Below are 288,358 nucleotides of genomic sequence, written 5' to 3'. Positions count from 1 at the left end.
CTAGAGTTATCCATCCCTTTGTCACCTCATGTCCAGATTTCTGCAATGTATACAATTTGGGCTGCACTTGGAGACCATTTGGAAACTTCAGCTAGTGCATAATGTCATTGCCGATGTGCGTAGAGGGAACACAGCACATCTGTGCTCTAGGATCTGCACTGGTTTCCAATCCACCTCAAACCCTAGACATAATACATTCCTCTCCACTCTGAGTCAGCTATCTGTAAAACCTTAGCATAATGCCTCCCTATGCTTTCTGGTTCACCTGCAGCCATGTCTTCTCTTCTCTACCTTTGGCATGGGCTCATATGTGAGGAGCTGGTTAAAAACTAACTCTGAGTCTGCTGTGAGCATGCAGTCCTAGATAATTCGTCCTTTATTTGTTTGTATTTTTAAAACTATGTTGTAATTAAATAGCAAGTCATGTTTCCTTTTTTATTCTATTGTATTTGTATTTCTGATTGTTTGCCACATAAATTAGGTGCTGAGCAGGTGAAAATGGCACTCTGCAAACCAGCTGGAGTACAAAGCTGGGTGGAATGCTGCACTGGTGCAAAGGCTATTTGTGAATATTAATTCAGATTCAGAAGTGACTTTTGATTCAACCATATTCATGACACTCTCATGCAGGGCCAGATTAATCTTTTGTGGGCCCTGGCACTTGGATCATGGCCCCACCCTTGCTTCGCCCCAAGGTCCTGCCCCTGCTTGGCCTCTTTCTCTCCCCCCTCCCCGCCCCCCAGGCCTCGCCTGCCGCTTGCATGGGTGGGAGGGGAAGGAGAGGAGCAAGCAGGGAGCGAGAGAGGAAGGGGGCGGAGAGGACCGAGTGACGGGCATTGCAGGGCCTCGGGGAGAAGAGGCTGAGTGGGACAGGGCTTTGGGGTGGAGCAGAGGGTGGGGCCATGGTCCAGGCACCAGGGCCCCTTCTGAGTGTGGGCCCAGCACCATAGTGCCTTTGTAAACCTGGTACTGCTCTCATGCTCTCTAGCCTTGATCAGGTAGGTGCTTGATACTCACTAGCATGAAAATGCACAAAAAGTGATTCTAGCTCAAATGCTTGAATATTCACCATAAGCCAATTTTGAATTGCAGAATTAACCAATAACTGTGGATTATGAATTCAGAATGGCCGTTTTTACACTGGAAAATGCACTACAAAATACAGTATGTTGTTGGTTAGTTTTAGTTATGTATATTATCCAGATCTGGAAACAAGAACAATACCATGTCACTTATGGTAACTAACCATCAAAGCCCACACTTTAAATCTTCATACTTGGTGAACAATCTGCAGACCAGTGGATCTGAGAATTTGTTCACAGAAGATCTAGGAACAGAAAAAGAGGCAAATTTTGTTTGAATTACTTGTTCTGTTATTTGCCCAGCTCTACCTCTGGATAGGATGGCTGTGTTGGGAAGCTTGTATTAAGAAGGTGGAAGTGGGATCTAAATGAATGATTTACTTGTAACTTCATATATTCCTTCTCCAAGGCTTGTACATCCGGGTGAATGCAGAAATCCATTTCACAGTCTTCCCTTGGGAACTAGAAAAGGAGGACTTGTGGCACCTTAGAGACTAACCAATTTATTTGAGCATAAGCTTTCGTGAGCTACAGCTCACTTCATCGGATGTAGCTCACGAAAGCTCATGCTCAAATAAATTGGTTAGTCTCTAAGGTGCCATAAGTCCTCCTGTTCTTTTTGCGAATACAGACTAACACGGCTGCTACTCTGAACCCTTGGGAACTGTATCAAGAGTCCATTCCAGATGGGCATGAATCCAGTCCCAGTTCTTCTTGTTCCCAATGCACTTACCTATGGCATATCCTTTACTTATTTGACAGTTAATACTCATACAGAATCTCAGCTATTTCTTTCCACCTGTCACAGACACAGGTAAATCCCAGCCTACAAGAGCTGGAGAGCCAGACACTTAAGCTACAGGAACATTAGCCACCTGGGTACTTCAGTGTTTACAAAATAATCAGCAATTTCTAATATAAGCTCCAAAAATCTATAACACTTCAGAACTAGAGCTGGTGCTGGCCAGGTTAGAAAAAGGTATTGATGGAGAGGGACAAAGAGACACTCTATCAAGTTAGGCCTCTGGGTCTGCTCTTTACTGAGCATGTGACTATTAAGAGCTAAATTGTGCCATTTAGACACAGCCCAGAGAAGAGGGGTGTTTGTACTTCAGAGAACAGTCTCTCCCCTCAATCCCTTGTGTACAGAGAGACTGTGCAGGCTACATCAGTCTACAGCCTGCTCTCTGTAGAATGCCATGGCCCTGCCTTATGCCTGCTCCTTCCTGCCCCCTGGCATGCACAGAGGGAGCAGACTCTCTACTCTCACTAGTCAGGGACTGCAGTTGTGACTGGCTGTTGTTGGAGGGGCAGGGGAGACTCTTTGCACCCTTCTCCTCCCGTGCACCCCTGCAAAGAGCCAACCATCATTGGCAGGGGTGCAGGGGGGCCACCCTCTCCAATGCAAAATCCAGAGGGAGGGGATCCTGTATGGGGGGAAACTCCCCAAATGGTACCATCTAGAGGAGTGTGGCTGTGGGCCAGAGCACAGATTGCATTCAGGAGAACAGGCAGCAGTTTAGCCCCTAAACCCTGCCAGTTCCTGCGAGATCAAAAATTGCTCACAAAAATATTAGTGGAAAAACAAACCAAAAAGGGTGTGGATATGGGTGAATTGGAATGTAGTTCAGTGTTCACAAAATGCTACTGGACGTTACGGTCTGAAGGCCATAGTTACCTGTGCCACCCCATTAACCTTCAGTGGAGTGGCACAGGTATAAGCCAGGGCATCATTTAAAGTCGATGGGTTTTCACAAATATCACGGACGGCATAATTCAATGACTATAGGGTAGTACTGGTGTCCCTGCAAGTCTTCTTTGGCCTACAGAATCCAGGTTAAAGCCTTACAACAAGAACTATGTTTAAATAGTTTATTTAAACTATTGTGAAACTCAGTTGTGTTACTCTTGCCTTTGTGGAAAGAAAATGCATTAACAAACTATGGTTCAGCCTAGGTTTCTATCAGATTCAAAACATGGATTTTCTGTCCAAACAGGCACAGATGAAATATACTTGTAACATGATTTGGCCCCAATTGTGCTGAAATGTGGGTCTTTTTGTAGTGTAGATAAGGCCCCAGACTGTGGGGCTGGCAGCTGAAAAAACAATTTTTTTCTGAGCAAATTTGACATGCAAGTGTGGGAGCTGCAATAGACTGGTTAATGCCCCACCATGCCATTTTGCAGAGCAAAACTCTTCTTCAGGGCTATGATGATGAAGTATAGCAATTCTATAACTGGCCACACCTATTGTGATGTAAAGTATAGACTCCAAGTAGAAAGGGTTGGATTAGGTGGCTCCCTTGGTTCTGTCCATCCAAAAACATTCCGTTTCTGACTAGTGTGTTTCGGCTTGATTTTTTCTCTGTGCACATTAGCTCCTTTCTCCCTTTTTGTACTTCCCATTCTTCTTTGTCTCATGTGAGCACTGTCTCTCTGGATCCTTCTAACTTGGAAAAAGTGACATGAAGCATAATAATAAAGCTTCCAGGGATTCTGTCATTTAAAGGACTGGTGGAGAGATGGTTTTTCCCACCTTCCTCTCATGCTGACCTAAGGGCCTCTTTTTTCCTTTCACTTCCCTCTGTTCGATTTGCACCAACACAACTGTCAGGCAGGAATCCCATTTGAAAGAGTCATTAAGCTGCCACTGACATCTGATTACTTGGAGCCAATTTGGCAAAGTGAGAATGAGAAACCTCCTGTTCTGTCTCCCATCTCTTCTTTTCCTCCAGCCCTCTCTCTCCTGGGATCCCAACTTTAAAACATGGTTTGTGTTTTGAGAGGTCCTAGAACGAACGTCCTTCTGGGTGTGCTTTATTGACTTTAACAAATGGTTGGCCGGTGAGAATTTCTGTTTAATAGTCTGTGCACATGAGCTGGTATGAAGAATTATAATGTTGGCTTGTGATAGCCAATGTTTTACAGATATATTTAGAGCTTTGTGCTGTCTTGAACTGTGCTTACTAGCCTGAAATGTCATTTCACAAAATTGTTCTGTTTTGAATTTTTCTTGTAAATCTCTGATTTAATACCATGCCAGGATCCTGATACTTCACATGGGAAGCTCCCTACACTATCTGGAGAAAATCCATGTATACTTTAGTCATGCAGAGTTTTTCCTGGGGCTTCTATGATTGTTTAGCTAAATACCTACCTCAGTTCCTCAGACAGTCCCCAATCCTGGTTCCCCAGGCAGTCCCTCAGAATCTAGTCCACAGGCTGATCTGCCCACATAGGTATGTCCCTAGGACAGGGGTCATGCTGGAGGCGTGGTCAAGGAAGTAGGTGTGGCCAGACACTGTTCTCTCTCTAGTCTAGCTTCAGTCATAATCGCTGGGCTGTGCTAACGTACATAGCAAAGCGGGCAGGTGCAGAGCATGGGGAGGCACAAAGATGGCATAAAGCTACCTTTGTTTCACTCTTCTATTCCTACTCTGAGAGTAGCTCAGGTGGAATGGAGAACCAGGTCGTCTGAGTAGCTTTTCCTTTCTCACATGAGAAACTTGTATCTGCCATTGACTCTAAGGGTGGTCAAGAGCCATCTGGGATAGGATAAAAAACTCTAAGAGACCGGATAAGATGGACAAAACATAAATGTTGACAATGTTATTTATATACATCTCAGGTCTTTTCATATCTGCTTCTTCTAGTCTTTTCTTTTGTCTCCTCAAGTGTCACACCCGATTTATATTTCTCAGCAAGCTGAGTGTGTAAAGCTTTTCTGAGCTGCAGATGGAGACGCTCAACTCTTTGATTGCTTCAGAAATATTTTTTCATGTTTTAGAGCTCCAAGTGAGAGAGAGAGCTGTAGGAGGGAATAAAACTCCTTAGCACCAAAGGGCTCTTCTTTGACTGAACCTCTGTAACAGGCTTTTGAAACAGCAGGAGGGCGAATCAGAGTAACAAAATGTTGACAGCCGCTCTCCAAATCCAAGGTTTACAGTTTGATAGGGCTTTCATCGGGAGTTCTTGAATGTCTTAGGACTTATCTTCAGATGGAGTGGTTCCTGATTAATTGTTCTTGATTAGCACTGTGTGGACACTCTTATTCTGGAATGAGTGTCTACACATGATGTTAGTCAGGAGCAGTTAATCTGGAACCATTCCATGTGCATCAGTCAGGCCTCAAAATCATGAATTTTTTAATAATATATTTCAGGCTCTTTTTTATTTTAGATTTCTGAGGCTTTGGGGCCCACTCAAGTAGTGTTTCCAATTTTATCTCTGCAGCCAGGAGAGCGAGAAACTTTTTTTCTTAAATGATTCTCAGTTAATCACTTGATTCCAGGACCTGAGTGTTTAAGAAAAAAACATCACATATAGCAAGACTTGTGATAAAATTCTGAGAGTTGGCAGCACTGGTATGTGTCAATATTTAATAGAAAAAGCACATTGGAATATGTAGTACTGTTCCCAAGTTAGCAGATGCAGTAAAGTTTTTCATGTTATGCACTGCAAAAGGCTTCCTGAGTCCAGTTCTTAAGAGGTCCCAGAATGGGCCAAAAGAGATGACGGTCTCTGAGGAGTGTTGGAGCTTCTAAGGTGAGTCTGATTAATTGATTGCAAGGAGGTACCATAAAAATACTTAAACACCCTGGCTGAACACTTATTAAGATTTTGTTACAAATGGCTGAGAGGAACAAGAGAGGCAATGTTTCTTTGAGACTAAGTTTGGCAGGTACTTTGTCAGGAAAGATTATTTATGGCGAGTGGTGCTGGAGTAGTGGAGCTCTGCAAACTTTCTCCTTTGGGGGACTTTGCAGGACAGTGGGATAGGTTACCCTATCGGCCTTGGGATAGCAGAGGGTTGTGAGTTCCAGATGAGGGTGCATTGGCAACGCGGTGAGTGGGAGCTCAGGACTGACGTAGCAGATGACGTGACAGGACAAGAATAGGTTGCGTTGGTGGAAGTGTAGAGAGAGTCTTGTCCAGTGCTTTCTGAATGCTCCGCTTGAGAATGAGGGTCTGATTCTCCACTGTCTTGCACCTTGTGCTGTCCTTTACATTTCTGCAAAGTGGGTTTAAAACATTGCCATGTTTGACTGGTAGCATGTTACACTTTGGACCGTCATGAGTGGTTACACAAGTGCTGGGCAGTTGGAAAACAATCCCAGTGTTATAGGTTCTGCACTTTCATGAGCTGTAGATTTCCCCAGTTTATACAAGTGAATGTGGGCTGGGGGGGGGGGGGGGGAGGGGGAAGGAATGCTAAAGAAGCTTCTCTAGTGATTACCCAGTGAGAGAGAGTGACATTCTTTTAATCTTTGGCAATTTTTCTTCAGTTTCTGCCAGAGGTTCCTGTCTATTCTGAAATCTTTTCATTTCATCTCATTTAAATATTTAAGCCAATGTCAAGACTTAATGAGGACTGAGATGATTAATAGGGTTTAATAAATAGGAAGGGATTCACCAGGCTGAAGACTTCTCCAGAATTAGTGCTGCAGCCTTCAGAAGAGTCATCTTTTTCAGGCACCCAGACGGTCTGCTGGGGGGCAGAGGGCAATCCATCCAACAGCAACTGAAGATGGAGCTCAGAAATAGTGGACCTGATCCTTGGCCCAAATACAGTTACTTTGCAAGGCAGTGGTAATGCTGGCCTAACCAGCCTGTGGGGATTTTGCCCTGAGGTGCTGCAGAGCTGTGGGAATATCTCTTATCCATCTGCAGCCTCCCTGTGTAGGTGGTATGTCCAGGAAAATAGGACCATGGCCAGGGTATCTATATACCCCAGAAATCGCCATCTGCTGGAATGACACACAAATTAGCATAGCACAGCAGATGGCTCAGTGATTAGGGCGCTTGCCTGGGACACAGGAAAGTGAGTTCCCTGCTCCGCTAAAGACTCCCTGCGTGGCCTTGCAAAAGTCACTTAGTCTTGCTGTGCCTCAGGTCCCAACTGTATAGTGGGGATAATAGCACTGTCCTACCTCACAGGGGGGTTGTGAGGATAAATACATTAGATAGTGAGACTTTGGATACTATGGGAATGGGGGGGCAGATAAGTACCTAAGACATTTAGATAGACTATATGCTACTTATATTGCAAGGGGAGAGGGATGCTATCTAAGCCCTGGTCTACACAAGGAGTTGAGGTCGAATTTAGCAGCGTTAAATTGATTTAACCCTGCACCCGTCCACACGATGAAGCCCTTTTTTTCGACTTAAAGGGCTCTTAAAATCGATTTCCTTACTCCACCCCCGACAACGGGATTAGCGCTGAAATCGGCCTTGCCGGGTCGAATTTGGGGTACTGTGGATGCAATTAGACGGTATTGGCCTCCGGGAGCTATCCCAGAGTGCTCCATTATGACTGCTCTGGACAGCACTCTCAACTCAGATGACTGACCAGGTAGACAGGAAAAGGCCCGCAAACTTTTGAATTTCAATTTCCTGTTTGGCCAGTGTGGCAAGCTGCAGGTGACCATGCAGAGCTCATCAGCAGAGGTGACCATGATGGAGTCCCAGAATCGCAAAAGAGCTCCAGCATGGACCGAACGGGAGGTACGGGATCTGATCGCTGTATGGGGAGAGGAATCCGTGCTATCAGAACTACGTTCCAGTTTTCGAAATGCCAAACCATTTGTCAAAATCTCCCAGGGCCTGAAGGACAGAGGCCATAACAGGGACCCGAAACAGTGCCGCATGAAACTTAAGGAGCTGAGGCAAGCCTACCAGAAAACCAGAGAGGCAAACGGCTGCTCCGGATCACAGATGAAAACATGCCATTTCTATGATGAGCTGTATGCCATTTTAGGGGGTTCAGCCACCACTACCCCAGCGGGGTTGTTTGACTCCTTCAATGGAGATGGAGGCAACACGGAAGCAGGTTTTGGGGACGAGAAAGATGATGATGATGAGGTTGTAGATAGCTCACAGCAAGCAAGCGGAGAAACCGATTTTCCCGACAGCCAGGAACTGTTTCTCACCCTGGACCTGGAGCCAATACCCCCAATCCCACCCAAGGCTGCCTCCTGGACCCGGCAGGTGGAGAAGGGACCTCCGGTGAGTGTACCTTTTAAAATACTATACATGGTTTAAAAGCAAGCATGTGAAAGGATTAATTTGCCCTGGCATTTGCGGCTCTCCTGGATGTACTCCCAAAGCCTTTGCAAAAGGTTTCTGGGGAGGGCAGCCTTATTGCATCCTCCATGGTATGACACTTTATCACTCCAGGCCAGTAACACGTACTCGGGAATCATTGTACAACAAAGCATTGCAGTGTATGTTTGCTGGCTTTCAAACAACATCCGTTGTTTATCTCTCTGTGTTATCCTCAGGAGAGTGAGATATCATTCATGGTCACCTGGTTGAAATAGGGTGCTTTTCTTCAGGGGACACTCAGAGGTGCCCGTTCCTGCTGGGCTGTTTGCCTGTGGCTGAACAGAAATGTTCCCCGCTGTTAGCCACGGGGAGGGGGGAGGGGCTAGCCACGCCCTGGGAGGAGGCAAAATGCGACCTTGGAACAGAAGCACATGTGCTGTGTATGTAATGTTAACAGAAAGGTTTACCGTGAAAGAGTGTACCCATTGTTCTATAAAATGTGTCTTTTTAAATACCACTGTCCCTTTTTTTTTCTCCACCAGCTGCATGTGTTTCAATGATCACAGGATCTTCTCCTTCCCAGAGGCTAGCGAAGATTAGAAGGCAAAAAAAATGCACTCGCGAGGAAATGTTCTCTGAACTCATGCTGTCCTGCCACACTGACAGAGCACAGATGAATGCATGGAGGCAGACAATGTCAGAGTGCAGGAAAGCACAAAGTGACTGGGAGGAGAGGTGGCGGGCTGAAGAGAGTAAGTGGTGGGCTGAAGAGAGGGCTGAAGCTGAAAGGTAGTGGCAGCGTGATGAGAGGAGGCAGGATTCAATGCTGAGGCTGCTGGAGGATCAAACTCATATGCTCCAGCATATGGTTGAGCTGCAGAAAAGGCAGCAGGAGCACAGACTGCCGCTACAGCCCCTGTGTAACTAACTGCCCTCCTCCCCAAGTTCCATAGCCTCCTCACCCAGATGCCCAAGAACGCGGTGGGGGAGCCTCCGGCCACTCAGCCACTCCACCCCGGAGGATTGCCCAAGCAACAGAAGGCTGGCATTCAATAAGTTTTAAAGTTTTAAACTTTTAAAGTGCTGTGTGGCCCTGTCCTTCCCTCCTCCACCACCCCTCCTGGTGCATCTCTCCTCTGCCACCCCTCCTGGGCTATCCCCCTATTTGTGTGATGAATTAATAAAGAATGCATGAATGTGAAGCAACAATGACTTTATTGCTTCTGCAAGCGGTGATCGAAGGGAGGAGGGGAGGGTGGTTAGCTTACAGGGAAGTAGAGTGAACCAAGGGACGGGGGGTTTCATCAAGGAGAAACAAACAGAACTTTCACACCGTAGCCTGACCAGTCATGAAACTGGTTTTCAAAGCTTCTCTGATGCGTACCGCGCCCTCCTGTGCTCTTCTAACCGCCCTGGTGTCTGGCTGTGCATAACCAGCAGCCAGGCGATTTGCCTCAACTTCCCACCCCACCATAAATGTCTCCCCCTTACTCTCACAGATATTGTGGAGCGCACAGCAAGCAGCAATAACAGTGGGAATATTGGTTTCGCTGAGGTCTAAGCGAGTCAGTAAACTGCGCCAGCACACCTTTAAACATCCAAATGCACATTCTACCACCATTCTGCACTTGCTCAGCCTGTAGTTGAACAGTTCCTGACTACTGTCCAGGCTCCCTGTGTACAGCTTCATGAGCCAGGGCATTAAGGGGTAGGCAGGGTCCCCAAGGATAACTATAGGCATTTCAACATCCCCAATGGTTATTTTCTGGTCTGGGAATAAAGTCCCTTCCTACAGCTTTTGAAACAGACCAGAGTTCCTGAAGATGCGAGAGTCATGTACCTTTCCCGGCCATCCCACGTTGATGTTGGTGAAACGTCCCTTGTGATCCACCAGTGTTTGCAGCACTATTGAAAAGTACCCCTTGCGGTTTATGTACTCGCCGGCTTGGTGCTCCGGTGCCAAGATAGGGATATGGGTTCCGTCTATGGCCCCACCACAGTTAGGGAATCCCACTGCAGCAAAGCCATCCACTATGACCTGCACATTTCCCAGGGTCACTACCCTTGATATGAGCAAATCTTTGATTGCGTTGACTACTTGCATCACAGCAGCCCCCACAGTAGATTTGCCCACTCCAAATTGATTCCCGGCTGACCGGTAGCTGTCTGGCATTGCAAGCTTCCACAGGGCTATCGCCACTCGCTTCTCAACTGTGAGGGCTGCTCTCATCTTGGTATTCTTGCACCTTAGGGCAGGGGAAAGCAAGTCACAAAGTTCCATGAAAGTGCCCCTATGCATGCGAAAGTTTCGCAACCACTGGGAATCGTCCCAGACCTGCAACACTATGTGATCCCACCAGTCTGTGCTTGTTTCCCAGGCCCAGAATCGGCGTTCCCCCGCATGAGCCTGCCCCATTAGCACCGTGATGCCCACATTGCCAGGGCCCGTGCTTTGAGAGAAGTCTGTGTCCATGTCCTCATCACTCTCGTCACCGTGCTGACATCGCCTAATTGCCTGGTATCGCTTTGCCAGGTTCTGGTGCTGCATATACTGCTGGATAATGCGTGTGGTGTTTAATGTGCTCCTAATTGCCAAAGTGATCCGAGCGGGCTCCATGCTTGCCGTGGTATGGCATCTGCACAGAAAAAAGGTGCGGAACGATTGTCTGCCATTGCCCTGATAGAGGGAGGGGCGACTGATGACATGGCTTACAGGGTTGGCTTACAGAGAATTAAAATCAACAAAGGGGGTGGCTTTGCGAGAAACTGAATGGCCCCCTCAAGGATAGAGCTCAAAACCGCAAGGATAGAACTCAAAACTGGGTTTAGCAGGCCGTTGATTTCACAGAGGGAGGGAGAGAGGGAGGAGAAAATGAATACAAAACAAATCTGGTCTATTTCTTGTTTTGAGCCACTTCATCTATCTTTATACATCTTGCTGGCAGCAGACTGTGCAGTACGACCACTAGCCAGCTTCATCTCCTGGGTGCTCGGCAGAAGACGGTGCAGTACGACTACTGGCCATCGTCTTCTGCTTGCTGCAGATTAAAAGACAGTGCACTGCCGGTAGGACTCAATCGCCATGAGACGAAACAAGGGAAATGACCTGGCTGAGTCACTCCCATGTTTGCCCAGGCGCCCGGTTAAAAGAGCACCCAGGACTACGTCGACGACAGCTACCAGTCATACTGCACTGTCTGCTGCCAAAAGGCAACAAACTGCTGCTGTGTAGCAATGCAGTACCACGTCTGCCAGCACCCAGCAGGCATACGGTGACGGTTAGCTGAGCGGGCTCCATGCTTGCCGTGGTATGGCGTCTGCACAGGTAACTCAAGAAAAAAGGCGCAAAACGATTGTCTGCTCTTGCTTTGAGGGAGGGAGGGAACGGGGGCCTGACGATATGTACCCAGAACCACCCGTGACAATGTTTTAGCCCCATCAGGCACTGGGATTTCTACCCAGAATTCAAATGGGTGGCGGAGACTGCGGGAACTGTGCGATAGCCACCCACAGTGCAACGCTCCAGAAGTCGATGGTTGCCTCGGTACTGTGGACACACTCCGCCGACTACATGCAGTTAGAGCATTTGTGTGGGGACACACACAATCGACTGTATAAAAACACTTTCTATAAAACTGACTTCTATAAATTCGACCTAATTTCGTAGTGTAGACATACCCTAAAAGGCTGTTAAAAGGGTACTAAAGGAAGGAAATATTGGCAGGAGGTAGCCTCTAGCTCTGTTATTCAAGCCCACAGCTGAGAGTCAGCAAACCTTGGCTACACTGCCTGGCTCTGCCTCAGATTTCTTTTGTGACCTATGGCAAGACACTTAGCCTCCCTCTGCCTCATAATACACCCCCACCCCACCAACCATACATACACCCAAGCACAGTAGTACAGTGCGGTGTAACTCATTAAACCTAAAGCACTCGAGGAACCTCAGCTACAAGGAACTATTGCAAGGCTGCCCAGAGGATTCAGGAGTTTGGGGTCTTCGGCGGCGGGGGTCCTTCCACTCCGGGTCTTTGGGGCACTTCACCGAATTGCTGCCGAAGACCCAGAGCAGAACAAGGGGCAGCATGTCCTTCACTCCGGGTTGTGTTCAGCAGCACTGAAGGACCTGCTGCCAAAAACTCTTGTGGGGGCCCCTGAAAACTCTCGTGGGGGCCCCTGAGGGAGCCAGGACCTGGGGCAAATTGCCCCACTTGCCCCCCCTCTGGGCGGCCCTGAACTATTGAAGGTCAAAATATTATCAGATATTGTCCTGCTGCCTTCTCTAAGTCTGGCTGGAGATGCACATGCTCAATGGGGTGGAGGAATATATTTTGAAATTCATCTAGGGTGCCAATGGCTAATATGACAGGTTTCAGAGTAGCAACCACGTTGGTCTGTATTCACAAAAAGAAAAGGAGTACTTGTGGCACCTTAGAGACTAACCAATTTATTTGAGCCTAAGCTTTCGTGGGCTACAGCTCACTTCATAGGCATGCATCCGATAAAGTGAGCTGTAGCTCACGCAAGCTTATGCTCAAATAATTTTGTTAGTCTCTAAGGTGCTACAAGTCCTCCTTTTCTAATGGCTAATATGTTTGTGGAGCATTACCCAGGGTAGCAGCAGTGTGAAACTAGAACACAAGAGGGAAAAATAATCAAGCAAAGGGGAAAAAGCATACCAATGTCCTCTTCCAACATAAAAGCCCTCCTCCCTCTTCAGGAAATAAAAGCCAGAATGAAATGAAGGTAAATGCCAGAGGTTTAAGTACCACACTGCAGAGTGTGTTTTAAAGGTTACCTTTCAGGGGGCTGAAGACAGAGCAAGCGACAGAAAGGGAAAGAGAGTTGGAGCACTTCCCATGGTGAAGATCACTCCAGCTCTTAATGGATTTTTAGATTCCCTCTCTGCTTTTCGTGACATTATTAAAATTGTTTATTTTTAATATTTTTTTTCTTCTTGGATTTGTTTTGAGAGGGACCAACTCTGTTGCCATACCAACCATGCAGCTGCAAGAAGCAAAATCACATCAACAATTTGGAACGAAATTGAAGTTTAAAAAAAACCACCAACTCCTCATATGCACACAGGAACAAAAGTCACAGTGTTTAATAGAGGGAGTGGGAAGGTGACATTTTCTGTGCTCACCTGCCTAGGGTGAGGAAACAGGGAGGCAGCCAGTTCTGTGAGAGTCAAAAAGCTTGTTCATTCTGTGTTATACATAGAGTGTTTGTAAATCTAACAGATAGAGGAGAACTCACAAAAATGATGCTACATTTTTACCTCAAATTCATAGCAATTTATGTTGCATTCCATTCATCTTCTGTACATTGTCTGCTTACTTGTTAGGTCTTTGGGGCAAGGGTCTTGTCATCTTAGACCAGGACTACACTATACATACTAAACATACAGCAGTATAACTATATCACTCAGGGATGTGAAAAATCCACTCCTGAGCAATGGAATTCTACCAACCTAACCCCCAGTGTAGACAGCTCTATGTCGGCAGAAGGGTTTCTCCCATTGACATGACTACTGTCTTTCATGGAGGTGAATTAACTACACTGAAGGGAGAAGCTCTTCCATCAGCATAGTAGCGCCTTCACTGAAGCGCTGCAGCAGCGCCGTTGCAGCGGTTTAGGTGTAGACCTGCCCTTAGTGACCCAGATTTTCAGCTGGCGTTGAGGAGTGCACTGGGTAGCCGAGTCGGTGAGGGTGAGTGCTGTGGTGGCCATAAGCCATGTCTGTGGTCTCCCAGTCCTGGAACCACACTCTGCTGCCCTGCTAATGAGGCAAAAGTTAGAGCAGCCTTTACCAGATTCAAGTTCTCTGACTGCCAATGGCCACAAAAGGTTGTTATGGTCACTAGAGACTGTTTGGGGCACAGAGACCATGCCACTTTCCCCTAGTCATACCTCCTGCACCAGCAGCAGGGTGAGGGGGAAGGCCACTACACCAAGGCACGCTGGCTTTATGGTAGCTTTGCCCCGACAGAGCAGCACAGAACTGCCCCAATATTCTGGAGGATTTGGTTCCTTGTCTGGATAGCGCTTGGCACATTTTCCACACTATAAAAATATTATGGATGAACCATGTGGAGTCTGAGATGTGGTCAGTATCATCCACTCTGAACTTTTGAGTTCACAGAACTAAACTGTTTGCAAATCTTTCCCTGTAATTTAAACCCATGGTTCTGTTTTCAAGTTGATTCAGTTTTAAAAACAAATTTCTTATTTTAGCCTGTGGTCTGTATTAGGGCTCTGCTCAGGTTCTTCACCAGAATGCAAACCCCATCCTGCCTGAGGGGGGAGCTCTAGATGAACTTTAGAACCCATTGTGGTTGAATGAGCTGACCATGAGTTTGCCCGTCCCGAAAGTACCACATTTGTGAATGGTAGTTAAAAACCGATCCAAAACATGACTGAGCAGCAAGTGAAGATGGGCCTTTATCATTCTACTTAGGTGCTTCTCTGGCCCCCATCAGGGAGCTATCCCAGCTCCTCACATGTATTAAAGACTTTATCCTCGCAATATCCTATGAGGTAGGGCAGTATTATTTTCTCTGTTACAGAGGGGGCACAGGGAAACTACGGGCTTTTCTACACAATTGGGTAACGTGCTCTACAGGGAGGGGTGCTTTCTAAAGCACACGAACATGTTGTGCATTAATTGGTTCATTTAGACTCTACTGGTGTGCTTTAACATTGTGCTGTTTGAAACAGTACTATATTAGAGCACACTAGGGAGCCTTTAGCGTGCACCAGCAGGATCTACACAGAGCAATGAATGCACAACATGTTACTTGCCTAGGGTCACACAGGAAGTCTAGCAGAGTGAGGAATTGATCCAGTGCCTTTAAGTCCATTCCTTAACCACAAGATCATCCTTTCTCCCTGCCTCAATAAGGACTAAACTCTAAACAACAGGATTTGAATCACTGTCTAACTTGTTCAAAGCAGATCTATATCACACAGTGCTTAAAGCACTGATTGCTGGTGGTGCCCAGTCTACACTAATATTCTCATTATTGCTACTGTGGGTGGAGCTGGATCAGTGGTAGCAAAGATGGGAAATTTTAGAGAAAGAAGCCTGGCACAGGCAGCCTATGAAATCCTGACCTTCAGAAGGTCAGCTTCGTGTATTTACTTCACAAAACCAGCATCTCTCTCCATCCATCCATATTCTTTTCTACCATACCAGTTGTAAACAAACCATCGCTTCATGTCGTCTCACTACTTTAGATTAATCCTGCCCACGGACTGACATGAGGTATCACTTGCCTTTCCCCAGCCTGCGATCCCAAAGTTGGAAGTAGCTGGAAATCTGTTTTAGAAAGTCAGACTCGGAGGATAAAGGAAAGAAGAAAGAGAAAAACCTTCTGAACAAGGAGAATCTCCTTCCCCACAGGTCCTGCCTGTCACTCAGGGGGGATCTGAATGGACTGTTGTGGGTGTCAGATGGCCTTGTGGAAACAAATTATCACCTTGGCTTGTGAGGTTAATGTGATTTCATGTGTTGCGTCTTTTAACAGTGTGCTCAGTGCACAGAAGTTGCCAGGCAGTGATGCAGAGTTGATGCTGGGGGACAGCAAACCAAGATGATAGAGGGAAGCCCTCGCAGAGAGCTTAATTTTACTCCCTCAGACAGCCTGGCTTCTGTGAAGAGGGATTTGCCTTAATAACACACAAAAAAGAAGGAAGTAAGAAAGCTGTAGGCGCGGGCTCACCTTTCCAATGGAGAATACTGTAATCAGACTGGTAGGGTTTCTGTGAGAGGCCAGAGGGAGACAGCTTCCTAGTTGGGAGCCCCAGAAGAGAAGCCATTGGACTTATTCAATGCCACTCCAATTTGCTTTTAAATGCTATTGGATTTGAGTGACTCTTGGACTATCAGGCTGGCACTAAGGGGTGAAAAACCAGCAAACGCCACCTCTCGGCACCAAGTATTTAACAGGGCAAAAGGAAAAGCAGGCTGGACCTTGTAGTTTCATTTCATCCGCACAGAGAAATGTGCATATACGTACCCTACACATTTCATTTATGCCTTTACAAACAGTCTTTATGGCATTGGTAAAGTACCTAGTACCTATGGTACCTAAGAACCTAGAAATGAATGTATTCAGTCACATGTTCACAAATATACGCATATGTATTTGCCTTCACACACCCACACACTAGAGTGCATATATAACATACATAAACATACAGACTTCCATGAGATACCTTTCATATCCAGTAAATACTGTACCCTGACCTTGTATATACATACATACATAGCTGCCCTGCATCTGTTGGCTTAGGTCTTACCATGCCATTGTAAGGCATTAGATTGCATTCATGAGAACAACAACAAAAGCCAAAAAGAAAGAAAGAAAGAAAGAAAGAAACTACGAGCACTTATCTGGAAACAAAGAGAAATACACTCAAAGCATGATAAAATACGAGCAGCTATATGTGTGCATTTTGTGTGGATATATCCTGTAAACAATGCAGTATATTGTTACACACCATTCTATCTTTTGAAGTCATATCTTACAACCATTACAAGACATGATGTCTCACTGAGCTCCATTATTTAAATGTAATTCCAGTGTAAATCCAGATAAGTCCCCAGATTTATTACTTTATCTGAGACAAAAGAATTTTAGCTAAATTGTTCAATAAAATTTAAACACTTTTCATTTGATGTCTGTATTTTTGTTGGTAGACACATATTATGTCTAATAAAATAAACCCAAACTGTACTCCAAGGCTATATGTTTTTAGCTGCAGGGGTTCCAGTAACTGCAGCTCTGCTCATTTCTTTTGCTTTTATTTCAACAGAAACCCACAGTAAAAATACAGTGGAAAATACTTGTAGGAAAGTAGTTGCACCGGCATTTTATTATCACAAATATTTGGGGCCAAATTTAAAGAAATGACATAAAAGTTATAAGGTAATAAACTGGCATAAGTGGGTCAAATTCTCCTGTCAGTAACAGCAGTGAAAATCTGGAATAATTCCACTGATTGAGATCAGAATCTTGCCTTATGAAGGAGAGACAAGGGGATGAGGGAAAGAGAAAAAAAAAGAAGCAAACATCAGTGAAATAGAGTAAGAGGGAAGAAATTAATGCTGCCTTAAACATCACTCGCCTTAGAATCTATAAAAAGAAAAGGAGTACTTGTGGCACCTTAGAGACTAACAAATTTATTTGAGCATAAGCTTTCGTGAGCTACAGCTGAACTCACGAAAGCTTATGCTCAAATAAATTGGTTAGTCTCTAAGGTGCCACAAGTACTCCTTTTCTTTTTGCTGATACAGACTAACACGACTGCTACTCTGAAACCTTAGAATCTATGAATCACTTCTTGTCATTCATATACCAGAGGCCATGAAAGCTGATTCAAGCATTGGAACTGATGTAGAAAGTTTATATCAATTTTTCAGGGAAATTCTTGGACTCTCCTCCACTTGCAGGGGTATAGTCACACACCTACCGTTACTTGCAGCAAATTTACTGACTTTCTTTTGCAACTTTCTTCCTCTCTCCCCCCTTACCTGTAACTTCTATTTTATTCTGAAATGCCTGCAATTAGAGAAGGGCCCCAAGCAGACTCCTCATGAGCTTTCCCAAGTTTGAATCTAGGTGCAGATCAGAGTTTCACAGCTCAGTCTAAAGAAAAGGAGTACTTGTGGCACCTTAGAGACTAACAAACAACCCCAATCCATTGAGAAAGTTTGGATCTTGGTGTGGATCTAACTTCATCATTTGGGTCTATTGGTAGCTGTAATGCTTATGCCTGCTTATGGGTTCCTGCCCCACGTACAGAAGGAACAATTCTGTCTTTGAGATGGTAGTCTGCAGCTTCCCATGCAGTGCCACTCACCGCAGCATGAAGTTCAGTAAAATGCAGCTGCTAGAAGGGCGAAGTGGCAGCTGAGGCAGCCACTGCATGAATGTTCAGCTTGTCAATCCTCATGACACCAGGACCATCCAAAGGTACCACTATGCCAACATTCAGCAAAAGAATACATTAGGGCCATCAATAGCAGTTCCCAGCAAATACTTCAGGCTTAGTGATTGGCACTCAAAGCTCCTCCTTTTCTTCCTCAGTAATGAGCCTCTGCGGCTGGGCCCAAACACACTGTTCCTGTTTGCTTCCCAGTCATTCGCAAGTAGTCTAATTGGTAATGGAGCTTTGCCAGCTGTTGGAGCATACAGAGGGCACTGCACAAAGAGGGCAGTTGCTTGAAAAGATTGCGAAGTACTAAATCAAGCCACTTCCAAGCCAGCTCTTTCACCACATTCTCAAACTAAAATACGACAATGAACAGGGTGGCATGTACACCTATCACTTCCATCTGCTAACTGGAATCTGCAGTGTGCAACTGTTTGCCATAGGACCTATATTGTTAACAGCTAAGGGTGATTCTCATGGTAAGAGCCTGTTCTTTCAGACCAGGAGGATCTGCGTCAGTGGAAAGTTCCAGGTGACCATATAGTGACCAATGTGGAGTCCCTAGAGGGTCGTAGTTCTGTTATAACATGTATGTATCACAGAGGGGAAATTCCATACACAGCTGCTTTTGGCCTACCTATATGTGTGTTTGTTTAGCTGGTCTCTTCTTTCAGTTTCAGCTGTTGTTCCTGGCAACAGAATGAATGAAAGAAGAATTGCAAAAATTGGGAACAAAGTTATAAGAAAGGCAAAAACCTTAAATTCTCTATGTAGCCTTCCTCAAATATACTCTGTGCCAGCATATATATTTAGTTCTCTTTTTCTGTCTCCTGTCAGTCTGGAGATGGTACCCAAGAGACCACTGCACAGCACTCTATGCACAGGAAGGGAAGCGTGATGCTCTTGGTGATTGCCTAATTTGGTAGTCATTTGATTAAAGCGGGCTTTTATTGGCTTTGTTGATAACTCCTGGTGCAATGGGAAAAACACGAGAGTGAGGAAGAGATGGGAATTTAATTGGATAATTCTCGCTGAAGCGTCCCCTGTTTAACCAGCCAGAACCCCACCTGCATCTTTGCATTACTTTGCATGTTAACAGGGTCTGTATCCTTCAGAGCGGCTGGTGTGGAGTGAGGGGTTATTAGAACTGGTGACACATCTTCTATTTATCCTCCAGGGTAATTAAAGCATTATCTGAACCCGAGACTAGGGCAGTTTGAATCACCACAGCTGCACACATCTGTAAGTGCATATGTTTGCTCCTCTCCATTCAGTCAGCACTCATTGAGACCCAGATACACTTTATTGTATTATGCCTTTCTTAGTGTCACATATAGAGAGAGCTGGCTCAAACGGTTGTTTTGACCTGCTGGGGGTATCCTCCTTTCCATAGCTGCAATCTATGAGCCACAAAAATACTAATGTTCCTCATTCCAGTCCCCAGTCCAGGCTCTCCTCCATCTCATAATTGGCAGGTGTCTTCATGTCTCAGTCTAAAGTCCTGTCTACACTATAGTTGGACTCCCAGAAATGTAGCACTGGAAGGCACCTCAAGAGGTTATCTAGTCCACCCACATCCTGTGCTGAGGCAGGACCAAGTATACCTAGACCATCCCTAGCAGGAGTTTGTCTTACCTGTTCTTAAAAGCCTCCAATGATTGGGATTCTACAACCTCTCTAAGTCACTTATTCCAGGATTTAACTATCCTTGTAGTTAGAAAGTTTTTCCTCTTATCCAACTTAAATCTCCCTTACTGCAGTCATGCTGCCTCAACTTTAAACACACATCTTACTAGCAAGATTTGAGCACAGTTACCCTTAGCAGTGATACTCACAACTGTACCATGCCCATGTTTTAAAAGAATGCTATAGATTGCCCGAGTGGATCGTCTGTGGCATAATTTGGTAGCATGATTTGCAGAAACAAAATCCTGCCTACATTGATCAGGTAACCTGTGCTAGGACCTGACTAGCAACGAGCCATGATTAGAAGCATTGGTAGTAGCACGCTTTCACTTTCAGCTTGGGTAGGACATTAGTGTCTCCAAGGTGGGGCATCTTCCACTTCTCTGCCCCTGCTCCAGCATGGGAGAGGGAAAGCGTGTGAATGAGGGGATTCAACGACCCTTACCTGTCCCTGCATGGGAGTGAAAAAGCAGGCGGCACTACTTTATTCTGCATTGTGCCCTGCACTGACCTTTCCAAGAATGGGAAGGGTGATATTTTATTTTCTCAATGTAAAACAAAACAAAAAACACCACCCCTCTCTGAAGGAAAAAGGAACCGAGATGCTCAGGATTTCTAAAACTAGGAAGAGGAACAATGGAGTAGAAAATGCTGAAACACTTGGAAACTGAGTGAGTGCAACTAGGACACCTGGACACCTTAAAATGTCTGATTTTGTTTATTTTTCTAATTAAGTCAGCCAAAATAAATGTGATGCATGGCATTCCCTTCTCTGTGGGCTCGGAAGCAGCATAAACCTTCAGCTGGATGGGTGAAAATTTCCAGGTGGCAGCAATGGGCAGATGCTAAGAAAAGTCACCATCAGCATCTGGAGTTTTTCCTATTGTAGTCAATGTGTCCTTTATTTTTGGTGACATATCTCATGATTCAAATGGGCCAGCCCCAAGCTGGTTTCCAGTTAGAGGCAGACTGGAAGCACAGAGGTTCTCACTCCAGACTCTAGCAAAATCCATATTAGATTTACATTGTCTCAAATGGTGGGTTTTGTTCTGAGTGGATTTTATTTACCTCAGGGAAGCAGCATTTGGCTTTCAGGGAGGTTTCCAGCAGGCTGCCTTTTGCTCTGACCACTAGACAACATGGCCTCCATGATGTCAATCCAAGGGAAGCTAAATGCTTTATATTGATAATGGAAAAACCAATCTGAGGGAAAGGTGGAAGGACAACTCAAACTCTCCAATCTCTGGCACCCATAAAGACCTGCTAACCTACATTTTGGGGCTCCAAACACACCTAAAGCCCTACGACCAGCCCTGACCATAATCACCATCAGTACAAATGTGAACAGTCACTCTTCTAGGATAGTAACAATTTTAGTGGCCAGATGATTAACCTGGTGGCCCTATTCTGTATGATATGCTACATAAAGCACCTTTGTCAGTGGATTACAAAGCTATCTAATAAGACACATAAGGAGAATCATTCTGTCAAAAGGGTTTTGGTGAGAGTTTGATCTGCCAAGTCTTTCCAAGGGTGCACTTTAACCTGAGAGACAACTTCATCCCCAGGGAACTCCTCTGAAATTCATGGAATTACACAGGAGATGGCATTGGCCCACTATGTGGATTTCTGCTTTTGTTAGAAATTAAAATGACTCTCCCAGGAAATTACCCCCAATTTGTAGGTCTCAGTGAAAGGTGTGTGTTACTTTTACCACACACCTTTTGCTTCAGAGCTAAAATGACCAACTACTCCCCCACTCAAAAAACAAATTTCACTGTTCCTAATGTAAGCAAAAGAGTGCCTGTCTATATGCCCTGAGAGGAATAATCAAGCTACTTCATGCCCACTCCGCCAATGTAAATAAATCAGATCTCACCAATGTGCCCTGCAATGGGGAAAGGGAGGATTATACCCTGACAAAGCTATACATGCCAGTCTCAGACATATGCCCTGATACTGGTAAATAACAGAAGATCAGTTTTTAAAATCTAAACACTTCTGAAGTGCATTTGACTTTCCCTCCCTCGCTCTCTCTCTTTCAAGTCTGGCTAATTCTCACCACTTTCTCAGTATCCCTTTGAGAAGTTCTGTTTAAATTCAGAGCCAGTGTGACCTGCTGAATAATCCATTCCACTTTCATTTCCTCATCTTATATCTCCACACATCCTGCCTCCTTCCTTTCGACCCCATGCAGGTGTCCCAGCCATTCCCAGCCTCAAATATTTTCAACTCTGAAGTCATGTCCTGTTGCACCGCAATACCATCAGGTTCTGACTCCAGGCAGGAGGCCAGGAGTTAATTTGTTATCTCCTGTATACAGCACAAATTGGCAGTTAGGTTTTCTGATGTCAGTTATGCCATGGAGGTGACAGGTTAGTCCAGCAGATGCATCCTAGAAATTGCTTTTTATTCACCAAATTTGGATCTGGAAATAGATTTCAGATTCCCCAAAGTCAGTGATCCACACATGGGTTTGGATTCTGCCAATCTCCAAAGTTCAAGGAGTTTCAAATTGGAATTTAGGACTGAGCCGAACTCTAAGATGCTATTAAGTCAGTGCAAGTAGGAAATTGGCAATGAAGACCCCAATAATAGCAATTTCCCCATCCCTACCAATGCCATCCCCAGTCCCTCATGCACACTTCTCCTTGCTGAGCACTCCTTGTTAAATATATTCCATTCTGATTTTCAAGGAGGGGGAAAGACAGACATGGTTCTGCACGAACATGCAAATATGCAGCATCTCACTCACTCATTTGAACAAACAGCAATTCAGGAAGAAGTTAAAAATGAGACCTGACACTCTGTCTCCTGGAAAGCGCCAAGCCACCAATTCTACAGCAGTAGACACTTTCAATAGACTCACAACATGTGTCCTTGATGTCCTGCTTCAGCAACCCTAGACGCAGCACATCAAGGGACATGAGAGAACTTCCCTTGCAGTTTCAGGTATGATAGATATTTGGAGTGGGTGGATGAGATTCTGTGGCCTGCGTTGTGCAGGAGGTCAGACTAGATGATCATAATGGTCCCTCCTGACCTTAGTATCTATGAATCAACCACACAGATATTTGTCCACACCACCAGCACACTCACCTTCCAGGCCTTTCACAACTCTACACTTCCCTACTTAACCATTATTGTCTCTTATCACTGCCTCCCTCTCCCCCTCCACTCATACCAGGCTAAAATGCCTCTCTTCACCCACAAAATAGCTTCACGCTGCCCGTTACACACACTGCACACTCTCTGAACTGATCCAGATGGCCTCTACCCTCTCCTCCATCAAATCAGTCCTTCAGCCTTGCTGTGATGCCTACATTTTGTAAGTCAATTCATGGTGGTTAGGTTAGGGAGGCCTTCTATTATTTACTTATAACTGCATGAGTGTATTACTACCATCCTCCATCCTCCCTGCCCTTCCCTCCTATTGTTCATTGTGTCTTGTTTCAAATTAGATAGAAAGCTTTTCAGGGCAGAGACCATGTCTTCCTGTATATTTGTATCACACAATAGGGCCCCAGTCTTGATTGGGACCTTTGGCACTATTGTAGCACAAATGAATAATAAAAAGCAATAATAATAGCTAAAGTGCAACCTTGACTCCATAAAACCCAGTCACCAAGGGCCTGAGCCAAAGCTCATTGAAGTCAACTGAAAACAAGACTTCCTTTGACCTAAGTAGGCTTTGAATCATGCCCCTAATGAGGTTAAAAAATACGCTAAGCTACACAGCCAGGCTGAAGTTCCCAGTTCTGCTGTCATACTTCCTCATCCTGCAAAGGCTGGGAGTGCATTGGAGACAGTATGTTCAGCCCCTGGAGGGAAGAAGTGCGTCATGTCACCTCAGTCAAGAGGGATCATTATGGCCAATCATACTATCTGAGCGCTTACTCTTTCCCCTCCCTCTCTTTATGGGATTGTATCTCTGGCAGATACCCCTCGCCTCATCTGTACACTCAGCTGGTTTTGGTCTCTGCTGTTGGCAGGTATATTGCAGCAGGAAGCTTGACATTACCTTGGAGAACACCCTGTGACATTGAACAAAGGATGTTTCCCAGCACTGGGCAGTGACACACATTGTTAACAGAACTGGTCTGAATCAAGGAAAACAAGTGAAATGACAATCAATGATCAGTCGTTTCTCCTCCTCGCTCATAACTCTGTCAACCCTGTCAGCAGGATTGTCAAAATATGTTTGTCACAGAACAATTCCTAGCTTTTTTTTTTTCTGTTACAGACTCTGGCTGAACTCATCCATTTGGAACAAAACACAATATTCATTTCCTCTCTGGGTGGTTTATCTTATTATTGGCTCACCTGCTCCTGAAGTTGAAAAGCTGAGAGTGTAGCTGGTTCTTCAAAGTAAAATTCTATTTTGTTTCCCAGCCTCGCATATTTGGTGGCTGCAGGTTATAAACAGGAATTTAAAGACCCTCCTGGCAAATGGTGAGAAACATTCTGTTTAGAGTAGGAATGAATGAGCTGGAACCATCCTTCTCCCAAACCCAACTCCAAGCTAGAATCTTTCCTAATTCTCAGACCTGCTCATCTGAGGAAACCCTTTACCCCACAAGGCCTGTTGCCCAACCTGTACAACCTCATATAGACATCTCTGGGTAGGATTTTCAGAAGCACATATCATTGGCCTAACTGGGCTCTGATTGAAGTTAATGATGAAAATCCCATTGACTTCATTGGGAACAAAAGAGTTAAGCCACGCCATAGCTGTAACTCTCCAACATGCATATAGGCTCTCTTGCCTTTGAGAAGCCTGTCGGCAGCTTTTATGCTTGGTCTTAGATACTACTGTATTCAGCTCTCATGTCTGCTCTTTGAGATGTCTTTTTTCTTGGGGAAAAAGTGTATGAATGCAATGTCATGAGGCTTAGCGTAAAGGCTGTCAGACTTGCCAGACGTCACTGTAGGATCTCCAAAGATAGCAAGGAACGCTGGGGCCTACTGGACAGTCTTTCAGGGTGTCAGGGTGACATTTGGGTGTTGTCAGAGGAGAGTAGCTTCAAGAGACTTGTATAAGCATCTGAAATTTTGCTCATCAGAATTGAACCTCTGAATCTTTGGGGGTTCAGTAATTCAGGGACAGTTTACGACTTACATACTTTCTGTATTTCCAGTCCCGTTTTTAATGTTTTGCACTTTCAGAGCACCTACAAGAATTCCAAAGCACTTTACAAACATCAATTAATAAAACTCACAACTCTTTTCTGAGATGGGGATGGTATCCTCATTTTACAGATGCAGAAACTAAGGCCCAGAGCAGCTAGTCCAGTGATCTGTAAGGCCATGGAGCATGGCTGTGGCAGGAATAGAATCCAGATTTCCTGAATTTGTGCTTTGCAGACAAGACCAGGCTTCTGCTTCCAGTACAACAGTCCCTACATTGTTTTTTAAACATAGATGCATTTGGATTAATAACAGGAGCTTTATTTCCTAAGAGTTCCTCTGCTTTCATTGCATGGTGATCCCACCCCAAGATTTTCTAGGGAAGTACCCTGAAAAGACTAAATAAGGTACCCAAGACAGGAGCTAACCTGATGGTTCTGAGTCCGTTAGCTTCAAGAAGTACCTCCCAGACCCCTTGTCTTTTCTCTGCACTGGGCATGTTAGGTCCATTGATCTCATTACCATGATATATCGATTTCCCATTTAACTCGAAGCCCCAGGATTCCCACTGAAAAGCTATTATGGTGTCTTTCAACTGCAGACAGATTGAGTGGTGATATGCTAGTACCGGCTGCCAGCACTGCATAGTATGAAAAGATTCTGGACTGGCACTGTAGAATTCAGCGCTTATTGCCCCAGATGCAACTGGCTCAGCCCTTTAGAGAGTTTTGCTCTCTTTCACTCTCTCATACTCCAGCCAAATCCGTCCATGACGAGTGGGAAAACTGCCCATCCTTGCAAGGGCTAGAAATGCATAGAGAATATCCATTGTTCCTTCTGCTGCAGATGCTGCGAACAGATCTGACCTTGCTTGTCAGCCAGAGCTACCTTGAGTGGCAGAGAAGTCATCATGCAGGTCAAGGACAGATGAATGAGGCATGTGTTAAAACAAGAAAACCAATCACAGCTGCAAATGAAAGGAAGAGAAAGTGTGAAGAAGGATTCAAAGGTGTCAGACTAGTCCCACTGATTCTGACTACAATAAGTTCTTATTCGCGTCTTTCAGTCTCCATATCTCGTTTCTTGATCAGGAGGTGCTGCACCATAATGACTTAGAACCAAGCATATTGAGAGGCTGATCTATTATGCATTCTGCATTTCCATTCTCATGTAGCCTGTTGCCACCTGTCCTGTTAAATTAATGTAGGGTCTGTAAAAGCACCCTGGCAAGACATGCTCTCCCAGGAGAACTGAATTCTATTGTGTGATATGCCCTGAATATGGCATTCTGTTAAACAACAGCCACCTCTGGGCTGTAATGCGACTTTGGCTGCTCAGCTGCCTGTGCTGGTTTGAGTGCGGTGTTTCCTCCTATACACCATGGTTTGGTGAAGGGCTTCATGTTGTAGCAGGTATCATTCATTCTTCTAGAAAGACTGAGGTTTCTGAAATTCTATGTACACCTACACTGCTTAACTTACAGCACATACCATTGCAAACTGTGTGCAAATGTAAGGCGATACAAGCTATTCTGATGCATTCCCTTTAAGGCTGGTTTATAAAAGGAGCAGGAGGGAGACCGCGGGCACAGCAGCTATTAGGACTAATATGTTCTGTCATGTGATACGCCTCTGGATTAATTAAAAGTAGAAAACAAAACAAAGGGGGCAAGATGTCTCTGAGAGTTGTCCATGCAGCTTTTTACCTCAAGTTCACAAGTCTCGAAGGAGATGGAAGGGTGGTTTAGTGAATAGGGCACTGACTTGGGGCTCAGAAGACCTAGGTTTAATTCTCATCTTAGACACAGCATTCCTGTGTGACCGTTGGGCAAGTCACTTAGTCTATCTTGTGCCTCAGTTTCCATCTGTACAATGGGATAATACTTCCCTACTTCACAGAGGTGTTGTGAGAATAAAATCCATTAATGTGAGATGCCCAGATACTGTGGTGATGAGGGCCATAGAAGTACCTAGTTATAGAAAGAATGCAGAGAAGTTCTGTGGTGAGTAAAAAGTCATTGATGTTTTGGTAGCCTATGTGAAATGATGTTGTAGCCCTGTGGGTCCCATGATATTAGAGAGACAAGATGGATGTGGTCATATCTTTTATTGGACCAACTTCTGTTGGTGAGAGAGACAAGCTATCCAGCTTACTCCGGCCTGAAGAAAAGCTCTGCCTAAGCTCAAAAGTGTCTCTCTTTTAACAGAAGTTGGTCCAATAAAAGATATTACCTCACCAAGCTTGTCCCTCTGTCTGAAATGAGTCAGTCAAGTTCCCCAGGGGGCCAAGTCACCAAATCACCATTTTGGCATCCTTGTTGTAAACAATGCAGAAAGGCCTTGGACTGAATGGGCATGGACAATGAACTATCCAGAAAAGTTCTCCATGTTTCTGTCCCATTCTGCAGATAAATAAAAAGTTTTAGTCTCCAAGACTCTGGCCTTTACAAAGCCTCACATTTCCTTTTCCCAAATTCTCTCTCTGTGTCAGGCAGTTCCCTCCGTCTCCCAAGTTGTTTTGCTAATGCTTTCCTCCTAGGAGTTGGAGGTGTATGTGAAGAACGCTGCATGGATTTCTCTTGCGGCTGGGTTGTGGAAAGTACAGAAAATGGAGTGTGATTGCACTGCTTAGGTGATTGCTTCGTACCTTGGGAGAAGGGGTTTGACAGTTTGTATGCAGCACTATCTGGGTGTACCTGGAAGGTGTATCTGATTAATAGAATTGTTTTATTTGCCTCCGGCTGAACCACGCAAAGCTCAGGAGAGTTTTTTTTCTGAGCCGCTCCATTAACTCACAAACAGGCAGCAATGCTAGCTGCTGACACCAGGGTTAATTAAATCTATCTCTCCATCAATTCTTATTCAACTATTATCGACGGTCGTTAGATCAGTGACAAAGTGACAAGAAAACAGTAATAGACTCATTTTAACCTTTGCAGTGCTGGAAAAGCTTCATGAGAAATAGGGCTGGCACTTCTCTTGCATTCCTTTTTGTGTTTCTCTCAAATGCTTTTTGGCCCATACTTTTTGGTCAGCATCACTTTAAACTGAAAAAGCTCAGGCAAAAAACTGTTTTCATACCTCTAGGAACATAGGCATCTCTTGCACTTCCTATCCCTGCCCCATCTCCATTAAGGAGAAGGAAGGAGAGTAATTCCTTCCAGGAATAAATTATATCTCTTTTATCTTGTGACACTTGATACTGTGAAAGAAATTAGGACAACTAGCTTACACAAAAAATTTAGAGAAAAAAAGTTTGGAAGTCATCAAGTCATAAACTACAGGCTTTAACATTACATTAGATGCAGTAAGAGCCATCCATATCTTGCCTGCCCAGGAAAATAAGTTATTGGAGGAAATAACTTTTGTTGTACCCGTACTTTGTACCCATATATCCCCATAAAATATACTTATCACAGAATTCTGTCTTGCAGCCCTGTGGAGACTCTGCAAACTGGCATGTATATCATACTTCACTGATTACAAACTAACCAATGCACAAAAACAAATTCAGGCTTTTCAGCTCTTTCTCTTTCTCTCTCGTGGTCTGCAAATCTAGAGATCAAGGCACTGAACCCAAATCCAAAAGCTGGGACTCTGATTTCTGAGCTGGGTGGCAAGCTCATGGTCCTTCCCCATCCCCACAATGGTATATGGCTTGTACATGTGATGTGAAATCAATTCTAAGATTGAGCTGTAATTATTTATGTATGACTTATGAATTCTGATTGTTATGAAGTTGTTACTGTGAAAACTACTGTATCCTGAATGGTTTCAAAGTAGCAGCCGTGTTAGTCTATATCTGAAAAAAGAAAAGGAGTACTTCTGGCACCATAGAGACTAACAAATTTATGTGAGCATAAGCTTTCATGAGCTACAGCTCACTTCATCGGATGCATGAATGCCCCTCTCTCTATATGTATCCTCCATTGCTGACAAGCTTTTAAGCATGGTTTCAGAGTAACAGCCGTGTTAGTCTGTATTCGCAAAAAGAAAAGGAGTACTTGTGGCACCTTAGAGACTAACCAATTTATTTGAGCATGAGCTTTCGTGAGCTACAGCTCACTTCATCGGATGCATACTGTGGAAAATACAGAAGATGTTTTTGTACACACAAACCATGAAAAAATGGGTGTTTATCACTACAAAAGGTTTTCTCTCCCCCCACCCCTACTCTCCTGCTGGTAATAGCTTATCTAAAGTGATCACTCTCCTTACAATGTGTATGATAATCAAGGTGGGCCATTTCCAGCGCAAATCCAGGTTTTCTCCCCACCTGGATTTGTGCTGGAAATGGCCCACCTTGATGATCATATACTTTGTAAGGAGAGTGATCACTTTAGATAGGCTATTACCAACAGAAAAGTGGGTTTGGGGGGAGAGAAAACCTTTTGTAGTGATAAACACCCATTTTTTCATGGTCTGTGTGTACAAAAACATCTTCTGTATTTTCCACGGTATGCATCCGATGAAGTGAGCTGTCGCTCACGAAAGCTCATGCTCAAATAAATTGGTTAGTCTCTAAGGTGCCACAAGTCCTCCTTTGCTTTTAAGCCTGTATCTCCAAAACCAGAGACAATGGTGGGTCATTAGACGTCAACTACTGCATATTCCGAGTGATGCGTCTTGAGATAATGGCTTTTCTTGAAGTGAGCCAGAGGTGTTAAAGCAGGAGCCTATGAAAAGACTCAGAGTCACAGAGAAAGTTTTGGGCAGCCGGAGGAAGGAGGGAAATGGAATGGCCAAGTCCAGCAGAGGTGGGCCAGGGGAAGAACACAAGACTGGCACTGCAACAGAATGACATTGGATGCCCCCAAAGGACTTGAACCCCCGCCCAAAGGACTCGAACCCCCGCCCAAAGACTGTTCAGGAGCGGTGAAGGAGACCAAGATAGGGAACTGCATATAGGGGTTATTATTTTATTTATAGATCAGTGTATTTGTCATGCCACATAAGAAAGAAAAATGCTGTGTTTGAGTCCTGTGGAAAGTCTGCATGTGTTATGTCCTGGGGCCGGTTTTGTTCAATATCTTCATAAATGATCTGGAGGATGGTGTGGATTGCACTCTCAGCAAATTTGCGGATGATACTAAACTGGGAGGAGTGGTAGATACGCTGGAGGGGAGGGATAGGATACAGAAGGACCTAGGCAAATTGGAGGATTGGGCCAAAAGAAATCTGATGAGGTTCAATAAGGATAAGTGCAGGGTCCTGCACTTAGGATGGAAGAACCCAATGCACAGCTACAGACTAGGGACCGAATGGCTAGGCAGCAGTTCTGCGGAAAAGGACCTAGGGATGACAGTGGACGAGAAGCTGGATATGAGTCAGCAGTGTGCCCTTGTTGCCAAGAAGGCCAATGGCATTTTGGGATGTATAAGTAGGGGCATAGCGAGCAGATCGAGGGACGTGATCGTTCCCCTCTATTCGACATTGGTGAGGCCTCATCTGGAGTACTGTGTCCAGTTTTGGGCCCCACACTTCAAGAAGGATGTGGATAAATTGGAGAGAGTCCAGCGAAGGGCAACAAAAATGATTAGGGGACTGGAACACATGAGTTATGAGGAGAGGCTGAGGGAGCTGGGATTGTTTAGCCTGCAGAAGAGAAGAATGAGGGGGGATTTGATAGCTGCTTTCAACTACCTGAAAGGGGGTTCCAAAGAGGATGGCTCTAGACTGTTCTCAATGGTAGCAGATGACAGAACGAGGAGTAATGGTCTCAAGTTGCAGTGAGGAAGGTTTAGATTGGATATTAGGAAAAAGTTTTTCACTAAGAGGGTGGTGAAACACTGGAATGCGTTACCTAGGGAGGTGGTAGAATCTCCTTCCTTAGAGGTTTTTACGGTCAGGCTTCACAAAGCCCTGGCTGGGATGATTTAACTGGGAATTGGTCCTGCTTTGAGCAGGGGGTTGGACTAGATGACCTTCTGGGGTCCCTTCCAACCCTGATATTCTATGATTCTATGATTCTATGTGCTACACTTCAGCACATGGGCCCTTTGAAGAGGTAAACCTTTAGGTGGAGTTCTAGGGGAGGATGTGTTTATGCTAGAGGGAGGGTCCAAGGGCTAAGCACTGTTCCGGGGACTGGGCAGTGGACCACATGGTTGCAACTCTCAAAAGGGGGTGATAGCTCGAAGATCTGTACCCCAATCGTGTGCTCAGAGGCTGTAAGATAGGGACAGTGCCTGGGTTCTGTTCAGGCTCCAGGGCCTTAAAACATATGTGATCCAGTGGCTGGATCTGCTCACAGCAGTCGGGTGAATAGCCGAAAGGGGGCATTCAAGTGGACCTGTGACATAAGCCTACCAAGCCTATACCTAGCGTCTATTTTTCCATTCCTGGGGGATCCCATGCAGATAGTCCGACTCCTCTCTCTGGGAGCCATGTAAGTGGGGCATCTAATCATCTGTTATCTTGCTCAGTTCTGATGCCTGTTAGCATCTCCTTTTCAAGGTCTTCTGGGACTTGTGGAAAAGCCTCATAATATACCAAGAATTAAGAAAGTTCCCCTCCTTGTAAAACCAGTGACATGATTAGGTCCTGCACATTAATTTTCTGACCGGACAAAGTTCAAATTCTCAGAACCTTAAAGAAGGCGCCTTAGGACTGTTAGTATCTGTTATTCGTTCAACTGGTTAAAATACATCTGCCCATTGGCAGATTAACCAAGCGAATGGATACTTGAGAGAGAGCAAAGACTCATTTCAGTTATAGAGATGTTTGTGATGAGATAATGCGCTAGGCCAGAATAGGGGCATCTACCCATTTAGACCTAGATTTTCAAAAGTGAGCCTAAGTTTTGTGTTCTTAGGTGTCTCAAGCAGGGCACTTCAAAACCAAAGACTTGATACAGCTCCTGCTGGGTCCAATGGAACTAGGGTGGCTCTACATGTCTGGAAATCAACCCCACAGTGTCCCAAGCTGGGCATATGGAATCTGAGGAACCCAAAACCAACAGTCATTTTTGAAAATGTGAGCCTTAGGGGCTACCCAAGATTCTGATGTCTTGTGCACTAATATGGGTGACTCCACTGTTAAAGGTGGAGAAAGGTGAACTGCAGGAGTTGCTCTCTGACGGTGATGCGCTAAGAGGCTGCTCGGAGTCAGTGAAACATTGGGCAGGTGACTGGAAAGTGACAGGCAGTCGGGTGACGCACTGAGGGAGCTGACACATTCTTTGGCAAATGCTCTGGCACGGTGACACGTTCAGAGAGGTGCTGTGGGTGTCCTGGCTAGATGCTTGGAGGCGATGGTATAGCGAGGCTCTTGTCAGCAGCACCACATTAATGGGGAGATGCTCTAGGGCAGCAATAGCTTGGGACAGGCACTCTGGGGAGGCAAGACATTGTTTGGGTGCGGGTCACATATTGCATGGTAGAGTTTCTGGGACACATGGAGGAAGAAACACTGGCAGAATCACTATTGTGATGGAGGTGTATAAACCCCACACTGGGACAGAAGAGGTTAAGGAGCAGTTCTGGGCCCAGGTGGCTCTGCGCTGCTGCATATGTAGAACCTGCTTCAGATGGAGGAGCTTAAAAGAGAGCCAGACAGCTCAGAAGGGGGCAGACAGGATAGGAGACAGACCTGAGTAAGACCTTATCCTGAGTAAGGGCCCAGTTAGAGCACTGGAAGAAGTAGAGAAGTCTGTAAGCAGCAGCCACCTCAGTTCCTAGAGGAGGGACCAGACTTTCCCTAGCCTGACAAAATACTTCACTCCATTGTCTTCTAGATCATTTGTGAGGCTTTCTGACCATGCCCTTGAGTGAGTGGGTATACGGGTAGGAAGTGGCCCAGGAAGGCAGCCCTGAAGCACTCCTGGGCATTTTGCTGCCTCTCACAGGGCCTGGGTCAGAGCCTGGTGGAGAAGGAGAACCAAGGCTCCCCTCCTGCCTCCTTCCCATTAAGGGGGCACAAGCCTCTCCTCCTCTTCCCCCAGGAGCTGAGGTCTGGACGTGGGCTGAAGACTCTCTCTTTCGTGGGGAATGTTGCACTTACAAAGATTTTTTGTTGTTGGAAAATCACTGGAAAGGGGCAGATTCAACTGGTGACCTGGCTGGAGTCACTCTTTACTGGAAAGGTGACAGCTATGGTCAACTACAAATATCACTCAGTCTGTGAAGTACATAATCACAATAAGTGACCTAGATACTTTTTGTTCCCTGGAGCAGTTCTCTACTGGATCAATATTTTTCCTTCTGCACCAAGGAGAACCTATGTCCTGAAGGCTCCTTTCAGTACCATTTGGGTTTTCACAGGCAGGCTTGAGGGGAAAGCAGCTTTATTCTTTCCCCTCTCTGATTAACAGTTTAAATGAAAACTGAAGGCTGCCAAAGGGCTGCAATCTATTTCCACATTTCTATCTCAATGGCTTACAGGGTGCTGTCCGGCTCCCTTCAAGGTCAGTCACAGCCCTGCAGTGAAATTTCAGCCTATCCAGAAAGTGTTGCTTGTGTCCCACAATTGTTCCTTTGCAGAGCAGAGAGACAGGGCGCTGCAGCCCTGACAGCTCATCTCTCCCAACCTGCCCATCACCTGAATGCCACCTCCACTCTGCCCTGGTGTGAAATTCACACCCGACACATAGTAAACACACTGGTGTCCGCATTTGTCCACTTGTCCATTGGAAAAACGGTGCTTCAGAGGGGATTCTGCTTCAAACTGCCTGAGCTTGGAAAAGAGAACGGTCATGTGGTTAGATGGCTCAATGAGTCAGTGCCCTGGCCTGCCACATCGAAGACTTCATTCAGGTCATGTCTTATGTCACAACTGTGATCTCAATCCAGTCTCCAGAGGACATCACAAAGCCAGTGATGTGTCAGGACTGATCGTTTCTAGAACCAGAACAGCTGGGAGTGCTCTAGCTCACTAATGAGGTACTCTCACAGAAGTGCTTTATCTGAAACCCAGCCGGTCAATAGCACCAAGGGATCCATGTCTGAAGTGGTTCATAGGTGATTTAACTGCACTACTCCTATTGACATTGAAGGGGGTCATGCTCTGACATTGGGACCCAGCACAATGCCAACCTCCCCAAACCTGACCCTTGTAATCAGGTCCCATCAGGTTTGGGTGGGGTTACAAGGCTTTACTGTATTGTTGCATTAGCAGCCCAAGACCAACCCACCTCTGGAGAGCTGACTTTTCAAGTTTTCAGGTGGCAGACTCCATCCTCACTGGGCATGGAACTCTTTCAGCCTGTGCATAGGGAGGGCTTTTCACACACCTTAGGTAACATTTTCCACATTGATTTTCCAGTCATTTGCTGGCTCCCTCTTCTGGAGTTGTCACACATTGCTCCGTGCAGAGATTGGGGTAGTAGTGAATACCTGTGTCATTTCCCACATTCTGACAGATTGTCCATTTCTACATCCTTTCATCCGGGAACAGAGAAAATACCCAACCCTAGCCCTCAAAACACGTGCACATCTGTATTTCAGAGAGTTATACCATCCTCCCTTCCCCATTATCATCAATAAACAGGCACATTATAAAATGTCTTTTGGTCTTGATCCCAGTAAAAATAGCAGTGAGGGGAAAGTTGCTTTTGGCTTAAGGTGATTGTCTTAGGCTAACATTAGAACTGAGAGCAAGACCAAAAGCCCTCATAAGCCTAGTCTTGCATGCCTTTCTTTATTCAGCAAAGAGCCCGGGTTCTGCCTTGCAGGGGACTCTCAACGTTGCATAAAGGGAAGCTTGAAGGGGGAAAAAAGATGGAGAGGAACAAGCCTGGAAAACTAGTGTTTGGAATGATGAGAGACAGTTTTGTTAAGGAGCAGTAATTAGGAGGTACAGAAACATAAGGGGTTAACATGTTTGCCTCTCACCTCTCCAGATGCAGCGTTCAATCCTGTAAGGTTACTGACAAAATTGAGTTCAGTTTCTCAGCCTATTTGCTAGTGGATGTTGGCTCCCAGGGTAAAACACCACTGACGGGGCACCATTATTAGAGTCTGCTCAGGAGAAACTCAGGACTGGAATATCAGGAATATATCAGATCAGGGCTGTGATGTACTGGCTAGGTTTGGTGGAGGCCCAGGCTTGGAGGAGTCGAAGGGAATGGAGCTATAACTTTACAATTGTGGCACCGTTGCATTGGTAGGACTGGACAGGAGCCAGGACTGGAACAGCATGGAGGACTGCAGCTCAGTCAATTTTAAAAGCAATTATTTCCTGAGGGGGAAGCGTGTCAGTAATCACGAATATACCCTATATTTTTCTATTTGACTTTGCCATCCATTCAGTCCAAGGCTCCTGAGCCCCAACTGTGTCAGTGTCCAGCAGACAAAGGCTAGGTGAACGCATTGTGCTTCATGCAGCATCCACTAAGGAATTAGTTTCTACACACAGGATGAGTTTTTTAAGGGTAAAAGTGCGATGCCTTGATAGTGGCTAGAGAGGCAGATGTGGTAACAGCTTCTTCTTTATGAGCGTTATACCTCTCCGGTGCTTCCAGCTTCTGCTGGCCCAGCAGCAAGGTTTTAAAAGCAGATCTGCTTGTGAGGATCAGTTTTGCTGATTAGCAACAGTTTAAAATAAAACCAGGCCAACACTTTGACTGCTTTTAGCCAGCTCTTGTTGCTCAAAAAAGAAAATAATTTCTGTATTCATTTATAGAAGGAAATAATTACCTCATTTATGACATGAAGTTGATTTTTTTGTCCTGAACAAGAGGGAACTCTGCACCAACAGAGGGAATTTTAGAGAAAGGGGAAACAAGATTTGCATTTACGTGCTTCAATTAAATATGAAAAGAAGCCTATGGTGTTGTGGGTCTCTTCCCCTCCCCCCCCCAATATAAAATCAGATTGTGTGAAGGCTAAGATCTGATGTGGTTATTAAATGTCATGGATTCTTCTGTGTTGAAGGGGGAAAATGTCTCCCAAACCTTATTAGTGATAAGGCTTGTTGAGACTTTACAGTTTGGAGACATCTGGGGTTAGAGAGTTCTTCTTTCCCAATTGTCCTTGTAAATAGGTAGATGAATTTAAATTGTGTGCTCAGGAAATCTGTTCTTCCTTCAGTGGCCCCGTGCAAGATAAAATCAGGCAATTTACATGGGTTAAACTGATGGATGTTAACAGCAGGTGTAGGTATAAATGATCCAGAAACCCTTTGTGTACATTTCAGCGATTGGGTCATATCTGAAATCCATTCCCAAATGGGCTGAAAGAGCCAACCTGGCATTTCTGTGTGGATGCCCATAGGTGACAGGTGCCACCAAATGGACCATCCACCAGTATCCTGGGCATGTACAGGCTTGTTAACTCAGTTAGAATGAGGAGGAGGAGAATGGCATATGGATTTCTTTCTCTTGAACTTCTTCATGTGCATTAGCCTCTGGGAACAGCCTGGGCTACTACGGTCTTCCTGGCAGAACCCATTGATCCTAATTATAGGTTATAAAATTGACTCCTGAAAGACTAGAGAGGAGCTGTGGCAGAAGACAAGGATGGACACAGTATAGGGGTGCTCTGGCCAGACACCTTTTCCATCCACACTCCCTAATCTGGGTGCCATGGAAGGATTGGCATATAGAACGACTGTGCTGGGTCTCTGCCACCCAGAGAATCCTCAGAAAGCCAGTTAAGCGGGCTTTATAGCTCATAGCAGGGCCAAGTTTCAGGCCTTCAGTTTCTTCCTTGTGTTTGCTAGCACTGCAGTGTGAATAACCCTTATTACTCTCCTTCCTTAGAAGTTTTTAAGGTCAGGCTTGACAAAGCCCTGGCTGGGATGATTTAGTTGGGGATTGGTCCTGCTTTGAGCAGGGGGTTGGACTAGATGACCTCCTGAGGTCCCTTCCAACCCTGATATTCTATGATTCTATGATACAGTGAGGCCTTGGCTACGCTTGCGAGGTACAGCGCAATAAAGCCGCCCAGAGCGCTGCACCTCACTCCCCGTCCATGCTGGCAAGGCACGTACAGCACTGGGTCTCCGCGGCGACCGTGCTGCTGGTACTCCACCTCCCCCAGAGGAATACTGTTTGTTGCGCCACCCCTGGTGCGCTGCGGCACCACTGTGGCCTCCCAATGCGCTCTGATTGGCCTCCAGAAGTATTCGTAAGTATCCCACAATGCCTGTTCTAGCCACTCTGGTCATCAGTTCAAACTCTACTGCCCTGGCCTCAGGTGACCAACCATTAGTCCTGCCCTTTAAATTCTCTGGGAATTTGGAAAATCCCCTTCCTGTTTGCTCAGCCAGGCGTGGAGTACTCTCAGCAAATCTTTCCAGGTGAACATGCCTCCAGGCGCCAGGCGAGCCCCAGTATGGAGCAACGGAGAATTTCTGGACCTCATCAGTGTTTGGGGGAAGGAAGCTGTCCAGTCCCAGCTGTGCTCCAGCCGTAGGAATTACGATACCTTCAGGCAGATATCAAGGGGCATGAGGGAAAGGGGCCATGACCGGGACGCACTGCAGTGCAGGGTTAAAGTGAAGGAGCTGCAGAGGCAAACGGCCGCTCGGGTGCTCCCGCCACGACCTGCCGATTCTACAAAGAGCTGGACACGATACTTGGGGGCGACCCCTCCTCCACTCCGAGCACCGCCACGGATACTTCAGAGCGGGAGAAGGAGGAGGAGGAAAGTGGGAGTGAGGGTGCTGAGGCGGGGGGAGACACCTGGAATCCCTAGATGCATGCAGCCAGGAGCTCTTCTCAAGTCAGGAGGAAGGTACCAGTCGCAGCAGCCAGTACTTGGTGGAGGACAAACAGAAAAGCAGGTTCCTGGTAAGTGGCTTTTTTTTCGGGAAGGAATTTTTTTGGTGTGGGCTCTTTGGGCAAGGAGGGTTAGGACTGCATGCATGCCTAGATGCGGAATAGCGCATTGATGTGGTCTATCACATCGCGGTAATCCGTCTCGGTAATCTCTTCGAAAGTCTCATCCAGAACGTGGGCAATGCGCTTGCACAGGTTTATTGGGAGAGCCACCGTGGTCCTTGCCCCAGTTAGGCTAACATGTCCATGCCACTCTGCTGCGAGGGGCGGGGGGACCATTGCTGCACACAGGCAAGCTGCATATGGGCCAGGGCAGAAGCCGCATTGCAGTAGAAGACCCTCTCTTGCTTCCCAGGTCACTCTCAGCAGCGAGATATCTCCAGGATGGACTCCTGTGGAAAATGTGGGGCAGTGTTCAGTGTAGGTGCCCCCTGCAGCTATTGGCTCTCCCCAAGGCACAGAACCCCAGAGGACAGTGTGGCCATGAAACAATCAGTCCCCCTTGACCTTGTGCCTACTCACCATTTTGGGGCTCCTGTGGGTTATGTGAGCTCTCTTTGGGATGGGAAAATTATGCTATTGTGTAGACTGAGTGTGTCCTCCATAAGTTCAGGGGAATCATTACTCTGTCTGGTGTGAACAATGCTGCCTCTGTTAAGTGTTGCATTTTGCCTTTACAGATGCAACCTTGAGATCTCAGCAGTCCATGTTATCACTGGCCGAGAGACTGGAAAGACTCAGAAAGAGGCCACGAAAAAGCAAAGAAGACATGCTGCAAGAAGTGATGCAGCAATCTCTTAAAGAGAATCAAAAAGTGGAGGGAAAGGGAAAGCGAAAGCAGGATCCACCAGGAAAACGCAGTGCACCGGCGGCAAAGCACGGAGCTCCGGCAGCAAAGCACTAATCGGCTGATAAGCATCATGGAGCGCCAAGCGGACTCTATCCAGGCGCTGGTAGCCATGCAGGCGGAGCACTACCGCCCCCCGTCCCCCCCACAGCCATTGTCCCAAAACTCTTTCCCTTGTGCCCCCATGTCACCTCCAACCCACTTTCCCCAACATCCAGGTTCTTATCGCCAGCAGCTGCCTCCAACACCTGTAGCTTCACCACCCAGCCCTGAAAACTATGACCCTTACCCACTGCACTCAACCCCCACCCTGAATTATAGCCATGCTGAAGTGCAGCACTCATTGCACAGCACTCCAGACAGGAAGGCTGAGTATGAGAACAGGACATACGCAAATCTATGATTGAACCGTTCCCCACCCCACCCCACCCCCTTGCCCTTTCTGTTTCCCAAGCAGTTGTGTTTCTTTTCAATAAATGAATTTTCTTTTCAATAAATGGATTTTTTGGCTTTGAAAACATTCTTTATTATTGCATAAAGTAAAAGATACCTGAGCCCAGGAAAGAAACAGGCACTGCAAGTCAGCTTAGCAAACACAGATTCCTACTAACATTGGAACCACTGACTTCACTCCCGTGCAGGGCACCAGACATTACTGATGGTTTTCAGCCTCAAATTGCTCCCTCAAGGCATCCCTAATCCTTGCAGCCCCTCGCTGGGCCCCTCTAATAGCCCTGCTCTCTGGCTGTGCAAATTCAGCCTCCAGGTGTTGAACCTTGGAGGTCCATGCCTGAGTGAAGATTTCACCCTTCCCTTCACAAATGTTATGGAGGGTACAGCATGCAGATTTCACCACAGGGATGCTGTGTTCAGCCAAGTCCAGCTTCCCATACAGAGATTGCCAGTGGCCCTTTAAACGGCCAAAAGCAGACTCCACAGTCATTCAGCACTGGCTCAGCCTGTTGTTGAACCGTTCCTTGCTGCTGTCAAGGCTCCTTGTGTAGGGTTTCATGAGCCACGGCATTAACGGGTAAGTGGGGTCTCCAAGGATCACAATGGGCATTTCGACTTCCCCTACTGTGATCTTCCGCTCTGGGAAAAAAGTCCCAGCCTGCAGCTTCCTGAACCAGGCAGTGTTCTGAAAGATGCGTGCGTCATGCACCTTTCCGGGCCAGTCTGCGTTAATGTCAGTGAAACGCCCACGGTGATCCACAAGCGCCTGGCGAACCATATAGAAATTCCCCTTCCGATTAACGTACTTGGAGGCTAGGTGGGGTGGCGACAGAATAGGAATATGCGTCCCATCTATCGCCCCTCCACAGTTAGCGAAACCCATTTGTGCAAAGCCATCCACAATGTCCTGCACATTACCCCGAGTCACGGTTCTTCTGAGCAGAATGCGGTTAATGGCCCTGCAAACTTGCATCAACACGAGTCCAATGGTTGACTTTCCCACCCAAACTGGTTCGCGACCGATCGGTAGCTGTCTGGAGTTGCCAGCTTCCAGATTGCAATAGCCATCCACTTCTCCACCGTCAGGGCAACTCTCAATCTCATGTCCTTGCGCCCCAGGGTGGGGGCGAGCTCCTCACGCAGTCCCATGAAAGTGACTTTTCTCATCCGAAAGTTCTGCAGCCACTGCTCATCATCCCAGCCTTTCATGACGATGTGATCCCACCACGCAGTGCTTGTTTCCTGAGCCTAAAAGCGGCGTTCCACAGTGCTGAGCATGTCCGTGAATGCCACAAGCAATCTCGTGTCGTACGCATTACGCGACTCGATATCATTGTCAGACTCCTCACTGTCACTTTGGATCTTAAGGAATAGCTCAACTGCCATACGTGACATGCTGGCGAGATTCGTCAGCATACTCCTCAACAGTTTGGGCTCCATTTCCCGCAGACTGAAACGGAATACAGAAACCATTGAAAGATGGTGCCAAATGTGGACGGAAACACAGGGATTGCTGAGATGCGAAGCAATGCATCACGGGGTGTTGGGACAGGACCCAGAATGCCCCACACCCCACGCCCCCTTCCCATAACCCACGACACCAGAATGGGAAGAGGTGCTCTGTGGGATACCTGCCCATAATGCACCACTCCCAATGCCGCTGCATGTGCTGCAAATGTGGCCACAACAGTGTGCTGGCAGCTCCCAATGTGGACAGACTGCAGCGCTTTCCCTACTCAGCTGTACAAAGGCAGGTTTAACTCACAGCACTATACATCTGCAAGTGTAGCCAAGGCCTGAGTGTGCAGGCAAGACTTGAACTGGCACAATTTTGATCTAGCAGGTAGTAGCTAGATAAACTAAAGGAGGGCTCCTTCTGCATAGCTCATCTGCTAGAAGCTCTGCTCCAGCTGAGCAAGTTGCAGCTATGCATTGAGCTGTTCTCATTTGAAAACAGCCTGTACTCATATACAAGGGGAGGGAGATTCTAGTTCACTTTAGTCTGCTCTGGGCACATTGCCCTTAGGAAGTGGTCTGGACTGACCTCCATCCCAGCAGCTCCTGCCTGATCTGCTTGTACAGTCTCCAAGGGAAAATGGAATTGGTACTGGTTCCATCACATGCGAAATCCGAGCCTGCGTCAGGAATCCGTGGTGTCCTTCTGGAGCAGTGGTGCAATCGGGTTAGGGAGTGTGGGGAAGGTTATATTTGAACAGGATAATTGATATTAAATTACATGGGAAAGAAGAAATTGTAGATGGGTAAGTTGGTAAATATATCTATTTTTCATCGTCTGCACCAAAATGATTGAAGTCAGTGACAAAGATGATACATGACAGAAAATTGATAAAACATTGATGACAGAGGATTAATATTTCAGGAGGGGTCATATGCATTGTGTGGCACCCTTGGTAAATCTTTAGCCAACGTTGGATAACCTTGAGAGATGCATTTTTCAGTTCTTATTTATTTTGTGGCAAGGCAGGAGTGAGTGTTTAGGAAATACTAACCAGGGGGCATTTAGGCACTCTTGTTATCCCACTGGGGAAGTCTCACTGATGAAGAAGAGATCTGAAATTATCCATTAGGATCAGAGTAGCAGTTTGCAGAAAGAGCTACTGATTAGTTAGCATTGCAACAAAAATCTTTAGTGCAGCTGGCCTATTCCACAGGCAGGTGCAGGAAGCTGGGGTCAGGGCCTGTCTCCGTCTCCCTTCCTCCATATCCATTTGAGGTGCCATGAACTCCTTGGAGCACACCACAGGAGTGGTATCTGTGCTCATGCAAGTGCAGGGATTGCAGCTGTGACAGGCCCTTGAACTATTCGCCTGAAAGATTGCTCCTTGCCTGCTCCTCCTCTGTTAGCCATGGTCAGGGTGTGTCATAATTTGGCCCTAATGTGGAAATGGGCCAGAACCCCCCCAGAACTTTGTGAGATTGCCGTGACAGACCAAGCCCATCAGTATGTTAGAGTGACTGTGAGGGACAGACTGTATGGTGACAAGTTACTGTCCAGTAACTAATCTTTTGTGTTTGTTTAAAATTATTGAAAAGATCCCAGAAGGATGTTTTGGGCAATTGCTACTCTGCTCTGTGGCTTCTCTAATGTGGAGTTGTGCAGGGTTCTCCCATGTCTTACCTCCTTTCCATTCATCCCTTGTCTTGTGGGCCTGACACTAACGATGTACTTACTGGTGTCCAGGTTGTTTTTGGTGTTGATTTTGACCTGTAAAGCTCTAAATAGCCTGGGACCTGCCTATCTAAGTAATCGCCTGTCTCCAAGTCCCATAACTAATGCAGCTGTGGTCAGTAGGAGCACTCAAACCACAGCCCCCTGCTATAAAAGAGTGTGAGCTAGGAGCAAAGCATTCTCCATGAGGGAGCTTCAGCTGTAGAATCCACCCTCTTCCCCCTTGGTGACTTCCAGGGTATTCTACAAAGTCCATCTCTGTAGCCTAGGTTTCGAGGAGGGGGTAATCTGAGGATAGCTGGTATTTGGGGTCTGTTCAGGGTATTGTTTGGTGGGGGGTTCTAGTTGGTTATTTTTCTGTTTACTAGTAGAAAATGTAACATTAAAAGGGGGAGGGGGGATATAAACTGAGATGTGCAAAATGGCCTAGTGGTTTGGATGCCCATTTCCCATTTGTTTTAATGGAAATTGGGCAATTCAAATCCCTTTGGCAGGTTTGAAAATCTCAGAGGCAGTGCTAATAGGTCTTCTGTTGGACTTATCTCAAAATACATGTATAAATGTACCCCCTCGGGGAAATAAATGGTACTAGCAGCTAGAAACCTGTAATAGGGCTAAGGTGGGATTATTGTCAAAATCCTTCTGCTCCCACTGAACCCAATGGTAAAATGCCCATGGACATCAATGGGAACAGAGTTAGGCCCATGCTGAGTGCTTTTAAACCTCCCACTTCTAATATGTGGAATTAATACTGAATTAAAATTCTTTTAAACTCAGCTTGGAGACTGGAAGAGGATGTTAGATCACAGAAGGATGGGCCAACCAAAGAAAAGGAAAGGAAGGCATGAGGCTGCAAGAAGGAGGCCTGGGTTTTCAGTTTGCCTTAGTTAGAATTGAGGGGAGTGTTACTGAAGGATTTAGGAAAGGACTTGCCAGCAACCCTCAAAACAGACAGAGAGTATGAGTGAAGAAATTAAGAGTAATACAGGAAGTTTGGGGCAATGGATACAACTCTGGCGTCCTAGACCCTGCTGGGTGGGAAATTCTTGCTGGTTTGTAGCTATTTTGAGGTAAAGAATTAATTTAGGATAACAGGGAAAACAATAAATCTGTCCCAGAAACTGAAGCAGTTGAAATGTTATTGCTAGGGGTGAAAGTAAATAATCATAGAATCATAGAATATCAGGGTTGGATAATAATCACGGACCTGATCCTTATGCCACTGAATTCAGAATTTCCATTGATGTCAATCAGAGCAGAAGCCGGTCCTATGTTTGCACTATTTATTCAGGGTGCATTTGGGCTGAATTTGTTAATTTTAGAAATAGTCACCCTAATGTACAATGCACCAGCGTTTGCATGGAACCCAAGTTAAGCTCTAACATACCGTACAATGTGCCCATGCAGGCATTAGACCTAATTCTCTTCAGTGACATTTAGAAGGAGCCTAAGGGGCCCTCTGTATTTGCTGCTCCATAGGTCTGCTTGTTTATTTGGAAATTTGCAGTGCCTGAACTTTTTTTGTTTTAATAAAACCTTTAAGAAAGTTTTTCCCTCAGATGAGGTGTGTTTTTTTGGAATGTAGGAGATTCTCTAGTGTGTTTGGATGTTCCATGAACACACATTATTATAATTATTAATTATTTGTACAGTGGTAGTGCCTAGGAGACCCAGTCCTGGAGAAGGACCCTATTGTGCGAGGCACTTTATGCCATACATATGGAATTGTGAATTAAAGGGCCATAGTTTCATCAAAGGAGGATAATGACATCTTTCCTCTCATGATTTATGATGACCCCAGAACCCCAAGATGGCATTATAGGCCATTAACTTAAATTTCATTTTTCCCCAACAAATATAATTACTCAGTTTATAGCAATAAAAGAACAGGATGAGCTCTGTAGAAAGAGAAGAAGACACAAGGAAAAATAATGCCCTGTAAACAAAAGACACACACAAGAAATCATCTCTTGATTCCAGCAATCTCGCCAATTATCACCCTGTCAGCAGCTTTCCCTTTTTTGAGAAGACAGTTCAGAAGGTGGTCAGGCAGCAGTTTAGGAGATGTCTGGAATCTTCACATTTCCTCAATCCCTTTCAGTCTAGCTCTTGGCCAGAGTATAGTTCCCGAGAATGTGCTAGACTCACTGGCTGTTGATCTAATGATGGACAAAAGTCGGGTGTCCATCCATCCTGATTCTTTTAAATCTATTAGCAGCCTCTGCTCTCATTCACCGTGAGGTTTTATTGAATTTTCTGGGATCACTATCTGTAGAAAAGAGCACAGCTCCTGAGCGGTTAGGTTCTTTCCTAAGGAAAGCCCCATCGTTTGATAGTTTTTTCTCTTTTTTTAATAAAACTAGGTAACACATTAGCAAATGTATGCTGTCTCTTTGTCTGTGTATCTATACTGTGCCCACCACTGTGATTTCTGAGACCCTATAGGGAACTATACTTCACTGGTCATCTAGATTATCTAATAGTTCTTTTCATGTCTCATTTATACTCTTCTGTATATGGTTCTCCCCAGAGATAATATGCAGATTTCTATGGCAGCAGCCTTTGGAATTTCCCATCGCACTGCTAGACTCCCAGATAATGCAATAGGAATTCCAGTGTAAGAAGAGCCGCAGGCAATTCCAAAAAACACTTCTATGGATGCTTCCTCCCCACAAGTAAAAATTGGGAACAAAAGAGTGGGGAATTTGCACATTTCCACAATAACTCACTGATGTCTCTTTTTAGAAAAGTAGAATTTTGCATGCATCATTCACATGTCAGAGGCTGTTTTGCACAGAATCAGTTTCATAGAAAGGGGCAATATACCAGGAAATATTTTTGAAACGTGGGTACAACAGCTCTTTAAAATTATTTTTAATGATTGCATTGGATTCAGAAATGAATCACAGTGGTTGAGAAGATCCTACATTGGTTTCAAAAGACATCACATATCTGTGCGCTGAAGCAGGCTTCTTAATTTGTAGCAATGATGTTCTCCAGTAGAGTACAGATGTTTTATTTTTCACCTGGCTGTCAAATGTTTAGCAAAAGACAAGTGATCCATTATGGGGCCATATTAACTCTCCTGAGCTTCTTGTTCAGGTTACATGTGAGTGTGAGCATATAGACCCTGATTCAGCAAAGTACATAAGTGCCTGCTTAACTTCAAGCTTGTGTTTCAATCCAAAATAGGACTTGAGTGTATGCTTAAAGTTAAGCACATACTAAAGTAACTTTTTAATAGAGATTAATTTAAGCACATGCTTAAGTGGTTTGCTGATCCAGGGACATAATCACACTGCCTATATGTATCATTTTAGACTTGCTCTGGGCTGTGATAAGGCAAAATCTTTTGTGATAGTAAAGTGGTACCATTGCTGGGAAAAGAGGAAATTTAGTACCTCTGGTGTCCTGTGCTGAAGGAGAGCTAGGCATATCAGCTGTGACATGTGTGATTTGCAGAAGGGTATTGCTTTAGGAAGTTACAGTGTCATTTCAGGAAAAGACAGCAGAGACACACTTAGGGAAACACGGTGAAACTAGACAACTTTCCAGTCCACTCCCCAGCGCATTTGTAGTGTCCATTTCAAGGTTAGTGAAACAATAAAAAATACTGAGCAAAGAAAGTTAATCTGTGGTCCAAAGCACTTACATTAATATGTTTAAAATAATCACTGCAGACCTGTTGTCTCTCCCCCATCTCTTGTAACAGTGTCACTGAAATGCAATGACTAAAGCAGCCTGCCCCTTTATAGTTTCAACATTAATTCAATATCTTATTTCCAGCCAACACCTTATTAATTCTAGATCTTCTAATTTATGTCAGGCCAGGTACTCCAAATGTCCCAGTTATGCAAAGATCAAGGAGCACTTACTGCAAACAGCATGCAAATACTGCTGGGTGAGCATCAGCCCCTTCCCAGGAAACCCTTCACATCGCTGGCTGGAAGAGATTGTCATAGTCGCCTACTGGTTTGTAGAGTTGCATGACACAGTTCCAGGATCAAATATACTCCTGAGATTAAGGATTTCCAGCCTGCAGCAAAGCGTGGGGAAGCAAATGATCCTTTTTGCTGTTATTGCTTCTTGCTACGTTACTGACAACAAAATCCACTGTGTTATGATGAGCTAATGAGTGGCCTCCTTGGGAGTTCTGTAGCTACAGCCCTCAGAGACTTTTCCATGTTTTGTGTCTGACTAATATCGTTTGTGGAGCAAAATAGCATTTTACAAGCATTGAAAAATTGATGTCTCACATTTTGGACTTTTCTCAAATGTTACCACATATTTCCAGGTGATGGTATTAAGAGGCGTGGACACAGGAATTCCATTCTACCAATTCCTAGACCTAGACCCTCTCCTTCCCCTCCTCTATACACCTCCCAGAACTTACCTTCTCCCACCTAAACTGTTTTATCAGATATCATCTGCCCTCGTTATAAGGTTCCTCATTAGACGGGTTGTTCAGTCTCTGATGTAGAGGTATTACTATACACCCTGGTTTACAACATAAATCTCATAAATGCATACACCCTATAGTGGCATACGCCCCACTGTGCAATAACTCTATAACTGCCGTCACACTACACTGACATACGACAACTAACTGTTATGAGATGGCTTTAGAACACCAAACGCAACTGAAACCCTCTGGTCGACTGTCAGTGATGTCACACCTATATCAAATAAGCTTCTCTACTTGTCTCTTTCTGAAATGATCAAGTGCCCTTGCTCATTGATTGAGCGATAGCAAGTACCTTCAAACTGTTCAAACAAGAAGCAAGAACTCTTGGTCATTTCTGAAACAGGCGGGCAGGAGTGTCCTTGTAAATTGGTTACGCACAGAAACACAGATGCTGCTGTGAGAGAATGGCATAGGTGCTCTCTTTTTCTCTGTGTGCCTCTTTTCAGTGCTGTGTCTGTGGTTGTGTTACACTGTCCAACTGGTATCTGAAGAATCTACAGTGCAAGGTAGTGTCTCTTTTTGGGGAAGGTGCTGAGACTGTTGGTATGTGCTGCCCTGTGATTGGTTGAAGGGGCTTCAGTATTGTGTAATGGCCGGTAAATGTACAGTTTTGATTGCCTTGCTTAACTTTACACATAGATTCCATTTCAGAGCAACAATAAGATACTCCAGGAACATGCACTGCAGAGTGATTATGATATTTCACAGAGGGTTTAAACCTATTTGGCTTTGTGTCTTGGAACACCCCACATGAGGCATGCTATAATTGCCCAGAAATTGACTCCTGTAATGTTTGCCTGTAATGGGCTGCCTATGATGCTTTATTAGAGCCACTCCTTAATAAAAACACCTGCTTGTGGGAGATTAAAGCTGCCAGTGTGAGAACATCTTCCCCCCCAAGGATTTCAATGAGCTTTGCAAGCATCCAGGAATTCAGACTCACAGCACCCAGTGGTGAAGTATTATCATTATTTGACAGCTGGCAAAATGGAGGCAGAGGGAGGTTAAGTGACTTGCCCCAGATCACTTGGCAAGTCAGTGGCAGAGCTGGGATTAGCATTCCGGTATTCTTGATTCCCCCACCAGACCAAGCTGTCAATCTGCCTTTTGATGCCTGGAGTGCAGGAGTGAGCTGTAAGCCCTACTCCAGAGGCACCCACGAAGGCTGCATACGTTCACAATAACACAATTGTCAGTTTGAACTTGTAGCACATTATTGCCCATTAATTATTGATAGTTATTGTACCCTCTGGACAATAAATGATTGAGGTTACACACTGAATGGAGAATGAGAAGCCTGTGTTCTGTTTACAGCACAGCACACAGCACAGCGGGGCTGGGTTGTTTTTTCCTCCTTGCCTTTCCTTCTCAGTAAGAGAGTCCCAGCTGAAGTTAGATAAATGCCAAGTCTCTGACCACAGTGAATGACAGAGTCACTGGGCCAGACAGTTCCTCATATGTAGGAGTCTCCCGAGGAATCCCGGTTTGGGGGGATCCCTGAATCTTGTGGCCTATAGCTGATAAATGGCCTCCTGTAATACAGAGCGCATGTAGGTTTGAGCAAGTGGTTGAGAGATGGAGGTGCAGTGTCAGATACCACACCCCAGCTCAGCAGCTCATCTTCCCAGTAGTTGCTGCACGCTTGGCTCACAGCAACTAAAGTCCGTAGAGGAAAGTCTAGAATGCTATGTTTGGGGAAGGTTAGAAATGTAATAGATTTGAGACGCTCCTATTAATAACTGCTTCTTCCCTTTGTCTGTGCTGAACGACATGACCTGGTAACACTCATCTTTGGGTGGATGTGCATGTACCAGAGGATGTCGCAGTCACATGATATTTTGCACTTAAATAGCATCTTTCTTCTGAGGATCGCAAAGCACTTGACGTTCCTTAGGAGAACTGTTGCCCAGACAGAAATATGTACATTTTTAGTGAAAGGGTTAACAATGGCTGAGTTTGTTTGTTTGTGGTAACTTCGTGTTCACTGCAGGTTCATTTAATTGGTTTTTGACTTTATTGACTGGGTAACAAGAAACACTTCCTGCCTGGGTTGTGTTTTAAACCCTCACCCCTTCCACCCAGCCCTCATTGCTTAGGGAACGATGGCTGTTTGGAGACTGCACAAGTGTTGGGGATGATGTTGCAGAGAGAGAGAGAGAGAGAGGTTTTCATGTCAGTGTCACATTGCTATGTGCAGCAAGGATCCTCATCATGCCAGGTTCTGATGAAAGCATGGGCTAATACTGTCATCTGAGACCCCCAAATTTCATGTGACTTTCCTAATGTCATGCAGTGAACCTGTTCCAAAGATGGCAGTAGAACCCTGGTGTCCTGACTCGTTTGTCTCTTCCATGAGAAGCTGTTCTCACTTCCTGGGAAGGATCTCACCCTTTACATAGTCTTATATGTAGTCAGACTTGTACAGAATTCTTTAATACTTTGTGCTGTATATTAATGACAAAAACTGACCAATTCTGCTAACGTGAAGGTGTATTTTAAATATTCTTGTATGTGTGTATACATAAATATTCTTTTAGTTTCATCAAGGAGAAGGATTTGGTTGGGGAGCTCGTTGTGCTTGGTCAGGTTGGGATTGACAAAGAAGTGATGTTCTCCACACTGACCTTAAACTAACCACGGGGATTTAGCCTCTGCAGCATTTCTTGGAGGCTTTCTGTTAGACCTCTTGCCTCTTTGGGCTAGTCTGCACTACAAAGGCTTTGCCGCTGTAGCTGTACCAGCAAAGCCCCCTACTGGAGACACAGTATATGCCAGCAAAATGAGCTCTTTTGCCAGTACAGTTAACTCCCCCTTCCCAAACAACAAGCTATTGTCAACACAAGGACTTTTTTGCAGATATAAGCCTGCATCTAGACTGGGTTTTTTGCCAGCATAGTTACATTGCTTAGGGGGTTGATTTTTTCCACACTCCAACATGGCTATGCCAGCAAAACTTATCATCAACCTCACTCATCGACTGCAAAGTGGTGTTTGTGATATGGGATTGATAAAGCTGGTTCCATTCCTTCTCAGTCTATATCCTACCGATAAATGACTTTTCTGCTTTCTGGTCTACTGCAATCATGCAATCATTGCAGCACAAAATGCCCCTGATTTCTGTATTCTCTCCATATAGCCATGAAGGATAGAGAGCTATGGTGAGCATCCATTCTGTCTCCTCACCCAACGCTTTGTCTGGAGCTTGTTTCTACATTTATGCCCTATCTTTCCACAGCAGCTTGCTGAGACGCTTGGCTGAGGTAGAGATCTGGCACACCACGGAGATGATAATTAATCATCTCTGACGTCCATTTACAGATTGGCCTCGCCAGTTTTAGGAATAGCCAGGCTTAGGCGCACCATCACTTTCTTTTCTGAATCTAACTCCATTCACAGTATTCAGGAGCTGTAGGACAGTTACAGGAGGTGGAGAATGAGGCATGGGATGCCATTGGTATAAATTTACTCTCTCTGACGCTCTCCTGCCTTTCTCCATATGAAGTTATTAACAGCTGTGCAAAATGAGTGTAAAATGATTCCATTCTGATTTGGTAGCATTGTCACTCAGTGTCACCCAGGTGCTGTTAACAGTTCAAGGTGCAAGCCAGTGGAGAGCCAAGCCCACATTACACACTTTGCCCTCTCTGCAGCTGAAGTACTGCCTCTGGCAGCATGCATACAACTTTACTGAGCCTGCAGTTTCATCCTGGACCTGTCTGTGCTTAGAGAATCTCCATCCCCTTTCCTTGGAGGATTTGGAGAGCAGTTTATTCACATGAAAGAGGTGGTCTCTTCTTCTAAACAAGGGACTAGGAATAGAATCATAGGATCATTATAGTGAGAAATGAAAAACACCTATTCAATCACAGAGTCTATTTCCCTGCCATAGTGAAATACAGTTCATTTATATGGGGATGTGTCAGATATTAAGCTGAGCTTTACACATGAGTAAACCACTTGACCATAACCATCTGTGAGCAAAATAGGACTCATCTCATACACTAAGCAAAGTCTAGTAACAAAACATGTTTTTTCCATAGATTGCTAAGAGATATACTGATGTCACATGGAATAATACTCAAGAACTATATAGTTAAGCCATGGGAAACAGTGGTAACTACATGATAAATGGTTACACTACCCAGTTACACCTGTATTAATGCAGCCCTGTAAATAACTGTAAATAACTCATCACTGTAAGATCTTCTCTACCTTCGCCTTTCTTTTCTTCTGTCTTTATCCATATTTGCAATTTCCCACTCTCCTCCTACAAGCCTGACCTGTATCAACTGGATGCATGAGTTATAAGGTTCTTTGACTTGTTCCATTATTCCCTTTATCTCCATTCTCCTCACTACTTCTTCATTGTTTATAAGTAAGGGGATAGAAACTCTACAACCACTGCTAACGGTGGATGGTTCAAGTGCTCCCTCTGGAGCCCATCAAGGCCTTGATCAGTTAGGAAGGATCACTGATCAGTGTCAGAAAACCTGATCCTCGTCTCCTCTTATTGCTGGACCTATAGATCTTCTCACATCGGCACCCACACCCTTACACACCAGTGTGTACCCAGGCACGCATGCATATATACTAATCCCTTGGGCTTCTCTTAGGTAACAAGTGAAATTCATTTAGTGCGCTCAGCTTCATCCTCTCTGGGTGTTTGATGTTTGTCATCCCATCAACCCAAAGCTGGCACAGCTACCCTAAGTGTCTGCTCAAGCCCTGTCGCCACCCGAGGAGTTATTTACGAAGAAGTGTTATGATGATAACTCAGTAATGTTTCCAGTCACCATGGTTTCAGCTGTGTAGTTCTCATGCTTTATCCTGGGGAATCTCTAAACTACCCGCACCACTGGGTATCTCTTAACTCCCCAACCTGACAGAGATGTAAAGGGGTGAGATGAGGGACTGGGGAAGAGTAGAGAATTCTTAAGCAACGAGAATCTGCGTAACCTATTCAATTGATAATAGGAATCACTTGTAGCACTCAGATGTCACAAGAATAACATGGCTGTGTTACCTGAGCCAGTCAGGATTGTATTGCATTGGCAGAACTGTGTAGAGGCCAGAACTGCAAAAGGATTAAAGTGCATCTGTGGAGCTGCGGTGTGGGGCCAGTATTGAAGCAGCAGGAATATTGCAGATCAGGTTTTGAGATGCATTGGCAGCATTACATGGGGGAAGCTTGCAAAGGTATGTGTTCCATCCTATGGACTGGATTACCTCTCCCTCTGGAAATACCCACAGAAGGGTCCCAGGGAAAGAAAATGTCTGTGAGGATCTCCTGGCAAGGTTTCACTCAAGTCATTCTGTGGGAGGAGATGGGATTTGCTCCACTACAGTGCAATGAGATGTGGTTCTTCGCCCAAGCCCAGAGGTCTGCTTGGGGTGCAGGACCATCCTTGTGAAGGCCCTCTCACTCTACGTTGGCTGTAGGACTCCCAGCACCCCCTGCTTCTGTGGTTCCAGTGGCTATCAGGGCTTCCTCGGGATTCAGATGCCCTAAGCTCCTTGTTAAAAGGGGATTGCTCAGTGTGGAGGTCTCTGCAAAAAGGACAGTACAGCCTGGCATGGCAGAAATGGGGTGAGTGCCATGGGGCTGGCTGACTGACCCTCCCCCTTCCACACAGGGCAGGGGAAGCCTTCATGTGGCAGGCCCTTTCCATGCGCAGATCTAGGGCACAGGAGCTGTGCCTCTCTTTGGCTCTAACCAGCAGTACCAGACTGACATTCATTAGCACCAAAATTCAAATTAAACAACACAAACCATTCTTCCCCTACAGGCTGCTAACTCATTGCTCCCCTGGGCAGTGATGCATTACATCACATGCAATTGCTCTTAACTATCTGTTCCCTGACACATGCCTCTCAAAGTGCATGTGTCCCCCTACCTAGGGACAAGCTGCATTGTGGGAGTGATTGCAGCAAATGAATGGGGCTGGGGAGGGAGGAAATGATATAGCGAGAGAGTGAAAACAAGTGCTGGGGTCTTCCTCCTCCTCCACCGCTGCTAGCTGTTGAAGTGGATTTACATCATAATCTCAAACTAAAGCCAAGTAGACTCTGGAATCAGTAGAAAGTGAAGCGCTTTCCCTAATCGAATCACACGCTGGTGTCACTTGTGAAGCTCTGCAAAGCAGAAAGAACTCTAGAGCCACTGAACCGCAAACACCGTCCCCTCCCCTTTATCAGATTGTTCCTTTATTTTCCATGCCTCTCTCGCTCTCCTTTTTGGCCATGAGCAAGATTTTTTTGTGCGGGAGGGTATAGGAATGCCATGTTAGAGACCTTCCTCATGCTCCATGTCCTTCCCTCTTCTGTGCTTTCACTCCTTGCCCGCCCCGATCACCACTCGCTCACCGGTAGCTGAGGGAAAGGGAGAGGCTGAAAATCCACACTGGCTGGATTGCAGTTCCTTACTATTGCTCCTTCTGGGACAGGGCACCTCCTTTACCTTCTGTTTTTAGGCACATCCTGTGAAGCAATGGGCCTGACTTTGATCACGCACCAGTGTAAAGCGTAAGAGAAATTGGGCCCCAGGGGTGCTGGGGAGTGAACAGGGTTGCAGCTTTCAGGAAATATAAATGGTGTTTTTGCTAATCCATCATGCTTTGCTGCCCCTAGTTTAATACATGATGGTGCCTCGCTCCATCGGCAACTTCGGCCCAATCCTGTGCAGTGCTGAGTGTCTCTCAGGATCAGGTTCTGATCAAGGAGATGGACTCACTGTCCTAAAGGGCCTTTTCCAGCTCAGTCTTCTATATTTCCTCTCATCTTCTCCTGTCACTCACCCAGTCATTTCCAGGCATCTCCAACCATTGCACAGAATGAGCTTGCTCCTGCCACATGTCCACAAGTGAAGATGGTTTGTTAACAGTCAGTTTGGAGGTAAGAAGCAGATAGAATGAGATCTAGGAGTGGTACATCACCTGCACCAGCCATGGACACCGATCATGGGTCCCCAAACAGGACCCAGAATGGGGTTTCTATACTGCATGGCTGAAGGCCTGATTCTCTAATGCCCTCTGGCCCCTTTGCTTTATTTGGGGAAGGCAGAGCAATCATAACCCCAATTTAAATGGTCCCAAAAGGATTCCTTCAACACTGTGGAATCCTGAAGTGATGAAGAACTGCTGAAGTAGTTCCTATGGCACTCTTCTTCCAAGGCCCCAGTTCAGAGGATGTTTCCAGGTAAAGCTGGGAGGGTATGGATGGGGCATCCCTATCCTGAGCCCTGGGGACTATGGTTAGGTGGGTGCAGCACATCCCTGGAGTCAGCTATAAGCCACTTTTGTCCCCCTGGCCTCTTTCCCATGGACTTGTTCTGAGAGCCTCTCAATTAGTGCGGGGAATCTGGGCCAAAGTCTCCTTGCTGATTTAGATGGGTCAGCTGACTGCATCTTGTAATGAGAGTGCTCTGCCTGCCACCACGGCTGGCGTGAGGTTCAGCTGTCATGTAAGGCTGCCATGTAGAGAAGCCTCCATGAGGGAATTGGGGAGGTAGATGAATCAGCCATGTTCTGGAGACAGCAACACCCAGGTACTTGGGATGAGAGAGTAGTTAAGTCTCCAGACTCCATCACTGCTCAGCCTCTCTGCTGAGGCTGCTAATAAGGATACCAATTGCATGGGTTTATGTGACACAGACACCTGTCTACCAGGACTGGACGATACACCTGCTAACTCATGTCACACAGGCCTTAGCGCTGTTCTTAGGAAAATGGGTCTCACTGATTTCCTCCTTCCTCTCGTCTTCAGGCCATTTCTTCATTCTCATCTTCTCTGTTCAAGGAAGGGCAGGGTAATAAACTTAAGAAAACCAGTCATCCCAGCAAGTGTCCATCCCACACGCAAGCTCTGTGGCTTCTCAACAACAATAAACAGCATCATTTCATCAGGTCTGGCAATGGCTGACATGGCTAAAGAGGGGATGTGAGGATAGAAAATTGGCTGAAACTGGCTGTCCTGCCTTTCCATCAGCTCCCTTTTCAGTCTGGTTTGAAAGCAGAAGACCACCATGTGCCTCCAGCTCCTGTCCCATCAATCAGCCAGGGGTATAATTCCATTCCTATAGCCAGTTCCCTGACAGCAGCACAGCTATGGGAAAGAAGAGGAGGAGGAGATGTTGCTACCACCAGGTGCCTGCCAACTGCAACACAGAGGGGAAAAAGAAAAGGAGTACTTGTGGCACCTTCAAGACTAACCAATTTATTTGAGGGGGAAAAATCACTAATACTTGAACCTCATTGTATTTATTTTTGCATTTATTTTGTGTTTGGATTTGTCAGTACCATCCTTCTTATAACTCATCTCTACAAAAGACAAAAGCCACTTCAGCACTTATCAAACCCGGGAGACTGAAATCCCCTATCTCCTGAGCAGAGATAGCAAAGGCAGTGACAGGGTAAGCCTCCTCACATGGGTCAATCAATGAGCCTTCAACCTATCCTGGAGGGGCCACTTTTAGGTGTGAAAGGTACAAAGTTCCCAGGCCCATTCAGTCCTTGGCTTTTCTGGTAAAACTGCAGATAAGGGTGCAAATGATTTTGCAATGTGGACAACTAGGAATTAAGAACTGGAATGAGACCACAAAAACATTTTGCACTGACCACCAAACAACCACCAGCTAGTAACACTGCCTGGTCACTACAGATCTGGGTTGAACCCATTCCCATTTTCGTGAATCACCATTCCCCCTTGCTAAAATAATACATTACCAAAAAGGGGGGAAATTACTTGTTGTCAGACTTGGCCCTGGAAAGTTCAATGAATGCTTCACACTGCCCCCCAACCCTACCATTCATCATGCAGAGTTTTAACACATTTCCTCATTAACCTTCCAAGCATAGCTGTGAAACACACACACCGGAGAGCCATTTCCAGGCAGAGCTGTGAGAGACGCAAACACCTTTTCAACTACCTTAACATTTCAAACCACTGGCTTGAGTTTACTCCACCACAGCCGACACAAGTACAGTTGCTCCTTTCACACTGCACCTATTGGGGGAGTGGATGATTTGGGGACATGGTAGCAGGACAATGGAGCTTTTCATGTTCTAGTTGACTGGTGTGAGCCTGACTCTGGTTGGTGGTGAGCTAAAGTCATTGCCATTTAATGTATGCAGTGTCCTTGTAGCTGTGTTGGTCCCAGGATATTAGGCAGATCAATTGCTTAGGTGAAATGAATTGTGGGATTCAGTCCACAAATGGATACCTCTCCATATCACAACTGTCACAAATCGCAACCAGCACCCTAGCTGGCAGCCCCAGCAGAGACCAAAGAAAGAATGGCATGAAAACCTGTGCTATCTTCTCACCTGAGAAGGTGGCTCCCCCAAGTGAGGCATCAGTCACATTGGCAGGGCAATGGATTGACCTAGTGTTGCTCATGGTGTATTTGTTCTGTAATGAATAGAGGACTTTGGAATCCAGGGCTTTCCTCTTGTCGGCTTTTCCCCAGCACTACAATTCATCCTCAGAAAAAAGGGAGAAAAACAAGCCTGTTATTTTTGTAAGGGAAGCCACAACCTGGGGAATGAATTGCTGTGGAATTATTTCCATTATCCAGGCAATCTCCAGCATAGCTTGTGTACAGGAGTTCTTGGTTTGTCCTTTTTCCATATACTGTGTCCAGCATTATCGATATCTCTGCCTCACAGTCCCTTTTTCTCTGAGTTAATTTCTCATATTTCTTTTAACTTTTAACTTAATTTCTTTATATTCCTTCACCTTACAAATGCCTAATTAGGTTGGAGTGACTGTCAGACTTCAGAGTGTAGTTACAGATAATATATGCAAATTGTCTTGAAGTCCTGACAGTTTTCAGAGTAGCAGCCGTGTTAGTCTGTATCCACAAAAAGAAAAGGAGGACTTGTGACACCTTAGAGACTAACAAATTTATTTGAACATAGGCTGTAGCTCATGAAAGCTTATGCTCAAATAAATTTGTTAGTCTCTAAGGTGCCACAAGTCCTCCTGTTCTTTTTGAAGTCCTGAGAAGCCCTGAAATAGAATGGACAAAGGCCTCCAGCTAACCCAATACACACCTGTTAAAGGGTCTTTTCAGCTGACCAAGGCTGAAAAGAACAAGCATACTGTTATCTGGCTGTAAGCCAGCTGCATCTTGAATTGATAAATTGGGTTAAGGCAAGGAGACTGTCATAAAGAAGCAATGGTTTAAAAGAGAAATGGAAAAGTATCTTTTTTTTTAATTCTCTCTCCATTATAATTTTATCTGTACCCTAAACATACTTACCAGACCTTTCCTGGTGTCTCAGGGCACTTGTTGCTGCTCAGACTTAATTTCCAGGAGGGAAGGTTAGATGTGGTAATGTAGCAGTCTAGTAGCTGATAAGTATTTCCAAGTGATTGCTGATCCTACTCTCCTGGCAGGCAGGATGTGATGTGTGTGTATGCCCCTCTGCACTTAAGTACATATGGCAAATCACTCTTGCAGTTAGGATGGGAGAAGATAAACTAATTTCTTCTTTAGGGATGCAGTGGTGTGATCACCTAACTGGGGTTGGGAAAGAACCTTCATGGTAAAAATGACCCTCATGGAAGACTGAATAAAGCTTTGCTTCTCCTACAGGTTATGCCTCGGAGTTTTCTTTTTCTTATATAATTTATATTATTATTTTGATTTTTAAAATAATACTGTAAGTGCACATAGCTCTTTACAATAGCTAACATATGTGGAATAAGGAACAAAATGGCTGACTCCAATAACTTACAGTCTAAAGGCACAGTGAAATATAATGGAGCACCACAAAGTGTCATGTGGTCTTTATAATGTGCGTACATCACAGGAGAGATGGGATTTCGGATATTTTTGGAAGGAGGAAAGATAAGATGCATTAAATAGGACTGTTCCTAGTGTATTTGTTTGTATGAAAGAAGGAACAAACTCAGAAGTGGGGAAAGGAAGCAGTCAGAAGAGAAGGTTGGCTGGATCATAGGGAGAGAGGAGGAGTACAAGGGAAGATGAGGTTGGAGTTGTAGGCGGGGATTAAGTTAGGGAGCCCTATGTGGAATCAGATATGGAGTGAGTGAAGAGAGTCAAGAAGACAGGTTCAAATATCAGTGGAAGAAAATAATCTTGGCAGTGGTGTTTTGGATAGAATGGTGGGGAGACAAAGAGAGATCAGGGAGGAGGCAGAGAAGGAGGTTACATCAGCTGATACTAGTCCATAAGAGGAAGACCCAGTATAAGATGTGGAGTGAATAGCAGGTCTCAGGTGGCAGTGAGCGAAGCCCCATGGTGGCCGAGACAATATTTTAAAGGAGGTTATATGTTTTCCTCATTGGAGGGGTGTGCTCAGTAAAGAAATCTGACTGATGAATGCTGGTAAAATCCAGTTGGCAAACGCCAGTACCTGGAAGACCCCTGTGATACTTTTTGGGGCACCTAGGGCTGTGAGACACCTTGTTTGTTGCCACCTGGCTCTAGTGTGACGGGGTCTTGCCTGTGCCAGCTGAGTGTTAGCTCCCTAGCATAACCAGCCTTTCAGCCATTCAACCACTCTCTTCTGGGCTCCAGCCAGCCCAGCCTTTGCCCTGCAGGTTGGCAATAGATATACCCCAACCCCTGAATCCCTTCAAAATGTCCTCCTGTAGTATCCAGCCCCTGATAACTGGACAGCCACAGAAATCCCATATCCTTCATTCCCAAAGGAACAGCATACCCCAGTTTTCCCTTAGCCCACTGCTTCTGTATCACACAAAGCACTTAAGTTCAATTATAGTAAAACAAAAGGAGATTGATTTAAGAAAGACTAGAGGTTCAATGAGAAACACGAGTGGTGGAAACAAATGGCTATATATGAAACAAAATAATAAAATGTGAACTAGGGCCTACACTTATTAATAGCTACCTTTTCTACTGAATAAAGTAGATTCTCACCCCAAAGTTCAGTCTTTTGCACCACTTGCTAGTCCCAAGGACCTAGGACCCAGTCTTTCATGAAGCACCCCCGCTCATCAAGGTACCTCCTCAGTGAATGCTGAATCAATGCATATGGTCTTTTTCCATACTGAATAGTCTTTTGTCTTTATTCACAGACAGGGCCAACCCCTGTCTGCTATAATGCTCCTTTTCACTTCCAAGGGGTGTTGATTATTGTAGTTTGTCTTTGATGGTTTTCCGTTGATTTTTCTGGGTTGGTGCAAAGGTAGACAATTGAGCAATACATTATGTAATTGGCTAGCCAGAGAAGGGTGACAACTCCCTCCTGCTTGAATGGGCTAGCATGGAGATTTAGGATTCCCTGGTGACTCAATCTCATTCCAAGACCATAGGGATGTAATTTTCAATATAGTTATACTTGCCTTAAATATCACCTGTACTCACATCTCACAATGATTATGATGAGTATCAACAAGTTACAAGCTTTCAGTAGAGACCTTGCGTGCTACCCTTTGTGGATAAATACCATGAAAGCACCGTATTAGGTGTAGTGAGTTTGTCAGGTCAGAGGCAGGAATTGCTTATAAAGAGCAGTGAAACCTTTGCCAGTTGACACCAATGGGCTCTGTGTCACAACACCTTCCGTCATTCAGTCCCTAGTGGGGGGTGAGCATTAAATCCACGCTCAGCTTTCCTGTTATACTGAAATGTTTCATGACAGTCCACCTGACTGAGCCTCATTGCCTCAGATACAAGTGGTGGCGGTGAAGTGGAGGATTTGTGTTCTCTCACTGTTTGAGCTGATAGTCCCCAGCACAGATGCAGTAAGGGCAGAATAAGGCTCCTCAGTTTAGATAATATTTGTGTTATCAGTGGGTTATGGACTAACCAGCAGGATATAATTCTGGCTTCTGACCTGCTGCCACGAGGCCTGAGGCCAACTCTGCTTCCAGCCAAGGAGAGAAATGCAGCACACCATTTCTGAAAAAGTAAAGGCCATAAGAAATTGTTGGTCAGGGAATTGCTTTGCTCATTAAGCCTCTTCCTTTAAGCAGTGCTTTATCTCCTCCTGTGCTACAATGCTATTTCTGCTACCTGAAACTGGCTCTCATTGCATTTAATACCATCCTCTTGGCCAAGTCCTAGTCCCATGGAAGGCAATGGGAGTGTTGGCAGTGATTTCAAAGGGACCAGGATTTGGACCTTTATGCAAAATGCTTGCAGAAATATATGTTATGTGTAACCAATAATTTCCTCCTTTTCCATCTCCCCTGGAATGGGCTTTGAACTAGGTGGGCTTCATTTCTTTTTACACAAAATGCTCACTGTTTGAACACTCTCTGAGTGAGGACAGTGAGGATTTGGGCCTCAGTCACCATAGCAGCTCAGCTGTGCAGTGCTTCGGCTAGGAATGGAAGTCAAAGTCCTCTTCTGCACTGAGAAGCACAGTCCTGGAAAGCTACCCACATGGGGTTGGTGAGGGTGGGGCTGAAAGTTGCAGTGGGGAGAGTTACTTCAAGTGGGAGTGGCCACCTCTCACGGTGTGCTATGCAGAAACAATCAATCACGTGGATTTTCCTTGTTTCTGCTGATAGTTGACTCCTGCACAAACTACCGCTAGTGGCAAGAGTCTTGTGTGATGTGTTGTGTGAGCCAGGCTAGTCCCCAGATTGATAGAGCTAGCCCCTAGACAGGGGCCAGGAACCACAACCAGTATGGCCTCTAGCAGCATAGTACTGGCAAGAGTTCAGGAATGCACTGTAGGAAGAGAGGCCCTGAGTACAATTGTGCAGGAACCCCACATCCTATTTCTGTGGATAGACATACTGCCCACGGGGTTGAGTGTACTCTTCATCCACCGTTGCCCTTGACAGAACCGGCAGAATATGCTCATGCCTAAAGTTGCTAAACTAGTTCCTCCTGTCCTGCTGCTCTTGGGAGACAAAGCCCTATGCAATCCAGTGCATATTCTGACTGGATATCACAGAGGACACTTTGAAGGGACTCAGGGGTTGGGGTACGTACATAGTTCCACTACCTAGCCCCACCTCAGCCTGAGCAGCCGTCACAGTGAAAGTCCTTCTAAGCCCCTATATAGTCCTGGTCTGGAGCAAGCTCAATCACTCTGTGAGGATGCTGCATGCACAGTTTGGTCAGCACTAGGAGCAGTGAGAGGCTCTAGCACAGAGGTGGGCAAACTATGGCTCATGGGCCACATCTGGCCAGCAGGACCGTCCTGCCCGGCTCCTGAGCTCCTGGTCCCCGGTCCCTCCTCCGCTGTCCCTCCTGCCCCGCAGCCCCCGCCCACCTCCCAGGCTTTCCAATAAGCCTGTCCTGCTGCTCTGAATGGCCTGGTAAGGGGACGGGGGGGTTGGATAAGGGACAGGAGGTCCCGGGGGGCAGTCAGGGGACAGGGAACGGGGGGTTGGATGGGGGTGGGGTCCTGGGGACTTGGGGGGGACAGGGAGCAGGAGGGGTTGGTCAGGGGATGGGGTCCTGGGGGGGCAGTTAGTGATGGAGGTCCCGGGAGGTCAGGGGACAAGGAGTGTTTGAACCCAGTTATACTTTTACACTGTTTGCGGTGGCACGGCCTTCCCAACCCGGCCCTCCATACCGTTTCGCAATCCCAGTGCGGCCTTCGGGCCAAAACGTTTGCCCACCCCTGCTCTAGCATGCTCATTGAGGACAGAATCTCTGGAGATGTCAGTTGTCAAGCTCTAGTAAGTCTCTACTGAGCATGTGCAAACTGTGTTGGTTTTTTCTTTTCAAAATCTTATAAATTTAGCTAAATTTGTGTGGATTATCATGGGGAGAGCAAAAGGCACATCCCTCACACAAAAGTCACCCCCTCCCAAATTTTAGGTTGCTCCTCCAAAGCATGAGAGTATTTCAGAGAAAAGGGGACAAGAATTTTTTTTACATAGGCAAACAACTTATTTGTTCCTAGTCCTTCGCTTAGAAATGGATGAATCATTTTCAGCTGGAAAAAAAAATTAGCAGACACCCAGAATAAAAAAAATTAAGTCCAAACAGTTAAAGTTTGGTTAAGTTATAAACAACTGAAAACAAGGTCTTAGAATGGGTAGTGTCAGGCAACCTTAATAATAGGAGGTGCTTCCAGTCCCACTGGTAATACTAGACCTGGGAATTTACATGGTGACACTTACACGTTGTGTGTGTGTGCTTGTTTATCCGTTTTTGCTTATTTGAATGTTTTGCAGCTTGGATGTTCAAACTTGGATTCTTGACGTAAAATTAATAGACCATTGTTTCTAATCCACTAGTACTGCATCATTCATGATAAAACGGTATATAAAGAGAGAACACATAGGAACGGCCATATTGAGTCAGACCAATGGTCCACCTTGTTCATTATTCTGTCTTCTGACGGTGGCTGGTGTCAGATGCTTCAGAGGGAATGAACAGAACAGGGCAATTATCAAATGCTCCATCCCCTGTCATCCAGTCCCAGCTTCTGGCAGCCAGAAGCTTTAGCACCCCCAGAGCATGGGGTTGCATCCCTGACCATCTTGGCTAATAGCTATTGGTAGACCTATCCTCCATTAGCTTATCTTATTCTTGTTTGAACCCAGTTATACTTTTAGCATTCACAACATGACCTGGCAATGAGTTCCACAGGTTGACTGTGTATTGTTTGAAAAAGTATTTCCTTATGTTTGTTTTAAACCTGCTGCCTATTAATTCAGTGACCCCTGGTTCATGTGTTATGTGAATGGATAAACATTTCTTTATTCAATGACACCGTACCATTCATGATTTTACAGACCTCTATCATATCCCCCCTTAGTCATCGCTTTCTAAATTGAACAGTCCTTTCTAATCTCTCCTCATATGGAAGCTGTTCCATACCCCTAATAATTTTCTCACCCTTTGCTGTATCTTTTCCAATTCTAATATATCTTTTTTCAGATGGGATGACCAGAACTGTGTGCAGTATTCAAAGTTTGGACATACCATGGGTTTATATAGTGGCATTATTATATTGTCTGTCAAGAAGCTAAAAACACAGTCCCTTTCAGCCCAAGTGCATGGAAAGTTACTGGCAAAAGATGAAGTCTTAAATCACATGTCCTTATCACATGTCCTTACATGCCTTGCTGAATCATGGGGCAGCCATTGCCTCACTGGTCTCTGAAATGTCTCCAGGAGGGGCTCACTGAGTGAGCTGATATCAAGCAGGCTGGCTAGTTTAGATGCATATCTGTCCTGGGGCATCACCCAAGAAAATAACGTTTGACATACAAGCAAGTAGCCAATATTCATTACTTCTGATACAATGATGATACATGGATTCAAACGGCATAATCCATACTTAACAGATTATAACTTTTCCATTGATACCTCACATGACATACTTTGTACAAGACTTATTGCAATGTTGTGGTGACTCTATTAGTGTACCTAGTTATCTTCCTTTTTATACAGCATCACAGTTAGTTTTTGTGTCTTTTGCTAGTTGCTCTTCACATTCTTTTTTGGCCTGCCTAATTACACTTTTACCCCCGACTTGTCAGAGTTAATGCTCCTTTCTAGTTTTCTCTGTAGGATACGACTTCCAGTATTTAAAGGATGACTTTTTGCCTCTAAGTGCCTCTTTTATTCTGCTGTTTAGCCATGGTCGTATTTTTTGGTCCTCTTACTTTTTTTTTTTTTAAATTGGGATATACATATAGATTGAGTCTCTATTATCATGTTTCATTTCCATGCAGCTTGCAAGCATTTCATTCTCATGATTGTTCCTTTTAATTTCTGTTTAACTAGCTTCCTCATTTTTGTGTAGATCTCCTTTTTGAAGTTAAATGCTACTGTGTTGCAATTCTTTGAGGTATTTATCTCCCCTACAAGAATGTTAAATTTAATTACATCCTGGATGCTATTACTGAGTGGTTCAGCTATATTCACCTCTTGGAGCAGATCCTATGTTCCACTTAGGACTAAATCAAGAATTGTCTCTCCCCCTGTGGGTTCCAGGACTAGCTGCTCCAAGAATCAGTTATTAATGGTGTCTAGAAATTTTATCTCAGCATCCCATCTGGAGGTGACATGTATCCAGTCAATCTGGGGATAGTTGAAATGCCCCATTATAATTGAGTTTTCTGTTTGTGTAGCCTCTCTAATCTCCCTGAGCATTTCCCAATCACTGTCACCATCCTGGTCAGGTGGATGGTAGTATATTTCTGCTGGTCTACTCTTGTTATTCAAGCATGGAATTTCTACCAATAGAGATTCTATGGTACAGTTTGACTCATTTCACATTTTTACTATATTTAACTCTATGCTTTCTTTCACATATATAGTGCTACTCCCCCACCAGCACAACCTACTCTGTCATTCCTATATATTTTGTACCCATGTCCCATTCATTAGCAACGTTCAACCAAGTTTTTGCGATGCCTGTTACATCAATATCCTCATTTAATACCAGGCACTTCAGTTCACCCATCTTAGTGTTTAGACTTCTAGCATTTGTATACAAGTATTCACAAAATTTATTAATATTTAGTTGTCTGCCTTTATGAGATGTAATTGAATTCTTTTTTGTTTTACTGTTTCTCTTCAAAAACAGCGAGGAGTCCTGTGGCACCTTAGAGACTAACACATTTATTTGGGCATAAGCTTTCGAGGGCTAGAACCCACTTCATCAGATGCATGGAGTGGAAAATACAGTAGGCAGGTATAAATACACAGCACATGAAAAGATGGGAGTTGCCGTACCAAGTGGGGAGTCAGTGCTAATGAGGCCAATTCAATTTGGGTGGATGTGGCTCATTTCCAATAGTTGACAAGAAGGGGTGAACATCAACAGAGGGAAAATTACTTTTTGTAGTGCTAAAGAGGCCAATTCAGTCATGGTAGATGTGGCCCATTCTCAACAGCTGACAAGAAGGTGTGCGTATCAACCGAGGGGAAATTATTTTTTGCAGTGACCCAGCCACTCCCAGTCTTTATTCAGGCCTAATTTGATGGGGTCAAGTTTGCAAATTAATGCTGGTTCTGCAGTTTCCTGTTGAAGTCTGTTTTTGAAGTGTTTTTGTTGAAGAATTGCCACTTTTAAGTCTGTTATTGAGTGTCCAGGGAGATTAAAGTGTTCTCCTACTGGTTTTTGAATGTTACAGTTCTTGATGTCTGATTTGTGTCCATTTATTCATTTGTGTAGAGACTGTCCGGTTTGTCCAATGTACATGGCAGAGGGGCATTGCTGGCACATGATGCCATATATCACATTGGTAGATGTGCAAGTGAATGAGACCCTTATGGTGTGGCTGATATGGTTAGGTCCTATGATGGTGTCCCTCAAATAAATATGTGGATATGTTTCTCCTCAGTTCCTACCCATACTTTATCAACTTCTATCCTCTCTTTTTTACTAGGATATAAAGAATCCCCTTTCATAAATCCTCCCCTAAGGGATGTCTCTGTCCAAACCATGTGCTCCTTCACATCTGTTGGTTTCCCTACAGTTCTTAGTTTAAAAACTACTCTGTGATCTTTTTAATTTTACATGCCAGCAATCTGGCTCTGTTTTGGTTTAGGTGGAGCCTGTGCTTCCTATACAGGATCCTCCTTTCCCGAAAGGTGCTTCAGTTCCTAATAAACCTAAATCCCTCCTCCAAACAGCATTGTCTCATCCACATATTGAGATCGTGCAGTTCTGCCAGTCTAACTGTCCCTGCATGTGGAAGTGGAAGCATTTCAGAGACATGGAGGGCTTGGACTTTAATGTCTTATCTAGCAGCCTATATTTGGCCTCTGGTAGGACCTCTCTCCTACCTTTCCTTAAGTTATTGGTACCTCCATGTACCACCACCTCTGGCTTCTCCCCAGCACTGCACATAAGTCTATCTAGATGTCTTGAAAGGGCCACAACTTTCAGACCCAGAAAACAATTCACCATGTGGTTCTGCCTGTCATCACAAATTATATGCCTAATAATCTATATAATCACAAACTATATTCCTAATAATTGGGTTCCCCTCCCACAGAGAGGTATCCTTAGTGTGAGAGGATACCATGACATCATCTGGGAGGAACCATGGGATCATTTCCTCCACTGCAGCTTGATGTTGTCCTTCCCCAAGACTTTCATACTCCTCAATAGCAAAGTGGCTGGCAGGTGGGGGGTTGGACCACTTTACTGTGTCCCAGAAAGTCTCATCCACATACCTGTCCATCTCCCTTAGCTCCACCAGTTCAGCTACTCTGGTCTGAAAAATCCATAGTTGGTCTCTGATGGCCATGAGTTGCTTGCACCCAATGCACATGTATACCATCTCCCCACAAGGTAGGCAATCATACGCTGCAGTCAGTTCAATAAACTAGATAGCCCCAGTTCCTTCCCACTGCTAGACTTCTGCCCGCATTATTTTTACTTTTGAAGGGTTTTTTTTTTGGGGGGGGGTATTTGCCTAAGTTTAAAGAATCTTTATTAGATGTATCTGGCTCTCAAGCTCCCTCACAGAACTCCTCTGTTGCTGCTCCCCGCTTGCTCTCTGTGGTAGCTGAGGAGCTGGCTTTTTAAACCCCTGTTCTCCCTGAGATAATCCTGCCCCCTTGTCAAGGGATCCTAAAGGGATTAGGGAGCAGAGTTTGGCTAGGCTCAGCACACAGACCGCACTACAAAGTTCAGTCAAGCAGGCTGAGGGCAAGCACACAACAACAAACAGGCAACAAACTTACTCCAAGAGTCACACATTGTCTTAATGTGTTAAAATAGTATTCTCTATGTGTTTTGCCCCTTGGTAAGCACTTTTGTAGGCACAATAAATAAATCTTCAACAGGAAAAGCATCTCCCATCCCCAGGGTGCTCTCTGGCCCAGCTGAAGTAACTGTGAAAACACCTTGTGGGTGGAAGGATAATCTTTGAGTTTTACCTGTCTCAAACTGACAGGTGGGAAGGTGCTGCGTTAACAATTCACCATTGTTAAAGTCAAATGAGTGCATTCAGACTGACGTTTGGTGGGACTTCTTCATGCATCTCCTGAGAAACTGACGGCTGACATTTTCGGAAGTGCCTATGGGAAAGTTGCTTGGGCTGTTTTGATCTTCTTTGGTAGAATGATGCCCAAGGGCCACAACACAAAAAGACACCTACTGTCTCTTCCCAGAGTTTGGGAGAAACCCTACACATTGTAACAAGAGATCTCGGGGCTGTATGCAGGCCTCACAGCAGTGACTTCCCCTCTAGCTGGAGTATACACTGCAGTGGTTAAAGTTGCAGAGCTCCCCCTGGTGCTGATTTTTTACTATTGCAGAACAGCAAATAGGAAGGGAGTTTTTAATCAAGCTGGTCTTACTGCTTTTGAGGTTCTTACCTAAACAAACAACTGCCATGCCTTTTAGCTGAGACCAGCCCAAACTGAAATGGTGCGGCTCAGAGAAACAACAGAACTGCTGGCACCAGACGCCCCATTGATCATTCAGGTCCATCATTGTTTTCTGTGATTCATTAATAACTGTGGCAGGAAAAAACCCAGTGGAAACTGAGAGCTGTTTCCTCTTCGTTTGACTTTGCAACAGGGCAAAGCTTTAAAATTACAAGCCAAAACTTGTCATTAGCGTTAGCGGCCGCTAACTGATGGGTCCAATAAGGTCTGCAGTAATATCCCATTAAGCTTCTCACTCCGCATCCAGTTATGAAGGGGATCCACCCGGCTTGTCTGCGTGCTGGGAGGGGGGCAACAGCTGCCTCTTCTTACTCGGCATTTAAAAGCCCAATACACTTCACAGTCCCCGTGACGATGCTGTAAGGATACCGCCAGAAATGTACGGAACCAAGTTAGTTGCTTTAACAATTTGGAGGGGAGGAGAAGGTCAAAATAACTGGGGGGGAAGGGACGTGGCTCTGCAATAAATACGCCCAGATTATTATTAATTATTATTATTTATTTCGAAATCAGGACAGACATGCGGGGGCTGCGTTAAACCACGGCGAGGGTTTCTCCTTTGGGAAGGCGGCACGCCCACAACATGCCGCTGAGCGCTCCGCTTCTCCCGAGCAAGTTTGACCGGTCAGAGCTTTCTTTCTTCCCCCTTAGTTTCCGGCTGGCAAGCCCAGCCTGCGCGGGTCCGCGGAGCCCCTTCAAAAGTAAATAAGGGGAAAGAGCCAGGTGCAGCGCTCGTCGCGTCCTCAGTCCCAATAACCAGCCAGACGCAAGGGCGAAACCTGACCCTGGGATCCCCCAGCACCGCTGGTGTAATTGCTGCCCGCTGTACGAGTGCCCCTCCGTTGTAACTCTTCGGAAAGTTTTGGGAGGAAACGTGCTCCCAGCAAGCGTGGGATTGCATGGAGGGCAGGGGCAGGGGAGTCTGGTATTAGGGTTTCTTTCTCTCTCCCCCTCCCCCCATGATTGCTTGCACTCCTGGGCTGTATATTTACGCTCCCCGTTTCAGCTAAACTCCCCCGGAACCAACCCGCAGCTAAAGAGATTCGCCCCCAAGCAACCCGCAGGCTCACGGGCCCCGTCTGGCGCAGGCACGAGCTCTAGCGAGCCCCTTGGTCTGGGGAGGTGGAGGTGACTCAAACTGTACAAGTTGCAAGCAACTGTCGAGCTTCCTCGGTCCTAACCCGCCCTGCATGGCGCCAGCGCAATCACTTCATTCGGCCCTAGCGCGACATCAAGGGCGGGCATCGGATCGCTGATAACTCCGGCACCTGCCCCGCCCTGTAGAAGGCCAAAGGGAAACGTGGCTATCTAATCTGGCTGAGCGGGAGGCGGGCCGGGCCGGGGTGTCTGGGGAATGTACAACGAGTGGGCCTGATTCTCCTGCCACTTACTCCAATGCCGGAAATTGAAGACTCAGGCCCGCTCCTGCCCTTTTGCTGTCCCCCCGTGTGGGGATCGATCAGAGAGATGGGGGTAGGTATAAGGGAGGAGACGAAAGGGAACCTGCTCACGAGTCTCCTTGTGGTTCCATGATGATCCAGTTCAGGAAAGTTAGGAAAGGGAAATAGATGCCAAGGGGAGACAAACGAAAGAAGCCTCCCCTCCACCGCCCCCTATTAATCAAACAAAAGAGGCTTTGCTTGGACAGAGACCCAGATCCCTTTGCCCGTAAGCAATAAACGGTAGGAGAAGCGCCATCCCTTCTACACTCTCTCTGCCTAGGGAACTGGAAGAATTAAACGTAACCGATAACTCGGCAGCTTCTAAAGAAGGTTCAGAACAGCACGGCGTGGCTGCTTATGCCGACCAATTCTGCTACCTCCCCCCCAAATCCCCTTCACAAAAGGCAATAATTCTACTCTGGGCACGAATAAGATCACATAAAGCGGTCAGCAGAGCGCAAGCAGCCCATCAACTCACCCTAATTGTCCTTTTCTTATCCTTTTCAGGTTTTTTGGGGGAGGGAGGGGGTTAGAATTTCTCTACTATGGATTTCTCCCCCGTAACACTGATCATCTATTTTACTTTCATCTGTTGCAGACCAAATAAAATACAATAAAAGTCAGGCAAGCTAAGAGTGCACCCTAATGCTTTGAAAATCCAGTGACTTTTTTTTTTTTTCAGTTTTAAATCTAAAACACGGTGCAGCTTGTTTCGGGGCTCATCAGACCTACAAGAAAAGGGAGGGAGACCATGAAGGCCAATCCCTTTTAGGATCTCCTCCCTTCTGCTCCTAAATTTCATTTCAAGGGAAATTTGTTCGGGACATAGGAAGGGCACCTGAAATTGACAGACCACGTTAGCTCCCTCGCCTTCCCCTAACGTTTCGTCCCTGGTTTCTCCTGCTTTGAGCTAGAAGTCTCCTCCTCCAGACACAGAATTTATGTCACCTACAGGTGCTGATCTCACCCTCTTTCTCCCCTCACCCACTACAACCTCTTTCTCCCCCATACTCCACAGAGACAGTGTTTGTGAAAGCAGAGGGAGGCAAAGGCCAGTGGGAACGCAGGATTGTTTTGGAAACAGCTGGACTGCTTTTGTAAGTAGGGGGAAAAAAATCAAATGAGAAATGAAGTATTGACCAGAGAAAAGGAAGGGGGGCAGGAAGCACTGGAGAACCTCACAGAATGCGCCAGGGACACATTCAGAGAGGATAAAGAAAGAAAAGTGTGCTTATGTTGCGGGGTTTTTCAGGTGAGGCCGGCTCCTCCCGGAACATCCGAGGAAAGGGCAGCTCTGGAGGAGTATTAGGTATGTTTGTACCTACCCCCTCCGAGCCCAGTAAACACCACCAAATCCAAGCACAAGGGAGGTGATGTGCCCAGCTAGACCCACCGTGTATCGCGGGGAGGGGCGCTAGACCTCAGGCTGCTGGAAGCTCACTGCGTGTAATAATGTATAAAGCCGAGAGCGAGCGGAGGGGGAAAGATGGGGGCCATTGAGGAAAGGGGGAGGCCGAAAAGAAACTGACGGGCGAAGAGGTTCCAAGCGGACTGGAGGGAAGTGCCGAGCGGCTCTGGCTCCGGCTCCAGCTTTCACGGCGGATCCGGCCAGCCGGGTTTTCCGCTGCGCGTTGCTGCCGGAGCGGAGTGGGCCGTTCCGAACTCCCTGCCGCCCCCCCCCCCCCCCCCCCCGCGCCCTGCCCACGCCGGCCCTGCGGCTGTCGGCTCCCCCTCGTGGCCCCCCGCCGCCCCCCTTGCGCCCGGGCTCCGGCGTGCGGGACACCTTGGCAGTGTGGCAGGAGCCGGGCTGGGGGCAGGCTGCAAGTGCCGCGCTGGGCGCAGCGCCCGGGCAGGGAGGCGGCGGCAGGAGGAGCCTGCAGTGATGCGCACCCAGCGGCCGCTCCTCTGACACGCTCTCCTTGGCACCCAACTTGGGAGGGGAGCTGCCCAGCCTGGCACCGGCGGGATCCAGCGGCAGGGGCGGGACCCTTCCCCGGGCTCGGCTCCCTCAGCTTGCCGAGACCCGCGTCCCCCAAGCGCGTCGGGAGGAGGCGATCCGGGGCCGGGGAGCTGGGGGGGCTCGGGGGGTGGGGTGCGAAGCCGGCAGCCGAGGAGAAGGAGCCTGGGAGCCAGCCCCGAGGGGACGGACACAGACGCTCAGCCGGGGAGCGATGCCTTCAGCTCGCGGCCGGGCCGCCTCCGCGCCCGGGGTGCTGCTCCTGGCTCTGGTGGTGCACGGCAACTTCGGGCGCTGCGTAGCAGGTAAGGAACCGAATCAACGCGATGTTGGTATGGACGAGCCGCGGCGCCTCTGCGCCCGGCCACCGCCGGCCTGCTGTCTCCGCGGGGGTCGGGCTGGGTGCCCGGAGGGGAGGCAGCCCCCCGGAGCCCCTCCTAAGTTTGCCCTCGCTCTCGGCTCCTGGTTGTCGGGAGCGCACGGTTGGTCCCTTCTGCCTGGGGCTGAGTCCGAGCTGTCCCGCGGCGGCAGGAACGCGAGCGGGGCTTTAATAACCGGCTAGCCGGCAGGAAAACTGCTGCCTTGCTGGCCCCGTGGCGGCTGCCGAGGCTGAGCCGTCTTTAAGTCACTGAAAAACCAGAGAAACGTTCCCATTATATTTGGAGAGGAAACTGGAGCAAATTATTCCACATCTGCACCGGGCTGGTTTCCCACTGCTCCCTAACTAGTGATTGAGGGGGAGCTGGAAGAAACCCAGGTATTTCAGTCCGTTCAGAGCGGGGGGAAGACGGTTACTCACTAACTCTTCCCGTACTTTTTGGTTGCCTCGTTGATTAATTTTGCACGAGTGAAAATACTTCACACAAGGGATCGGGGGTAGCCCAGGCAGGATTCGGGCTGTAGCATTTGAGAGGTGGGTTTTCCCCTTGGATTGTTGTTTTTATGAAGTTGGAAACTGTTGGTAGAAGAGGAAGGCAAATTGGACACAAATGTTAAAGGCTGGCGGAGAGAAAGAATGACAGCATTAAATACCTCTAAAAGGGGGGTTAAAAAATGTCTGTTCAGCCCCTCAGTTACTTGTAAGACCGTGAGTGGAGACGTGGGAATAGGGGCCCGCCGGTGCATTTCCAACCCCTCAAACTGTGGGCCTCCTTCTTCCACCTTTGCCTAGGTTGACAATAGTCTCATTGAAACCCTGGAGGCGATTCACTGTGAGCACAGGTAGTAAAACGGGTCTCATGCAAGGGAAATAGGAGCATGCTCACTTTTGCAGAAATACAGAGCTGTAGCTCAGGAAAGCTTATGCTCAGATAAATTGGTTAGTCTCTAAGGTGCCACAAGTACTCCTTTTCTTTTTGAGAATACAGACTAACACGGCTGTTACTCTAAAACCAGTGCAACTTTAGTAGCTGACTCCACCACCCCTTACTTTTGCTGAGTAGCATCTTTCTTCAGGTTTATGTCTAACCATGGAGTAAGATGCTACTCAGAGGCCCTTGTTCATATAATATCTTTCAGATGAACCACACAACCTCAGATGCTTTCCTCTAAGGTAAATAGTCAATTACAGTGGGAAGAATTAAGAGGTCTAGGCAAGGGAGAAAATAAATATCTTCAGATGAACCTAGAAAGGAGTTGGACAATGAATGAGCAGTGTTAGTTTGGCCTTTTTAGGTGCAGTATTTACTGCTGAAGGCCTCAAATTCCAGGGGAAAGAGGGGACTAGAGTATGGACCTTGCAGACTGTCAGATTACACTTTTGCAGTAAGAAATAGTATAGGAGTTTTGACCTTCTGGTTTCAGGAGGGTGAGTCAAAGTCCTCCTCCTGTGGATCGTTGACATTTTTGTCTGTCTGATTGCTGATGGCTGTGTATGTTCTGTTCTGTGTGTATATTAAGGAGACCTTTCTGTGGTGGAAGGGAAGGAGACAGTAAACTATCTAATTAGGTAGGTATGCCACATGGTTTTGTGCTTCTTACACTTTTCTACAGAACATGATACAAAAGGATTAACAGACTCTTAAGTTACTGGTCCAAAGGAAAAGGGGTTCTCTCTCAGGCCCATGCATGATCTCCTGTGAGAGCGCTGGTCCATCTTTAAGCTGTTCTGTGCATCTGAGACCTGCTTTTCCGCAGAGCTTTAGAACAACAGATGGAATTGTTTGTATGTTAGACAATTTTGAAATGTAAGGCTAAATCAAAGGACAGATATGCAAAGACTATATTGGTGACAATTTATGTCTGGTTAAATATTTATAATTGGCAATGGTTGCTACACTGTGCAGCAGCTAATGGTTTGCTAGTCTCACAGGCTAAGTGCCTTTCTTTTCTAGTGCAGTGTTTGATACAAGTCTAAAAAGTTGCAACACTTATAATTTGATCTTGGCTAATTATAATTTGTCCAGAGTCTGGTATTTAAAGATGTATTTTGAAGTTGCAGTTAATGATAGGGGGAAGGTTCAGTACTGAATGGAGAACATTGTTTAAAGGGATTCAGGAATGTGAAATAGGAGCACTGGCTTAATAACGTTCAGAGTATGTTTATGAATGTGCAATGCTACAAATTAAAGAGAAGTAAAGCAATGGAGCAGATATTCCAAATCAAAGGCCCAATTCTGCATTCTTTATGAACCCAAAACACCCACTGAAATCAATGGGAAACTTGGGTGTGCAAGGAGCATGGGATTGGGCCCCTGCACAATATGGAGACACTGAATGTAGAGAGTGGGCCTGTTTTGAATTAATATTAATAACAAAGGTGCATTCCTTTGAAAATGATGATTTGGAGGCCAGGGATGAGGGAGAGGAAGGGAGACAAGGAAGCCCAGCAAGCTACCCCTGCTATTATCTCCAACTGTGATCATTTGATTCTTACTGATGTTTTGTTTTGTTGGCAGGGAAAATTACATCCCTGCTTACAATTTCATTCTATTCAATAATCCAGAGAGCTAGAGATGCAGTTCGAGTTATGGACATAGGGGTTTCTTACTGTGGGAATAAAAAAAGGCCAAGGGTAGTAATCATTGCAACCACTGAACTCTAGAATTACCTTTTAATTATGGACTCTGATTTCTTATTGATTCAAACATGGAATTGAATCATGTTCTTCTCACACTTGATCTTCATTTTGTAAATCAGGCTGCCATGGTCAGACTAAGTGACCTAAGCCTTTCCCAACAGCTCCCAAAATTTACTAGAGGCAAACAAATCTGGTGATCATGAGTCATTTAAAGTCAGCCCTTTAAGTTGTTTGTGAGCCCCCCCCTCCCTACCTAAATAACTAGGGAGTATGTATCCTGATTCCTATGATAAAATTCTGCTGCATGCTGCCCAGAATGACTTTACTTTTAATGTCTGGCCTCTCTTTATCTCTTGATTCTGCACCATTTATCCTTTGTCACCCGCCAGCAATAGGAAAATAAAGGTGTGAGTGTTTTCCCTTTAAGTGCAGATATAAAAAGATCTCTTCAGCTGTAGATCTCAAAAGTGAGGATCTATAAAGTTTGATGGCTGTGGAGTTTGGAAGAGACCATAACTATAAATGTCAGACCTTTGGCGTGGCCTGACAGCCTGTGACAAGCAGACAGCTTGTAATCTTTGTTGAAACTTTAAAGCCTAACTAACTAGCTGGTCATTTTCCTCCCATATTGTGAAGAAAGAGGATGGCTGCGGAAGATGGTAGGTGTGTGTCACCAGAATTGGATGTTGTGCAGATTTGTCCTCGTCTTGTTAAAAGTATTTTTTGACAATGTGATCTTTCAGGAAAATGAACCAAGCCTTCATTTTTAAAGGGTAATTAAAGATGAGTAGGAATTTTGAGAGTGTTTCTCAACTAGAAGATTTAACCCCCTCCCCCCCAGCATACTTCACTGAGGAAGATTTATCTTTTACAAAGGAACTGTTTAAAATGGGGGGTGGGGGGGAATGAGGGTGAGGGGAGACTAGTCTTAATGCACTGGACCTTTGCTTCTAGAGACTGACATTAGATTTCTGTCCTGGGTCAGCGTAAGTGAAAATGAGTTGATTGTTTACAAGCTGACCTATAATAGGGAATGTTTGTCCATTTAGGGGATACAAAGGCAAGGAAAAAACCATACAAATATTCTGGCACACTGTGTGCTTCAGGGAAACTCAATCTATCGGAATATACTAGGGGAGGTGCAAGTCAGGATTTCAGTGCGTTGGCAAAGTTGAACAGAGGCCAGGGGAACTGGATTAGCAAGGGTGCTGCAGGTCAGGATTTAGGCGCACTGGCGGAGTTGCAGGGCTCAGGATGAGGATTAGAATGGGGTGCTGCAGGTCAGGATTGAAGCATGGTGGCAGAACTGTGTGGGTGCCCAAGACTGGAATAGCAGGCTGAGTGCAGGTTTAGAAAGAAGTGCAGTGGATTAGATCTATATGTGTGGGAAAGTCGTACAGCTCCTGTCCTGCTCTGTCTGTCTGATGCTATCTGTCCTCCCATTTTGTGAGCACGAAACTCAGAATTAAAGTATAATTAAAGGAAGAAAAGGAATTAAAAACAGGGTGGGGGAAAGCTGAATGTGAGGCCTGACAGGAGAGATTCATTCTCTTCTTTTTAATGGCAGAGAACTTTAATATTTTTTATTGCGCTGTATTTTCTGTTAAAGAGGGGGAAGTGATGTTTAGGGTTTTATTTATCTTTCGAGAGCTTCCAGTATAGAAACAGTAGGAGTATTTGTTCCTTTGAGTTTTCTTTGGTGCCCCAGAAAATGTACTACCACCCCTATCATAAGGTTTGCTTGATGGGAATTCATTGCTATTCTCTGACATGGAGCTGGTTTTGTTGTGCATTTGGTTTTTATTAGAATTGGCATGTACAACTTGGAACAAGGATCACAAGCTCTCTAGGGTACATTTCCCTCTCCCTCTTTCTTCCCCCACACCTCAGTGCCAACTCTATGTGGGTGTGTAGTGGCTGTGAAAAAATGGAGTGTGATGATGTGACACTGACTACCATGCAGTACCAGAAACAGCGTGAACCTCTGATTGTTTATTGCAAGGTAACCTCATCGCTTCTGTTTGACTAAGATATGGGCCAACACGCAGATGGCTTTAAAAAAATAGATACACTGGTGTTTATCCTGCTTGACAGAGATGGAATCTCTGGGAGCCTAGGATTAAAATAGCCGTAGTAGGAGGTGTCGCAGCTCGGGATTGAGACGTATGAGCAGACCTGCATGATGAAAGTTTCATAGCACTGCTTGCACTAGGCTAGGTTTTCTCCAGTGCTGTCAGTTTTGTGCTTTCATCACTTTTTGAAAGGATCTTACCCTGGGTCTCTCGCCCATTAATATACAGAAAAGGTAACCGGAAAGAGAAGGAAACTTCTTGTCCCCAGCCAGGATTGTCGGCCCTTGCCTAGTTGATATGGGTACACTAAGGTGCAGGCTTCTTCAGGCACTGTAGCCCCAAATACACAGCCAGGGGCACCTCTGGATTCTGTGAGCTAGAGAGCCTTAATTGAGGATCTGTGGTTTTCAGTTTGGCCCTTTCATAGTGGGCCCCAGGCAAACTATTGGGATGACAGCGCAGTAACAAAATAAGCTCGCACCATTATCCCAAACTAATTGGAAAGTGGATGCCTATGCTGTTTATGTGAATCCTAGTGGAATTCCTTCCAAGTGAGGTCATTGCAACTGTATGGCAAAGGGAGAGACATTAGATTGACCAGTCAGTGAAGCCAGAAATTGCATCGGAAAGAGACCTGCTTGGCTGAAATCAGAGGTGTTGGAAGTGCTCCTGTGTTATGTTTTTTTTTCCTGATTCTTGGAATGGGTCACTTTCCTAAAATAAAAAGCAGGTCCCTTCTTGCTGTCTCATTATACTAAATCTTTCTATTAAGAACAGAGACTCTGTGAAAATGACACTGTGCGGTTCTGTGTTTGGGACTCCAGGTGCCATTTTCTCTGCTTGCAAATCTAAAGACCTTTCTAACCAGCAACCCTGCAAACGCAGCCTGAAAAGTCAAGTTGTGTCCTGTATGACTGGTGGTAACATAGGAGACAGATTCTACAGTTAGACCCTGAAGGGCAGTGCAGCTGACGCTGTATAAACCAGACTGGAATCCAGGTCCCTTTCCCTTTGCTGCACTAGCTGTGTGATGCTAACAGGAATAAAAGTTTGTCAGGAAAGAGAGCTCATATGACTCGACGACTCCAGGGAACAGATCTTTATTGAGTAAGAGGGTCTCTTTGCTTAGTTTCTTTTCTGATTGTAATGACACTTTAAAGTCACTAGTTCCATGACTTCCCCCTTTGTGGTGTATTTTGACATGAGCTGGTCAGGCATAACACAGCATGCAGTGTGATCCCTGTAGGTAAGTGTGAGCTCCACAATCCTGAGCGACTCCTTTCTTTCGTTCTTTCTTAAAAAGACACATGGGCCTGGCTGAGTGGCTTGATGCTGTCACCAAAAGGGCGCCCACATGGCTAATATTTGGGTTCCTGGCTTTGCTGGCAGTGTGTCTGGAGAGCAGGCAGGAAGTGGCGAGCACTGAGGTGATGATGGAAGGGGCTGTAACTGAGTCTGCGAGGAGTTCATTACAGCAGATGTTAGTGCCGTAAAGCCACAGGTTCCTGCTGTTTCTGAGTCGCTTATGTCCTTTCAGCTTCAGCAATACTAATGTTAGCTGAACTGAGCATTTGCTGAAGTGGAGGCATAAATTACAAATCTATTCTCATTTCTCACCCCAGCCCCCCAGGTCTTGTCTTTCCTCTTCTCTTCATCTGTCTCGCTCTTTTGTTTGCCTTTTTCCTTCCCTTCTATATGACAGCAGCAGAGTCAGTGGAAACTTGCACATTTCTCCCCTGCGTATTAGCATCTCTTTAGCAATGTGGGTTTAATTCAGTGCTGTTCACCAAACACTACTCTGTTACTGTCTACATGCTCCCTCCTTCCCTCCCCAAGTCTGCGGGCACTCATTCACATGCATCCTGCACACAATAGCACACTCCTGACCACCAGCCCACACGCAAGGACCTTGACCCCCTCTCCCTCCCTTGCCTTCTCCCAGTCTTATATAAATGATTTACCCAGGAAGCTGTGATGTTGATAATGATGCATGGCCTGGAAATAATTCTCACCTTGTGCGATTTAGCTGCAATACTCTCACTGTAACTCTTTATCTCTTCCATGACAGAAATACTTGTTTCTCCGTTGATGAAGAGAGGGGTGTACATATGCGCATGTGTGTGCATTAAAGAATAAGCCGTTGAGTTTGACCCTGGTAAAGCTTTCCCCGGTGGATGGGGAGGGTTGAAGTAAAGAGGAGTCCAAGTGTAGTAGCTGGAGTTGGGAGTGGACATTCCATCAGAGGATAACAACACCTCAGAGTCCCTTGGGTGTTCCTCCAGGTGCTCAGGTTTTAGGATTGCTGCAGAGAAAGCTGGAGAGCGACTGCTCTGGACCTGCTTGGTGACCTTGATCTCAGTTTGTTTTCCCAATTTGAGGCTGAGCTGTTGCCTCGATCTGATTGTTAATGAAAACCTGCTTTATGTGTCCCAAAAAATGTTGTTTTCCCTTGAGGGCCCTTCTAGGCTCCATTGTGATTGAACTGACTCCCATTTGCTGGCAGCTGGGAAGAGAGGCAGATGTACACAGGCACACATAGTACCTGTTAGAGAGGAAACAGCAGGGGTAACTTCCTTCTTTCCCAACTGGATGTTAAATGTATTCCTATTTAAACAAAGGTGAAAAAGGGAGACTGCGGAAGTGAATGATGGCAGCTGGGATTACTGATCCTCAAGAAGTCTGGGCTGTGGTGGAACTGTTCCCCTGCCTTCCCCAGTCTCTGTTATATTTTCACCCACAGCACACTTTAAACCCTTCATGTGGTTATTCCTGGGGATGCCTGTCTTTTTTTTTTTTTTTGGGGGGGTGGGGGTGGATCTGCAAGGGGTTTAGGCTCCAAACCTGGAATCTGCTGTGAACAAGGGGATGGATTCTAGGGATGCCATTTATGTCTAAAATTTAGGATTTGTATCAAAGGGTTTCATAACCCCTAATGTAAATGAGAAAACTTTCAGGTACGCTTACATTGGTTTGGCTTTGTTCTGTTTTTTAAGCCTTGTTCCTTTCAATCTGGAGTAAGGTGGAGTTTTGTCACTTTGCTGCAGTGTTGGGAAGCCAGACGCAATAGCTCTGTTGGGCTAATGCTTGAGAACTAGAAAGGGGCTCAGTGCAAATAAGTGAAGCTGGCTGAGTGCATTGTGGTCGCCTATGCTGAGTGACGTGCAGAAAGTAAACAGCACGCATTGCACTTCTAAAATCCCTTCTGTTCTAATAATCAAAGGTAATGCTTAGGGGTATAAGGAAAGAACATGTCTATTTCTTTAAATATGACAACTGCCTTTGAGTGAAATTAAAACCTTACTTTCCAATTGTAGCTAGGTTTAGAAATGTTCTTTTTGTTTGTGTGAGAAAAGGGAAGGAACTTGGGGAAAGTACAACTAGAAATTAGTTGAGCAGGTTGAAAAATGGGGAAAAATTTTGTGTGGAATTCATCCTTTTTTGATCAGAATCTCAAACTTCATCCCAATTTTGAAATTCAGAAAATGTTGCCCAAGGTCTAAGCTTTCCAGAAACTAGAATGACTCTTCTTTGTGTAAAATTCATCCCATATTTTAATCAAACCTTCTTTGCAAAATCAAAATTTGGAAAATTTCATCTACTCTAGAAATTGATCTACATGAAATTTAAGTACTTTTTTTTTTTTAAAACAAATAAACTGCAGTAAGTCTTTGCCCCATGGCATAGCCCAACTATCTTTCCAGCTAAGAAGGATTGGCTGGGACTTCTTCACATGATGCTGTTTACTTGACCAGAGGAGATGGTGCTATTGACTGAACTATGGGACTCCCTTCCACATCACAGAGAGGCTGCTGATGCTGGGTGAAATGCTGGCTTTGATGAAGTCAGTGGGAGTTTTTCCTCTGACTTCAGTGGGTCCAGGATTTTATTTGCTGTTTCCACAGCATTTCTAGTCCTTTGAGCTTGAGGAATGAGAACCTAGGACACGTATAGGGTTTCTTCCTGAATGAAGGCGGCTCTTTTGCATTTCCTTTGCATGGGTTGGGTACGCCCCTGATGTGTGTAAGCCTGTGACTGAAGTGGATTGTGATTTTATTGTTCGCCAGTGGGGCATATTTCTCAGTAGAACTCTAGATCCCTCTTCCCACCAAGCATCATTCCTGCATGAGCACTCCAGAAAGAAGGAAAGCCAAAGTGTGCTGTCTTCTCCCTGAACTAGAGCTCTTCTCTATGAGGACCTTATCCAAAGTCCATAAAAGTCAATGAGAGTCTTTCCATGGATTCAGTGGGCTTTGGATCAGGCCCTAATAGCACTGCTGCTATAAAGATAGATGGATTGGTATATGCACCACATGATCTGCACGCCCTTGCACCAAAATTTTATTTGCAGTCCACCTAACACTACACAGCAAAGAACAACTGTTGCCTATTTTTGCAGTGTAGACATAAAATGATCCCTAACATGGCAGGTGCAGTTGTACCTAGCAAAGAGTCAGTACATGCCTGGCTGAAGAATGAAAGCCTTGCCTGTTGCCATAAGAAATGATTTATCGTGAAGATGAAGGTATTTGCTATCTGCCTTAAAGCCCTAGCTCCTGCTGTTATTGCATGAGAATCTCATCTGCTTATTGGGTTTGGTTTGGTTGGTTTTTTTATTTTTATTTTATTTTATTTTTTTAAGTAAGTTTCTAACCCTCATAGCTGTGGAGAAAACCCAGAAAACATGACCTCCAAAGGTTCGGAAAATGGAAAGCAAATAAGAAGAACCTAAAATATATTATTTTTCAACTCTCATGACTTTGAGGCAACCTGACTCATGGCTTTAGAATGCCTGTGGTTGGCAGTACTGCGCCCACTCTACATAGCTGCAGGGGAAAGCAGCCTTCTCTTGCTCTGAAACCAGTTCCCCCTCTAAAGTGCCAGACTGGGTGCAAGCACCACAGCTATTGTGTTCTGTGTGTCACACAGTGGCAGTTGCCAGAAGCCACTTCTTTGTGTATCTGCTAAGTTGGGGCCCTCTTGATGGAGTCTTCTATACTGCCGCTGGTCATGGCAGGCTACAGTTAACTTGGCTCATGGGGAAGCTTGGCTGGCCGTGACATAGGCCATGGCAGGCTGCACGTGGACATTCTCTCTCCCCGGCCATATGCTGTACACCTCTGTGTCAGTATGAATGGGGGAGGTGGGGAAATCGGGCATGAACTCTTAGACACTGAGGACTTGCCTGCTCCGGTGAGTCTGCTGATTTAGAAAAGGAAAGACCCAGCACGAAACCCAAAGTTCAAACGAGAATTCAACTGGGAAAGACTATGCAAAGCGCTTCAGGGTTCATTTTGGTCGATTTCACCGTCCTGGGATTTTAAAAATCGTAAATTTCATGATTTCAGCTATTTAAATCTGAAGTTTCAGGGTGTTGTGATTGTAGGGGTTCTGACCCAAAAAGGAGTCGTGTGTGTGTGTGTGGGGGGGTAGTCACAAGGTTATTGTGGGGGGGTTGCGGTGCTGCTACTCTTCCTTCTGCGCCACTGCTCCGGTGGTACTGCCTTCAGAGCTGGGCAGCTGGAGAGCGGCGGCTGCTGGCGGGGAGCCCAGCTCTGAAGGCAGAGCTGCCATCAGGAGCAGCGCAGCAATAAGGATGGCATGGTATGATATTGCCACCCTTACTTCTGTGCTGCTGCCTGCAGAGCCGGGCCCTCAGTCAGCAGCTGCCGCTCTCCGGCCGCCCTGCTCTGAAGGCAGCACAGAAGTAAGAGTGGCAACACTGCAACCCCCCATAAAATAACCTTGAATCCACCCTGAATCTCCCCTTTGGGTCAGGACCCCCCATTTGACAAACACTGGTCTCCCCTGTGAAATCTATATAGTATAGGGTAAAAGCACACAAAAGACCAGATTTCATGGCGGGAGACCAGATTTCACAGTCTGATGCATTTTTCATGGCCGTGAATTTGGTAGGGCCCAACTTAAAAAGGAGAAGGAATATGAACTCAGTATTTAATGCAGGATCTGCTCCAAGATGTCCCACATGGCTCACACCCTTCAGTAGGTCACTTAATCTGTGTGTGCTTCCTTCCCCATTCCAGCCTATCATGCACTGCTCACAGACCTAATACTAGGTGCTCCCTGTAACGTGCTCGTGCAATGGATTCCATTCTGTCCTTCAGGACCTACATCCCCTCCCACGAGGTCACTCAAACATCCCATTCCCCCCCCACTTCCTTTGTTTGTTCCAGAAAGTCCTTCAGGCTCTGCACCCCTTTCATTAGGTCTCGTTTGCGCCCCATTGTTGTTTATGAGAAAACAGATAAGGCTGTAAATATACAGGACACTTTACAAACATGTATAAAGATATGTTCCCTACTCTGGAGGGCTTAGAATATAAATAAGATAAGGAGGACAGCTCTTTAGGGGATGGAATTGCCAGTGGTAAGAAGGGAGGGGAGATTGAATGAGGAGCGAGCTGTGTTTTAAGGGGGTGTTTGGCAGGTAAGGACATAGGGAGTTTAGAGGGCAACATCTAAGAAGGAAAGCAGCCAAGAAGAGTAAGAGGAGGAGACAAATGGAGGAGTATGGCTAGAGGATTGGGAAGAGGTGTAGGTGAAGGGAGAAGGGATGGGGCAGAGCTATAGGTGAGGACATAGAAGGTGAAGGTGAAGATGAGGAGTTTGCTTTCCTGTCTGTTACAGCATCAGATTCAACAGAGAATTTCAAACTGGAAGAAAAAGGTGACTTTAACAGTGGGGTTTTAGACAGACTCTGAGGAGACAGCTACAGTGATCAAGGCAAGAGATGAGCAGCATGTTGGAGGAAAGGGCAGATTTTGTTTGCTATGTATTTTGTTTTCCCTCCCATCGTGCCCTGTAGGACCCACACCCTCTCATTAGGTCACTTAAATGGCCTGTGTGCTCTATTCCTCATACCAGCCCGCCCTGCAGGACTCCCACCCTCTTCGCTACTAGTAGGTCACTGTAGCTCCCTTTGCAAGGCTTCCATGTTTATTCCACAGCTCCCTTGCTGAGGACTCTTCAGTAGGCCCATAATCATCTTTTTAGACCCTGGAAAATAACAGGAGAGGAGATAATAAATTGCTGACCTTGCTCAGTGCCATCATTTGAATATTAATATGGTTTTGTGGGAGAAAAGAGAGGGAATATCTGTTCTCAAAGGCCCTGTGAGAAATCCTTGAAACTGCCTGACGTGTGTGTGAGATTCATGTCCCATCCCTCTGTGTGTGTGTGTGTGTGTGTGTGTGAGAGAGAGAGAGAATGTCTGTGGCTACACCTGAAGGCCTGGATTATACTTTGTTCTTATATGGCACTTTCCACCTGAGGCTCTCCAAACACTTTATCAACCTCATAAACACCCCCCTGCAGTAAATATGATCATTCCCATTTCACAGCTGGGGAAACAGAGGTCAAATAGCTTCTTTAGAGTCATGTAGGAAACCTGGGAAGGAGCCAGAAATAGAACCCAAGTCTCCGGAGTGCTAGTTCTGTGCCTTAACCACAAGGCCATGTTTCTTCCTGGAGCTTCGTTTCTGCAGATGAAATATTTCCAGTGAGCTGGTGGGGAAGTATTTACTGTCGTTGAAACGTGGGGCTTAGTTCACATAGCCATGAGACTGCAAAGGCAAACATTTTGGATCCACTTCTTCCTTCCCTTCCGGCCTCTTTCCCCCTCAGCTTAGTTATTACTGCATGTTAGAAGTACAGAAAGAAAAGTGCAAAATCTGATGAGGCGGTGGGACGTGGAAAGTGAAGAACAGAGTGAATGGAAGCCCATCTAAAGAACGTGTATCCGGTTATACAGTAGGTAGACTTGGAAGGGCTCCAATGCATCTGAATCTGTAAGCATTGAAAGACTGTTTGACTGAGCATCTACACTCTCCCCCTCTTTGGACAAGTAGGGTTCCTTTTGTTAGTGAATAACAATGCCACAGATTGTAAAGCTTCTTTCTCAGTCGCTCTCCCTCCAAGTCTGGTCTGATGCAGCCCATGAGTTATTCACAAAAAAGAGAGACATATAATTAATGAACCCTAACCACCCAGACGTGTTTCCATTTTCTTTTCAATGAAGTAGAATGAGAGTTGGGGAGGGGTGCTGTTTTATAGTCATGGCATCTTCAGCTAAAATGTAATATAAAGGAAATTACCCCAGTTCCCTGCAGCCAGCGGGCCCCACTCTCCAGTGCAAGAACTCACAGGGAGATTCCCCTGCCTGTGTTTTTGTTTCCCATTTATTTTCTAAAACAGAGACTTGTTTGCAGTGGAGTGAGCCGTCCTCCAGCTGGAGGTGGGGGGTGTAACTGCAGTCCACAGAAGGGATGGATTGCCTTCCTAATCGTTACAAAATCTTAATCGATCCAGAAACAAAAACCAGATTCCAGCATTGCCGACGCTCCCAGGGGGTCTCACTAGTGTGATTTCTTTAAGGGTCCTTTGAGTGACCTTTCTTTTCCCTAATTCCCCTTCGTCACACACATGCACTGAGCTCCAAAGCGAAGGGATTGTTTTCCTTTGAAAGAGCGTGGAAAATCTCATTTTGAGAAGTTTAATGCTTATTACATCCATCTGCCTCTGGGGTGAGCTCCCTTTCTCTCACTGGGAGGCCACCAAAAGAGAAGAGCCAGAGACCCTTTAGCATAATGCACAGACAGATGCAGTGTGCTGAGACGGGGAGGCCTTTCTCTTTTTTAGGAAGCAATAACGTGGGCAAAACCTGTTAGCAGTTAATGGACATTCATGTTGGTAGCTAGAGAGTTAGCATGCAGATATCAAAAGGAGAGAGCTCTGTCTTCTGCACAGGTATGTGTGCATTTGGAAATGTACAGAATTACTCCATTTACTAAACACATGTACATGATTTAGCCAAAGAAACGCACACAAACACCACCCAATGGTTTCCGGGTCGACTTGGCTACTTTATATTGGTTATATTAATGGGCCAAACTGTGCAGCTGTTACATAGGCAAAACTTCCATGGAGTTTTCTGGGAGATCTTCCAAAGTGAGGCCTGCAGGATTTGGCCCATTGACTAGAATTTCCTTGTGTGTGTTGTAGGCACTGGATTGCTCTTAAAGCTGTATCTTTTCCCATTAAAGGTATGTGACTTTGTTTAAGGTGCAGCTGCTGCCATGGTTTCAGATCCCTGCTAGAGGAAGGAACCCATCAGCAGCTGCCTGTGCTCCCCTACACAACTGACTTTGTATGACACGTAGCATTTTGTTGTCCACTGGCCTGTACATCCCAAGCGGCTAGCCTCGGAGTTTTCAGCTCTTCCAGGGGCACTGCGCTTACCTGGACGTTTCAGCTAGAGTGCCGTCCTGGATAACTTGGTTGTGGTCCCACCTGATTCCATTACCAATGGGCAGTAGCAGAAACTGACCTCCCTAACTGTCCTTCCCCAAATCCTGCTTCAAAAGCTGCACTGCACTTCCATCTCCTGGTTTCCCAGCCCATCTAACAGTTCCTCAGACGACATTAATCTCACAAACAGGTGATAGTTTGGGCTGGCAGGAGGTGGCCAGTGAGGGTGCCATGAGTCCATGAAGGCAAGAGAACCTGGATATAAATGGGGAGGCTGCTAGATAGGGCTGTCCATGAAAACTTTCACAGAGCCCCATAAAACCCAGAGCTGGGCTTTGCTTCTCATCCTATTGGCTGACAACCAAGGCACTAAAATAGCCTTGCCACATAGGAACAGATTCATTTGGTTTGGTATATTTTCCTCTGGCAATACGTTAGACTGGATACTACTTAGTACAGCTTAAAAACCCCATATAAAGTGTTGGGCAAATAGTGTAGTCAATGGGGAGTGGGATGGGTAAATTCATTTGTAACTCAAGATGCTGTCAGCTGATGCCTGAAACCATGAGAGTTGGTCAGCCTTACAACTTTTTAACCTAGCTAATATATATGACTGTATGTGCTATATCCCACTCAGTCAAATGTTAGCATTGGCATTGGGTGGGAACATTATGAAGGCAGCACATTCAGTCCTTGGGGGCAGAATCCTTGCTTTACTGAACAGCTGCTTTGACTGAGACAGAGATGCATTTGTGGAGTCCTACCTAATCCTTTGGTGAAATGATGGTGACTTCAATAAGGAGGAGAGTTAAAGCAAGCAGAAGGTTGGGAAGGGGACTTTCGGACACTACGTGGAATTTGGAAGATACTGGGGAAAGGGAGAGGAAGGAAACATCTCTTTCACATCCAACTTGACCACCTTGAATTCTCTCTTCTTCTTCCTGACACATGCTTTTCTCTCAGTACCAGCTTCTCTTGGTCCAGCTGGATTCATGTCTCCTATCTTCTGGAGGCCCTCCATTAGGCACTCGGGAGGTGTGGGAGCCAAGAGGGTAGAAATCTGCTCCTGCTTTTTCTGCCACTGGGTTAATTTCTATTGTGATACCAATCCTTTTCATTTAACTTATTGTCCTGGCCCAGCAGCAAATGAGCCAAATTCCCAGACTTGTTAAAGGGATGTCATTTTTCTCATGGTTTGATTGTGTAATACATTGTACTAGTTTTTAAGTACAGGTAATCAAAAACAAACATTGAGATGGTCCCAAGAGACTTCTATTGTCTCCACAGGAGACACTCAACCTCTGGTATTGTTCTGTCCCAGGCTATACCCCATGGAGACTTACCCATTGTATGGGACGACTGCTAGCAAAACAGTGAACTCTGCTGTATTTGGAAGTGCTGTGTTTTGCTGTATCATTGATTTGCTATATTTTTATTGGCTTAGAGAACAGACTGTCCTTCAGCCAACTAGAGAGTGGTTTATCCATAAAATTGCAGAGCAAAGTCCTATGTTTATCCACAGAGTGGGTACAGCAGAGGCAAATGTTAGGGCAAACTTCCTCACTCTGACCTGAAGGGACAACCTCTAGTGGCAAGGAGGTAGGCCGTCCTCTGCAGAGACTGGCAATTAAACTGCTAATTATTGCCAATTATGGTGGTGGTTCCTGTAATGTGGACATTCTGTCCACTGGGACCTGGCCTGAGGCCACCAGCTCATTTCACATAGGCCACTACCCAGCCCAGATACAAGCCACTTTCCGTCATTTCCTCCACCCTCCGTTTACCCTAAATAAACAGTAAGAACTGTGAATACAACACAAAACATAGTTTCTAATTTGGCTGATTTATTTTTAACTCCCTTCAGACAGTGCTGCAGCGTTTTGCATTTTGGGTCATATTTTGAAGGGTTTTTTTCCCTGCAAATATGAGGGCTAGTGACTTCTCTTTAAACGAACGTTTAGACTCTCCCAGTACAATTATGCAGCAATTATGTGGCTGCCTAATCATTCTGCGTAGGCCCTGTCTTCAGTATTTCCTCTCATGAGTTTGGTCCCCTCACCCCATTCTCAGCAGGGCTCGCCTAGAGGACTTCTCTTTTTAACCTTAAAATTAAGCCAGGGAGCAGTGTCCGATAATGTTGGCCTGAATAATACAAAATCTAAATCCACTGCAAACAAGCTGCCTTGTTACTGCTGTGCGGTGTCCTCTAACCAGAGTCCTCTGAGTCTGGGATGCTTGCATCAGGAATCTGCACATTTTATCTTGCTTCAGGGGCTCTCTTGGGAAAACATCTTGAAACCAGATAGTACAAAGTAACAACAACTTGAAATGGCCACTAAATAGATAGCAAGCTGGGGCAGTGAGAGGTTAGTTAGGAAGAGACTAAGGACTCTCTTTAAGCCTCTCACTCTGCTGCATATTGTCACTTCTTCCCTGCCTTCAGCCGGAGAGAGAGGACTTTAAGGTCTCTAACTATATGAGAGAACATGAGGTAGGGGACCCCTTTAGTTCTGTGCCTAATGTTTGCTTTTCAGGGCTGCTGAAATCCCATTAAAACCTAGGAGATGACTGGACAGTGTGTGTGTTTGTAGCTGTTTTCTGTTAGAACTTTGTCCTTTTATCGGAGGTCTGGTGAGGTAGATTCTGGGCTGAAGGCCTGTGCCTGCCATTATTTTATGGAGCTCTTTCCTGGGATTTTACACGTTCTGGGGGAAGGAGTCTATTCTTGGTCCCTGCTTCACTGGAATTGAAATAGCTTTTCAATAGTTTTGAATTGAAATAGCTTCTCAGCTCCAGTACTGCCAGAATTACTGTTCATGGTGGTAGCAGGGGGAGGGGAAGATGAGTGAGATGGGGAGGAATTTAAGCAAAGCTAGAGTTAACTGTCATTTCTCTTGCTTTTTGTTTTGTTTTTTATTTTTATTTTCCAAAAAATCCCTGACAGCTCCTCCTCCTGCCTCCCCATTCTGAACCAAAGGTCTGAATAGTCCGACTCCAAGCATTATGTCAAGAACAGTTAATGTAAGTGATGGGCTTAGTGCCATTAGAACAAACCCACCATCTGCTGTTCCCTGCAGAAGTTGCATAATCTTACAGTAGATTGAGTGTTCTGATAGTTTCGGGGGACAGGAGTGGGGGGTGTTCTGCTGGCAGATTCTTCCCAATATGCCTCTGGGTGATCACACTGTTACACGGTTTACAGCCCCCACTGAACTCCTTCCCTTTGGCCTTTTGGCTTTTACTGCAGTTTAAGTTCAGAGATAAGCATTAACTGATCACATAGTAAATGTTTTGCTATTCCGTATGTTCATGTGTTCCAACTTTTGCTTCAGTGTTTATGAAAACAAGGAACCGTTTGCACTATCTAGAACCACTTGAGCTTCCCACTCTCCCTCAGTGCACCTCAGTGCTGGCCTGTAATACCCATGGCATTCCAGTCCTAGAGCCTTGCAATTTCAGTGTTGGTTTTCGTCGGCGCGCAGGCTGTGCTGAATTGTGTAGTGTATCCTGATGGAACAAATGGGCAGTAGGCATTATCGGATTCCTCTGACCTTTTAACACAAGTCAGGTCTGAACCCTGGGCTCTAGAAAGAAATTCCTAGTTCACTATCTATCTTAGGTTTTTATATAGTGTCTGTCAGTGTGTGGCATATAAGTGACTGCCCAGTAAGCCTCTCCTCAAATTCCACCATTTTGGATGTTTCCTTTTGTTGCTGAGAAATCCTGTGTGAATGGTTTCCATCTTCTTAAAAGTCCATCTCTGAAGTGTCTCTGAGTAAAATGAAAATGGCAGTCAGTAAGAGTTTGGAAATGGCTGATGCTGAATTTGGGTCTTGACACTGGTCTGCACCACAGACTTATGTCGGTATAGCTAGGTTGTCAGAAAATCCACACCCCTGAGCGATGCAGTTACGACGAGTGAACTCCCAGCATAGACAGCACTAGGTCGACAGGAGTGTCTTCTCCCATCCACATAGCTACCGCTTCTCGGGGAGGTGGAGTACCTACACCGATGGGAAAAGCTTTCCCGTCGGCATTGGTAGCACCTTCGCTAAGCGCTACAGTGGCACAGCTGCAAGGGTAGACAAGCCCATCGTAAGACCTCATGGAGCCAGTGGTCACCTCTAAGAGGTTGAGGGTGAAAATCCATGTGTTTAAAGGCTAGGCTGAGACTGCCACCAGCTGGTGGCATTAGGCCACGCACAGTGTAACTTTGATAAGCACCAGCTTTGTTTGTCTGTCTTAACTGATGCCTTTAATTGCAGCTTAGCAAGTGATGGTCACAGGCTGACCTGACCCTCAAGACCTTTTCCCCTCTTCTTTTGTGTGTGTGTGTGAATCTGTGTGTGTTCTTATTACACTATCATAGCAAACCTGGGTAGTTATCCTGGATACCTGCATGGTCAGAACCTTTATGATTCAGATTATGGTCAGATTCCTCCCTTCATGCACCAGATTTTAATAAGAACAGAATGATTTGTTTCAGACTGTGGGATTTTACTGAATGGATGTCACAATATTTAGCTCCCCCGTTGCCCCTTTGGGACAATTCAATCAACTGTCTCTGATTAGGAGAGGGAATATCTAATGTAGTGTTAGAGCCTAGTAAGAATACTGGCATTGGACATTTTTGCTCCTCTGGTGGACACTGCAGAGCAGACATAGAAATAGTACTTAACTCAGAGCTGGGTTAGACCAGGTGGCAAATGCCTAGTGAAGCAGGCTGGGAGAAGTATTTTGAGGTGATTTATCCAAGGACAAGGCTGATCTCAGACTTGGTCCTCCATCAAAAAATTATGATTGTCACAATTTTTTTTTGAATCCTGGATTTAGCCATGTGCATGCTTCTTCAATTGCAACTGTGCAAGCTAGAGGGGAGATTGAGCAAAAGTGCAGGCCTAGTAAGCAAATCATCCGTTTCTTTTGCTGTTCACTGGGTTTGCACGAAAAGCAAGGCAGGTGGCCCAGTTTTCATTTTCAGCCTAGATAAAATCTTCCCGGCAGCAACTCATGATTTTTAAGTGGTGTCCTGCACCTTCTCTGGCAGACATGAAGAGTGGACTCACCCCCCTTCCATAGCCAAAAGGAATACTCTGAGGCTCACTTGGCTGAATTTTCCTCAGACTGTTTGCTAACTTAAAGGGGAATAGGGTTGCCAGGCGTACAGTTTTCAACCGGAACGTCCAGTCGAAAAGGAACCCTGGTGGCTCAGGCTGCTAAAACTCCAGTTGGCTGCAGCGGCTGGCTCAGCGCAGCTCCTGGAAGCGGCTAGCATATCCCTCCGGCTCCTAGGCGCAGGGGTGGCCAGCAGGGGCTCCACCGCTGCCCCTGCCGCACCACTCTGAGCACTGGCTCCGCAGCTCCCATTGGCTGGGAACTGCGGACGATGGGAGCTGCGGGGCGGCACCTGCGGATGGGGGTAGCGCGCGGAGCCCCTTGGCCGCCCCTGCGCCGAGCAATCAGAGGGACATGCCGGCCACTTTCAGGAGTCACCTGAGGTAAGCACTGCCCAGAACCTGCACCCCAAACTCCCTCCCACGTGCCAACCCCCTGCCCCAGCCTTAGACGAAGGTTTCTAACCATCAGAGGAGTGAAGTTCTGGAATAGCCTTCCAAGGGAAGCATTGGGGGCAAAAGACCTATCTGGCTTTAAGATTAAACTCAATACATTTATGGAGGAGATGGTATGATGGGATAATATGATTTTGGCAATTAATTGATCTTTAAATATTCATGGTAAATAGGCCCAATGGCCTGTGATGGGATGTTAGATGGGGTGGGATCTGAGTTACTATCAAGAATTCTTTCCTGGGTTTCTGGCTGGTGAATCTTGCCCACATGCTCAGGGTTCAGCTGATCACCATATTTGGAGTCGGGAAGGAATTTTCCTCCAAGGCAGATTGGAAGAGGCCCTGGGGGTTTTTCTCTTTCCTCTGTAGCATTGGGCATGGGTCACTTGCTGGAGGATTCTCTGCACCTTGAAGTCTTTAAACCACGATTTGAGGACTTCAGTAGCTCAGACATAGGTGAGAGGTTTATCATGGGAGTGGGTGGGTGAGATTCTGTGGCCTGCGTTGTGCAGGAGGTTGGACTAGATCACGATGGTCCCTTCTGACCTTAATATCTATGAATCTATAAACCCCCTCCTGCACCCAAACTTCCTCCCGGAGCCCACGCCCCCTCCCGCACCTCAACCCCCTTGCCCCAGCCCTGAGTCCCCTCGCACACTCCAAACTCCTGCTTGAGCCTGGAGTCCTCTCCCACACTCCAAGCCCCTCAGCCCCACTCCCGAGCCTGGAGTCCCCTCCTGAACCCCAAACCCCTCATTCCTGGCCCTCCCCAGAGCCTGTATCCCCAGCCAGAGCCCTCACCCTCATCCCAAACCAACACCCTGCCCAGAGCCCCTTCCCACACTCCAAATCCCTCAGCCCCACACCATAGCGCCTTCCTGCACCCCAAGCTTCTTATCCTTGGCCCCACCCCGGAGCCTGCACCCCCAGCTGAAGCCCTCACCCCCGCCCACACCCCAACATCCTGCCCCAGTCCAGAACCCCCTCCCACACTCCTGACCCTTTGGCCCTAGCCTGGAGCCCCATCCTGCAAGCCCCTCATCCCTGGCCCTACCCCAAAGCCTGTACCTGGAGTCCTCATCCCCACCCCAACACCCTGCCCAGAGCCCCTTCCCACACTCCAAATCCCTCAACCCCACCCCTGAGCCCCCTCTCACACCCCAACCCCCTTGCCCCAGCCCGGTGAAAACGAGTGAGGGTGGGGGAGAGAGTGACAGAGGGAGTGGGGATAGAGTGAGCAGGGTGGGACTCAGAAAAGGGGCGGGGCAAGGGTGTTCAATTTTCTGCAATCAGAAAGTTGGCAACCCTAAAGGGGAGTGATTTAGAGCCCAGTCTAAAGCCCACTGAAGTCAGTGGACAGGCTGCCCTTCACTTCAGTTGGTATTGGATCAGGCACTTATTTTCAGTGGCCTTTGATTCACTTGGAAAAACAAAGCATGTTGGAGTTCTACTTACAGAGGAGATTTTCTATTCAGCACTCACTTATTGCCTCTCTCTTTCTGTCTCCATACACACATGACTTATTGGATGGGTTTTCATTAGTATTTATGTACTAGCTGTAAGGGAATGCAGCAGCTCCAGCCTGACTGTTAATGACCCTTTCATGCAATAGCTAAGACCACTTAGCTGACTCAGTTGAAGAGTTTTACTGCCAGCTTGTCCATCTCATTCTGCCTATGTCTGTCTTATTCCTTTTGAGGAAATGTCTGTGATTTTTCACTGAGAGCAAGTGTGTGTGTGTGTGTATTTAAAGAGAGAATGCAAAATATGCACATACAAGGCTTAAGTTGTATAGTTAAAACAAAAAATGCAGGAAATGGAAATAGTTATGGTTCCTACAGTTTAGCTACACTGTATGTTTTGTGTGCATTGAATTATGCCTTTAGCCCCAATGAAATATGGGTTGCAGAATTGGGCCCTAATTATGCAACTTAATTTGTTGAGTAGCATTTTCCCATGCAAAGGTCCCACTGAATGTAAATGGCACTACTTGTGTGAATAAGAGGTACTGAGAGTGAGTGAGGGTTGCAAAATTGGACCCTTAAGGAAAACAGGAATAAAAACAACTCTGCATTATCCTGATTCTTTACAATGTTAACTGTGTAGCTTTAATATCACAGGCACATAATTGCTTGTATTTAACTTCCTAGGCTTAAGAAAAAAAAAGGGGAGTAAAGGGAGGTGATGGGGAACCATGCATAAACTATCCTAATGTGGACTTCCTGGAGCCACAGGTACATTCCTTCTATGGACTCTACTAATATGTCTTTGAAATATACACTCCTTTAACCTCACCATTTGTACACCTGCTTTGTGTGGTTATTTTGGGGGTATTGTTTTTAAAACACTTTGGGTTGTATGTCTTTTGTTTTTCAAAATTTCCTGTGAATGTTTTTCAGTTTTTCCAATTGAAAACCAAAACTGCAAACTTTAAGATCTTTTTAAAAAGACTAAAACTTCAACCACAATGAACACTTTCTGCACACCCAAAAAAAAAAATTGTTTTGGTCAAAAAGCCATTTTTCCTCAAAACAGTATTCTGACAACAAAGTTTCAAGCTGCTCTACGTTTAATGAGTGTGTGCTGAATGCAGCTATGAAAGCAGCATTTACAAGTCTTTGTGGATTCACACAAAAATAGACTGCAGCAAAGGTCTGTGTGGATCCCTTGCTAATCAGGGACTGGAGGGGCCAAGAGATGCTAGGAAGCAGCCATGGAAACCGAGGATGAAATCCTGGCACTGTTGAAGTCAATGGCAATATTCCGAAAGGCCAGAATTTCACTCCAGGTCTCCAGCTGTTCATCTCATATTTCCCTGGAGAATGTCTGGGGGCTGTAGGCATTCTGAGGCACAATGCTCATGGGTCAGGGAAGTTTGAACTGAATGTGTGTTCCAGTGTGTGGATGTATGTTCATATATATCATATCTTCTTGTTATATCGCTGGTAATATTAACACTTTTTATACCATGAAAGATGGTCCTTATTACACTCTAAATTCTGTTAATGGAGTTTACATTAGCTCACAGCATTACTGAGGGGCACAGTTTTTTGGGGGTTCCCTTGTCATCCACTTAGAGGTAGCCAGCAGTAGGCCGTTTCACAGAAATGCAAGGACAGCTGTTTTCTGGCTTTACAAAAATATGTGTATAATATGTTGGCTGCTGTCCTGCTTTTAGTACACTCCGTTGAGTGATGTGATAATTGACTGAAGCTCAGTAAGAGAGAGAGACACGGTTGCCCTGCAGGTTGCAAAGTGATCCAAGCGTTATTGTCCCTGGGTGATTACTTTTTAAACTCCATTGGCCAGACTTTTTGCTATATATTAAGATCTCCATTGTCTGTGTGTTGTTGCACTCTTTTAAATCTTCTTAGCATATGCGCAGCATGCCTCAGAGGCACCTGACTAGGATTCATCACTCCATTTGGTCCGCTAGTTGGATCATTCGTTTCCCTGGCCTGGGCTGGATACTGAAGAGGAGTGCGATGTGAATGCTGATCCATGCCCCCTCACTCCTTTAAATGATGAAGAGCAAAGTAATCTAGTTTCTCCTGTTCCCTTTGTGCCTGCCTACTTCGACTGCTTGCTTCTCTCCATGCTGAGTTACCTGGCTGCTACCCCTTCTCCAAGGCCTCCTGCCAGATTTTTTAAAAGTTATATTTGTCTTTTCTTTCCTGATCCATTGCTTATCTGCCCTTTTCAAGTGGGTTTTCATTGAACTGCTAAGTCACTTATCCGGAGACTGGAATGTGTCACAGGATTCTTTGCATGGCTGCAGAATCTCCTTTAAAGAGTCCTGGTGACTGGTGCCTCAGCTGAATGGGGAACTGAAAACCCATTTCTAAGTGGGAGCCCACGTCCAAAGAGGAAGCTGAGGACCAAGCTGGAAAATGCTTTTTTCTTAAAGGAAAGAGAGTTTTTCATATAAATTAAACTGGAGGACCCTTATTGGGATGATGCACTGTGTGGTGGTGTCCCTCAGCCCCAGCATGTGTTCAGGCCCTACATTGGGTGGAGCTCTAAGACCTGTGCTAACAGTGTGTGGGCACTGTCCCTTTAAGCGCTGGTCCTTCCTGAGCTGGCAGAGCTCAAAGAGAGCAGTCAGTCAAAAGCAGTTCCAGTTGGAATTGTTTGGGGACTGAACTCTAGTAGTGGGGCTGGAAGTAGTTTATGAACAAGGACGCTGCCGCTCCTTTCTTGAGTATTTTGCTGTTCCTTTATTTTATTTTATTTATTTATTTTCTTGTTCTGATCCCGTTAAAATCCTTGCAGTTCATTTAAGGGGGAGGGTGGGTGGGTTGGTTTTTGAGAGACATAAGAAAAATAGATGGCAAAGACAGAGTCCTTTTTGGAAGCAGCAAGCTGCTCTGAGATGCAGCATTGAAGAAGAAGAAAAAGTAAAATAATGGTAAAAGTGGCTACATATGGAGGGAAATACTTTTATGAAAAAGCAAGTTTGTTTTTCCCCACAAGCTGTCATAGGATTTTTATGCCAATAACATAGGAGGAGATAGTCCCGTAAAAACATCCATTATCCTAACTCTGGTTGAAAAAGAGGTATTTACAGCACTGAAAGATGTAGAAGTTTCCCTAAGTGAGTGTTGTGAATGTTGAGAACTTGTTGAGACTAAAGTGCTTAAACCCCCTGCCCACCCCAACAGTAAGTTCTCCAAGCAAACTTCCTAACTGCGAGAGAGATCTTTCATTAAAAAACAACAACAAAGGGATAGGGAAAATATCTGATTTTCCTGGCTAGTCCTAAAAGGCTGTTCACACCTGTCATCTTGGTAACCATCTAATTCTACTAGAAGCCCTCAGGAATGGTTCTGTATCTGGGATCAGAGTCCAGAACTAAGAGAGAGGCTGTTGAGTATTGTTCACAGAGATAAACTGATCCTAGAAGCCGTGATAGATATTGCCTTGGTGGTTAAGTACCTCAGAGAAATGTATTGCAGTTCAAGCGAGCCCTTACACATCACACAAAGCAGTGTCTCTCAGCCTTTCCAGACTACTGTACCCTTTTAGGAGTCTGATTTGTCTTGCATACTCCCAAGTTTCACCTCACTTAAAAGCTACTTGCTTACAAAATCAGACATAAAAATACAGAAGTGTCACAGCACCACACTGTAACCGAAAAATCACTTTCTCATTTTTACCACATAATTCTAAAATAAATCAAGTGGAATATAAATATTGTACTTACATTTCAGTGTATAGAATAGAGCAATATAAACAAGTCATTGTCTGTATAAAATTTTAGTTTGTACTGACTTCGCTAGTGCGTTTTTTGTGGCCTGTTGTATCACTAGGCAAATGTCTAAATAAGTTAATGTACCCCTGGGAAGACCTATGTGTACCCCTGTTTGAGAACCACTGACATAAAGGAAGGAAACCCATGGGCAAGGAAGGTGACCAGAGTTACTACCCCCAGGAAGACATCAGCAAGCTGGAGGGATCTATTTTTCTGTTGTTTGGGTATCATCCAGCACAATGATTTTTCAGTAAGCTAAAGTGCAAGTTCTATGATAAGAGGACATCCAACTTATATAGGGACAGGAATGAAACCAATCCCTGTGTATTTTTGCCTATGTGACTATATCACACCAGCTATGGGAATCTGAAGGCAAAAACTGCACCTATGCATAATGAGATGAGTTGTGATTTATACCACCTCTTGAGAATTGTTTGTGGTACAGGATCAATGAGATGCTAATGTTCCATACTGAGTCAATGTAAATATAAATAATGTGAATAGGAGGATGGATATTGATACAGCTGCTGGAATAGCTGTAATTTCTAAAGAAATGCACAAGCCAAAATTTGCTAATATTAAACTAAGAACTGAAGTTATATTGAAAAACTATAGTCAAGGTGAGATGAACATGTAGAATGCCTTCCAGGTCACTGAAAACACAAGACTTGTTTTTTGTTTGATACCATTAAATGTTAGACAGGCAAATGGTCCTTCACTAGTGAGCAGAAATTGACTTCACAAGGTGAATCTGAATTGGAGCCCAATACACATCTTTTAGATCTAGTAAAGGAATTAGGAGAAAAATGTGAATCTCTCTCTCTTTTTTTTTTTTCTTAATGTGGACATGGGGTTAGGAAAAGACATAACAAAGAAACTGCACATTACATTGCCATTCCAAAACTATGGAAGGCTCATCCTGTGCCTTATGGTTTGTGAGAACATGTAAAAAGGCAATTAGAATGGGAGAACCATGGAAAAATGTCACCTATAATTCAGTGAATAGGTTATACTGATTGTGTGTTTCTACTACTGATGAAAGTGCAAGTAGGTGTGGGTACTAGAAAGGCATTCTAAATCCCTGGATCGGGGCAGATCAGTATCCAGTTCCAAAACCACATAATTTATTTGTTTCAGAGTAGCAGCCGTGTTAGTCTGTATTCGCAAAAAGAAAAGGAGTACTTGTGGCACCTTTGGGACTAACCAATTGATTTGAGCATAAGCTTTTGTGAGCTACAGCTCATTTCATTGGATGCATTCAGTGGAAAATACAGTGGGGAGATTTATATACACAGAGAACATGAAACAATGGGTGGTTTAGATGGTAAACTCTTGAGGGCAGGATTGTCTACTATTCTGTTTGTACAGTGTCTATTGCAGTGGGTCCTTGATCTTGGTTGGTCCCTAGGTGCTACCATACAAAACAATTAATGATGATAAACTGGCAGAAGAGATCAAGTTCATAAAACTTGACCTATCTCAAGCATATTGACAGGTGGCAGTGGAGCCAGAGTCTTAAAAAATCATATAGTGAACACACACAAAAGGTTTAGTCAGCTATGAAAGTCTCTCAGGCAGCGTAGGTAAGGTCTAGCCATATTTCAAAGAATTGTGGAACAAGTTCCTCAATCTTTGAACCATGTTGTTTATTGATATGACATTAAGAACACTTGAGAAACCTTGAAGAGATTCTAAAAAGGCCACAAAAATATGCATTTAGAAGTAAGGAAATAAAGTGTGCTTTCTTCCAGAAGCAAGTTGATTATTTAGGGCATAGCATACATGCTATAGAGGGGCTATATCCCTTAAAAGAAAAACAAAAAAACAGAAGCTTCTGAGAATGTGACTGCAGTTCATAAAGTGTCAGAGTTGAGGTCATTTTTGGCTATGTTACACTATTATGGGGAGTTTATACTGAAATGGTCTGCATTAGTAAACTCAAAGTCTTAATTTTTATAGAAAAATGCAAAATGGGTTTGAACCAACAAGTAAAATAAGACTTTTGAGGAAGCAACAGCAAAACGGAGTACTTGTGATGTTTTTGGGAATCTTTAGTCCAGAGCTTCCCTGCCTGTTAGCATGCACTACTTTTCCAGTAGAACAGGAACTATAATGTCTAACGCATGCAAAAATGGAACAAGAAACCCATAGCATTTGCTAAAAGAACATTAACAAAAGCTGGAAAGAATTCACTCAAATGGAGAGTGGCACTAGATGTTATTTCTGAAGTAATTACATTTAATGAACATTTATGTAGAAAGAATTTTACCCTGTTAATTGATCATAAGCTTTTGGAAAAGATAGTAAGCCCAAAGCAAGTATTCTGTCTTTGGTAGTAGCCAGGATTCAGAGGAGGGTTTTAATTTCAGTGGCATATCAGTACAGTGTGGAGTATAAGTGTTCAGTGCAACTTGAAAACAATGATTCATTAACCCAGTTGTCTCTAAAAGTAGAGACCTAGCTAGAAACAGAATAATTGTATAGCAGCATCTCTTTCTTAGAGGATCTTCCCATTACTGCAAACGAGTAAATAATAGAAACTAAGGAATTTCCTGTTTAGAGAGTTCAATATACTCTTTGTGGCTGGTGAAATCGTACAATGAATGAGAAATTTTATCTTCAGAGAACAATTGTTTACAGTGCAGTACAAGAGTGGTGATACCCGAAAGCTTTAACAACAAGATGCTGTTTGAATTGTATGATTATTCCTAAGGCATACTGGAAAGAAAAAGGTTAGCTAGAAGTTATTTTTGGTGGTGAAACTTAAATCAAGATATTGAAGGAGAAATTAAGCAATGTGAACTCTCTAGTCATCACTGAAATGTGTCACAAACCATTCCATGTAATCTACGTAAGTGGGCCACTAAGCCTTGGCTAAGAATACTTGCTGATTTTCGTAGAGAAGAATAACCAAATGTATTTAGTGGTAGTTACAACAAGGTGGCCAGAAGTGGTACATATGTCAACCTCTGTTGGGGATTAGAGGAAACTTTTCTTGGGAGCAGGTTATTTCATAACTGTTTACTGCTGAGTTTCTTGCATCTGCTTCTGGCCACCACTGGAAACAGAACAAGGGCGAGATGGACCACTACTCTGATCCAGTATAGCAATTTTCATATCGCACGCACTTCGGCTACCAAGACTATGGAAGCATTATCAACTATGTCTGCTGCACATGATTTGCCTGAAGAAATAGTTTGGAATAACAGTTCAGATTGTTTCAGAGGAATTTCAGATTTTCCTCAAGAAGAATGTAGTAAAACACACTAGATCACCTACTTCTTATTCAGCATCGTATGGGTTAACAGAATGCTTTGTGTAGACGCTTGCGTCATTAGAGAAAACAAGGGTAGAACCCTCCAAAGCTATACTGCAGCCCGTGTTTTATTGTATAGGTCAGCACTACAGACCACTACACAGAAAACTCCAGCAGAGTTATTTTTTAAACATCAGTTACGAGCCAGATTCAATTTGCTTGGACCAGACATAGCAAAAAAAAAAAAAAAAACTAGATGAAAAACAGCAGAGAGCAAGGAACCCACAACATAAGCCTCAGAGATTTTTATCTAGAACAAAGGGTATTGATTTTTAATTACAAAGGAGGAGAAAAGTGTGGGGGGAAGAGGTAAGAAAGGTGTTGTAAGAAAGGTATTGAGATCAGTGACATGCGTGGTTGAGGTAAATGGAGCCATAATGAAGAAGTGTATTGTTACTGAAGTCTCAGAAATAGAAGAGGAATTTAAATGGATGCTTACCATGTAATTACTATGAAAGAAAATTGTTCTCCTTTTCATTGGCCTGATGATGGTATCAATGTCAATATAAATGCAGAAAATGAATCTCAAGATGCAAATGTTACTGTTGAAAATGAATCTGAATGGGAGAAGCAAGTGACAACTGCTCTTCCTGACATGCCTGTCCAACCAAAACAGAATTGTAAGCCTCCCAAAGGTCTAAACATATAATTTAAAAATGACAAGGGAGGAGAGTGGTATGTGAAGCGCTAAGAACTGTGGTTACTGCACCTTTAAGACCTGGAACGTTCTGGATGCAGAGTTCAAAACAAGAGTCTCGTCATTTGGAAGCAATTGCAGCGAGAGTTGGTTGGAAACCAAACCCAAGAATGCAGCAAGGAGGGATGTAGCTTGCAAGCAAGGGCCCTCTCACTGGGCTAACTGACTGAATCAGAGCAAGAAAATAAACCAAAGGCCTCGTAGTTTAATTAATGAAAAAGCTTGCTGTCCGTTTTTTGGGAGACTTAACAGCCCAGTGGAACAGCAGCGAGAAAAGCCAGGATCAGACTGTCACTGCAATAAAGGTGTGAGCAAGCCAGACATCTTTTAAGCCTTGTCCACAAGGGAAAATTTTTCCGTTTATACAGATACTGTACACAAGCATTATCCTCACCGTGTGTAGACACTTTTCCTGTATAAGAGTGGGTTTTTGTGGCTTAACTTAAACTCCTTCTCAAACGACATTAACCTGGAAAAGACATTTTTACACCAAAATAAGTGTATCTGCATGGGGTGGGTGGTGTGTGCATGTGTGTTCATATTATATCTGCTTAAATTCACACATTAAGTTATGCCAGAAAATCTTCCCTGTGTAGACAAGGCCTTAGAAGATCCATGCTGTGGTGGGGATGAGGTAGCCTGACTGGCTGGCTTGGCCAAAGGGGAAGAGAGGCCAGTGAGGTCAGTCAGCTGCCTAATGAGGTCCAGAAGTGGGGAGAGGGCCAGACAGCCAGAGCTGAAGAAATGAGTGAAATGGGAGCACAAGCCTGCCATCTTCCTCTCCTCCACTCTCTGAACAACAGGAAAGCAACCTATTTACTTTTTTTTTTTTTTTTTTTAAATGACTGTTTGAACTTTGCATTGGTGGAAGATGGGAGGTTGACAGCCTTGGAGCCTTGAATCTTCTATCTTACCACTAAAAATAGGTGCTGCATGGACAGTAACAATGAAAGCTGCCCCCCCGTTAAGCCCGACTACTAGCCTGGAGGGGTCTCTAGTCTCCAGCCCCCCTCAGTTGACATTTCTCAGATTTGTTTTTTTAAATTCAATCAGTAGAAGTTACAAATGCATCTTATATACAGGTTGAACATTTTGGCTCAGCTGAAGCGTGCTGTCAGTGTAGTATCTGATAGGTCCTCTGCCACAGAGTCTATATCCAGCCCTTGCATGGGGTTAGTTTAGTAGGGTTTTCTCTCTACAACTATCTGAACATACTATACTCTTGTTCCTCAGATAGGGAGCCTCACAACTGTAAATATACATTTGAGATGACACTGTGCTTAAAGGTTTATGGTGTTTTACGCTGTTTTAAACGTTCGTAAATTGATTGCATAGTTGTGGCGTTCTTTTGGGCAGAGGGGAGCAAGGATATGTGTGTGTGCTTGCATGCTGTTATTACAGTAAACGCCTCTAATCGTGTATCAGCATTAGCCTGTGACAATTAAACACCCACAGCGTAACGATGGGAGATTTGCCTTCATCCGGGGGCATCACTGTGCCTGATAGTGAAGATCATTGAAAAGGGCAGTGCGGGGAGGGAGGCATTGTGGTTTTACATACATGTGCATTAAATTCCAGCTGGGAAAGTAGAGACCAGGAGTAAGTACGTTGGGCCAGGTGGAAAGGGTTTTGCTGGCAGCTGGTGGAGCCTGAATGGGTCATGGAGAATTCTTTGTGCGTTGTGTGAGCAAAGCGGAAGCTCGTGGTGTTGGGAAACCAGTGTTACGGATGGACATTTTGTAGATGTTTCTTCCATTGTTTAGTTTTGGAGCTGGCAAAGCTGAAATATCTTGGCCTAGAAAGGGTGCAGGGAGTTTCTTGGGTAGGAGCACTGGGTGTTGACCTGTAGTAAGGGCCCTGACGGTTTGTGGATAGGAAGCAGTGATTTTTAACAGCTTGATTTCTCTCTCCCCCCCCCCCCCACCCACATCAAGTCTAGGTCTATAAAACCTCAAATTTCAATGGCTTTGTGCTGCTGTCGACCTGGGAACTCTGTCCCCTTACGGGTTTGCATGCAGGACTCTAATAGCAGTACCTCAAAGGAAACCATATCACTACAAAAGAGAGAGTACAGCAAGAGAAGAGGGAGAATTCCTCTGTGCTAACGTGTTCCAGCTCTCCCGATCCCAGCTACGCCATGCCTCCTTAGGCTTCCCATTCTCTCCATCGTAGCATTGTCCCTGACACACTTTGAGCCTCTGGCTCAGATAAGGAGGGTTCTGAAGTTCCTCCAAGCTGTGGCTTTTCATGTGGCAGTACATTGTGGTGATGGAACAGTAGGGCTGGCATGCCTCCCTCCTCCTCTTGAGCTGTACTTCCAGTTATTTGATTTCCTTGTACTGATGTAGAGAGGGAGAAAATTCTGACTGCACAGCCATTTGCTTCATTGCTATATTTCTGCTGCTTAGAGGGAGTCGGAAAATAGCCCTTCTTAATTCTGGGATATCATTAGCAGTTTCTAACTTGTACACACTCTAGCCCTGGCTGCAGTACTCCTACAATCTCCCAAGGCAAGCATGGAATTACACATAATATGCCCATCTGTGCTGTGGTTGCAGTTAGACAGAAGGATCTTGGTGTGATCCCATCAGCTCTCTCAAGCTGGGCATGGTAGCAGCGGTTGAGTACCTAGGAGCTGCAGGAACTGGAGGTGATGAATCAGCAGGTGGGATTCTTGCATGTTAATGGTGAACCACTGTCCCGGTTTGGTGCTAGGGAGCACTCAGTACTGCTGGAGGTGTCCTCCTTTCAAAGATGTAAAACTGAAGTTCTGATCGATAGTGGCCATTTTAAAGATCCCAAGTCACTTTTCACAGGCAAGGGGTGGCTAGCTCTGATAGCTAGAATTTTGACCGGCTATGTCACCTGCTTCCCACCACCACCACTGCAGTTTCATCTGGAGAAGTTATACTTCCATTCTTGCCTAAAATTGTTGAAGTGCGTTGCACTGTTAAACTGCTGCCACGCTTCACCCCGGTGGTGGCTGAAGTGACTTCTGTGTACACTGCCCATAGCACCCAACTTTTGGGGATTCTTTGAGATGAAGGCACCATAGAAAATGTAAACTATTAGTAGTATTAAGGTAGCACCTAAAGGCCCCAACCCAGGTAGGGACCCCTTTATGTTAGGCACCACATAAACAAAACACAAATTATGAGAGCCACAAAGAGCTTACAGCTTAAGGGGCTGGTCAGAGCCCACTGCTGTTAAATGGAGTCTTACCATAGACTTGAGTGGGCTTTGGATTGGGTCCTAAGTGGGCAAGGCAGACCAAGTTTGGGAGAAGATGATAAAAATACTTCCTAAGATATCTAGCTGTGTGTTTAATAAAAGGCCTGAACACAGTCACTGCCTGTGACAATAAGAAACAGTTCCCCAGGAGAATTAAGAGTATCTCATGGGAGTCATGGCATAGGTTGGACTGCCACATGACCGCGTGCCCTGTTGCTGTAGGAGGTGTAGGGGATATCTGTTGTGATTTACTGCGTATTCTTAAGAGAAGGTACAAAACAGCATTGGATGCCAAAGCAGCAACAGTGAAACAAAACAAACTTCATTTCCATAATTAAAGTGCTTATAGCTCCCATTTCAAGATGGGTGAAACAATAATAAATACAGAGCAAAGAAAGTCAATCTGTATCCAAAGTACTTTAATAAATAAAGGTACAAAAATAAAACCACTGTATCCCTGTTATCTCCCCCAAGCTCTTGGTTTTTATTCGCTTTTAGATGCCCCTTAACACAAAGAATGGGAAGAAATGGAAACTAATTTGTGTTTGGGTGAGATACTCCAAGATACCTGATGGTTGAAAACTGCCGAGCCAGCCCCAACTTCTGCCACCACTGGGGCCTCTAGTGAGAACCAGCCCCTTCCCTTCTTGCAGGTGACTGGTGGGGTAAGAGGGCTGGACAGAGCAGAGTTTCTTTAATCAGCCCCAGTAATGACCGGGAGGGATTTTCTTAAGGACAGTTTATAAAAGGCATTTTCCCCTCCCTCCCCAGTGTGAGGGAGAAGGTTAAAAGTAGTTTACTTGCTGGGTTTTTTTTGTTTTTGTTTTTTTAAATAAAGTGATCAAATCTTGGTGACATTGGGGTGACCTTTCAAGCGGGCTGAGCTGCAAAAGCAGAGAAGCAGAAGCTGTCTTTGCCCCTCTTTGTAATGCCGGTCTGCTCTTAACTTACTTTCTTTGAAGGTGAACTCTTCTTGAAGTATAAAATTAAAGGAAGCCCATGGCAGTTTGTTTTGAGAACTTCGATTGGCGTTTGCTTTCGCATCATGCTGGAGGGAACTGCACTGCTACTGTCAGCACATAAATAAAATAAGAGCTTTGTTTTAAATTAGACTCTTTCTTCTCTTGGTTAATTAGACGAGCTCCTACCTGCAGATGCATTACCTAGGCACCAACTGTACTGTGCATATTTGAGGCATATGGTTGATGCCTATCACTTCCAAACTTCATCAGCCCCCTATTATTTTTTTAAATGCCCCCTTTTAATTGGATGCAAATTCCTTGAGGCCTGCTAGCATAAACAGAGCCCTTTGTAGATAGATGCACATGAAACCATCCAGCATTTCTACGCAATTTCTTGCAAAGATTAAGCACCCGGTTGTTACCACAGATTGGGACACAGTGGCAGATACTGTTGTTAATGGGAGCAGCGTATCTAAACGGCCATACACAGTGCTGGAAATGAATTCATCACTGGCATGAATTTACTGTCTGTGCTGGACTGATGCGTTCTGGCAAGCAAGGGTAATTGGTCTAGGTTTCTAATGACAAGAGTAATCGCTTAGAGTTTTCAGGTTTGTTTAAATGTGGCTGTGAGTATTTGCACCAGGACTGGACAGAATGGAGGTTAAGTCGAGGCCAGGCTCCAAGAAATTGTTTGTATCTTCACTCCCCCCAGAGTCTTTAACCACATCGTCAATCAGATATTTGGGAGTTCCTCATGCTGGTTTCAAGTCTCTGTGTCTTGTGTGTGCGTCCAAAGCACTCTGTCTCCTGCTTCACACTCATTGGACTTGCACTGGCTTGTAAAAATCTCCATGGACTTGTTCAGCTCTACGTCTGACCTCATATCCACCTACTCCTCTGCCAGCTCATTCCACTTCTGAGTCTATTTTCTGACTTCTGCCACTACTGGGGGTCTGTCCCATGTCCTGGGAACTCTCACCCAACCCGCTCTGTTGCTTTCTCTCTTTAAATCACTATTGGGCCCTGTCAGACATTTTGTAGCAGTCTATATTAGTGATGCTGTTTCAAAATAATATTCATTCTGTTTATTTAGTGTGTTACAGGCTGAGCTCAGCTGAGGCTCAGAGGTGGCTGAGAGGCAGCCAGCCCCCATCAGGAACACCTTCGGACTCTCTCCACTTTTAGGGTGTGTGGGGAGAAAGAGGGATAAAATGGTGTCACACAGGATTTCAGGAGGAGAGTTACTGTCCTAGAGAGAACCCGTGTGTGCACACACAGGCATTTGTGTAGTCAGGGATGGACTCTTTCACTATTCAAGACCTGTGGCTGAACTATGCTCATTAAAGGAACAAAGGGGTGCAGGAGCAAAATTGACTTTATTCACTGTTGCACTGTATGGACTGCGTTGTACGGGCAAGCTTTATGTCCGTCCAGTCCCTAGCATACATTAGATCAGCTTTGAGGCAGCTCGAGCTTGTACCAGATGTCAATAGCTCCAAGGGCTCTTCTGTCAGCCAGGACCAGTTGGAGCACAGTGGCACTTTGCCCAGGCCCCGTCTCCCCAGGTCTGGATCCTTACATTTTCCCTACCCAAGGGGTAAACTTGGTGATCAGATATTATGGCCCTTTTGAGCCACTGGAGCAATATAGATTGTCCAGCTTGGGATCCAAGTGCAGCACAAGCCCCTCAGCACTGCCAAATGCATCCAATATATGCTAATGGCTGTCCTTCTACTAAACACTTGCTATGGGGCCAGTACACCCTCCGTCCAGTGGTGAAGGAGTTAACCTCTATTCAGTGGTGGCTGCTGCCATGATGACTTCAATAACCCTAACCACTTTGAACTCTTTTTATTCCCTGGGTGTTAAAACAATCCTTTATAAAGCAAGCAAGGAACAGGGCATGCTGCTAGGTCTAAGTGCCACACCCTCATGCTTCCTCAGTACACATTTTCTGTGGGAGGAGCTAAAGAATACTCTGTTCTGAAGTCTGAGTTGGAAATCTGTGCTCCCTACACTGTTACCCCATGCTATCTTGCTAAATGCTACCAACAAAAAAAGGAGCCAGATGTTGCCCCTGCTTTTCCAGAAGAATTAAACTTTTCCTTCATGCTGGTACACTAGGCACCTGAGCTGGTATCCCCACGTTTCCTTCCTCTTGTGTCCTGGCCAACTCTAGCGACTGAGGGCTTGACTACATAGGAAAATAATTATACCAGTATAATTATACTGCTATAGTTGTTATACTGGTAAAACTCCTTCTGTGGACACTCTTATTCCAGAATCAGAGTGCCTTCTTCTAGTTTATGCAGCTTTAGAAGCAGTAAATAGCTAAATTAGAAGCCAGGTGGGAGGAGAGGTGTTATAATTACACAGCTATAGTTATGTGAGTAAACTTTCCCATGTATAAAAGCCCTGAGCCTCTTGCCTGCTTCTCCTACTGAAAGGCTGCTCTCTTCCTCTCCCCTCCTTTCTATGTGTGTGGTTTTATTTCCCCTCTCTGAAAATGTTGTACTAGTTTCCCTGATCCAACATTCCTCTTTACAAGGAGATAAGGATCCTGTCTGGCGCCTGGGTTTCAAATCGGCTCCCTGATTATCTGCAGACACCCTGGTATGAGAGCCCCAGGCAACCGATAGAGAGAAGGGAAGGCATTCTTCAGACCATAGCAGCAGTCTCGTCCCCCAGCCTGTCTGCTCTGTTCACTCCAGCTAAACAAAAACCCCACTGGGCTATTGCTTAATGCCACCATTGTACTGAGGAAATTGTTAGCCCTGGAAGGGTATTTTTGCTGACTGGCTTTGTTAGAGGCAATGGGAGGAAAACCAAAAAATAAAATGAATCCAGGAGGAAGAGCTTGACTGGAGCTATTTCCTGCTAGTGAAAGGACAGGGATGGCCATGAGATACCAGGTGGCCAAATGTGACTTTGGGAGTGAAAAGGCTGAAAGCCATCCCCATCGAGCCAAATAAATAACGAGATGAAATCAAAGTGAAGGAAAACTATGCTGTCCAGCTCCCCCTGCTGAGCAACTCCTTCCGCAGATGGAAGTGAGGAAACCAAAGCCTTAATGAAGGGCAGCTGTTAGAATTCGCTGCATTTGGCAAAGGGGTTTATCCCTACCTGCCAGGTTGAGAGCAGGCAAACCCAGAGCTGGAGGGTGAGTGTATTCCTCCTGGCATGCACTTGGGAAAGAAAGAGGGAGGAATGGGATGGCCCATACATAGCAGTGGGAGGCAGAGAAGAGAGAGTCTGTCTGTGGTCATTGCATTAGTTAATCATCACAACTTGGATCTAGAAAGAACAGAGCAGATGCAGTGAAACCTACAGTCTGACGGTTGGCATCTTGCAAAATTATGTTTCCTTGAAGCCAAACCAAGGGAGATGCAAGCCTTTTGGAGCCTTAGTGTTTCTCTCATCCCTCTCCAGGAAGAAAACAGCAAACTGTCTAGTGGTGTAGTTTCTTAGAGTTTTTTTGTTTTGTTTTGCCTGCTTCCTGTCCTCTTTATCCTGATCATAAATTTCTGTCACCTACCTTGAAGGACAGTTTAAAGTGCCCTGTTTTTATTCTGGGCCTGGTGACACTGAAGTGCAGTGGTACAAGGTTGCATCTTAGGGTCAGCATGGAATGCCATTGCATGCAAACAGTATGAAGCCACAAGACCCTCACACATTGGTCTGAGTTATGGGTATACTGTAATGCAGCTCCCTGGCATTGCCACACGGCTGTTTAGTCTTATGGACTGTCAGCGTTCTGTATGTTTCCTGCTCCAGACCTTAGAGTCTGGGTTTCATCAGCTCTAGGACAAATTACTGTATCAGGTGGATGAGCCCTTAGATGACATGGTATTTCTACTACTCTGTTTAAAACTCAGGTGTCCTCTCTGTCTGCTCTGGTAGGGAATTCAGAGCAAGCTTCTTCTTTGCTGCTGCTCATTTGCATGCTGATAACCTGAACACTTTTTCAGCTCACAGTTATTTCACAATTATGGTAAGATCTGAGCTTTGGGAACAAACCAAAGAGTTATTTTCTTCCACTCTAATAAAATTTGTAAATAGTTAGTATAACATTCCAGTGTTTATATTTATTATTTCCCCTCTCAGTGGTATTCTCTACATCCTTCTCTGAACTCCCAGAAATTCCCCTCACCTCCAAGTCTCTCACCCTTTTTTATATACTTTCTCTGCAAGCGGGGTGCTACTCCATCTGGAGACTGAACTCTGTTTCTGACATCAGCCTCATGAGGTTGCTGGAGTGTGGTGAGGTACTCCCCCATTCAGGGAGTGAACAGTGCTCCCCATTCCTGCTGTGGGAGGAGGAAAAAATTCAGCTTGGATCCCCCACTTTGTGTATGTGTGTCTGTATCTTGTCTACAACTCTCATTATTTCATCATGAGTCTTGCAATATGTGATGTTTTTCCTTAAAGCCCTAGCTCCAGAAGTCAGGTGATCTCTGCTTTCATTTAAGAAAAGCAAGTTTCAAGCCCTCACTGTTGTGAAGAAAAGCTTGAAAATGTGACCCTTAGTGGCTCAAATGCCAAAAGGCAAATAAAGGAAACCAACAATGTATTATTTGCCCCAAAAAAACCCTCATTACTAGGGCTCTACTAAATTCACAGTCCAATTTGGTCAATTTCACCGTCATAGGCTTTAAAAAATCATAAATTTCATGATTTCAGCTATTTAAATCTGAAATTTCATGTTGTTATAATTGTAGGGATCCTGACCCAAAAAGGAGTCGTGTGTGTGTGTGGTGGTGGTGGTGATGTTGCAAGGTTATTAATGGGGGTGGGGGGTTGCGGTACAGCTACCCTTACTTCTGTGCTGCTTCTGGAGGGCCGCTGCCTTCAGAGCTGGGCACCCGGCCAACGGCCGCTGCTCTCTGGCCACCCAGCTCTGAAGGTAACACAGAAGCAAGGGTGACAATACGTGACCCTCCTGCAATTCCCTTTTGGGTCAAGACCCCCAATTTGAGAAACGTTGGTCTCCCCCCGTGAAACCTGTATTCAGAATAAAAGCACACAAAAGACCAGATTTCACGGGGGGAGACCAGATTTTATGGTCCGCGACACATTTCTCATGGCAGTGAATTTGGTTGGGTCCTATTCATTTCAGTTAAGCCAGTCTTATTTTTGAGTGCTTGGGTTTGGCAGTAGTGTGTATGTCCACAGATAAGGACGGAAGCTCTTTATAGAAATACTGGCTCTCTGAGGAGGTAATAGGTATCAGACAGACAGACTATCTCTCTCCAGCTCCTGGACCTATCTGTCTATGGCATAAACTAAGGTTCTCTCATCCTAGTTAATCTGATCCCATGGGAGTTGGTAGCTTCCATGAAACAAGTTCTGTGCCCTCCTCTGCCACAGAGCAATGCTGAGTCTTCCATGGGCATTCCTTTAATACTGGTTAATATTGTATATTTTATGTCAATAAATATTTATCTCCACAACACTTAATAAGAAAAAATCTGAAGACGTCTCTTACCCTGCTGCACTGCTTTGTTCAACAACATCTTCGGGTACTTCACAAAATACCAATGTGTTCTAGATGTATTTTTTACATAAATCACTGAAGTTACACTATTGTTATGGCAAAGCAGTGCTTCCCACACACATTGCTTGCCACGTTCATGTGGTACTGGGAACACAGTGCCTCCGGGAAGATAAGGGGGAGCATCCCACTGTGACAATACCTATTCCCTGGGGGAAGACCGTCTGAGGGTAGTACTGTATCCCTGTAGTGGTGTACGGGTCATGTTGAGGTAAACACCCTCTCTCCCACATGCCTAGGCTTCCATTGCTAAAGGCCAAATTTCCAGATACTCAGCTCCCATTGTAACCTGTTGAGAGCAGAACACTTAAGAAAATCTGATCAAGTAATTTGGTACCTAATTGGGAGTTGAGCTCTTTTGAAAATGTGAGAGGACTGGAGTGAGGGTCAGAGCACTTTCTCCAAGGTCTCCTGTCTGGCCATGTAAAGAGGCGGGTGGCTATTGTGAGAACCCACATGCAATTTTGTTGCTCGCTTGAGACCAAAAATAACTCTATTGATTTTGTTTGTCGTTTTTAAAAGAGGTTATCTTCCTTTGCAGCACCAAACCCAGTATCATAGCCTTCATGTTAACTCTTATCCCAGACTAGCCTCAGTCCATCAGTAACCCTCCTCCCAACCCACTTTTTTCAGCTAATCAACCATAAAATAACGACTCTGAGTTGCAATGAAAGGGAGAGCTCCTCCACTATGCATTGGGGAGGGTCTGGAATGCACACATGCTCTCGTTTCCGGTGTGGTTTCTTTGAAACTTCCCAGCATTAATGTTTGATGCATTTCCTTGGGGCAAACATTAAAAAGAAATGGCCACCCAAAAAAAAAAAAAGTTTTGGAAAAAGAAATAGCTGAAATAAAATCATTTTTAATGGCTTCCCGGAGCTGCTTGGAAGAGGGTGGGATGGCAGTAGGTCAGGAACAGAAGGCCTGATAGCCCTGTGATTGTCTGTCTCCTCGCATCTTTCCCTGTCAGGTCGTAAATATAAAACCACTGTTTGGAAAACAAAATGGTCATTAAGCTGTCAGCGGGCTCCTTCTTAGAAGGCTGTAAATGCTTCTTTTAGCAGTGCCTCTCACTTCTGTCTCAGCTGAGGGCTTAGGTACCCTCTGTCTCCTGAAGAACCTGTAGGATGGCGAGGTGCTTGGTTAAGCCTGTAGTAAGTGAGGGAGGAGGACTCAAATCCCATTCACATGGTTCCTGAGTTCACACCTCCCAGCCCCCAATTCTCTGTGGAGACAGAGGACTGTTATCTCCCCCTTTTTGCCCCCATCTCCAGGTATGAATTCTAAGGAGTGCTTATGTCATTTCCCCCAGCTTATTTCCCCTGACCACAAGGATGACTGTCCCTTCTTTGTGCTTGGCCTCTGGGGCTTGCGCCTTCACTCTGTACACAACATCTTCAGGCACTGAGACACCACCCTCCAAATGCAGACACCACCATGAAGTGAAGACTTGCCATCCTCGCAGGGTGAGACTTGAAATGGAAGTGAAACTCTCTCATCTGCCTACAAGCTGGGTTTCAGTGGCTGGATGGGTCTCTCCTCAGCGCTGCATCCTTATTGCCCTGAGGAATTGCTGCTGAGCAATGCAAGGCACTCCCTATGCTCGTGCCAAGCCAGAACCAGGCAGGGCGCTGAGCTCTACTGAGTTGTCTCATTTTCGGAGAAACGTTCTCTCAGGACGGCACAGTACTCACTCCTGTTTGTTTATGCTAAAGAAACACACATCGTGGGCCCTCCGCGTAAGGGCTGCACGTGTACCTTATGCATCCATAGAGCATGCATCTTTAAAGTGTCTTCCGTCCACAGCTGCTCTTTTCAGGGCTGCTTCAGAATTTTCTGTGGCTGCCGTCTCCTCGGCCTGCACATAATAAAGTTTTTTATGCCTGTGTTAGGTTAAGGATAATAACATCTGAAATTAGATTAGCTTTTCCTAATTATAGTGAGTTGGGAAGAGTGTGTGTGTGTTGGGGGGAGATAGGGAGTAGAGGTAGGAAAGGGGGAGGTGAGGAAGATGGAATGTTAATAGGAACGTGATTTCTGAACCTGTTTGCGTTTCGGCCTTGCAGGTAATTATGACAGGCAGCCTTCATTTGCTTTCCTGTGTGTGTAGGAGGGAGGGGGGCAAAGCAAGGGCACAGAATCCTGCCACTGTACCACCTCATTAAGTTAATTACAGATAACTTAACTCTGCTGCTTATTACTTGCTGAGGTGGGAATTAGGGACCATTCAAATAAATAAATGACATGATAAAACCAAAGAGAAGGAAGAGCTTGTGACAAAGGGCACTGTGAGAGAGAGTGTGTGTGGCTAATAACAAAGTCCCACCTACTAATGTGTGGGAAAGCCAAGATATGGTATGGCCTCAGGAGCTCGCAGAGCCCCCACCCCACTGGTGAAAGTTGCTAGCATCAAGGAAGTTGTGAAGCAAAAGACCAGGGCTGTCGGGTGGAATCCATATCTTAAGGGAGAGTCATAGGCATGGGAACTAGGGGTGCGGGGGGGGGGGAAGGAGGGTTGCAGCACCCTCAGGTTTTACGCGAGAATCTGCTCCTCGCCCCACATGTGGGGTCCTGGCTGCCGGCCCCATGTCTGGCCCCTCACGCGTTCTCCCGGGCCTGTGTCCAGGGCTCCGCTGCAGACCCCGTGCCCATCTCATCCTCAGCCCCCTTACCTCTGTGTGGGTCCCCCCTCCTGGAGACACGGCTCTGCTCCTGGCCTCAGCTCGGGGTGGGAGGGCATGGACGGGGTGAAGGGGCTGGCTTCCTGCACCACCACTATTAAAACTGTTCCAGCGCCACTGGGGAGAGATGACTGCATAGGCATAGTTTGACTTCTGTATTTGGGGGGGCAGCTCCAGCCAGGCCAACCGGGCCATGCATGTCTAGTTGGCAGCCGGTGTCAAGTGGAGTGCCCCAGGGGTTGGTCCTGGGGCCAGTTTTGTTCAATATCTTCATAAATGATCTGGAGGATGGTGTGGATTGCACTTTCAGCAAATTTGTGGACGATACTAAACTGGGAGGAGTGGTAGATACGCTGGAGGGCAGGGATAGGATACAGAGGGACCTAGACAAATTGGAGGATTGGGCCAAAAGAAATCTGATGTGGTTCAATAAGGATAAGTGCAGGGTCCTGCACTTAGGACGGAAGAACCCAATGCACAGCTACAGACTAGTGACCGAATGGCTAGGCAGCAGTTCTGCGGAAAAGGACCTAGGGGTGACAGTGGACGAGAAGCTGGATATGAGTCAGCAGAGTGCCCTTGTTGCCAAGAAGGCCAATGGCATTTTGGGATGTATAAGCAGGGGCATAGCGAGCAGATCGAGGGACGTGATCGTCCCCCTCTATTCGACATTGGTGAGGCCTCATCTGGAGTACTGTGTCCAGTTTTGGGCCCCACACTACAAGAAGGATGTGGATAAATTGGAGAGAGTCCAGCGAAGGGCAACAAAAATGATTAGGGGTCTGGAACCACATGAGTTATGAGGAGAGGCTGAGGGAACTGGGATTGTTTAGTCTGTGGAAGAGAAGAATGAGGGGGGATTTGATAGCTGCTGAGAGGTAGTTTCAGAGAGGATGGTTCTAGACTATTCTCAGTGGTGGAAGAGGACAGAACAAGGAGTAATGGTCTCAAGTTGCAGTGGGGGAGGTTTAGGTTGGATATTAGGAAAAACTTTTTCACTAAGAGGGTGGTGAAACACTGGAATGCGTTACCTAGGGAGGTGGTGGAATCTCCTTCCTTAGAAGTTTTTAAGGTCAGGCTTGACAAAGCCCTGGCTGGGATGATTTAATTGGGGATGGGTCCTGCTTTTGAGCAGGCGGTTGGACTAGATGACCTCCTGAGGTCCCTTCCAACCCTGATATTCTATGATTCTATGGAGGTGGGGGGGGAGGGGGAGGAAGAGGAGACAAATTCATTGCCTTCCTGAGGCTTTCAGTTTGGGGCCATAAAGCCCCCATACCTCACCCATGGGTGACTAACTTTAGTCTTGCAGGTGAATCTGAGCTAACAGGTGAAAAGCATCAGAAATTAACAGGAGTGATATGATGGATGGACTCAGATTATGGACCAGATTCTGCCCCTCTTACCCATAGTGAGTGACACCTTGCTCTACGTGTACCTCCACTGAGACCACTAATGGAGTAAGAAGCTACCCAGCGTTAGTAAGAGTGGCAGAATCTGGCCCTAGGTTTGGACCAAACTTCAAGATTGAATTGTGCTCATGAGTTTTTTTGATCCCAAATGGTGGAACTCTCCTTGAGATCAGTTGGTCTCACAAGTTGTTTCCATTCTGAATGGAGAAAATCTCATGAAGTCAGCTGTTCTTGCAAGAGTTCCACCAGCTTCTGCCAAACTGAACCAAAGCGGGCAGGGCCGGGGTCAGATGACCCCCAGGCACAGGTATTCCATTGACCCCGCCAGAGCTGCAGCTTGTGCGTGTGCGGGTTAGTCTGTGCAACAGCACTACTTGTGCTGGAAGCCTCCTGCTGCCTCACAGTGTTAGGGTGTGTCTACGCTGCCATTGAACATCTCTGGCTGGCCTGTGTCCGCTAACTTGGGCTCGCAGGGCTCGGGCTATGGAGCTGGGCTCAAGGACTTGCCCCCTCATTTCTTTTTCCTCTTCCTTTCCCTCTCTCCCCCTCTCTCTCTTGGCTGGCTATGTCTAAACAATAAACCTGCAGCATGGAAAATGAAGGAGGGACAGTGCAGAGGACTCGATTATGCAAGCGGCAGTTTCTTGGTAGCTCTTGTTCAAGTGTGCTGCCTCAGCAAACTCCCCCTCCCACAAAGGGACAGTCATTTTCTTTTCTTAATTCTGTCTCTCCGGAGGTTCTGCGAATACAGCACTGACACCTGTCCTCCCTCCTCTCTCAGCTAGGCATCTCAAGCTTGTATGGTTGCATCCCTTAACTCAGTCAAAACAAATCAGTAGGCTTTACTTTCTCTGCCTTTGCTTATGAGGCTGCTTCCAGCCACTATTCCCACCAGACTCTCAACCCTAACTCTGGTCTCAAGCTCGCGGTTTTCACGCTCAACTGAGTCCTAGCTAGTTAACACGTTCATCTGTTGCTATCTCAACGTGCTGCTTTAGGCAGAAAAGTTTGTTTTTATTAATAGACAGACATGGATCTGCTGCAGATTATTATCCTTGAACCTTGAAGGATGTGCCATGATGATGGAGGAGAGAGGAGCAGTTGAGATGAGGGCCAGGCAGCCGAAAAGCATATGCTGGGGCAAAGAGGAACAGAACAAACAGAGGGGGGGGGAGAGAGTAAATGGCATATAAGCATATAAACACGGTCATTTCTTCATTCTTTTTCCCAAAAACACTTACTGATCTCTAAAAATACGTAAATACTTTCCTCATGTTACTTTCCGATGTAAGCAGTTGCTCTTGGCTCAGGGATGAAATGCAATTGTGACTGAGAGGGGAGACAGTCCACATGGTTGGGAGTAGGAGCAAAGGTGTCTGGCAGCCAATCTGTCCATTAAGATGGGTACGTTAGACTTCAAATAAGAACTCCATGCATGCAATGTTTTTTTGTCACTTTTGCCCCTGATTTTCTTCCATGGTTGCAAACTCCTCAGTGATTGGTTACATGCCACATACTGAAAAACAAAATTCCTCTCACATCAGTGACTGTACTTATTAGCAACTACAAAGCCATGTTTAAAATAGGAGAAGGAAAGGAGTGAGGAATTAGAGATGGAAAAAACCAATTAGATCATCTAGGCCCTGCTCTAGGATTATTTCTATTACTTTGTCCAGTTTTTGTTTTAAATGTCCCATGAGCTTCCACCACTTCCCTTGGAGACTATATTTCATTGTGTATTGAAAGAGACGTGAGCCCTGATAAATTTAAAAGCTTTGTACAATAGAGTCAAAAGAAACAGCATGTGTCACTACTATTGCATTGTTTTTTGTAGTCATCTTTGCTTTTCACTTTTTTCAAACCTATTTAGGTGGAATTTTCAAAGGAGGCTGAGGAAGTTAGACATCCTGTTCCCATTGAAATTCAGTGGGAACTGGGCACCCAACTCCCATAGGCTCCTTTGAAACCCCCAGCCTTAATCTTTATCATCAACATGACTCCATTACATCAGACACTCTCTCTTAAGCTGTGACTGACACTTCATTAATAGCTTCCATGTTGTCATGTAAGACTCTGAGTCCATGAGGTAGTGAGGAAAAGGAAAACTGCCTTGTCTGGCATTGCAAATTGTACTAAAGGACAGGCACGAACAGCAGATAAAAGATGCTGTTACTTGCCTGAAGTCATGCTCTCTGCTGAGTCCACTGAACCCCAAACTGCATGAGGCTTCCCATAGATAGGGTGGTGATTTTATTTAACTAGGAGCTTAATTGTGGGAAGGCCTCTATCTTTAATTCACTGAACTGGGCTTTTAATTGAAGTGCAATATTGATGGCTAAGTTATCAGGAAGGCTGGTGGCCACTATTGTTGGGTCCTGGCTGGTCACCCAGGGGCTCATATTAGAAGTGAAAATGAAACCAGCCTTTGCAAAGGTGGCAAGTTTCTGGGTGAGGTCGTACAGAATTATCTCCAGGCTGTGGAACCCAAAGACAGCAGCCAGTCTGCGTTCCCACTATTGGGCTACAGGCCTGGAGCACATGCTGCCAAACTATATTCTGACTTCCAGCTGTCATTAAACAAGCCTCTGAATTAAGCTGAGCAGTGTGGGAAAGGTGCCTCCCATCATGCTGTCTGTTCTTCTGTGACCTTGCAGTTTTTCAAAGAAGATAGAAAGTGTGTGTGTGTGTGTGGGAGGGTTCCTGTTCCCTCTTTCTGCACCCCCAGGTGGTGCTCTAGCATGGCACTCCTGGGTAGTCCTTAAGAGACTCCCGAGGACAGCTCTGCTGACTAAAGAGTGGCTGTGTGAAGAAATCCCACCATAAGCTGTTTCTTGATAGTCAGTTTATTTCGCCATCTGGTCCCGGTGACAAATATTGTTGGGGGCTCTGTGAATTCATCCCCGTTTGAAGTGACTCTGGATCCTGGCCTTCTACATGTTGTACTTGCCTCAGTATGGATTTTGGAGAGGGGTGGGGGCTGGGATTTTGCATCGGTCAGGGGATGCATGAGTGGCATACGTGTTAAGAATCCTTCGTCACTCTTCACTGTTTACTGCTGAAATAGAGCCGTTCCAAACAGTCTGCCAGAATCCAACACCTTCTGCTCTTTTTCTTAATTGAAATAGTCTATTTGCCCTCCTGCTGTATGTGTTCAAGTGTCTTCAAGAGACAGTCTGCCTGCTTGTCTAGCCAAATATAGCTGTGGTGTCAAGCACGTGTAACTTCTTCAGTGCTGTTTTACCTCCTGGTGCCACGGCTGAATTTGGCTTGTCAGATTTCTCTGAAAAAGAAAATGTGAGTTAACAGCATGAAAGAGTTATTGGGTCGGGGGGGGAGGAGAAGATAGCACATAATCCAGTGGAATGGACATTATACTGGATATCATAAGGCCTGGATCTACTAACGTTGCATGGTTCAAAAAGATTCAGAAAGGGATTGGATGCTGATCCAGTACAGCAATAGCTATGTCCTTGTGTTTCCTGCTCTGCCCTTGACCTTCTGTGTGACCTTGGGCAAATCACTTCACCTCCCTGGGCCACACTTTTCCTTCCCACCCTTGGTCTGTCTTGTCTGTTTAGACTGAAATGTTTTGGGGGAAGAGGCCTGTGACAGTGCCTTGCACAATGGAGCTCTAATCTGGGAAGGGACCTCTAGGTGTTACTTTTAATATTACTAGCAGAGAGGGAGTTGTACCTCTGTACATCTAAAGGCTGTTTTGAGGAACTTTTTTTGGTGGGGAGGGTTCCCAGCCACAGCCCAACCACCGTTAAATCCTGGGTTCAAAATCTGGTGGAAAGCAAACTTTCTATGTTTAAAATAATAATAATAATAAATAATAAAATTAAATAACTTCCATTGCCCCTGGGTGTGTTCCCTCCCTTCCTAATCTCTGCTCCTCCTTCTATAACTGTGTCCCTATATTCTCTCCTGTCTCTGTCCCCCTCCCTGCCTCCCCTCCCACCCCCAAGACTAATCCATAATTCTTACCTTTAAGTGTTTCCGTTCTGTTTCCTCCCAAAACATCTCTCCTCTCTCCCTGTTTTTACCTTCAGGGTTTTTTCTCTCCTCCCTACTTCTCCTCTCAGCTCTAATCTCTTCCCTTCCCTTCACTTTCTCTCTCTCCTGGTCCTCTTGAGGCAGAGCCTGGGTCCTACTTGCCCTCCAAACTAGAGTGTTTCAGGGGGTGGATGGAAGAGAGCCACTCTAGTACAGGCAAGCTGTCGGCCCTGCTTGTAGTGACTCAAGCGAAGACAATGTCATTTCCTTCTTTGTAGCACCTGCTGTACCTGTGGGATGCCAAAGTGCTTTACAGAGCAACGAGTTAGATCCGGGGAGTTAGGACAGTGACTGCGGGCCAATGCTGCGGCCATTAGGCACTTGACAATAGTTTTTGTGTACAGCCTTGAACTCTAGAAGCTGGTTCATTAAGAGAAGGAATGTTGAGTGGGACACTGTGGTTATCGCTCTGCACCTCACAGCAACCATCTGAGAGTTCAGCTGAAGGGACCTCGGTTTAATCTATCATCCAGAGGATGACGTGCAACTCAGTCACCTGAGCTGTAGTGCTCTGAGGGGCCTCAGTCCCGAATGGTATAGGATTGACCTCACTTGTAGCTCCCGAGAGTTTGCATGTGATAGTGATGCGCTGAGCATTGTACACAGAAACTCAAACTAGCCACTGCCGGCATACATATTTATGGCATTAACAAATGAACAACAGAACACCAGATGTTCTGCAACCCAGGAGCGTGTCTATCAGTGTGACACCTGTTTGGTCCAGCAAAGCTTTGGCTGTAAGATCAGGGAGCTGTCTTTAATCCTCACCGTTAGAAAATGCAAACCACTAATCCTGACACTTTTCACAGAATGAGTGGGAACCTCCTCTTCCTGCTTAGAAAGCACAGATGCTAACAGCAAACATGAGAACCATGTCTTGCTCTAAACACCTTCTAAAGCAGTTTCACTCCCTGATGAGCTGCAAAAAAATCCTACCCTTATGTTAGCTGCCGACTTGCTTCTGATCTCACCTTGTACCTAAATGAAGCAGAGTTCACTGAAAGTTCTACCTCTTTCTCCTACACCTTTGGCCAAACTGCTGCTGTTTTATACAGCAGCTCCACACATGGCAGGCTTAGTTTTCCTCTCGGTTACACCTCTGTAGATCAGGCATAGCTTTTCTGAAGTCAGTGGAGATACACTAGTGTAAAATGAGTGTCAATTGAGATTTTCCTGTGGGATAAGTATCCTTAACAGAGAAAAAGGGGTAGAACATCGACTGTGGCTGAAATATGTTCAGCACAGTTGGGTTGGGGGGCAAGAAGTGATCTTGGGGTTCTTAGCATAATCTGAAGCAGCCTTGGGGCTGCTCTACATTTCACATAGCTGCTGGCAGTTCCCTGGGGGCCTGCTCAGTATCAGGGGTTTGCTGGGGTGTGAAAGTACCTGTCCACATACCCCTTCTCCCAAGATCACCCTTTTTTCCTGGGGCTGGGAGGTGGGAAGATGCAGAATTGCTACACTGGCTCTCTAGCACTGTGGCTTCTCTCTCACTCAAAGGGACTCTACATGGAGCCAATTAAGCCTGCTTTCTGACTGCTTTGCTCCAGTGGAGTGGACTCGGGAATCAGGCCCATAATCGCTGCAGCATCCAGAGATTTCTGATCATGTGTCTAAAGTTATGTTAAATGGGCAGTGAGATTAAAAAAGAAAATACCCACAGCCCCCATACCTTCTGGGCAGGATCCTTTCAATCCTCCATAGAAGAAAGCAGGGGCAGTGAAAGGTGATTTGTGGCACTCCCAAATGTCAGCTTTGCTGGGGATGACACGTGCTTGGAGCAGGAGAGAGATCCAGGAAGCTCAGAGCCTCAGAGGTGCAGTACTTCTGGGGGAGACTGATTTTTCCCTCACCATCCTCTGCTTGCTTTTGAGCTCTGAACCTTATGTGCCTCATCTCAGGAGTAGCTGGGAGAGTGGAAAAAGCTGAATGTGCAGGTTCTGCTGTGTTGCTCATCAAGGATTAGCCCATAGGGGTGAGGTTTGCTAAACCAGAGTGGACTGTTTCCCCCCTGTTCTGTCTCCAGAGGCTGTAGCAGAGCTTTCCTGGTTATCAGGAACACATCACATGCTCCCTCCATCTCAGTACCATGCTATAGCAGGGCTGTCACAGCAGCTGCCAGTGCAGTGTGTCATTAGTCCCCTTGCTGTCTCTGCTGGGCCATAGCAAAGCTGTTTCAATTGTTTGAAATACACTGTGCACCTTCCGTTATTCCATGGGGTCAGTCTGGCTGCCAGAGATATACCACAAACCCTTCATCTCACTCTCCTGTGGGCTATAATCGTGATAAGTTATTTTAGACTCAGATCTATTGTCACTGACTAGCTTGGCAATACAGATGCCACTGCTACACAGCTCTCTCTGTCCTGGTATGTGTATGTAAATGTTTATGCCAGGTGTGTGTGTATTTATAGTACACTGGACTTGCCCTTTTAACTAGGCAAAGAGAGGGATTTAAGGGTGGGTGCAGGGACTGCGGAGAGGTGAGACCTAATCTAATCCTGGGATGTTTAGGAATTGCTGCATTATGTATCTGATGAGATGGATTGAACCAGACCCTGTCAACAGCGAGAGCCCCATACATGTAGTGGTGGGAGTTTAGGGAAGAAGGGACATGAGGTAACAGACCTATTTAGTCTTTGATTATTTTTGAGAAATGGCACCAGGTACCCCTAGAATCCACACCACTGTAGGCTTGCAACGTAACAACGGCCAGATGTTTCCCAGATGTTTTTCACTTCCTGTCTGGCTCCTCCGCATTTAGCGTTTTTTGTGTATGTATTTTGGACAACAAACAAAATCCAAAAAGGCTTTTATAGTCCTGTTCCCATGCAAGGGACAAGTTCAGGATATAATTTGAAATCTATTCACTATTGTCTTGGGGCATTTCACCTCTCCGCCACCCCTGAACACCCTACACACTTCTTTTGTTAAAGGTTTTTTCCCATATGACATCTTTTCTCAGTCAGCCACTGGGCATTTTCTGTTATCTCTTCCAGCCATCAGGTGGGAATGTCTTGAGGTGGTTGGGAATGAAGCACGTTTCCTATATAGGTTGAACACTTAGATAACCTGATTCTAGCTGTCATGTAGGAACTGTGGGCTATTAAACATACATGTATAATACATCTGGATAGGATTCGCCTTCCCTGTGAGTAAGGAAAGCTCTATCAAAATGCGTTAGGAGTATATTTTGGTGTTCTTGATAAACAGCGTATTTTCTGCATGTGCAATTATGAATGAGTATATACAGTATTGAGCACAACCCCTTTTACCTGAAATGTTTCAGTGACATCAAAGACAGGTAGGTAAATAGGGTAATTAATTGTGCTTGCAACCCTTACCATATGCCATACATTTAGAGAGAGCACTGAGAGACAGAGAAATAATAGCACTTTAGACCATGTTAAATAGGATCTGTGGCCCAAGTATTTTGATTTATTCATTTATGTGAATAAATAGGCAGCTTAATGAGATACCAAATAGCTAAGGAAGAGAGAAATGGAAAGATTAAAGGGGGCACCATCAACGTAAAAAAAATCATATTTCTGTCTGAAAATATTGTATCTACAATCATTACAAGTAGTCCCTAAGGTTACGATAAATATTGGATAATTGCTTTCAGTTATAGTAATCTTAGGGACTACTTGTAATAATTTTTAGTCAGTTTAACTGCTCCTCTGTATATCCAGCTAATTAATCATTTTTTTCCATGCTGAAAACATCCTTATAAAGATCAGCAAAAAAGGGGAAAAGCCTTTTAACAATTAAAAAAACCAAAACATTTCAGGACATGTTGCTTAAAAGATGCTCTGGCTGAAACTGGGGAAAACAAAATTAAGTTGACAGTATCCCTTTAATAAATGATTGTCAGCTGGTTTTTGTGCCCAAGTTAGCCTTTTCTACTTTATGGAGTTAGTCTCTCTCTCTCTCTCTCTCTCTCTTCTGTCCCCTCCCTCTCCCTCCCTTAATTGCCTGTTAAATAATTTAAATATTTAGGACTAAAGGGCTTCAATTATCCATTAATTTACATTAGTAATTTATATATCAGGCTGAATGGACACACTGTTAGTATAATGGGCCCCAGTGGACTGACAGAATCCACACTGCAGTGCATTTTCCTGGAATATGATCTGTTTCTTTACACCTCCAGGCCTTTATTTTAAACACACGTGGGCATATGTATTTGACTGCATGCACACGCCCGCATGCACACACACACACAACTGTGTGCGTCTGCATACAGAGAGGTATGTATGTACGCACATGGACGTGTGAACACCCGCTCTTTGTTTGCTCCCCCGCCTCTCCCCCCCATACAGAAGTTTGCATTTGCACACACACACAGGTGCAGGTAGCTCACTTGCACCTATTCACTTTAAACATGCACACATATCCAGTTGTTTTAGAATACAGAATCTCCTTCCCAACGTCTCTTGAGCAATTCCAGCCCGTCTTTTCCTGAGAGCTGGTGCTTTCCTGACCTGTGTAATTTGTGCTGATTTGCCTCAGTGTCCTGTTAATCAGCATCTCACAGGCCTGAGATCACTCTCTTGGCAGTAGGATAGCAAAGAAGAGACTATTTATTGTCTATTTAATATTAAAGGGGACCTAAATCATAGCGAGGGAGGGTATTTTTCATCCTTCAGTGGCCCACTGTGCTTCTGACAGGGCTCTGAGGATTCCACACACTCCCTCTTTCCCTCCCCTCCTTTCAGTACTTCTTACAGTTCCAACCTGGGAGTACACACATCATGAATACCCTCCTTTTGACTAAGGAGGGTTACACTGGCCAGCACATAAGCCCATTTATGCCATTCCTTTTTTAACCCCGGGGGGTTGCAGTCATGCAGTGTAAGGGATTTGGTCCTCCACCCGCATGAAGGCTGAGCATGCTGTCACCAGGACACTTCCTGCCTCTGAAATTTTTGGCCAAAACTTCAAGAAGAGACTGCTCATTTGAGTGCCTGGCTTAAGATACTTCAGTTCTCAGAGGTGCTGAGCATGCCCATCTCCAGCTGAAGTTAGTGAGAGCTGTGGGTTCTTAACCTCTCTGGGAATCAGGCTCAAGACATGTCAAGTTAGTCCCCCAAAACCTGAGATGCCCAGAATCACTAGGCACGTCTGAAAATGTAGGCCTTAGGATTTACAGCCGTTTTCAGATGCTGTCTTCACTGTTGCCTTCAAGGGCACCCATGCGTTCTGTTCAGTTCTTCCCTGAATTCTCACTAAGCAACACCTTTCCTGCCATTCGCTCAGCTCTCCCCGCTGTTCTTGGTGACACCTGCCTGTCCCCACCCAATTGACTGTACGGTTGTAACTTGGTTGCAGTTTGTCTGCCCTGACACACCTTTCTCTGAGTTCTTACAATTCACAGCTGTAGGGCCACACCAGCATTGTCTGGTGCACCTGTGATACTGAATGGAGGAGGGCAGTTGCCAGAGACTCCCTGCCCATCTCCACAGCAAAGAACAGTCCAGTTTTGAATGCAGAAGCTTGGTCTTAGCATTGGTTCCGATAGCAAAGCCCGGCTTTAAAGCCAATCAAATTAGCTGTTGAAGATCTGAATCTGCATTGTTATATGGAGTTCCTCATTACAGCTGTGGAGAGGGGTGGGGGGGATAATATAGTGATAAAGAATCCTTCTAATCTTGTATCTTAATTGTTCAGTTTTCCTTCCCCTCTAGGGTACTAGGAATGAAATCTCCTACATGATTTGCATAGCTTATTCAATCTATCACATGCTCTGTCAGAGATTTATCCCCCATCCCCAATGACTCTTTATCTTATAGGTTATGTCCTCACTGCACAGTTAACTCAGGTGATCAGCAGCTGGGTCTGAGTGCCCGGGTTAGCCTTGCCAATGTGCAACAGCCACATTGCAAAGTCACACTCAAGTTTTTGTGACCTCAATGGTGCTATACTCCCCCGTGTGTGTCCCTAGGACTTTGGGGGCATATCCCATGAGTCTTTGTGCTGCACTGTTGTTATCTGTATTGTGGTAGCACCTAGGAGCCCTAGAGCAGGACCCCGTTGTGCTAGACATAGAACCAAAAGATGGTCCTTGCCCCAAAGAGCTTATAAGTCTCGGTAAGTATAGTAGCTACTTGACTCCTTCCCAGTGAATTGTGCAAAAACTTGTCTGCTCTTCTGGGCACATGGGAGAGGGGAACTGTGGGAAGGCATTGGAGGACTCTTAGTGTTCCAGTCGTTCTCACTACAGAGTGGTGGCTTACTAGCCCAAAAGCCTCACTTAACCTATAGCCTCGGGCAGCAGTGAAGACAGCATCTGATAAGAGCTTTAAAGCCTAAGGTCAACATTGTCAGAAGTGGCTAGCAATTCTGCATGACTTAGCTAGCCTGAGTTTAAAACACCACTGCACTCGGGTCAGACGGTTTTGTGTGTGTGAAGAGGAGGCTGGGGGCAACACCTGAGTAAGAGCCAGAATTAACTCGGCAATGAAGACTCAGGGCTCCTTGGTAGCCAAAGTCTTGATTGTGATCTGGTGAAAAGAACAACACTGGTACTGTAGCAGGGTAGCTGGGGCTAAGCAGAAATCATCTCAGCTGACTCTCCCCAACGCAGGACTCAGATCTTCTTTGTTGGATAAACACCAATGGCCTTTCCTAGTGAGCTTCAGGAAAAACAATGTGATAAAAAGCAAAGGCCTTGTGAGTATTATCTAATGTTGGCAGAGAGCTTGGACTCTGTCTCCACTTTTATGGCAGGCTTTGTAGCTCTGGAACAGTGGCAGCCATTCAGTGTCTGAGACTTGTGGACAGAGAGATTACTCTGACAAGCCCCTCTCATAGACAAAAGCCGAGCGCCGTGACATCTCCATTGGCTCGGGCAAGTGCCTGAGGCCTTTGGCTCTCCGAGGCTCCAGTCTTCCAGTTTACCAACAAGGAACTACTTACACGTTCGCTTATGCATTTACTTTTCATACACATAAATGTCATCTTTCTTTATGCTTTGTTCCTGTTTCATCTTCCGCCCTTTGATATTAAGGAGAAGGAACTTCACGAGCACACTGCAACAGTGGAGTGAAGAAACAAACTCTGCCTCTGTTATGGCAGCACTTTTGATGACGCTGATCGGATTGGCACTTGAGGCCTTTGATAGGATCTTTGTGTGCTTGTGTGCCTGGTCTGTAACGCATGTGTAACCTGCAGCTTTGACTATTCCATCATACAGTTGACCGTGTGTTCAACCTTCTTCGTAGCAATTGTTCTCCACTATAAAACTCCGCTCTAGCCATTAAGGAGTTATACTTTCAATGAAACCCAGTATTTCGGATTAGGACAGGAGCTATGAATACTGTTACATGGGTATGTCTATGCCTCAAAAAAGAAAAAAAAAAGATGGTTAGCTTAATTCAGGTTAAAACGGCAGTAAAGACACAGCAACTCTGCTCTGAACTTGGGTTAGCAGCTCAAGTTTAAAAGGCAGCCTGGGATTGAACTCACTCTTCTAACCCAGGTTAAAAGCAGAGTTTCAGTGTCTTCACAGCTATTTTAGTCTAAGTTAGCTAAGGTGGGTTAGCTAACCTGAGTTAAGAACATCCCTTTCTGTGCAGTGTAGACATAGCTGCGTTAGTTAGCACTAGCTTAGGAAATGGGGCCTGCATAGACTTGTGAGAGTACTAGAACAGAAAGCATAGTACTCTCACACAATAGATTCCTTCACTGCCTTTTATATGAGGGATCTAGAACCTGCTTTACAGACTCCTATGAGTTCTAGACAGCACAGTGGCTGGATATACAAATAAGACAGCCATCATGAGTTCAGTGACAGCTCACACACAGCCGTAGAAATCTGTTTCAAATGGAGAGAGAACCCAGGTGTTGTCAACAGCATTTTTTATTCCCTCTGTTGTAGAAAGGTGCTATTGGGTTGTTCGCTTGTCCCAGAGACAGGCAGAAGGAGCTTGTTTGCTCTCCTGTCCAGATACTAACACCCCTTTGCTGCAGCACCCCCTTTTCCTCAGAACTTCACTCCACCATCGGCATGGGTTAGCCTGGGAAAAGGCACTGCCGAGACTTCCAGCCCAGAAGCTAGCCTGCTGCCCCATTGAACCACACTAAAACTAACAATGTCCATGCAGCCAGCTCTAACACCTGCCAATGCTAAATATCTCTCATGTACCAGGTAGGAAGAAACCAACTAATAAGAAAATATTTACGTTAAACATTAATCACTGTTCTATCTGGTGCTGTGTGGATAGGGAAAAACAGAAGAATTAAAGTGATATGAAGCACAGAAAGCCCAAAGCTTTCTGAACAATGGAACCTCAATAGTCTGAACCTCCATTAGACTGTCTGTTCTCTGAAGGTCACACTTGACCCCCAAGATTTGATATCATTCTATGGAAAACTTTGTTCACTGAAGTCCTTAAGCATTTAAACCTGCAGTTTGTGAACTCCTTAGGCTTTTCCCTGAGGAATATGTAAATTCAGCTGCCTTTCTTCTGCAGGGTTTTTCTAAACTCAGTAGGCACTTGGCTCCACTAAACCCATTTAGACCAATCTTTAATTATCTAGATAAACTTCATGTCCCCAGTTCCAGTCAGATAATTGAGGTTACTCTGTGTCTGTTGGAGGATCTCTGAGGATATGTGTATGCTGCAGTAAAACACTCACAGCTGGCCCAGGTCAGCTGGCCCGGGCTCGGGCTATGGTTGGGGCTATAAAATTGCAGTGAAGACATTTGGTGTCCCAGAGCCAATGGGGTCCCAGAGCCCGGGCTCCAGCCTGAGTCTGAACATCTTGCAATGTTATAGCCAAGCAGCCTGAGCCCCATCAGCTGAGTCAGCTGACCTAGACTAGCCACGGGTGTTTTATTGCAGTGTAGACCTCCCCTGAGCAATCATCTCACTAGTTTCTGGCTATCCTGTCCCAATTAGTGGGAGCACACAGCTTTGACACAGATTTCATTAGCAGTGTTGTGTGCAAATTCTGTAAGGTGGTGGTATAACATAGACAAATAAGTACGGGGATCTGTGTGTTGACCAAAGTTTTTCTGAACTAAACCAGATTTCAACTCTGGTCCCCAGAAATGAAAGGCCAGTGTATTTACTCCCTCTGCTGCAGCAGGCAATTAGTTAACTTTCCAGGATCAGTTTAGCATTGCTGGGTTTCTTACCTTCTCAGATGGCTTCTCCACTGCAGAATCTCTGAGATGAAATTCAGAGATGTCAGGCCCCCTTCCTGTCACAGACTAACACTAGATTACATGAACTGCCAGTCACCCATTATTTCATTGTCACAGAGATGCTTGTTTCTGATGAGGCAGATTCAGGTTGGCAAATCGCCTTGCATTTAAATCGTAATGGCTGATGTCCACTGGAAAATGACAGCCATTACTCTAGTCTGCTGTCATAGAAATCCAGCTCAGCATGTCCCAAGCACAATATCCAGACTCCGCTATGAGAGGACAGGTTTTCTCCTTGAGGTGGAACACAGGTTCCATTCCAGATGGGCACAGAAATCCAGATCTCGTAGTGGCTAGTGAAATCCAGTTCAGGGTCTTGCCATTCCCAGACAAACTGCATCAGACAAGGAGGGCTTCATGGTCTATCAGTAACTATATTTTTGCTTTTCAAATGGGGACCCCTAAGTGAAATTGTGGACTGAATTTTGATGACTTCCTGGAATGGATTTTGGATCTGCTTCTGGAACTAGGGAGGATGAGGAATGGGGGAAGTACCTTTGTTGGCCAGATGAGCAAGACTGCGATCAGCAGGTGGACATGACAGACAATGATGGAGCAAAATCCCTTAAATTAGCAGACCTAGTGTCAAGGGAGATGGGCTAATGTGGAAGAATCAATCCTTAGGTAGGAGTGAACAGTACCTATAGTTCTGTTCTGGTTTCCTGGACATCCAGCTGAACTTGGACATATGCAAACCGAACCTCAACAAATCTCAGAAGGCGGTCGTTAGCACTCTTGTTGGTTTGTTGTAATTATTTCCATCTGTACAGTCTTGCTGCCACTAACCCAGTCATTATGGTAGTGTCTTTTCTCCTGGTCCAAAAGGCACCAGACCAAAGGTCTTAGACTACATCTGCTGATTACTAATTAGTGGCTTATTCATGCCTTTGGGCCTCATACCATCTCTCAGGCTATCCACAAAAGTGGACACGATAATCTATTTTATTAGGGTATAAACTCCAGGAGCCTTGACTGAGGACAGCCATACACCATAACCACAAAAAATCACAATGCTGCCTGGGACATAAAACAATGTTAGTAGCTGATTCCTGAATCTTCCCATGCCAGGGGACTTGCGCTCTGAAAGGTAAAATGATTGGGTGTGTTCAGGGCATGGGAAGCTAGTGTTGGGCATTGCTGGAAGTTCACCAGTTCCAACTCTTTTATCCAAGATACCCAACAGGACAAATCACCAGAAGAGGCAGGAGAGTAACTAGGGGAGGATTACACTGCAATTAGAGTTGCATAGCTAAGGGTGCTACAGTCACCTGAGCTAGCTTTGAATAACAATAGTAGTGAAAGCATGGGGGCAGCAGGGCAGTACAACCCTACTGGGGACACTGTTGTGTAATCACACTGCTGCTCCGTAACCCATGCTGCTGCAGCTTCACTGTTGTTGTTCAAGCTAGCTAGATCAGAGCAAGCTCAGGTATGTCTACAGGTGCTGCAGCCAAACCTCTGACTGCAGTGTAGATATATCCTAGAACAGGGGCAGTCAATTATTTTTTGTCAAGGTCCAAATTTCTTGGTCAAAATAATAATAAAGATAATAAGTAAATAAAAAGATTTCAGGGTTCATTCAAAAGCGTCCAGCAGTCCAGATTTGGCCTGCAGTCCGCCTATTGACTACCCCTGCCCTAGAAGTTGGTGGAAAGTCAACAATACCAATAAGGTTGTTCAGCTGTGGTTATATGCGCGTGTGTGTGTGTCTTTCTTTCTGTACATTCAGTGGAGAGTTTTGCCAAGTACCTGTCATGATGCATTATGGGAAAACGAAGCATCTCCTTCTACTCCCCGTCATGCCAATGCACCTCCTCCCATCCTGATTTGTAAATTACTATTAAGTGCTGACGGGAAGGACATAGAATGAACTGTCAGGGGTAAGAGCAGTAATCATGGCTTATGTGTCAACATGAGTTTGTCATTAGATTTCTTCTTCCTCCTCATTCTGGGATGCTTACCAGTTTTCATTTTGACTCTCTTAAGCAAGCTGAACAGACAGATGAGGAGAGGAAATACCAAAGAGGACGGATGAGGGACATAATTTGCTAAATGGGCAGATGCAGGGATTAAAGTGGTGGAGAGTCATTCCCTGGAAAACTTCAAATGGCAAAACTATTTTACCCAAACATGGAATATTAAGTGCCCTGTGTTCTGTACTTCCTTTCCCAGCAGGTCTGACTAGAAGCAAAGAAACATGTGCTGTCCTTGCTAATTAGTTTTCTCCCTGACTGCTTCACTGATGTCATAGTCTAGTATCTGTGACCTCACAGTTGTTACTATGGTGACACACTGGAATTGATGGGTGGCGGGGAATAGAAACCAGAGTCATACTGGTCCTTGCTGAGCATCGGGACTGCAAGTGCTAGGCTGGGCCTGGCTGGAGGTGGATTTCTTGCCTTTTTTCAGCCTTGACTGTAAATTAGTTAGCATTCCCACCGTGCTTTGAAGTTCTAAAGCAACATAAACATGCTAATTATTACTTAAAATCCCAGTTAAATAAAAATGAACCAATCCAGTGACACAGTCACTGAAGCCCCTTGCCCCTCTCTGTTCCTTCGTATTTACGCAGCACATCCTTCCTCTGCAGGATCCCTCTCTGGGGCAGAACCTATGAGCAGCCTCTGCTCCCTCACAGCACTGCATGAAGGACACTCTCTGGCAGGCCTCAGTGCCCGTCCAGATCAGAGGTCATTTCATGACCCCAGTTACCTGCAGCATGGGCTTATTTAAGGCTGTTCACTATTGCCTCCTGCTTCTTCTCCTGTCCTGACAGCCCTTGCAGTTTAGAATTGTGCGTCCTCTGTCCTTTCTCTTTCCTGAAATACTTTGGGTGCATTCTAATGTACTTGGAAGTTAGGGGTTGAGGGCACAAGGAGAGGCTGGAATATGTAGATTAGGCACTACACAAGCTGCTGCCACATAGATGTCATGGAAACTGCATCTCTCAGCACTGGCTTGTAGCACACTCTGCTCTTCCAGTCGTGTGGGGGTGATGACGGGGGCAGCAGAGGTATGCTAATGCCTCTCTCTTTTGAATAAAGCTGTTCCCTGTCATTCCAGCCTAGGGTTTTAGCAAATCTCAGCTGGTTCACAATGGTCGTGACCTGCAGCGCCTCCATCCTTCTCCTGCCTGTGCTTTAGCTTTGGTTTTTGAAAGTAGACATAGCACCCTCGGAAAATCCCCTGGATCAGACCTCAAGGCTTTGGCAGCGCAGGAAGGTCCCTTTTGGGAGATGCTGATACTGATGCAACGTGCAGTAACTGTGGGAGAAAGCAGTCTGGAAACTTTATTTCTTTCCTTTGCATGGGGATACCTGTGCCAGTAATGTAAGCTTTTTGATGACGTTGTCAGGAGCTGGAACCTGATGTAACTGGCACCTTGCTTTCTTTTTGTTTTGGTTACAGTAGGTTCAGTCTCTGTTGCTTATAAGACATGCATGTTTTCCCCTAGCCTCTTTATCTTTAGTCTGTTGCCAAATGCTTGGCTCTGTTTCAGCTGGCAGCAGTTCTAGCAAAATAACAATATTACTAATCCCAGGCTACCCGGAAGGTGCAAGGGTTATTGTGTCACCTTTGGACTCAGACTCTGGGGCTGGTGAACATTCAACTGTGGTGTTGAGATGGTGCGTTCAGAAGCAGTGTGTTTAGCGGGATAGGTGTGCATGATGAGGGCTCCTGACAAGTCTTACACTCAAAAGTATTATCAGTCTAAAATGAGCTTGTGACTGGTGGGTGGGAGGCCGAGAAGCAGGGCCTATGGATGACAGCTTCACAGCCTGGGGGTTGCTGTAATTAACACTGAGGACTGTACCAGCGTCCAAATGGCCCCAAGAGTGGGGGAGCATGAGAGGGATCTTAAAACGACCTTTGCATCCTCCTGCCCAGCTGTGCTGAACGCCCCTCAGCTGCCGTCGCAGACCTGGCGCAAAGCTTAGATGTGGATCCATACTTTAGTGGAGATCAAGGGTGATTAGATCCAGAGTTCTCATTTGAGATGATCTCTGTCCGTGACAAACTGAACGGTGCTAAGTGAATGCTGTATATTTCTAATAATAAAGTGATTAAAGTTTCTGGATTCTTTGTATCAGACTTTTATTTCACTTTCTCCTCTTTTCGCGTAGCAGGTAAGATTCCTCATTAACACACAGAGAAGAGAAGGAAGGGCTCCAGCGTTCCTAGAGCTATTCAAAGGGAGTGATAGAATGGTCCTTAGTCAATTTATGCATGCATGTGTACATGTCACAAGTTCCTGGAGATCGATGTGAATTTGCATGCTGCTGCATAGTATCATAGGGACCAGCAATAATTGTACAGGTAATTTGCCTCAATGGGCTCTCCCCTAACATTATTGGGATTCCCTGCCCCGGTTGTCTGGTGGCATAGTGCTGCTCAGATAAGTCATAGTCTTTCATGTCTTTAGCGCCCTGAATGCCACCAAACGTCATGAAAATGAAAGATGTTCTCAGGGAAATGGAGGGTGCTGGGTAGCTTTGGTGCACAAATGGGAGCTGTTGTATGACAAGATTTACTCTTTGTATTGAGATGGGTAAGAGACAGAGAATGTATTTCTGGCTCTCGCTCATTCTCAGGAGTGCCATCCTCCGTAATGATTGCCTGCAAAGTGGCTTGGGCCCAGCAGGCATTATGTACTAAAAGCTTCATTACCTACAGTCGCTGCAGTTTCATGTACCGTGTGTTCCATCAGATAAAGGCCTTTATTCCTGAGTGGCACATGGAGGGGGAGGGGCATTGGGTGTGAGCAGTACCAAGCTTGAGTGACTTTTTAAAGATGAGGTGCAGGTAGCTTGCTGCTCTTGCCCATCTGGTCTTCAAAGGCCTGCGTGGGTCTTGTGGTGCTAACAATGTCAATACTAACTCATGGCAAAGACCTGCAATTAGAACAGGGGCTCACATGCTTTGACTGTGTTTTGAGCGGAGGCCAAAATCCAAGCATTTTCGGTCGTAGTTTGAATGCTGGGGTATAGCACATGCAATTGCAATCATTGCCTAAGGAGTCCAAGTCCCTGTGGCTACATCAGGTACCCACATGGTCTGGATCTTCATCAGCAAATCAGCCACCTGTTTTCTTTCTTCTCCATATCGATTCTGTTTTCTGGGACTTGAATTTAGCACTCATGGACAGGGAGGGACTGGTGGCTTTAGTTAGAGACAGGCAGGTGCTGTGCAAACTTCTGATGCCCATCTCTGCCAAAGCACCGCAGTCCTCATTTATAGCCCTCCTGCTGTCCTGGGCTTGGGCCTAGGCTGTGCAGAGAGTGTCAGTCGCACTGAATTACGTTCTCCTCCCATACCTCTGAGCAGCCATTGGCCCAATCTCAGAATTACAGGGCGTGGAGATGCTGCTCACTTGGTGTTGGGCTCTGAGGGTGCCCCTAGGGCTCTTAACATATCTCACTGGCATGTTTCTTTTGATTCAATGTCTCTCTTTCCAGGGGGGATGCTAACTGCCTTGTTAGCACTCAGTTAAATTTCCCCCAGGAATCTTGGAGTGCTGCGGCCACATTCCACCCCAGGGAGGTGCTCTTTGCCATTTCACCTTTTGGCAAAATCAACAACAGCATTTTGCAAAAGTGTCAGTGCATTTTGAAAAATGATGGAATGTATGTTTGAGACAACTGAGTGGAGGGAGGAGAAGCAGGTTTCTGCAGTGACGTTGTGAGAGCCGAGGGAATACTGAGAAAGAGACTATAGGAGGGAATTGTTTTTTCTGTGAAAGCCCCCCAAAAGTAACACAATAGTGAAAAATAGGAAAGAAACGGCATTAAGTCTGGCTGCTGGGTCTGTGTTTTGAATATTTTTTTTTAAAACAGTGTTTCTTTGGTAGCAGGTTTTGATCTGTGCTCCAGAACTGGGAACGGAGGACTAATCATTTGGAAAATCATCAGTTAAAACTTACCAGCTCCCTGTTTCCAAAACAATAAAGGCCAGGCATGCATGCAGGGAGAGAGTCTCTTTATAGCTCTGATTAGGAAGTAATCCAGTGGCACAAGAAGTGCCTGGAGCCAGTTCCTGTTTGTAAATGTTAATAATACATGGTGAAAGCATAGATGCCACATATCGCCCAGCTGCTCTTAGTGCGACTGCGGGGCTGGGAGGGAGGGAAGGGAGCCAGCTGTGCCTGACTGCAAGACACAAACCTGAACAATTCAAGGAAACTCCCAAAGGAAACCAACAGGCTGCAGCCACAGAGTACGAGAAGCCAACTGTGAATGGAGAGGCTTCCCACCAATGGTGAGAATAAACAGCTCACTTTAAGACTGGCTTGCAATCAGTGGGAATGGAAGTGGAGGGAAAGAACTTTGTTTTCAATATAGATTTCCTTTCTTTCAATATTCTTTTTGTTTTTTCTCAGCGCCCTCCCCCCCATTCCCTGTCTGGCCAAGAAACAATAACATCAGTAACCTCAAGGAATGAGCTTTCAGCAGCAGGTGCAGTTAGGGGGTCTGCTGTAATGAAGTATCTGCACTCAGAGGAGAAGTCACCGAGCCCATCAGCAGAGAGAGCAATGGGAAGTGTAACTAAAGGACACATCACTCTTGTGCTTTATATCACCAGATCGAGTTCTAGAGCAACAGAGATGTTGAGTCATTTAGAACAGACACACGAGCATGTAAGGAATGGTGGGGTGGCCGAAAGTCTGACTTTGGGATGGTTTCGTTACTTGTAGCTGAAAATGCCACAAGTGCACTCTGCAGTTCCTCCCAAAGCAGTACTGGTAGCCCCTGTTTTCCACCTGTATAGCACCTCGTATGCCATGCAGCCCTCAGATGTGACAGAAGAGCTATTTTACAAAGGTGTTCAAGAGTTTTTAGGCTGGAATTTTCAAAGGCACAGAAGGGTATTAGACACCCAAATTGCTTAAAACTCCTTGAGAACAAAAGTCTTAAACTACGCTGTGTATCTTGTATATCCAGTAAAGCCAGGTGAGGTTCCCATGTACCAAATGTACAGGGCTTAAAGGGGAAGGAAAGAATCAAACTAATAATTAAATACTTCTGAAAATGCACTAAAATTGCTTTTTTTGTACCCAATCAAGGTGGATATAATATTGACTGGAGGGGAGGTTTACATTTGGAAAACTGTTTGCCGCACAGGTGGAATAAGTGCCTGACAGTGGGACAAAGTGCCCAGAGCTGCATGGTGACTATGTATCCATACGTTACTTAGATTGTAAACGGTTTGGGGCAAGAACCATGTTTGTGCTGTGTGTTTGTACAGCACCCAGCGCAATGGAGTCCTGGTCTATGACTGGGGCTCCTATGGGCTATTGCAATATAAGTAATAATAATACTTGCATATACAAAATATCCAAAAGCCAAGGATGTCATTGTGCAGCTGTGTTTTCAACCCAAAAATCAATAGTGTTCCATATAGTCTAGAACAGGGGTTTTCAAACTGTGGGTTGCGACTCAGTACTGGATCGCGGAATGTAAAGCGCTGAGTCGCAGCAGCTCTGGGCAGCACTGCCGACCGGGCCATTAAAAGTCCCATCAGTGGTACTGCCCGGCTAAGGCAGGCTACTCCCTATCTCGTCCGACACTGCACTGCACCCTGGAAGTGCCCAGCAGCAGATCTGGCTCCTAGGCAGGCGGGCCCACCGGGCTCAGTATGCTACCCCCACCCCAAGCACTGGCTTTGCACTCCCATTGGCTGGGAGTTTTGGGATTGGGCCCTTAGGGTGGAATAAGTTTGTTTCTCAAATACAAGAGAATTTACCTTTCAATACACTGCAACATTAGAGTTGTCATACGCTGCAAATAGCTGTTCAAAAATATTTGTAGATATGTCTATATATTTGTTTCTTTTTAAAAGTTTTTTTTTTTTAATGAAAAACTGAAGTAGGAGGAAAAACAAACTGAAAAGTCTTTTGGTTTTCAGAAACCAACATTTTGAAGTATTTGGGGGTTTTATGAGTTTAACAGTTTTCTCTTTCTTCTCCCCTTTCCTCCCCTCCCCTGCCCCATTTTTTGCTCTTTTTTTTTTTTTGCCTTTCCATTTTGCCGTTGGAAAAAGGGGAGAAAGAGACAGGGGACAAAACAGACAACAGAAAGCGGACAATGGAAATCTAAATATTTTCAGCTTTCATTTTTAGTTTCTTAACAAAAAATAAACAAAAATTGCAGTTAAAAAAAAAATTTCAAATTTCCTGCAAAAAACAATTGGCATTTTTCCAACCTGCTCTAGCTATGATGTTTCTCTTTGAGAGATTAAGGGACTTGTTCCCTTATCTCTGCTGATGTCTTATCTGCTAGTAGATTAATTTTGGGCACCAGATCTAGTTTTGTTTATAGGACAAGATTAAAACTAGTTGTTTGCCAATCTCTAGCTGTAATGTTTTCCATAGCGGGCAAAGTAATGACCCTGGTTTGCGCATGTGTGTTTTATTTCCACATTTTAGGAGTGGCTGTATAAATCTCAAGCAATGGTGGAGTGGAGTGAAGTGTATCACGCTGCCTATTGCCACAGGTCCTGTTTATACCATACCAGAGAGATGGGCTGCAGAGCAGCACCAAGGATAAGGCTTTTGCTATCAGTACAGTTGTTCATGTTATCAATATAGTTGCTAGTAGACATGTAGAATTGCTGTGATTTACTGATAGCTTTTATTCTCCGCTGGTGCTATTGAGTTGTATATTTATGCTATAATGGACAGGCTGCACTGAGCTACAAGAAGATAATTCTATCAAGGAGTTCTGGTGACAGCAAAAATCACAAGAGGTAGAAAAAGGAGACTGAGAAGGTCTGAGTGTATTGGGAGGGAGAGTTTCATCACCAGCGCATTCCAAATTAAATCATAGACTCTCTAAATCATAGACTATCGGGGTTGGCAGGGACCTCAGAAGGTCATCTAGTCCAACCCCCTGCTCAAAGCAGGACCAATCCCCAATTTTTGCCCCAGATCCCTAAATGGCCTCCCCAAGGATTGAACTCACAACCCTGGGTTTAGCAGGCCAATGCTCAAACCACTGAGCTATCCCTCCCCCCAATGGTTGCTGTTACATTTCTGGAATACTCTCCATGGATAAGAAACTATCGGAGCTGGGAGCAGGCATCAGAAGCCATGCAGGGATTTTATGGACCAGGTCGCTTATAACATATTCTAGAATCATAGGACTGGAAGGGACCTTGAGAGGTCATCTAGTCCAGTCCCCTGCCTCGTGGCAAGGACTAAGTATTGTCTAGACCAGGGGTGGCCAACCTGTGGCTCCGGAGCCACATGCGGCTCTTCAGAAGTTAATATTCAGCTCCTTGTATGGGCACTGACTCCAGGGCTGGAGCTACAGGTGCCAACTTTCCAGTGTGCCGGGGAGTGCTCACTGCTCAACCCCTGGCTCTGCCACAGGCCCTGCCCCCACTCCACCCCTTCCCAGTCCCTCCCCTGCTTGCCATGCTTTTGCTCCTGCCCCCTCCCCCCAACCTCCTGCATGCCACAAAATAGCTGATCAGGAGGTGCGGGGAGGGAGGGAGAGGCACTGATCAGTGGGGCTGCTGGTGAGCGGGGGGGCAGGGAGCTGATGGGAGGTTGCTGACATATTACTCTGGCTCTTTGGCAATGTACATTAGTAAATTCTGGCTCCTTCTCAGGCTCAGGTTGGCCACCCCTGATCTAGACCATTCCTGACAGGTGTTAGTCTAAGCTGCTCTTAAAAATCTCCAGTGATGGAGATTCCACAACCTCCCTAGGCAATTTATTTCAGTGACTAACCACCCTGACAGTAAGGAAGTTTTTCCTAATCTCCAACCTAAACCTCCCTTGCTGCTATTTAAGTCCATTGCTTCTTGTCCTATCCTCAGAGCTTAAGAAAAACAATTTTTCTCCTTCCTTCTTGTAACAACCTTTTACGTACTTAAAAAACGTATCATGTCCCCACTCAGTCTTCCCTTTTCCAGACTAAAGAAACCCAATTTTTTCAGTCTTCCCTCATAGGTCATGTTTTCTAGACCTTTATTCATGTTTTCTTGCTCTTCTCTAGACTCTCCAATTTGTCCACATCCTTCCTGAAATATGGACTCAGAACTGGACACAATACTCCAGTTCAGGCCTAATCAGAGCAGAGTAGAGTGGAAGAATTGCTTCTCTTGTCTTGCTTACAATGCTCCTGCTAATACATCCCAGAATGATGTTCACTTTTTTTGCAACAGTGTTACACTGTTGACTCAGAACTGATCCCTGCAGGACCCCACTCATTATGCCCTTCCAGCATGACTGTGAACCACTGATAACTACTCTCTAGGAATGGTTTTCCAACCAGTTTTGCTCCCACCTTATAGTAGCTCCATCTAGGTTGCATTTCCCTAGTTTGTTTATGAGAAGGTCATGATAGACAGTATCAAAAGCTCTACAAAAGTCAAGATATGCCTCGTCTATCACTTCCCCCCTATCCACAAGGCTTGTTACCTTGTCAAAGAAAGCTATCAGGTTGGTTTGACATGATTTGTTCTTGACAAATCCATGCTGACTGTTATTTATCACCTTATTGCCTTCTAGATGTTTGCAAATTGATTGCTTAATTATTTGCTCCATTATCTTTCCGGATATAGAAGTTAAGATGACTGGTCTGTATTCCCCGGATTGTCCTTATTTCCCTTTTTATAGATGGGCACTATATTACCCTTTTCCAGTCTTCTGGAATCTCTCCTGACTTCCATGACTTTTCAAAGATAATCACTAATGGCTCAAATACCTTCTCAGTCAGCTCCTTGAGTATTCTTGGATGCATTTCATTGGGCCCTGGTGACTTGAAGACCTTTAATTTGTCCAAATAAATTTTAGCTTGTTCTTTCCCTATTTTAGCCTCTTCTGATCCTACCTCATTTTCACTGGTATTCACTATGTTAGACATCCAATCACCACCAACCTTCTTGGTAAAAACCGAAACAAAGTCATTAAGCACCTCTGCCATTTCCACATTTTCTTTCTTATTTCCCCCCCCCCACCTCCCCGTCATTGAGTAACTGGCCTACCTTGTCCTTGGTCTTCCTCTTGCTTCTAAAGTATTTGTAGAATGTTTTCTTGTTACCCTTTATGTCTCTAGCTAATTTGAACTTGTTTTGTGCCTTGACCTTTCTAATTTTGTCCATACATATTTGTGTTTATATTCATCCTTTGTAATTTGACCTAATTTCCACTATTTGTAGGACTCTTATTTGATTTTTAGATCATTGAAGATCTCCTGGTTAAGCCAGGGTGGTCTCTTGCCATACTTCATATCTTTCCTACACAGTGGGATAGTTTCCTCTTGTGCCCTTAATAATGTCTCTTTGAAAAACTGCCAACTGTCTTCAATTGTTTTTCCCCCCAGAATTGCTTCCCATGGGATCTTACCTACCAACTCCCTGAGTTTGCTAAAGTCTGCCTTCTTGAAATCCATTGTCTTTATTTTGCTGTTCTCCCTCCTACCATTCCTTCGAATCATAACCTCTGTCATTTCATGATCACTTTCACCCAAGCTGACTTCCACTTTCAAATTATCAACCAGTTCTTCCCTATTTGTCAAAATCAAATCTAGAACAGCCTCTTCCCTGGTAGCTGTCTCTACCTTCTGAAATAAAAAATGGTCTCCAATACATTCCAATGACTTATTGCAGGTGTGAACAAACTACGGCCCACGAGCCGCGTCTAGCCCATCAGGCCTTTTAATCCAGCCCTCAAGCTCCTGCTAGGGAGCAGGGTCGGGGCTTGCCTCACTCCAGCCAGGGAGCAGGGTCAGGGGTTTGCCGCACAGGTCCCGGAAGCAATGACATGTCCCCCCTTCAGCTCCTACATGTAGAGGCAGCCAGAGGGCTCTCCACATGCTGCCCCTGCCCCAAGTGCCACCCCCCACAGCTCCCATTGGTCGGAAACTGCGGCCAATGGGAGCTGCAGGGGCGGCGCCTGCGGATGGGGTAGCACGCAGAGCCGCCTGGCTGCACCTCTGCATAGGAGGGACATGCCGCTGCTTCCGTGAGCTGCTTGAGGTAAGCGCCACCCAGAGCCTGCACCCCTGAGCCACCCCCCTGCGCCCCAATCCCTTAGTCCCACCCCAGAGCACCCTCCTGCACCCCAAACCCCTCATCCACACCCCAGAGCCCACACCCCCAGCCGTAGCCCTTGCGCGCACACATACTGCACTTGCTCCACCCTCCTCCCCAGCCTGGGGCCTCCTCCTACACCCTGAACTCCTCATTTCTGGCCCCACCCCAGAGCCGGGATGCCCAGCTGGAGCCCTCACCCCCTCCTGCACCCAAACCCCCAATTTCATGAGCATTCATGGCCCACCATATAATTTTTATACTCAGATGTGGCCATCAGGCCAAAAAGTTTGCCCACCCCTGATTTATTGGATAATCTGTGCCCTGCTATGTTTTTTCCCCAACACATGTCTGGGTAATTGAAGTCCCCCATCACCACCAAGTCCTGTGCTTTGGATGATTTTGTTAGCTGTTTAAAAAAAGCCTCATCCACCTTCTTCCTGGTTAGGTGGTTGGCAGTAGACCCCTACCATGACATCACCCTGGTTTTTGACCCCTTTTATCCTTATCGAGAGACTTTCAACAAGTCTGTCTCCTATTTCCATCTCAATCTCAGTCTAAGTGTACACATTTTTAATATAGAAGGCAACACCTCCTCCTTTTTTTCCCTGCCGGTCCTTCCTGAGCAAGCTGTACCTTTCTATACCAATATTCCAGTCATGCGTATTATCCCACCAGGTCTCTGTGATGCCAGCTGTGTCATAGTTGTTTTGCTGTTCTCCCTCCTACCATTCTAATTTACTAATATTTTGAATTCTTCCTGCTTTATTCCCCATACTTCTTGCATTAGTATACAGACATCTAAGATACTGATTTGATTTCCAACCCCCAGTTCTGTCTTGTCACTCCTTTATCCCTGCTATAACAGCCCATGCTCCCTGCAAATTCCGAACCTTCTCCCAGGTCTCCATGTTCTTGACTTACCTGTGGGCTTTTGTCTCCTGCTCCCTTCGAATCAAGTTTGAAGCCCTCCTCACTATGTTAGCCAGTCTGTATCCAAATATGCTCTTCCCCTTCTTCGATAGGTGGACCCCATCTCTGCTTAGCCGTCCTTCCTCCTGGAACATCATCCCATGGTCAAGAAAGCCGAAGCCCTCCTGGCGTCACCATCCTCGCAACCTGGCATTCACCTCCAGGATGCATTTGTCTCTGCCTGGGCCCCTACCATTGACCGGAAGGATGGAAGAGAACACCATCTGCGCTCCGACCTCCTTCACACACACTCCCAGAGCCCTGTAGTCACTTCTGATCTGCTGAGGGTCATACCTCACAGTATCATTAGTGCCCACATGGATGAGTAGCATGGGGTAGTAGTCACAGGGTCAGATGATCCTCGACAATCCCTCCGTAATGTCTTGGATACGGGCCCCTGGCAGGCAGCATACCTCCTGAGATGCCATGTCAGGGCGACAGATGGGTGCCTCTGTCCCCCTCAGAAGAGAGTCATCAACCACGTTTCCTCCTGGGAGTGGTGGCTGCAATCCTGCCAGCCTTGGGGGTACATGGCTTCTCCTCCTCTGGGGGTGATTCCTCATTGTTCGTTGCCAGGGCAGCATATCTGTTTTCCATCTCCATAGTGGGTGGGTTGGGAGTAGCGATGGAGCACTGCCTGCTGCCAGAAGTAACCAGCTGCCAGTGTCCTCCCTGTGACAGAGCTGTATCCTCCTCCTCCGGTGGTCTGACCGCAATCCTCTGTAGTTGGATAGCTTCCTCAGCCTTGGATGTCTCCATGTGAATACTCTCAAGGAATTCCTCGTGGGCACAGATGCTCCTCAGCCTAGCCACCTGGTTCCAGAGAGATTCCACCAGTAGGTACCTTTAACACCCCCTAGCCTGGCTTTCTGAGAGTGGGAAATGCAGGTCACAGTCTCTGCAAATCCACGCTAGGATCTAGGTAGAGGCATACATAGTTAGATTGTCTGTCTGGATACAGGCGCAAGTGGAGGGGACAGGAGCAGGGTTGGCACAGGCGATGCAGCCCTTCCTAACCATAGTGATTATATTACAACTCCCTCTTACAAACTCCCCTTGTTTGCTAGCTCCCCTTGGTCGCTTAGCATCTGGCTTTTAAGGCCTTCTCTCCTAGGTCAGCCCTACCCCCTCATTAATCACACAGGGGTAGGGTGATCACAAGACTGATTGAGGATGATCAAAGATGATCCTGGGAAAAAAAGCTCAAACAGTCCCCAGACACACAATCCCAACTGACCCAATAACTGAAATAACCTGAAAGAAACACACAAACAGCCAAACAAACTCACTCACCCCAAAGTTAGTACCTTGTTCATTCAGCAGGGGGATCTCCTTCTCCCCCTTTCAAACTGCCCCATTTGCAGTCCCTTGGTCGCTTAGCCTCTGGCTTTTAAGGCCTTCTCTCCTAGGTCAGCCCTACCCCCTCATTAATCACACAGGGGGAGGGTGATCACAAGGCTCACTGAGGATGATCAAGGATGATCCTGGAAACAAAGCGGTGTGTGAGCAGAGAATGGGGAGGGAGGTAAGTAAGATGTTGATCAGATGGCAAAAAGCAATGATTACCTTTCTTTAGTGAAGGTTATAAAATGACTGTTCCCACCCTTGGGCTAGATAAAATGCACACATTTAAAGTTATCCATGCTGTATATGGTATGAAGCACACAGTTGTTCTGCCTCCTGTCTCTCTCAAAATCATTTCAGAGGGGAATTGATTTCTGAAGACTCAAATGTAGATTGTCTCTGGGCCTCACTTTCTAAATATGAATGATCTTCCTCCTCCTCTTCAGCATAACATTGTCCCTGGGGACCTAACAGACAAGCTCTTCAAGAGTTTTATAAAAAATGGTGATCTGAATGGGGCTGACTCGTGATTGGAAGCTGAGGTAGAGCAAGTAGGGGATGATAGAACTGCAAGACTTGTGTGGTAATGAGAGCAATTACTCAGTGTCTGTGTATTGTACTGTACAGCAGCAGCATCCTCTCTGGCTATTGGTACATGCCAAATGTCATGCAAATGAGCAGAGTCAGGAAGAGAGGTAGAGATTGAGCCCCATTACTGAAAAAGGGATCTGTTTAGGCAGAGCCTTGCACCTGCGCCAAATCACACTTGTAGTCAGTAGGGCTCTGCACAGGGAGTGGGGGAAGAGTTTGCTTGATTAGATCACTTTGTAGGATAGGGACATGGTAGATCTTCAGGCTTGGTCATAGCCACTGAATATCAGTGTGTGTTAACAGTACAATCTATATGTTTGTGTGCTACAAATGAAGAGAGAGGATCTCCATGATGGCATCTCTTCTAAGGGGAAACGTAAAACTTCTCTAGCACAGCACTAGTCAGCTACACAAGTGGGGCAGAAAGGGCATTTAAAAGGGAGCAGGCTAATGGTAAAGGTAGCAGTTGAACCAGGCTTATTACTAAGGGGTGGTCAGATACTATGGCAATGATAGCCATCTACGTTTCTAGACAGACAGGAAGAACCTGGTTGAGTTTCTAGAAAGTTCTAGCAGTTGCACAACATTCAAAATGGCTCCAGGTTGTTTTTGGTTCTCCAGAGCTTTTAGAATAGTTCTAGAGATCTCAAAAGTAACGCCCCCCCCTTCCTAAATGGAATTCTAGAGCCCAAAGAGCTTTGAATATGAGTTCCAGGTTGCCCCTCATTTCTGTGTGTAATCGGCTTTATTTGATATTGGATAGGGTACAGCCCACCTTTTGCTCTCTTTGTGTCACAGTAATGCAATCTGATCCTTCGCCATTTGGATCTTGAGCCACTTTCAGTGGAGTGCAGAACCCTGACAAGTCTTGAAGCTGTGGGCAAGGCAGGGTGCTGCATTGAGGTTCCTGGAGAAGTGTTGCTAACTTTGGTCTCCCTAGTTTTTCAGCTGAGATCTACAATTCAGATCTACAAGCCTCAGCTTGTAGCGAGATCTACAATTCAGTATCCATCCCCTTTACACATGAAACATTTTTGTTTCAGGTGGTTTAAAAGCAATGGTTACAGCTTTTTAAGACACCTTCCGTGCCTTAAACAAAACATGACTGCTGCCTGATTTCCATGTTGAGACAATGCATTGCAAAATAATTGCTTTAAATTATAAACTCAACTGAATGTTTGGGAATTTCAGTTTTTTAATATATGTATAATTTCCATTAATGTGAGACCACTTTATGTGTATAAAATGGTTCCTTTATTTCCCACATAGTACTTTTAAAAGGTGTTGCTCTTTTAAAAAGAAACCCATTCCTTTTGTCTGAATCATTTACTTCAATGAGATTTCATATTGTGCTTAATTTACTGTATGTTGGACGATAATTAATAATAATGCTTTGGACTTTCTGACATTAACTGGAGCAGTCACTTCCCTTTCTTCTCCTCCTTTTTGTTTTAAAACTGTCATTCATTTCACAACAGAAGTGCAATACCAGTGATGCATGTGAAGAAAACAGAATATAACTGCATTAGTTACTGCTGGATTTTTTTATATGGCGTAAAGCCCATATAATTATTATATACATTAAAATAATGTTGGGGAGCAATAAACAGAACAAAATATACACAAGTAAAATGACAATGGAATTAAAACAGCACAAAGAGAAGTTTCTTTGTCCATCATAAGAACCAGCGCTAGATTAAATTTTGAGATAGTTTTCAAACGTAACTGCCTCCCTAAAGGAAGTGTGTAAAATAGTACAAAAGAATCTAGCACAATAGCAAAGTATAATATGGATTTGCTACATATTATTTTTAGTCTGCCTTCACTTGGTATTTATGGAGATTCACAAGGCTCATAGATATGCCCCGTTAAAACCAGAAATAAGGAATGATTTGCTCCAATCTGCCTGTGATGTGTTATAAATCTGTGTAATGAAAAATGAGCAGGTTCATGCCATGACAAATCTCATCTGTTTACACTTCTCTGTCAGTTTTCCCCTTTGATTATCATAATCATAAAGATAAAACCAAAGAATAGTACTCATAGCTCTATAAATACTAAGACCTAATACATAATAAACAGGCAGTCTTCTCCTAACTCGGAATAGGGTATGCTCTGGCAATATCTTGTTTTTGTCCTCAGTGCGGGGGTTGGTTTTCCTGATCTCTATCCTTTTGGGGGACAACTTGTATTTGTGGCTATTTAGAGTTGTTCCCTTTTTCACGGTTGAGGTTTTGACTTGTGCTTTTGGAGCTTTTGGATTATATGTAGAAGATGGAACTGAAAGGTTGTCACTGAGAATCTTTCTCCCCCTCCTCCATGTGGAGAGCACATGATTAATCATTTTAGTCATACGCTTGGTATTGTCCTTCATTGTAGTTTGGCAGCCCCAGAACAAGAAGCTGAAGACCCAGTGTTGGTAAAGGGTTACCCAAAGAAGCGATTTTTTTCTTAGGTAATGTGACTTCTCACTTAGGCCATGCCAATAGGCCATAAAGCCAATCACAGAGATTTCGAAGCAGAAGTAAATTCCAGGTGGTTCTGTTCAGCCTTAGGAGGAGTTAGTGTTAGATACATCAGAACCCTCAAAATGTCTGACTCCTGAGATACTGTTCAAATTCTTGTCACAATCCTGCCTAAGGACCTGTCCATGGATGCCGTTGGGGAGCTAAAGCTCATGTCCCCTCAGAACCCAGAGTGTCATGTTAGAACGGGGCCCCAGAATATGTCGAGGCGTTTGGATGCCATTTTTTTGCAATGAGAGTAAGGGAATTTCTTGGACAAACCTATTAGCAAGTCCCATATCTGTTGTTATGTGTGCCAGAGGAATCTCTGAGCAGCTGAAAACGCCCTAGAGCAGTGTTTCCCAAACTTGGGATGCCGCTTGTGCAGGGAAAGCCCCTGGCAGGCCCGGCCTGTTTGTTTACCTGCCGCTTCCACAGTTTCAGCCGATCGCGGCTCCCACTGGCTGCAGTTTGCTGTGTCTGGCCAATGGGGGCTGCGGGAAGTGGCGTGGGCCGAGGGACATACTGGCCGCTGCTTCCTGCAGCCCCCATTGGCCGGGCACAGCGAATCGTGGCCAGTGGGAGCCGCGATCGGCCGAACCTGCGGACTCGGCTGGTAAACAAACCGGTCAGGCCTGCCAGGGGCTTTCCCTGCACAAGTGGCATCCCAAGTTTGGGAAACACTGCCCTAGAGCATCCCCTTTGGGCTAATCCTTGAGAGGAGCTGGGCACCTGCAACTCCAGTTGATTTCCAGGAGAATTGCAGGAGCTCAGCACCTCGCAGGGTTTGGTCCTGTGTGTGTGTGTGTGTGCACACGCACTAAACTTAGTTTTGGAGGAGATTCCTCTGAACTGTCCAGCCAAGGCCCCTTGCTATACCTGACCCATGTGATCAGTGCATGGCATATATAGTGCACATGGTGAATGGTGAGCTCCCTTCTCATGGTAGCCAACTTGTGATTCCTGCTGCAGCTGAAAGTTTATGGACCTCACCAAAGGTTAATGAGCCAAAGCATACCATGTTGTAAGTCTGCCAGTGATGTATATTGAACACAGCTCCAGCATGACGGATGGTGCCAGCTCGAACCTTTAAAATATAAAATAAAATGAATCTGGGCTGCCCCAGTCCTATAGTGCTCCCCAAAGAGATGGGGTGTTGTTTAAAGAGGACGGTGTGACCAGACTGGAGCCCGAACGGAAATTGCCAGGTAGGTGGGGGTGGCACATCCCCATTGGTGTCAGGATGAGTTGTTAGATCCCTTGCTAGAGAGGCTAATGACTTGAGGTGGGAGGGGGAAGGTGAGAGGAAAGGGCATGATGATACCAATCAATATACACCATTCATTAACACAGAGGCTTTCAGGCAGTTTGTCCCCATTCTTCCTGCAACGCAAGGTCAGTTTCAGCAGACGCTGTTCACCTATTTTATTTTAGTTTTAGAGTGAATGCAGAACTCATAAAAGTGAGAGAATAGCAACATTGGCTAGTGCTGACATACTTCTTGCCGGATTCCCATGCACACAACTCTCCCCTCCCCCTCGCCCCCACGCCCCAACCCACAACATCTTCAGTTCGTCCAGTCCTGGGACCCACTCCTACCTTTGCTTGTACACTTTACCATTGCCAGTCATGCTGGGCTGTTCTTGGGCCAGGTTTCTTCCACACAGAATGGTGTTGATGCCGAATTTTGCAATGGTTTATGATATTCGTATAACAGTGGCACCTTCGCCGCAGCTGAAAGCAGGCTCTCATTGTGCTGTATAAACATAGCAAGAGGTAGTCCCTTCCCAAAGTGTTTACACTCTATAGATGACAGGAGAAAGGTGGGGAAGAGGAAGAGTGAACCCTCTTTCACAGATGGAACAAGGCCCAAAGTCACACAGGAAGTCCATACCAGAGCCATTAATTGAACCCAGATCTCCTGAGTCCCTTTCCAGTAGCCTTAACCACAAAACCCTCCTTATTCATTAAGAACTGATGTATGTTAACTGTTCTGGAAGACCATCAAAACAGTTTTATTTGTGTCCTGAGGCAGGATTTGCATCCAAAGGTGAATGACCATTCCTGTAACTCTCCTTCCAGAAGCAGTAACAAAGCTCTGATTCAGCCAGTCAGAGAAGCAAGGGGCTTTGCATGGAACCTCCACTTAACCTAGTACCTGATGCAGTGGTTTTTGTTTTGTGCTTTATCTTGACAGCGTTAGATTTTAAGTTGTTCAGGGCAGAGGCTGTCTTCTTAATTTTTTTTTTTTTGAAGCGTCATGGACATGAACATCATGGACATTTACAGTGCTATAGAAATACTTACTAACACACAGTACATCTGCTCTCCTGTGGGTTGTAATATTTTGGTCGAAGTTCGCTTGTGGGTTTAGTGTGAACTTGATGGGTGTCGTCGGTGGCCTGAAAGACATAGGAGGTCAGACAAGATGATCCTGTGGTCTTTTCTGGTCTTAAACTCTATGACTATTTCCTGTAGTAAGATACTTTTCCCTGCCCCATCAAATGCCTCTGTTACCCTTCCTTCCATCCTCTACCGCCAGATGTGCAGCACCTTGGGAGAAAGTACAGGAGGAAGCAGAATTCCTCCCAAAGTGTAAAGCATTGTACTTACTTTGCCCAGAGGTACATGGCAGAGGTTCAGCCAGCAATGTGGTGAGGAGTCCAGGAGGAAGGGGGTGGAGAGCATAAAGGGGGAAATGCAGGCCTAAGGCAAAGAAGCAGGATGTTGGGGTCACAGCAGTGTTACTGGTTCTTCTCATTAACCGGGCGAAAGTGACATATGCTGGAGGCAGTTACTTAGGAAGAAATCCTGTGCTCTGCCAATCAAGCTGTCACACTGAATGTGGAAGATGGAGAAGAGGAGACAGAGAGGCAAGAAGGAGTGGGTGAATCACTGTAGGGGCTATTTTTGCAAAAGGGCATCAGGCAGCTGAAGCTGGGTCGGGGAAGGACATGGATTGGTAAAGTGTGACAGCGGGGGAGACAGGGATTGCAGCAAACTGTCAGCTAGACCTCTCCTTAGCTCAGCGTTGAACTCTTAAAGTGAAAGGGACCAGTGGGGGAAAGAACTCAACCCAATAAAACAAGAGGCTATTCAGCCAGCACTCCTGAGCGCCAGCACCTCCCTATTTGGTTGCCAGATTTTTTTTTCTCTTTCTTTGTATAGACATCCCTCTCCTTTTCTCTCGGTGTCCAATCCCCATTTAATAAAGGTGCACAGCAAGGGAGTTCATCTGCAGACTTTTAATTTTGCTTGGAGAAGAATCTGCTTATTTTAAAACTGTATAATTACTGCTGGCTTAAAGCACCCCCTCATTACCGGAGTCTGGAAGGAATGCTCTGTAATTACAGCATTCATCTACTGCAGGGAGAGAAGGAGGGAGGGGGAGCGGAAGGGATCTGCTAACAGGTCTCAGAAGCTGGAGACAATTCATGTGTGGAAAGTGTGTGAGAGCGTACTCTGTTCTCAGCCAATCAGTCAAAGGGAGAGGCTCAGTCAGCCCAAGCCTAATACTAGGGACGTGTTCATATAGATTTATAGATATCAAGGTCAGAAGGGACCATTATGATTATCTAGTCCGACCTCCTGCACAACGCAGGCCACAGAATCTCACCCACCCACTCCTGCGAAAAACCTCTCACCTATGTCTGAGCTACTGAAGTCCTCAAATCGTGGTTTAAAGACTTTGAGGAGCAGAGAATCCTCCAGCACGTGACCCGTGACCCATGCTACAGAGGAAGGTGAAAAACCTCCAGGGCCTCTTCCAATCTGCCCTGGAGGAAAATTCCTTCCCGACTCCAAATATGGCGATCAGCTAAACCCTAAGCTATGGGCAAGATTCACCAGCCAGATACCCAGGAAAGAATTTTCTGTAGTAACTCAGATCCCACCCCATCTAACATCCCATCACAGGCCATTGGGCCTATTTACCATGAATATTTAAAGATCAATTAATTACCAAAATCATGTTATCCCATCATACCATCTCCTCCATAAACTTATCAAGTTTAATCTTAAAGCCAGAGAGGTCTTTTGCCCCCACTGCTTCCCTTGGAAGGCTATTCCAAAACTTCAGTCCTCGGATGGTTAGAAACCTTTGTCTAATTACAAGTCTAAACTTCCCAATGAAGTTTATATCCACCCATGAAGTGTCCACATTGGTACTGAGCTTAAATAATTCCTCTCCCTCTCCGGTATTTATCCCTCTGATATATTTATAGAGAGCAATCATATCTCCCCTCAACCTTCTTTTAGTTAGGCTAAACAATCCAAGCTCCTTGAGTCTCCTTTCATAAGACAGGTTTTCCATTCCTCGGCTCATCCTAGTAGCCCTTCTCTGTACCTGTTCCAGTTTGAATTTATCCTTCTTAAACATGGGAGACCAGAACTGCACACAATATTCCAGGTGAGGTCTCATCAGCGCCTTCTATAACAATACTAACACCTCCTTATCTCTACTGGAAATACCTCTCCTGATGCATCCCAAGACCCCATTAGCTTTTTTCACGGCCACATCACATTGGCGGCTCATAGTCATCCTATGATCAACCAATACTCCAAGGTCCTTCTCCTCCTCCATTACTTCTAATTGTTCACAGGTTCAGGCTAGCTGGAGTCCCTTGTTGCCCATGAATCTGGTGTGAAATCCTGGCCCCACTGAAGTCCAATGGAAGTTTTGTCATTGACTCCGTGGGGACAGGATTTCACCCTTGAAAGTGTAGAAAACCCTTGGAAACAAGTAGTACCACAACAGTTGATACTTAGCACTTGTATAATGCTTTCACCTGATGATCTCAAAGCATCTTACCAAGGAGAGCAAGCATTATAATAACCGTGTTACTGGAGCACGGAGGAGTGGAGCGTCTTGCATTCATGGAAAGTGAGTCAGTGTCAGAGCTGGGAATAGAAACCAGGTCTTTTGGCAGTAAGGGGCTGGTGACACAACTCCCCACCTGGCAGGTGGAGGAACCTACAATGTTGTGAAATTGAAGGAATTGGGAGGGGAGGTGTTTCTTAAGAGAGATCCTCAGGTTGGAGTTTCCTCATAGTGCGGCGGTGGCTGTGTCAAGACACCATGAGGAAATGGAGAGATGTGACTGCAATCATCCTCAAGAGGAGGCCCACGTTAAGTGAGGTTCTTTGGGAACCAGCTGACGAACCCTCTGGGTGGCTGGTATCACCTGTTTAATGCGGGCGTTTAAATGGGCTCTAGCCCAAGGAAGAGAAAGGAGGATCACCAAAATGTTTAGGTAAAACAAGTTGCGAGGTGATACACCTTGGGAAACAGAATCTCCCAGGTGCCCCCTAGTCATGAGGGAGACTGTGTGCCTCCTTGCTTAAAGAAAAGAAAAGACTAGGTCGGATGCAGAGGGATTTCACCCTAGCAAGTGATTCCAAGTTTGACAGGAAGGGACACAAAAGGGACTATGAAACTCCAGGAAAAGTGCAATTGGTGGAGGAAAATGAGCCTGTTACTCAGACAGAAATCCTTCTGGGAAAAGGTTAAGTGTTTTTCCTAAAATTAGTTACTAAATAAAAGATTATGTAGAATAGAAAATGTTGTCCATTGTTTTGCATGAGCTAACCTTCGGGAGGAGGGAAAAGTGATATTTTTGGAAAGTGCACTTAGTGTAACAGTGGGTGTGAGACCACAATGCCAAGTGTGTTATACAGAACTACTCATGCTTATGGTTAGCATCACCTTCTGCAATACTAACTGCTTTTTGTCATATTTAGTATGCACACAATCAAAGGAGTAGCAGTGCAAACTGCATTATATTTTGGGGCAGGCTGGAGGGGCATTGGTAATGCTGAGGGGGTCCAAGTGCTATTGTAACAGAGTGTGCCGTAGGCCAGCACTGCCAGAGCTGGCTTGGAGGCCTAAGACTTGACTAGCCAGGACTGTGGCTGGCAAAGAGGGAGATGTGCTGTAGGGAGAGGTGAAAATGAAACGAATAATAATTGTAGCAGTCTTGCATTTGTATCGCACCATTCGTCTGTGGCTCTCGAGGCTTTACACACAGTTCGTCCTTGCAGATATGCTTTGGTCTCTGCAGGCTAAGAGCTGCCAGGGTAAGGAGTGCTGCAGGACAGGGTTGAGGTACGGTGGCAGCGCTGTGTGCAGTAAACCTTCTGCATTAGGACTGTCTCTGCCTAGTGTCACTAATCTTTTATTTCTTAAGCACTGAATTTTACCCCCTGCTCCCCCCCCCCCCCCACTGCCCCAAATCAATCTAGACAGATAAAGGGATTTAAATCTGTTTGGCTTCCTGGTACAATTGGTGTGTCACATGGCCTTGGGGGTTCCTAGCTGTCTGCCTAGTTGCGTTTGAAATACCTATCACTTTGGGGGATTGGAGGGATACACAAGAGGGTCATGCCCTGCTTCAAGGCATAAGACCTCACTCCAGTGATGTTCCTTGGGTCTCTGGCAGTCTGAGAGCAAAGGTACAGTAGATATAGGGCCGGGGCCGGCAAACTACGGCCCGGCTCGCGAGCTGTTTTAAGCCGGCCCACTAGCTCCCACTGGGGAGCTGGGTCAGGGGCTGCACCATGCGGCTCCCGGAAGCCTCAGCATGGCCCTGCTCTGAGGGTCGGGGGCCACTCCATGCATAGGAGCCGGAGAAGGGACATGCCACTGCTTCCAGGAGCCACTTGAGGTAAGCGCCGCTTGGAGCCTGCACCCCTGAGCCTCTCCCCGCGACCTGCCCCAGCCCTGCTCCCCCTCCAGCTCCCCAAACCCCTTGATCCCAGCATGGAGTACCCTCCTGCATCCCAAACCTCTCATCCCCAGCCCCACGCCAGTGCCCACGCCCCCAGTCAGAACGTGCACCCCTTCACACCCCTGCCCCAGCCCTGATCCTCCTGCTCTCCAAACCCCTCGATCCCAGCACGGAGCACCCTCCTACACCCCAAATTCCTCAGCCCCACCCCAGAGCCTACACCCCCAGCCAGAGCCCTCACACCCTCCAGTGCCCCAACCTCAATTTTGTGAGCATTCATGGCCCATCATACAATTTCTATTCCCCGATGTGGCCCTCAGGCCAAAAAGTTTGCCCACCCCTGATAGTGGGTTCCTTCTTCCTTGTGTTTTAGGACCAGGCTGTGATCTGCCCTTGCACGAGTGCCCAGGAGGAAAGGGGGCTGCAGACGAAAGCTTCCTGGCTTCCATGGCTAAGCAAGATCTGACCACACTAGCAACCCCTGAGCAGATACTGCCCAGTCATTGCTCCCAGAGCCAGGTGTGGATGACACAGATTACCCAAGATCTTGCTGGTGCTCCCCCTAGGCAGGGTAGCTCTGCACCACGCCCTGCACAGGGCTCTGTGCGAATCCCTTAGAAAATTCAGGTATGGCTGTGAGCTGAACTAGAGAAATGAATCCCCCTCTCCCTTTGCCAAATCAGTGGGTCATTGGCTCCTAGCTCAGTGGCTTGAGACACACTGTACTCCCTTGGTGCCCGTTCATAAAACAGCAGAAACTGTGGCTCCATATAGACTGATCCTTTTTGTAGAAAGAAATGCAGTATAGCCATATCCAGACAGCCAAAAATCATGAGTCAGTCCTCAGAAATCCATGGGAATTTTAAACATAATAAATGTAGGGGTTCTCTTTATTTGCCTGCTGATTTTTGAGTCTTTAGGGTGCTTTCAGCTAGAAGGGCTAGAAACTTGAGGTGTGTTTTTTGAGAGGGCAGGGTGTTAAGTGACAGTGGGGATTCCCATGTGATAACATGACCTCGGAAGTTGGTGCATCAGGGAAAACACCAAATACATTAAAGACTAATAGATTTATTTGGGCATAAGCTTTTGTGGGTAAAAAAAACACTTCTTGCATCTGTGTATGATAATCAAGGTGGGCCATTTCCAGGACAAATCCAGGTTTTCTCCCCCCAACAAACCAACTCTCCTGCTGGTAATAGCTTATCTAGAGTGGGTTTGTGTGTGTGGGGGGGTGGGGGTGGGGGGAGAAAACCTGGATTTGTGCTGGAAGTGGCCCACCTTGATTATCATACACATTGAAAGGAGAGTGATCACTTTAGATAAGCTATTGCCAGCAGGAGAGTGGGGTGGGGGGAGGTATTTTTGCATGCTTTGTGTGTATAAGTATGCATCCGATGTATGCATCCAATGAAGTGAGCTGTAGCTCACGAAAGCTTATGCTCAAATAAATTGTTTAGTCTCTAAGGTGCCACAAGTATTCCTTTTCTTTTTGCGAATACAGACTAACACGGCTGTTACTCTGAAACCTGTCAATATGTAGAGCAGCACATTGTATGACTGACCTTTTCAATTTTAGGAACAGATTATGATTTCAGTTATAGGTGTATAGGCCTAGTAACTGTACTGCAATCGGGAGCACTACTCTGCATTTGCACCAGTGTAACTGAGATCAGAATCTGGCCTTTAATGTATAGTGTACCATTTCTTTGTTGCAACTGAAATAAGTAAATCATCTTATTATCTCCCTAATACACCCAGATCATAATGTCTCTGATTTCCTTCCTCTCAGTACTTATTTCCTCCTCTGCTTCTCTACTGAACCCCATTACAAAGCCTACATGCCCTTGAGAGAGAGAGAACTGTCCTGGGGAATGCGTTCCTGGTCCAGTCTCCACTGAACTGCCTCTCTGTGACCTAGCTGTCACTATGGCGGTCTCGTGAGCATTGGGAATTTAATTGGCACTTACATAGCGTGTACCAGCATGAGATGTCGGATGCCAAGGGGATAGGAGCCTTGTATAAATACATAGATGGGTAGACATGCACCATGCTTCCAGGTTTCTTACTCATAATTTCAGTCTGTAGCTGATATGTAAGGTATAAATATTTCCCAACTGTCCTTCCTTCTCTAACTTCTCATCCCTGGGGATCTGCTTCTCCTCCTCAGATTCTCTCCCTCACAGCTCTTTCCTTCAGATGCAGTCTCACATCCTCCACTTATAATCACATTCCTTTTTTTCCCCTGTCACACAGACACATTTGTTTACCCTGTTGCACTGTCAGTCCTCCATGCCCTCCCACTCCTCACTTAGAAGGAGAGGTTAATGTACTCAGCACTGAGTTAATGAGGACTAGGGATTACATCAGCAAACTGCAAACAATGGTGAGAAGGTAACAGCATCTCTCCCGGGAGGGTGGTGACAAGGCCCCATTATATCCTCTGTCTCTCTATTTCATCGACTGTTTCCAACTTGCATCAGCCTTTTGCAGCTTTTTGTCGTCAGTGGGTAGGGGAAAGCACATTGCTCGCAAACAGCCATGTAGCCATGTCCTGGAAGTTTGACGCAGTCACAGACCCTTAACTTTGCCAAGCAGGATTTCTTAGTATGCAGGCATGGCCTTACCCATAAGCAACCCTAGCAATCGATTGAGGCTCCCCTGTCGGGTGGCACCATGGTCCTGCCCAGCTCAGCTCACAGACTACTCTGGCCACTAGACCAGAGTGAGGCAACTCCCCACACACTCTCCCTGAACCTCAGGGTAGTGGGACCGCAGAGGGAGACAATTTCCAGGCCATTATTTCCCCTGGCATCTTAGAGCTCTGGTCTTGCTTGGATCCCTGCAAATTGCAAAGCCAGCCTTGAAGAAGAGTCTGCACTTGCTGTACAAAGGGGTAACAGGCTAGACAAGCGATCTCTAAGCTGGGGCTGTGATGCACAGACTTTATAAGGTGGGGAGATCCCCACAGAATTCTGCTATGGACAAATAGGAGATTCTTGCCTTATAGAGATTTTAAGGAATCAATTGAGCATTGAAGTAGCATTGGAAATGGGCACTGAAGAAGGAATTAGTTTAGCTGATTCAGGTGCTGACACTGCAGGTATCCAAAATAACGACATGCCTTCTACAGACATACACAGACAGAGAAACCGGAAGGAAAGAGACTTATGCTGCTGCCGACTGCCTGCTTGTTTAGTTAAGGCAGCATGGTATAATGTGGAGATTGTCAGAGCAGCATCTTGCATATATGTCTCTGATTATTACATATAAATATATACACCACCAATGTGGAGATGATAGCCAGGTGATAAATTGGAGAGCCATGTAATAAATAGATTTTATCATGCACTCTTTGAGCACCTCTCCTGCCTTCTGCCCATTAATCCATCTTCCCCCAGAACTTCTCTGACATCCCAAAATCTGACCCGCTCCCTGTCCTTCGCCCCACCCCACCAAATGTGCCACTTTCTCCTTAGAATGACCATCAAGGCCAAGGACCATCAGGATTCATTCCTGCACCATGATTTATTTATGGACCAATACCTTACTGTCCTGCACAGCTAGAAAAAGGTACTTCATACCATTGGAAAGGGGAGAGTCCCAATATCCAGATGGGATCCAGAATTCACTCCCAAGTCCTGGGAGGTCTAGAGGCATCAGTTATTCAAGTCATGGCATACATGGAAAAGCTATTTTTAGTCTACCTTTTGGAAACATTTTACAGGCATTAGTTTTAATTTTAATTCCTCTCTGAGATGCACAGTTGGACTCCTGGTAACCAAGGCAGTTGGATTCATGGGCAGAGGGATACAAAAATAGTCCAAGTAATGTGTAATAACTCTAACTCATTGGTAAGAGGTTTTACTAGAGCACATGTGACATACATTGTTCATGGTAGTGCAATATGGTATGAAAGTTTTAATTACACATACTTGGGAGACCTGTAGAACTCATATGTAACTTTGCCACATACGAGAAATGTGACCATCCCAAACTCATGCTGGTAAGACCTTTTTACCATGCCACACCATCATGAATTTTCTCTCTCTCTCTCTGTATGTATAAAATCAGCCTTACAAAATTGTCATGAGAATTTACCAGCCTAGGGACAAAATCCACCTATTTCCCCATACAATGTGGAATTGATTGGGGGGGGGAAGGGGAAGGTTCTGGTGAGTGGATGAGTAGAACTTTACCAGGCTGATATTGTAGGTATGTATGGCTAAGGACTTACAGCACAGAATTTTTCTGTTTGTCCCACTGGATCAATGCAATACAAGATGTTAACGAGCTCAATTTCCCATACTGATTACTTTAATGCTGACCTGCAATTCCATTCTCTTGCATCCTCTTTCCCTCCCCTTTCTCCTTCTCTGTGTCTGCAAGTGGTAGTTCCTGGACATCTGCCTCATTTGCCAGCAGAGACTTGTGATTCCTCAGAAAAAAAAGTAATCAGTGCTGGAATATATACTGCTCTGTCTGTTTGTGGGTTATAAAATGCTACCCCTGTTAGGGGCAAGATTTCCCTTGCCACTTATAATCAGCTCAAGAAGGAGAGGAGAGCTGAGGGCAACCAGATCTAAAAGAACGGAAACTAATGGAATAATTACAAATATAATAGTTCCATAAAACCAAACTCAGTAATTGATGATCCTGTAACAGTGAAAGCTGACACAGAGAGAAGTATGGCTTGAAATATTTGAGCGCCATGCCAGTTTCAAATCTCCTGTTTACATGTACCTGTTGTTACATTCCGGGATGCAATCCAGACCAGTGATGGGCTGTGTCACCGCTTGCCCTGCAACCTTCAGTGCCTCACAGTGTTGGTAGTGCCCTGGTCCATGGAGTGAAAGGACTCTTTCCTGTCCACACATGTACCTTCACCCCACAAAATCCTGAAGACTGGGCAAGAGTGTAGTTCAAATCCCAGCAATTGCACTTGGCCACAGAAGAAATTAACATGTTCCGACCTTGAAGCTGAGATGGAGCGGGAGAGAAGTTCTTAGGCCTGTGCTATGCAGGAGGTCAGACTAGATGATCACAATGATCCTTTCTGGCCTTGGAATCTATGACTCTATCAGATCTCATGGAGCAGACTCAGGGGACTTGCTGTCCGTACTTTATGCCACTAACTGTGCATGCTTTGTTGTCTGCTAGAACCCCATGCCTTGGGGATGCTGTGAGTCACAAGGTCCAAGAGAGTTTCCTTCCGTTGTCCTCTCATATTGGTGACAGAGGCATGATATGGGGGTGTTCTATGTGTTTACTTCATTTTCAAAGCTTTGCAGGTAAACTAGATCAGTTGCATCATGTGATATAATACAGACATAGCAAAGGGAGGGCAAGGATGTCCTGGAGCCCAGCACTGGAGAGGGAGAACAGCTGAGGCACTCCCAAAAGCTGCTACCCTTTCCCTATTCCCTCCTCTTTACCTCTCCATCTAAAACCTGGAAATTTCAGTAGTGGGGATTCTGAAACAACCAGTCCCCCAGCGACTAGACTGCTGTGGCATCACAGGGCAGGGAGCATTCTGAGTGGCATCATCTAATAAGAACACTGCAATTCTATAAGGCCTTTCATCTGAGGATTTCAAAGCACGTTCTTACTAATTACGCCTCACAACATCCCTGTGAGCTAGGTAAGAGATAAGGGGGGAAGCTTCATTAATTAGTTATTGTTTGTAAAGCACTGTAAAGATGAAAACATGAGTGCTGAGTAGAGATGGGCCAGAACCAGAGCTTCAGATGTAAACCTCATCCCGCTACGGGGAAGTTCACATCTGGATCTGATCTTAACAGCTAACTCCTAAGGCTCCGATCCTCAAAGACACTTGGGTGTCTATCTCAATATGAGTTTGGCGCCTAACTACTTTTTAGGATCTGGGCCCTAGCTCTTAAATGGACCAAATCAAAACCTAAGAGCCCAACAACAATCCAGGCTTTAGGGAACTCTGAAGTCAAAATTTGTGTTGCAGGGCCTTCTTACAGTATTAAACTGGAGTATTGTTTTTTCACTCTTTACTGAAATTCAGCTGTCCTTCAGGTGGGACATGGCATTTGCTCATAATAGTGCCTGGTAATACTATAATAATACAACACTGGGCACGAAGGAAGGAGACTGTCTCCATTAAAATTTCAGGTAAAATTTAGATTGCCAGCGGTGTGTGGGTGATTTATTAGAGTTAGAATTTGGCCAGTACACCAAGAATTAGATCTCTGCTCTTGTAAAGAGTACCATGAGATTTCAAAATAGGCACAAGGGATCCAGACCTCATATACAGAAGACGGTATGTATAAAATAAAGTGGATCATTGATTGAGTACTGAATCCCAAAGAACAGTGCCTCAGCACCTCTTCCCATAGCAGCTAGATGGCCCTTGGGTGGGGGGGGGGGGTGGAGGTGGAGGGGACGGGACCAAATGTGTCAGGAGTGCTGACCTGGCCAGAGTTTGCTTAGTCTGTGAGAGCTGATAGGTTCGTGGCAGATGGCAGTGTGACAGCAGGCTGAGAGTCACCTGAATGGAAGAGTAGAATGGGGCTTTCCAGAAAGGGCCACAGAGTTTAATACAATATCGGTTGCTCGGGCGAAATGATTTGAACAAAGATTGTGCACTGATGCACTGGATCTGAAATGTGTCAGAGCATCAGCCTTCAAACACCTACAATCAGGGACAATCTAAAGCTTCCTTGGAGGTTGCGGTATAGATTTGTCAATCAGAGCATCCGATGGCTGCACACGTGTCATGTAACAATGCCTGGTGTGATGCAGAGCTTGCTGTCAGTGACTGTTTTGTTTCCATGCTGTGTATGTCCCTCATGCATTCCCTCTGCTAGCACTCCTCTGTATCCACTATCCACCTAAGTTCCCTTTAAGCTGCGTGGTCATGCAGACACTCAGGGAACCCGCCCGGGGACTTGCCACGGCCAGGGGAGGGACACCCCTCTCCCAACCTAGCCCGGCCACCAACCTGCTGGGGCGCCCCACCCCTGGCCCCAACTCTGCTGTGGCCTGGACCTGCCATGGCTGGGATGCCAGAACCCAGCAGTGGCCAGGGCACCCCAGACCCGGCCTGAACCCTGCCCCAGCCTGGATCTGCTGGCGCCGGGGGAGGGGCACCTATCCTGCAGTCCCAGCCCTGGAGCTGCCCCGGCAGGGAGAGGCACCTCTCCCCCTCCCCCCCAGCCCAGGTGCTGCTGTGGGGAGTCCTCTCACCCACCTGTAGCCCCGGAGCACCCTCCTGCATCCCAAACCCCTCATCCACAGCCTGCACCCCTAGCCAGAGCCCTCACACCACTGCAACCCAACCCTCTGCCCTAGCCCTGAACCCCTCATCCCCAGCCACAGCCCTGAGCCCTTCATCCCCAGCTCTCACCCCAGAACATGTACTCCCAACCAGAGCCTTCACACCCCTGCATCCCAACCCTCTGTCCCAGCCCTGAGCCCCATTCCACCACATGAATTTTGTTATGTGCACCAATATGGAAGTGATGTGTGATCAGCTTCATATTGGTGCACATAACAAAATTCATTCTGCACATGGGAAAAAATAGAGGGAACACTGCTGTCCAACATCTTTTTTTAAAAGGTAACAGGCTTGATTCATCCTAAGTTGCATTGGAAGGTGCAAATTGTTTCTTTCATTCAGGGGTTGTGCTGGAGCACCACTTCAGATTACAGTCATTGGGCCACAAGAGGCTGCACGGAAGGTATGCTTGCTCAGCATATACCCAGCTGCCCTAATAACCCCCGGGCCTGGCACCACCCACTGTCATGGCTGTGACAGCTAAATCAGGGACCTCTTGCAGAGGGGAGTTTGTGGGCCTCTTGCAGACCTTGATGTAATCCAGCAGTGAACTGAGGTCAAATAATTTATTTTAATCACTCGCCTCAACTATTAAACTGTACCTGGGGGTCATGGGAGGAAGAAGGGACATTGTCTCTTGTTCCTCTGATCCAGAGACCGGTCTCTGTCCTGCAAGGTTAATTCTGGCCTGGTATAACTGATGGGTTTTGCTGTTTCCTCTCCCCCAACAGTTCATTCATCTCATGCACAGAATGGGGACAGCATCACCAGTTGATACGTTAGCTAGGAGGAGGAATCTCTCTCTTCTGTCCTCTGGTAACAGTGGTCTAGCTTGGATGGGGAGAGGGAATGTGAGATGTGTTGTTTTTGCAGTGCAATTTGCTTGAGCTGAAATGGCAACAGTACTAATCCTTAAATGTGTGTTTGTTTCCCTGGAGGCAAGAGGGAGGATAGTGGAGAGAAAAAAATTAGGGCTAGAGAGCCAGAGAGTCAGAGTCCTGCTCTGGACTTTCCACAGGTGCCTGGAGGTGCCTTTAGGGTGACCAGATGTCCTGATTTTATTGGGACAGTCCCAATTTTTGGGTCTTTTTCTTATATTGGGTCCTATTACCCGCCCCCCCGCAACCTCCACCCCAATTTTTCACACTTGCTGTCTGGTCACCCTAGGTGCCTTCTAAAATAAAACCAATAGCTGAAACAGCACTAGAAGTCTGGCCTTAAAGAGATAGTGGCCCTGCCAACTGGTATGGAAGGTTTTGAGAGCAAGGTGCCTCTGGTCTCTGTGGTCACACTCAAGTGACATAAGCTATAGTAATACTGTAAATTTCTATGACAAATCTGTGTGAGAATCTCAAAGTGCTTTACAGCAATGAGTGAATTTAGCCGCTGCCTCACTGGGTACTGTGAGGAATATTGTTATGGTACATGTGGGGAAACTGAGGCACAGCAGTTACATGTCCAAGGCCACATAGGAGATTTAGCGGAGCTGGCCATAGATTTCCTGACTCTTGGCCATGTACTTGATCCTTAGAGGATGTTCCTTTTCTCCCTGTATGTCTGCATGTGGTGCAGTTGGGGAGGGGAAGAGAGGAAGCTGGGGATGGGCACTGGGTTTCTCAGCCAGTAATGCTCCCATAATCTCCCAAATGTTTTGATGGATAACAATTGCAGGAGAGAAGATTTTAACACTTTCCTGCTGATGTTTGCATGTGAGGAGGATGCAGTAAACTGTGGGACAACAAGCAGACAGGTGTGGGGAAGTTGTTTTCTGAATCTCTCTTGTTTTGTTTGTTTAAACTGCTTTCCCTTCAGACCCTCCGCCAAAATGCCACCCCGCACGAAAGACTCATTGTGGTATCTCTCCTTGTTGGAGGTTGTCAATCTTTTACAAGTTGAGAGAGCTGGCTGCAAACATCTCCACATAAGTCACTGAGGAACAGATGTTGCGGGTAATCCGGATCAAGTCTGTCAGATTAAAATGTGTGACATGCATCCCATCAAATATGCTGTGTGACAACAGTTCACCTACTGTCAGCGAGAGAGAGAGAGAGAGAGAGAGAGGAATCGTCTTCCTGGCTAAAGGAGAAGTCTGTGCTCCTCCCTCTCTCAATCTCTCAGATTCAGTTTACTCATTCTCTGGGCTGTGGTTTTCTGTCTCATACAGTCAGCACACAGCCACTTTTGTCTCAAAATTCCACTCCCGGATCATCCTTTTGCATGCAATAATTTCTGTCAACAAGACAGCAGCAAAATGCGTGAGAAAGAGGTAGTGTCCCTTGCCTGGGATTGCCTCCGATTGATCCATGTATAGCAGGTGGGGGCCCCTCCACACCCCTTCCGCCTGCAGTTCCCCACCCTTCCTCCCAGCGCTCTACTGGGGAGTGGGGTCAGAGTGCGGGGGCTTCCCCCGCTCCCGGGCAGAGCAGGCCAAGCCCCCGCCTTGACCCCACTCCCTGGCAGGAGCGCTGGGCAGGCAGAGTGGGGCAAGCCCCCAAGTCCCGACCTGCTCCCCAGCAGGAGCACCAGGTAGGTGAAGCGGGTCAGGCACCGGGGTGCCCATTTTTTCAGGGCCCCCCCAATTGGCATGGACCCCTTTGGCCCAGTGACTAATCTGCCACTGTCCAGAATGGTTCTGAGTTGGCCTGTTTGTGGCTGCCATGTGCTAACCATGACTGCTGTGCAGCTCTCTGACGTTGCAGGGATGGACAGGGTGAGGTGGCTTGTGAACAAGCCATCTTGCATCTGGTATGTTCGTAATGGCTGTCCCCGTCCATCTATGACATAGTGCTCTTCCATAGGTAAGTCCCATGTTGAACGACTATATTAGCTCTGTGTTGGCTGGTATGCATTTGCGTTTACCCTGATCTGTTTCCTCGTTAGCCTCCAGGTGGAAAGGGGCCTGGCTGTAGTTATAGATATGTATTCCAAAATATGTCTGTACATATACGGCCTGTCTGTCATAGATTGAGCAGCATTAGCAGAGTTGTGTGGAGGACCAGGGCTGGTGTAGCACTGGGGGCCAGTGGTCAGCATTAACGTTCCTGGACAGAGCAGTACAGAGAAGCCTGCTAACACAATGCCGGGCTCAGTCAGAAATCAGTTTCTCACTTTGGTTACCACCAAATAGGGAAGTTTAATGAACTGTATAAACCGGTGCAGTGAAACGTTTCTCAGGCTGTGTCTACACGACGCACCTTTCAGCAAAACAGCTGAGCCTCTACAGCCATGCTGCTAAAAGGGGCACGCAGCATAGCTGCTGTTTGTCAGCGGGAGAGAGCTCTCCCGCTGACAAAATAACTTCCACCCCCGGTGAGCAGCAATAGCTTTGTCCGCAGGAAAGCTCTCCCCACCCACATTTTTCGTCAGTAAAACTGTTCACACCAGCGCTTTTCATCGGTAAAACTTTTGTCGTTTGGAGGGGGAGGGGTTTTTTTCACACCCCGAACGACAAAAGTTTTACCGATGAAAGTCCAGTGTAGACAAAGCCTCAATCACCACTTGCTGCTTATCAAGCCATCAGCTGGAGCTCCTTGCACAGGCTACTGCAGTCTTGCAGTAAATGTTCCCTTCTGCTCTGGAGGTTGCGTGGCTCTGAATTGAATCACAGAGTCGACATAATGCTCATTGGGTGGGGCAGAAGTACAGGAGAAATTGTTGGGGTATGTGGGGTTTTGTGGCTCTCACCCTCTTCCATGCTGCCCATCTAGAGCTCTTGAGGGTTGCTTGCTCGAGTGAGGTCAGCGAGGTAAAAGGGACTTTGTTTACAGAAGCCAGCCAGCCTTTTGTTGCCACTCAGAAAAAGCCCGCAAATTGCCAAATGTAGCAGAAAGTGCTGAGCGGTGTCTATTGATACGTGTCACGTTCTGAAGCCTTTTCTTCTTCCCTCACTCCCTGCCATCCCCTTCTTTTCTTTCCTTTATTTTGGTTTTTCTCCTCCCCTCTCCTCAAAAATGTCCCATGACAGGACAAAACCCAGCCCCTCTCCTTTTCTCAGTGCCCCTTGCTGAGGGAATTGTCCTGTGGGGTTGAATAGGCTGACGCAGGCGAAGGGGGAAGGAGGCCTTGACCTGCTGGTACTAGCAAAGCAAAAACACAGTGTAGGGCAAAACAATCAAAACTCCGCCAATACAGAGGACCTTTGTAATCTTTAGTCCCAGCTCAACAGCGTGTGTGTGTGTGTGTTCTGTTTTCCTTTCAGAAAAGGGGATGAAGAGACTCTTCCTTTTTTTTTTAAACCCACTACCCCTTCACAAAATAAATAAACCTGAAATGGGGGGGGAGGTTAAATTATTGCACTGTTTGCAAACTTGGAGAAAGGAAATCATTTGGAGTTGTGGGGGGTGTTTGGAAAGCAGAGCATCATTAAGTTCTATATGTTGTTAAGTCCTGGTCAGGGAGACTATAATTGTTTTTCTCTTGAAGGAGGACATGAGGGGAGAACACTCTCTCCCTTTGATTTAGTTAACACTTTGTTGTCTTGTCAGCTACGATGATTAGCTGTGGTGCCTTATTTCAGGACAGACACAGGAAGAAACTCCTTTGCAGCATAAGGTGTTGAATGCAGCTGATTCCTTATACTGATTTTTGCTGGTAAAAGATTTGTTGTAATTAAAGTCAGGATTTAGTTGGAAATCTTTGTCCAAACAAGGAAGAGAAGGGCATTTTCTTTTTTCTAGCTGCACTTTCTGTAACTACTTCAAGTCAAATGTCCTGCTTGGAAACATCATGTACTTGTAGCTTGAAAAAACCAGCCTTCAAAGTACTCCTGCCCCCGCTCCTGCCCCGCCAAATAGAAATGTAGGTGCTGTAGCACCAAATGTATGTGCTTTGAAATGCACCCTTTTTCCTACATGCTGGATTACTTTGGTTTATGATGACTGACGTTTAAATAGTACCTTTCGTCAAGATCCCAAAGCACTTTGTACACATGAAGAACTTTGTACACATGGTTCTTCACACTCAGTGCTAAATTCAGCCTGACAAAACATTATTTGGCAGGGAGGGTCAGAGGGATCATTTAAAATCCTGTGGCTCTTTCCTTTTTGAAAGCACTGCAAACGTAACCCTTTCACATTATGCCTATGTCCCAATGGTAGCTTGCAACAAAGGGCTTGGACCTGATCCTGTGCTGCCTTGTGTGATGGCCACTGACACACTGGGGTTGAACCATGGGCCTCCAGACCTGAAAGGAGGAGTCTCCACAGTTTGAGCTGAAGAGCCAGGCTCTGCATCTTGCACTGTAACTGACTCTCATCCTCTGTGGATTGGGTACAGAGGAGAATGCGTAACACACACTGACCAGGGGGTAACACTTGCACCCTCTGTAATAATCACTTAGAGGTGTGCACCTATTTTGAACACATGTAACTGCCTACATAGATGGAAGACTATAGTATAGAGTATCTCAGTTGTTTCTTAGAGCTGGGATATTTTAAAAGGAATTGAGGGAGTTAGGCACCTGGTTCCCATTGAAAGTCACTGACATCAGAAGAATGACATCCTCTTTAAAGATCTCAGCCTGAGACAGAGAAATGGACCCCCCACTATAAATGTGTGCAGGAAGTAGTGTGATCACAGTCAGTGCACTACACTCCCAAATATTATTGGTTTTGTTTGTTCAAGTTTTGTTGCCTGTGTGTACGGTATAGTAAATCCACTGCATGTATATGTAGGAGAATCTTTCCCATTCTTACATACGTGTGTGTATCTCTCCCATGTGTGTGTATGTTTCTGCCATAAGAGAATGTCTCTCTCGCCTTCTATTCTAAGAGCCATAATCTGTTTTCAGTTCCGTAACAGTGGAAATTAGTGAGGTATACACAAGTTGTAACTGAGAGTAGAATTTGGGGTATCTATGTTTTTTAAGTATCTAAATGATTTGGTAGCAAAACTCTCATTGAAAATCAATGGGACTTGTGTTTCTATGTCACTTAGGCACATTTGAAAGTCCCTCCCTTTGTCAGGTTTATTATAATTACTTTTTACCTGCTAATAGCATTAAAAAACTTTTGAGAAAGCAAGAGAGAGGGGTGCTTGTATGTTTCACCCTGAAAACAACGTAAGTGCCTGGGTTCAGAAAATATCACATTTCTTGTGGGTAACCAAGCCAACCCTGTGCTGCCATGTTTTCCATCTCTCTTTACTTCCACAAACTTTTAGGACCTGAATGGATTGTAAAATGACCTGGGATTGTAGTGGAGTTTTCGCAGGGTTAAGGGACACTGTTAAACTACAGTTCTTTCCCTCTATAGTGCAAGACCAACATTCATTTTGACCATGGTTGGAGCTACTGTGCTGTAATCAGGTCCCCCCATAGATTTGAAACCGTATAGACAGGATCTTTAAAACTCCCAGTACCTCTGTGGGGACCATAGTTTGATAAGGGGCAGGAGACACCCTGTGTTAACTTTCAGTCCGCTCTGTTCCAAAGGCCTGGGTTTCAGTGTAGCTAAAAGGTATGTGTGAATTTGCTGGCCTCTGTGTGGCAGATGTTTATTTAAAAGACCAGCATGTAGTTTGATGTGACTGGCAGCGTGGCCTTGGGAGGCCGGAAGGTTGGAATAGCAGGGATATTACAGGTCCAGACGGAGGTGTGTTGGCATCACTGGGAAGGAGGAGGAGTGCACAGTGCTGGCTTTTCTGCTTGTATCTTGCCAGTGCAATTAGTGCCTCAATACTAGGAGCAATATGAAGCTGATTAAATGGCAAAAGGTTTAAATCTTAACCAAAATTGCATCCAGTTTTGTTTTTGACAAGGCAGAGCAACACATTTGCCTGATGTGCCCGAGGAGAAATTACGGCTCACATTACGGCTCGCAGGGGGATCGTTAAGAAGGAAGCTGTCCCCTCTGTGTTGTCTGCCATGCTTTGAGAATGACTTTTAAGCTGTGTCTTTGAATTAGTTCAGTAAACTCACCTGGTGAGTGGGGCATGGTGCTGACTGGCCTGGCTCTCTAATAGCCACATTTATTGCCTTGTATCTCTGGACTTTGGGGACTAGATCTATCCCTGGTGTAATACCTTTGACTTCAGGTCCAAATTCATCCCTGGTGTAATTACACTGTGTTCAGAGCAAATATTTCTTCTCTAGAGATGGAAAAGGGGGAATCAGGAACCCACAGCAGTTCAGATATGGAGAGAGGGGGTCTTTCCCAGGCATCACCCCATGTCATTCTTCACCAGCTTCTTCAGCCATCATTCAGGAGAATGTCCCCTCTCCCCCACCCAACCTTTCTGCCTCCAAGCAGAGGGATTTAGAGTAACAGCCGTGTTAGTCTGTATTCGCAAAAAGAAAAGGAGTACTTGTGACACCTTAGAGACTAACCAATTTATTTGAGCATGAGCTTTCGTGAGCTACAGCTCACTTCATCGGATGCATGCCGTGGAGAGGCTCTCTCCTCAACTCTGCTTCCATATTCTGCTAAGTAGCCTTTCTTGGGACCCCTGGCTGCCCAGCAGCAAACTGAGCTTTGCTCAGGATTCCAGCAGGGGAAGTAAAGGCAAAGAGAACAATGGACACTCTTGTTCTCCAGCTGCACTTTCCCCCCACTCCCGGTAATCATGGCTTCCAAGGCAGGTTGTGGAATCCCCACCATTGGAGGTTTTTAAAAACAAATTGTATAAACACCAGTCACGGATGGTCTCTGTTTTCTATGCCCTGCTTCAGCACAGGGGTCTGGACTTGGTGGCCTCTTGATGGTCCCTTCCAGCCCTAGATTTCTATAATTCTGTGGCTTCTCTGCCTGCATCTGTGGCTGGGTCCTTGTTCCCCTTCCAAGCAGTCTGTTCCCTCTGTAGTCTTCCCTGCCCTTTTACCCTCCCTTTTCTCACTAACACCTCCTTTTTATTTGACCTTTCTTGAAAGGCTAGGGAAGTGACTACTTCGTGCTATGCCAGGTGGAAGTGACAGATCAGGTGAAGGAGCGATAGAAAACTTTTCCTAGGGGAATTTGCCTGTACCAGGAAGAGGGTGCTTCTCCATTGCAAATAACCCTGCTTTTCCCATATCAGTCAGCTTCTATTTAACAGGTGTGTTTTTTTTTTAAATTAATGCTCTTAGTGTTTCCCTTTTTATATTAAGAAGAACCAGGATCATCAATTTATTCATCCACAATGAAGCTGGTGTAAAAGGAAAGGGGTTGTTCTGTGTGTGTGCTCTCCCCCCGCAATGGATTTTTTTCCCCATGGAGAGAATGTAAGAGATTTCCCATGCTGTGGGTGGCCAGGGCTGGCTGGAATTAGAAAGTGTCAGGAGGGGGTATGAAAGGCTGTTTTGATTGCTTATGATAAATGCGCCCAGCATGGTACTCTTCCTTTTTCCCAACAAAATACCTCACCCTCTCACCACATTCGCCGCTGCCATCCCAAGCTCCCATTCTCCCCCTCACCATAGCTGGCTGAAACACCAACTTTTGCAACCTGCCGAAGAAGCAAATGTGCTCTGTCCAGCTATGGGGTCCTTTCTTTACTTATTGCTTCCTTCTCTTTCATCCACTCTGTTTGGGCCACATCCACAGACACAGCAGAGTTGTGCTTGGCACAGCTGGGCAGGCAAGGATGGGAAAGGTAGCCTAAAGCACTTCTCCAATAGCTGGGGCTCACCGGAACCAGTTTGACCTCTGGTGTAAATCAGGGCTGCTAAATTCCACCAGCTGCAATGGCTTCCAAGGGGCTGTAACACAGGCTGTGCATCACTGGGCATCAGCCATGCCATGGTGCTGGTGGAAGGAGGTGGCCTTAGGGCAGCTTTATGGCCTGTGTGCGCTGCTAGAGTGGGGCAAAGGGGCAGGAGCCAGGGAGCACTGTGGGGACTGGTTTCAACAGACCAGTCCTATGCGAATATGCCACCCAGATCCTGTGCTGCTCATTAAGGCTTCGTTTCTGAGCCCAGTCCCCATGGCTCTCCCTGGCCTACATAGGATTCTTCCAGCCATCCCCACTACAGGGGCAAATTCTGAGGTTTGAAACCTGCCCATCTGAGCCAGTGGCAGATGTATCCATTTTGATATTCACCTTTTTAAAGGTTTTTAGATCTTTCAGTTCAAATGTAAAACCAAACAGGATTTGAAAGCCATTAAAGCCTAGACTGATTCTCGGTGTGGCCATGGGGAATATCCACATGAGAAGTGGCAATGAAAGGGGTTCAAGTAGGGAAAAATGAGGAGTCAGTGCTCCAGAAGGGGCCCTGAGGACCACAGCCACCCCATCCTGAGCAAAGAGCCACTAAACTTTTAACAGGGACCATACAGTTGGTAGTAACAGCCCAGCTGTTACCTATGGGAAAGTAAGGCCGAAAGAATCCACTCCCAGCTGAGACTTGTTTCACATCTTTTGGTGCTGCAGTGAAATGACTGGAAGCTTCACGTCCGTGCCCAGGCAGGGACAGCCTCTTAGATTTGTGGCAGTGAAAGAGGGAAGGTGGAGGTTAATAACACATGCTCTCCCTTCCTCTGAATTGTGGGCTGACTGGGGGCTGGAGCACTCTGCTGCTTGATGGTAATAAAGATTGCTAGCAGTTATTTCTTTCTTCTCTTCCCCGGCCCCCTCCCTCGCTACTTCAAGTTGTGGAGAAATAAGAGGCACATTACAGGGCCAGGATGCCTGGCTTGAGCTGCTACTTTGTGTATTCTGTCTCTTCACTACTGGCTGCAAGCAACAGCTGAAATGGAGAGAGAGAAAGGGAGCTGTCTACCTGGGAGCTGAACTGATGGTTTATTTTCTCTTTCTACTCCATTTTCAGAGGAAAGAGAGGAGCAGTCTCTTAGGGCAAAGTTCAGTCCTGGTGGAAGTAGGTACAGACACCGTCAGTGGAGCTGTGCTTTGCTGACGCCATGGCTGCTGGTGTCCCTCACGCTTGGGTGGTCTCTCTGGTGAAGAGTTAGTTTGCTGGGTTTAGTGCTGTGCAGGTATTTATGTAAATGAACCAAATGTATGGGAGAACAGGCTGGGAGGGGTGAGGAAATGTAGCTGAAGGGTGAGCACTGCCAGACTCTGGGTGCTGGTGATACTTTGGTGGGGAAACGGCTCTTTGCCTCTTCACATGAGTGACGTACACATGCTTTGTATAAGGAGTGGAGAACTGGCTGCTTTCCCATTGTCCCGTCCTCAGCAGATACTGGGGTTGGATCTGGATGGGGGCTGGACATGCAGGAAACTTTTGCCCCTTTTCCCATGCCGCCTGGTGACAATAGCTGCTTGGAACTCACTGGTATTTCCATGGGGCAGGTTATTCCATATAAGACTAGTGCGGATAAGAAAGAGGGTTGTGAGATAATATGCTGCTGTCCACATCCCCAACATCAGGAGCCTCTCCTTTTCCCCCCACAGAAACAAAGGAAGGCCGGCCACCTCAGTAATATCGCTACGGGCTGGTTCACAGAAATGAAAGGGGATTTAGGGAATCATGTGATCAAGTGATTAGAACAAAAGACAAGGATAGAGATGGTCCTGTGTTCTAATCCCAGTTGAACTGCCAGCTCTCTACGTGACCCCACTGGGCACGTCACTCAGATTCCCTCCCTGTGCTGTATAACTGGGGTGAGGGGCCTTCCGGAAAATGCTGCCTCTAGGTGGAGCTTCCTGAAGGACATATTTCTTACATCCCAATATTGTGGACTTGTGCCTTAGGCACTATTGGAATTCTGTAAGTACATTAGAAAGGAGAATATATGTTTTGGACTGTAAGTAGGACTGTGGTTTTGTCACAGGAGGTCCTGGGAGACACAGACTCTGACTCTCTGGTTTTGAGGGCTCTTCTTGCTGCTGAGCCCCGTGCCGGGGGCTGATGGGCTATCTGTGCTCTGCTCGTGGGCAGGGATAGTACAGATCATTTTGCAGATAATCAAGGATGAGTCAAATCTGTGATTTTTTTTTTTTATCCACTTTTGCCGTGACTCATCTGTAACTTCCCCCCCTCCTCCAAAATCCTCTCTGATGACCCAAAGCCCCAATTATAATCAACAGAGAAGCAAAGTGTCTACTGTGATAGGGAAAATGTCTGGATTTTGTTTTGGTTAATGCTGAGCCCTCTCATGCACACGAGAAGGATTTGCATGTTATTCTGTAGTATGGAAGAGGGCCTGCCGTTGTACCTAGCCTGGGTTCTGGGACAAAGCAATCACATGGCAGTGCCACAACAGAGCATAGAGATGTTTGCATTTGGGGTATTGCCTTGGCATATGGTGATGTAATGTAGCAGCATCCTGTTATGACACAATGTCTCCGTGTGAAGATGAAAGGTCTCCAAGCTGTGATGTGTCTCAGCCCCATGGCACTTGAAGTCAATTCATGCCTCTCTGGTCACCGTATGAGCTGGGTTTATATGACATGGGGCGGGCTGGTGAGCATCAGAATACTCCCATTAATTTTGGGTGGGACGTGATGCTATATGTAAGGTCACGAGGAAAGAATGTTATAAACTAGAAGGCAAAGGTCCATTTCCTTCTGCAAGTCAGTGCCCTGCTTGGAGGAAGTTTGTGCTTGTACAGCTTGTAAATCGCAGTGTTTTTAGCCCATGGCATAGGGTTTTAAATCTGACTTAAAAAAAAAAGTGAAATAAAAAACTAACTGGCACATATGCAGCGGAGAGAAACTTAATCGGTAGCTTCAGGCCTGCATTATAACTCTGGCCAGGGATAATATATCTTTAAGTACTTGTAATCCTTTGAAATTCCCTTCAGCCATGCCTGGGAGAGGACTGGAGATTACCGGGAGGGCTAGGGTGGGGGAGAAGTCTGCCAGATGCACTTTAAGAGACTAATGGGTTTCTAATGTTTACATTCGGTATATACAAACCTACTTTATAAATGATCTTGGCATTAGAGTTGTAAAACAAAGTCATAAAAATGGCCTGTAGCTCAGGCAAAGAGCATAAATGGCTCTTTCCGCAGGCAGATGAGGGGGAAGCAGAGCACGTCCCAATCAATATTTATGTGTGTCTCTGCGTTCCTGCAGTACAGGAAGGAGGTGGAGCATATGCATGCTATACGTTGCGAGCCATTATGGTGGGGCACTGGGATTACTGTTTTTTCCTGGGTGAATGCTGGGTCTCAGGAAAATGAGGGACAGGAAATGCTGTTGATAGAATCAGTCAGGCGCTGTGCAAGCTTCTCCCACAACGCTGACCTTCAATCTCCTTTTCCTGCCCCCAGCTGTTCCAGGGTTGGTCCAGCTCCACCAGTGCGCCTCGTTCCTGACCTGTAACATACCCAGTCACTCCAGTTTCTTGCTTCTGCTGGGCAGTGGCTGTTAGTGGGGGTGAACTGAGATACCAGCAGCTGTACTGTAGAGACTTGATTGAGGACACCAAATTCATTACACCTATGATCAAGACTTCTTGTTAGGTCTTTGAGTGAATAGTCAATGCATCCATCCTGGGATCAACCACTTCTTTGAGCATAGATGAGTTAGCAGAGGAGACTGGGAGTCTGGAAATCTGGGTTTTCTATTCCTCCCTGTCCACAAGCCAGCTGCTCTGGCACCATGACAAAGTCACTCTCCCACTGGGTGCCTCAATTTCCCCATCTGTATGGGGGGGTGGGGTAGATAACAGCAATTGCTGATAATTATCATTGCAGAGATAGACACTTCGTTAATTTTTTAGTAAGACAGTTTTGAATCCTGGTAGGAAAGTGCTGTCGGAATGCAAAATATTATTTTGGGAGGTTTTCACACTTCATTGGCTGATGCTGGAAAAAGATGCTCTTACTTCTCAGCCTCTTTTGCCAGAAAATCTAGATTTGTGGAATCAAAGAGGTTACATTATTTTGCAAAAAAGCCTGGTGATTGAACAGTGGGTAAAACAGGTGAGATTCCCTTTGATCCAGGAGCTCGTGGTGTGTATGAAAGGTGTCCGTTTAAGGAGAGGTGATGTAGTGCTACGGCTGTATTGCCACCCCAGAGGTACAGGAGGAAGAAATAACTAGAGGCAATGGAGGCTGAGCACTTAGGCCTGGGAGAGCCTCATGTGAACTCATTAGTGACAGTGGCACCTAAATAAGGATGTGGTGGCACGGTGATACATAATGGCATTTTTGCAGCATGCATTGGCTTTTTACGCATGTGCATGTGGTTAAGAACATATTAATTTATGGGACATACTGGAAGCACCCAGGAGTCGGTGGGAATTCAGTCATGAATAACCTGGCACTTCCCATCTGTTTGTATCAGCTGCTCTTACCTGCTGCTTTGCAAAGGTCTCTGCAGTGCTGCACCTGACCATCCCTCTGAATCAGCCATGCTCAGCCAAATGCAGGGTAGAAGCCTCTCCAGCACAGACTAATCCATCCACCCACCCTGTTGCTTGTAGCCGTATTACTTTTTTCCTTGTTTCTCATCAGGCCAGGTTAGAGATGCAGAATATGGTCAGGCTAGTGCCTAGATGGGGAGATCTCCAAGAAACATGCAGGTTCTGCAATAGGTAGTGTTGGCGATTCAGCGAGAAAGTAATGCTCTTCCCCCGGGACGGTACTGACTCAATACCACAGCATGGCACTAGGTGTGCTGCGGTTTTCAGATGTGAGGTAAACTAGAGGTCTTGACCTCCACTTGAGCTGTTAACGATTCCACCCCACAAAGTCTCATGCTTAGATTGTGAGGAAGTACAGTGCCCTATGGATTTTATACTCAAAGCCAGGCTCACAGACCTGCTCTTCTCTGTAAACCAGTAAGAGTGTGTTACCAGCGGCACCTGGTCTGGAGAGCACTGAATATGGTGACTAGGGAGGGTGATTATAGTCAAGTAAATGGTTTGTAACATGGTCATTTATTTCATACCTTAAACATGTATCTTAGGTACAGTGTATGTTCCATTTCACCTGGTTTCTGTTGATCTAACGCACTTCAAAAATTCGAGTGACGCTTTTTGCGATATGAACAGTTTTTAGCCTTGGTGTCTTGGTTAAAATTTCAACTCTAATATAGGGTCTGCAGTTGTGTTGTGTTGCTGTGTAATAGTTGTTTTGTTTCACCCCAGAGGTAGCAGCATTTCAGTGATGTGAGGTATAAGATGATGTCTGTCTGATGAAAGGTGAAGACTTCTCCTGTACTGCTCCTTTCTGTCCATCTGTATCAGCTGGTCTCTACTCACTGCAGGGCAGAAGCCATTTTGGTCTTGCTCCTGTCCATCATGCTCCATAGTTGGCCAGAACCTTGCTATGTCTATCAATTGTGTTTGGTGTTGTTCGCAAAAGACAATGGTCTAATGCACTCCATTGACAATGTCACCTGCAACATTATCATGGTCAGCAGTTTTTACTGTGATTCTTCCCGTACCTATTTCCCCCAGTTCTGATAGGCTCTCTCCACTCCCTTGCTCCTTATCTTTGTAACTGGTGGGGTGCTTATGTCACCCCTCAGTGCTGGTTGTCCTCTCAGAGATCCTGCTGAGCTTTGTACTAATGTCTTCTTTTTAAAGGCCAAAACAGAAAGCTGTGAAAATGCATGTTCTTTAGTCATCACTCCCTGGTGTTTATCTGTGGGATCTTCACTAAAGGACACTTATTCATTAAATCCTTCAATCCTCAAGTATTTGAATGTTCATTGCACTGTGTTCAGTTCTTCACAAAAACATAATGCTCTCCTGCCTGTTTCTTCCCCTCCTACTCTGTGATGGCTTAGAGCGCCAGTCAGCAGCCTGGTGTTTGAGTTGGGCCACAGCTCGCAATAGCTCTCCAGGAGGGCATTGTACAGCCTAATTATTCTGTGTCCCAGTGCAATTGGTAGGGTGCTGAGAAAATTACAGACCTGCAAATGAAATTACGGAGGGAATGGCTAGTGGCAGCCGCAGAGAGGGGAAGAGCGCGAAATAGAGACAGAGAAGCTAGCCTGGAGTTTAATTCATTGTTTCCAAAAGAGCAGTTAATGGATTATGACAAATGTCTTACTGTTCTCCCTTAGTGTTGTGTTAAAATGGAAATGGAAGGTCAATTTTCCTAAATGGATTTTAAATGACTGACCTCCTGTGTTTTTTCACTCACTGCTTTTCACTCAGGAGGCAACTTGGTCATTTTGCTTTCTTGGTCTGCTTGGCTTTTGTTTTCTTTTTACTTCCTATAACACTTTCAGTGTTCTGTGGTCCTATTTTATACCATAGCTTTTTGCTACGGGTGACTGAGGAGTGGGCTCACTTCAGCATTGCCAGCTCTCAAGATTTTATCACCAATCTGGCAACATTTACTGTGAAAGTCCTAGTGCCTGGAGCTGAGAATCTCAAATTCCACTCCCCAGTTAAAAAAGGATAAGCTTATAGCCCTCAGGGTTGCAGAGAAAAGCCTGAAAACTTGACCTGAGAGTTACCTAAAGGCTCTGAAACCCAAAAGTCAAATAAAAGAACCTTCGCATTTTAAAATTTCATGATTTTTGCAGGGCCGGATTTCGTGATTTGTGAATGCTAGGGGTTTAGTGACTCTTAGTTTAAATGTTAGGGCTCATGAAGGTGATGGAGTAGACAGCATTGGTTAGAGCTGGACATAGGGCACGCAGACAACTCTGCTCAAGCATCTCAATCCCAATCTGCTACGTCTTGTGCTGTTTCCTGGGTACATACAGCTCTGCTGTGGTAACTCAGTACTCCCCTACATCACCTCTGTTCTGGGTCACCCCTTGGCCTTGCCTGAACACGAGCTACCAATTGTTCCTTTGTGTCAACTTTTGGTATGTGTATAAATATTCACTGGGATCAAACCTGAGAAACTCACTGCACTTGTAACCAGAATGGCATACTGAACTCAGGTTTCTAGAGAGGAGACTAGTGTATTAGATCCTTGCTCCGCTGTCAAGTGATCTAGGATCTTGCTTTTTTATAGCTTTTGATTCTTAAAGCAAATGGCCTGGCTGGAATAGAAGTAGTCATGTTTATGTGCCAGGGAGATTGTGAGTGTGTGGTGTCCAAGTCCATTACCAATTCAGTGGTTTTAGTCATGGAAAAAAAGTCACTGGTACTTTAGATTATATTTGCAGCTGCTGCAAAACCTCTATTGTTGATCACTCATGAAATATTGTGATCTCTGTGTTGGGGTGTATAATCTTCTGAGAGGGATGAGCAGGGCATGGGCAGGGGTAGTGGAATGTGAGTATAATGTGAAAGAAGCGGGAGAGTTGGCTGGTATGGGGACCACTGGAATCCAAAAAAGAGCTGTGCCTAAAATCTGAAAAGACAGGTCTGTGTGATTTATGTTGTGGTCATGGTCAGCTTTCCCAATGCAAGCCCTGCTGGGGTTTTGTTTGGATCATACCAATACATTCCTTTAGGCTGTGGGATCGGAGGCCCTGGGGCAGTGCCAGACCCTCTGCTCATTCTCACAGAAGGGAACCTGTGAAAAGAGCTGACATGGAGCAGGAGACTGGGAGAAAGATGCTGTGAACAGCCTACTTTCCGTTTCTACGGCTTGATTTTCTTTAACCCCTCTGGTTCTGATCCATGCTTTGTAGGTACATCCTCCAAGCATCACCCTTCAGAGCAACCTCAAGTGCCTCATGTGTCCTGATAATGCATTCACATTGCTGTTTGGGGAAGTGATGAGGCAGCTCTGACATGAAGTGCGTGCCCCAAGTCCTGGATTTATTGTGTGTTTTCCCTATTGCAAGTGCCTCCACCCAGCAAGAACCGCAGGATTAGTGTGATTTTTGGAGTGCTAGGGTGCCAGTGACACACTATGGATGCCCTGGGTCTGGTTAGCAGCAGCACAGCTGTGGGTCAGAGGCACTTGGTGGAGTCATTCATAGGTTGCTCATGGCTCCAGTGAAGGGTGAAAGAGCAGGCTTCTGTTGGAGCACAGAACATGGCAGAAGTACTTTATAATCTAGTGACGAATGTTCTCTGGATTCTTAATATTTGTTTTTCTTCTCTGAGGGCCTCCAATCTCTTTCATAACCCGAGAAATATTCCTCATCCCCTTCCCTTAAGGTCCCACATTGTAGCAGCCTTGCTCCTGGGGGATGAGGTGAATATATACAACTGCTCCAGAGCCCATAAATGTCACTCTGTGTATTAGCCAGAGGACCTCACTGTAGAGTGATTAAAAGGGCTCCCTTCCCATATAGGCACTCGCCCTCTGTAAGGCTCACAATCTTGAACTGGTCCAGGAGCGAGGCACCCAAGCTTGGGTCTCCTTTGTTGTCTCACAGCTAGTAGGCTGTTGGATTCTGGTTCCACCATTTGTATGTGACACTGAACATTACTGAGAGCTGCCCCTATTGTCAGCAGTGAAAATGAGTACTTCCCCACTCACATCATTGTAGGTGAAGGTGTCTGAGAGAGAAGAAAGGGAAAGGCTGCCACAGAGCAGAGAAGCATGAGGGATAAACAGGGGAAGGACAAAATCTGGAAGAAAATAATCATTTTCAGGCTTCTAAGAGGGTATGGCAAACTGGGTGGAGTGGAAGTAAAGGCAGTGAAGTAAAAGCGGTAAAGAGTAAAAGCAGTAAATGTGGCACCTTATAGATTAACAGACGTATTGGAGCATAAGCTTTCGTGGGTGAATACCCACTTCGTCAGATGCATGTGAAGTAGCTGGCAGTGATTTTTTTTTTTACGTAAGAACGGCCACACTGATCAGACTAATGGTCCGTCTAGCCCAGTATCCTGTGTTCCGACAGTGGTTGGTGCCAGATACTTCAGAGGGAATGAATAGAACAGGGGAATTATCGAGTGGTCCATCCCCTGTTTTCGCTTCTGGCAGTCAGAGGCTTAGAGACACCCAGATCATGGGGTTGCATCCCTGACCATCTTGGCTAATAGCCACTATGAACTTATCTAATTCTTTTTTAAACCCACTTATACTTTTGGCTTCACAGCATCCTCTGACAATGAATTCCACAGGTTGACTATGCATTATGTGAAAAAGTACTTCCTTATGTTTGTTTTATATCTGTTGCCTATTAATTTCCTTGGGTGACCCTGGGTTCTTTTGTTATGTGAAGGGGCAAATAACACTTCCTTATTCACTTGTTCCAAGCCATTCATGATTTTATAGGCCTCTACCATATCCCCTCTTAGTCATCTCTTTTCAAAGCCAAACTATCCCAGTCTTTTTAATCTCTTCTCATATGGAAGCTGATCCAAACCCCTAATCATTTTTGTTGCCCTTCTCTGTACTTTTTCCAGTTCTAATAAACCTTTTTTGAGACGGGGCGACGAGAACTGCATGTGGTATTTAAGATGTGGGCACACCATAGATTTATATAGTGGCATTATGATATTTTCTGTCTTATTATCTATCCCCTTCCTAATGGTTCCTATCCTTCTGTTATTATGATATTTTCTGTCTTATTATCTATCCCCTTCCTAATGGTTCCCATCCTTCTGTCAGTGGTTTTTGTTTGTTTGTTCGTTTGTTTTTACTGCTGCTGCACAATGAGCAGATGTTTTCAGAGAACTATCCACAATGACTCCAAGATCTTCCATGAGTGGAAACAGCTAATTTAGACCTCATCATTTTGTGTGTATAGTTGAGATTATGTTTTCCAATGTGCGTTACTTTGCATTTATCAACGTTGAATTTTATCTGCCATTTTCTTGCCCAATCACCCAGTTTTGAGAGATCCTTTTGTAACCTTTCCAGTCTGCTTTGGGCTTAACTACCTTAAGTAATTTTGTATCATCTGCAAACTGTGCCACCTTGCTGTTTTCCCCTTTTTCCAGATCATTTATGAATACATCAAACAGCACTGGTCCTACTACAGATCCTTGGGGGATCCCACTATTTGCCTCTCTCAGTGTGAAAACTGATGATATATTCCTACGCTTTGTTTCCTATCTTTTAACTTGTTACAGAGCTGTGAGAGGACCTTCCCTCTGATCCCATAGCTGCTTACTTTGCTTAAGAGCCTTTGGTGTGGGACCTTGTCAAAGGCTTTCTGAAAGTCCAAGTACACTATATCCACTGGATTACCCTTATCCACATGCTTCTTGACACCCTTAAAGAATTCTCATAGATTGTTGAGCCACGATTTCCCTTTACAAAAGGCATATTGACTCTTCCCCAACATATTGTGTGTATATATGTGTCTGATAATTCTTCAATAAAAAACTAATTGGTTTAAACTCTGGTTACACTTATGGAAGCATTTGTGGAGCATGCTCAGTAGGAGTAACTGGTTTCCTGACTCTCTCCCTTTCCTTGCAGGAATTGAGTATGGCGATGTGCTTCCAGATTCCTTCCCGTCAGCCCCTGCAGAGACCCTCCCCCATTTCCTACTGGAGCCACAAGATGCATACATTGTAAAGAACAAACCTGTGGAGCTGATCTGCAGAGCCAACCCAGCCACACAGATTTACTTCAAGTGCAATGGCGAGTGGGTGAATCAGAATGACCATCTCACTAAGGAGAGCCTGGATGAGGTGACTGGTAAGAAACCACTGCAGACCTGACTCTCATTTTACCCCATTCCTCCCCCCCCAATTCTCTTTGCTGGCTTTCTCTCTCCTCTGCTACTTCATCTGTCTAATCCCTCTCTCTTTTTAAGGCTCTGTAGTGTGCAACAGAGTGGTATTTAAAGCATATTACTGTGCAGGCATGCCTGAAATGGAGGAATAACTGGACCCCTTTCTGCTCTGGATGAGGAACAGTATTACCGCCTCCTTTCAGCATCGCCTGACAGGATGGACCCCCTTTAAAAGTGTTTTGTAAGCCCCTTCTCTGGTTCCACAGTCAGATTTTGTAAGTTCAAGGAAGACCTTCCCACGACTTAAGAATGAATTTCCTCTCTCTTCTTGTTGCCTACCCCATCCATATATTGGTAAACTGATATAATGCCTCCCCAGTACACCCTATGAGCATTTTACTTTGTCTAATTTTCCTTCAGGCTGTTGATGATTTTTGTTGGTCTTTAGTGAAGTCTGAGACTGAAGTGTCCATGTGTGAATGCAATACTAGAGGAGCATTCGCACCAGAGCCAAAGAGAACAGGAGTGTGATCACCCTTCTCTGTGCTGTGAAGTGTCTGCATGTGCCACACAAAATCAGATTGATCTTTTCTGCTGCCAGATCCTTCTGCAAGTTCATGGCTAATTTGTTGTATACTATTGCCCAGAAGTCTGTCTCAGAATTTACCACTTTCTAGTTTTCCTCCTCCCATTGTATATCTGTAATTTGAGATTATTTCCCCCCAGATATATTAGCTTGTATTTTTCCAATTCATATGATTATTTCCTGTCCATGTGTCCAAACGGTCTAGGTCACTTTGTTTGATTTCTCTGTCTTCACTGCTATTCACAGCTCCTCTCAATTTTGTATTATTTGTGACTTTCAGTAGACGAGCTGCCCCTCCAACTTCAGTAGATGAAGATATTAAATAAGACTTTACCTATCAAACTCCCTTGCTGTACCCCACTGAGAAGCAATTTATCAACATGTTAAAACAGTTGCTTCTTGGAACAGCTATTTCTAGAGAACACAAAAGGAGACCGTGTTCCTAACTTAGTCATAAGTAACCCACAGGAGTTTCAGTCAAGAAGTAGCTATAGTTGAGCCACTTAATAATAGTGACCACAATGTAATTAAGTTCAGTACCCTTGTGGGAGGAATCATACCAGCATGGCTCTTTTAGATGAAAATTGTTCCTCTCCAAGCTACAAAACAGTGTTGATAAAGGAGAACTCTTAGATATAATTTAGTTGGACTTTCAGAAAGCACTTCACAGGAGGTGGTTGAGAAAATTAAGTAGTCAGGCTAAGGTGTAAAATACTGACATGGATTAGAAAGTGGCTGAGACAGAAAACCAAGAGCAGGAATAAATGGTCAGTTTTTAGCACGGCAAAAGGTTAATAGGATCCATGCACGGACCTATTCTGTTTGATCAGAGCAGGATGGAAGATTTTTGGTTGGGATTTTTCAAGGAGCCTCAGAGAGGTCTGCAATGCCCATTCAGTTTCAATGGGATTTGGGTGCTTAACTCCCTTAGTCTCTTTTGAAAATTTCAGCCTTTGGCAAAATGCTTTTCTGATACAAAAGTGGTGCAAAATTCTCAGCAAAAATGTTTCACAAATGGTTCGTCTTTCTTTATCCAGCTCTATTTAAAGTCTGTCCTTGGTACTTGTATCACCCCATTTCTGTGGTATCTGAGAGCCATACAATCTTTCATATGTTTATCCTCACAATATCCTCTAAAGTAGGGAAGTGCTATTAACCCCATTTGATAGATGGGGAAGTGAGGTACTAAGGGACTTGTCTAAAGTCTGAGAAAGTCTGTGGCAGAGCAGGGAGACTCCTGGTCTCCCAAGTCCTGGTCTAATGCTCTAGCCACCAGACATTCCTTCCTCTCTAATTGAATATATTCACTAATGGTCTGGAACAGGCTGAACAAGTAGGTGGCAAACTTTGCAGATGACACAACTTTATTTGCGATAGTCAATCTAGAGAGCTCTGAGGAACTTCAGAAGGACCTAACAAAGCTGAGTGAATGGATGGCATAATGTCCGATGAAATTCACTGTTGACAGAGACAGGGTAATGCACATTGGAAGCAACAACGTGAATTACTCACACACTTTGCTGAGCTCTAAATTAAGAAGAATCATACAGGGAAAAGAGCTAGGAGTCAGCTCATTGAAAAGCTTTGTTCCATGTACAGTGGCAACCAAAAAAGCAAACAGGATGCTTAGAGAATAGGACAGAAAAGAATATTGAGACTTTTATAATGCCATTATATAAATCCTTGGTATCACCCTCACCTGGAATACTCTATTCAGTTTTGCCAACCCTGTATCAAAAAGGGTAAAGCAGAAGTACAAAGGGGTTCAGAGGCTGTCAATGAAAATGACTACAGGCAGGGAAAAAAATTGGATGAGGAGAGATTGGAAAGATCAAGATTTTTGTTTAGAGAGAAAATGAACGAGAAAGGGAGATTATACAAAATGATGGCTCGTCTAAAGAAGGTAGGTCAGGCACTGGCATTTATCTTTCTCATAATCCAGGAATGAGGGGACATTTAATGAAATTGAAAAGCATTTAAAACTGATAAAAAGAAAATACACAACACATAATCAATCCACAGGACTCATTGGTAAAGGGCACCAGAGGCCAAGAGCGTAGTCAGATTCAAAAAACAATTAGATATTTAATGGATAGTGAGAATGTTGACAGGTAGAATTTAAAATATATATAAGCGATATCATCTCTCTCATGCTCAGAGCATAAATCAACCAGTAGCTGCCTGGGCTAGGAAAAATGTATTTTATGGACATATTATTCTATAATTGTCCATTACAGGATTTCTTGCACTTTTCTCTGAAACCCTCATGGTTCTGGTCACTGTCAGAGACAGGATAATGGACTGGTTGAATCATTGGTCTGATGTAATTAAATGGTTTGCTAAAATGTAAATATTTTACATCTACCCCTCTCTATCACTAATTTTGTAACTGTGTCCTAAACAAAAAAGACCAATCAAGTTTATCTTATAAGTTATGGTTCTGTATAAGCCCATGGATGTGGTGAATTGTTCATCACTTGAAGTCTTTAAATCAAGACGGACTATCTTTGAAAGATATGCTCTATCTCAAACAGAGGTTATGGGGTTGATGCAGAAGTTATAGGTTGGGGTTCTTTGGCCTGTGTTGTGCAGAGGGTCAGACTAGATGACCATAATGGTCCCTTCTGGCCTTAAAATCTATTAATAATGTCTATTGTTCATGATCCCGTTAGCCCCTAGATAATGATTTTCCCACAATGTTTTTACCAGTACTTTACTAACAGCACAGCAATTACCATGCTCACTCTTTGCTTTTTAAAATATCAGCATTATAGTTTCTCATCTCCAGGTAATCAGTACCTCCCAAGGTTTCCATCAGTTTTCAAAATCAAATGTCAGTGGTACATGACATCTGGGTCAGCTGATTTGTGCATGTTCACATTTATAAGTATTCATTCACCTGCCTGTGATGAAGAGCTTCCTAATTGTCTCAATGTTTTCCCGTTCCGTCATCCTCATAGCATCACCATCGAGTTTTAACTGGGAGTTCACTCCGTTCTGTGAGTTCTTGCTTGGTTGCCTTTCCAAAACTCTGTAAAGGGAAAACTGTTTATTTAAACCTGAGATATTTGAGCAGTACCGCATGAAACCACTTTTCCTGTTCTTTGCATTTTTCTTTTCCAGAGGATTTGCAGTCTACTATTTCCTATTTACACTCTTCCTTCAGGATTCCCAAGTCACTTTTCATTCTAGTGAATTTGAATACTCCTTCCAGTCACACCTTATTCGCTGTGTCCGAGATTTTAAAAGGTATTGAGGCATTGCTGCAGTCAGTGCTGTAATGCCTAACTGATTTAGGAGCCTAAATCTCATTTTCAAAAGTGATTTTAGGCACTTAGGAGCCAAAATTCCATTGATAGGCAATGGGATTAGGATACCTAAGGGTGTAAATCACTTCTAAAAATGGGATTTAAGACCCTAAATCAGTTAGGCATTACAACGCTGCATGCAAGAATATGCAAATACCTTTAAAAATCTGGGCCTAGATTTCCTAATAAATTCACTCAAGATTCCTTAATTACCTTGCATGCTGAGTTTACAAGTTGCAGGTCAGATCCATAAAAATGAGGATAGTTGTGCAAATTTTGGGATGGGTGGCTGCTCTGAAGGGAGGTACATCACAAGTCAGACATCTCGTTCAACCCCTCTCCTTCTGGATTCATGTAGGGCAGCTATCTCCCCCAGCTGGGGATTACCAGGAGAAGGGTGTGTGGGGATGAAGTAGAGTTGTTATTCTATCTACAGGTGATGAGTGATTGTAGGAAGGAAAAATGTTTGTTCCTGAGCAGTTAGTTTTTGTTCTTGTTTGCGGGGTTCAGTTTTCTATGTAGAATGAATGTATAACTATAATTAAAATGTCCATTAAAGAAATGTGTACTGCACTGTTGAACTTCTGCAAAAGTCCATATGAAATAGGTAAATTTATTTAATTACTAGCTAAATTACCAGTATGAATATCAAATGAATTCAGGATGGCAGGAGGCTTTACAGTCCCAGGAGGCTAGTTGCTGCGCACTGCTGTAATCCCAGCTGTGTGATCACAAGTCAGATGTGATTCAAAGGTGGTGGAGCCAAGGTGCAATGCAAAGGAGTTTAGTGAAGCTAGGGAGATGGGCACCTTATGTGAGTCAGGGTGCGATAATAAAATAAGCCTTCTAATAAAGGTAGCAGTGCATGGGGCTATATGCAACATTATAGAGCAGCGAATGCTGTAGTAACTATGTGTTTTATATCTGTAACTAGCTGGCAGTGCTTTCTAGGGTTTATAATTCCATCATGGATCTTTGCTCAGAGTTGGAACTCTACATACTACAGAAAATAGAGAAGCTGGTAGTCTCCAGTGATTCTTCTGTGCTTTGCAGTTCAAAAAGGGCTTCGTTTTCTCAAGTGGAAATGTGCAGAGTCTTTAGTTTAGAACGTGGGTGGTTACCTTGGAGAGAAAAATGCAGCTAAAAGGCCCACCGAGAGTGATTTCATTGTAGTAAGGTGGTGACTTGTTGTGGCTTCTTGTACCTGCTGGAAGTAATGACACGTGGTGGCTGCATTTAATGGGTACTCCCCACATGTTGCTGAAGTGTAGTGGCCACCTTTACTGAGGAAATGAGCAGCTTTCCACAGTTACTGCCAGACGGCACCTTTGACTGCTCCTGGTCTCTCTGAGTGCACTCCCTCTAAATGTCAGGTCTGTAGCAGTCACCTGTCCCTGGGAATGGAATCAACGTGGGGAGCTGGACTAGAGCTCTCGAGGTCCTGTCGACCCCTGTATTTCTCAAAAGGAAAAGGAGTACTTGTGGCACCTTAGAGACTAACCAGTTTATTTGAGCATAAGCTTTCATGAGCTACAGCTCACTTCATCGGATGCATACTGTGGAAAGTACAGAAGATCCTAATTGGTTAGTCTCTAAGGTGCCACAAGTACTCCTTTTCTTTTTGCGAATACAGACTAACACGGCTGTTACTCTGAACCCTGTATTTCTGTCATTCTCCCACTCTGACTGGGCCCTGGATTGCATTCCCTGTGCATCAACCGTGAGTTGCGTCAGCAAGTCTGACATGCATCCAGACCCTGCAGCTCTGTTCCCTCCGGGACAATGACAGTGGTAACCGGTGACCAAACAACCTCCTTAAATCCATATATTTATTTAGAACAAAAGCGTTTTGGAGAAAACCTATCTTAAAAATGATATAGTGGACTATACATATGTCCTAAGCTTACCAGGTGTATAACCATCTTCCACAGGGGGACCTTGGTTGGACTCACTCCATGCAGACTTCTCCCTAGAGCCTCTCAGTTTCAGCCCTATGCCCTGTCAGAGCTCACTGACAACTCCCTAGATAGCCCCTGATAACTTACCCTCCTGCCCCCACTTGGCAGGAATCAAGTCACTTTAACTCTTTATAGCCCTTTGATCTGGTAATTCTGTGCTATGGCAAAACAAGGTTTGCAGCTGGTTGAGACAGGATCTTGAAGTTAACACTTTTCCCCATTGTCTTGCAAGTATGTGCTTAGGCATTCTTATCTGGGAAGCCATTACATGGCCTTCATGCATTGGACCCTATTGAATTTGAGCATTATGGATATATAGTAAACAGTCCACTGCCCCCAATGTAAATTAGATTGATCTGTTACATAGGAAATTCAAACAATGGCCAGTATACAATAACTTCCCCCTGCTGACTGGTTACCTATAGTGTTCATAAAATTGTTATATCTCAATGTTCATAACATGGGAAATAGTGGCCATTTTGAGTAAGGGAGTGCTGTTGATATAATGGAAAACATAGGGAAACATTGCTAATAACTTTGTTTAATTAGAACCTAATTTCTTCAAAGGCATATTTGAAGGCGTTTGGCAATGAGTTTTCACTATATGAAAAGTCTGAAGGATAAAAATCTTTCATGTATGAGCAAAAGGGGTCTGGAAAATGTTCTCACTTTTTGGGGAAAAATTTCTTAAAGGCCCCACTTGTAATTAATTTTAACTCCTAAAAGCAGTAACAGATTTAGTTGACCGTCCTCAGAAAATTCAGTCTTCACTCACAGATTGTGCTGTAAACTTGGAGAGGAAACATTTTGTTCTTCACTGAGGTTGAATTGCAACTGTAGGTGAAAAACTGAATCCAACTTTCATATAGAGGCAATACTGCACCTCTGTAATAAAACTATAGGCAGCTGGCTTACCTGACCAGCAGCCATACTGAGAAAAGAAGCTAGAATAAAGATGGCCTACTATGCTAACAGTATTCATATCAGGTCAACTATGCATTGATAGAACAACTGCAAAGGGGAGAGGGGTCACAAAATTGCCCATTTCAACTTAACATAGTAAAGTTTGATTCTCTTAACACAATATCCTTAGCTACAGATCAGAAATATGAGCTTTGAATAATAACTTTTATGGTGAATTTTGTTAAAGTAAACATACTTTATAATGTTTTGTAGCGTATCTTAGTATATTTTATGTGGAAAAAATGAAAATAAGCCAAATCAGAGAATAATAATTCAGACATAAAAACAGCTAACATCTGTACTAGCAGACATGCTAGAAAGTAGCTCTCCATTTAAGTGGCCATGGAGAGCAAGACATATGAGTGTTAACTTTACACTGCTAAGATGCATAATGTTCTAACATGGCAGTTTAAAGCTATAACCCATCTTTATGTGGTTAAACAATTCAGGCAAGATTTTCACAAATGACTAGTGATTTGGGGCTATCTGACTTCTTGGGTGCCCAACTGAGATACTTTAAAGGGCTGATTTTTCAGAAAGCGCTGAGCACCTCCCTCTGAAAATCAGATCCCTTTAAAATGTGTAAAGACTCTTGACATCCAAAACATGAATCATTGCTGGAAATCTTGGGTGTTTTTTGTTTTTTTTCTTCCCTAAACTTTCTTTTTTTCCATGGGAAATCTTTTTTGTTTGTTTCAGGTATCTCATTATTTTCTATAGAAAGGTGAGTAAAAATAAAGTCATTTCTAGTTACATTGATGGAAATAAATTAACCAAAATTTGAATTAACAAAATATACAGCTGCACATGGTTTTGAAGTCTGTGCCTTTAAAATGCAAGGCTAGCACATGATCTATTAAGTTACACAGAATTTGATAGATCGCTAAGCAACCCTTCAGGTTTCCATCGTGTTCTGTCAATGCAATAGTAATGTATTAAAAAACAGGGAAAGAGTTATAAAAAGAAGGGCACTGTACATTTTGAACAAAGCGTGTTCTTCAGTTCATACTAAAGCCATGTCTACACTACTACTTACGTTGCCAAAACTTATGGCGCTCAGATATATGGAAAAAAACAGCAATCCCTGAGTGATGCAGGAGACACTCTCCTGCCGATATAGTTACCGTCGCTCATTTAGGTGGTTTTATTTTGTTGACAGGAGAGCGCTCTCACATTGGCACAGAGTGGCTACACGAGTGAGCTGTACTGGTACAGTTGTGCCGCTGTAAGCTTGCTAATGTAGACATGGCCTTAGCGAGGGATACATGTCTGGAATATGTCGTGAAAATAGGAACTCATTCCCTGTTTTGTTTCTTCAACAATAAATATGAGGACGAGAATGTTCTATATTTTTCTCCATGGGTGGGGCACCTACTAAAATAACACTTTTCCTTTATTTTTTTAATGTGATGTAGATGTGACTAGGTTTGTACAAAAACACAGAAAGGCTAAGGTATCCGTGCCCGGTATTGTTGGGGCAATAAAACAGATTCCTTAGTGTATACAGATAGTAACTGGGGCTTTATTTTAAACAAGACAGAGTCCTGATAGCGGCTCCTCATATAAGTTATCACACCCTGGGATGGCTAAACACAGTCCAGCTGGCTAAGGCATGTTCAGGAGACCAGAAATAGTCTCAGAAGTTGACCCACTTGACCACTTGCCGTGACCCTGTTCAATTCAGCTAGATTGTGTTTCTCAGTTTAAGAGACAGAGTCCTCACCTTCCTCTTTCATCTCCTCTCAGTGGCCACTTCTCTTTCGCAGACTGTGAGGGGCTGGCATACTGTTCTTGCCACCTCACTTCACTGCCAAATGTGAGCAGTCACGTGATTTATTTCCAAACCATTTTGTGCCTTCAGGGCCTCTGCTGGGTGCAGTGGCACCATGTGCATCATCGGAGCTTTAATATGTCCAAGGGTCCTTGTCAGCTGCAGATAGGCACTTTAAAGGGTTGTTGTCAGGCTGATTTTGACACAACATTTAGACTATGTAGAAACAAGATTTAATGGGGCCTAAAGTGAGATCAATAGAAATGTGTATAGATTTTAAAAAAAAAAAAATTCCAGTGGAAAAAGATTTTTTGTTTGGATTTAAACATTCCCCTGCCTTGTTTTGGAACCCAAACTTTTCAGCATTGTGGTAGTGAATAAAACCCTGGAAGGATACCTGACATGAACCTGGCTAGAAACAAAAGTGAAATTGACTACTTTACTTTCATTGCCCCGCCTGGGCGAAATGTAAAAAGTAAACAATCAAGAGAGTGGTAAAAAGCAAATGTGATGTTTTTAAATCCTTCAGTTTTAATAGGGTTTTAACTCAGGATATTCAGCTTATTTGTTGTTGAGATGAGATTTTTTTTAAACCCTCTTAAATGGCAATGCAGCAGTACCACCTGCATATCCAGAAACATGGTGTCATCTTTAAAACACTGTGTGTGGGTGGAGGGGATCCCGGCATGGATCAGAATTTGGATCAAGCCCTTGAAAAGAAGGTGGATGGGACAAGAGAAGAAGTGGTTGCAAAGGAAGAGAGGAGATGACTACCTCATGAAGAAGGGTTGTTTCTCTCATCAAATGCATCCCTCTGTCAAGTTCCTTTTTTGAGCTGCAGGGCCATCATTTTCCTCCCCGTCAGTCAGTGCATGTGTGTGTGAGTACACACATGCGCGCACACAGTATACTTCCATATGCAGCTTATTTCATAAAGGTTCAGCAGTCTAGCCTCCTTAACCCCCTGTTTTGTTGTCTCTCCTTCCAGGGATCCTGATGCGGGAGGTCCAGATCGAGGTCTCCCGGCTGCAGGTGGAGGAGCTCTTTGGGTTAGAAGATTACTGGTGTCAGTGTGTGGCGTGGAGTTCTGCGGGGACCACGAAAAGCCGAAGGGCCTACGTCCGCATAGCGTGTAGGTGTAATACACGCATACCATTCATCACAGCCCCTGTCCCTATCTCTGTCACTTGCTCCTTCTTGCCAGCCTGTCCCCACACCCTGCGTGGGAAATCCTTTCCGTCTGCCCTCATGGGGAATTTTGTGGAGAGGGGTTCTTAACAGGTTTATGCATTTGACAATCTGTGTAGGGTTTTATAATTACTTAAGTTGGCAGAAGCTCCTACTCCCATTCCAGGCATCAGAGCAGGGACAGAATCTCTCCTCCCTTATTCTATAACCGGATGGTTTCCTCCCAGTATAGTTCCATGACTCCTCCTTTCCCACTGCCTGCCAAGCTTACCCAGGATAACCACTGAGGTAGATGCTAACCCCACTCCCATTTAATGAGCCAGTGGGGTTCACGCAGTGTGGCAGAGCCACATTCCTCCATTACACCACCCTAGCCATGCCTGCTGGATTTAGTGGATAGGATCAGTGCTGTCTAGTGGTTACAAGTTAGGGCCGGGAACTCCTGAGAACTGTTCTCAGCTCTAGCATTGACTCACGGTGTGACCTTGGGTAGGTCATATACCCTCTCTGTACCTGAGTGTTCACACCTGTAAATGGGGATAAACTTACCTGTCTCACTAGGGTGTTGTGGTAATTAGCTAGTTAATGTTTGTACCGTGCTTTCAACATGCTCAGCACTTACATGGTGCTTCATTATTTTTAAAAAAAAGAAAAGGAGTACTTGTGGCACCTTAGAGACTAACAAGTAAGGTGCCACAAGTACTTCTTTTCTTTTTGTGAATACAGACTAACACGGCTGCTACTCTGAAACTTGTCATTATTTTTAGCAGCCTGACAAGTTAGCACCTCAGCCACAGAGGTGATTTGCCTGATTCAGCAACTTTAAATCCTACATCCTGGATTGACCTCCTGTGTTGTTTCCTTTAGCAAGTGAATAGCTCATGCATTCTTAGGGTGGGAGAAGTCAACAACTGGGCTATTCTGCCACCCAAAGGATGTAAGAGGTGATTCTCTTGACAAGGAGAGAGCTGGGGAAACAGTGCATTGCAGTTCTGCCAACAGGGAAGTTGTTCTGTGATTAAAGATGCTTCCCTATAGAAGCATCATGCTGAATATGGAAAGTCCATATGGAAACCTACTTTAAGAATACGTTACAGTTGCACTCTGTACAGCTTGCACGAGGGAGCCCCCTTCCCTGTAGGCACTAGCTACACAGCTGAGCAAGGCAATATGCACCTTCCCTTTCTACAGAGCTACGAGGTGCATCTTAGACCATATCTACACTATATGAGAGCTATAACATCCTAGCTATAGCGCCGTAGATCTGCCAGCATAGCCCCATAATGTAGACACAGCCTACACCAATGGAGGGGGTTTTCCGTCGTTATAGGCACACCACCTCCTTGCGCGCTGGTAGCTAGGTTGGTGGAAGAATTCTTCCACTGACCTAGCCACATCTATGCTCCGGGTTAGGTCGGCATAGCTGAACCGCTCGGGGGTGTGGATATCTCACCCGCTGAGTGCCATAGATATGTCGACCTAAGTTTTAAGTTTAGACCAATCTTAGTGGGCCTCCCTCTTGCACACCTTACAAAGGGCGCAGTAGCCCCTTTGTACCTTTCCACGAGGCAGCTGCGTTAGCTATGTGTGCACCTGCAGTGCTGCCTTCCCTCCAGAAGACTCGGCGGGACTGAGAGCAGGGTTATTTAGGGTGGAAACTGTTCTGTTGTTTTATCTGTAGCAGTTGCTTTTCCCCTGCTACAGCAGCTGAAATGTTCTCAGCCTTCAAGGCTGTTTTGATACGAAGTGATGCTTCCTGCTCTCAGTTGACAGTAAGGCCACAGCTAGGAATAAAGCTGTCTGTTTTCTTAGGAACACACAGCACTTTTTCTTTAATTTGCCTGCTTTGAGACTACATAAAAAGCCTTCTCTTTTCTCCTTTCCAAAATGGTTCCCAGCTCAGTGACATTTGCTACTGGATCTCTGAGTTTCACGAAGTCGCCCTGTGGCTTGTCACACACCCCATAAAAGCAGTGGGGGAGGGGGGAGAGAGAGAGAAGAATAGCACAAAAAAAAATTGGTGCCCAATCGCACTTCGCTCAAGTTGGAGCAATGCTTATTGGAAGCAATTCCTATGGATTGCAGCGCCATCTAGTGACGAAGGGAAGGACTAGTATCAGTTGCTCCTTTTTCCCTGCGAAGTGTGGCCCACGAATGTACAGTAGGCCTTCACGCGGTGGTGTATTGGACTGCTTGTCCTCTTTCTTTTAACAACCCATGTGATCATGAGTAAAGACATATTTGTTCCATGTACATAAGGCCCAGTTCTGCCATCCTTATTCAGAATGAGTGGTTCCTTACTATGCAGCTGGTGCCAATGACTTCAGTGGGATTATTCCTGAAGTAAGGTACTGCTTAATGTAATGACGGCAGAATTTGGCCCATGGATAGCATGCTACTTATAGTACGTAGTATGAGCACAGTAATATATGGCCACTTTCATATTAGATCCTATATGACCTACTATGTCATTTGCATATTCTGTAATTCCAAATGTTAACACACAATATTTATGTATAATTCACTTAGAATAAGATAAATGCAATTTACGTGTGATGAAGGCACAGTGCCAGATTTTCAAAAGTGCCCAGCTCCTGGGAGTTACTGGGCAATGGGCCTTTTGAAAATCTGACCACTTCATGTAGGGGCCTAACTGGAAGCAGAGCCCTTCTGAAAATGTTGTCTCATTTAGAATCGTAGAATATTAGGGTTGGAAGGGACCTCAGGAGGTCATTTAGTCCAACCCCCTGCTCAAAGCAGGACCAATCCCCAGTTTTTGCCCCAGATCCCTAAATGGCCCCCTCTAGGATTGAGCTCATAACCCTGGGTTTAGCAGGCCAATGCTCAAACCACTGAGCTATTCCTCCCCCAGGTGCCTCAGATGGAGCTTTTGGGGGCTGAACTCTTTTGAGAATCTGGCCCATGGATTTCCTTGAAATGCATAGTGCTACTTAATAGACAGCATGAATTCCAGCTCATAATGGTACATCCCCACCCTGACCTAAGCTGCTCCAGCATGCTCTGCCCCTCTTTTCACTAGTGCGGCAAAACAGCAAGCCCATACTTCAGTGGTCCCCTTTCAGAAACACAAGACTTCTTAATTTTGGATGGATTTTGATGAAAGAATATGAAGTTTCTAGGCAGGAACATGAAACTCTGGCAACAGCAGACTAGCACGTCCTCCCTTCTGCCTGCTCTGAACAGTTCATTTAAGGGAAGGCGAGTGAATCCCATTTCAGGAATGGGAGAGCACTCAAAATCATGTTTTATCCATGGGCAAGTGGATGTCAGCCCTTGTTCTGAGACATCTTTTGGCAGACTTGACCTTTTTCTGCTGGAATATGATTCCATCCAGAAGACAAGTAAGCACCTGGGAACAATAGTTCTTACATTGGCAAGGATAAACTGGGGTACAAAGAGCCAGCTAGGTGGGTGGGGCAGGAAAGACGGGTGGAGGTGGTAGACAGGAAATCTCTGGGGATTCTAATTGGGCTGGTCAGCAGGCCATGTTACACTAAACTCCTGACAGATTTTATCTTGCTGCAGGCTCCTCTGTCCATATATGGTACCCCCAAGGTTTTTTGGGTTGCTCCATTCGTGTCACTGGCTGATAACACTTGGGGTTCATTTTTCTTTCCCAGACCTGAGGAAGAACTTTGACCAGGAGCCTCTAGGGAAAGAGGTTCCACTGGAACATGAGGTGTTACTGCAGTGCCGCCCCCCAGAGGGGGTGCCAACGGCAGAGGTAAGCCATGCTATCTCTCTCACACCTCCCAACAGCAGAACTGGCCTGAGGGGCCGCACCAGGTAGAAGGTGCCAGCATGCTGGGGACGTATTTTACTCCCACAAGAAAAACTCTGCTCATACTTTTTAGCACAGCTATTTTCCCCCTGCGTCTTTGCCCAAATAAATCAGACTTTCTATTGACACTGACCCTGGCAGATGACCCTCAGCATCATAAAGCCCTCTTCATAGTGAGGGATTACTACAGGGAAGACTGCACCATCTCCAGTCCCCTGGGGGCCTTCAGTCGAGCAGCAGCATCCCCAAAATGGACAAAACTGGCAGGGGATGGGACATAGTCAGATCAGCAGAGGGATGTGCTGATTTACCACAGCCTGTGGCAGTCTGGCTCTTAGGCATCCCTCCACAGATGACTAGAGCTGCTCTCCCTTGGCAGAAAACCCTAGGGAACGCTGCTTGCCCTCGGTTGGCTGTATCTCCCCAGGGATGTGATGGGCTAGACTAGCCCAATAAAGCCGACTTCCCCGCCCCATCGGGAGCGACACCATTTCAGTGCCCAGCTGCCAGCTCCCCTCACTATACAGGCTGATGCATGAAAACACTCCTGCAGTCCAGTGGGAAGGAAGGAATTTGAAGCACATTTCCTCTCCCACCTGCAGTCTCTGTTTATGGCTGTCCTGGTGGGTGTTAGTCTGGAGAGACTCCACCCTCTTAGATTTGCGAGAGTTGCTGGTTTGTTTCTGAGGGCACCTGTAACTGTTGGAAATTATTTTCCACCTGCCGGAGGCGGATGCTAGAATAGCTTTTACAAGGCTTCTGGCATAGCTTGTATTTTGCCAGTTTTAGCAGACATGCAGCTTTCTGTTATGGATTTTACTGCCCTGCGCCATTTCCTGCTGTGGTTTTTGTTTTTCTTTAATCAGAGGCCATGGGAATTTACTGGTAACCAGCCCTTCTCACCTGCCCTCCCTGCCTCCCTCAGCTGGACGCAGCTGTGGCTTCAATGAGGCCTGATCATGAAGGTGAATAATTGCTAGCCAGCCTTCTACATTCACCGTCGTGATCCATTAATAAAACAGCACAAGCTATTTCCAAGCCACCTTGGGGGATGCGGCCTCCCCCAAACTCCGGTCAGCCCCCAGCGCTCGCATCTTATCCATTGTCCCTTGCAACACTTTTACCATTCCAGCTGGGATTGCTAACACCTCAGCAATGTGCCAGTTAAGTTCCAGCGAGGAGCAAGGGAGAGAACATATGAGATAGATTGGGCACATCTTTGCAGATGGATTGGGGCCATGATGGATGGCCTCTTGCAGGCCGTCAGCTTCCATTATTCAGCAAAACTGTTTATTTTGGGCAGTGGAACTGTTATTCTGACATCTAATAACACACTTAACCTCAACACCTGTTCAGCCCACGCCTCCCTGCTGTACATGCTCATCTGCCATTAACCCCTTGTAGGAGTGATCTGGAAGAAAAGAAAGCACAGAATGATTTGTTTAAATGCTATGGGTAAAAATGAGTGAGTGAGGCCTGGAAAGAGCGAAGTTCATGGACTCTCCTAGCAAGGCAGGGCCTTTCCCCAAGGCCAGTCGCCTTTCCTCCTTGCTCCAGTAACTCAGTGCAGTACCATTAGCATCACTGTGAGTGTGCTCTGTGTGTGATAAGCTTCTGACTTGTCATCTCCCATAGAAAAAGCAATTAGATGGACAAACCAGGTTAGTGCCAGCCAAGCTTGTAGGGGAGGTGAGAACAGTTGGGGAGGGGTGGGCTTCTGTCCCCGTTCTTGAGTGGTAAACAAAACTCACATGCCTCATGTTGTCAGCATCTCTCCAAGCAACGCAAGCCTCATTCTTGTATGGAATTTGTTGACTGTTGCAACTTTTTTGATAATGTGTAAATAAGCTACACCTAAAAGCCGCAGGAAAGTTTATTTTAAATCTTTAATTTTTTTCTTTTCTCTTTCACACCTGCGTGTACTTTGACAAGCCCCTGCATACCGACTGACACAGAAATACGTACACACATTAGAGAGGCAGTGTTCTCCAGTGGGCAGAGCACTGGACTGGGACTCGGGGGAGATGGGTTCTATTCCTGGTTCCTGGCTCCATCACTGTGCCAGTGACCTGATGTATGGCTATGGGCATGTCACTTTACCACTCTGTGCCTACCTTTTCCCTCCAGCGGTGTTTTGTCAACTTAAATTGGCAGGACATCCGAGTACAGGAGATGTGCCAACTCATGCTTGGAGTGTGACCACCATGGATGCACAGTCCCAGCAATGGACACACCAAGGAGCTGCATGATGACATCATGCCTCATAGGGCTATATCTTGCTCACTCCTAGTTCTGATTCACAGATTCCAAGGCCAGAAGGGACCATTGTGATCATCTGGTGTGACTTACTGTGTAGCACAGGCCATAGAGCTTCCTCAAAATAACTCCTAGAGCAGATCTTTCAGGCAAACATCCAATCTTGATGATGTAAAGATGGTCAGCGATGGAGAATCCACCGTGACCCTTGGTAAATGGGTCCAGTGATTAATTACCCTCACTGTTAACAATGTAGATCTTATTTCCAGTCTGAATTTGTCTAGCTTCAACTTCAGAGCCCATTTTCCCCTCTTCTTTGAGTCCTATTCCTGCTCATCTCCTTCTGTGTGTCAATCAAATTGCCTTCTACTCTGTAGTTTTTCTTACCACCCCAGTGCAAGGTTCTTCCAGTATAATTAAAGCAACTGGGCCCTGATTTGGTTTACACCCTGCTTACACCATTTGTAAGCCAGCATTGTGGTGGGGACCATATGGCGTTCGGATTTCTTTCCTAGCCCTGGCCCGCACTCCCATTAGCCACATCCCATGTTAATTGTCTCTTCATCCTTGCACCCACTGACCAGCATTCCTTGTGTGCTAGGGGAGCACAGTAGCTCAGGAAAGAGCCAGCATGTGTCACACCTCTTTGGCCACCTGTTAGTATAGCTTCCCCTTCTCTCATCCTGTGCAATGAGCGGGATGGTTAAGGCCACCTTCTCACTCACTCACTCTCAGCTATTTATCGTTTCTTTTCCTGGGAGTGCAATGATGGATTTTGAGTGGTGCTCTCAGAGATTTAGCCAGGTGATTTCTGGTAGTGACAATGTACGCTGGATTTTTAACTCTGTAATCTTGCTTTCTCGTTATGATACCTAATTGCCTCTGGTTCTTTTTCTCTTTTTTCCTCCTTTCTCTGTTTTCTTTTACTAACTTTCCCAACCCTGTCATCTCTTTCATTCTTCTGTCTTTCCTTTCTTCCCTTTCTTTCTCCCCTTTTTTTCTGCCTTTCTAGGTGGAGTGGCTGAGGAACGAGGATGTTATTGACGCCACCCGAGACACCAACTTCCTGATAACCATAGATCATAACCTCATAATCAAGCAGGCCAGGCTTTCGGACACCGCCAACTATACCTGCGTGGCCAAGAACATTGTGGCTAAGCGCCGGAGCACCACAGCCACTGTCATCGTCTATGGTACTGACCCTTTGTTCTTAGGAACACAGGGGTTAGCCAAAGTGTGTGTCCACGAGCCCAGGGGAACCTAATGTGGTTGTCTGTGGCTTTATCTGTAGAAATATCAGCTAACGCACATGCCTGGCCTGAGGCATAGAACTCATGCCCTACCACACCAGAAACGGACCTCTTGAGCTGAAAGAGACTCTCCATCGGCTTATACCAGTACTAAAGTTTATTCTTAGGCTTTTGAAAGCAAACCTGAAACTAGGGGGCAAAAAACCTTGCCTGGTTGCTAGTTTTGATACAAACCTGGCTGCTTTACTGAAATATATACATGGTGCCTCAAGTGAAGCTGGGCTGCATCGTTTGAGCAAACCTAAACAAGTTTTACAGGGAAACCAGATGAAATGCTGGAGTTGGCTGAGTTTTCCTTTGAGTTTCACGTATGAGAAACAAAAAGCAAAATTCGGAGGCTGCAAACCACAGTGAACCAACATGAAAGGATAAAAGTCCAAGCAAAACCCACAAATCTGTCTCTGTTCGATTTCTGGAGCAAAATAGTGGCCGTTTTCTGCTCTGTCCCACTAAAAAGCTCTCCATGTCAAAAATATTTGTGAAGTTAAAACTCCTAGGCCAGCAGAGCTGGGATAAATCAGTGCAGCTCCAGTGAGGTGAGGAACCAGGAACATTTCAAAAACGTTCAGGGTTTTTCAACCAGCTGGAGTTGGGAGGTGCTCACTTAGAAGGCGCATGTTTATTTGTTGGAGAGCGTTGTGAATGGGGGTGGTGTCAGATTAAAGGAGCCTGGTGATTGGCTGGTGTGGATCAGTCTAGGGAGCTGGAAAAGAGTAGGTACAACCCTGACCTTGTTTAGTGACCCCTCCTGGCGGGTCCATGAAACTGTAGTGTTCACTCCACCAGCAGCTTTCCCTGTTGGCTGTAGTGACTGCCAGGGAGGGAGAGGACGAAAGTGGCTGGACTGGTGCCGGGACACGAATATGATGATATTCCTGGGCTCTGAATTTTTAAGCAGCATGTTTTTTCCTGTTTCCTTCTCTGTACACAGTGAATGGTGGCTGGTCCACCTGGTCAGAATGGTCTCAATGCAACAACCGCTGTGGCCGTGGCTGGCAGAAGCGCACCCGGACCTGCACCAACCCAGCACCTCTCAATGGCGGCTCCTTCTGTGAGGGGCAACCCTTCCAGAAAATGGCCTGTACCACGATGTGCCCAGGTAAAGGCAATTCATGCAAGAGCCTGAGGCCAGCTGTAATCATGGGTGTGTGCTCCCCTCTTTGGATTGTCCAGTTCAGCACTATCTCTAGCGCTGCCCAGGGGCTTGTGGAGATGGTGTGTGTTGTGGAGGGGGATCTGCAGGAGGTCAGGGGGCATGTGTCTCAGAGTAGCCTCCTTCCAACTCGTATGAAGTGACTTTTCCCTGTTGAAAACTCTCGTTGTGGGCTATGAAAACTGAATGTCCTAGACCTGAGAGCAGCCATCCACCTTACATTCCCCAAGCCACTGCAGGACTGGGCTTGACATACAATGGACCTCCATAAGGACTCCCTCGAGTACCTAGGCTGGTGAAGCTGTCTCTTTTTCCAGATCACCCTTCTCCCAAATGATCTGCCAAAACCCTTCTTTGCCTGCCCTGTCATCTAGAGAACAAGCCACCAGTGAGACCTTCCAGTTCTCAGCTGTTTGGGCTTCTAAAGCCAGTTCACATCTGCATTTCTGTAATGGCTTAACCTCCCAATTCAGAGGTTGTGCAGCAGCTGCCTCATCCTAAGGTTTCTTTTGATTGTTATCTGTTAGATTAGAGAAGCCAAATGACTGCTGTGTATACAGTACTGATTCAAATCTCTCTGCTCCTTCCTCCAAGCCTTCAATGAATTTTTTTCTCTGTGTGTGCGTGTGTGTGTGTCTGTGTTTTTCCTGGAATGCAGTAGATGGAGCCTGGACAGAGTGGAGCAAGTGGTCAGCGTGCAGTACGGAGTGCACCCACTGGAGGAGCCGGGAATGCACTTCCCCAACCCCAAAAAACGGAGGCAAGGACTGTAGCGGAGTGTTGCTGGATTCCAAAAACTGCACTGATGGGCTGTGCATGCAAAGTGAGTGAGCCAGTGTGGGGGACAGCGTGGGAGGGAGGGAGAGGGAGGAAAAGGACAACCAGGGGGAAAAAACCATGGCTAAAAGGGTTTATTAGAAGGGAAGGCATTGCAAGCTGAAGGGTTTATTCTGCCTTTGTCTAGGCAGCAGGCACTATACATGGTCTCCCATTCCAGGTGGGCACAGAACTCCAGCTCAAGATCATTTCTTCCCAGGGGTTGCCCCCACAGCTCATTCCAGTTAGCCCCAGAAACCCAAACCCACTTTAGAGTTCCTCTTACTGCAAGTGACATTATAGACCAGGGTTGCTGTCTGCCTCTCTGACAATATTGCCAACTTCATAAACTTTTTACATTGGACAACCGCTGGGAAATTCCAGGCTGGATATCCAAGCCGATCTGGAATGGATTCTGATTGCAGTGATGTACAGCACACAGCTAACTTGGAGGGGCAGTGACAGCAAGATGGCCAAAGCCCTTTAACTATAGGAAATGAAGGTTATTCATGCTCATTTAGGTGGATGTGAGATATGTTCTTAAGCACCATTACTGGACTCCACACCTGTTGGCGATGCTAGCATAGAATTCTGACACAGCCCCTTCTAGGCCAGTTGGAGCCTTGCTAGACTACTTGCAAACCTGAAGGTTAGACGTTGTTAGGGTGGGCAATTGATTACAGCTCTGAAAGGTTGATGGAAGTTGACTGCATGGGTCACTGGATGAAGCACCAGCCTCTTATCTGTGGCACCTGGCTTCAAATCTAGTTGACACCCTAAACCTCATGGTAGCATTATCATTCAGAACAGTTGGCAGTCTGCTCCCTGCTATGGAAGGACCTAGGAATGAGTTGTTAAAAGAAAGCAAAATGTTTGTTATCCCTGGCACAGGTGACCTTGCCAGGGCAGAGTGGAGGTCACTGGCTGCATCAAAGAGGGTGAATGTGCACAGCGGGTTCCTGGCCCATGCATGATCAACTTCCATCACATCACTACCAAGTCCATTAACCTTAAAAAAGCATGCATGCTCCGTGTATGTTGCCAGAGAAAAGGAAACTGTGGTAGGAGGGATGAAGGAAGGGGAACAGAGGGCCAACCACTTCTTTTAAATATGCCTCTTCAGGGATAGTTATAGTCCTAAATTTCCCTAGTGATTCCTCTGTATATTTTTCCACTATGTACGCCCACACACCACCTCTTGAGGTACAAGTGTTAAAACACAGGCCTCTCCTGAGCAGACTGAGTGCTGCCTGTCACCCCCAGTCCTGGGAAGGGTTGAATATGCAGCTTGACTTCCCACGGGAGGAAAGTTCCATTTAGTGCCACAGAAAAAGGGACCATTCGGCAGCTGTGAGAGGTTATTTCACCTCTGATCACTGTAATTCACTGATGTGACAGGTCGTGGCAGAGCTCCTGGGTGTTCCCATCCTGAACCTGCCTCTTGCTCTAGCAGAAATTGTCACCCACTCCAAACACTGATCCAGTCCCACAAAGTACGGAGTGCTGAGCACCTGCATCTCTCTTCGGACTTCATTAAGGTTGCAGGTGCTCAGTACCGGATCAGGCTCTGTGCAATGTTTGTGTCATAATGGTGAACGAGACCCAGCAAACTCATTTCATTTATCACCTAAATCCCCAGTGAGAAAAGTTTAATTGTTTTATTTTTTTCTTTAAATCAATTGTTATTAAAAAAATCTGTCTGCGGGTCTGGCGTGAAGCCAAAAAACCTGAAGTCTTTAAAACACCTCTGCTTTAAACCTTCTCCTCTCGAATTCAGATGGAGTGGAGAAGGGCTTGGATGTTTCCCATTCCCCATTTGGGATCTAAAAAGATCTAGAAAATATTCTGAAATACCAAGCCTAGTCTAGGTCTGAGTGGAAATGAGTGTGATACATTTCATGGGACAATCCAGGTGGAATTGCTTGACCTTAATTTGGAATTCCCTGGACTCACCTCATTCCTTGGTGTCACTCCTGACCAGCAGCCATGGAATGGTCCCAGTTACAAACATGGGGCTGTGCTACAAGAAAAACCCTCTTTAGAGAGTATTAAAGTGCCCTCCTTTCTCTGCTTAACAGCCAGGAATAGTGTCAGTGCTTGTCCTATAGCAATATCTGCCCGGGTGCCTTGCAGCTCGTTTGCTTAGCGTAACCCTGAATGCCCCCTGTGCTGTAATCTGCTTAAAAGAATGAGTTAGGAGTGCACCATAACCCCTACCTCGCTGTATAACTGCCTTCATGTCATGTTAAATAAACTCACCATGTCGATCCATGTTGGCAGCGAGTGGGGGGGGGGGTGTTGAACCACAGAAGTGGTTTCAAAGGAACATCTTGCAAGCCAGTGCCTTCTGGGCCTGGTAGAAGCTCATGGTTGGGAAAATTAAGGCATCGTGACAGCAGAGGTCGGGTCCGGCTCACAGGCAGAGTCAAGCTACGTGTGGTGCCAGCCTGGTGCTGGCTGTTAACGCTTCGCAGGCAGAAAGCGCCTCACAGAGAAAAAGGAAATAGTGGTGTGTTGAGACCGGCTTCCTGCAGCAGCGAACCTGCAGGGTGTGGAAAGGAGTGGGGAGGGTCGTTTTATATCAACGGCTACAAATAACTGTTCCCATGCTCGGGACTTCCATGCTTTAGACCAAAAACAAAGGAGTGGCCTTACAGAGGGACTTCCATCCTGGATCAGACTTGGACAGTCCAGACATGAAGGAAAAGTATCTGGTGGGTTCCCATATGAATCTGTCTGATTATTTGCCAACCTTGGCTCTGAACAAGAGCCCTTCTTCCTGACACAGGCCAGCTTGACAGTGGCCATCACCGTCCACAGTCGCTGAAACTGTTGTGCTGTCCCATCTTGTGTCTCAAGGCTTCAGTCCAAGCTGGAGTTAAATGGGAGGATGGGCCAGGAGGAAGAAGGCTGTTATTACATAAGGCTAATAGCTTTGATAATCAGCAAACCAGACACAGGATAATGTTGACAAAGCCTAATGTAACCAGACAATGCTTTTATGTTTCAACCACTGATTTCCGGGGGGGGAGGGGCACAAGCCTAGTGTGGGAGAGGAGAGAAGTGAAGCAGGAGGGGAGTGTGGGGGGGAGAGGTTTCAAGAACCCAAATCCTCCCCATTGTGAATGTCCTGCAAGTTGCTCCCCCCTCCCACATGCTCCTTTGGTGGTCCCTAATGCAGATTCCATGAGACAAGCTCACATGTACAGGCTCAGACAGTAGCCTGGCAACCAAGCTTCTCTCTTCTGCACACACAGTACTCAGCGAACCCCTGAAAGTTCACATGGTGGCTCCTCTGCGCTGCTAGGAACGTGTAGCCATCTGATGAGTGAGAGAAAGGGGTATGCTGGGAGTAAAAAAAAAAAAAAAAACCCCAAGGGAACAAGCAGAAGAATTAGAGTAGAAACCAAACAAAGAGGGAGAAAGTGGGATGAGAGAGAGAGAACAGAGATGGGAGAGACAAGGAGGAATGGGGAGAGGAGAGGTGGCATCACTATACTAGGGGCATGGTAAGTGGGGAGATGGGCAGAGAATGGGGGCACTCATCTCTCAGCCCATCACAAGGGAGTGCCAACTAAAAGAACAACAGTGGGTGGGAACCACTGGTTTTAACAGAATGAATGGTTCTCCCTGCTGCACTGGACTCATTCAAATAGCACTGAAATTCAGTGGGGCTTTCTCAAGGCTGGGCTGAGCCTAGGGGGATCCTTCCCACTCTCCACCACACCTAAAAGAGGCAGAGGCTGGCCCTGAGAACTGGGCACCGCTTTGTCACTGGGGCCGGAAGTGCCTGGGGCTTTGTCTGTTGAACCCCTTGAGAGGTGAGTGAATTTCATTGTCAGACCAGGAAGCTGGGCAGAAGAGAAGCCGATTCTGCTCCCCTAAAACCTCAGGTGAGCAGTGGGTGGAGGCGCTTGGAAAGCTGTCTTCCCCACTCATCCCTTTGAAGTAAACGATTTAGTGGGAAGGGGTCACTGTGCTCTCAGTTTCCGGCAGCCTATTGGAAATGTGGATCAAAATTTGCCATTCTGGTTGTGCAGCTTAGGTCCCTTTGGATGGGCAGCAAGGCCAGCCAGGATGGGAGAGTGGTCACAAGCCTGCTTCCCTAAAACTACCACAAGGGCAAGGCTTCTGCATGGCTTCAAGGAGCTCCTTGTTCTCTCTAAACCATTTGCTGTTTTTTATGTCTCATGAAATCCTTCCCCTTGGTGTGCTGGGGCGGATGACTATGTTTCTTTCCTTCCATTAGCATCATCACCATCATCATTTTCACCTTTTGTTTTTAACTTTGTTTTTCCTAACAGATAAAAGAGTTCTAAGCGAACCCAAAAGTCACTGTAAGTCCTCATTTCATGGCCACTTTATTTCATTGTGATACATTATTTTGTTTGGTCATTGGCACCACTGGTGTCAGGCTGGAACTAGAAAGCTCCATCTCCAAGGCTTCTCTATGGAGTTGCTCCAGTGAGCGAGGGAGGAGAGAGCTGAAATACACCGCAAAGGGTTAGCAGATGTTAAAGGGACAGTTACTCCATCCAGCTTGAGAGACCTAAATTTAACTTTTATTCTGCACATCAGTTTCTCTATTTAAATGGGCTAAACTTTATTCTCAGTTACAACAGAATATATCCAAAATCACCGAAGTCCATGAAGTTATTCCAAAATGAATGAGAACAGAATTTGTATGTATACATATAAAAAAAAGTTGGAATTTTTGGTTTGTTTTTTTGCTTCTAAGAACAAGTGCTTAGATTCCCCCACCCTGAATTAAGACCGGTGCCACCAGTTTGTTCGTTTCCTAGCCCTGTTGTTAATGCACCCAGAGCAACTTAGGAAATAATATAAAGTGCATCCGATGAAGTGAGCTGTAGCTCACAAAAGCTTATGCTCAAATAAATTGGTTAGTCTCTAAGGTGCCACAAGTCCTCCTTTTTCTTTTTAAGAATTTTGGAGTACACTATAGCTCTGAAATACTTGTGTTCTGTGAACATTTTTCAGCTGGGAGACAGATACAAATCATTTCAACTGTAGCTAGTCCTGGGTGGTGTCCTATCTCCCTTGGCAATCTCTGTGAAATCATTCCCCTTCTACAAAAGTTGGAATTGCAAACACTTTGGATCTTTCAGGTTTTTTGTGACTGTAAGTTCCCAGCTATTCCCCTATCATCAAAGTGGAATGTTTCTGCAATCCCCCTGCAGAAGGAATTCCCCTGAGGGCAACTCCTGCTCCCATGCTCCCCCCCACAAATATACCCCAGAAATAAAAACTGGCCTTGGTTCTGATCCATATACGTGGCACAGGCCCTGTACAGGTTAGAAACTATGAAGCTAAATTAAACATAATCTTAGAGCACCTGGAAATCAGGAAAGGAAAGGGGGAAAAAAAGAGGGGGTAAGGTAGAGAGCATGAGTGTTCAGGCCAAGCTGTTTGATGTATCTGGAATAATTTTCCTGGAGGCAATGTTAAAATAAGACACATGTGTATGTCTCAGAAACAGCAGCATCTAATTCTCTAATATGGCCTGACTCCACGCACTTGACACCAGTCAATGGTGGGTGGAGATTCTATCTTTGACACTAAAATATGCTGGAGGCAAGACACTGATGCTGCGGGATCCTTGAGGAGTTGGAATTCCTTCCCTTGGCAGAGGGGTGTAATCTGAGCTCATGTGAAATCAAGGGAGCAATTACCCTGGATAAAATAGGGTTTAATTTGCTATTGAAGAATGAAAGGAAGGGAGTGAGGGATTTTAACAGCAGTCAGTGACAGAGGCAGAGATTCATGGGCCTGGTTCAAGCTTCCTCAGTCCTAACATTTGACATTCCCAGGCTAACATGACACACATTGTCTTAGGTGTCCTTGTAGGCAGCACCAGCTGACCAAATCACCAGAGCAGCCATTCCAGAGCAGTTGGTACTTTCCTTCTCTGAGCTGACACATCTACTGGTTTGAGATGGGAGCAGATGGAAGGATGCCCAGTGATCGCTTTATGGCATCTCTCTGTGCACTATCCTATTAGCTCATTGTCATCTCTTCCATGTGCATGCGTATCTTCTTTCAAAGCAGATTTCTTCCTTCTCCCTGGACAGGGGATCCCAAAGATCAAGAGTCATGCTGGGTGTGGGTATGTCTACACACACACACACACACTGTGACTCTTGATTTTGGGGATACAGATATGTATATCCAACATGTTGCTCTCACTTTTGGACAACACTTTGAGCCCATCTGTTACCTAGTTGTGCCAGCCCAGCCTCCCCTGCCCAGCATTTGCCAAAAGCTTGGGTTAATCCTAGAATTAGTGGTGTCTTTTGTGCAAAGATAGTGGGTTGATCATGCAGGGATCCAGCTGTGGGTGACACAATTCTGACTGCAGATTCGTGCAAAGCCCCCCTTTCCTCAGTTTCCCTTTTCTCATTTCCTTCTTCTAGTGTTGGAAACCACGGGGGATGTGGCCCTATACGCCGGTCTGGTTGTAGCCATCTTTGTTTTCATCGTCATCCTGATGGCCATCGGAGTGGTTGTGTACCGGCGCAGCTGCCGGGATTTCGACACTGACATCACAGACTCCTCAGCTGCCCTGACTGGAGGCTTTCACCCAGTCAACTTCAAGACCTCCAGGCCACATCTGGGTATGGAAATTGTATGGCAGGCCATGAATGCTCACAAAATTGGGGGTTGGGGTGCGGGAGGGGGTGAGGGCTCCGGCTGGGGGTACGGGCTCTGAGGTAGGGCTGGAGATGAGGGGATGGGGATGCAGGAAGGGTCCCTGGGCTGGGACCAAGGGGTTCGGAGGGCGGGAGGGGGATCAGGGTTGGGGCAGGGGTTTGGGGCGTGGGAGGGGGTCAGGGGTGCAGGTTCCAGATGGTGCTTACCTCAAGCAGCTCCCAGAAGCAGCAGCATGTCCCCTGTCCAGCTCCTATGTGGAGGCACAGCCGGGTGGCTCGGCATGCTGCCCCATCCACAGGTGCTGCCACTGCAGCTCCCATTGGCCGTGGTTCCAAGGGGAGCTGCGGGGGCAGCTCTTGGGGTGGAGGCAGCGTGCAGAGCCCACTGGCTGCCCCTAGGTGCTTACCTCAGTAGCTGTCCCCCCTCCAGCTCCTCTGTGGAGGTACTGCCGGGTGGCTCGGCACGCTGCCCCATCCGCAAATCAAGCAAGATAACGAGCTCATGTTTATACAGTGCCTAGCACAGGAAGGCCTTGATCTTGACTGGGGTCTCTAGGCACAACAGGAAAATAAATAATAAGGAAAGGGAACTGGTAGACAGTGTAAAGAACACAAAGCATTTCAGCTATTCAGCACAGAATGAAGTACCAGCTCCTTTGTGAGAGTAATAGGAGAGTCAAACTACTTTCAGATTCTTGTTAAACTTTCTGTACGTACACTATGATGCAGCTTCTCCTTCATTCTTGAGGTAGTTTTGATCCTGATTCTCAGTCCAGGCAGTCTCCTTTCAAGTAATTGATAAAAGGGAGACAGGTGTGTTCAAAGTCCATGCTCCAGTCTCTTGCTTTATAACCTGCTTCTCCCAGGGACATGTCTTACACATTCTGAGCCCATTGTTTCACTAAGGCTAGGTTTCCATGTAGGTCTCTTTTGATTTATGTTTAAATTCACATGTTACTGAAGTTTTTGCCTTTTTCATCTTTGTTCATCTTGCAGATAATCCCCAGTTGTTGCACCCTTCAATGCAGCCTGACCTAACAGCCAATGCCGGTGTATATCGTGGCCCGATGTATGCCCTGCAGGACTCCTCTGACAAGATCCCAATGACCAACTCCCCACTGCTTGACCCACTCCCAAACCTAAAGATCAAAGTGTACAACTCCTCCACAGCATCCTCCTCCCCCAGGCTGAATGACGGGGCAGACCTGCTTGGGGCAGTGCCCACGGGCACCTACCCAGGGGACATTGCCAGGGACAATCACTTTATGAACATAAGGAACAAGGCCATGGGCTCTCAGCATCTCCTCACCCTGCCCCGGGAGCATGGGAACAGTGCCACTGGCACATTTGGCTGCTTGGGAGGAAGGCTCACTGTCCCGGACACAGGTAAGCGCCATAGTGAGAGGTGCAGCTGTGGTTGCTGCTGTCCCAGTTGCTCTCTAATGTCAGCTAACTTACAGTTGAGTAGTGAGGCCTTGTGGTGATGGCCTCTGGTTTTGAAGACAGTGTGGTGCTGATTAGAAATGAAAAATGGATCTGAATATCCCTTTCTATAATGACGTCCCCATTAAGCTGCCGGCCTGTGTATCTCCGTAAGATAGAGTTGATGGGAATCAGTCACCATCATGAGGTGACCATCATTTTGTATTTTTGTTACTCCAGTTGTAACCTGTTGGAGAGCACTGGAGGAAAATAAGCACCGCACTTCTTGTGCTAAGGGTTATCCTGTCTCTGAATGCTGCCTGACTGCACAGAGTCTGGCGTGATTTCCGTCTTGGCAGGCTAGAAAGTCTCTTAGGCCCTACCACAAATTCAAGGGTAGCTGCTTTCAAATCATATTGGTGAAAGCATCTGTGCCAGTAGCTGAAATAAACCCAACACATGATCATTTCACTGCACTTGCCAAATTACAGCTCATAGGCCTTACCCAGCTGCCTATGAAGGTACCCACTTCTGATACAGACAGTTCAGCACAATGATATCTGATTTCCAGCAGCAGCAGTCCCAGATCCTGGGAAGCTTTGGATTAGAACACCAGGAGGCCTCAAGTTCTCACACCACTGTCTGCACCCAAGGGAGGCCCCCAATTCAGTTTGCACAGTGTTCCCACCATTTGAAATTAACCCCTGAGGAAACTGGCTGTTCTCAGTGGGGTTTCACTCATTATTTCCTCACTGTGAAGAATCCCCCCACCTTTTTTTCCCCCCCAGGAGTGAGTCTGCTGGTGCCTCATGGAGCAATCCCACAGGGGAAGTTCTACGAAATGTACCTGATCATCAACAAGGCAGAAAACACACTGTAAGTAGAATGTACTGTACAGTGTGCTGCAGTCTGCCATCACTGTAACTACCACCTGAAGGAGAAAGCATATCTGAATTCCCTCTGCACCGTCCTGCATCTCAGCTCTCATTTCCTGCTACTCTCTCCCAGGCCTCATGCCTAACCACACTCCATCTGTCTCTTTTCCTATTCTCCTCTTCACAGCTTCTTCAACTATGCCTTTTACACCTAGGACAGCCTCCCTTCCTTCCTTTCTTTCTGGGACAATCATCTACCTTTGCTTCATTCAAATCTGTCCTTAAAGCATTTCTTCCACTAAGCTTCTCAATTCTAGCTGCCAAAGAAAGAAGAATTTATGTTTCCCATCATTAACAATAAAAAAGCAGTGCTTCCTTGTGGTAAATTTCACCTGGTGCATTCTGTGTCTGAACTGGATTGCTGCGTATATGTGATTGTGAGCACTTGGAGTCAGCTACTATATCTTCCTCTGTGCTTTATAGATCATTGAGCATTTTCTCCGGTGCTCAGTAAATAACAAATAAGGGGTTTTTACTCCGGCACCCAAAAATGCAGAGACTATTGCTGGCGACATAGGGAAGAGGAGAGAAAGCAGTGTGTCTTGCTGTGCAGTTTGCTGATGCTGTGCAGAATGAGTTCTTTTGCCACTTGTATTTGTTTTGTGACCCATTGTCAGGGGATTTCTGTGCACCACCTGGGCCTCTCATGAAGGCGGTGAAGATTCCAGAAGCAGTGGCTACACTACAAACTTGGAATCTTTTAGACACTTGTCTGTCCACTGTTCAGTGTGTGTCCTCTGTCAGACAACTCCCTGGCTAGCTCTTCTACAGTATTTCCATAGGCCAGCCGAACTCCTGGTAATAAACACAGTAGTTCGATTGCCAGTAATTGCTCATTGTCATCTACAGAGGGACCCCAGTGTCTTTAACCACAGTAGAGCTGATTCTCCACTCCATGACATGTGGTTGTAACTCTGCTGGTTTCACAGTGTGGGAATCAGGCCCGTTAAGTTTAGGGCATGCCAGGTTGCCCCTCTTCTCAGTTATGAGCAGCACATGTCAGCACTGTGCAGGCTGGCCTTCTTTCTTCAGGTGCATGACTTGGCTGGCATAAGCTAAATATTTCCTGTATGTGTTTATTCATCCCCTCCAGCTTACCTTCAGAAGGCACACAGACAGTATTGAGTCCCATGGTGACCTGCGGACCCACTGGGTTGCTCTTGTGTCGTCCAGTCATTCTCAGCATCCCCCATTGTGCGGACATCAACTCCTCAGACTGGATTTTCCAGCTGAAAACACAATCCCACCAAGGAAACTGGGAGGTAATGTGCACTTTAATAATACAATGGAAACAAAATGTCGTCACAGAGCTCCTCCTCAGTCAGCAGAAGACCCTGGAGGATATGTGGGAATGCAGGCTGCAGAGCAGGTCACAGCAATTCCAATCATAGCCTTTTGGGGAATCTTCATTGTCAGGGAAAGGATAGGAGTTCAGATTGGGTGAGGAGGTTGGTTGTCAGGTTTACTGTAGGGATGGAGTGCTGTCTGCGTGGAAATCTCACAGCTGTTCTCATGCTAGCTTGCTGCAGCACTACAAAAAGTGCAACAGTGAATGATGAGCGGAAACTTTTCAGTGCCTATGCCGAACAAATTACTTTGGAGCAAAAGGGCTGACCAGGAACCTTCATTTTTAATCCCTCCCTTTAGGAAGTTGTGACCCTGGATGAGGAGACCCTGAACACTCCCTGCTACTGTCAGCTTGAGCCGAAGTCTTGCCATGTTTTATTAGACCAGCTTGGCACCTATGTTTTTGTGGGAGAGTCCTACTCCAGGTCAGCCATCAAGAGACTCCAGCTGGCTATCTTTGCCCCTACCGCCTGCACGTCATTAGAATACAGCCTCAAAGTGTACTGCTTGGAGGACACACCAGATGCACTGAAGGTAATGCTGCCTGAGAGCTTGGGGTCACAAGTAAGCAACTCCCCACTGTCACATTTTTCTTCTCCGGCCCCTTTTTAGTACCTGTGGATTCATAAGATTGTATCACCGTAGAGCAAATAATGAATAATCACTAAGCTATAAAAACTAACCAATTTATTAGAGCATAAGCTTTCGTGAGCTACAGCTCACTTCCTCAGATGCATATCGTGGAAACTGCAGTTTCCACGATATGCATCTGAGGAAGTGAGCTGTAGCTCACGAAAGCTTATGCTCTAATAAATTGGTTAGTCTCTAAGGTGCCACAAGTCCTCCTTTTCTTTAAGCTATAAAAATGTTTCTTTCTTGAACGCTGACCATCTTGTCACTCTCCAGCTCTTTCTCATCCTAAGACTGCAGGGAAAAAACACTGATTAATTGTGAGCATGTTCTGCTCCATGACAGGAGAAAGCAAACTAGTTTAGAGCCTGGCAGTCTCAATGGGCAACAGACATAAATCCATTTTCGTTAGCTTGGCTCTAACGTTAGCCAATATATTCATCAGAGATTTTCAGGTAGGTTTATCTACTGCACTTGATCCAGAGCTGGTATAATCCTGAGGGCTTTGGAATCTTTCCATGAAGTGATCTGTAGCCTGAACTATGCTTTGAGTAGGTCACCAGCCCACAGGTTTGTTAGTCCTTGCACAAATTTCTAATTATGTAGGGCCAGACCACCAGCTGGTATAAATCAGCATGGCTCCATTGACTGTGGTGGTTTATACCAGTTGTGACTCTGTTTCACAGTAGCTGGTTAATATCAACCTTGCTGTGCATGTAAGTTTACTTATGAATACTGCTCTTCCAGCTGCCTCAGTCTCTGTATCTGGGCTACAAATTGCTTCAGCCTGCTCCCGCCATTGCTTCCAAATGTGGTCATGCTGGCACGCAAGATGCTGTGTGGTGTCTCTCGGAAAGATCTGGCTCCAGGGAGCAAACAACCTGATGCAACCCTGTGAAAAATGACCAAAGTTAAATAATAAGCATGTTTACTGTGTTCCCCAGAGATCAGCCATAACATTTTCCATGGTCCTTGGAGGAAATAGCAAGGGGAAGGGAGGATGTTTCATAACCTATATTGTGTGCTGCCTTTCTGCAGAGATTACCCAAGGGCTTATGTCGTTGTCACTGCTGGAAGATTTTTCTCTCCTTCCTGTGCTAATCAACCCTAAGTTGATATACCATGATAATACTCAGTTCACCACAGCTCCCACTGTCCCTGGCTTAGACACATTTTCCTATTCCTACCTGAGGATTCCTTGTCTGTCTAACTGTCTGTGTGGTATATAATAATAATTAATAATATTAAACTTAGTTCTTGTAAATCATCTCTCATTGTGGGTGCCTTGGGACCTTCGTGCTTGTTCCAATTATTTCCTGTGTTACTTTCTTGCTCTTGTTGTGATCTCTCTAGATGGAGTTCCACGCTTGACAATCTTATTGGATCTTATTTTTATTATAAAAACAACATTGTCTTACACTGGTAAAATAAAGTTTAAAGTGGTGATGAAAAAAGAACATGGTAGAAACCAGCAGGTTTCTCTTGAACTGAAAATAACTCTTGTGATTTGGGTTGTTGTTGAAGCAGAGCAGTGGTATTAACATTGACAGGCACACGCATACTTGTTAAAGTGGCCCGCCTGTACATATTAATGAAAAAAGACCTTCAGATTACCTGAAAAACACAGTAGGTTCTAATGTCGAAAGCCAAAACAGAGTTTCTGGCCTCATTGTGTTGTGTGCTGTCTCGTTAACTCTTACATTGCAATCAGCATCATTCTGTTTTCAAAAAAGAAAAGGAGGACTTGTGGCACCTTAGAGACTTACCAATTTATTTGAGCATAAGCTTTCATGAGCTACAGCTCACTTCATCGGATGCATTCAGTGGAAAATACAGTGGGGATTTGAGCATGAGCTGTAGCTCACGAAAGCTCATGCTCAAATAAATTGGTTAGTCTCTAAGGTGCCACAAGTACTCCTTTTCTTTTTGCGAATACAGACTAACACGGCTGTTACTCTGAAACCTGTCATTCTGTTTTCAGTTTCTAAAATATCCACGGGATGATTTATGAGGTTGCACAGACTTTCACATCTAGGTTACTCAAATCCAAATCAGGATGATAGTGACTGAAAGTCGTTCCCATCTGATGACTATTTGATGGCCTCTGTGAAATGAGTTGGTGGACTCAGTCCAGTTTCTGGTGAACAGGTGTCAGCATCACACAATGTACTATCATAGCTCTTAGCAGACAGGCTAAGAATGGAATGAGGGAGAAAACTGCATTCCCATCTCCCCCTTAGAGGTGATCCTTTGAGTCAGGGTTTAGTTATATTGCCCAGGCAGTATCTGGAAGCTTGCACTGTTTTTTTTCTTCTTTGGATAAGTGGAAGAATTTATTCTCCAGGGCTGTCAATATGGCACGTTTCACCAGCAAAAAAATTCATTTTTTAAAAATGTTAATTTATCGGGGTCTAGCTTAGAGAGCATGTGTTCTGTAGAATCAGAGTAACTTTCAAATGATCAGCCCTTCATCAGGGAAGTAACTGACCCTGAAGAAGGCCCTGTGGAAGCACAGCAAGGGCTGTAAGCATTGCCTAGTCTGTTGTGTGTTAAAATATCACTTTAGTGCAGGATGCTGTACTCTTATTTTGTCATTGTGCAACTGTTGCAATTCTTAAGAGACATGTCACACCGTGAATTTGAATTTCCCTGGGTTTTGCTGATTGCGGGGGCTAAACTTGGTGTCATTCTTCTTGTCATTTCAACTCTGGTTGGTTGGCTTGCATTGTGGCACCAACCACTATCCATTATGTCAATATCTTCAGAACATACTAAACTTGAATGTAGTTGTTGTTTTTGTATTTTGTAGTTTTTTGGCAGAGTTCATTGAATAGTGTGGACACTGCGTTGACCTAGCTCTGCCTTAAAAACTCATGTGCTCCACTCGATAGCAGTGACCTTTGATGTCATGGCTTCCCATCCTCTGTCTGCCCCATAGGAAGTGTTCGAACTGGAAAAGACACTGGGTGGCTACCTGATAGAGGAACCCAAGCCACTACTCTTTAAGGACAGTTATCACAACCTACGCCTCTCCATCCATGATATCCCCCACTCGCTGTGGAAGAGCAAGCTGCTGGCTAAATACCAGGTGGGTGGCCAAGTGGTAATACGAGTCATATGGAATTTTCATGTGTAGCAGTCCACTGGAAGTTTAGCTACTAGTGCAGAGGTTGGGTGGCGGGGGGAGAGGACGGACAGGGCGGAGTGATCCAAAGGTGCCCCCAAAAGGGAAACTTTACTAAAATGGTCCCTATAGAAACAACAGCTATGAAGCAATTATTCATCCATCTGTTTGTAGAAAAGAACACCCATTCACACAGGGACCCATGTGTCATGGTCACTCATGCATAATTAAGCAATAACACATGAATGACAGTGTATGTATATTGTGTGTGAAATATATATATATGTTTAAAAAAATATTTGAATGCCAGCAGCAATCCAGGCGCTAAAGTACGTTTATGTTTGGATTATGCTTTAAGTGATCTGATATAGATCTGTGATGATGCCTTTGATGGTGATAAGTAAGCAATGTTCACACTGTTGTGATCCAGTAATCCAGCACCTTGCCTACTCACTCTCTTATCTAGTCAAGATTTAGGGCTCACCCATCTACCCGCCGCCGTTATCTGCTAAGAGAATGATATATCTCTCTGCTCTCTCCGGCTGTCTTCTAAGGCAGTGGCTCTCAACCTTTCCAGACTAATGTACCCCTTTCAGGAGTCTGATTTGTCATGTGTACCCCAAGTTTCACCTCACTTAGAAACTACTTGCTTACAAAACCAGACATAACAATACAGTTTGTACTGACTTTGCTCGTGGTTTTTATGTAGTCTGTTGTAAAACTAGACAAATATCTAGATGAGTTGATGTACCCCCTAGAAGACCTCTATGTACCCCCCAGGGGTATACGTACCCCAGGTTGAGAACCACTCTTCTAAGGGAAGGAGAAGGCAGCAGGGGAATTTTCACTCACCATATTTGACTCAGGGTCCCAGAATGACAGCTGGGTCACTGTCTGTCAGCTTTCCCTGTCCTACCCTGCACAGAATGATTCCCATCTCCTGCCAGTCGAAGTAGAAGCTGGGAAACCTAGAATATGACTTAAAGGCAAATCTATATGGTATTTACTGGGCTGCATGGTCATTGTTATGGTTGTTGTACAATTAATTGTCAGGCACCTAGAACCTTTTGGGGAGGCATTTTAAAAATTTACCTCTTAAAGAAATAATAAAATAAATAATTTCAAATATGAAAAAAACCAATGGATTTTAGTCAGGAAGCCCTTCCTGTATTTATGAAGGGTTCTTGCGGTTTGTGTAACATTCTACTGAACTAATCTGCTGTGACAGGAAATCCCCTTTTATCACATCTGGAGTGGCAGCCAGAGGGCTCTGCACTGCACCTTCACCCTTGAGAGATACAGCCTGGCTTCCACAGAGCTCACCTGCAAGATCTGCGTCCGGCAGGTGGAAGGGGAAGGGCAGATATTCCAGCTGCACACTACACTCGGAGAGGTGAGCAAAGAGAAGGGGAAGAGAGCAGGGAGGCTGTGCCACTCATAGTTATAGCTGGGAGGACAGAGGAAGGAGCAGGGTCTGATGATAGCTCTTCTGAGGGTATTGACCTGAACTCCCAGGGCCTGATTCTGAGCTGAGTTTTACACCAGTGTAATTCTGTTGACGTCAATGGAGTTACTCCTTATATGTGTGGTGTAAGTGAGACTGGCATCAGGCTCTCAACTAGCTCAAAGAAAGCTGGTGCTGTTGCCTCAGGGGTACACTTCCCTTTTTGCCACTCTTGTTAAATAAAAGAATAACAGCACCCTATTTCTTTAAATGTCCCTTGCCGTGCTGCTGCTGTTGCCATAGATAATAACCTGGGATCACTGAGGCTCAGCTTCAGCCATCTGTGGATGTGTCCACTAGGCTCGTTACCAAGGAGGAAGTCCTCCATCCTCTCTAGTAACAGAGAAGACTAGAAATGGTCCTCAGATGTCCTCCATGAATCCCTGTATTTAGAGAAGGGAGATTTTCTCTATCTAACGTATCTAATTAATATATCTATTTTATCTAATGTAGAGGTTGCCCATCACCAGGGTATCTGAGCCCTGCTTTTACCACTATGGATGCCATGCTACATTAACATCTGTGTTGGCCATGGCCTCCTGTTTCTTAAGTTGGTGGTTCAATCAGAGATTTGTCTCACAGTTGGTGGTAACTAGCTCCCTTTGTGATTCTCAGGACAATGACCAAGGCCTGTAAATTGAACTACCCATTTCTGCTCAGCGGTGGCCCCTGGAGAGTCAGTTTGTGGAATGGCAAGGCAGTGTGGGGAAACTGGCACTTTTGCTCTCCCTGCCAGGACTAGATAAATAGTGAACTTTCAGTATCTAGGTCTGTCAACCTGCCACCTTTCAGCACTGCATTCACTTAGAGAGAGAGAGAAAGAGAGAGAGGTACAGAGAAAAGCCCATTGAACTGAATCACCATCCAGTTACAGCTATTGGTGAGATACCAGTAGACTGTGGCAGTAACAGCAAAGGGACTAAGTTGTGATAAGAATTTGTTACCCTGCTTTTGAAAATATTGATGAGACCTTGATTTTTGGTACATGAGCAACCTCTAGAATATTCACCTGTGGATCACGAAATAATAGCACATAACCTCTACTGTGTACGAGTTCTGTTTCCCAGAGTCTGTTTTGGGGATGATACTAAAATGCCAGTCGGCACTTTCCCCTCTCACAGCCAGGTGAAAGTGTGCGCTAACCAATGAGATGGGAGTGAATGAAGAGGCCGAGGGCTGGGCTTTGGTAGCCAGTGCACTTGGAAGAGTCACTGGGAATTTCAGGGCTTTAATATTTGTGCAGCCCTGAAAATGTGCTCTGATGCTTCTGGCTCTGCTTCAAATTGTTTAGCCACATGCACTGATATTTGGAGGTTGCTTCCGACTGGGTTCACTGAAGGGACCCTCAGGGGAAGAGCTTGGTGTCACTAAGAACTAGCTGCTTCACTGTTATTCTTTGTGGCATGTTATCCACCTCTCTCTTTTTTTGTTTCTGTTCTTAGGCAACCGTGCCTAATGCATTTTAGTGAATATTACCATCTTATATCTCTCTCTCTGTGTCCTGATCTCTCTCTCTCTCTCTCTCTCTCTCTCTCTCTTTTTTTTTTTTTTTTAATTTGGTCTCTCTGTGATCCCAAGTTATCTTTGCTGCTGGATAGTTTTTGAAAGCACTGCTGAAATTCCACATAAAGAAACACAATCATCCCTGCTCTTGGGCAGGAATGCACAGACCCTGAATTGTGGGCAGGGTATGGCGACAAGGGAACACACAGTGCAGGCTGATAAAGGAGGAGTTCTCCATTGAAATATTTTTTTCTGAAAGCATTCTGAAATGTTTTTTCTCCCAGAATGCCAGCGCCTTTGATGCCTTCTCCTTGCACCATGGCAGTGCTGTGACTACCCAGCTGGGACCCTATGCCTTCAAGATTCCGCTGTCCATCCGGCAGAAAATCTGCAACAGCCTTGATGCCCCCAATTCAAGAGGAAATGACTGGAGACTTCTTGCTCAGAAACTTTCCATGGATCGGTGGGTTTCAGTTCACTGTATGGCACTAGATTCTCTGCTCTCACCTTCCTGCCTCAAACCTGTCTTTTGGGAAAACAGAGTTTTATATTTCCTTGTTACTCTGTACTCTCCCCACATTCTTCTCTGAGGCAGAGTGGGGGGGCTTGTGTGATCCAAGTATAGCATCATTATGTGCTGGGCGTTTAGTGTCCATTGTTTTACATTTATCAGAAACAGTCTGAAAGAGCGGATTTGCCCCAGCCCCCAGAAGGCGCTCTTGCAGCATTGCTAAGGCAGTTACTGACTCATGGGGCCAGCCTTGGAAAGTGATCAGTTTGCACAAGCCTTGAGGAGAGTGTCTGACTAACAATACAGAAACCTATCAGGGCTTTGCAGCCCACAAGTACAGCACTTCGGGAATCCAGCACTGTGTCTCTGATGACACGAAGCCGGCAAGCATCGAGAATGATAGTGGGCTTATAAGGGAAGGAATAGCGTGTGAAAGAAGACACAAAAATGAAGCACTGGTGACTCAGAAATAACACTGTGTAGCACTAGATGTACGGTCAGGAACTACTTTATCTTCGCAACCCCTTTGTGAGGTAGGGCTGTGCTATTATCCCTGCTTTACAGACGGGGAGCTGAGGCACAGAGACTGTGAAATGATTTCTATAAGGGCACACAGTGATTCAGTACTTGAGAGAGAATTAGAGCTCATGAGTTTCTGATTCCCAACCCTTTGCTCCTTCTGCTCAGCCACGATGCCTTGAGACCTGGAGGGTGGGGAAGTTGATATTCTCTGATGGGTTTGAATGGTGCTTCCCCCCTTTGATTTGTATTATAGAGCCCTGCGTGACGTGCATCCAGTTAGATCCTGGACTGGCAGAACATTCCTAAAATTCTGTCATGATTGTGCAAAGCAAGTGCCTCAGGCCAGGGACCTTGATGGCTCTTGAGCTGTTCTGTTTTAGGATCTCACTTTGGGGGCAGGGGTAAAGACAGCATTTGTAATTTTAATAAAATAAAATGTGCCTTGCTTTTCCATGAATGTTTTCTGCATCAGTGCTGTATAATAAATGTAGATGATGCCCTGAGGGGCCCTGCATTTCAATTATGGCATTTCCATCCCAGTGCACATCATTGAGAATTACCCAGATTTGCTCCAGAGTCTAATACCCTTGCCTCCTTTCCCAACACTCCCTTCTGCTGCCCTCAGACCATACCAATAGGGTAAATATCTTATTGCCCTTATATAAATCCATGGTACGCCAACATCTTGAATACTGCTTACAGATGTGGTCCCCTCATCTCAAAAAAAGATATACTGGCATTAGAAAAGGTTCAGAAAAGGTCAACTAAAATGATTAGGGGTTTGGAACGGGTCCCATATGAGGAGAGATTAGAGAGGCTAGGACTTTTCAGCTTGGAAAAGAGGAGGCTAAGGAGGATATGATAGAGGTATATGAAATCATGAGTGGTGTGGAGAAAGTGAATAAGGAAAAGTTATTTCCTTGTTCCCATAATATAAGAACTAGGGGCCACCAAATGAAATTAATGGGCAGCAGGTTTAAAACAAATAAAAGGAAGTTCTTCTTCACTCAGCGCACAGTCAACCTGTGGAACTCCTTGCCTGAGGAGGTTGTGAAGGCTAGGACTATAACAGGGTTTAAAAGAGAAATGGATAAATGCATGGAGGTTAAGTCCATTAATGGCTATTAGCCGGGATGGGTAAGGAATGGTGTCCCTAGCCTCTGTTTGTCAGAGGGTGGAGATGGATGTCAGGAGAGAGATCACTTGATCATTACCTGTTAGCTTCACTCCCTCTGGGGCACATGGCATGGGCCACTGTCGGTAGACGGCATACTGGGCTGGATGGACCTTTGGTCTGACCCAATATGGCCTTTCTTATGATGTTCTTATGTTAAATGTGTAAAGTTAGACATCAACTCACTCTCTCTCTCTCTCTCTTCGTTCACAGGTATCTGAACTACTTTGCCACCAAAGCCAGCCCAACAGGGGTGATCCTGGACTTGTGGGAAGCCCAGCACCAAGATGATGGTGATCTCAATACCCTGGCTAGTGCCTTGGAAGAGATGGGCAAGAGTGAGATGCTGGTTGTCATGGCAACAGAGGGGGACTGCTGATGTTACTTTCAAGTAGCTGGTAGTCTTCAGGCAACGGATGAGAAGGACAGAGTGGAGGGGGGAGAGAAGGAGGAGGAAGAAAACTAGTGAACAGCCTTTCCTGAACTTGTGGGGACGGGGCCAATTTCTACTTTGTGTCTGGTGGGTTGCTGATCTGTAGCTAGCAAGGAGGGGTAAAGGTAAACTCCTTCTCCCACTCCTCCCTCACCAAGTCACTATCCGCCTTAGAGATCCAACCACACCGTTTACAAGCAATCCAAGTGTTAAACAGGCTCTCTCCTCCTCCTCCTAGCCATCCTCCGGAGTGCGTCACAAGAGCAGTGCATCTTTGTTGACCATGATGACAGCCATTGGTGGAAGTGGGCAGCTGCTTCTGCCACAGCATGCAGGAATATAGGGCTTCTAGAGTCTGGGTTGAGGTTTATTTTTGTTTCATTTATTTGGGTTTTCTTCTCTCCTTCCCCACCCCCCCATCCCCCCGGTTCTTCTACTTTTATGGCATTTATGCTTAGAAGACTCAAGTACAATCTAGCCAAACTGCTTACTTCTCTCAAATGCTTCAGACAGCTTATTAAGGGGAAAAAAGGGAAAAAAACCCACAGTTTCTTAGGAAACGCAAATAATTTATTATCCAGATCTTTGGATGAGTCCTTTTTAAAAAAACAAAAACATTAAGTCTTTTGTGTGTGAGCAACAGCATCAGTCCGCTTTGCGTGAGAATGAGAGAGAGAGAGAGAGAGAGCTTTAAACTAAAACACTTGCGAAAATTAGTAATGAAAACACACACACAAAAAGTCAAGAACAACTTGTTTCCATATCTCTGGACCCTTGCTGAAGTCAGATTGGTTCAGTGCCTATAGACTCATGTGACACAGAAAGGGCAAGCTGAGCCCTCTTTGTAACATCTTGTTTGCAAATTCTCCCTTATGGCTGCAGCATAATGCAAGGAGGCCACTTAAGCAACCAGCTCACAGAAGAACAAGCCCATTTCTGGGAACAAGGTTAAAGGGACATTGTCGCTGTTTTCATGGTTTTCTTCAAATGGCAACTGAAGTCCTCAGCATTGTTACAGAAGCTGAAACCTCACACAGCCGTCTCCCCCCCTCTTTTCAGGGATGGTTCCCTCCCAACCCCATCTCATCTCTGTTTGAATCAGAGAGAAGAACGTGGCTTCAGAGCGTTAGCTTCTTTTTGGGTGCACCAGTGTCATCGTTTCAATGGAATGATAATGAACAAAGGAAACATTCAGCTGCATATCAGGGGAAAATGTATTCATTGTTGGAGTGTGGAAGTCTCTCCCAGAAAAAGCAGTAGACACCCTCAAATGTGAGATGTTTAAAACTAGACTGAAAGGAATACTCCTGCACTGGCAGGAAACTGGACAAGATGAGCGCTACTGGTAATAGTGGTAATGGGCCTTTTCCTAGTTCCTATGCAAGCAGTACAGCTCTGGGAGTTTCCTTTGTTAGAAAATTCACTAAACACACAGCCAGTAAGGGGAGGACAAGAGGCTACAGTAGCGGTTTGTTTGGTTGGTTTTTCTTCTCCTGAATTAAACCAACCTATGGTTTATATGGGTTGTTTAGGAGGGAAGGTTAATGCTTTGACACAGTGGTGAATTAACTGAAAGCTAGTTAGGATCTATGGGACAGCCTCCATCAGATTATTACAATTACGGGGTGGGTCACATTTTGGAGCCCAAAGTATTTAAGATCTGTATTTTTAGGGGGAAATTCTTTTAGGACATTTGGGAAAGAATGAAACTTGGTAGGATAAATAGACCTTCATATCAACAATGTAAATACACACACTCACTGATACTGTCGTGCACTAACATTCAGCAACATGCCACTATTCATAAGCCAAGACTGTAAAAAATGTAAAGACTGTAAAGTTAGGCTTCTAAATCTATATTTTGGCACTTTAAACAAGTGGGAGGAGTGTTGAGTAAGAAGGGGTTATTTTTACAAAGCAAGGTCCAGTGGCCTGGGATATAGAGGTTAGTTTGAGGACCACATCTTTTTAAAGTTCTTATAACCAAATCCATCTTTTGACTCAATCTTACTTTGATAAATGGATTGAAATATTCTTGGGCTGAACCCTGGCCGAGAGACCATCACAGTAGTGCAGCAAGTGGGAGAGGAGTTTGGCATGGTCATGCAGTGGTCAATGATCTGTAAGAGAGAGTAAACAGCACATTAATGAAATTTACAGATGATGCCAAACTAGAATGTGTTGCAAATACCAGTGAAGAAAGAGAACTAATACAAAGAGAACCCAGTGAGATTAGAAACACTGTCTGAAGATAGCAATAGGAGATTAAAATTGGAAAATGTAGCTGTTTTATCTGCAGAAAAAGATAATCTGAAACACAAACTCATTGGGAAAGAGAAACCTGGCAGGCACTAATGGTAAATGAAATTGTGGGATGGGGGAGATAGGAGAACACTGCAAATTCGACATTTGCAGCACTATGTGGCAGCAAAAATTATCAATGCAACACAATGGCATATGCAGTCAGTATTGAGTCATGAGGTCAGAGTGCTTTTTACAGCTACTGCTGTGGCATATTGCATGCAGTCCTCAGTGCAACAGTACCAGAAATACATTGACGCAACTGTAAGGAGATAGGAGAAGGGCAATAAAAATGATTAGGCATTTGATGGAGAAACTGAGAAAAGATTGAGAACTAAGAACCGACTCCTCAGGGCTTCTCTACACTTAATAAAATGAATTTGGAGTAAACCAGGGTGTGAATTTAAAGTGCAGTAACGATTCCTGAATAACTCCATGTGTAGACAAGCTGGTGTAAATTACCATAACTCCATTGACTGCAGTGGAGCTACATCGATTGAGGATCTGGCCCATAATATGTCAAACTTGACTAAAGGGTGTATAAGTCTACACGTATTTGAGGGGTGTAATCACCAAGGAGGGGAAGATGAACTATTGAGGGTGGCACAAGCAGATATAAGTAAGAGTAATGGAGAAATTGAGAAAAGGTGAGGAAAATTCCTAACTAATATCTATTTAGGCTGGGGGATTTGTGGATCATTTAAAATTACACTGGACAAATATTAGAATATGTATAGTAGAAAACAGTCCCTCACTGATCTGTCTGGGTAACCTAATTTGTCTCGGAAGGATGGCATGGAGCTCAGTGGTTCTCCCTCTTCAAACTTGGCAGTTCCTTCCTTTCTTTCCTTCTTTTCTACATTAAAAGGGCTCTGTTGAAGTGAAGGTTGGTTACATAACAAAGCTGATTTTAATTAAGGGGTATCCATGAACACAACATAAGTTTCATCTCCAGGATGTGGTATTTTAATGAAGGGAAAATATTCTGAAGGGTACTTTGAATAGCCACAAGTGGAAATATTTTACTCTGGTTGCTGCCTCTTAAAAGTTTCTCCTCCAGGATAAACATGTTGTGACACAAACAACAACACAGAATCATATTGGTGATGCTACTGCATCTGCTCTGAAATCCCCAATGCACTTACCACAACATCTTTGTGGCCAGTAATTTAAAACTGTACAGAATACAGTGAGCTTCCCATCATGCATTACCCCATTCTCCTCCCTCCAGTCCACCATCTGTGGTATGGCTATGTAGCTAAAGAAAAAGTAAACACAAACTCAGGGAGCCAGCGCATAATAAAAGAAGACATTGCCCTTACAAAGTAATTTGGTATTTCCTCAGGATCTAAACCTCCAGTTGCCTAATTCTTTGGCACACAAGTACTTGGAAGCCTGTTTCCATCTCTAATGCTTCCAAATTGACAGCAGACAGTAGGAAAAGGGACCCAGAGGGGAGAACACTGGCAATGCTTGTTCATCTACTTAAACAACCACATTGGGAGTGGATGGATTTATTGTACAAAGGTACCATACAGTGGCAGAACAAATTAACCCCAGTCTTGAAACTTGCTTGAAAAGGACAGTCTCAGAGCTTGGATGCTGGCCTACATGTAGGAGAGGCTGTACCTTCTTGCCTGATTTGTCAGATGAAAGCAATTCTGGGTTTTTTCTTTTAAAATACTGGGACCATTTTTATGGTGAAAACACAATCTGTTTTCTTCAGAAGTCCTTGTATAAAGAGTTTTTTTGCCAGCACTTCAGCCATTTTCTCCTAGGTATACACTTGTGTTGTAAATTTCAGTGTCATTCATGTAGTTCACAAACAGAAAAATCTTTTGTTTCACACCCAAAATGTGCATTAAATATTATGTATATTAAATTTCACTTTCCCCTTTTTTAATTGCAAAAAGCCTTTAAAACCTGGAAATCTGTGTATATCTGTAGGTAATATACAGATCTGGATATGTATCCAAAGTTTTGGATGTGTATCTTAATGAAACTTTTAAATCGTCTGAGTCTCAAAACTGACTACTTGGATAGATCAAATGCCCCAGTGTAGCTGAAAATATTTTTGTGTGGCTGTTTTAAAAAACTTACAAACCAAAAAAACTTCTTAAAGCAAACAGTGTGACTACACGGTACTCAGGAAGTTTGACAAACATGACCTTTCTCTATCACAATCCCATTTCACAATGCTGGGGTCTGTGTTGGAAGGAGAGCTCCAAGCTTATCTAACATTTCATTGTGTTATTACGTCAACAGGGTTTTCAATGTGTTGTGTTGACTTGGCTAGAAACTGAGGGCCTGATCCAGTTCCCCTTAAAGTCAGTGAATAGACTCCCATTGATTTTGGTGGGAGTTCAATATGGTTGTAATATAGAGAGAGTTCTATCAGTCTATGTGACTCCATTTCATAATCTGATTTGTTGAAATCTTGCTTGTAATCTGAACAAAATAAGCAAATATGGGAAGTAATGTAGGAGGTGATAAAGCACTCCGCTAATACACGGACATTTTAACATTTTCAAAGCTAACGTAAATAACCTGCCATTGTTTGTTTTCTTAGAAATTCAGTAATATCCATGAAATTTATCCTAAATGCTCTGCTCTTGGAAGACAGTTGTAGATTGTCAGTGTGTCTGACCCTCTCTCTCTCTCTCTCTGATTAAAGGATCACAGTGTGTCTGTCTCACTCTCAGCTCAGCATGTGGGTGAGATCAGGAGATCAATGTGTGTTTGTGTCCCCTTTTCTCTGAGCACAGAACCAGAATATCTGTGTATGTGCTTTTCTCTCTCTCAGATCACTGTGTGTGTGTGTATGTGCGTGCGTGTGTTTCTTAGCCTTTCTGATCAAGGGAGCGCTGTGTGTGTGTATGTGAGGGAGGGGAAGGGAAGGTATTTGCTTCTCTCTGATCAGTGTGTGTTGTGGCCTCCTCTCTGACTCCGTCTCTCTTGGATCATGGGATTATAGTGTATGTGGCGCTCAGATCACTGGGTCAGAGTGTCCAACTACTGTACATGCTGCCTTCTCCTTTGGTCATCTGTGTGTGTATCTCTGTCCCTTGGAGATGACTACACTATGATCACACAAAGCAGCTTTGTGATACTGGGCAGGCATTTCATAGTTTCACTGAAAAAAATCAGCTGTTGTTTCTCTTGTTGAGAGCGTCCATTCTCTTGCTCTGCATTCTATTTGCATATTTATATGTCCAGGGGATGAGTTTGACAGCATCCTCGAAACACACATCTGTTTATTCTGTAAACTAAGAACTGTAAATAAAGTTTAGCATTCCTATTGTAACAAAGTAATTTTTATGCAATAAATTATATTTCCTAGTCTAATAAAAAATGAAATGTGGTTTGCTTCTTTATTCCTGTTTCAATTCCAGGTGGGTTTGGCTCCAGCAGGTCTTATTTCTAGGAAAATTTAATCTTGGTTTCACTGCCCAGCACTCTCTTCCTGCCATCTCTACAGCCCCTTTCCAGCCCGCTACTTGGCAATGGCCTTTCCAACACTCCTTCTATCCATCCCCATCTGCAGTTGTCAGTCACTGCTGGGAGAAGACCTCCTCAGTGCTGTTCCAGCTATTAGATGGAAGGGAGAGTTGGACTGGAACTTAACTGTGGGTGGCCAGTGTGGGCTGGTGAGAGCCTGCTACTCAATATCAGTCCAACTCCGTCACTCACCTTCCCTTTGTGGTTGAAGCTCTGAGAAGCCGGCTTTATCAATCTCCTCATTGTCTCAGATGGGCAAACTGACTTCTTTCAATTCTGGTTCTAGCGTTCCCCTTGCCATCACACACCATAACCAGACCCTGGCCACCTTACCAATCATTCAACACCCAGGTGCATCCCTGCTCCCCATACCTTTTACAAGGTCCAGTGCTTCACTGGAGCCACTTCCACTTTGTTTCCTTGAACTCTCCACCTTGCCCAGGCTGTATTGCACACCAGATTTGACATTGAAGGCATCTGGTTCCCAGCACAGACCTAGCTGGACACAACAGTGCCTTTGAAAAGGGAAATTGCCCATGAAGACCTAGAAAGCAGGGGTTAGCACTGGAACTGGTCAGGATTCTGTTTATTTTTCATCAAAAAATGCCAGTTTATTGAAATTGAAACTGTACATGAAACAGCGTCGGATTTGACAAATTTCCCAACTCAGAAAAAATGTCAGAAAAGTTTTTAAATTGTTGAAGCATTTTCTTTTGACATTTTAAAAATGGGGGGAAAATTCATTTTCTAGTTTGAAAATATTTTTGTCTTGAAATGTAAGCTGCTAATTAGACTGGAAATGTTAAAAAGTTTGAAATCAAAACAAGCCATTTCAAAATTATTGTGAAACATTTTGATTGTCCAGAAAGGGGGGGGGGGGGAACGGTTTGGTTTTGTGAGTGCTTTTGACTTTTTGTCCTGAATCAAGATGGAAAAATATTTCAAACTCTCAAATATTCGCAAGAGGGAAAACCGGTAACCAGGAAAACCATTTCTAGTTATCACAAGCTGTGAACTGAGCAGCTTCTCTCCACTTGAGGCCTTGACTGAGTGAATGGCTGATCTTTGATAAGCGGGTCATCTTACCCACAATTCTCACTGTTAAAGAGAAAACCCATCGTCTACCTTCATTTCAGCCCAAAGCAAAATAATATTTTGCTCTTGAACAACATGCCTTCAGCTGAGATGGAGATAGTGCCTCCCTGAGAAGATTGCATCCTAAACCAGCAGGTAAGATGCCGTACCAACTCCCAGACACAGCACTCCAACTAAGCTTTTTCTGTAGGAATATAGTCTCTTGGCAACATTTAGCCTTTTCAACTTCTCCTCCAGTCCAAGGTATATAAGGGACCTGTGTATCCAAGGGGAGGTTTTAGTGGTTATTCCCTGTTGCTCTGTCCTTGCTATCCGTAGCCTTTCTGTCATGGAGGAGTAAGTAGGTGACTGTGGGGAGTGTGTTAAACTGTACTTTGGAGTAGAAGTCTCTTCATTTGCCACTAAGTTCTGACCTAAAAAGAGGGAGCTATTCCTAATCTATTTGTATAGAACACTGAACCTTGCGCTTTGGCTGGCTGTGTTCAGGAAGAATTAGCCTCCATGGCTTCAATGCTCTGGATTTTTGCACAGGTTCAACTCAACCAGTGGTAGTACCATAGGAAGTGCTTGTGTAGACAAGACACTGGTGCTCATCAGTGCTTTTCCCACTGGGTCATTTAGACCCCCACTTAGAAGGATTAGATGACACGGTATTTAAAAATGTGGGCAGATGCAGGAACATTGTCTACGTTAGTGCTCCTGATTTTGCTGTCACGCATGGAGGTGAACTAGAGGGAATCTTTGCAAAAAGTCTAGTGTAAACACAGCTCATGGGCCAATATGCTGGTTCATTATTTCACTAACCATTTTAATGCAGCCATCTCAAGGTGGAAAGTGGCAGCTGTTCAACAGTGCAGAGCAACACTATGAATAATTTTGGGCAGGAAGTGAAGGAAGGATTACAGAGGGAGGTTGTGGAACACTGGAGATTATTAAGAACAGGTTAGACAAATAGCTGTCAGGAATGGTGTAAGTGTACTTAAGCCTGCCTTAGCATGGGGGCTGGATTAGGTGACCGTTTAAGGTATGTTCCAGCCCTACACTTCTATGATTATGTGGATTAATACTGTATCTGATTGAAGGTAAAAGAGAAGGTGCAGATAGGTAGAAGTTATTTAATAGAACTAAAACGTAACCAGGACATCAAGGCCAACATCCCTGGTGGCTGGCTCTCCACACAGAGTTAGTGCTTTCCCTATAAATTTTTCACATTTCTGAAGGGGAAGAATGAGATTCTTCTGCATATTTTTGTCAGGGGAGAGAACACAGTGAGCTGCAGAAACTCCAAGGAACGCATCCCACATAATATCCTCACAGAACTGCTTGCCCTTTGAAACGTGTGCCCAGTCCAGTGGGCATCATTTCAAATTGCTTATACTCTGTTTCTCCAGGATGCTGCTGGTAAGAGGAGGATTCCTCAATTGGTTAAAGATGCATGCTGCATCCTAGGCTTTCTTTAGGCAGGTACATCAGAGGCTGGATCTTTTTGCTTTCCTCTCCACCTGAGCTGAGAATAGTGTATGTCATCTGTGCTCTTACTAAAACTGTCTGGGTGGTAGAGTGTAGGGGGCACATTGATTGTTCTGGGCGCACTGGCCACAAGCAAGTAGTGGTGTGTTTTTCTCAAATAAAGTGCAGTTTTCAGTTTGAAAGATCCCAACCACCAAAAAGAGAGAGAGAGAGAGAATTGGGGACAGGTGACACCCCCCGCCCCGCCCCCATTACCTTTACCGTGTCTATCTTGCAAGGATCCATTTTGTGAATAGAGCTGTGGAAGGTTCATCTGGTGGCTGCTGCTTCTGCCTGGAGCCCTTATGCTAACGTTTTGATTAGTATTTAAAAGAAAAAATGCTGGATCCCAAAGCCTTTCAGAGCAACCAAATGCAATGCGTTTTTAAAAACTTTTCAATTTGCATCATTTTATTCTTTCCACGCTATGGTAATGAGATCTGTTCTGCTCCTTGCCTCAAAGTCTTCCTGTTCACTTTAGCCTGTGATTCATTTAAAATCCCACTCCCCCTTCCCTCTCTCCAGATCTTCCTCCTTCTCCTATCCCCTCACTGCCACTAGCCTTCAAGAATATTTAAGTGCATACTTGCTTCTTGTAAACTTCCTCTATTTTTTTTTCTTCTCAGTATCTTATTATGCTTCATAGAAAGGACGGTATGAGAATAAACAGAATGTCCTAATGGGCATCCATTATCTGGAAAGGCACAGGTGCCCTGCTTGCAATGACATAAATGTTCCCTTAGATGGCAACATTGCTCCTCCACCTTGGAGCCAGCGTCTGAAACAACAAGTCTGATGTTTAGTTAGAGGGATGGGAGATGCATCTATTTTTCCATCACTCTCATATGCTTGATGAAAGGCCAATGTAATAACTAAAACATGGTTATGAAAAATATAGTAAATATGACAAAACGGCCTAATAAGGGATGAACTGATCACCGTTACTACCTGATCAGGCAGGTGCCGCACACTGTCGTCTCAAAGGCAAACGCTGAGAACTGTGCTCCCTTTTTCTTCTTTTAAATCAACTCAAACAACCCCAGGTGGCCTGGGGCTGAGCGGGAGAGCTGCTCACATACAGGCAGGTGCTTTAGTACCATGCATCTAATTATCCAGGCTTCTGGGGAAGAGGAAAACAATAACTCATACTTTTTAAAACGTCCAGATGTGACCTAAACCAGTTTTTCTAAATATAAGAGTGCCTTGCTTTAAAGGTCTAATGCCCCGGGGGTCTTCCCGGACTAGTGCAGTTTGCCCATTGGAAGTCTGGGAATCTCTTTCCAGCAATGTACAGCTCTTGCTTTTAGCACTTAATGCTCATAAAATGTCCAGCTTAAACCTGATGCTGTTTGAGTTCTGTTCATTGCCTGTGTAAGGCTTTGGGACAGTGTGATTTTAGATGGACACCTGACCTGGGAGAGGTGACAGTGTCACCCATGTACATGACCTAAAGTCATGTTAACTGAGTTGAAGGATCAACAGACACACACCTCGTGCCTCCCTTCTCCTCCACCCACCATTCCCTGCCTTCAGATGGGCTGCGGGTCTTTTGGGGGGCGGGGGGGGGGACGAATATGTCAGCCCTCACACTTCTGAGCACGATTGTGTATTGGGTGCCTCCCAGCAGATCAGCTGAGGGTTCTTCTGGCTTCCACCTTGACATCCCCATAGAGAGTCCTGTGTGGACCCCTGCTCCAGGAAATCAGGGTGCCCTCTCCTGGGAACTGTTGTTCCTGGAGTTGGGCTGATGACCCCCTCTCCAGCTGCCAGATGATAGGTGGTAGCTGCTGGGCCCCCTCCTCCCCGATCACAGGTGGAGAATGACAGTGGCAACCAGCAAGTTCCCCTCAGCCCCAAGTGCGCAGCTGGGGCTTCCCTCCACAGAACAAACTGCCCATGATGCAGCCAGTCTGCACAACGTGTGCTCCTCAGCTGCACAAATGACATTTCCAAGTCCAATGCCAGGGCTTGAAATGATAAACAAAAGGAGTGGTAGTCTTCTGAGCACAACCCACAAACCAAGCTCCACCCCCTGGGGATGACAAAATGAGACACCGCTCATAGAAGATATTGCAGGTGTACAAATTTGATTCCATCTGCTCCACTGGCCTTCTCAGACTAGGCTCCCTTTCAATGGGGGTCAAACACACTCGTGGGCAATTTGGGTTTGGCTCTCCCTTGGTGGAATCTGGAAGCTTCTCTGGACTCCTTTCTTCTCCTCCTGATTTCTTGGTTCTATGGATCAGTTTGGGGCATGAGGAGAGGAGGGAAAATAGGTGGTATTCTCCCAAATGCCACCCACTCTTGGCACCAAAATGAATCATTCAATAATTCATGCAGATCTCCATAATATGATCCTCCTCTTTCTCCCTTACATGCTTTGTTCAGCAGTGAAATATTTCATGTTGATATCGTAATTGGACATCCGAGTTTACACCCCATTGGGATGAAAATGGCTGTTCATTCTTCTCACAGCTATTATTTCAAGATGTTTGCAAACTCACGTAGACATCACTCCATCAGCTTATACGTAGTTCAGCTTTTTTTTCTTCACAACAATACAGGACAGGGGCTTACCGTTGGAAAAGAAAGCTCAGCTTCTGGACCACAAGATGAGACCCAAAACTGGGGGCTGTATGCACAGGCCCAATAGTTAAGATTGCCCTTGCAATATTCCGTCCCAGTTCCCAAATCACTTTAACCGGGTGCTAGAGCAATTATCACCAGAGCTGAGCGTGAAATCCCATAATACCATACATATGGTGGTGATATCCATATGCTAAACTCTTTTATCACGCACCTTTGACCATTTCACCTGCCTTCTGCCCAGACATGCAAAACCCGCAGAAAAAAAAAAACGCAGAAATTGGGCTTGTTTTTGGCTTAATTGCCTTATGAGTTGCTTGTTGGCTAGTTTTTGACTTGTTGCTTGTTGGCTTAGAGCGTGTTGCTTCCTTTTTTTGATGGGCTCCCAGCAAGCAGGGGCAAGGGGCAAAGGGGGGAGAGAGTCGGGGTGCACAGTGGGCCCACCACAGTCGCAGGCTGCTCGCCAGAGGGATCTAGGCACATAGAGTGTTGGGGTTCTTAGGGATTGGCTTGTTTTGGCCTTGATTTTTGGCTTATTGTGAAAGTCGGCGTGTTTGTTTACCACATGAAAGTTGGCAACTGAGCTTCTGCCCACTAATCCATCTTCCTCGGGGTTTAGTGTAAAATCCCAAACTTCTGAGCAGCTTCAAATGGCTGGCTATTAATTTCATTTTATTTGGTACCAAAAATAAATGTTTCCTTCTTGGGCCCTACACAGGCAATACACAGAACTCAAACATGGTCAGGTTTAAGTTGGACATTTTATGAGTCTTAAGTGCTAAAAGCAAGAGCTTTACACCACTAGAAAGAGGAGATTCCCAGACTTCCAATGGACTAACTGTACTAGCCCTGGAAGACCCCCCAGGACAGTAGACCTTTGAGCAAGGCGCACTTACATTTAGAAAATGTGTTTTAGGTCACATCTAGTGGTTTTTAAATGTATGAATTATTGTTTTCCTCTCCCTCAGAAGCCTGGACAATTAGATGCAGGGTGTTCAGGCACCTGCCTGTGTAAGAGCAGGGATTTTTAAAAAGTCCCAGTAAACTTATTTCAATCTCTTTAAAATTATACGTATTTTTCTGTGAAATGTATAGCACATACAGAATAGCCAAACGTGTGATACAAAGGTTTTATAAGCATGAGTTTGGGCTGGCTGCATTACAAATGGCATGACAGCTATGGAGGTTATCCTACAAAAATACCAGTAAAACCTTTGTACCACATCACAGAGCAATGTACATAAGAATGGCCATACTGGGTCAGACCAATCGTCCATCTAGCCCAGTGTTCTGTCTTCCGATGGTGGCCAATGCCAGGTGCTTCAGAGGGAATGAACAGAACATGTAATCACCATGTGATCCATCCTCTGTTGCCCATTCCCCGCTTCTGGCAAAATGTAGTTTCTATTCATTATTAATATTATTTTACTTTTTATTGGCATTGAGGTAGCACCTGGGATTCCCAGGACCCTATTGTACCAGGTAATGTACAACCAGAACAAAAAAAATGTAGTTATGCCCCAAGAATCCTTTAACTGCCCTCCCCTTTTCTTCTTTGCTTAGAGCTGAACAAAGTTTATTCTCCCATTGCCTTCAGTATCTTTTCATTTCTTTTGCCATCTCCAATAGACTTGGGCAAGTCTGGTAGAAAATCCAACAGGACCTCCTCATATAAGTTCTGACCCAAAGTCCACTGAAGCCAATAGAAAGACTCCCTACTCCACTGGGCTTTGGAATGTGGCCACAGCTCCTGGGGAAGGCAAGTGATGGGGCTGGAGGAATAGCTGTAGAAAAAACATGTCACAAGAGTAGGAGAGTCTGCAAAATCTGTCCTGGTCCAACATGTAACTGTATTACTGATGGATGTGTCCAATCTTTTGGCTTTTGAAACACTTTAATGGGTACTATTTACTTGATAGACCATGACAGCTTCAGTTAAATACAGATTTTGTTACCAATACTAATTGTACTGTTTACCCTGGTAGACTGTCATGGTCTCTTGTGCTAATCTGATCAGAGGCACTTTTTAAACAGTGGATTGTTTGACATGATAGACCATAGCAGCTTGGAAATATCAGGCAAATCCTTCTGAGTTGATGGATTACAGACCCAGATAGGCTGTAAGAGCTTTTCGGGTGCTTTCATGGTCTGATATGTCAATGCAGATGAAAATCCCAAGGAAAACTAGGGAGAGAAAGAACAACACCCACAGAGAGTCATTCAGTCTTAGGTACATTCCATTTGGTATGGCACCTCAGGGGTGGCCACATTTCTTTTTCGTTTGCTGGGGGAAAAAATAGAGCCCAGGCTTAATTCTACATCTGGATGACCAAGCCAGTCTGATTTATTTCCCTAAAAGGCTATGAAGAAGGTGGTGCAGTTGTGTTAAGGACAACACACTTGTTTCCAGACAGTTGTGGGTTGTTTAATATATGCATGCAGTGCTGCTGTGGGTAGCTGAGGTGTCTGCATCATATCTATTTTGCAGTAATTGTTTTATTTCTGCCAAAAAACAAAAAATACTAGAATTTCTCAAATCTTTCTGCATGTATGCAGTCCCAGTGGAGGGCTCTGCTGTTTCTTTGCCAGTTTTGATGTGGATGGTGACCTTCAAACTCTGTAGACAGGTAGGAAGTGGCAGGAGCCATTTGGACCTAGAGACAAGGCAATCATGTGCAGGCTCCTGTGCTCCTGCAGAGACAGGATACTGAACAAGATGGACAATAGGCCTGATCCAATATGATAATTCCTGTGTTCCTCTCCATCCTTACCTGTTTCCATACAGAGACACTCCCTGCCACTAGGGAAAGGAAGCAAAGTCTCTCCCTGTTCCCTCTTCTTCCCGGCCAAGCCTGAACCAGAGGACATAGAGACAGATTCTCAGCTGGTGTAAACTGATGTAGCTCTATTGAAGTCAAGGAGGATATGGGTCTGATTTTCAGAAGTGCTGCTAAGCACCTGCAAGTCCCACAGTGAAGTCAATGAGAGCTGTAGGTTCCTAGCACCTCCGAAAACCAGACACTTTAGGACTTGTGACAGGGTCGATCCGGATGGCTACAGGAGAGTAATAGAAGGCAGATATATTAGCCCCAGATTAAGTAGGTCCCTTTTCCCTGGGTAAGGTAACAGGGAAGATTCCAGAACAATCAGGAACCTTCTGGAGACAGTTAAGACAGACAGGCTGATTAGAACACCTGCAGCCAATCAAGAAGCTGCTAGAATCAATTAAGGCAGGCTAATCAGGGCATCTGGGTTTAAAAAAGGAGCTCACTTCAGTTTGTGATGCGCATGTAAGGAGCTGGGAGCAAGAGGCGCTAGGAGCTGAGAGTGAGAACGCAGACTGTTGGAGGACCGAGGAGTACAAGCATTATCAGACACCAGGAGGAAGGTCCTATGGTGAGGATAAGGTAGGTGTTGGGAGGAGGCCATGGGGAAGTAGCCCAGGGAGTTGTAGCTGTTGCACAGCTGTTCCAGGAGGCACTCTAGACAGCTGCTGTCCACACGGCCCTGGGCTGGAACCCGGAGTAGAGGGCGGGCCCAGGTTCCCCCCAAACCTCCCAACTCCTGGTCAGACAAAGTAGGAGTTGACCTGGACTGTGGGTTCACAAAAACGGCCAAACTGAGGGCTGCCGTGAAGCTCCAAGGAGATCAAATCCGCCAATAAGCGCAAGACCCACCAAGGTAGAGGAGGAACTTTGTCACAAACTGTAAAGGTTACATGTGATGGGCTGCAATTTTTACTTTCAGTCTAGGACTCTGGTAGGAAGGGGAGCAGCAGGGGAGTAGGAATGCACGGGACGAAAGGACAGTGAATTAACATAGGTTGGTTAGCATGAACAGCTGGAATGGTAGTTGGGAGTAGTCTGTATTTAAATTAGTTCAATTTTTTAAAAAATGAAGCTAACAACGAGGTAGAGAAGCATTTGGGCATAGATCTTGTTTTGTTTTTTAAAAGGTGGGCAAGCCTTTAATCTCATATATTTTTAAAAGGCTATGATATAAAAAATAGAAAGAGGCCAGTGTTAAAACACATATTTTAAACTATGCACGTATATATGAGGCAAAGGTTAAGCCAAACCTGAAAAGGGTTGTGTTTACTATAAGCAAAAATAGGACTAAAATTAACACAAAAATATTCAGTAAAATCAACAGTTAAAATTATTTTAGAGATTAAAATATAGGAAATGATCAAATTAATACATAAACAGAAAAAAGGGAAAAAATGAGATGTGTGCCTGATCACTTTGGGCCCGACATTGCAAACATTTACAAACATTAGTAAAAGTACTCACCTGTGTAGTCCCATTAACTTCAGGAGGACTACTCATGCATACAATTAAGTATATGTGTAAGAGCTTTAAAGAATCAGGGCTCTGAGTAGTCCCACTGACTTCATGTGGGCAAAGTCATTCATCTGCTTAAGTCTTTGCAAAATTGTCCCCCTAGACCAGTGGTTCCCAAACTTGTTCCGCCGCTTGTGCGGGGAAAGCCCCTGGCGGGCCGGTTTGTTTACCTGCCGCGTAAGCAGGTTCAGCCGATCGCGGCTTCCATTGGACGCGGTTCGCTGTTCCAGACCAATGGGAGCCGCTGGAAGCTGCAGCCAGGTGAACCGCGGCCCGTGGGAGCTGCGATCTGCCGAAACTGCGGACGTGGCAGGTAAACAAACCGGCCCGCCATGGGCTTTCCCTGCACAAGCGGTGGAACAAGTTCGGGAACTACTGCCCTAGATGATAAACTTTTTGAGGCAGGAACCTTTTCTTCGGTATTTTTTCACTACCTTGCACAATGGGACTCCAATCATGACTGGTTTGGCTTTTGAGCATTACCACAAGAAAAGCTAATAATAATAATAATAATAAATAATGTCTTCAAGCTTTTTTTTTTTTACAGCAGTGGGTGATCTCATAAAACTCACAATCCATTTTTCTGGTGAAGCGTGAAAAACAAATGTGATAATGCTACTGTGACAGACTATACCCCTGTGTTTACACCCTACACACTACTGTAATAATGTTTAGACAAGGTAAGCCCAGCAGGAACTTGCAGTCCCACTTCCCAGAGCACTGGTGGCACGGCGATCTGAGGCTGCAGGGGAGGCGGACAGCAAGGGAGGGGCCAGGGTCTAGCCTCCCCAGCCGGGAGCTCAAGGGCTGGGCAGGATGGTCCCTGGGGCCGGATGTGGCCCGAGGGCCGTAATTTGCCCACCTCTGGTGTAGTGAGAAAACCTTGCTTTGAATCGAATATAGTTTGTTAAAGTAGGCACCAGTAAGCATTTTATCTTTATTTTTCTTGTAACCATTTATGACTTTTATGCCTCATTACTTATACTCACTTAAAATCTATCTCTTTGTAGTTAATCAACTTGTTTTACTATTTTATCTAATCCAGTGTGTTAAAATTGAAGTGGCTGGATAGCTATTTAAGGGAATAATATGCCAGTTTATTATTTTAAACTAAGGAACGATGGATGTAATATATTTGTATTGTTCAGAAGTAGGCTGGGCAGTACAGGACATACATTTCTGTGAGAAGTTCTGTGATGGGGGTGTATTGGGGTCACCCTGCAGCATAACTAAGGCTGATAAGAGCCAAGGTGTGGCTGGCTGCAGCACACAGAGATACATAGCTGGGAATGACTTGCATGCTGGAGGCTGTTTGTGAGCTGTCCAGGTTGGAGGCTACAGCAGCAAGGCATTGTAAAAGGCACCCCAGGTTAGACGGTAGGGATGACACAGCTCCCCATTAGTCTGGATTGTGCCCCCAGTATGTCATAGCTACCAAGTTACAATGTTATAGCTTTATGATTTTTAGATGTATTTATTGATTTTCAGGTAAATATGCATTCTAGAGATGAAGGCAAAAAGCTCCCTATAAAAAGAGGAGAGAGAGAGAAGGAATAAAAAAGATAAATTGTGCTTTTATAACTATTTCTCTTTTTAAATTTTTTTTGTGTGCACTTTTATTTGAACTGGTCTTAAGTCAGTGTTAAGGTAGCCCCTCCCTCCCCCACATACTGGCACCACTTCTCATTGGACTCTCATGGGGCACTGTAAAGCCTTCATTCACATCTATAATTGGGGAACACGGCCCATTTGCTTGACAAAAATCAAAGAATTGCCTTAAGTGTCTGGTTTAAATTTAATTTAGAGGTAAATCAGTAACTTTACTAAGAAATATAACTCTCTTATGTGTTCCAGGAAGTGAATAACGAGCAGACTCCTAAACCAGAACAGAATACCTTTTAAGCTCACCAGTGTTTGGTATGTCAGTCTGACAATGAGACTGAACATGGCTTTTTTGGAAACTACAACACAGATTTTTGTAGCTATTCTGCTAGAGCTTATTAATTGCAAATAAAACAGCTGACACATTTAGTTGGGTTTTTTCTGTTCTTGATTTGTTTGTGAGCCAATGTTCCTTTCTGCAAATGTATCCATAAATATACACCAAAAAACTGGACCAAAAAAAATCAGTCTTTGCAGACTTCACTTTGATTCTTCATAGTGCAGGGTCACTTATGTCACGATATTGTTTCTGTACTGATTGCTAGTTAGATGGCTGAAACTTTAAACAGAAGACCAACAATAAATGGCAAAAAGTGGATAATAACTAGAGACTACTCTTGCATATGCACAAGTATCCTTGTTAACAAATCTTCATTTTGTCCAGCTCTCACTTAACGGGAGTGAGTAAAGACTAGCTGAAATTGCTGAGTTCAAAGACAGAAATTTCAGGAAATGGGGAGCAAGATGGGGGAGTTTCACATTGAGTAAGCTTAAAGACTCTTCTTCAAGTGTTTCCTTTGTTGGCTTTGTGTGTGAGTAGTAACAATAAGTAAAGGTAAGCATGTATATACATTTTTGCAAGCTCATCTCCATAGAGTGTAAGATCTTTGGGGCAGGTGACTTTCTCATGCTCTGTCTGTATAGTGCTTAGCACACATGAGGCCTCTGGGTGTTAAATAAATAAAAATGCGCTCTTCCACAAGCAAGGGGAGAGTTCTGCAGTGGACAATTATCTTTCTGTAGTTCACAGCTGTGTGGACAGCAAGTGAAATTTGAAAGAAATAAGATGCTTACCCTGAAAGAGGAAGAAGTAGAAAACTGAAGTAGCAGCAGGAAACAATAACTGGAAATAGGGAAGAAAGTAATAGAAGAAAATGGGAATTTTGTTTTTACAAATAATGTTTTTACACTTCTACAGTGCCTTTCCTCTTGAATGAGTCCAAAGAGCACTGTATGATGTACAAACCACCAAGGGATCACTTTGTCCACAACCCTGTGGTGGAATGTAGAATTTCAACAGTTGTGAATAAACAACACTGCACAGTTGGTTAGGCCAGAAAGTGACTAATACCCTATCTAACTGAAATTTCAGGGTATTCAGAGAGGCAGAATGCAATTACACACACTAGAATTTGGTCAGGACATTAAGGTGAACACCACTATGTTTGCACAAAGTATCCCACGCATTTTGATGACCACAAGCAACCAGAGCTCTGGTTTCCCATTTCACCTGTAAGAGGGTGCTTTGGGTGTTCTCTAACAGTGGTTCAGTACCAAGGTATCTACCTACTTTTTGTGGTTATAAAGGACCACTATGACTAGCATAGGACAATGCCTAATTTTAAAGGCCAGCACCACAGCGTGTTTTATTTGTGGCACAAAAGCATGTGTTCCCCCAGGGTAGAAACCCTGCAAACAAATATTATGATCCCATGCTTATGAATGGCTTTTCAGGGGATAGTCGGTGTCAGGCACCAGATACAAGCATTAAAATACAGGATGGGTAGATACCTTATCTGGGGCTGACTCTGAGGGATGTGTGTCACCTGAGGCTTGTTACACACGGTGTTATTCAGGAATCACTTTTCTGAAGTAACTATTCCTGCATAACTCCAGGTGGATGCTCTTATTGCAGGCTGGTTGCACCATGTTCCCATTGGCTTTAATCCAGTAGATTGAACTAAACTGGACAAAACTCAGTCTGCCACGTCCACCCAGGGAGTTATTCAGGAACAAGCACTGTGTTGAATCTAGATTCACAATCTACCTTAATCCGAATTGCCTTTCAAGGGTAGACCCCACAGGGCAATGAGCCCCCCCCCCCGTTTTTAAATAGCGTTGTCCGCTGGCCCCCTCCCCCAACTACGCCCATGTTAAAAGTGGGGGGCATGGCCCAGTGCTGGCTCCCTCCTCCCCCGGTTTCGGCGCCGGTGGCCCCCACTTCGCCGCTGCGGCCTGTCTGCCCGCGGGGCCGGGGGTGAGCGGGGCCGGGCACGCCAAGAGGAAGGAAGGCCGGCCCAGAGCCAGCCTGCCTGCGAGCCCGCCCCGGGGCAGGGCCCAGCGCCGCATCCCCCGGCCGGGGCGGTGCTGGAGGCCGGGCCTGGGAAGCACGGCCGGGCAGGGGGCGGGCTGGGAGGCGTAGACCCGGCGCGGTGGAGCCGAGCCGGGCCAGGCCCCGCTGCAAACCCCGGTCTCGGAGTCGTTGCTGCCCGGAGCGGGGCTGGAGCCTCACAGCGGCAACAGTGAGTGGCTGTTGCCGGTGGCTTCCCTGGGGCCGCCGGGGACCCTGCCCCGCCTCCCCGCTCTCCCTCCCCGCTGCGGCGCCCGGTTCTCGCTGCCGGCCGGTGCGGTTGTCCCTGGCTGCCGGGCGCCGCGGGCAGGAGCCGGGCTGAACGCGGGGGGGCCCGCAAGTTTGGCGGACAGGCTCAGGGCTGAAAGCAACGTTCGTCGAGCTGAGCAGGCCTCGGCCCCACGCAAGGCGGCTGCTGGAGCTGGCGCGGGGCCGGGGCGGGGGGGCAGCCCTAGGGGCCGTTTGCCTTGTGGCGACCGGCGAGGAGCAGTGCCAAACGGGGCCTGGGTCTGTTGAAGGGCTTGGGACTGAAAAGCTATGCCGCACAAAGGCGACTGCAATGCTAAGGTCTGGTCTACATTACTGCCGTACATTGGTGTGATGACATCGCTCAGGGGTGTGAAAAATCCACCCTCCTGAGCATCGTAGTTATACCGACCTAACCTCCTGTGTAGACAGCGCTGTGTCGGTGGGAGAGCGTCTCCCACCTCCATAGCTACAGCCTCTCGGGGAGGTGGATTAACTGTGCTGCTGGGAGAGTTCGCTCCGGTCAGTGTAGGAGCGCCTTCGTTAAAGCGTTACAGGCGCATCAGTGCGGATGCAGCGTTTTAAGTGTAGGATTGCCCTAAGCTACTTTCTTTATCTTTCACTTAAAATGGCCCATCAGATTTCATTTTGAACTTGGTGTAAGAATAGATAGGCACAGGCTGATACTTTCCTTGTGTAGGGCATGAAAGATGTTTGAGTTACTGTTCTGTGTGATGAGGGTTTACGATGGAAACACTGACGTTAAAGCAATGGGCGTTAAAGCATTGACATTAAAGTAATTATTTATTGGGGCCCCACCCCATTAGAATAAGTACAGTGTTGTACCATCAAACATGCCCCACATACTGCAGTGGGTAGACCTGTCTGACTGCATGACAGTTCGTTAGATACTTCTGTTTGCAGTTGGTGTCATTGGCCCAGTGCTTTTTGTGACTTCTTTTAGCTCTAGGAGGGATCCATCTGCTATTGTGCCAGTGAGCAGAGCATCGTGCCTGTAGCCCCTCGTGCACTGCATCATATCGCTCAGTGTCTCGTCTCATTCTTTGCCCCCTTGTTTCCATCATCATCTCACCCTACGTTAAACTCTTCTCGGTCGTGGTGTCTCCATCTTTCGATGTAGCTCCTGTTCATTGTGTGTGGTCAGTGACTATGTCTCCTCTGTTTCATACTACCTGACTCTGGAATAACATCTCTGTTCTTTGCAAGCAGTGTACAAACTAACCCATTAATCCTCAACATCCCTGTCAGGTACGTTTCCCCACTGTGTGGGTGGGGAAATGAACACAGAAATCAAGTGTTTTGCCCAACGCCACTCAGTGAATTTATTGTTGGCTAAACTAAACTGGGATTAGTACTCAGGTGTTCCCAATTCCTAGTCTCATCCTGCTTTCTCTTTGGACCACACTCTTTGGACCTCTTTCTCTATGGGCTGAAAGAGAAACTATCTTCCTCTACAAGCTGACAGGAAATGTGTGCCTTGTGTTTCTTGGCTTCCTGAGATATTTCATCCAGCTGGCATATAATTTATGATTACTTTGATCATACACAATAATCTCTCTCTTTTTTTGCTTTACCCTGGAAGTGGCTGTTGATTTGGAAGATGGAGATGACAGATTTCAGCCCAGTGCTAACTCCGCATACAAACCAGTGAATACCTCTTTCCAAGAAGAAGAGCCTCTGATTGAGGAGCCGGTGGGGAACAGATACAGTCTGCAAAAGCCTAAGGATCACTTAAATGGTGCCTATGTTATTTTCTTCATCCTGGGTATTGGCTCTCTGTTGCCTTGGAACTTTTTTATCACAGCAAAACAATACTGGATATATAAACTTCAGAACTGCTCCAATCAGCAGGATCCAAATGGACATGGAGTCTCTGATCTCCGTGTGAGTATGATGGGTTCCCACTTAATGTCAGTGTGTTAGCTCTTGTGTCAGCTACTAAGCCCAATGCGTCTGGGTTCTCTGTTCATCTTAGCAATGGTTAACGGGAATACTAGGCACCGGGATCGAGGCAGCTGAATTCTGATTTCATATTGTTTAAACAGCAGTGGTGTTCTCTAAAATGGGCGTGTTAGTCACTCAGAACGAGAGAGTGACAATAACTGTTCTGTAACTAAAGGTTGGAACTACCTATCATTATAAACTTGATTTCTTCCCCTCCATCCCCTTGGCACTTCTGAAAAAAAGAAACAAATCCCTCTGAAGTTTTACATGCTGTACCTCTTGGGATAGAGAGGTTGTTGTTGTTTGTTTTTTAATTTGCTATAAACGTAACTTTCAAAACTTCTTTTTATTTTAGAACTTTTACCTGAAGTTCACTTAGGATTTTTTCCTCCTACTTTAAAAGTAATTTTTTGTTTCTTATTCAAGGAATCTATCTCCAATTTTGGCCTACGAATTTAATATGTTTTGACTTTTTCATATATTTTTGTAAATTTTAAGGTGAAGTTAAGGTTGGGAATGTGGTGTAATTCTGATGAGAAAAGAGTTAATGAGAGACACATCTATATGACATTGGAAAACTCTGGATTTCGTAACTATTCCTTTTCAGACCACCCTTTTTAAAAAAAAAAATTAAGGTTAGAATTTTTGTAAAGTGAGTCTAATACTATTTTGGGGTTTTAGCTGGATTCAAATAAAATATACTTTTAGCCTTTACTCTTTTTTAGCTATGCCTTTCATTCACAAATATGTTTTAATTTAAACAGAGTTGATTGTGTGCTTCAGCTTCAGTGCAAAAGCTCACATCATAAATTCTGATAGGCAGTAATTGTTGTTGGATCTGGAGTTATTCACTACATTGCTCCATTTCCTCCTAAAAGTGAACTTTCATTTCCCTTCTCCTGTAATTTCACTGTGTGTTGCTTTCCAAAAGACACTTCAGCATAGAAACAATTAAATATAGAACTGGAGGACACCACTTTAGCAATAGTCATGTTCAAAGTTAGGTGCATAGGTCAGACAGGACCTAATAATGCAGTGTTCAGCTACCATTATTTGTTGCTGTACATGGGTCCTACTGAATGGTTGCTGCATCTGTGGATGGTTGCCTTATGGAAACATGCACGCGCACCACTCCTGTCCAGAAACCAATTTTCATAAATGGTTTCAAAGTGTAAAATAGAAGCTTTCTGGCCAGTCTGTTAGGTTACAAAATACTACCAAAAGGTATGTGTGGAAAAAGAACTCTTGCAGCTGGTGGACTGTAACAAAAAAAGTAAAATAATTCTTAGTTGTGCAAGGAGACATGGTGGATTATAGAGTTAATTTCCTGCTCTTTTTAAATTCCAGAATCAGGAATGCTGGTAATAGTCTCTTTCCTGATTAGGATGTCACCACAAAATAATGTCACATAAAAGTTGGGAGTATATCTCTCCGATTCACTGACCGGGGGGGGGGGGGGGGGGATTCCTTTGAACTGGACAGTTTCTTTTCAATGTAGCAAAATCTTTTTGTATGTTGTATTCAGAAATCCAAGGCCAGCTGGCCTTCCTCAGATCAACTTCATCAGATAAAATTACCATCTGTTTGGGCTGCAGTTTGGAGCAGGATTGCTGCTGCACTATGTAGCTTCTGGCCGTGTTCAGAATAGATACTTTATAGTCAGTTTGGCTATATCAAATGCTTCACCATGCACAGGGAAGACGGGAGGCACATGGTGTCTGTCTGCTTTGCCAGAGACCAGATAAGTACTAACATGGCCCTCTAAAGAGGCGTTGTGCTGTTTTCGGCATCTTCCCCCTGTGCACCTAGCGATGAAGCACGTACCTTAGAGGCAAAGGGAATCATGACAGCAGGACTTTGCAAATGACAATTATAGCTGAATTTCTATGACACTAAGCCTATTCCAGGTCCTGTTGTTTACAATTCTGCAGGCCAACTTATGTTGCAGTACAGCTTTTTTCCAAGTGCTGGCAGTTGTGTACCTGCTCCCATGTAGTACCTGCTATGGCATTAAGCCTCTGGCTTTTGGCGTGTAAGATGAGAAACTTGTCACCTCTCGATTCATGGTCCAAACCTTGAAAAGCAAACTTGCCATTGGAAGAAGTGGTTTTGTGTTTTACATTGCATTTTTCTTCTCTTTTCATTGCTGCTGGATTCTTGAGTTCCCTGCAAGACGTGCTACTCTGATGCCTCTATCTGAAAGCTCCTGTGGGTGAACACAAATACACCTGGTATCACAAGCATCTGCAGTCAGATCATTTCTTTACACTAAAAATAATTCATGCCAATTCTGTTTCTGAGTGTTGCTTTCCAAAGTCACTGTTGGCAAGAGAAGCTTCCCTGAGACACAACAATCCTGACAATCTGAAAGTCTTCGTAACTCACTTAAGCAGTTCAGCTTGTAATGGCTTGGGAACTCTTAGCCTGGATGTATTCTGCTGCTCCTTGGTTTCTTCAGGTAGAAAACACATTTCTGTCTACTCCCGTTAGTATTTCCATCAATCACTAAATGTCCTTTTATCATAATGATTTATATGACTTCCATCCCAAAGGGTCACAAACCACTGCCTAAATTTAGCAAACTCATGTAAAAAATTATACATGGATCACCTCACTAACTGCTCAAAGGTAGCAACCTCTAGTTTGAACCATAATTATTTAACAGTGCACAGGAACTCTATGTGACAGTTCAGAGCAGGAAGTGTATATTACCTTTCTAAGGAATTTAGTTGGGTAGAATATAACTTGAGCCTGAAATTTGACCAGGGCACTGAGGGTTAACATTCCCATGGCTTTTAATTCTAGTCCAGTGGTGCTCAAACTTCATTGCACCTTCTGACAACAAAAATTACTACATGACCCCAGGAGGAAGACTGAGCCTGCCCAAGCTCCTTCCTCTTATTGTTTGTTGCACTTCATTTTAAATTAGGTCCTGATTCTGCAATCTGATCTATGTGGCCACAGCCCCATTGACTTCATTGGGATTCAATGTAGGAATAAGCTTACTGTATTCAGAAACAAAAAAGACCTATCTGTGTCATGCTTTATTTTCCCACAATAGTACCCTTATTCATTCATTTGGTCATTTTAAAACACCCTAAGCCTGCTTCTTAGTGGCAGGGAAGTGTTGGGAAAGAGAGAACACTGTCATTTTTAAGTAATGAGAGGCATTTGGTTACAGTGGTTGTGAGGGCCATAGAAGTATCCAGATACTTAGGAAGATCGGGGGATGTCTATGTAAATCAGATTGCAGGATCAGGGCCTTGGACTGTAAACTCTGAGACAGGGGCTGAGACTTCCTATGCAGTTGCACAGCCCCTAGCACCAACTGGCAGATATATTAGCCTGCATTTGCCCAAATGAAATCCCATTTTGTTATCTTCTGCCCATGTTTCTAATCTAAAGCCTCCTTTCTAATCTCTCTCCTCAGTAGTATTCACAACATCTCCCAACTTGGTGTTATCTGTGAATTTCATTAACATGCTGTTTACTCTTGTCTTGCAGTGCATTAATCAAGATGTTAAAAAAAGATCTGATGTAATATGATCACTACGGTGGCACTCTATATACCTCCCCCCAGCTTATCACATTGCCAATTATTATTAATCTTTGATTATGGTCACTTAGCCAGTTTTCATTCCACATGAGAGTTCCTATCCAAGCCAATTTTAATTAATTTTTCAAGTAAAAAAATATAGCTATATGTTGTGTCTACCTTCCCTCCTTTGCACTGGAGTTTAGTATTGTGCTGCCGCATGAGGCCCTCGCACACTCCTATCACTTGGCAAGAGAAGAAATGGATTGAGTAGATGGGGCATTTCAGAAAGTCGATGCTAAGACTTCCCCAAAGGAGAAAAAATGCATTCTGTATTTGTGGCATGGCTCAGAACTTTTCAGCTGAACATTTGTGAGTTCATTTTGGGATACACACCCTTCCTTACTGCCTGTCTTCTCATTTTGGGTGGGTTAGGACAGTGGTTTTCAACCAGGGATACGTATACTTCTGGGAGGTATGCAGAGGTCTTCCAGGGGATATGTCAGCTCATCTATTCTCAACCTGGGGGTCGCGAACCTGAGGGCGGGGGGTGGGGGTGGAGTCACAAGTGCATGGCCAGTGCTAGGGGGTGGCAAACAGGGCAATTGCTATGGGGCCCCCACAAAGCTAAGTTATGTGGTTCAGCCCCAGGTGACAAGGCTCGGACTTCAGACTCCTGAAAGGGGTACAGTAGTCTGGAAAGGCTGAGAATCACTGGGTTAGGATTTCTCTCAAACTGTTTGGTCTTCTTCCCTACTTTTAAGGGAAGGCTCATCCCTAGAGCGCTATTGATTAACTAGTGTCTTTTAGTCTTAACTGGAATTATCTTTCTCTCTTTTATACATTTAGTACTCATGAAAAGTGTTATCTTGCCAAGCTTGAAGCCTCTACTTACTCAGACACCAGCTATAGTGAAGGCAGGAGCAGTAGAAGCTTTCCCTAGTCTGTTCCCCACCCATAAGATCATATCTTTACCCCTGATTTGGAGGGAAGGGATGAGAGGGTAATGCAGTCACCATATCCATCTGACCCTTGATCTCCCTGCCAATTAAAGAGTAGTTGCATTTTTTCTGAAGTGGACCTACATCCACTAGGAAATGACTGAAATCACCAACTTATTACCTAGGCCTCTAAATATCCTGAAGTGGAGTCTGGTCATTTTTCCTTACGTGGCTTTGGGAAGGGGAAATTGTATCAGTGCTTATGGAGTAGTTAGCCAGTGGCATTCACAGCTTCTCCAATAGAGTCCTCTGCTGATGCCTTCTTGCCCCCAGAAGATGCTGATGCTATGAATTCTCGTGGTAAGGCATTCTCATGGAGAGCAGGGATGGAAGGAGAAGCTGAGAGAGGAAATAAAATCACCTTTGGCTTCTTTATAGGTATCGATTAATTGGAAATGTAAAGAAAGTAATTAGTCAGAATGAGGAAATGGCCTTATGTTTTCTTCTTCCTGAAAACTGTTACCCAGCACTTTTAAGGACCAGAGCATTCCTAATTGAAGGGCAAAGCCCACTATTTAGCTTGAAGATCATGTTTTTTGTTTCGTACTTACTTTGTTCTTCATATAGGAAATATTGGGTTCCTTCCTCAGTCCTGTGTATTCCCTGGTGCAGAAATGAACCTGGTTTGGTTTTGTTTACTTCCTTGATGATGCACCAATATCAGAATTTATATCCTACATTGTGGGGGCAGAGGTTTTAGTTAACTTGCTGCAGAAGCAATGGGATGCTTAATGCCATTGGGATTCACAAGAACATGAAAAAAAGAAAGTCAATTTGTATAATTTCTTTGCAGTGGAGAGATGGGTTCCCAAGCCTTCACATCACAAAGTTGTGCTGCTTCATCACCATGTGTTGGAAATTGAGTCCATTCAAAAATGAATTTCAGACTCACTCCACATTCTGCATTTGTGGAACATGACACTGACGTTGAGAATTGTGAGGACAGTCAGCTCTTAGGTCTTCATCCTCCAAATTAATTTCAGTATTTAAGTCTATAATCTAAATTTAATTTCCAGAAAAACAAATGCCTTTCTTCGTTTTGTAAAGCCGTTGTACTGAAATGACTTAACATGTTCACACCAGAATAGCAACATTTTTCTCCCTTTCATTCTGTGAACCCATGGGTGCTTGGACACTGTGGGATTAGTGTTATAGATATGCCTATAAGTAAGTAAATTAATGTTCAGTCATTTGCAGCTGGCTTTCCTCTGATTCACCCCAGAATACTTTGCACTAGTCCTTGCAGCACTTCAGGAAATAGTGCAGCAATTATGGGGAGTTCTTCTGGTGTCTGAGGAGGACCAGTTGCAAAGAGGCTGAGCAAATCCATCTCAGCAGATGCCTGTGCTTAAGGAATGGGAGCAAGTTTGCCACTCACCAATGATGGCTAGCAGCCTCTTAGGTGTTACAACCTATGTGCTGAGAAGTGGAGCTGAGCTTTGAAAATAGCAGAAAAGACTCCAACCAGTTCTCATGGAAATCTAGCTCTTGCCAGTTTGACTAATTTAATTTTGGTTTTAAGTCCCTGTGTGGTAATTGTTTCGGTTCCTAAAGCTCCTTAAATAACAAACCTTGGGGATCAGAGTGAAGTGCTATGTCATGGTTTATTAGAAGCTCATGGGTGACTAACTCATTCATGTGGGTGTGGATATTTAAGCAAACAGAAATAACTAGGGTCTGATGGTTGCAATACAGTTGCTGATGGCTTAATATTTGCCTGGAAAACCTTCCTCTCTGCTGCATTCAACCACACCAGACTGCAGGAGCATTGAATTCAAACAAGGAAATGGATTTTCTTTTTGAACACGAGGTGAGATTTTCAGAACCTCCTAAGTGAATTTGGAGCACAGATTCCCTTTATTCATACACCTAAATCATTTGCCCCCTTGATAAGCAACTGGATTTGTGCTCCTTAGTCACTTTTGAAAATCCCACTCTGAGTGAATTTTGTTAACTGTGAAAAGGTGGTGGCTTGCTAGACCTGAAGGATGAAATCCTCTATCTACAGAATAAATACAGCATAGTCGGCAACAATGCAGGCTTCCAGTATCCCACCTTGTGCTGTCCTCATGACTTGGAGGAGATATCTCTAGGTGTGGAAGGGGTAGTCCAGTCTCCGTGCCCATTCTATTCTTGTGTGTCTGCTGAGACTGTAAATGGTGCAAAATATGGTTGCCAGTCCTTGTTGACTATGGAACTAGATTGAGACCATAAAATCTGCCCTACCAAGCCACCAACCATCCTCAGATAGTAGTAGCCTTTGGCTACTACCAATCTACAGCCCTGGAACCTTAATATCAACACCTCTCTTGCAGGAAGGATGTGCCTTTTTACAACTGTCAGGGAGGAATCCCCCTTCTGGACATTTGGGCCAACGTTTTCAAAACTTGGGTGCCTAACGTTAGGCTGCTAAATTTGTATGCAGGCACCTAAACAAATGGGCTGATTTTCAAAAGCACTGAGAATCCAACAATTCCTATAGTTGTCATTTGGGCATCAGTAAGAAAATCTTGGCCATTGAATTTTAAGGCACCAAGATTATGGCCTGGAGTCAAGCCGGTAACCCAGAGATAAAAGGCTCTGTTTGGAATTTAGTGTAAAATATGATTAATTACACTGACTTCCATCTGAGGATTTCAAAGTACTGTGGAAACCTAAATTAAGCCTTACAACATGCCTGAGAGAGAAGGGAGTATTGTTTTATAGGTGGAGGGACTATGGCACAAAGAGGTTACCTAATTTGCTCAGGAAGTCAGTGGAAAAGAAGGGGGGAGAACCCAAGTTTTGTTGACTCTCAGTCTTGTGCTTTAGTCTGAGGACCATCATTGCTTTTTATTAGGATGCTCATTTCTGTATGTCATATTTGAAAGGAGTCTGGTTCTGGTCACTAGGGGCATGAATCCTCCTGTCAGGCAAGTGGCATGGTGTTGACTCCCTTGCTGCAGGGTTTTCCAGTGTTGCCTGCTTTGGAGCTGATACTACCCAGGCTTTTGGGGTAGGAGTAGTGTGCTACTCCTGCAGAGTCATCAGAAGCACAACTCTGCTATAGAAAGATGAGTTTACAACTGCAGACTATTCTTGGCTCCAACCTGCTTGCTGCTGCTAATTTCATGCCCTGTGATCCAGGTAACGCTCTAGTGCCTTGAGCTGCCACCCTGGGCCTGAATTGCTTTTCTAGCTCAGCAGGAGCCAGCTGCCTCTGCTGCCGAGTTTAGGCTGTAGCTGAATAAAAACTACTTTGCAGAAGCGTTTTGGCAGCACAGAGCAGAGTCTGCTGAAGCTAGTGACTAATTTGCCACTTTGTTTTGTTTTAAAGTAGCCAGTATGCTGCTTGAATAACATCATGCATATGCAGAGATCACAGTATTGTGTTTGCTGTAATTAATAGTGGTCATCCTCTCCATTATAAACCTCAGTTCTCATAGATTTTAGAATGCGCTGGCAATTGAATTCCTTCTGGGTTGATGTGTACTATATAGGAGATTGAAGAAAAGTTCCCCCACCCCACCCCCCCTTTTATAAATGTGATTGAAATCAGCCCAGCTGGCTGCTTGGCATTCACATTTTCCTTTGAAGAGGAAAAAGCTTGTTTTGTGCTGCATACGTAGTCATTGCGTCATAGAATGGAGAGGTGACAGCCCTCCCCTCCCTCCCCGTTCTGGTGACACCATGACTAGAATATTGTATTGGGCTCTGATGTAGACAAACTGAGGGAAGCTCAGAGAAGAGAAACATATATATGGAGCTAACCAGGAAACAGTAAGAACTAATTTTATACCGTGTAGCTAAACTAGAAAGCTGGGCAGGGGTGGAGGGACAGAATAGAAGTCTACAGATATGTGAAGAATATAAACACCAACGCTGGGGGAAGGCTTATTTAAGAGTAGAAGCAATCATGACATTTAGAAAAGGAAAATATTAGGCTGAATTCTGGGGCATAGAAGATGGTTATTAAATTTTGCTGTCGGGAAATTGTCTGGGAAATAGTCTTCTATGGAAAGTCATGGAAGATCCATCCCTGAAGATATTTAACACGAGGCTGGTCAGGGTACTAGCAAATGTTCTGTGAGGTACCATCCTTGTCCTTGGCGCATGTAATGCTGTAGATCTTTTCTTCTCTAACTTCTGTGATGCTATAGTTTATTATAAGGAGGACTTGTGGCACCTTAGAGACTAACAAATTTATTTGAGCATAAGCTTTTGTGAGCTACAGCTCACTTCATCGGATGCATCCGATGAAGTGAGCTGTAGCTCACAAAAGCTTTTGCTCAAATAAATTTGTTAGTCTCTAAGGTGCCACAAGTTCTCCTTTTTGCAAATACAGACTAACATGGCTGCTACTCTGAAACCTATAGTTTATTATGGTATATTATGTTTTAAATTAACAGTCAACAATTAGGTTAATAACCCCTTAGATTATTCAAAGTGAAAGAATTTGAAGAATTCAATGCACAGTACTTGGTAGTGTTTGTACTCTGCTTCATGCACTTTTTTGGCATGGAAGCTAGCAATCAAATTTCTTTTACTATCAGGTTTTTAGGGCCTTGAACAGCACGATCTGGCCCTTAGATGCTTTTGAAAATTTTACTCCACAGCACTAAGTCAATGGCACTTAAGAACCTAAGTCACTTAGGCACTTTGAAAATGTTACCGTGTGTGTGTGTAAAACAGATGAGCGCTTCCCTGCAGTGTTGAAATCCAGCTACTTTAATTGGATTTTCTAAAATGTGGAAACACTTCTACTGGTCAAAAGTTTAATAAAGGCTTGTTTTCACAAAATTGAATATGAGAGTGATCGTTATGATGATAGCATCCCTTTAAAAAAATCCACAAATAAGGCTAAATTTTAACAATTAAGTTTACATTTTTCTTGTAATTGTACTCTCTTGTACCACATCCCATTTCCCACAGCTTTGTGTTTGGAGTCTGTTCATTCATACTACAGCTATAGTAGATCCATGTATTTGTGTCTTGCTCTCTGTGTGAAATCGTAAGCAGTGATTATTAGGTTCTTTGCTGCTTACAGTAAAACTCTTTATGGGAAAAAGTAAATGAACATGCACATAAATTGAGTAAAAGACGATGGTTCAAACTCACAGAAATAAGGAGCATTTCAGGTAAAGGGAAAATATGCCAAGTACCTTCTAATTCTTGGCCACCATATGACACCATCTCTGTACATAGGTGACAAAGAATTATATAACCATTTCCACTTCCTGTATATACTTCTCCGTATGATGACCTACACATAAGACTGTCTATTAGCAGAGATGGCAAAGCTGTCAAAATAAAACAATTCTGCACCCTAAAAAAGGGGAAAGTAATGAATATTTTAACAGCATAATAACATATAAAATGAATTCAAAATATAAATACTGATGTGTCATGTTGGCACAAAAATCATTGCCTGCATTGTTGTCATTGCTTTCTGTGTCTCTTCTCATTGATATTGTTGCCTGGTATGACCTCTGTATGTCAGACTTGAAAATATTGACCTAAATGTCAGCCAAGTTACTCAGGGCATATCTGCACCAAAAACTTAAGTCAACCTGTATTAGGTTGACTTACAGCCACCACAGTAATTACTGCAGTGGTTCATGTTCACACTACCCTCCTTTGGTTGTTGGTGAGTGTCCTCACCAAGAGCGCTTCCACTGGCCTCAGAGGGGGAATGTGGGGAGTCGAGAGCCCAGGCTGCCTCTGTGTAATGTAGATGAGGTGTTAGGGCATGAGCAAATACAGTAAGGGTACATTTGAGTCTGAGTCTTTGGCCCTTTCACATAGAGTACATGTGTGTGTGGTATTCTACATGCCTTCTTTCTAGCTGCAGACGCTTTGTGTTACAGGGTGTGTCTTCTGCAGGGCCTAAATAACTGTGGATAGAGAGGGAAGAAACAGGTTGGTTTGATCATTACAAACTTTCAGTTTAGTTATTTAACAATAATGCTTTTCTATAGTACTTCCATATAAACGAATCCTCCAACACACCTGTGAATCAAGTAAGCGTCATTATTCCCATTTGATAGGTGGGAAAACTGAGGCAAAGTGGATAAAGGATTTGCCCAAGGCCAAAGACATCAGAGGATTAGAAACTCTACAGATTGTGGCTCCCAGTCATGTGCTCCAGACAACAGGCCTCATTCGCATCAGTGTTCCTTATTTATTCCCTCATTTGTGTCAGTGTTTGTGACAGGAAGGAAGGTAGGTCCAGTGGTTAGTCTAGGACTAAGGATACCCACTTAGTCTCTCTGTGTCTCAGTTCTCCATCTATAAAATAGGGCTAACACACTTCCCTACTCACAGGGATGTTGTGGGGATAAATATATTAAAGATGGTAAGGTGCTATGGTAATGGGGGCCACATATGTAGCTGAGATAAATGTCAGATTAGTTCTGAGCTGGGCATGTGTGCTCTCCATGGAGGCCAGTGTGAATAGGTGCAGTGCTGTTGAAAGAGACAATCTTTTGATAGATGGCAACCAGCATTCTTTTGGGGATAGAACCAAAGGGGTACGTCTATGACACACTTTAGTTTTTGGGTGAAGATACTTCTTAAACATTCAAGGTTTTAAAAAATGAAGGAATCCCAAGAAAAGGCATCCACTGCTCTTAGGAGAAGAGGGAGAAGGAATGGAAAGTTGAAATTAATTGGGGTCTTGTGTCTGTTTCCACATACTCTTCATTCTGCCTTGAGAATTCTTGCCGTGGAAGTTCAAAGGTCTCCAATTAAAAGATTCATTTTCTTTCCTGTCCACCTTGTCCTTGCCCCTGTCCCCCCCGCCGGCAGATAATACAATCCCAGATTAATAGCTGCTAATTCTCATGGATGTGAAAATATACTAGACTATAGACAAGGCTGGCCTGAAACACAAAGTGACCTCTGGCAGCCCAGCGTATAATAACAGCTCTATAAATTGCTCCATACCATAGCTTTGTAGTATTAGCAGGGGAATTGGGGTGGGAGGAAAGTACTTATTGTCCAGGGTTGGATAAAATCAATGATTTAAAAGAAAAATTAAAAATACACATTTTTAATTTAAATTAAATACAGATTTTTTTTAAATTATTTAAAATTAAATTTGAAGTGATAACAACCTAAGTTAAGCCTACAATCTATTAAAATAATTTATATTAAAAACAAAAAATAATATTAAGCGGTATTCTATTTGCTACCAAGTTTTAAAGAAAATCACAGCACTGAAGTGGGTGGTGTTACGCGGGGTTCTTTCAACCCAAAGCTCCTGGTAACTTTTACTCTGTGCGAGGTGGTGTCAGGAAATAAATCAGGGGAGACACGGCCATCCAACCAACAGATGGCTGGCACAAACCAGACAACACAAGAGTGCTTTCACTTAAAGCTAAACTTTACTTAGTCTCGAGCACTTATACACGTCCGCAACAGGTTAGTAAAACACCCCCAACCCTCGATAATTACCGAAGCTGAGTGTGGCTCTCAAGTGACACAGCAGCAGCGTGTTTGCCGGTGGGGAACACAAGCTGCATCCAGAGGGAGAGTCCAGTCCCGAAGAGTCCCACTACCTCTAACATTTCCCCCTTATTTATACATTAGTAATAGAATGACATGTCCCTTAAAGAAAACTTGTTAAGCAAGCAGTTTCAATGGTCAAGTAAGAGGTTCCTTCTGATTATTGATTAACCAGGTGTGGGTTTTTCCAGAGTTTGCAGCCTTGAGGCCCCAATAGATATTCCTGGGGCACCTCCTGCTCTTCTAAAATGCATGTATCAGCAACTTCAACACAATTCTTATCAGGAAGGTCAAGTGGCCCTTTCTGTGGCAACCCCTTCCCCTCCTTCCTTGGTCAAGCTGAGTTTGCTACATGGCACTTTATGGCCTGCTGACACGGCTGCTTTTAGCAATAAGCCATAGTGGTTTCAGGCACTTTACTGGTTTGCTGACATCTCCCTGTACAGTGGAAGTCACTGGCTAAGCACCTGGAACCAGAGTTTGTTGAAGTGCTAAACTAGCTTTGGACAGCAATAACCTCTTCTATAAGTGCAGAGAGAATAATTTCTTCATTTCAATATATTCAGCTAGATCAGTTCAGTGACTAACAATTCTTTTTAAGTTAGGAAACCAATTGGATGTTGAAAAAGCAGGAAAGCTTGTTTTTCTCTTCCAGTCTATGAATAAAAACTAGGTGTGAAAGGATGAGATCTGCTCATTTTAAAATCTTGGAGGACATGGTAACCAGAAACAATCACTTCACTTTGCTAACTACAGATAATATTTTCTTTGTTTAATAAATCAGTTTTAAATACACAACATGTTTTAGAAAAATTTTTGATAAACTTTTTTTCTGCTGTATCTACCACATTTAAGGTGGTTTTATTGAACTAGTAAAAAGATTAAAATACTGTTTTTGTGCAGTTTAATTGAATTTAAATTTCTATCCAAATAGAGATTGTGACAAATCATAGTAAAAAAGTTGTCATCTAGTCACTAAGAAGTGCATCATTCACCATTTTCTAACATGATAAAAATGAAGAATCTGAATAAATGTGTGTTAAGCTCTATATTTTTAAAGTAAATATTTGTATAGCTGTAGTATATGGTCCTGTTTAGCAAAAAGAACCACCACGTGTAGTGTAAAGCCTATATTTATTTGCAAATCAACACATTTTAATGGTTCCCAACTAATGAGAAGTAAGCTATAGGAAAATAACTAAAAGTACCAGTGCAAAGTATGATTAAAATCAATTTTTTTAAATCAAGGTTTCTTGCTTGGTGGTTTTAAACATTATTAAAATTAGTGATTTAAAGCACTTCCGTTTAAAGCAATCCACCCTGTCCTCGTCAGTCCCATTTATGTTCCTGGCCATGGGATTGGAGGATCTGACAAATCACTGCCTGATTGTCTGCATACACACAGGCTTTCCACACAAATACAAAGGTTCTCTAAATCACTAAGACCTCTTAATGAGATGCCCTTGCTGGCTGCTCAGTCAATTAGTCATTCCATTTGCAGTGCAGGAACATTTGGGAATTCCCATACTGGATCAGATCAGTGGTCCATCTAATCCAGTGTCCTGTTCCTGCTGCAGGGGAGAGAGTATAGGAAACTGTATTCTAGGCAGATATGGGATTAATTGCCCAGGAAAACCTTTAGTTTCCTCCTAACCCCCTCTAGTTAGAGGTTGGCTTACGCCCTGAAGCTTGGGGTGTTATAGCTCTTCCACAACTTTTGTTTGTTTTTATGCTGGATATTATTGTTAGTCACATAAACATCTAATCTTTTTCTGACTCCTACGAAACTCTTGGCCTCAGTAGCATTGGGTGGCAATGAGTTCCACAGCTTCACTGTGTATGTATGTTATATAAACAAGTATTTTATTTTTTCAGTTTTGAATTTGCCATCTTTCAGTTTCATTAAATGTCCCCTTGCTCTTGAGTTATGAGACCAGGGAAATGAGAGTTTCCAATCTGCATTCACCATCTAATTTATAAAATGCTTTGAAGCACGTGCTATGATGGAGAGAGAAGTGTATTTGGTGGTTAAATGTCATGCCATATTGTAAGTAATAGAGAGGACATCTATGTTCTGAGTGAACTTTCTTGGGCAGTATATAGTGACAAAGTTGGGATGGAGGAATACAACAGCCATTGCTTGGCCCATCAGAGCTTGGAATGCAGAGTCTAGCCTATAGGTCAGTGATCAATTGAGCCATTCTGGAATGTGCCACTCTGTCTTAAAGAATATGAATCTATGTAGTCACTTGTGCTCTGTTTCAGCCTTTGATTAAACCCTTGTTAAATTAGGGGGACCTGACCTGTTGTTTCACTTCCCCAGATCCACGTACTCTACCCAGCCAGGGTTGAACAAATCATACAACACACATTCCAGAGGGATACTGTGATAAATGAGAGGGGGGATAGCTCCCTTTTGTGGACACCCAGCCAGCCAGTTGGCTATAGAATCCCTCTTGGTAGTTTTTCTCTACTTGTCTTATCTGTAAAGGATTAATAAGCCCACAGGTAAAAGGAAAGGAGTGGGCACCTGACCAAAAGAGCCAATGGGAGGGCTAGAACTTTTTAAAATTGGGAAAAAACTTCCCTTTGTCTGTCTGTCTTCTCTCAAGGAAAGAGGGGAACAGGGAGCAGTTATGCAGTGAGAAGCTTTAAGCCAGATATGAAAATCATCCGATCCTATCTAGAACTGCTTTTAACAACCCAAATATTTAAGTAGATCAGGAATGTTTAGAAAGACGCGATTAGGTTTATTTCTGTTTATTTCTTATGGCTAGTGGACTCCTCTGTGCTAACCCCAGATGCTTTTTTTGCTTGTAATCTTTAAGCTGAACCCCCAAGAAACCTACTTGGGGTCCTTAATTTTTGGAATTGCTCTTTTAAAATCTAGCAAAAGCCTAAGTTCCAGATGTATTTTCTTTCTTTTTGCTTTTAATAAAATGTACCTTTCTTAAGAAAAGGATTGGATTTTTGGTGTCCTAAGAGGTCTGTGCATATGCTGTTTAATTAGCTGGGGGCAACAGCCAGTTTCCTTTGTTTTCTTTCTCAGCTCTTCCCCGAGGCGGGGTGAAAGGGCTTGAGGGTACCCCAGAGGAAGGAATTCCCAAGTGCTCCTTCATGGGTTCCAGGGGGTTTGCATTTGGGTGGTGGCATCATCAATCCATCCAAGGTCAGAAAGAAGCTGTAACCTTGGGAGTTTAATACAAGCCTGGAGTGGCCATAACTACTTTTTTGAATCCTTGCGGGCCTCCACTTTCTGCACTCGAAGTGCCAGAGTGGGGAATCAGCCTGGACAGATACTAATGCAGTAATTATTTTAGTAGCTCATGCTATTTATGGTACCCAACACAGTAACTAGCTGGAAGATTAAGACAAGTGCATTAGAAGTAAGTTTGGTAAATTGCCGCTCAGTCTGTCGGCCCACATTATGATGGTATGGCAGCTGAGAGCTTTATCTTGGTGTTCTTGATTTGCTCACTGCTGCTTGTATAGGAGGTTTCTGAGGTAGTGCGTAGCTAGATTTGTTTCTGATTTTGGTTTTAAACGCCTTTGTTGCTTTTTGCAGGACTATTTTGAAAGTTACATTTCCATTGCCTCAACTGTGCCTTCGTTGCTCTGCCTGATTGGAAACTTTGTGCTAGTCAACAGGTAAGTGCAGTTACATCTCTAGTCTAGGTTGCATTAAGCACCACCATTTCCAGGCTTGCCTGCTCCCTCTGCAGTCCAATCACTCCACCCTTTTCTCTACTCTTTAGTGCTAGCACAGCAGTGGATTTGAAGTCAAGCTGAAACATCTAATGGGGAACTACATTTAACCAGAAAAAAATGTTAGCTAAAACTGCTTATGAAAGAGACTCACTTTGCTATTCTGTCCCCACAGCAAAGCCCACTCGAGACACCTCTTAGGTATTAGACCAGGCACAAATACATTTCTGTGCACAAACTCATGTATTTGTTCTCTTGTGTGATGATAGTGTTTCAGAGAAGTAATAGCCCACTGTAGAAAAAGGTCAAATACAGTATTAAGTTTCTTGTTACATTTCCCTGTGAAATCTGTGTTCTGTGTACAGGTCCCTGGAATCAGTGATTCTTCTTCCAATGATGGTCCCTATATATATTCCAAATGTGGGGTGCGCACGCGGGCCATGCACCGGAGTCAGGTGTTTTTCTTAGCAGTGCCCATTGGCCCGCACTTGTGTCGTGCATCCCCTTGTGCTCGCACCCGAGGGTATAATAGGCTGTGTGGGTCGATGCCTCTCCAGTCCTTCTTACCGCCATATGGGCTGAGTCAGAACCCTTGTTCTTTCATGCTCTTAGTTTTTACTAAATCTGTGTTCTGAATGCTACCATAGTTTATAACTAGGGCCCTACTAAATTCATGGTCCATTCTGGTCAATTTCATGGCCATAGGATTTGAAAATTAGTCAATTTCACATTTGCAGATGTTTACAGCCAAAATGTCACAGTGTTGTAACCACGGGGGTCCTGACCAAAAAGGAGTTGTGGGAAGGTTGCAAAACAGTTGTAGGGGGATTGTGGGATTGCCACCCTCACTTCTGCGCTGCATTCAGATCTGCCTCTGGGTACCTCTCCCTGCTGCATTGACCAGGTTACCCCCTGCCAAGAGAATCTGAGACACAGGGGGAAGGTTTCCCCACCCACAAGGAGAAAATCTTTTAGTGGGAACTATAGCACTGTACTTGCCTTGACTCCCTGTTGACTGGCAACGATAGCTCTATTTTCTGTACCTGCGGTATTTGCCTGTGTGCCAGTCCCTTTTATCTGCCTTGTTCTGCAAGTTCTAATCACTGAAGAAAGAATGGAAATTAGTCTGAAGATGAGCCATTTCAGTGCACAATGGCAGGAGGTGTGTGTGTGTGTATAATATATACTTCATATTGAGCAGGTACTTTAATGTTCACCATTAATACCATAGTAATTATTAGCCAAGTGATAAATTCCTAAAACAAGTGCTCAGTTGTTATCTATTTTTGCACGTTGTATGCAAACAGGGGAAAGGGAAAGAAAGCTATTCATAAAATAGCTCTTGTTTTTCTTGCATATCCTCCAGACTGCTAATGTATCCATTTCACTAAACTATTATGTATTTAATGCATTACATTTAAATGTAGCATCTATCTCCTGCATATCACAGATTCTTCTGACTGGTGCATCTATAATCAATAAGTGTTTTATTATGTTAAATTTTCAACATCATAAATACTCATGAGGCAGATTAACATTATGAAGAATTCTGAGCAAATCGGTTCCCTGTGGTTCAAATATTATGCAGCATGTCTGGCTAGAACAGCATCTTTGAGAGCTAACCATTATCGTTGTTTTAAAGTAGTGGCACTGTCTGTGGATATCAACACACATGAGATCATGGAAGGTTTTTTTGTACATCATTTGGGAGAGAACAACAAAACCAGGTAGTGCTGACTCCTTGTGTGTGCGCGAATACACTTGTATTCATAGCAGTGCTCCTGTTTGACCAGGTATCATTTGGGGGGTTTTTAATTGCTTTTCAAAAAGGTGTTCCATGCACACAAGGCATATTTGTCAGGAGTCCTTCCTCCTCCTAAAAATGGGCCAGTCAGACTACAGTATTTGTAGTTTGGGTAACTATGTGGCATGATGCACCATATTGTGATCCCTGGGAGACCTGCCTAGGAGAATAAGGTTTAGTACAGGAGACCTTGGATCTGAGGATGAAGGGAATATATTTCAACACTTCATCTCTAGATCTTGATTGCTAGCTTAGCTTTCCTTTTTCTTCCTTTTTCCTTTATCCCTTCTCTGCCCTGAAGGTGAGCTGATAGTCTTGTGTGTCTATAATAAGTGTGTCTATAATAAGTAACCTTCCTGTTCAAGCAACTAACTATCTTGTAGTGACAAGCATGTGATTGCTTTCACCCAGCCTGCAGTATTCCCCAAGCAGACTTTGTTGCAGCTGCCAGTTGCTCTTCTGAGGGGAATATCTCCTGTTTCTGCTAGAAATAGATATTTACAGGTTGGTCGGGTTTATAGACTTATTGAGTTGAATAAGCACTGATGGAAGATGTGGAAGTCATCAATTTGATATCAAAACGCTTTAAAATAATTACTTTTTATTTTCCCCCCTTGGTCCTTCCCGCCCCAGAGGAATTAGTTCATAGCAACTTCTACACTGGCTTCATTTCTCTAGCCAGCTGGCTTCCTTTGTGCTCTTGTATCATCTCCCGGCTGGCTGACACATCAGCAGCCTGCATTAGCCAGAATATGCATTTCTAGGCTGCCATTTGTGCTTCCAAAGCAACTCCATTGTCGGTCCCCAAGTTCCCGTGTTGTGGTGTGGCATCTTGAGTGTGTGCTCTAAAAAGTGGGACAGGACGGCAGCTACACACTTGCACACTGCAGTTTGACAGCAGTCAGTATCACTAGCACATGGCACTTCTTAGCTACCTTTAAAGCAAAGGTCCTGAGGTTGGGTTGTGCAAATTACTTCATTCGTAAAGTGCTTTGAAACTCGTGGGTGGGAAAGGGTACAGAAATACAAAGTTACAAAATGATAGCCATTATTGTATTTGTCTGGAAACTTTTTGTGACTAGGGTTTTTAAAAATGAAATATGTAGAATAGAGTAGATCGTGCCAGCCTGTAGGCATTTAAAGATGAGTCACGTGTAAGGAGAGGCAGAGGCAGTATGCTCTAGTCCAGTGGTTCTTAACCTGGGGTGCATGCATCCCCTGGGGGTGCGAGATGCCCTTTTTGGGGGTGCGAGACATGCCAGATGTTTTTAGAAGGTAAATCATCGAAAACACAAATTCAGCACAGGCACATAAGTACACCTACTTTGTTTCATCAGACCTATGTATGTATTAACATTATACATTTTTTAACGATTACTGTAATATATAAACAAAAAATATATCTAGGTTTAAAGAACTGATCTACTTCAACGATTTTTGATAAGGGGTGCGAGAACATATTTTGAGAACCAAACAGGTGCAGGCTGCAGTAAAGGTTAAGAACCACTGGTCTAGTGCATAGGGCACTATACTGGGAGCCAAGAGACCTGGGTTCTTCTGCCAGTTTGTTAACTTGGGGCAAATCACTTCACCTCCCCCAGCTCTGTTTCCCCTCCCCTTCCCCATAGTCTGTCTGTTTAGATTGTGAGCTCCTCAGGGACTGTCTCTTACTATGTGTGTATACAGCACATAGTACAATGGGACCCTGATCTCAGCTGGAGCATCTAGGCACTACTGTAATAGAAGTAATGAATAATAATAGATTTTGTGACTAAAATAGATAAAGTGTGTGTGTGTGGGGGGGAGGGTCTCATTTAAAAAAAACCCCAAACCATTGCATTTCTTCTCTAGGGTATCTGCCAGCATTCGCATTCTGTCCTCCTTGGCTGTCATGCTGGCTGTCTTCGTGGTGATCACTGTGCTGGTGAAAATGGACACATCCACATGGACACAGTGTTTTTTTGTCGTAACCATAGTTTGCGTAGTCATAGTCAGCAGCGCCTCAACCATCCTCTCCAGCAGCATCTTTGGCCTGACAGGCTGTTTCCCCATGAAGAATTCGCAGGCTTTGATTTCAGGTTAATCTCTCTCTGATATTCAAAATGGAATCAGTGGCAGTAAGTAAATGATTAACTTTTTCAATGGAAAACTACCCACTCGCTGAGAAACAGACTGACGAGAGAACTTAGAAACTCCTTAGACTCATGGATTTTAGTTTTGTGACCCATGCTTTTGGTTCTGTAGCACATGCTCCATCTTGGTGGAGGTTTTGCTGCATCTTGCGTTTAGACATGTGATAATGAGGTCTGCATGTTGGCTGAAGTAACGTGACCTTTCCTTTATTTTAAAAAAAAAAAAATCTGTAGACTGAGATAAAGGGAAGTTGCCAAGGAAGAAAAACAGCCAGTCATGTGAGCTGACTCTCTAGCTTCTGTAAATGTTTTGTAGACTGCCATACTTCACTGTATAAAACAGCATTTGTTCTCTCAAAAGAGACCAGGAGAATACCAGATCTTTGTATCCATATCTTGTGGGTGAATTTCCCCTAAAGCAATGTGAGACAAAGGACCACAGACTTAATTTTTCTATAGGGGGAAGAACATTCCTTAGTTCCACATTTGTTTATATCTCAGGAAATATTAAACTTTGCATTGTCTCTCTTCTTATATTCCACGTTTATGCTCATTTCCATAACTGACTAGGGACATGCTGAGAGTTATGAGTGATGAGGTCCCTGGAGGTTTGGATGTTGTTGATACCTACCCTGCAGTGCATTTAGCATGTTAAAAGAGAGATGAGGGGAAGAAATCAAGATAGTGACTTCAGAAATACTTCCTTGGGCCAATGCAAGAATGTTTTAATGATTTTTTTTTTCTCATTGAGGGAAATCAGCTTCTCTCAGATGTGGCTGTTCCTGTTATAAAAAATGTGTATGTGGTATTGGCAACTTGATTTGCATTTTGGAAGGTAAAAGAGAGAGACTATCAAACTCCCAATTTTAGAAAACCAAGTTTGGGTTTCTGATCTGGTAACTAACACTGTCCTCTGAAACTAGGCATAGGAAATCCTCATTAAAGCCCAGCACGCCAGACCCACCTGGCCCCCACAGTGTGATGTATTTGTATATCCTTGCTGGAGGGCAGAGAAGGATGGATGGAAAGTGCGGCTCCCATTGCACTACACAACTAGTACACAGCAGGGGTTGTGATCCAATAAATAACTGATTTGTAGACCAACATAGAAGTATAGGCAATACCAAACATGCAGATGGGCTTTCCCTTTCAAGGCTGCTGGCTTTGAAGCCTTGTATCTGGGGTAACTAGATGATCCAAAGTGTTAATGCACTGGCTTTTCACCTCTGGAGCCCTAGATTACATGAGGCTTGGGTCAGATGAGATGAGTTTAGAGGTTTCCAGCTAGTCAAATATTTGGTTTTTTCCACATCCCAAAACTACCACACAACTTGCAGCGATTGGCTGCCTTGTGTTGAGAGACCTGGAGCCGGAATTCAAGCCATGTTCATAGGTTAGGATTGAAGTGTGTTGACTAAGCTGTGTGTGAGCACTTGCACAGCACTTTCCAGCTCTGTGTCTGGCTCTGGCCAGTGCTATCAGTGGTTCTGTTCCAAGAGCACTGAAGTTTGCCTATACATTCAGTTAAAAATGGTTTCTGAAATTCCTAGATGCAAACCTCTTACCCTCACCTCTTTAATTCCTGCCCTCTATTTCGGCTTTGAAGCTGCTGTCTACCCAAGTGTCTGGGCCTGGCTGATCCAGTATAAACTGGGCATTATTACATGCTTCTTTGACACTGAATTCTTGCTTTCTCCCCCTCCATGTAGGTCAGGCCATGGGGGGCACAGTCAGTGCTGTGGCATCGGTGGTGGACCTGGCAGCAGCAGCTGATGTTACAGACAGCGCCCTGGCCTACTTCCTGACAGCAGATGTCTTCATCATTGTCTGCATTGTGGTATACCTGATTCTTCCCAAGTTGGAATACTCCAGGTAAAGCCTGTCAAGCCAGCAGGCCATTGACTATGCCAGGGGTTCTCAAACTGGAGGTCGGGACCCGTCAGGGGGTCACAAGGTTATTACATGCAGGGTTGTGAGCTGTCAACCTCCACCCCAACCTTGCTTTGCCTCCAGCATTTATAATGGTGTTAAATATATTTAAAAGTGTTTTTAATTTATAAGGGGGGGGGTCACACTCAGAGGCTTGCTGTGTGAAAGGGGTCACCAGTACAAAAGTTTGAGAACCACTGGACTGTGCAAATACCCTAAGCAGGGTTCACCTGATATAGACTTTGGATGTGGTAAATATGCCTCAGGTGCAGGTAGAGAGGTATTTTTCTGCCTAATAAGAGCTACAAAGTACATGACTGTAGTATGTTGAGATGTGAAAAGCCAGCAGTAAGAACAGCAGTGAAAAGGGGTAGCTGGGGACCTACTTTCTCTTTCATTGTGAAGCGTAAAGGGTCAGGAAAATCATAGTCTTATGTGATGCCCATTTCTCCTGTCTCCTGCCATTCGGCAGTCTTTTATTTTATGTTGTTTGCTCCCATGCTTGTCTGATTGTTGCAAGAATCCCCATTCTCTCCTACCCTGCTCGGAGGGCCATGCAACACACCCTGTGCTTTGCTGTCCTGCTGCTTGTGTTCAGTTCCTTTGCTGGGTCTCTTTCGTCTGACCTTCCTGTTTTGACAGAAACCACAGACAGAAACTGTGGGATTTGCAGCTTGTCTCGAGTTTCTGAAAAGCTACCTCTGTGGGGAAGAGTGGGGGGATGACTGAAACCACATAAGCAGCTCTAGAATTGCTTAATCAGAAGTTAAACTAACTGTTATTCAGATTAACCCCTGAAACATACAGATAACAACCAAACAGGTCCCAGGTTTCAGAGTAGCAGCCGTGTTAGTCTGTATTCGCAAAAAGAAAAGGAGTACTTGTGGCACCTTAGAGACTAGCCAATTTATTTGAGCATGAGCTTTCGTGAGCTACAGCTCACTTCATCGGATGCATAAAAGTGGAAGATGCAGTGAGGATGTTTTTATACACACAGATCATGAAAAAATGGGTGTTTACCACTACAAAAGGTTTTCTCTCCCCCCACCCCACTCTCCTGCTGGTAATAGCTTATCTAAAGTGATCACTCTCCTTACAATGTGTATGATAATCAAGGTGGGCCATTTCCAGCACAAATCCAGGGTTTAACAAGAACGTCTGAGGAACGGGACAGGGGGGTGGGGGGGTTGTAGGAAAAAACAGGTCCCAGTGGTTCATACCAGTATTTTGGACTCCTAAACATCTGGATTCTCCAAGCCTGATCGGTCTGGAGATGTCTGTCGAGCCCTCCTGTGAATAGCTGGGCATCTCTGTGCATCAGAGGCATTTCTTGTTTAATTAGAACACAGTCAGGTTGGGAGAAGGGAGTTGGAAAGTCCATGGGATTTGAGTAAATCCTACAGGAAGCAGTAGTTAGAGTGCATTTGTGGTGATGTAGGTAGGTTCATGTGGGAGAAGGAGATAATGTTTTTGTTTTGTTCACAGCCCTCTTTTATTTTGCAATGAAGAGCACAGGAAACTGAAGTGTTTTGTACACGCCCCCATAATATGATTGACATGGGCCCATATTTTGTAGGGAGTGGGATCTTGGCAAGGAAGAGGAATGTGATCTTATGTGTCTATTAAATCCTGAGGGCATTGAAGTAGTCTCTGTGTGTAGCCCTTTATTACAGTAGAATCCACTAACAGAAACTGTGGGGATTGCCACAGCTTGTGCTGAATTTCTGTCCTCTGTTTCCCTGTTGACAAGGTTTCAGGGAGTTTGCGGACATCAATATTCTCTCTGGGCTGGGGAGGGGATCCGTTTCTGATGAGGTGGGCAGTGCAAGCTATATAATCTAAATACTGAATTCTTTATTTGTTGGGTGCCAGTGAATTTTCCTGCGCAGCCGACTTCTGTTCTCATTGCAGCTGTTCATGTTGATTTCATTGGGTTGTTGATAGTTTTCCTTCTTCTCTTCTTTCAGGTACTACATGAGAAGCCACAAGGGTAGCACGCACCCAGCTGGTGTGTTGCCTAGCACTTATTTAGAGGAAGTAGATGAGTCACAAGGCATCACCAACAGCTCGTTTCCAGCCAAAGGGACCAGTGACCAAAACATCCCACCCTTACGTCCTATCCTGAAGAAGACCGCTGTCCTAGGCTTCTGTGTCTTCTATGTCTTTTTCATCTCTATCATCATATTTCCTTCCATCTCCTCCAGCATAGAGTCTGTCAACAAGGACTCGGGGAGTTTATGGAGCAATAAGTACTTCATCCCCCTCACCAGTTTCCTTTTGTACAATTTTGCTGACTGGTGTGGACGGCAAATCACTGCCTGGATCCAGGCCCCTGGCCCAAAGAGCAAACTGCTCCCTGCTCTGGTCGTCCTGAGAACTTTGTCACTACCTCTATTCATGTTATGTAACTATCAGCCTCGGAGTCATATCAAAATGGTAATCTTCAACAAAGATGTCTACCCAGCTGTCTTCATTGCACTCTTAGGACTCAGCAATGGTTACCTGGGTACCTTAGCTATCATCTATGGCCCCAAGATCTTGCCAAAAGAGTTGGCAGAGGCAACAGGGGTGGTGATGACATTTTACCTGACATTAGGGTTGGCGCTGGGATCTGCCTGCTCAATTCTTTTGGTCCATCTAATATAGAAGAGAGGTGGAAGGGTGAGGGTGTTACCATCAGCTTGGGCAGCACTAGGTTGAGGCCACCAGCAGTTGGTTGAAGAACCAGCTCCTTTCGCTAGGAAATCTGTGAAGTTACATCCCTGAACCCCTGATCCTGATCAGGTCTAGTGGGGCTTGGAAATTGAGCTCCTGAAAAGCAGGTGGGCAGGAAAGGTGAGGGAAAGCAGCGGAGTTACTTGCTGAACCTGAAAGTCAGGTGAAATGCATCCCTCATTAAGAAGCTCATAAAAGGGGTGCCTAGCTAGTATGGGGAGAAACAAAGCATCTGCAGAGATTCTCTAGGCTCAAAAAGGAGCTTGATATTTTCCCTGTTCATTGCTGTCACCAGGTCTGTTATCATTTTGGTCTTATATTAACTATTTGCTGGCTTCCCAAGCATGAAGGCTGACTAAACTGATTCAAGTTACTGCTAACCCCAGAGGTGAACTAATAATGAGTTTTGTTAAAAAAAGAACAAATAAACAAATGCCCCTCCCCCCCATGTGGTTTGTGAGGAAGTTCCCACAGGCCGTGCCAAAGGGGGTTCGTCCAGAATGACAGTTTTGATGCTGTGAAAGCTTCATCTCCAGGAACAACTCATTAGGTCAGGTGGATGTGCACCAAATGTTGCTCTTTTCCTTCCACCCACAATTAGGTTTTCTTTCTTAGATCTGCTGAACCTAACATTGCTGAACCTAACATTTTCAGATGCTTCAGTAAGCCCCACTATTTTCTGCTGGACAATTTAAAAGGACACTCTTGAAGGATTTATAATTGTTTTATTCCTGAATTAATGCTGTGGGACCTTGAAACTGAAATCTGTTTCCCTGTGGAATACTTCCCTCGTATGATGTACATAAACACTGCTTTGTTATTTAGGATTGCTTATTAGAGCTGACCTTGGGTAAGTGTATCCCTTGTAATGTTGTTTGTATGTGTATGATATGGAACAGAGCACTGACGGGTTATTCTTGGGGGAAAAACCACAGAAAAGTACAATAGTTAGATTTTATCCACTTTCTTCTAAGACCAGGAAAAACCCTGAATATTGGGCATAAGTTCCTAACAATGAGATTTATCAGACTGGAATAGTTTCCTTAGGGATGGAGTGGAAGCACCGCTGCCTGCATCATTCCAAATTAGACCGGGCAAAACACTGGCAGGGGGATGTCCTCTAGATCTTATCGGCTGATACTATTGGAGAGTGGGGTAATACTTCGTGCTGTACTAGACTTGACAATATCCCTTTACTCTGACTAGCATAGTAGAATGATTAGCGGCTTTGTTGTTGTTGTTTTAAACTTCCAGTGCTGCTGTTTTTATCTAAATCTTTGAACTGGGTCATGTTGTGGCAACTTTCACAAATTAAAGTGAATGGGCACTAATGTCTTTTCTCAAACCTACCAATAGGTGGCCCAATTAAATCTTAAACTGAAAAGGATCTAGTGATGATAAATTTTGCTGCTATTTTAAAAGTTCTACAGTGTGTGTTGAGAGGAGGAAATTTTATTAAAAAAAGATTTATTAGAGGGAGCACTTTATGATGTTTACTAAACTCACTGTATGAAAAACATTGAGACCCCGGTTAATTCAAGTGGACTGGCTGTGAGGAAAGGGAAAGATTACACTGGTGGTCTGGCATTAGATAAATTTGGCCTATACTGTTATCAGAATGAGGAGATGTTATAAAGCAAAAAGATTGTCTCCAAAGGGGATGGCTTTTTAAATGTATATATGAAATTTAGATGAAGCACAAACTAAACTAAATATGGTTCTGATTATAGTTTTACTCTAAAATTGGATGGATAAATGCTGTAAAAGGAGATTAACTGGCAGCCTAATTTTATAATTTGTCATTACAATTGAATGCCTCTGGGGAAAATAACTATGGGAAAATGTTTCCGTCGGGATTTGTTGTCCCAAAGAATTGAAAGAGGAATATCGAACCTTTTGCTGGTAACTCACCCTTAGCTGGTAACTTCTTTAGATTTCAGTCTGTCCTTTGAGTTCCTGATGTGCCGGCGTTCATGTGCCAAAAAAGTGACACCACAACTAGTACTCATGGCAGAGATGCTATGGGATGAATAGTCTTGGGAGTTAGAACTTGCCTAGAGTTAGTGCCAGTAAGTCAAAAGGTTTCGTCAGGATGGTGTGGCCGATGCCATGCTGCTGCCAATGCAGTGCCTTCTGTGATGATTATTTAAAGGCTTTCAGGATTTGGTATGAATAGTTAGGAATTAAAACTTGAAAAATATATTTTAGTTTTTTAGTATTTAACACTGGACAGAATATTCATTGGAAAGTAATCTGGCCTAGTTGCTGAAGCCAGTGCCCTGTGTTCTGGAGTCTCTTCCTTTTTTGTGGTCTGTGTGGGCAATAATAGTAGATAAGGTTTTAAAAATTGAAGTTCAGTTTTGGTAGCTGAGAGTTTCACAAAGTGTCTACCTACTGCTGGCTTTCATTACTTTATATAGAGAATAATACATGGCTAGCATATAACCTACCATGACTGACAGCAGTTATTGAGACTGAACTAAGTGTTTTTTCAGTATTTAGTCTAGGATCATTGGTAACACACATACAGTTCAGCTTTACAGGTAATTTTAAAACATAAAATCCAGACATGAGTGGAAAATTCACAGGGCATGTGATGCAGAAGGAGAAGCTTTACAGCATGTGACTTTGCATGGCATAGGCTTTAAAAAATTGAAATGAATACTGTCATTTCACGAGGAACTAATCCTTTGGCCTTCATTGCGTGGAAATATAGTACAGCTTGGCCAAGGCTGCTACATGTTAAATTCCATTTTTGTTTAGATTCTAAAGGGTAGCTAAATGATTTGGTGGTACGGTTTAAATGCACCTCTACCACTGACAACCATTCTGCAGAAGCCCAAGGCGTGGGTGTGTGTGTGTGTAATATTGTTTTAAACCAAAATAGGACTTGATTGGTACTGGTGCCTGTCACCTCTGTAATGTTGTGAAGTTTTAGGAGCCTTTGTGTGGTGTAGCAGGGTACTGTACTAGTCTCTCATCTCGGGAGAGCTGAACTCAAATTCCCTTTAACAGATAAAGGCATAAAGGTGACATTTGTGGTCTTAACTATTTCCCACTAAAATTTTTGCCTATTTCACATAAGCTCCGTGCAATATCGGATAATTTTCATTCTCTTTGCAGGAAAAACCGGAGCCTGGAATAAAACTGTGTTGGAATATATATGTATATAATATCTTCCATTCGGGGTTAGATATTTTTAAAAAGAGGCTTAAACCTGGCATCCAGTTTTATACCTGCAGTCAATTGTACAGACACGAACAATGGCATTAGAATTTCTAATTAGCTGATTGCAAATCATGTAGATGCCTAAATACAATCTCTTGTGTCTGCAAATTTAGAGCCATAAGTAAAATATTGCCTGTTGACAGCTCTGGGCGGGGCTGAATGTAACTCTGACAAAGTGGGTTTTTTTACGTTGTTATGTTGCATGTGAGTCTTACTGTCCTGTACTAATACTGTGTGTACCCCAGTGCCTAGGTGATTGGAATTGGGGGTGTGGCTTTTGTGGAGGCCCTCGGGGCAGATGGCCGATACCTTTCGTAACCTGAGAACCAGGAGGGGGATGCAACCAGGTGACATTTTGCCCAGGAAGCAGGACAAAGAACGGAGGAGGAGCAACAGGCATGTCGAAAGGCAGGGTCCAGGGCAGTCTGCTGTGGGGGACTGGAAGAGGGGGAGTCCAAGCCGTCTGGTCTGGGGTTCCCCCAAGATAGACTTGGCTAAAACTCACTGATTTCTGTGCTAACAAGTTCTGTTCTATGCTGTGTACCTGTCAACTAATAAACCTTCTGTTTTACAACGCTGGCTGAGAGTCATGGCTGACTGCAGAGTTGGGGTGCAGGGCCCTTTGGTTTCTCCAGGATCCCCGTTCAGGTGGACTCGCTGCGGGGAGCACATGGATGTTGAATGTTCTGAATTTCAGACACAGGAAGGCCGAAGCCATGTAGGCTTCTTGCCCTGGCAACAGTGGCATGCTTTGCCAGAGTCCTGACTGGCTCTTACAGAGCAGTTCCAGAGCATCGGCGCGGTGACTCTGTGACAGTAACAAGGCGCTCTTCCTAATGCTAAAATTTATTTCAGATGCTTACGACTGAAAGGACTTCAGCTCAAGGGTTGCTTTGCAGTTCTCTGATATACTTGCTATTGGTTTCTAAAAGTGTTCTCAATGGGTTTTTAAAATATGAAGCCATCTGCTCCATGTTCCTTCGTTTAAATCTTCCTAATTGTGAGTAGGATATATAGTATTAAGAGAGAACATGATCCTTGAGAGGGATTGCTCATTAACTGACTATTTTGCACTTACTCTGATTCTGTCCACAGTTAAAAAGGGAAATGAGTTATTACCTCTTGAAACAGAACCCTAATTGTCTCATAGCATTACTAATAAAATTAATTTGGTACTGGCTAAATGCTGGAGTCTGAAGTACATGAATTTTACTTTGACATAGTCCGAGTCTAAACAAGCTTTCCACTTCCAAGACTGATCAACGGAATGCATTTTCAGCCACATCTTGTGATTGGTTTCCCCCATTACTACTTATGCATTTGGTGATATCTTTACTGAACCAGAGGATGAGAAGCCAAGAACAAGGATTTATATACACACACAGCCCAAATGTATACTGAACTCTGATTTGAACCCGAGTATTGTCATTGTTTTGTCCTGAGAGAGCTTTTGAAATGCGATTGCTGACCTCTGTAAAGTCTTGGCACTCTCTTACCATGATTCTCCTGTATCCACTCTCAATTTATCCTCCTTACTATATGTTTATTTTAATGCCTTTATACTTCTATAAAAAGTTGCTATAGAAGGATCTCTAAGCTAGAGAGGTTCTACAAGCACTGTTAGCCTTACAAGCATGTTAAGTATTACACCAACAATATATAATTGTTATTATATTATATTGTATTTATTGTATAATTATATTGTCATTATAATATTGTAATTATTACAATAATATTGTATAATTATATTGTAATTATAATATATAATTACTACAACTCCTGAGGAAGCTCGTAGAAGGAAGATAATATGGATGGGGGGTTTTCAGCTGTTGTGACCTGCACTGGATGTGCTATGTTTGTGTTTCTTCCACAGGACAGGTGCGACTTTGTCTGTACAAAGTGCAAGCTGGTCTCCATTCTGGAAGAGAAGGTTCAAGGTCTGGAGCAACAGGTATCGACCCTGCGTTGCATAAGAGAAACTGAAGATTTCCTGGATGGATGTCAGGGTAGGCTTCTACGGGCACAAGGTTCTGAAGATTCAGAGCAGGCTGCACATCAGGGACAGAAGGATGGTGAAGAAATTTGGCATCACGTGACCTCCAGAAGAAAAAAGGGGAATGTCCATGTACCTGCAGGGCAGATACAGGTAAGTAACCGTTTTCATGTTCTCTCCACAGGTACTAATGCTGAGAGTGGACCAGATGATACATCTGAGGGAAGGGAGCAGAAGGAGACTCCTCCGATTGGAAGGCATGGGATGCACTGTCCTAGGGTTGGGGGTTCCATGACCACCACTCCCAAGAAAAGGAGGCGGGTGGTGGTGGTCGGGGACTCTCTCCTCAGGGGGACTGAGTCATCTATCTGCCGCCCCGACCTGGAAAACTGAGAAGTCTGCTGCTTGCCAGGAGCTAAGATTTGCAATGTGATGGAGAGACTGCCGAGACTCATCAAGCCCTCAGATCGCTACCCCTTCCTGCTTCTTCACGTGGGCACCAATGATACTGCCAAGAATGACCTTGAGCAGATCACTGCAGACTACGTGGCTCTGGGAAGAAAGAAAAGGAGTTTGAGGTGCAAGAGGTGTTCTTGTCCATCCTCCCCATGGAAGGAAAAGGCCTGGGTAGAGACCATCGAATCGTGGAAGTCAACAAATGGCTATGCAGGTGGTGTCGGAGAGAAGGCTTTGGATTCTTTGACCATGGGATGGTGTTCCAAGAAGGAGTGCTAGGCAGAGACGGGCTCCACCTAATGAAGAGAGGGAAGAGCATCTTCGCAAGCAGGCTGGCTAACCTAGTGAGGAGGGCTTTAAACTAGGTTCACCGGGGGAAAGTGACCAAAGCCCTGAGATAAGTGGGATACTGGGAGGAGGCACGAGCAGGAGCGCGTGAGGGGGAGGCCTCCTGCCTCGTACTGAGAAAGAGGGGCGATCAGCAGGTTACCTCAAGTGCCTATATACAAATGCATGAAGCCTGGGAAACAAGCAGGGAGAACTGGAAGTCCTGGCACAGTCAAGGAATTATGATGTGATTGGAATAACAGAGACTTGGTGGGATAACTCACATGACTGGAGTACTGTCATGGATGGATATAAGCTGTTCAGGAAGGGCAGAAAAGGTGGGGGAGTTGCACTATATGTAAGAGAGCAGTATGACTGCTCAGAGCTCAAGTATGAAACTGCAGAAAAACCTGAGTCTCTGGATTAAGTTTAGAAGTGTGAGCAACAAGGGTGATGTCGTGATGGGAGTCTACTATAGACCACCAGACCAGGGGGATGAGGTGGATGAGGCTTTCTTCCGGCAACTCGCAGAAGTTACTAGATCGCAGGCCCTGGTTCTCATGGGAGACTTCAATCACCCTGATATCTGCTGGGAGAGCAATACAGCGGTGCACAGGCAATCCAGGAAGTTTTTGGAAAATGTAGGGGACAATTTCCTGGTGCAAGTGCTGGAGAAACCAACTAGGGGCAGAGCTCTTCTTGACCTGCTGCTCACAAACGGGGAAGAATTAGTAGGGGAAGCAAAAGTGAATGGGAACCTGGGAGGCAGTGACCATGAAATGGTCGAGTTCAGGATCCTAACACAAGGAAGAAAGGAGAGCAGCAGAATACAGACCCTGGACTTCAGAAAAGCAGACTTTGACTCCCTCAGGGAATTGATGGGCAAGATCCCCTGGGAGAATAACAGGAGGGGGAAAGGAGTCCAGGAGAGCTGGCTGTATTTTAAAGAATCCTTATTGAGGTTACAGGGACAAACCATCCCGATGTGTAGAAAGAATAGTAAATATGGCAGGCAACCAGCTTGGCTTAACAGTGAAATCCTTGCTGCTCTTAAATACAAAAAAGAGGCTCACAAGAAGTGGAAGATTGGACAAATGACCAGGGATGAGTATAAAAATATTGCTCAGGCTTGCAGGAGTGAAATCAGGAAGGCCAAATAACATCTCTTGCTAGCTGCAACTCCAGGTGTGAAGAGTAACAAGAAGGGTTTCTTCAGGTATGTTAGCAACAAGAAGAAAGTCAAGGGAAGTGTGGGCCCCTTACTGAATGAGGGAGGCAACCTAGGGACAGAAGATGTGGGAAAAAGCTAATGTACCCAATGCTTTTTTTGCTTCTGTCTTCACGAACAAGGTCAGTTCCCAGACTACTGCACTGGGCAGCACAGCATGGGGAGAAGGTGACCAGCCCTCTATGGAGAAAGAAGTGGTTTGGGACTATTTAGAAAAGCTGGACGAGCACAAGTCCATGGGGCCGGATGCATTGCACCCGAGAGTGCTAAAGGAGTTGGCCATTATCTTTGAAAACTCATGGCGATCAGGGGAGGTCCCAGATGACTGGAAAAAGGCTAATGTAGTGCCCATCTTTAAAAAAGAGAAGAAGGAGGATCCTGGGAACTAGAGGCCAGTCAGCCTCACCTCAGTCCCTGGAAAAATCATGGAGCAGGTCCTCAAGGAATCAATTCTGAAGCACTCTGAAGCAATTCTGAAGTTTTTAAGGTCAGGCTTGACAAAGCCCTGGCTGGGATGATTTAGTTGGGGATTGGTCCTGCTTTGAGCAGGGGGTTGGACTAGATGACCTCCTGAGGTCCCTTCTAACCCCTGATATTCTATGATTCCATGATATCAGAGAGATGGAGGGAAAAAATAAGAAGCTTAAACCTGGCCTCTGCTTTTATGCCAGCAATTAATGAGCAGTGAAACTGACATCATTTGCCTGGCTGTTGCAATCAAAACTGTGCTCACAAAATTTGAAGGCAATGTCTGACGGAGTAAAAGAACAGTAAGTAGTAATGGAATCCACAACTTCTGACTATGCTAATCCTCTTCTGATTATTAGACCAGACTGCATCTCAGATAAACACATTGTTGGAGGCTCGGAGTAATTATAGGAAGGGTAGTGAGGTAGGCTCAAAGAGTTTTGGAGCCAGTTATAATGCAATACCTTCACATGAGCTGGAGGAAGATGCAGAGAGACTGCTTACTGAACTTACAGGTGATGCAAACAAGGAGGGATTTCTCTCTTACCTTTTACAGTGTTATTAATCTAAGAGAGCTAGATAAATGAGGGGAGAGGGGAAATCAATAAAGGTTCAGCGTAGGAGACTGAATCAGACATAAATATAAAATGGAAGAATCCTGGTCAGAATACAACACCCTAGAAGATCTAAGGCAATGACAATTTGAGCATGTGCTGTGATGCTGCTGCAAAGAGAGACACATAATTTATAGGGTATTGCAAATAACAGCTGGGAAGTAATTCTTTCTGTATACAACATGGGCAAAGCCATGTGATGCATTGTGTGCATTGCTGTGCTGTGCAAGAGAGATCAAACTGAGGAGTATAGAAGAATGGCAACAGAAATATTAAGCAAAAAGTGCCTTTGAAGAAAGGTGGCTTTGCAGAGCAATGCAATGACCTGGCAAACATATTTATACAGCCACTGTTGTTGAAGATATTCCAGGCTAGGCCTGACACCCAGCTCTCAGAAGGATAATTAGTGAGGGGGCTAGAGGTTCCTTCCAACGCAAAAGAATCCAGTGTTGGTAGCACAAACCAAAAGGCTGCAGTTTACTTCAGTTCCTTTAGACGCTCTGAGATGGGAAAAAGGAATTCATGCTTGTCAAGCGGGGTAGAGAGATTATTTTCAAGCTTCTAAACTGCAAATAACTGAGCATGGAAATCATTACATAAAGAAGATTGTCCTTTTAACAGAAAGATAGAAAAGCTCTGATGAAGAATCCAAGCAAAACCCAAAGTTATATGTATTGAGAGGAAGGACAGGGTAGTGGTTAGGGCACCAGCCTGGGACTTGGGAAACCCAAGTTCTGCCACAGACTTCCAGTGTGATTTTGAGCCAAGGCAGTTAATTGCTCTGTTCTTCAGTTCTTCACCTATAAAATGGGGACAATAGCAGTTTCTTACCTTCCAGGGGTGTTGTATCTTAAAAATTAGGAGGTATTCAAATACCATGGTGATACGAGTAGAGGTGGGGCATATAAATTACAAATATAGAATAATTATGTTCTGTAATGCCAAAGTCATTCTTACAGATGCCTTGGTGGAAATAGTAGTAACAACAATTACGTTCTTGATTTTGTTTGAACAATTTTTTGGCACTTATAAAAATATATAAGTGTTTAATGGGGAATTAAATTGTTAAGCCTGGTTTAAAATTCAAGAATTATATTCTCACTGCAATCTACCAGAATAAAGACAAGCGAGCAAATGAACTATCCTGCTTCAATTTAGCATTGATCAGTACTCCAGAAATACTGAGGAAAATTTACCACCTTCAAGTGATTGCTCATGTCCCTTCAACTTAGGTGTGTGTGTGCTTGCCACATGCACCCGTGCCAGAAGTTTTTCCCTCAGCAGTATCTGTAGGGGACTGGCTCTGGCACCCCCTGGAGTGGCACACGTATGCTGCAGCATATAGGGCACCGCCAGCTCCCTCCACCCTCAGTTCCTTCTTGCCCCCAGTGACAGTGTATGGAACTGGTGCTGCTTCAGCTAGATGTGTTACTTCTCGTTCATTCAAACTCATTTGCCTCTTGCAAATATTATTGTATATAGTTTCCCTCTAGTTTAGTTCAGCCTATTTGTTAAGTTAGAGACCTAGTAGGTCCCTAAAGGGACTTTGCCTCAGGATGGGGCATGCCCCAGTCCCCAGGCTTTAAACCCTGTGATCGCTGTAAAAGGCCCATGCCCTTTAGCGAGCCCCATAATAGTTGTTTATTACGGTGCTTGGTTGAAGGTCACATTAGTGAGAAGTGGAAAATCTGCAAGTCTTTCAAGCCCAGGACAAAGAAGGAGCGTGACCTTCGTTTGAAGGTGCTCCTGCTGGAGTCTACCCTTACCCTGATGCTGGAGCAGCGCTCTGATTCATCACTGAGCACTGTGTTCTCAGTGCATGGCGCCCCGCCAGTCCCATCTATGAGCCGGCACTGGTCTCCAGCCAAGAAGCCCAGGAAAACGGGACAAGGAAGGTCTCCAGCTTCCCGTAAGGAAAAAGACAAGTCTGGGGTGGACCAAGGCCCTGTTTCGGGCGCCTTTTCACTCCCTTCAGGATTCGGGGTCCCAGCTCAGGTTGAGCAGTGTAGCCCAGCCCACTCCCCACCGGCTACCCCAGATAGTGGCAGAGGTCCTCCTCAGCTCCAGGTGCTGTCCACACCAGAGGCCTTGCAAGCAGCACAAGACATTATGTCCCTCCCAGTGCCTCTCACTCCACCCTCTGCGGGGTCCCGGGCCCAGGGTAAACCCACGTTGGGATCACCACAGTCTCCACCTCTTTGGCAGTACTTCCCATCGCAGAGAACGTCCCACCAACGGTCACCCTCTCACAACTGACACGCTTCGAAATATGATAAGCAGAAGCTTCGCAGCCCCATCTGGTCTCTGGACCGCAGACAAGGGTAGAAAGGCTCAAGGCGCCGCTCGCTGGTAACCAGGCACAGACCTCTGGAGACATGCACCCCCCAGCAGGAGTTTCGGAGTCTGCACCCAGAATCTCTGTGGCACTGAGGGACCGACAGTACCATTCCCCGGATCATCACCGATCCCCCAGGGCAGCATCACCACGTGTGGCTACATCTTCATGACGCCAGGCCCACTCTAGTTCCTGATCCTGCTCCACATCCCAGTACTGCTCATTCAGTGCCATCACGGATCTGCTGAGCGCCACTGGTCACCGAGGCCCTGAGCCAGGTGCTGGTTGAGGTCAGCCAGATCAAATTCTGGGAGGGGGGGGGACCCGTACCGATCGGGACCGAGCCACCAATCAACCCCATCTCGGTCACAGGGGCACGACCGCTCGGGCTCTGACTCAGGTTCAGAGCAAGGTTCTCTCGCAGCTGGACAGCCTCTGGCACCTATGGTGCAGACTACATTGGCAGGCCCATGGCCTCAGACTTTGTGGTCGGCACAGTGGTACCCATGGGGGTTCACTCAGCCCTCTCAGGCTGCCTGCTCGGTATCCGGAGCTTCGGAGAGACAAGCTACTGCCCTGTCCCACCCCTGTCCAGCCCAAGAGGCCTTGGCTACCGGGACCCTGCAGGCACAGGAGGAAGTGGGTGGGCAAGCAAGCCACTGGACCACCTATGGTTGCGGAGGATGCCGTGGTACTAGCTTCCTCCTCCTCGTCACCAGACAAGGCCGCATTGGGGCCCCCTCCACCGGTGCCCCAGGATGACACTAAGGTGCATCAGGAGCTGTTAAAGAGGATTGCCATCAACCTCGGCCTGCAGGTGGAGGAGTTAGAGGAACCCGCAGACTCCTTCTTTAATGTTCTCTGCCCCGTGGCAGCTTTGCCCCACATGAGGTGGTTGCTAAAATTACAAATGCCCTCTGGCAAACCCCCTCCTCCTTGTCTCTGATCTCCAAGAGGGGGGAGCACAAGTACTTTGTGCCATCCAAGGGCCATGAGTGCCTGTATACCCACCCTGCTCCCAAATCCCTAGTGGTAGAGGCAGTCAACCACAGGGAGAGAGAGGGTCAACGGGGGACTATACCTAAGAATAAAGACTCAAGGAGACTAGACTTGGTTGTGTGTAAAGTTTATTTGTCCTCTAGTCTACAGCTGTAGGTTGCCAATCATCAGGCCTTACTAGGCCGCTTTGTTTCTAATATGTGGCAGGCCATGACCAAGTTCGAGGGCGCCCTCTCTGAGGCTTCTAGGAAGGAGTTGCGGGTGATCCTGGATGAGGGCACGACTGCAGCCAGAGCAGCTCTCCAGGCGGCACTGGACACTACAGACTCCATCACCCATACCATGGCATCAGCCATCTCATTGCGCGAGCTTCATGGCTGCTCCTTTCTGGTCTTTCCTCCAAGGCTCAATGCAAGACTTCCCTTTTGATGGGCATGCCCTGTTCATAGGACAGACAGACATTAAACTCCATGGCCTGAAAGATTCCCGCACAACCCTAAAAATACTGGGCCTGTACATCCCCGGCCCTGCCTGCAAGTGGTTTAAGCCACAGCAGCCTCAGAGCCAGGGGTGCCACCCTCTCCAGGAGCCTCCCCTCAAAAGATCCAGGGGCTACAAAAGGTGTCCTGGCCACGCACCCCCATCTATATCTCAGGCAGGCTCAACCTGCAGTAAGCTGACGGGCAAGCGCCCTTTTTGAGGGTACGACCAATGGCAACATACCGGACTGTTCCCCGGATCCTTCCTCCCCTCTGTTTGCCAATCACCTTTCTTCCTTCCTCCCTGTATGGGTGTCTATAATACCAGACCAATGGGTCCTCAATATGGGGGTGCAGGATTACACTCTTCAGTTACTTCCAACCCCCCATCCCTGTTCAGGGACTCCTCTCACAAGAATCTTCTCATACAGGAGGTAGAGGGTCTACTACAGTTGGATGCAGTGGAGGTAGTTCCTGTGGAGTACAGGAAAAAAAGGTTCTATTCCTGATACTTTTTTGATCCCCAAATCCAAGGGCGGTCTGCAGCCCATACTAGACCTGCAGGGCTTGAACAGCTACTTATTGAAACTGAAGTTCTGCATGGTCTCCCTGGCTTCCATCACCCCCTCCCTGGATCTGGGAGACTGGTATGCTGCCCTCAATCTGAAAGATGCGTACTTCCACATTGCCATCTTCTAGGGACACAGACGCTTCCTCTGGTTCATGGTAGGTCCTGACCACTATCAGTTTGCGGTCCTTCCGTTTGGCCTAGTGACAGCACCACGGGTATTTCCCAAGTGCATGTCGGCGGTGGCGGCTTACCTCAGACGTGAGGTATCCAGATCTTCCCGTACTGCAATGACTGGCTTGTCAAGGACAACTCCAGGTTCAAGGGGACATCGTCATGCTGCTAGCCATGTGCTGTCACCTTGGCCTGTTGGTGAATGACAATAAAATCCACTAATACAGAGGATAGAGTTCATTGGCGCGGTGCTCGACTCGACCGCACCAAGGCGTTCCTGCTGGTGGAGAGATTCAGGGCACTGACGGATCTCATCGCGGAAGTCTCCACATTGCCCCTGTCAACAGCCAGGGTTTGCCTATGCCTACTAGGTGCTCCATGCCAGATGCGACCCCTGCAGCAACGGCTGGCGACAGTCTACTTCCAGTCCAGGGACCACCTGGAGAAGGTAGTCACCATCCCTGTGATGGTACTTACCTCGCTGAGATGGTGGACCGACCCTGGGAAAGTTCTGGAAGTTCTCTTTGTCAGCACTCCTCATTCAGCCGAGTTAGTTTCGGACACCTTGGACCTCAGCTGCAGGGTGCACCTCGGCACCCTCCAGACCCAAGGTATGTGGTCCCCAGAGGAATCGACATTATACATAAATGTCAAAGAGCTCAGGGCGGTGTGCAGAGCATGCACGGTCTTCCTACCTCGCCTGTTGGGTAGAGTGATCAGAATCCTCACTGATAACACAGCCTCGATATTCTATATCAACAGGCAAGGTGGAGCATGATCCTCAGCCCTTTGCCAAGGGGCACTCTCTCTCTGGGACTTCTGGATCAACCACAGAATCCTCCCCAAGTGGATTTGTTTGCCACCAGGCAAAACAGGTGGTGCCACAGGTTTTGCTCCAGAGGGGGTCTGGGCATGGGCTCCCTCTCCAACACCTTCCTCCTGCCATGGGCAGGAAGTCTGATGTATGCATTCTCTCCGATTCCACTCATCAGCAAGGTCCTAGTGAAAATCAAGAGGGACAAAATGCAGGTTATGATAATTTCCCTGGTGTGGCCTCGCCAGCACTGGTTTGGGACGCTATCAAGCTTGTCAGCGATCCCTCCCTGGCCCCTGCCGAACTGACCGGACCTGCTGGTCCGACAGGATCACGGCCGACTCTTGCACCCCAACCTCGCATCCTTCCACCTCACGGTGTGGATGTTGCGTGGCTGAACCCAGATGAACAGGCCTGTTTGGACAGGCTCTAGAAGGTCCTCCTTGAGAGTAGAAAGCCCTCGACTATGCAGACCTTCCTGGCAAATTGGACTAGGTTCTCCCGCTGGGCAGCCGAACGGGGTATCTTCCCCTTCGCATTCTTCGGTGCAGTCAATCTTGGACTACCTGCTTCATTTAAGGAACTAGGGCCAGGTGCACTCCTATCAGGATACATCTGGCTATTTCAGCCTTTCATCCGCCAATCCAGGGCAGTCTGTGTTCTCCCATGACATGACTGTCAGGTTCCTTAGAGGCCTCGAGAGGCTCTTTCTTCAAGTGCAGTCCCCAGCCCCTTAGTGGGATCTCAACTTGGTTGTGTCCAGGCTCACGGGCCTACCCTTTGAGCCTTTGGCCTCTTGCTCCCTATCTCACCTATCATGAAAGGTACTTTCCTGGTGATGTCAGCAAGGCGAGTCTCCGAGCTGCGACCCCTGACCTCAGAACCGCCATACATGGTCTTCTATAAGGACAAGGTCCAGCTCCGGCCCCACCCAGCCTTCCTCCCCAAGGTGGTGTCCACTTTCCACATGAACCAGGACATCTTTCTTCCAGTCTTCTGCCCTAAGCCCCATGAGATTCATGAAGAGAGGCGCTTTCACGCTTTGGACATAAGAAAGGCTCTGGCTTTCTACCTAGATTGGACAAAACCCTTTCTGTAAGTCGACTTAGCTTTTCATCTCTACAGCTGATGGAATGAAGGGCCTCCCAGTATCCACACAAAGGATTTCTAATTGGATCACCTCTTGCATTCGGACCTGCTATGAGTTAGCGGGAGTCCCTCTGCCACTGGTCATCAGAGCCCACTCGACTAGAGCACAGGCATCCTCTATGGCCTTCCTGGTATACGTTCCGATCCAGGACATGTGTAAAGCCATGATGCGGTCCTCGGTACACAAGTTCATGGCCCACTATGCCATCACTCAGCAGGCCAGGGAGGATGCTGGGTTTGGCAGAGCTATATTGCCATCTACATGTCTGAACTCCTTACCTGCCTCCAGGGGTACTGCTGGGAGTCACCTAAATTTAATGGACATGAGCAATCACTCAAAGAAGAAAAGACAGTTACCTTTTTCCATAACTGGTGTTCTTTGAGATGCATTACTCATCTCCATTCCATGACCCGCCCTCCTCCCCCACTGGAGTTCCTGGCAAGAAGGAACTGAGAGTGGAGGGGGCCGAGGGCACCCCTTATACCATGGCATATGCGCACCACTCCAGGGGGCACCAGAGCCAGTTCTCTACGGAAACTGCTGAGGGAAAAACTTCCAGCACCAGAGGGCAAGCACACACACCTAAGTTGAATGGACATGAGCAACACATCTTGAAGAATACCAGTTATGGAAAAAGGTAACTTTTCCACCATTACCTGTCTTTCCCTGCAAGTAGCAGCCAACAGTACATTTAACATAGCCATTCCCAGTAAATCTAAGTCTACCACACAGCAGTTGTAGACCTGTCTCTTTCTAAATAACACCTTATCCTTTAGTCATTTAATAAGGACCAGCAGGGGAATTTATCATGTATCGGTTAATCTTTTGTCCACTGCCCTCCTCTGAGGGTAGGCTTATAACAGATTTGCGCAAACTTTTGTTACAAAATCAGATTTTCAAATTTCTAAAATTCCTTTGAATTTTTTTTAATGAAACACCCCCCTCATTTTTTGTTTTGGACCAGCTCTATCCTAAATCATATGATGCTATTCAGATGATTGTGTTTCTTTGCCATACGTGAGCTCAGGTTAGGTTCTTTGTGAGGGTTCAGAATCATGACCCTGTGTCAATTTATGATTTCACAGTGCTACTGGGAAAAGATGGTCATTTCACATAGTTTTGAGGCAAAACCAGCTGAAGTGCTACAGTGTTTTGATTTGTTTCACTAACGGATGTAAGACTGGTGAAGGATTCTTACAAAATTCAAGAGTGCGAACCCATGTGAAATGAAACCAAATAAAAGATTCACGTGAACCTTTCCAAACTTCCAGTTGATATAGGCCAATTTTGCACAGCACTTATATACGGTGTGGTCAGAGGATATAAGACAAAAAGATAAAACTGAAGCTTCTCCACTCCTCTCTGATGAGGACAAGCCTGGAATGGTAAGGATGCTGAAATAGAAATGGCCTGTATTTTCAGTTGTGCCCAGCCAGGCAAAAATAAAGGCTTTTACCAGAAAAGTGAAGAAGCTAGTGGGGTACCTGCACTGGGAAGGAACTTGGCTGAGGTGCTGGTGGGGACTAGAGGAGACAGACCCACTTACAGCATAATATGCAGGCATATGCCCCAAACAATGTGCCCCTGTTCCGCTCCCCGACAATTTCCCTACCACTATACTGCCACTCCCAAATGTTCACAAGTCACAAATCATTTCTCTCCACCCCTCCGAAAAGTAAGATGGTAAAAATAATTTGTTTTTTTTTATATGCCGTCTGTTTTTTGAAGTAGTTTAGGTCCCACTCTGCTCATGTGTTCAAGTATTTCTCTTCAACCATGAGAGCTAAAACTTTTACATGAAAGATGTCTGGTAACTACATGACTCCAGGAGCTGGGGCTCCACATCCGTGAGACTGGGCCAGCCTGTTGGAATGGAGTAGAGGGGCAATTTGTCAGAGTTAGTCCTGTGACTTTAGAATAAGGCAAACATGCAGGGTTGTGCATGTTGTGGCAATTCCTGTTCTGTCTGTGCAGCCTAACCCTATCTGCAAAGTTCACATGCTGCCTAATGAGCTGTATGTATATTTCTCTCCATCTAGGTCCACAGGCCAGCCAGTCTGACTTCACTCCTAATTACCAGTGTCCTGTCAGTTTGATTTGTATGGGAAGGAGCCCCAAGGGGGAAGCATCAGTGTTTTTCATCACCACACTGATTCTAGCAGAATGTTAAGAGATTTCCCTATTGCAGGTGGGTCTCTCAAGTCAGTGCTCTCTGACCTTCCTTCAGCAGCTCATCAGTAGCTGCATTTAGAGACTTTGCTACCTTGACCTCTACAGTCAAGGGCAATGCATGCTCCTGGGACAGTCCTACTTGTTTTGGACTATTTAAAACATTGGCCCTATGGTTTTTTGTCCCACTTTTTTAAAGCTATAGTTGCTTGGTAGTTGCACTCCCCCACTGCCACGCCTCAAATTAACTACCTGCTTCCCCCATCCATATATAAACATGCACCTAAGCTAAATGTTCTAAAATGCTGCTGGTCTCTTACATGGGCTGAGGGAGCACCAAGACCTGGAAGTGGAGCTTCAACTGTGAAATTAGACTCTGTCAAGGCCTAATCCAAAGCCCACCGAAGACTCCCAGGGTCTTGAATAGGCTTTGCATCAGCCCCCAGCGATGCAGCTTTCCAGGGCAGCTGGTCTGATCCCATACCCACCCAGACAGGATCGTTGTATCTTGTAGCATTTCACTCTGGAGAAAAAAATCGTGCTTTGAAATATAGACTGCCAGCTGCAGGCTCACCCTCTGATTCTCTGCTCCTCGCATTTTGCAAGTTTTATGGAGTGATTTGTACTCTATTTACACAGTGGTGAGAAACAGTTTTTAAAATGGAACTGAAGAAAATGCAGTTGAATGAATTGCTACAAAAAAAGCTCTGTTTACCATTTAAAAAAGAAAAAGTATAAAGATCACCATTATAGGGACATTCTGTCAGTCAGATTTGGGTACTTTTCTGTTGATTTGTGTCTCTAATGTGACGAGAAGGAGCCACAGATGCATGTTGAATTCTGCAGGGAACATATGCATGCATTTAAATCATTTACAGCTTTTTACTGGTGCAATTGTAAAGCACATGGGTTTTTTTTGCATTTGTAATTAGGTTCTAAACAGATGGTGAAGGACTATAGCTCCCAGTAAGATGGGCTTGTGCTCTGTTGGATTGCATTGGAATAACTAACTGAGCTAGGAAAGTTTTCTAATTTATTACACCATATTGGGAGGGAGAATATAACTATGTAACGGGTTGGCTAAGTATGAATTCCAGCGTGAGTATATCTATCTGGACACAATTGAACTAGTCCACCTATAATGTAATCAGTGCATTTCTATGAATACAAACAGTCTTCACCCCCAGATTTAGCATAGATTCCAGATTTCATAAATATGAGTGATACCCAGTAGCTACTGCATGATTTGTTCTGCACAGCATAGTTATTATGCAACAGCATAAGACCCAATATCTGCTTTGACAAATGTTTTTAATATAAAGCAGAAGGTTTTGATTTGAAGAGAGACTTTAGAATTAGCGCAAACTTGAAACATGAGATCACATACAAAGGCAAGCTGTCCTGTTGATGGTTTTCAATTTGCTTTTCAACACTACCTTTTCCCCTTCAAGCCCAACTTCCCATTTTGTTTGAAGATATGGTGTAAAGTTCTTTTAATCCTCTTCTGAGGACAGCCTTGTAAGCTGCAGCAATATCACAAACTCAGTCTATGGCTTTCATTGCAGGATTAAGAAGAAAGAATACACTGAGTGGTAAGGGAGAAAACCCTGCTTTAAACATCTCTCACTAAGGGCTGAGAAAGATGATTCTGAAAAAACACATCATATGAGCAGGTAAACCAGGGGCGGGCAAACTTTTTGGCCCTCCACATCGGGTTTACAAAATTTTATGGAGGGCCAGTTAGGGGAGGCTGTGCATCCCCAAACAGCCAGGCATGGCCCGGCCCCCAAACCCTATCCAACCCCCTGAGGACTCATCCCATCGAACCACCCTTCTCCCTGTCCCCTGACTGGCCCCCACCACCCCATCCAACCACCCCCCTTCTTCCTGACTGCTCCCCCCAGGACCCCTGCCCCCATTCAACCCCCCTGTTCCCCACCCTCTGACCACCCCCAACCCCTATCCACACCCCCACCCCCTGACCACCACCCCCAAACTCCCCTGTCCTCTATCCAAACCCCCTGCCCACTTACCGCGCTGCCTGGAGTGCCGGTGGCTGGCGCCGCCCAGCTGGAGTCAGCCGAGTCAGGCCAGGCTCTGCAGCTGCCCTACCCCAGGAGCTCACCGCCCCACCACCCAGAGCATTGCGCCGGTGGCACAGTGAGCTGAGGCTGTGGGGGAGAGGGAAGAACAGCAGGGGAGGGGCCGGGAGCTCAGCAGAAGGGTCCCACAGGCCAGATGTGGCCTGCAGTTTGCCCACCTCGGAGTTAAAGGGTTGTGTGTGTAAGTGTAGCGAGGCGAGACTCACCGGCACGGTGCCTCCTGCTGGTAGTCTCGGGAACTAGCTCTTCCAGCCCAGAGCACCCTCTGCAGACCGGTGTCTCACCTCCCGCTGGCCCCCCGTGTCCCTCCCAGACCCCCATGCCCCTTTACTTTGGGGATGCTGCCCCCTGGCAGTGCCCCACACACTCTGGGTCTCACCTCCCAAAGGAACCCACCATTCCCACCTTGTCTCGGGGCTATTTCCAGTCACCCTCTAGCCCCTGCTCACTGAGGCATTCTGCAGTCTGTAAACCACTCATCACCGGCAAGGGGGTTGGACCAGCTGCCGCTGCCCATCTCTGGGCTGTGCCTCCCAGCCCCAATACCTTCATAGGCCTTTAGCATGGCCTCAGGCTGGAGCTCCCCAGGCCTTTCCCCAGCCCTGCTCCACTCCAGGTACCCTTTTCTCCCAGGCTGCCAGGTCCTTCTCTCTCTACAGCTAGAGAAAGTCTGTCTGATCTCCTGGCTCTCAGCCCTTTTATAGGGCCAGCTGTGGCCTGATGGGGCATGGCCTCAGCTGTGGCTGTTTCCCCAGTCAGCCTAGCCTTTTCTCTCAGCCCTTGCCCTCTCCAAGGGCTGGCTTTTAACCCCTTCTGAGCCCCACTACAGTAAGTATGATCCATTTTAACCTTGCTCCCAGAACTGTACTCCTGCACTAAGTTAATCACAAAGGGTATGTCTACACAGGGATAAAAACCCCACAGCTGGCCTGGGTCAGCTGACTCAGGCTCGTGAGGGTCAAGCTCTGGAGCTGAAAAACTGCTGTGTAGACATCTGAGCTCAGGTTGGAGTCTAAGTTCTGGGGCCCTGTGAGGGTGCAGGTCCTAGAGCTTGGGTTCCAGCCCAAGCCTGAACATCTACACAGCAATGTTTAGTCCTGAAGCCCAAGCCTGTGAGCCCGATTCAGCGGACCTGGGCCAGCCACGGCCCTGTTGCATGGCTTTTGTCCCTGTGTAGACATACTCTTAGAGATAAACTAGCTGGATCTGTAGATATTTGCCTTTACGGAGCAGCAACTGCTCTTTATGGGCTAAGTAAGCATGGGTACCAACCAGATCATTCCGCACCTTATGATTTGCCTCATTTTCATAGATGCTGTTGCTGCCAGGTGACCTCGATGGCCCAGCTGTTGTGTAAAGCAGGCATTCTTAAGATGCATTTCCTTGTATTATTAATATATACAGCTCTATACTTCTGCTGCATCTGGCCTGGTTTATTTTTTGTGGGGAAGAGAAGGAAGGGGAATTAGGTGTACACATAGCTAGGACAGGGTGAAAATAGACAAGTGGAAATGCAAGGAAGCAAGAACAAAATAGAACCAGCCTATAGCAAGAGCATGCGTCAAGGCTGAACCACTAAAATAGACATGAATGGCTTTATAGGTAAGGCACTGGACTGGGATTCTGGGTTCCATTCCCAGTTCTACCCCAAAGTCCCTGTGTGACCTTGGACGAGTTTTTTAATTTTGCTGCCTGTCACTTCCCCACATGTAAAATGGCAATAATGATACTTCCTTTCTCCCACCCTTGGCCTGGCTTGTATATTTGGATTGCAAACTCTTTGGGGCAGGAGTTGTTGCTGATTATGTGTATGTACCCAGTCTATCTCTGTGGTGCCCTGTGCTTGGTTGGGCCCTCTAGCGCAGTGGGAGCTCGAGTGGAGACAAAGTGCTGGCCGTTTTACCACCATGTCATCTCACGCTGCTCGGAGCATGTCTAAATGACAGTGACAGAAATGCCATTGGCCACCAGCAAGTTATCTACGCTCGAGCTTACACTGTTGCTACCACTGGCAGTAGCGGGAAATCTTAAAGTGCTCAATGTGCCCTGGGTCTGTGGAACATGAGAGGGGCCCAGCTTTTGCTTAGGTCTGTGCTGCTCATTCCCCTTGTCCTTCGCTCCACAGCCAGTTCCTTGGAGGTTCCACTTTCAGTTTGTGGGGCAGCCAAGCAGGCTGAGCCATCACAGCAAGGGAGGACGAGAGAATAGCTAGAAGCAAAAATGCAGGATGCTCTGAACTTGTGAACATTTCAGCTCCTTGCTGTGGCAGAGGCACTTACTAGTCAAACATTTTAGCATTTAGAGCACACCTCTGGGTCAGATGTTGCTGGTGCCATTTTAAGCCAGGTGTTTTTGTTCTCCAGGGGTGCCAGTTACTCTTCTCCGTGTTTCTCTCCCTTACCTTCAGCTTAAGAGGCTAATGGTGCCAGGGCAGGTGTTCCGTTACCGAAAGGACTTGCTGGCGGTGAGCCACTGGTCTGCCATTCTTTTGTGCAGGAAGCTGGGCTTTATCTTGGTGGCTTTCTGCCTGCTAGAGAGCAGAAGTTGGGATGGGAAAGTGGCAGTTATAGCTTCCAAATGGCAGCCGTGCTCTGGTGAGTGGCAAAGGAACTCTGAGAATTCTGCCCTGGGTCTTGGAGCTCCTGTGGCCCTTATAGGCCTAGATTGCACAGCCCCGTAGGGACTGAGAGGCAAGCAACAGAGATCCAGGCTCCCTCCTGCACCATGCTCACCTGGATGGGAGAGCAGGGGCTACTAGTCCAGTTCTCCCCACTATGGGCAAGGAAGGAGGTGGAGAGGAGAGCAGAGGAGAATGAGGGGAGCCCTGGCCCCATCCTCTTACTTACCAGCCACAATAGCTGGCTGGGCACACAAAGGGAGGTGTAGCGAAGAGATGACTCACTGTCACGGCACCACCTGCTAGTCAATCTTGGGAATTAGCTCGATTCTAGCCCAGAGCACCCTCTGCAGGCCAGTGTCTTGCCTGCCACTGGCCCCATGTCCCTCCCAGACCCCAGTGCCCCTTACCCTGGGGTTCTGCCCTCTGCAGTACCCCCACTCCCAGGGGAGCCCCCAATCCTCTAAACCCACCTTGCCCCAGTGGCTACTGCCAGTCATCATCTAGCCCCCGCTCACTGGGGCAGACTGTAGTGTAATGGCCACTCATCACTGGCAAGGGGTTAGGACCTGCTGCCTTTGCCTATCTCTGAGCTGCCCCTCTGCAGCCCCAGTACTTTTCATAGAGCTTCACCAAGGCCTGCAGTCTGAGGGTTTACCAGGCTGGAGCTCCCCAGCTCCCTTTGCCCTACCCAGCACTGCTCCAGTTCAGGGACCTCTTCTCAGGCAGCTAGCCCTTCTCCCTCTAGGGCTGGAGAGAGACTCCCCCAGCTCCTGGCCCCCAACCCTCTTATCAGGGCCAGCTGGGCCCTAATTGAGCTGGCCACACCTGTGGCTCCAGGGCTGCTTTTAACCCCTCTTCTCCAGGAGTGGTGCAGCCACTCCCATATAGGAGGGGAGTAATTTACTTCCCTACCCAGCCCCAGAAAGGGGGGAACAGGGGAGGAAATTGAGACAGTTCATTCTCTGCAAGGCTCCTTAGCTTCATGGGGAACAAATATTTACTAATGGGCTCTTCAATCTAGGAGAGAAAGGTATGACATGATCCAATGACTGAAAGATGAAGCCAGACCGGAATTCAGATTCAGACCAGAATTAACCATGAATGTAATTAACCATTCGAACAATCTACCAAGGGTTGTGGGTAGATCCTCTGTCACTGGCGATTTTTGAATTGGACTGAATGTTTTTTCTAAAAGATCTGCTCTAGGAATTATTTTGGGAAAGTTCTTTGGCCCATGTTACACAGGTGGTCAGACTAGATGATCACAAAAACTGGAGGGCAGGTTGTCAAATTCCAATCTAGCCCACAGCCATCATCTCAGCCACAGTTCCTCACCGATTTCTGGAAGCATGCCCCAACTGCAGATCTCCCTGTGCCCCCGTCTCTGCCTGACGCATCCAGGACAGAGAAATGGCATCAGATGAGCAAATGATCATGACTTTATAATCTGATGCTCCTTTTGGATTCCACACTCCCGTTCAGAAAGAGAAACTGAACTAGGGACTAAAAGAAACACATTCCTGGTGTTTATGACAGAAAGCCCAGCATACTATATACAATAGGGGCAGTTCTGTTGTGCATGTTAGGCACATACTAAGTGGAATCTAATCTCTCCCTGGCAGGGAATGCTTCATGGACAACTTCAGAAATGAGTCAGAGAAGTCCTGTGCAGGCAGCCCCTGCCAGTGCAGGATGGTTCCCTAAGGTATGTAACCTAGTGTTCTAACCCACCCCTCCATTCTAGGCTGTCCTTTGCCCTGCCCTGGAACCCATCTACCCAGGGGTGACCCGTCCATATAGGCAAACTAGGCGGTCGCCTAGGGTGCCAAGTTAAATGGGGCACCAAATCTGAGGAAATAGAAAATTAAAAAAAAATAAAATGGAAAAAAATGAAAAAGATGAAGAAAATAACAAAGATGTCATTATTTCAATTGCTGTGCATGTATGGCGGGAATATGAATTAGAATTAATTTCTCTACATTTCTGAGAATTTATCAATATGTCAGATCATTTACTTACTGCAAAAATAAATAATATTTTAGCAAAAAAAAATTTCAGTTTGCAGCGTAGGGTCAAGATGACCCACTCCACAATTTTGATAAGCAATAACTTGGCCACAATGAAACACATCCACCAGTGGCAAGAACTGCAATGCTAGTGACACCTAACCCAAATATATATCAAGGTCGCATAGGCGGAAATTCATGTAGAGCAGAGATATTATGAGTTGATACATGTCAAACAGTCATTTTAACACAGTTGCAGGTATATGGTTAAGAATCGAGCAAATACTGTGGAAAATTGTGTTTCTTGGTGCCAAAGAATAAAGAATAACATCTTTCAGCATTATAAATCCAAAATGTGAGTATCTTCAAACATTATTAAACCTTAATGTTATTATCGGGCTATATAATTATGAACTTTTCTTTGTTATAACTGGTTCACATGTAATAAATAAGGTCCATAAAAGAAAAGTAACAGCGTTAACGCTTAATAGACTATGAAAGTGATGACGTCACACTCCAAGTGGGTAACCGTGAGGAAGGGGATTACTTTCCAAACAACTGGTGTTGGGTTATAACATCGAAAAAGGTCATTTTGTTTCTGTGTAAATGCTGTAACTGTTTTAATAGGGAAGTGAGTGTATGTTACTAATCATTGAACCTTTAAGCAGCGAAAAGACGCATTGGGATGGCTGCAATGTGGTTTAAATTGCCAACCATGTGGTGGGTGTATCAGCCATCCTTAACGCTATAATGCTTGCAGTCGGGAGCACAGTACATAACAATATTCAAATGCCCCATGGCAGAAAGCGAAGAATAAAACCCTCAAGAGCTGAGTATCGTAAACGAAAGGCTGAGAAGGAAAAGAACCAAGCAAAACAGCAGGGATCCTTCCTGAAATATCTTCTCTTTAATCCAAATAAAGATGGAAACAGTTCACAGCATCCAGATGAAGGAATTTTACTTGGAGAGGAGGGTAGCTCACATCCACAAGAAAGCAGTTTGGAAACTCAAGATGATGGAAACTTACTTCTAGATGAAGGCAGCTCACAGCATCAGACTGATATGGAAGTGGAGAAAATGTATTCACCTTCGGAGACACATGCAGAAATTGAAGTAAATGAAGTAGAAGGAAGAGAGGATGAGGAAGTTACAAACAAGTTACAGTATGGGGACCCAGATTCATGGCCCAGATGTGATGACAGTGTGCGGCAAATTCTTGTGGAACATGGACCCGAACAAGTTCATGAATTTCCCTTCCCTAAGGATGGAAATAAAAGAAAATTCTCTGCTCAGCATTACAAGAGGAAACTCATTAATGGGGAAGAAATTAATCGAAACTGGTTACAGTATTCATGGTTGAAGGACTCTTTTTGTTTTGCTTTTGCTGCAAGTTGTTTAGAAATCAAGCAGTTGGTATATCACTTACTGAAAATGGCTCGAAGGACTGGAAAAACATATCTTCAATTCTCTCTTCACATGAAAGAAGTACAGAACATTTGGAATGTTTTTTCAAAATTGGAAAGAACTTGAATTATGATTGAAAAAAGGAAAAACTATTGATGAAGAAAATTTACTTGTGATCAAGGAAAAAGAAGAATATTAGCAACAAATATTAGAGCATATGATTTCTTTAGTGAGAGTTCTCGGTGGGCAAAATTTAGCATTCTGCGGCAGAAATGAAAAATTATACACTCCAGGTAATGGAAACTTTTTAAAATTTGTTGAATACCTAGCTTTGTTTGATCCAGTCATGAAGGAGCATTTATGTAAAATAACTGATCATGAAACACACGTTCATTACTTAGGAAAAAATACGCAGAATGACCTGATTCAAATCCTAGCAAATGCCATTAAAAAGAAAATTGTAGAAACTGCCCATTCTGCAAAATACTTTTCAATAATACTGGACTGTACACCAGATGCGAGTCATGTTGAACAAATTACGATCATTTGTTTTGTGGATATGGAAAAGTCTGCAGATGAAGATAATGCTGAAGTGCTCGTAAAGGAACATTTTTTGGGTTTCGTACCACTGAAGGAGACGACTGGAGCATTTATCACTGAAACTATTCTACAAGAGCTTGAAACATTCCACTCCTGAAGAAGTACTGAAGTTTGTTTGTGAAAATAAACTCACAGACAGTTTTCCAAACATTTTTATAGCTCTATGCATTCTTTTAACTTTGCCAGTTTCTGTAGCTAATGGGGAACATAGCTTCTCAAAGTTAAAGTTGATAAAAACATATCTGCGTTCAACAATGGTGCAAGAGAGACTTGTTGGACTTGCCACAATGTCAATAGAGCATGAAATAGCTGGAAAACTGGATCTAAAAGAACTAGTGACTGAATTTTCAAAACTAAAAGCAAAAAAAGTCATGTTTTAAGAGCAAAGTGTTTTCTGAGTGTTTTGTAAATACAGGTTAAAGTTCATTGAAGAGTTTTCTTATTTCTTTCTATATTGGATGTGGTGG

At 45.2% G+C, this 288,358-nt stretch overlaps 2 protein-coding genes across 6 annotated transcripts; both read left to right on the top strand.

Annotated features, from left to right (window-relative positions):
- The first annotated feature begins 70,400 nt into the window (after nt 1-70,400).
- On the top strand, nt 70,401-221,931 carry UNC5B (unc-5 netrin receptor B). Of its 4 annotated transcripts, XM_073353569.1 has the most exons (18): nt 70,401-70,565; nt 177,154-177,375; nt 186,987-187,130; nt 190,828-190,931; nt 194,257-194,437; nt 195,486-195,653; nt 196,366-196,530; nt 199,154-199,237; nt 200,828-200,860; nt 202,955-203,155; nt 204,188-204,577; nt 205,402-205,489; nt 206,642-206,810; nt 207,196-207,429; nt 210,464-210,613; nt 211,878-212,042; nt 213,941-214,119; nt 216,077-221,931. In XM_073353569.1, the coding sequence occupies exons 1-18, from the start codon at nt 70,475-70,477 to the stop codon at nt 216,240-216,242; spliced, it is 2,934 nt and encodes a 977-aa protein (XP_073209670.1). In that variant the 5' UTR covers nt 70,401-70,474; the 3' UTR covers nt 216,243-221,931. The 4 variants fall into 4 exon arrangements, with proteins under 4 accessions (XP_073209670.1, XP_073209671.1, XP_073209673.1 ...); XM_073353570.1 differs by lacking the exon at nt 199,154-199,237; XM_073353572.1 differs by lacking the exon at nt 213,941-214,119 and having other exon boundaries at nt 216,077-216,242.
- A 13,610-nt stretch (nt 221,932-235,541) lies between these two features.
- Nucleotides 235,542-265,964, top strand: SLC29A3 (solute carrier family 29 member 3). Of its 2 annotated transcripts, XR_012160004.1 has the most exons (7): nt 235,542-235,812; nt 237,490-237,791; nt 253,438-253,520; nt 257,233-257,459; nt 259,223-259,385; nt 261,410-263,007; nt 265,631-265,964. XR_012160004.1 is itself a non-coding variant. In XM_073353561.1 (6 exons), coding segments are annotated over exons 1-6 (1,455 nt in total). In that variant the 5' UTR covers nt 235,542-235,811; the 3' UTR covers nt 262,089-265,964. The 2 variants fall into 2 exon arrangements, 1 of the variants encoding a protein (XP_073209662.1); XM_073353561.1 differs by having other exon boundaries at nt 261,410-265,964.
- Nucleotides 265,965-288,358: the final 22,394 nt, after the last annotated feature.

The sequence above is a fragment of the Lepidochelys kempii genome, chromosome 7 (assembly GCF_965140265.1).
Source record: "Lepidochelys kempii isolate rLepKem1 chromosome 7, rLepKem1.hap2, whole genome shotgun sequence".
NCBI classification, from domain to species: Eukaryota; Metazoa; Chordata; order Testudines; family Cheloniidae; genus Lepidochelys; species Lepidochelys kempii.
Note: the sequence above shows the minus strand (reverse complement) of the source record. Positions and strands in the feature narration are given on the sequence as shown.

Coding starts and splice junctions, on each gene's coding strand:
- UNC5B (XM_073353569.1), top strand. CDS start 70,475: ATGCCTTCAGCTCGCGGCCGGGCCGCCTCCGCGCCCGGGGTGCTGCTC. Junction 70,566..177,153: donor CTTCGGGCGCTGCGTAGCAG/GTAAGGAACCGA, acceptor CTTTCCTTGCAG/GAATTGAGTATGGCGATGTG. Junction 206,811..207,195: donor CCCACCAAGGAAACTGGGAG/GTAATGTGCACT, acceptor CCCTCCCTTTAG/GAAGTTGTGACCCTGGATGA.
- SLC29A3 (XM_073353561.1), top strand. Junction 253,521..257,232: donor AACTTTGTGCTAGTCAACAG/GTAAGTGCAGTT, acceptor TTTCTTCTCTAG/GGTATCTGCCAGCATTCGCA. Junction 259,386..261,409: donor CCCAAGTTGGAATACTCCAG/GTAAAGCCTGTC, acceptor CTCTTCTTTCAG/GTACTACATGAGAAGCCACA.